The 288,358-nt window shown below is 43.0% G+C and overlaps 5 protein-coding genes and 3 long non-coding RNA genes across 27 annotated transcripts in view; 4 read left to right on the top strand and 4 right to left on the bottom strand.

The window, feature by feature from the left end:
* LOC124117297 overlaps positions 1-15,244 on the top strand; it is a 15,464-nt gene extending 220 nt beyond the window's left edge. The window contains exons 1-9 of the mRNA XM_048402137.1: positions 1-86; positions 7,849-7,962; positions 8,652-8,888; positions 10,278-10,455; positions 11,126-11,244; positions 11,881-12,043; positions 13,760-13,867; positions 14,231-14,256; positions 15,153-15,244. The exon at positions 1-86 is cut by the window's left edge and continues 220 nt beyond it. Of these exons, the coding sequence (XP_048258094.1) occupies positions 1-86; positions 7,849-7,962; positions 8,652-8,888; positions 10,278-10,455; positions 11,126-11,244; positions 11,881-12,043; positions 13,760-13,867; positions 14,231-14,240 (1,015 nt within the window). The 3' untranslated portion in view covers positions 14,241-14,256; positions 15,153-15,244. The remainder of the gene's footprint in view (positions 87-7,848; positions 7,963-8,651; positions 8,889-10,277; positions 10,456-11,125; positions 11,245-11,880; positions 12,044-13,759; positions 13,868-14,230; positions 14,257-15,152) is intronic.
* A 28,952-nt stretch (positions 15,245-44,196) lies between these two features.
* LOC124117294 lies at positions 44,197-51,757 on the bottom strand. Its single transcript, XR_007222793.1, has 3 exons — positions 51,669-51,757; positions 50,208-50,370; positions 44,197-44,371 (listed from the first exon to the last, which is right to left on the bottom strand). It is a non-coding gene; the product is annotated as an uncharacterized LOC124117294 (long non-coding RNA).
* A 23,484-nt stretch (positions 51,758-75,241) lies between these two features.
* LOC125383545 lies at positions 75,242-77,734 on the bottom strand. Its single transcript, XR_007222790.1, has 3 exons — positions 77,490-77,734; positions 76,090-76,185; positions 75,242-75,350 (listed from the first exon to the last, which is right to left on the bottom strand). It is a non-coding gene; the product is annotated as an uncharacterized LOC125383545 (long non-coding RNA).
* A 56,338-nt stretch (positions 77,735-134,072) lies between these two features.
* Positions 134,073-148,552, top strand: LOC124117310. Its single transcript, XM_046479127.2, has 6 exons — positions 134,073-134,223; positions 138,700-138,914; positions 142,231-142,351; positions 144,169-144,485; positions 146,098-146,361; positions 147,288-148,552. The coding sequence occupies exons 2-6, from the start codon at positions 138,740-138,742 to the stop codon at positions 147,689-147,691; spliced, it is 1,281 nt and encodes a 426-aa protein (XP_046335083.2). The 5' UTR covers positions 134,073-134,223; positions 138,700-138,739; the 3' UTR covers positions 147,692-148,552.
* A 1,096-nt stretch (positions 148,553-149,648) lies between these two features.
* LOC125383532 (jacalin-related lectin 34-like) lies at positions 149,649-149,969 on the top strand. The gene has a single exon (XM_048401869.1). The coding sequence runs from the start codon at positions 149,649-149,651 to the stop codon at positions 149,967-149,969; it is 321 nt and encodes a 106-aa protein (XP_048257826.1).
* A 50-nt stretch (positions 149,970-150,019) lies between these two features.
* On the bottom strand, positions 150,020-155,593 carry LOC124117309 (WD repeat-containing protein 27-like). Its single transcript, XM_046479126.2, has 3 exons — positions 153,529-155,593; positions 151,982-152,148; positions 150,020-150,721 (listed from the first exon to the last, which is right to left on the bottom strand). The coding sequence occupies exons 1-3, from the start codon at positions 155,470-155,472 to the stop codon at positions 150,172-150,174; spliced, it is 2,661 nt and encodes an 886-aa protein (XP_046335082.2). The 5' UTR covers positions 155,473-155,593; the 3' UTR covers positions 150,020-150,171.
* A 6,447-nt stretch (positions 155,594-162,040) lies between these two features.
* LOC124117292 lies at positions 162,041-283,177 on the bottom strand. Of its 20 annotated transcripts, XR_007222825.1 has the most exons (18): positions 282,601-283,177; positions 225,183-225,278; positions 216,918-217,037; positions 213,984-214,088; positions 212,746-212,754; positions 205,709-206,110; positions 203,948-204,065; positions 202,398-202,524; positions 201,317-201,381; positions 198,846-198,973; positions 196,216-196,402; positions 193,347-193,472; positions 188,672-188,796; positions 181,157-181,180; positions 175,202-175,280; positions 172,542-172,691; positions 164,184-168,048; positions 162,041-164,117 (listed from the first exon to the last, which is right to left on the bottom strand). XR_007222825.1 is itself a non-coding variant. In XM_048402118.1 (17 exons), the coding sequence occupies exons 1-17, from the start codon at positions 282,991-282,993 to the stop codon at positions 167,801-167,803; spliced, it is 2,502 nt and encodes an 833-aa protein (XP_048258075.1). In that variant the 5' UTR covers positions 282,994-283,177; the 3' UTR covers positions 162,041-167,800. The 20 variants fall into 20 exon arrangements, 19 of the variants coding, with proteins under 19 accessions (XP_048258075.1, XP_048258079.1, XP_048258077.1 ...); XM_048402118.1 differs by having other exon boundaries at positions 162,041-168,048; XM_048402122.1 differs by lacking the exon at positions 188,672-188,796 and adding an exon at positions 188,929-188,951 and having other exon boundaries at positions 162,041-168,048; positions 282,601-283,176.
* LOC125383580 lies at positions 193,523-193,793 on the top strand. The gene is made up of 3 exons (XR_007222826.1): positions 193,523-193,545; positions 193,580-193,738; positions 193,773-193,793. It is a non-coding gene; the product is annotated as an uncharacterized LOC125383580 (long non-coding RNA).
* Positions 283,178-288,358: the final 5,181 nt, after the last annotated feature.

The following is a 288,358-nucleotide window of genomic DNA, read 5'->3' as shown; positions in this document are numbered from 1 at the left end:
TCAAGCCCTCTGTGACAGACTGGCCAACATTTCCAACGGAATTAATAGTGCCCTTGAAATCATCGATGAACAGTGTCCGTGTCTGAGTAAGTAGCATTATGATATTTTCTTTAGTTGTATGAAGATCATTAAACGCTTTCTGTCAGCTGGAGGGGTGGTGTGTGGTGTGGAGTTGTGGTGGGAAGGGGGTTGGGTGTGTGTTTGGGGGTGGTGGGGGTGTGGGGGGTGTGCGGTTGGCGGTTCAGTGGTAGGTATAACAATGAAACGGCAGATACTTACAGTGAAGTCTATCCCATCTCAGTGACAAATTTCAACATGGAAGATGTTACCCAAAGTTTGATCGAAATGAAATTCTACCATGACATTGAAGAATGCTCGATTCTGACTGGTTCAAAAGAGAGACGTTTTTTTTGCTACGGGTACCCCTTTTAAATACACTAAGACATTTCACACAAAAAACGTGCGCATGAATACATCGATAGCCTACAAATTCAATTCATAAAAAAAATAGCTGCCAACCACTGTGAAACGAATTGATATTTCCTCTGTTACACGCTTGGTCTCTAATACAAGCCAGGTCTCCAATACATGTCATGTCAATGGCCCTCGCGAAATTAATACACGGCCTAGCGTCCAATTGAAGAAATACATAAGATAACAGATGTCTTTGGTGACGAAATATTGTTCTAGGCCGTAATCCTGACTGCTTTGGTGATGAGATTACAAGAATCTATGAAGGCATATCTCTTGTATACAAATGAAATGTTTATGAAACTGTCAGGGACATGTTGAAGCGAACAGACTAGAATAGGTAATTTCGATTATCATTGAAACAACCGACAATGAAAGTAAAATATAACATAATAAAAATGTGTTTGAAGAAACTTTATTTGTGACAACATGTTGTTTACAAACCCTTTTGTGTTTGATATTCATTGCAATCTCCACCGTTAGGATTTGGCAGTACGGTTTTTGAAAATCCATCAGAAAACACCCCTCCATTCGACAGGCCATCAAAACAATGTCCCGACATCACTGACGTCACAGCTTATCAAACGTGATGAAATTCATTACAGAACATGCAAAATTAAGAAAATCATACACAAACTACTATTTCTGGGCCACAAATGTCTCATTGCTTTCAAACTCTGGCTTTGAATCCGTGAAAGCTTATAACTGACAGGTCAAACCATGCAGATTCCTCGTGTCAAAGTACCCGGCTAGTCTGCAGCCTAAAAAACGCGGTTTTTTAGTCATACCCAGTTTCACTGGTAATCGTATTGTACCAGCAGGCTCTATCATTCCCAGTTAATGTTGAACCGCATCTTAGATCGGGGTTGCCATCCTGCTTCGTTTGAGGGATTGCCTAGAAGTCGGGCCAAGAAAAATCGGGCCGGGGCGGGCCAGCGGGTAATACAAAAAATGTTTTGCAGAATATTAAAACGAAACGTTCGTATCTAGGCAGATCTCAAATGTCCACAAACGTATAGTTTTTCTCATTTAATTGAGTTTGAATCAAAATGCATCTTTAACAATGCAATAAACTGATAATTATGATTACAAACCGTGAGTCCTCGTTGAAAAGTTAGTGTCTTGACTGTGTGTTGTCTTTGATGAGAAGTTTTCTCCCCGACCTTAGCATGTAGGGGTGTGATGTCCTGGAAATGACAGTGTTTTGACTACTCTTCTTTCATTAATTAACGGGGCGGTCGGGTTGCCAAGTGGTTAAAGCGTTCGCTCGTCACGCCGAAGACCCGGGTTCGATTCCCGACATGGGTACGATGTGTGAAGCCGTGATATTGCTGCAATATTGCTAAAAGCGGCGTAAAACCATACTCACTCACTCACTCGTTAATTAACGTGTTGGGCATCCCTAATTAACCTTTACTAGTTCATGTCAAAACAACACAGGATGTTTACTGGAAGTGGATGTTCGCGAATGTCATAGGGCTGACACGACACGTGTTAATATCTGTCCTAGCTCTTCTAAAGTTACTAAACATTCTTCACATCTTAAGACTGGTATTATATCTACCCATATACCACTTTAGTGTCTCATATTGCGGTATTTAAAGAAACCACGGTGCTCATACTGAAGCCCCTTTCCCTCTTTCCCTCTCAACATTCTCAACATAGTCTCTATCAGAAGTGTTCGGTCCGACTTAGCCCAAGCTGTCAAAATCAACTTAAACCTCACAGATGTATCATCAAATGAATTCTCTTCTACAAACTAGTTTAATATCTACCTATATACCACTTAAAAGTGTCTCAGATCGCGGTATTAAAAGAAAACAAGGTTGGGTCCGACTTGGCCCGGGCTGTCAAAATCAACTTTAAACACAGCAAATGTATTCACATCTATAAACTAGTATCACATGTGTTTACATCTGTAGATTAGTATTATATCTACCTATACAACCCTTTATAGTGTCAGAGTATATCGCATCAAAAGAAAACTGGTCCGTTAAAATTAAGCGCTTTTACTGTTTTTTCTCAAAGAAAATCTGTCAGAAATGTTCGGTCCGACATGGAACAGGCTTGATGCACCAGGCTTGATGCACCAGCTTTGAGGCAACACCCTTGAGGCACCAGCCTTGATGCACAATTGATGCACCACCATTGAAGCACCACCCTTGATGCACTGTCCTTGAGGCACCACCCTTAAAGCACCACCATTGATGCACAACCCTTGAAGCAACACCCTTGAGGCACCACCCTTGATGCACCACCTTTGAAGCACCACCATTGAAGCACCACCCTTGATGCACCGCCCTTGAGGGACCACCCTTGATGCACCACCATTGAAGCCCCACCCTTGAAGCACCGCCCTTGAGGCACCACCTTTGATGCACCACCATTGAAGCACCACCCTTGATGCACCGCCCTTGAGGCACCACCCTTAATGCACCACCATTGAAGCAACACCCTTGAGGCACCACCCTTGATGCACCACCTTTGATGCACCACCATTGAAGCACCACCCTTGATGCACCGCCCTTGAGGCACCACCCTTGATGCACCTCCTTTGAAGCACCACCAATGAAGCGCCATCTTTGAGGCACCACCATTAATGCACCACCTTTGATGCACCACCCTTAATGCACCACTATTGATGTACCACCATTGAAGCACCACCCTTGATGTACCACCTTTTAGGCACCACCCTGGATCCACCTCCTTTGAAACACCGCCCTTGAGGCACCATCTTTGAGGCACCACCATTGAAGCACCACCATTGAAGCACCATCCTTGATGCATCACCCTTGATGCACCATCTTTGATGCACCACCATTGATGCACCACCTTTGAGGCACCACCATTGATGTACCACCCTTGAGGCACCGCAATTAAAGCACCACCCTTAAAGCACCACCATTGATGCACAACCCTTGAAGCAACACCCTTGAGGCACCACCCTTGATGCACCACCTTTGAAGCACCACCATTGAAGCACCACCCTTGATGCACCGCCCTTGAGGGACCACCCTTGATGCACCACCATTGAAGCCCCACCCTTGAAGCACCGCCCTTGAGGCACCACCTTTGATGCACCACCATTGAAGCACCACCCTTGATGCACCGCCCTTGAGGCACCACCCTTAATGCACCACCATTGAAGCAACACCCTTGAAGCAACACCCTTGAGGCACCACCCTTGATGCACCACCTTTGAAGCACCACCATTGAAGCACCACCCTTGATGCACCGCCCTTGAGGGACCACCCTTGATGCACCACCATTGAAGCCCCACCCTTGAAGCACCGCCCTTGAGGCACCACCTTTGATGCACCACCATTGAAGCACCACCCTTGATGCACCGCCCTTGAGGCACCACCCTTAATGCACCACCATTGAAGCAACACCCTTGAGGCACCACCCTTGATGCACCACCTTTGATGCACCACCATTGAAGCACCACCCTTGATGCACCGCCCTTGAGGCACCACCCTTGATGCACCTCCTTTGAAGCACCACCAATGAAGCGCCATCTTTGAGGCACCACCATTAATGCACCACCTTTGATGCACCACCCTTAATGCACCACCATTGATGTACCACCATTGAAGCACCACCCTTGATGTACCAACTTTTAGGCACCACCCTGGATCCACCTCCTTTGAAACACCGCCCTTGAGGCACCATCTTTGAGGCACCACCATTGAAGCACCACCATTGAAGCACCATCCTTGATGCATCACCCTTGATGCACCATCTTTGATGCACCACCATTGATGCACCACCTTTGAGGCACCACCATTGATGTACCACCTTTGAGGCACCGCAATTAAAGCACCACCCTTAAAGCACCACCATTGATGCACAACCCTTGAAGCAACACCCTTGAGGCACCACCCTTGATGCACCACCTTTGAAGCACCACCATTGAAGCACCACCCTTGATGCACCGCCCTTGAGGGACCACCCTTGATGCACCACCATTGAAGCCCCACCCTTGAAGCACCGCCCTTGAGGCACCACCTTTGATGCACCACCATTGAAGCACCACCCTTGATGCACCGCCCTTGAGGCACCACCCTTAATGCACCACCATTGAAGCAACACCCTTGAGGCACCACCCTTGATGCACAACCTTTGATGCACCACCATTGAAGCACCACCCTTGATGCACCGCCCTTGAGGCACCACCCTTGATGCACCTCCTTTGAAGCACCACCAATGAAGCGCCATCTTTGAGGCACCACCATTAATGCACCACCTTTGATGCACCACCCTTAATGCACCACCATTGATGTACCACCATTGAAGCACCACCCTTGATGTACCACCTTTTAGGCACCACCCTGGATCCACCTCCTTTGAAACACCGCCCTTGAGGCACCATCTTTGAGGCACCACCATTGAAGCACCATCCTTGATGCATCACCCTTGATGCACCATCTTTGATGCACCACCATTGATGCACCACCTTTGAGGCACCACCATTGATGTACCACCCTTGAGGCACCGCAATTAAAGCACCACCCTTGATGCACCACCTTTGAGGCACCACCATTGAAGCACCACCATTGAAGCACCACCCTTGATGCACCACCCTTGATGTACCACCTTTTAGGCACGACCCTGGATCCACCTCCTTTGAAACACCGCCCTTGAGGCACCACCTTTGAGGCACCACCATTGAAGCACCACCATTGAAGCACCACCCTTGATGCACCACCCTTGAGGCACCACCTTTTAGACACCACCATTGAAGCACCACCATTGAAGCACCACCCTTGATGCACCACCCTTGAAGCACCGCCCTTGAAGCACCACCTTTGAAGCACCACCCTTGATGCACCGCCCTTGAGGCACCACCTTTGAAGCACCACCATTGAAACACCACCATTGAAGCACCATTGAAGCATGGCTAAGGATCCAGTGTCGTCACAGAAGCTGCCATCGTCCCCTTAAGCATTGTCCTCCTGGTCACCTGTGATGGCTCCAGCTGGAGTATGGCTAAGGATCCAGTGTCGTCACAGAAGCTGCCATTGTCCCCTTAGGCATTTTCCTCCTGGTCTATGTTTTGGCTCCAGTTGGAGTATGGCTAAAGATCCAGTGTCGTCACAGAAGCTGCCATCGTCCCCTTAGGCATTGTCTTCCTGCAATATGTGTTGGGCCTAACACTAAAACTAGCCTTGGCACGGGTCACATTTGGGTGGTAGTACACCTATAGGTGGGGCGATATCGAGGGTCATACGAGGATATTTTCAGTGTAGTTCTGTATAAAGGCTGTTGTTTCACATGAGGTAAGTGGCCTGGCAGTGTCGTGTTGACAGATAGCATAGTTCATAGTGGGGAATATCTTCGGTTGTTGGATACCGTTGGCCACGCACATTTGCCTCGCCACAAGTATGTGTGTAAGATGTGACATGACTGGACATTTTGCTTGGGACAGTAAAATCGGAGGGAAGAGAGGCGAGTGAAAGGTTGGAGAAAGGTCAAGGGAAAAAATTGAAAGAATAATACTTAACCCATTACAAGGACAGATAGATATGATGTTATTAAATCATTGGTTTAATCATAATGCAGGTAATTTTTTCTGCCACAAATCCTGACGTTGAGATAGCATGTATCTAGAGATTGCGATAAGGCATCGAGGCAAGTAGTAGGAATCCCCTCCTTGATGATAATTATTTTTGTATGTGTACTAGTGAAAACATCTCTCGGATTGGCAAAATCAAAACATGATAATTTTTGCTATGAAGTTAACCCCCTTGGTAACTTCATCTTCTGGTATGCTTTGCAAAGCTATCGTTCTACACAGAACGTCACCATTATGACGCGATATCGCTCATTATGACGCAAAAGATATGACGTCACAGTCGTATATAGCAAAGTGCAAAATTCCAAGCCCTCTGTTGTCCCCAAAACTTAAAATACACTGTCATTGTTGATTTCTATCATGCACGAAATGTATTGCCACACATCCTTTGAATTTTGCAGTAACCGTAACTTTTCATTTTGTAACCTACAATTGTAGATATAATTATTGAAATACGCCTACCGACAATGATTAAAAATGTTGTATTCTATGAATATTAGCTTCCGCGGTGGTGCGGCCGTCAAATCAGCTGTTTTAATCAGAGGGGATTTATTGTGATTTAATAGCCTCCGACTGACCAATCAGAATCGAGTAATTCCCAAATGCATGGTTGGATACGAAGGGTGTAGTATGGAGGTTGCTTGGCCCACCACTTTTCGATTCTGTTGCATGTAGTCTCTCCTGTAGCATATGAATTGTTGCTTTCGATACTATAGAGACGTCTAGCAATGACGTCTTATCTCACAGTGAGCATCCATAAACAACCCTCACTGTTGTTTTACGTTGGGTGCAGTCTATTCTGGAACTGAAATTTTGAAAAAACGGATTTTCTCAAGAAGATTCAAAGGTCAAACCTACTAAAAGTCTTTTATACATGTGTTGTCCACATGATGCTGTGATCGTGGGCCTGAATGGCGGGCAAATGTAAGTGCTGTGTTGGGTTGTTTTTACTCGACCTGATGCCCTCCCAATAATTAGTCCTGTGTTTTATCATTGACGATTCTGCAACACTGTGAAGTAAAGGAATATAAGTGAAGTTTTTGTACTTTAGAATTGTGTAATCTACAGAAAGGGAACTCTTAATTCCAGTATCCGAGTGGTGAATCAAGGTTGGAATAGAACAACAAATCTGCATGTTTGTCGTAACAGGCGACAGAATGGAAAGTCACAATAACATATGGTAATGATATGATCAGAATCTCACAAAACAGTCATCATGTAACGACGACATTGGTCTTTTACTGAAGCATCTTCGATAAAGCGCATATATTCAGGACATTAATGAGTGGCCTTCGTTCATGATTTTAAAAAAAACAACTAATTTGTACAGAAATTAAGAAATTCTATCAGAATTACGAAATTAATTTTTCGGGCGACTGTCGAATTAAGCAAAGACATTGTCAACAACTAAATACATTATGGCAAAAACATAATGCAAAATTCTTTCTGATATTTCTGATATCCATTAAAAGCGACAAGATAATGTCCTGAATCTTATCTCTTCACTGAAAGAGGAGTTCCAGTAGACCTAGAATATATAGTTTTTATTGGCCGAGTTTATTTATCTATTTGGCTATTTTGATTGTGTAGTTTACAGTGGCAGCATGGTGGTTACAAATGTGTTCAATCACTATTCCGGCAACACGTGCAATACAACTGTTCTGAGCTGAAATATTCTCAGGTGTTTGTCAACGAAATACATTTCACATGCTTTCGCACACAGTGAAGCGTATGAAAATTATGTTATGATTGAGTATTTCAGAGAATCAAGTATCATTTCCGAATAATCTATCGTCTTGCAGGTGAACCCCCTGAGTGTTACGAAACAAGAGTCAACGCCTTCTTGACTGCCCTCCAAAACTTCTCCGATGCAGTACAGACTGTCAAGGCTGACGCTCCACAAGACTGTCCGGATCGTAGGTCTTTTACAATCATGAACAAGTATTTTCTTTATTGCAATATCATTATATATCCAGAAACGATAGATTCACTGACCTACTGCTGATGTGACTTGAACCTTGCTCTACAGACATCTAAGATAAGGTGGCAGATTCAGCGGGTTTCAATCAGGCCATTAAAACGATACTTGAGAAATGTGTTATTATTCATCTAAACTAAGTCAACAATAACTGATTACTGTTATTACAAATTGGCAGTTTTACACAGCGACGGTTCTAGTGCAGAGAACTTGCGCAGCTATAAGTAAAAGGAGGACACGTGTTTTAAATTTGGATAGTTAAACTTTCCATCACATGCCCATTGCAATTCAAGTTCATGTTCATGACGTAACAATCATGACATCAGAAGTACATAGAAATATGTAATCTTTAACTTGTAGTGTTTTGGGGTATCCTTTCTGGACGTTGTGCATGGTGAGTGAGCTGATTGCCTTACACGACTAGAAAAGATACCAGGATACCCGGAATCTGTGTAACATAGTCAAGATGCATGTAGACATATCAGCAAATAAATATCAACTCATGAGATAATGTGGCTGACTCGGTTATGGTCTTACAGTCTTTACTTAAATCAAGTTTCAAAATGGTATGACAGCGCAAACAAAACCATGTCTTGTTGACTTTAAGTTGCTGCTATATACTTGAAGGTACCGGTGCGGTGTTTGTGGCGTCGTGTGATGGAACTGATGTTGTCGTCGTGGATCCTAACGGCTTCATCCAAAATGGCATCACTACAATTGTAAATGTAGATGGATTGACATTGTCTGGCCCCCCCAACACGATGTCCGACTATGCATTATCTTATTACGACAACGATGCTATGATTACAATCGTATGTAAGGCCATGCCATCCGGGGTAGATACAGCCATACTAACAGCGCCTGGTACGTGTGTGAGCATTATGTATTTTTGTTCAAAATAACTTATCGATTTGTATGTTGAGAAAATACCCCTGTTTGGACATGCAATGCATCCCTTGTTCAAAATCACTAATGTTGCGAGTGGAGAGTTTTGGATGACAATCATTCAATGTCCCAGAAAAGGAACCGATGTGATTTTAGAATCGATATCTGTGTGGGAACTTTGTAGATACACATAAACAAAACATACTAGAATGTATTGTCCTGTGCTACAGCAGATGCTCACCACGGAGATGACGGATGCTGAGTTACAATGACTTAGGTTAAGAATTGCGGAGTTATGCCCCTTTTTGTCTTTGTGCATGTAGACATCGCCCTCGTGTTTTGATGTCATGGCGGAAAATTTGTTTTCACCACATAAAACAAGTACGTTTTCATGACGAATGTGTCACGTTTTACATAATCCTACAATTGTAATTTATCTGTCATGATGTTGTTCGGATATATGACAGTATTTTGTTCGCTCACAGTTTACATAAAGCTGTCAAATAAACTGTACTTTATCTATGTACGATCTAATAAGGCTACATATTTTAGAGGCTTTTTCGTTAGCAAAACAGAAACTTGGACAACATTTAACACTTTTTGCTTTTCAAACTAGTCTTTAAATATTCTTCAAGGGGGGTAAAAATTCAATAATATACAAGTCCGTTAAACTGCAAAGTCAGAGGTTGGTCCAGTACCGCGCGACCACAATTCTCGCACAGCGTTGATTTTTCGAAACTATGCGTCTGAACATTAACTCGGCAACCAGGATTCCAGCGATAATGTGGTTAATCACAAGCTTTTTGTCAGATATCTCGCGAGACCCGTGTTGTATGTAACTCACCGCCGTGTGAATACAATTTCAGTTCGTGCAACTATTGGCATACAACAAGTTGTATACAACTACCCCTTTAGGAGATTAAATAACTGTAATTTCGTATTACATTATACACTTCTGTTTCTGACAGGTAATTGGAAAGATACTGCTTTGATCCTGCCATATTCCTACAACTACCCTATTACACTTTTACATGTGATCTGAGTGAGTGAGTTGATGGGTGAGTAGGATTTAACGCCTCTTTTAACAGTATTCCAGATAAATCACGGTGTGTCAGCTTAATTTGGGAGGAAAGCCCGAAGTGATGCAGGTCTCAGATGTTTATCGGGGCGGACCGGATTCGTACCCACAATCATAGGTTTCTGGCGTGCCCAAGGGACGCAACTCTGCACAGCGAATCGCGGCGCCTTAGACGACTGGGCCACCCGTGCCCCCTTCTGTACAAGCAAACGTTCCATTGTTTGACACCTTTATTGACACTTTTATTCTTTATCAGCCCAAGTCTTAATTTGTCATTGATTTGTTGTCAGGGACAGCACAAAGCATTACTGGCATTGCCTTCAATCCTGCCAACGGAGGCGTCCTTTACGTAGCCCTTACCAGGGATACTGGTGTGAATGGCATCGGTACCGCAGACAGAGGAGGCTTCGGCTTCGCAATTCTCTTGCCATATGATGGCGAGACTGGCAAGATTTATATTTGCGGCGAGTATGTACACAGATTTACTTAAAGAAACTTACAAGGACGTGTTGTGCATGATTGGTTTGGTTTGTTGTCATATCTATGTTTGTTTGTTTGTTTGTTTGTTTGTTTGTTGTTACACGCCACATTCAGCAATATTCCAGCTGTATGAAGGCGGTCTGTAAATAATGGAGTCTGGACCAGGCAATCCAGTGATTGACATCATGAGCATCGACGCATGCAATTGGGATACAATGATATGCATCAACCACGTCAGCGAGTCTGACCCCCAGATCCCGTTAGTCGCCACTAACGACAGGCATTGTCGCCAGAATCATGATATCACATTGCACAGGTCATTAAAAGAAGACAGATTGGAGGTTTGTTTTTTTGTTGTTTAACACCGCACTCAGCAATATTCCAGCTATATGACGGCGGTCTGTAATTCATCGAGTCTGGACCAGACAATCCAGTGATTGACATCATGAGCATCGATCCACGCAAATGGGATCGATGGCGTAAGGAAGAGCTGACAGGGAGTTGTCGGGTTTTTTTATATTTACATTTATGTTGTGAGAATAGTTTATGGCTCTGTGTTCTTATTGCGTATTTAATATTTAACACCCTTAAGTAATGCGAGTGGTTGAGAATGGGTCATGTTAACAACTGAACAATATCTGATACAATATTGCTGCAGCTACGTGTACATGAGTGACGGTCAGAAGATCCTCAGAAGATCACTCGACGGCACAGGCGACTGGGAGCAAGTCTTGAAGCATTCACTGCCTCCTCTGGAGTTCGTGGTTCTCGAAGATGGTAGGTGCAATACAATTAATCAAATTATAATTCTGTGTTGGCATGTGAATATATTTTTTTCCTTTGCGTATTTTCACATGGAGACCATTTCGTGTGGACAACATGTTTGTAAATTCAGGTGCCCGTGTTATAGGGATATGCAATTTTACATAGGTCTGTGAAATTACACGTGCATGTAAATACTGCATGGTCACAGGAGACAGAGCGACACGCCCGACAAGGAGGGTGGTGTAACCAGCATATTGCTGCTCAAACTTGACCCTGGTAAACCATACAAGGTGACAGGAGACAGAGCGACACGCCGAATGTTGACTGCTTGAGTTCTACTGTTTCATGACAATGCCTCTTCTCACACCTGGGTGCACGGTTGCAGAGTTGCTGTGCAGAGTTGCGTCCTTTGGGCATGCCAGAAACCAAAGATCGTGAGTTCGAATCCCAGTTCACCCCGATTATGTTTCAATTGATGATGCTTGTCAGCACCATACCCGTGCTCGTTGGTTTTACCAAAGTGGTAAACGTCTGAGACCTGCATCACTTTGGGTTTTCTCCTAACATCAAGTCGACACGTCGTGATATGCCTTGAATACTGTTTAAAGCGGTGTTAAACCCATTTCACTCACTCACTTTCTGATACAGGAAGAATTGTGTTCTGTGAATCATCCGGTGCCGTGTGGATATATGATCCTGCTGACGAAACATACAGACAGCTGAAAGAGCCTACCGATGATAATTGCTGTGGTTCAATTAAAATCAGCCCCTGTGATGATGACCTGATCTACATCGCAAACAAAAACGATGCGTGAGTAATAAAGATTTTATGCGTTTTTAATATATACACACTAAACTTTCTTTCTTCAAAACAAGAACAAATACATTATTGACATCCTTATTATTCATAAGATTTGCATTTGTTGGTAATTCATCTGTAATCGCTGAACCAATGTCAGTCTTGTGGAGAATGTTATGTCTTTGCCCCTTGTTCCGACCCCTTCTCATATCAGGTTGCTTGATAGCCAGGTGAGAGTGATGTCTTAGGTGAGAGTTTGCGTCTTTCCTGAAATAAGCGAAAAATAACTGAAGATGAGTTCATAGTGGGTTTATTGTAATAGAACTGAATTGTGTTTACAGTCTGAACATCGACATGATATACTTGTAGTGAAAGGGTGTGAGGGACCACAACATGATATACTTGTAGTTAAAGGGGGAAGGGACCACCACGTGATATACTTGTAGTTAAAGGGGGTGAGGGACCACCACGTGCTATACTTGTAGTTAAAGGGGGTGAGGGGCCACCACGTGATATACTTGTGGTTAAAAGGTGTGACAGACCACCACGTGATATACTTGTAGTTAACCGGGGTGAGGGGCCACCACGTGATATACTTGTGGTTAAAGGGTGTGACAGACCACCACATGATATACTTGTGGTTAAAGGGTGTGTGGGGCCACCACATGATATATTTGTGGTTAAAGGGTGTGACAGACCACCACGTGATATACTTGTAGTTAAAGGGTGTGACAGACCACCACGTGATATACTTGTAGTTAAAGGGTATGACAGACCACAGCGTGATATACTTGTGGTTAAAGGGGGTGAGGGGCCACCACGTGATATACTTGTGGTTAAAGGGTGTGACAGACCACCACGTGATATACTTGTAGTTAAAGGGTGTGACAGACCACCACGTGATATACTTGTAGTTAAAGGGTGTGACAGACCACCACGTGATATACTTGTAGTTAAAGGGTATGACAGACCACCACATGATATACTTGTAGTTAAAGGGGGTGAGGTGCCACAACGTGATATACTTGTGGTTAAAGGGTGTGACAGACCACCACATGATATACTTGTGGTTAAAGGGTGTGAGGGGCCACCACATGATATACTTGTGGTTAAAGGGTGTGACAGACCACCACGTGATATACTTGTGGTTAAAGGGTGTGACAGACCACCACGTGATATACTTGTAGTTAAAGGGGGTGGGGGACCATAACATGATATACTTGTAGTTAAAGGGTGTGAGGGACCTTGACATGCTATACTTAACTGCTGGATATACCCAGAAAGAATGTCATCATATCAGTGTGGGTGCCCTGGTAGTGGACTTGATTTTAGATTAGGTATGAGAGGGTAGACGCGAAAAAGGCATCTCTTGGTCGGACTTATTTAAGTTATCAGGGTGCATGCATTCAGTTTGTTTGTTTGTTGAATGGTTTTGTTTGTTTGTTGTTAAAAGGCCGCACTCAGCAATATTCCAGCTGTATGACGGCGGTCTGTAAATTGTCAAGTCTGGACCAGACAATTCGGTGATTTACATCATTAGCTTCGATCTACGCAATTGGGATAAGATCACATGCATCAACCAAGTCAAGTCGCCTCTTACGACAAGCATAGTTATGTAGCATATTTTCCATTAATTTATAAACCAGTTTCATTTGTACAGTCGATGTGTTGCCCTGCTCTCACCGGTTTCTTCAATGAAGGTGACTAAATGGAGGTTTCTTCTTTCAGGGATATCGAGATCTACAATGCTACATCACTTGAATTCGTTAGTTCATTGACATACACAACGTCGACTCCCTCTGCATGCCCGTCTATTGCTTGTGATCCAACATTGTGGTATGAATTGTTACAATGTATTAGTTACTGTTACACATCCAGCAAGAACAACGACCAAGTAATTAACCAGTAATAGAACACAGAGTAATAGACTTTAAACTGTTTCTTGTTACTTATATTGATCTTCAAAACAGCTTGAAGGTTTGATTTGATATGATTGAGTTGTGACTGAAAATAGTTCAATCCTAATATTCTTCTAATATATCCACTAAAGAATTTTCGAATAAGGGTTATCAATCAAAACAGAATAATTCAGTTTATTCAACAAGATGTGTCAGATATGTTTAGAGGAGATAACTTGTAGATACCTCCTCATCCGTTAAATGTTAAATTGTAATTCTGATGTATATTGTCATGTTGCAGCTGTGCATAAACGGCATTCCATGATGGTAAGTTATTTCTTGTTGATTCTTGTAGAAACCCCTCAGCCATGACAGTTCTTCCCTTCAGAGTAAATGCATTTTGTTGTGTTCACTGTGGGAAGTTGAGACGCTGTTTTTCATGATTTTATGAAAGTGGCATATTAATAGTATAGTAATTGTGCGTGAGTGATCATTTGCACTAAGTATTGCAAGATTCCAGTGATATTTGATCATCAAGATATTGTCAAAACTATATCTTATTTAGAAACTTCTGATCTTCTATAAACAGCTAAATATCTAAAGGATACCTACTATATGTACCAAGTATACTTTAAAAATACATTATTTTCAAGTGAGAAATTATATTAACATATACTTCTATGGTCTAGTGGTAGAGCTGAAGGTCCGGGGTTCGATCCCCGGCCGCGTCATACCAAAAGACGTTAAAAGATGGTACTTGTTGTTACCCTGTCTGGCGCTCGACATTTAAGGGGTAAGACAAGCACTGGTCGGCTCAGGGTCAGTATATTGTGTGTCTGAGTGGGGTATTCATGTTACATTGCGGAATGGTATCTCAGTGAGCTATCACTATAAATCAGCATCAGTCAGGACTAGTACAAGCAGCCACACACACACACACACACGTGCTTGCCTGTCGCTTTATAAGTGCAATAACCTTGGACGCGACGTTAAACCCCATTTCACTTCACCCCCCAACAGAAATGACAGCAGATGCTCTCGTACACAAATGACAACTTTTGTCTAAACATTGTTATTACTTAAGATATTAAGAGAGGCAATCACATGCCAGCGTATGGAGTTTTGTGTTTGCGATCTCGTGTGAGCCTGTGCCTGTATGTATATGTGTGCTCAGGTGAATCAAGTAATTCATTTGCTATAATGAATTTGCCTTATATTTTCAGGATGAGCGGATATCGGAAGCAACGTTATCCGAACGTTAAAGAATAAAAAAAGTGTTGTGACTTTGTTTTGTGAATAAACCTTGTTACACTTACAACATGTTTGTTTCTCTTTGCCAATAGCGAGTACAGCATCTATATGGATGCCTCTACAGAGTATATCATAGTTATATATATATGTTGACAAGTAATGCGTAACATACCTTCTCACAATATAAATAGTAAACCTTCACAGAACAACTCAGGAGTCAATATTATGTCACTTTCCTCAAGTTTCCTCAATGGTTTTTTTCTTTATAACTGATAAAGGCTTATCCTCTAAAGACAGAAAAGCGACAACAACAACTTTCAACTAAAAAAATATTAACTTTTCCACAGGCACAAACGACTTTCTTTACATGTTTTGCACTTAACAGTACAAGTTGATAGTTTCAACAGCTGAAGGACTTGCTATATTCCTGGGGTGGAGGGGTAGGTAGGAACCACATATAATACGTCAATGCCAGATATCCTAGGGTGGAGGGGTAGGTAGGAACACATATAAAACGTCAATGTCAGAGGGCCTAGGGTGGAGGGGTAGGTAGGAACACATTTAACACGTCAATGTCAGAGGTCCTTCGGAGGAGGGGTAGGTAAGAACACATATAAAACGTCAATGTCAAAGGTCCTAGGGTGGAGGGGTAGGTAGGAACACATATAACACGTCAATGTCAGAGATCCTGGGGTGGAGGGGTACGTAGGAACACATATAACACGTCAATGTCAGAGGTCCTTGGGTGGAGGGGTAGGTAGGAACACAAATAACACGTCAATGTCAGAGGGCCTTGGGTGGAGGGGTAGGTAAGAACACATATAAAACGTCAATGTCAAAGGTCCTAGGGTGGAGGGGTAGGTAGGAACACATATAACACGTCAATGTCAGAGATCCTGGGGTGGAGGGGTACGTAGGAACACATATAACACGTCAATGTCAGAGGTCCTTGGGTGGAGGGGTAGGTAGGAACACATATAACACGTCAATGTCAGAGGTCCTTGGGTGGAGGGGTAGGTAGGAACACATATAAAACGTCAATGTCAGAGGGCCTAGGGTGGACGGGTAGGTAGGAACACATATAACACGTCAATGTCAGAGGTCCTTGGGTGGAGGGGTAGGTAGGAACACATATAGCACGTCAATGTCAGAGGGCCTAGGGTGGAGGGGTAGATAGGAACACATATAACACGTCAATGTCAGAGGTCCTTGGGTGGAGGGGTAGGTAGGAACACAAATAACACGTCAATGTCAGAGGTCCTTGGGTGGAAGGGTAGGTAAGAACACATATAACACGTCAATGTCAGAGGTCCTTGGGTGGAGGGGTAGGTAGGAACACAAATAACACGGCAATGTCAGTGGTCCTTGGGTGGAGGGGTAGGTAAGAACACATATAACACGTCAATGTCAGAGGTCCTTGGGTGGAGGGGTAGGTAGGAACACAAATAACACGTCAATGTCAGAGGGCCTTGGGTGGAGGGGTAGGTAAGAACACATATAAAACGTCAATGTCAAAGGTCCTAGGGTGGAGGGGTAGGTAGGAACACATATAAAACGTCAATGTCAGAGATCCTGGGATGGAGGGGTAGGTAGGAACACATATAACACGTCAATGTCAGGGGTCCTCGGGTGGAGGGGTAGGTAGGAACACATATAAAACGTGAATGTCAAAGGTCCTAGGGTGGAGGGGTAGGTAGGAACACATATAACACGTCAATGTCAGAGGGCCTAGGGTGGATGGGTAGGTAGGAACACATATAACACGTCAATGTCAGAGGGCCTTGGGTGGAGGGGTAGGTAGAAACACATATAAAACGTCAATGTCAGAGGTCCTCGGGTGGAGGGGTAGGTAGGAACACATACAACACGTCAATGTCAGAGGGCCTAGGGTGGAGGGGTAGGTAGGAACACATATAACACGTCAATGTCAGAAGTCCTTCGGTGGATGGGTAGGTAGGAACACATATAAAACATCAATGTCAGAAGTCCTTCGGTGGATGGCTAGGTAGGAACACAAATAACACGTCAATGTCAGAAGTCCTTCGGTGGATGGGTAGGTAGGAACACATATAACACGTCAATGTCAGAAGTCCTTCGGTGGATGGGTAAGTAGGAACACATATAAAACATCAATGTCAGTAGTCTTTCGATGGATGGGTAGGTAGGAACACAAACAACACGTCAATGTCAGAAGTCCTTCGTTGGATGGGTAGGTAGGAACACATATAAAACATCAATGTCAGAAGTCCTTCGGTGGATGGGTAGGTAGGAACACATATAACACGTCAATGTCAGAAGTCCTTCGGTGGATGGGTAGGTAGGAACACATATAAAACGTCAATGTCAGAGATTATGGGGTGGAGGTGTAGGTAGGAACCACAAATAAAACGTCACTAATACTTGATGCATCATACCCTTATATACAAACACGCCTACACCACTGATCATTGATACAGCATACCCTAAAATATACACGCCTACACCACTGATCATTGATACAGCATACCCTGATATATACACACCTACACCACTGATAATTGATTTGGCATACCCTGATATATACACACCTACACCACTGATAATTGATTTAGCATACCCTGATATATACACGCCTACACCACTGATCATTGATTTAGCATACCCTGATATATACACGCCTACACCACTGATCATTGATTTAGCATACCCTGATATATACACGCCTACACCACTGATAATTGATTTAGCATACCCTGATATATACACGCCTACACCACTGATAATTGATTTAGCATACCCTGATATATACACACCTACACCACTGATAATTGATTTAGCATACCCTGATATATACACACCTACACCACTGATCATTGATACAGCATACGCTAAAATATACACGCCTACACCACTGATCACTGATACAGCATACCCTGATATATACACGCCTACACCACTGATCATTGATACAGCATACCCTAATATATTCACGCCTACACCACTGATCATTCATAGAGCATACGCTAAAATATACACGCCTATATCACTGATCATTCATACAGCATACCCTAATATATACACGCCTACACGACTGCTCTTTGATTTAGCATCCCCTTATTTATACACGCCTACACCACTGATCATTGATGCATCATACCCTTATATACAAACACGCCTACATCACTGATCATTGATACAACCTACACTAAAATATACACGCCTACACCACTGATCATTGATACAGCATACCCTTAAATATACACGCCTACACCACTGATCATTGATACAGCATACCCTAAAATATACACGCCTACACCACTGATCATTGACACAGCATACCCTAAAATATACACGCCTACACCACTGATCAGTGATACAGCATACCCTGATATATACACGCCTACACCACTGATTATTAATACAGCAAACCCTAATATATACACACGCTTATACCACTGATCATTGATACAGCATACCCTAATATTATATTATTCATATGTTAACCCTTTTGTTACTTTTGTTGCTTAGTCTTGAATATTCTGGACTGGCAACAATTTACCTGGCCTGGTAACTTTGCAATGTTGTCTGTTCTGTTGTCTGAAGTTTGGGGAATTTTACACAATGTAGTCAGAAAACCGTATAGGTTTGAAAATCATCAGGAAAGGGGATTTTATTAGTCATCTGTTTGTTCGTATATACATATGAATAGAAATGGTGACAAAATATACATGTGAATGAAAACAAGTAAAGAACAGTGACACAAGATATGCTTACAAATACGTGAAACAGCGAGAGCCAGGAAAGAAGCAAAATCATACATGGGTAACCCATACATCTGGATCCCTGACAAACTATAAGTTCCAGGGATATCAAGCCATTCTGTCCCTCATTACAATCCTGCTACATGTGCCATCTGCCTTGACCTCTTGTGTCTTCACACATCACAACTGTTGTCGTGATTTGCTAATGATGATTTTACAGCAGCTTCGTCTACATGATTAACAATGAGTTTGGCCACACAGTTTGATGAGCGTGGAGAAGTAAAATATTTTTATCTTTTATCGTATTAGATCTATATTGGTGGTTCAATATTTGACATATCAATTATTTGATGACCGGGTTGTATGCTTACGACTGCCATCGTGTTTACTGATGGGTGTGTAGGTTGTATGCTTACGACTGCCGTCTTGTTTACTAATGGGTGTGTAGGTTGTATGCTTACGACTGCCGTCTTGTTTACTGATGGGTGTGTAGGTTGTATGCTTACGACTGCCGTCTTGTTTACTGATGGGTGTGTAGGTTGTATGATACAGGTTGGGATGGGGGGGGGCGGTCATGATAGAAAATCTTACCAAAACGTATGCTAAAAATATTCATGTTATATTTTAATCCTGCAGCTGTACCCAACTTCGATACGGTCTTCGGCAAGGTGTTTTGCCCAATCGAACTCTTCGGATACCACTGTGATAAATGCAAATATCGCTGAGATGATGGTATCGCATCTTCGTCTGTCAGACCCTTCATTTTCGCTCACTATAACGCCGTCAGGGTGGACTTCAAAGCGCGTGCTCGCCAACTGAATTGTTTCTCCTTTGAGGTCATTTTGAAGTTAGAGCACTAAGTAAGGATAAGAATCATGGATGAACAAGTTCTTTATTAAAAATAATAATTGATTTGTAAAGCGCCTAATATCCATCGACAGTTGCTCACTGGCGCTGTGACAAGGTTAAAAAGTAATGCCTATGTACATATGCCAACAATCAGGAGATCTATTGAAAAACTGAGGGTGAAGAAGTGGGTTTTGAGGAGAGACTTGAACGTTTCCTTAGAAGCAGAGTTTCTCAGATTCAAAGGCAAAGAGTTCCATAACTGTGGACTGCAAAAGGAGAAGGCTCGGTCAGACATAGCAGAAGTAGACAGAGGCTGAAACAGTAGAGTTCCTTCAGAGGATCGGAGAGCTCGCTCTGGAGAGTACAGGGATATAAGATCTTTGAGATAGTCTGGATAGTCGCTATTGTTGAGGCAGTCGTGAGTGATGATACATATCTTATAGTTTATACGAAAGGAGACTGGAAGCCAATGTAGTGCTTTGAGGACAGGACTGATGTGATTGGATCTTGGAACTTTAGAGATGCATCTAGCCGCAGAGTTCTGAATGCGTTGTAGCTTTGATATGGCTTTCATGGGAAGATTAGCATACACTGCATTGCAGTCATCCAGTTTGGAGGTCACAACACATTGCATCAACAATTTAACTGTTGGAGTATCAAGTAGATGGCGGGCTTTACTGATGTTATAGATGCTATGGTATTACAATTGGGAGCGACGTTGGCGTAGGTTCTGACACCGCTATCAACCAAGTGATGTACAGAGTATGGCTAACAAGTATATATCCAGGTAGGAGGCAGTGTTTGTACAGTAGAGTAGATATCAGATGTAGTTACACTGGACTTGAGAAGTCTGTTATGTACACAAAAAGGGTAGTAAACATATTGACCGGCGAAGCCAGTAATATAAACAAAAGGATTATGGCTGATTGGGGTCTTTGATGAGTTGATTGTACGCTGGGGGTATGTAATAGCCTTGGTCACGGTTGATTGACGGTTGGAGCCTCCTTATATACGGGTCACTTAATAACGGCTGCCATCTTGTTTACTGGACACAGTATGTCTCATTGTTAACGAATATCCTCTTGTTTACTGGTTGATGTGTTTCATGTATGCGTATGGCTCCCGTATGGCTACAATATATATGGTGTATGCTTACGACTGCCATCGTGTTTACTGATGGGTGTGTAGGTTGTATGCTTACGACTGCCATCGTGTTTACTGATGGGTGTGTAGGTTGTATGCTTACGACTGCCATCTTGTTTACTGATGGGTGTGTAGGTTGTATGCTTACGACTGCCATCGTGTTTACTGATGGGTGTGTAGGTTGTATGCTTACGACTGCCATCGTGTTTACTGATGAGTGTGTAGGTTGTATGCTTACGACTGCCATCTTGTTTACTGATGGGTGTGTAGGTTGTATGCTTACGACTGCCATCGTGTTTACCGATGGGTGTGTAGGTTGTATGCTTACGACTGCCATCGTGTTTACTGATGAGTGTGTAGGTTGTATGCTTACGACTGCCATCTTGTTTACTGATGGGTGTGTAGGTTGTATGCTTACGACTGCCATCTTGTTTACTGGTGGGTGTGTAGGTTGTATGCTTACGACTGCCATCGTGTTTACTGATGGGTGTGTAGGTTGTATGCTAACGACTGCCATCGTGTTTACTGATGGGTGTGTAGGTTGTATGCTTACGACTGCCATCGTGTTTACTGATGGGTGTGTAGGTTGTATGCTAACGACTGCCGTCTTGTTTACTGATGGGTGTGTAGGTTGTTTGCTTACGACTGCCATCGTGTATACTGATGGGTGTGTTGGTTGTATGCTAACGACTGCCATCGTGTTTACTGATGGGTGTAGGTTGTATGCTAACGACTGCCATCGTGTTTACTGATGGGTGTAGGTTGTATGCTAACGACTGCCATCGTGTTTACTGATGGGTGTAGGTTGTATGCTAACGACTGCCATCGTGTTTACTGATGGGTGTAGGTTGTATGCTAACGACTGCCATCGTGTTTACTGATGGGTGTGTAGGTTGTATGCTTACGACTGCCATCGTGTATACTGATGGGTGTGTAGGTTGTATGCTAACGACTGCAATCGTGTTTACTGATGGGTGTAGGTTGTATGCTAACGACTGCCATCCTGTTTACTGATGGGTGTGTAGGTTTATGCTTACGACTGCCATCTTGTTTACTGATGGGTGTAGGTTGTATGCTTACGACTGCCATCTTGTTTACTGATGGGTATGTAGGATGTATGCTTACGACTGCCATCTTGTTTACTGATGGGTATGTAGGTTGTATGCTTACGACTGCCATCTTGTTTACTGATGGGTATGTAGGTTGAATGCTTACAACTGCCATCTTGTTTGAAAGGGGTTGTCAGCTTCTTCCAAACTAAACTTGAGGTCATAATACAAAATCCCGGATGTTCTGACGGCACAAACTACTTTTGCCGCGTGAATGTCACGAATTCTCGTTGTATGGCAAGTAGGGGAAAGGGGGGCATTCTTGAGTCAAAATGGTGAGATGACGCTTCTTGTTTAACGCTGCATAAAACTGGATTACAGCTGAACGAACCATTCTAATTAAAATCAGATCCAGTTCTCGCCACCCTAAACAAAGTTCTTAGGCAATCTTATTCCGGCCAATCAGAGCGGCGCTTACCAGGTCAGGAAAGTGGCAGTCTGAATGTGTTTTGTATTCATGCTATCTCGAAAAGGTAAAACAGGGGTATCTCTCACTTCAGTCAAACAAACATTTTAACGGATGAGACTTTTTGCATAGCCAGTGGAGATTCTTTTCCTGGAACTGGGACCATCCACTTGGAAAAGATTTCCGTGGAAACGTGAAACGTAGGCGGTTGGTGGATGCATTCCGAACGTGCAACAGAACAAGTTCTTTGTCCATGACCTTGAAAGCCGAAGATAACGGGACCGAGGTCAGCTGTATGTCCGGCTCCACTCGGGAGTTCAAAGCTTGTATTGTGATGAATGTTGATGGTGAGTTATGCACGATATAACAACGATCTACGATTTTCTTACCATAAACACTACACCCTACGGGGATGCAGGATTAGAGATGAGACACAGGAAGCTGTTTGACCCACAAGGTGACAAAATTGATTTGTGGTCACTTGGCCGGTGACTTAGGATCCTCTGCTCCAGACTCGAATATTTGTAGGCCTCCGTCATACAGCTGGAAAACAAACGCCTCATTCACGTGTATAATTTTTGGCTCAATCTTTGACCTGGTCCGTATGGAATCAAATCCTCTGGAATCTGAAAGTCAAAAGGGGGATGCAATGACTTTTGGGGGTTTTGTCCAAAATTTAAATTTCGTATAACTTCAGCATGACAAGTTCAAGATGGACCTTTGCATATTCACACATAAAGTATACAGCCTGCATCTAATTAAAATCAAATCTTCTACTCAGACACTATACTTGTCTGTGTGAGGACACCATACCTCTCTGTATGAAGGGGGCCTAGTGGTTAAAGCGTTAACTCCTCACACTGAAGACCCGAGTTTGATTCAATGTGTGAAGACCATTTCTGGTGTCCCCTACCGTGATATTGATGGAATGTTGCTAAAAGTGGCGTAAAATCATACTCACTCTGTGTGCAGACACTATGCTTCTGTGCGTGAAGATCTGACAACGCAACCATAGGAGGACCTCCTAATCTAAATGTCGACCACGTGAGTTTTTCATCCAATCAGATGTCAGCTTTCTCAAACGATTCGTTTTAATTTCGCTACCAACTTGATTTGCACTAAATAAAACCAACACAGAACACAAATTTTCCTTCGGTAGTCCTCACTCATGTATTAAATATCCATGCATGACAACATTATGACTCGGCCTTAAATTAACATTCGAAACTTATCATTTTAGTTCGTTTTTGAGATAAATGGTTTGTTTATTCACACTTAGCATTTACAAACCTCTGGAAATGTCCGCAGGTCTTCACACAGAGAGCTGTCACAGTAAAATATCGGATATTTATTTGATTAATACATATCTTCACAGGCTGCTTAAAGTTGTATTATGACTTGTAATTGTTTATGAGTAAAGACAACATCATTTCTGTGGGACAGGGCTCAACATATTCAGCCACACCTGCAACAGGAGAAATACACACGTGTCAGTAACTATTCTGAAAAACTTCGCATATGCAACATTGTCTGCCTTGGAGATGTGAGCGAATACTTCTTCAGTTTGAAAACTAAAGCGATTTGGTTAAAATGTGTTTCATTTGGAGAACGGGCTCACAAATTGGTACCATTACATCTCTCACTACAAAGATGGAGGAGGTATAATGGAGTAGGTTCTGTCCGTCTCTCACGTTTTCGCTCGCAGAATAACTCAAAGATATTTCATCATTTCTTGATCAATCTTTGATCATGAATCAGCCAAGTCACGAAATGGTGTCTTTTTCTACTTAGGAAATAGTTTTCGGCATGTTTTCGGAGCAAATCCCAAACGACAATTCAGTATAACTGTATAATAGTACCGTGGGTATCTTTTAATTTAAGAAACAGTCTTATCATGCACTAGTGTAGTTTACTGTTAGGAATTTATAAAAGTTTCTTTTTCCTGTCTCTATGATTTGCAGGTCCTTGAGTCATCTGTATCCTGTCATGCTCGTGGTCAACTAGCAGTATATATTAATTTGGAATTCTTCAGTGCAGTGTCATTGTCTCTCTAGAAGTCCCTGGTCGGATTTGTGGTCAAGAGGGTTTGGTGTTGTTCTTAATGGATGCATCGTTGGAGGGGAGATACGTTTGTGTTGCATACAAGAAAAAAGTTCGCCGTAACGATTACGCGGCTGATCTCATTGTGTGTCTCACACTCTCAACTCATCTCGTTGTGTGTCTCTCAATCTCAACTGATCTCGTTGTGTGTCTCTCACTCTCAGCTGATCTCATTGTGTGTCTCTCAATCTGAGCTGATCTCATTGTGTGTCTCACACTCTCAACTGATCTCATTGTGAGTCTCTCACTCTCGTCTGATCTCATTGTGTGTCTCTCAATCTCAGCTGATCTCATTGTGTGTCTCACACTCTCAAGTGATCTCATTGTGTGTCTCTCACTCTCAACTGATCTCGTTGTGTGTCTCTCACTCTCCACTGATCTCGTTGTGTGTCTCTCACTCTCGTCTGATCTCATTGTGTGTTTCACACTCTCAACTGATCTCGTTGTGTGTCTCTCACTCTCAACTGATCTCGTTGTGTGTCTCTCACTCTCAACTGATCTCGTTGTGTGTCTCTCACTCTCAGCTGATCTCATTGTGTGTCTCTCACTCTCAGCTGATCTCATTGTGTCTCTCACTCTCAGCTGATCTCATTGTGTGTCTCTCAGTCTCAACTGATCTCATTGTGTGTCTCTCACTCTCGTCTGATCTCGTTGTGTGTCTCTCACTCTCAGCTGATCTCGTTGTGTGTCTCTCACTCTCGTCTGATCTCATTGTGTGTCTCTCACTCTCGTCTGATCTCATTGTGTGTTTCTCACTCTCCACTGATCTCATTGTGTGTCTCTCACTCTCAGCTGATCTCATTGTGTGTCTCTCACTCTCAACTGATATCATTGTGTGTCTCTCACTCTCAGCTGATCTCATTGTCTGTCTCTCACTCTCAACTGATCTCATTGTGTGTTTCTCACTCTCAACTGATCTCATTGTGTGTCTCTCACTCTCAGCTGATCTCATTGTCTGTCTCTCACTCTCAACTGATCTCATTGTGTGTCTCCCACTCTCAACTGATCTCGTTGTGTATCTCTCAATGTCAGCTAATCTCATTGTGTGTTTCTCACTCCCTGGTGATTTCATTGTGTGTTCTCCGTAACGATTACACAGTGACACACAAAACCACAATTGAGTAGTTTTACCAGTGTCTCTTCGTGGCCTTCGTATTGTACGTACGTTGCGTCTTAAGACACTTAGAAGCAATGTCAATGACAATGGCATCGTCGATACCATGTCTACGCAGAGTTGCGATATATATATGGGCCCCAAAGACGTGTGAATGCCTGATCACGTACGGCGTTGAACAGCGAAGAGAAAATCAAAACTCTAGGTCTCAGTTCCAGATCTCTGTGTGAGCTGAATTCCTGGCTATATTCCGGCGCTGGTATCTGTATCCAACCTCATCCTGACCCCCATCCTCTACAGAGTCCTGCTCACGATGGGAGGTGAGCGCTGCTACTGTCAAAGGAAATATTTGAGACTGTCCATATTTCATAGATGCTTGACTTTTTACGAGCGCTCCTTTCTCTTGTTACCACTAAAACTGCCTGTCAACGGGTATTATCTTATCCTCATCTTACCTATTGCATCCAAGATAGCTTCCCGACCCATTACATCATAGATGCTTCACACGTTTTGTGTACACGTGTCTATTTTTATCGGTGGAGTAAGAGTGATGTGTGTCAGAATCCGTTTATAACTCACGAAATTCAAAATGAGCTCAACTCTGTGCACGACTGACATTGCCTGAAATTATAGTACTATGAGGATAGATTATTGCAAGGCTACGACTCGACAAATACTGCCGTTTGTGCGTTTGGCTGAAAACAGTGTTGGGGGCTGTGGCAGACAGTCAGTGTGTTAAGATAGGTATTCCGTCCTTACTGGGCAAGTGAATAAGACGCTAGTCAGGTCGTAAAAAAAAACATCGAATGGCCCTCGTCTCGCTCTTAGACAGGAAACGCCAGCCCTCCAGTAAATGTCACCTCTCGTATGTCATACAAACCGGACATCTGCAAGATCTAGAGATCCCAGATAGAGATGAGCCAACTCACACGAGGACATCTGTATGATATCCCAGATATAGATGAATCATCTCACGCCAGGACACCTGTATGAGATCCCAGACAGAAGTCTGTCATCTCACACGAGGACATCGGTATGAGGTCCCATATAGGGGTGGGCCATCTCACACGAGGACATCTGTATGATATCCCAGATATAGATGAATCATCTCACGCCAGGACACCTGTATGAGATCCCAGACAGAAGTCTGTCATCTCACACGAGGACATCGGTATGAGGTCCCATATAGGGGTGGGCCATCTCACACGAGGACATCTGTATGAGATCCCAGATAGAGGTGAGTCATCTCACACCAGGACATCTGTATGAGATCCCAGATAGAGGTGTGTTATCTCACACCAGGACTTCTGTATGAGATCCCAGATAGAGGTGAGTCATCTCACACGACGACATCTGCGTGAGATCCCACATAGATATGCATCACCTCACATCAGGACATCTGTATGAGATCCCAGATAGAAGTGTGTCATCTCACACCAGGAGATCTGCATGAGATCCCAGGTAGAGGTGAGCCATCTCACACGAGGACATCAGTATGAGATCCCAGATAGATATGAATCATCTCACACCAGGACATCTGTATGAGATCCCAGATAAAGGTCAGTCATCTCACACGAGGACATCTGTATGAGATCCCAGACAGATATGAATCATCTCACACCAGGATATCTGTATGAGATCCCAGATAAAGGTCAGTCATCTCACACGAGGACATCTGTATGAGATCCAAAATAGAGGTCAGTCATCTCACACGAGGACATCTGTATGAGGTCCCAAATACAGGTGAGCCATCTCACACGAGGACATCTGTATGTGATCTAAGATAGAGGTGAGTCATCTCCCACCAGGACATCTGTATGTGATCCAAGATAGAGGTGAGTCATCTCACACGAGGACATCTGTATGAGATCCCAGACAGATATGAATCATCTCACACCAGGACATCTGTATGAGATCCCAGATAAAGGTCAGTCATCTCACACGAGGACATCTGTATGAGATCCAAAATAGAGGTCAGTCATCTCACACGAGGACATCTGTATGAGGTCCCAAATACAGGTGAGCCATCTCACACGAGGACATCTGTATGTGATCTAAGATAGAGGTGAGTCATCTCACACGAAGACATCTGTATGAGATCCCAGATAGAGATGAGCCATGTCACACGAGGATATCAGTATGAGATACCGGATAGAGGTGAGCCATCTCGCACCAGGACATCAGTAGGAGATCCCAGATAGAGGTGAGTCATCTCACACCAGGACATCTGCAAGAAATCCCAGATAGAGATGAGCCATCTCACAAGAAGACATCTGTATGAGATTCCAGATAGATATGAATCATCTCACACGAGGACATTTGTATGAGATTCCAGATAGAATTGTGTTATCTAACACCAGGACATCTGTATGAGATTCCAGATAGAGATGAGCCATCTCACACGAGGACATCTGTATTAGATCCCAGTTAGATATGAATCATCTCACATCAGGACACCTGTATGAGATCCCAGATAGAAGTGTGTCATCTCACACCAGGCATGCGTGAGGCGGGGAGAAGGCTGACATTCAAGAGAGCTCCGACAAAAGTGAAGAAAATTGTGTGTTTCAACCGAAATATTTGCTTTAGGCGAGACATATCCTGCATGACCATTCTCCAGGGACAATTCCCATAACGCTCAGCGAATACTTGAAACTTTTAACGTTGCAACTGCCATATTTTCAACTCTGTGGGTGAGTGAGCGAGAACCGTCACAAATAAGCCCGCCATGTCGTCAACTCGTGTTGAGCTAACATCAGACTCTGAGACTCTCTCCAGAAAAAGAGAGTTGGAGGAGAAAAGTGACTTTGGTGAGGCAGAGGACGACAATAAGGATACGCCGTGTAAAAAAAACAGACATCGGAGGAAACAGTGGAAATGATGTGAGTAAACAAAATGATGTAAATGACTCTGTCCTCCTGTTTGCCATTCGCGAGGTTGGTGATAGTTTGGTTGCCAGAATTAGTTCCCTAGAAAACACTTTATCCGATAAAATAAGAGAAGTTGTTCTTGAAGAAATGCAGAAACTCAGGGATGAGTTCGAGGATAAAGTGCGACATATCTCCGAGAAACTTCAACATCTCAAGCAGAAACAAGTAGCAGACGACGCACACATCTGAGGGACAAGGTTCAGGTTTTAGAAAAAACCTATGCTTCAGCTACTGCCACTAACTGTAATAATGTGATCGTTATAAAAAATCTACCACTTCAAGCTAATGAAGAAAAGAGCACGACCATCACAGAAAACAAAGTATCTGCACTCTTCAAAGATGGTCTTAAATTAGGGGACATCACTGTTACTGGTGTGGAGCGCAAGAAAAGCGCCAGTAAAAGACCAGGTGTAGTGATTGTGCGGGTCAGCAATGCTGAGCAGAAATCAAGAATAATGAAAAATAAGTCAAAGTTAAAGCAACACAAGCGATACGAAAATATCTTCATTAAGAACAACATGTCTCCTGTCAGTTGAAGACACAGTCTAGTCTTTTGACCCTTGTAAACGAACTAGATAAACAAGACAAAACAGAGGTGTACCATGTCGAACCAGGACATCTGTATGAGATTCCGAGATTAATTTTGCCAGCCCCAACCGAATCGGGTCAAACTGTGACGGATATTTTTCTCAGAAAAGACAGTAAAAGTGGTTGAATTTAACGCACCAGTTTTCTTTAAATGCGTGCTTGAGTGAGTTGGGTTTAACGCCGCTTTTAATAGTATTCCAGTTATATCACGGCGTATCAGCTTAATGTGGGAGGAAAGACCAAAGTGATCCAGGTCTTAGACGATTACCACTTCGGTGAAACCTAAGAGCACGGGTATGGTGCTGACAAACCTAGAAACATAACCAGGGCGAACCGGGATTCGAACCCACAATCATAGGTTTCTGGCGTGTCCAAGGGACGCAACTCTGCAGGTCGAGGTGCCTTAGATGACTGGCCCACCGTGCCCCATTTCTTTAAATGCAATGTGCTGTGACATCATAGGTAGATATAATACAAGTCTATAGAACTTATTACATATGATGATACATCTGTGAGGTTAAAATTGATTTTATCAGCCCGAGCCAAGTCGGATCAAACTCGTGTGACAGAAATTTTCCTCAGAAAATACAGTAAAAGTGCTTGAATTTAACGAACCAGTTTTCTTTAAATGCGATGTACTGTGAAATTATAAAATGCTATGTAGGTAGATATAATACAGGTCTATATACGCAAATACATTTGATGATACATCTGTGATTTTCAAGTTGATTTTGACAGTCTGGGCCAAGTCGGACCTAAAAGAAGCCAAACACTTTGGATAGAGACTATGTTGAGAATGTAGAAGAAGCCAAAAACACTTTGGATAGAGACTATGTTGAGAATGTAGAAGAAGCCAAAAACACTTTGGATAGAGACTATGTTGAGAATGTAGAAGGAAAAGGGCTTCACTTGAGAACCGTGTTCTCTTTAAATACCGCGATCTGAGAAACAATAAAGTGAATCATAATTCTATATAATACTAGTCTTTAGATGTATACACATTTGATGATACATTTTGTGGTTTAAGTTGATTTTAACAACCCAGGGAACGTTGGACGGAACACTTGCGAGACTGTTAAGTGTGAAACAGAGTTAGTTTTTACACTAAAACTGATCAAAACCTAGAATGACTTTCGGGGAATTAGCCACGGGAACAACACACCTTCAAAGACAACAGAGAGAGGTTCTCAGGCAAAGCAGGAATCTTTATTAAATGTGTTCATCATCCTCATCATCATCAAGCATATAGACATAATCAGACAATCTTCATCATCATCAAACACAAAGACATAATCAGACAAATAATTAAGCAGTGATAAAATAACTGTTAAGATATTCGTTGGTATATAATAAGCATGAGTTAATAAACAATTGATTGTGATGTGATTTCACTTTGAGAACAATGCATTAACTTCAGAGACGTCTCAGTACCTATTCAAGTTACAGCCTACCTAATATAACATTACATAAGATTTTGTAACTCATTTATAATTAAAACTACCATTTGTAAAATAATAACAAAGTGTAAAGTGTAAGCTCAACTCATTGGATATTCATTTATATCATAGCAGTAAAAATTTGATATAATGCAGACATTATAATCAATTCACATTAAATTACTCATTGATAATTACTCATAATGTTTGGTATATATTTAAGGTACTCATAAATAACATCTGAACAATGTTTACAAAAAGTATTCATATGAAAGATTATAGCAACACCTTCCTTGAACAATGACATGTCTAATAACTTATTCTACGTTAAATACGGTACATGTGACGTCATGAACTATAGCTGATTCAGATGTACACTTCAGAGTTAAATAGTGAATACAAGATTTAATACGGTAAATAATACTGGGACCCGCATTCAATGACTGAATAAACTATACTAAATTCAGATAACAGCTACGTGCAAAAAATGGTTAAATACGTCACGTGCTGTCACTGCCAAGCGCTGGTGAGTGTGCCGTTATATAACAATGAGCGGTGCCACCTGTGCATGCCGCGCTATGCGGGCCGAGCTTATACAAATCACAAATGACTGAATACCGTATTTAAAACTTGAAATATATATGAATTAAAACTGATTACTAGTGAACATATATTCTATTGTGAATGTTTATGAACCTTATTGGAGATTCGCCAAACAGAGAAATTGCTTGTGAACTGTAATTTAGAAATGGATATAAACACTGCTATAGGAAAGCCTGTTTCATCATAACTATTCTACAACATAAAACTACTACGTTATCTGTAGCGTCCAAATCATGCTTAAAGGATTCTATCTGGGATATTCTACTCATCGTCTGTTCATCTTACCGAATGGAAATAATATGCATAATTTTGAAAACATAAATTTATTAGGCATTGCTTAATTTGCGTGCATTTATCTAGAACAAAAAGTTACGTTCAAGTATTGTAGTCTAGTGATATGCCCTCACAAGGTAGTTACCTAATAATAAATATATTTTGGGCTACAGATAAGAATAATATACTTGGCTGTACTTGCACTGATCTGGTTTTGTATTATAAGAATATATTTGATGCATGAACATCGGATATAAGTTATATTCCAGAACCGTATTTATCAGGCATAAGAACGCAAACAAATATACATAACGTAAATTATATCGAGTAACTGAATCATGTTAATGCATATTGACGCATTTAACGTTGTTGCATTATAAAACCACTCTACTAACGATACAGCATACAATAAGGTAAATAACACGACACACATATGAATACTGGTCCTACCGATACACGGACACATAATTCATACATTCTTATAATACACGCCATTCCCATTGAAACATGATAATTATGAAGCATCCACAACACCTGTGATTAATAATCATTTGCCTAGTAGTTTTAAACCGATAAATAAACATGGGGGATACGAACGCTGATTGTGGAATAGTAATATTTCTACATGAGACGCACGCATATAAATTACTGTAGTTAATTTGTGTCAGTAAAACTTGAATAATAGGCAGCTTAGATTCGAACGGCATTTCGAATACATAGAGTATAAGTTCATTGTTCAAGCAAGATATTCATACAAAATTAAAGACAATTTTAAAAGACAATTTTAAGCAAAGTTCAACCTAAATGGCAAAGTAACAAGTAAAAGTGACTTACCTTCAAAGACAAACAGAGAGAGGTTCTCAGGCAAAGCAGGAATGACTAACAGTCGATTTCCCCCTATATTTATACCCGAGACCTCCTTTGTTAAACTGAAGGCAAGTCTACACGTGCAAGTCCAGTTCGAAATTTGAGACTTTGGACTAATAAAGACTGGACATGTTATACAATTTTGTATGATGGGTTTGGTCTGTTAATAGTCAAAGCCCACGGTCAGTTTGGAAAGTTGAGTAATAGAAGATTATAAATGCCGATAGAATCACTCAGCTCGTGTTTGGTTTCGCGTTTTCAATTTTCTAGTTTTGTCAGTTGCAGCTAAATAGCTGATAACGGTAAACTGGTAAGTGCCGAACGCGCTGACCACTAAAGTTTCGCCCACTGACCTGTTTGTGGCGCCGTAAATCTGAAGTGCCAGGTGTTGTTATACAATTTCTTCAGTGGTCACACATTGTACCCATGTGGTGAATCGAACCCGGGTTTCAGAGAACGTTTTACCCACTAGGCTACCCTAGCACACCAAATACAAAAGAAAGTACATTAAGATTTCAGACAATAGATATTGTCAACAAATTCATTAATTAATTACTGGAAGCTATTTTGAAATTCAAATTTTGACAAATTAGGATGAGACTGTAGAAGTATTTATCTAAGTTATTATGGATATTTAATATCTACCGTTAATTGGTAGTCAAACATAGTCAGTGATAAGAAATTCAACTGAAAAGCACAACCTGAACCATCAACTAAAAACTATGTACACGTATATTACATTAAAGGGGCCGGTCATGTATTACCGGTATGTTCTCATTCATTTTTGACACTACCCTCCCTGAAAGAAAATGCAAAGCACTTTATATTTCATTGTCATTTTTTTCATAACCCTCCCCTAGAGACTCTCACATTTTTGGGGTGACCCTCCCTGTTTGTTCTGATCTGAATTAAAATATTCATGACAATATTCTTGACTAAAATCATTATCATATTTTTATCATGTATCCTATCTTTTTTTCAAAAAATAACTTAATGAAGATTAACAATAATATGCAAATCTGCCAAAAATATCGGTCTGGCAAAGTTTAAATTAATTATAATTACTGTTATAAAGTTTTGGATCAATCGTCTGTTTCTAAATACAGTGAAACCCAACTTTGACTTGAGTGACATTATTGAATCATCTACCCAATGTTCTTTATGCATTGATATGCATCTGCACAGAGTGGTCAAAGTCCTTGTCTGACACATAGTGTGCTACAAGGGAGACATCAGTTTGAGTCCAGCCAAACTGTCTGATAATCTCAAGGACTGTCTTGGTATATTAAGGGATGTAGCTAATCCGACATAAACATAAAACAAGTGACATCATCTCTTCTACAGAACACATGATCAGCCTGTCCCACCTTTGATGTTTATTACCTTGCTACTCTAAAAACAGCTAATTAGCAAAATGAACTCATTGTGGACTAGGGATTAACAGGGCAATTGGTGTCGGGTGGGTATTAGCACCTGCAATTGTTTGTTAATTACTTAATTGAATAGTGATGGCTTAGTCATAGATAATAGATAATCATGGCAAATATATCTCCGAATGGATAACAACCAACCCACTAAGTACGATAAGATAAACCAAAAAATGTCGGCTATCGTAAACAAGCAAACAATCACCAAAAAAATGGCATAACCTATATCTAAACTCAAATACCCAAATCAAAAAAGTACTCAGCAAACCACTAACCAAACCAAAAATTCTCCATCCATAAAACAAAATCGACAGAGTAATCACTCAACTCCAAACAGGACACACCAACCTAAAATAACCACCTAAAAAATAAAAAAAACACACTACAGGTAACTGCCCACACTACAAACAACCAGAAACCCCAGAACACGCACTCATCCACTGCACACACTACCAAACACATCGAACCGCATTACAAACCACCCTCAATCTAAACAAGGCTCTCACTCTAGAAGCAATACTAAACCCACAGAATAAACTAGAAAACTTCAAGGCCTTAGGCGTTTTTTTAATCAAAACGGAACTAATAAAACGCATCTAAAAACACAATAATCTACCAAATCAAAATCACATAAACAAACAAACATCCACCATACCCAGCTCCCTTAGTTCTCCTCCCCAACCCTATCGGCATCTATTCCAAATCTCAAAATTTCCAAATTCTATATAAGCAGCCCCTAAAGCCCCCTCTTGGGTTGCACACACCACTTTCGCCCCTTTCGGAAACACATTAAATGGCCTGGCCGGGCCCGTGTGCGAAATACGCTACAGTCGGAAAGCGCACGTTAAATCTCCAAAGTAAGTAAGTAAGTCGGCTATCGACCTAACCATATGCACCGCAGATCTAGCTCAAAGTACTCAATGGGAAGTGTACGACGTCCCGCTAGGTAGTGACCACTTCCCCATAAACATAACCATAGGAAATACAAACGTACCAATCCCAACAGAAAACCAACAACCAAAATCCCATTACAATAAAGCTAACTGGGACCAATTCTAAGATATCTGCAACGAAGCTAACTTAAACGAAATAGAAAATAATGATCCAGAAACCTATTGTATAAACCTAACAGACTATATAATAAACGCAGCCAAAACCTCCATCCCCTTCAAAACATCTACCGGTAAGACAGGCAAACCGACGGTACCATGGTGGAATGAGCAAATAGAACAGACTAAACGAAAACGTAAATCAGCCATCAATAAAGCAAAACGCGACTACAAACATCTAAACATGGCCCACGAACTAAACCACAAGGTTCAAAAACTAGTCCAAATAGCCAAAAGTAGAGACTGGAAAAGATTCTGCGAAGGTATAAATAACCGTACAGATGCCAGTTCGGTCTGGCACAAAATCCACGCCATTAGAGGCTTAAAACGACACACAAAAACTAGCATTAACAACTCAACCAACCCCGCTCAAAGAGCAAATAATCTCGCCAACCACTTTTCGCCTGTTAGCAGTAACACAAACTTCAGCCCAAAATTCCAAGATAACTTTAAAACAAAACAAACCCACAAAAGAACCAAACAATAACAATCTAGAAATAAATCAACCCTACACAATGGAGGAGCTCCTCTACGTAATCCAAAACAGGAAAAAGGGCAAAGACCAAGGATTAAACCTAACTTCATACCAAATAATTAAAAAAACTCCTCCTAAAACTACTCCAGGCACTACTCTAACTATACAATCTCATCTACCTAAACGGACAGGTTCCTACTCCCTGGAACCAGGCCCTAGTCATACCAATCCCTAAACCTAATAAATCAGCTAATCAAGCTAACTTATATAGACCAATATCCCTAACTTCAAACTTATGCAAAGTAATGGAATCAATGGCTGAAAATAGATTACAACATTACCTAACCCAAAATAACATCATAAGCCCAGATCAAAGCGGTTTCACTCATGGCCGCTCAACCCTAGATAACCTCGCCCGACTAGAGCAAGATATTAAGACAGGACAACTAAACAAACAATATACAACAGGCATCTTCTTAGACTTCTCTAAAGCTTTCGACATGGTATGGCACGACGGGCTAATACAAAAACTTAAAAAATAGGACTCAAAGGTCAGAAAATAGGCTACATCCAGGACTTCCTAAACAATCTAAAATAACTGTGGGTATAGACTAAACACTATCGGACCAATGTCCCCTAGAAAATGGCACTCCCCAGGGCAGTATCCTCAGACCCACCCTCTTCAATATAATGACAAACGATCTATTCGAGGGCCTATCCCCTGAACTAGATTCGCGGATGATGGAGCCCTCTGGATCCGCACTAAAAGCATTAAAATGGCCCAAAATTTACTCCAAAAATCTCTAAATAAAATACATGGGCTGACAAATGGGGCTTCTCCCTTAACTCAGAAAAAAACAACAGGAATAGTTTTAAAACATAAAATCATGAAACCCACCTCCCCAATCCTCCAACTAAACAAACAAACAATCAAATTTCAAAAACAAACCAAATTCTTAGGACATATTTTCGATGAACATCTCTCCTGGGATGCTCACATTAAAAATCTAACAACTAAATGCAGTAAAGACCTAAGCACACTAAGATGCCTAATTGGCTCTAACTGGGGAGTCTCCAAAGATACCCTCCTCTCTCTCTACATATCACTAATTAGATCAAAACTAGATTACGACTGCGCCATATACAACACCCTAAACAACTCTCTATCTAAAAAACTTGACTCAATACAATATCAGGCTAATTACACGCACCCAACATGGCACCTCCTAAACTTCACTTCATGACCTCCAAACACACAGGTTTCGGAGTCCATACCACACAACCAACTAAAACCACACAATCCTTCCGACTCCCTAACAACCAATCAATATTCACGGCAGAACTAATGGGCATCAAGAATCCAAAAACCACAAAAAAAATCCTAATACTTACCGACTCCCTAAGTGGACTGCAAGCCCTACAAAACAAAAATACCCAAAACCGACCTAAATTAATAAATCAAATACTTAAAAGCTCCAACGACCTAACTAAGGCAGGCAAACAAATAACCTTCTTGTGGATACCCGCTCACGTAGGAATATACGGCAACGAAAGCGTTGATAAAGCAGCTAAATTATCTCTCAAAATACCAGAAATAAGCCTGAACCTACCCATCTCAAAATCAGAAATTAAAAGTGTAAACAAACAAAAAATTACCAAAAAATGGCATAATCAATATCAAAACTCAAATAGCCATATCAAAAAAGTGCTCAGAAAACCACAAGCCAAACCTAAAATCCTACACCCCTCTAAAAAAATTACAGAATAATTACAAAACTCAAAACAGGACACACGAACCTAAATAACCACCTAAAAACACTTAAAAGACACACCACAGGGAACTGCCCCCACTGCAAACAACCCGAAACCACAGAAAACGCACTCATCCACTGCACCCACTACCAAACACACAGAACCACACCCTCAATCTAAATAAGGTTCCTACTCTAGATGAAATACTAAACCCTCAAAATAAACTAGAAAACTTCAAGGCGCTAGGCGTATTCCTAATCAAAACAGATCTAATTAAGCGCATCTAAAAACTCATTAATCTACCAATCCAAAATCCAATAAACATACAAACACCCACCTCACCCGGTTCCCTTAGTTCCCTCCTCCACCCACTTCGGCATTTGTTCCAAATTTAAAAATTCCAAAAATTCAGTATAAGCAGCCCCTTAAAGGCCCTTTTGGGTTGCACACACCACTTTCACCCTTTTCGGAATACACTAAATGGCCCGGCCAGGCCCGTGTGCGAAATACGCTACAGTCGGAAAGCGCACGTTAAATCTCTCATATCAGTCAGTCAGTTAAGTGTCTCATATTGCGGTAGCAAGCACGGTGCTCAAAGTGAAGCCCTTTTCCCTCTCCATTCTCTCGGACTGAACACTTCTGACATACATTTTCTTAAGAAAATATAGTAAAAATGCTTCACTTTGAGCACCTCGTTTTCTTTAAATACGATGTCCCGTGACATTATAACGTGGTATATAGGTAGATATAACACTATTATATAGATGTAAACACATTTGAAGATCAACTGTGTGTTTAAAGTAGATCTTGACCGCCCCGGCCAAGTCGGACCCAACACAAGCCAAACACTTCTGATAGAGACTATGTTGAGAATGTAGAGGGAAAAGGGCTTCACTTTAAGCACCTTGTTTTCTTTAAGTACAGCGATCTGAGACACTATAAAGTGGTATTTAGGTGGATTTAATACTAATCTATAGATGTGAATCCATTTGATGATACATCTGTGAGTTTAAAGTTGATTTTGACAGCCCGGGCCAAGTCGGACCGAATGCTTGTGTGACTGTTGAGAGTATAGGGAGAAGAGGTCTACTTTAACCAATGTGTCTGCTTTAAATACGACAAACAGTGACATTATAAAGTGGTATTTACTTAGATATAGTACGTTCCTATAAATATAAACGCTATGCCGACAGTTGGAAATTTGTATCACGATAGCTAGAAGTATTTGATACGTTTCAAATCTTATTTCGTTTAACGATTGCTCTTTTACATGTAACCTAGGTCAGCGACGCTTACACACAGCTCCAGTTTCTGGTTTTTAAGCGATTTACTCCGAATTACTTAATTATGGTGCACTTTTTTGTTTGGTGATGGTTCAGTAGTGTTATGTGTGTATGTTGCCTCAATTATATGTAGGTATGATCGCCGATAATGAAATAATTAGCCAATAACACTTTGGCCAGTCTTGGCCCGGCCCGGCCCGACTTTTAGGTAATGCCACAGTTTGGTGGAAATTAAAACATCTCTCTTTGTGACTAAGTTGGGAGTGTTATTCGTCAACTTCTTTTGAAAAACTATGTGTTTTGAACAATTGTTATGAACTACTCACGACTATGGTGTTTTTAATCTGGAACTTTAGTAATAATTGTTACATATATAACTACCTGTGACCACTTTTCGGAATGTTCTAAGATTGCGGACCTGTGCACATGTGTTATTACGCGTTGCAAGAGAGCGCCGTTTACAAAGCGTTGTTGCCGTCATGGTAGAATGGAGATAAACCTACTGTGTTTTGAAATTTGATGTAGTCCCACTACAAAGCTAAAGCGCTCCGTTCCAAATTAAAATAAAGAGGTGTCTATTCTACAGTGGGAATACATCAAATTTCAAAACACAGTAGGTTTATCTCCTAATTGACATTTTATATGTCGTTCCTACCTACCCCTCCACCCTACAATCTCTGGCATTGACGTTTTATATGTGTTCCTACCTACTCCTCCACCTTAGGATCTCTGATATTGACATTTTAAATGTGCTCCTACTTACCCATCCACCCTAGGATCTCTGACATTGACGTTTTATACGTGTTCCTACCTACCCATCCACCCCAGGATCTCTGACATTAACGTTTTATATGTGGTTCCTACCTACCCATCCACCCCAGGATCTCTGTCATTGACATTTTAGATGTGGTTCCTACCTACTCCTCCACCCCAGGATCTCTGGCATTGACATGTTATATGTGGTTCCTAACTACTCCTCCACCCAGGATCTCTGCCATTGACATTTTATATGTTATTCCTACCTACCCCTTAATACTATGACCTCTGATTCTGACGTTTCTTCTGTGTTTTTACCTACTCTTCCACCCTAGGAACTCTGAGATTGACGTTTTATAAGTGTTACTACCTACCCCTCCTCCAAAGTATATCTGACATTAACGTCTTATACATGTTCCTACCTACTCGTCAACCCTAGGATATCGGGCATTGACGTTTTATATGTGGTTCCTACCTACCCCTCCACCCTAGGACCTCTGATATTGATGTTTTTCATGTGTTTTTACCTACTATCCACACTAGGATCTCTGCCATTAACGTTTTATATGTGTCCCTACCTACCCCTCTACCCTAGGATCTCTTTCATTGACGTTTTATATGTGGTTTCTACCTACTCCTCCACCCTAGGATCTCTGACATTGACGTTTTATATGTGTTCCTACCTACCCCTCCAACCCAGGATCTCTGGCATTGAAACTTTATATATGGTTCCTACCTACCCCTCCACCCTAGGACCTCTGATATTGACGTTTTTACGTGTTTTTACATACTCCTCCACACTAGGAACTCTGACACTGACGTTTTATATGAGTGTCCTACCTACTCCTCCACCCCAGGATCTGTGACATTGACGTTTTATATATTTTCCTTCCTACCCATCCACCCCACGATCTCTGACATTGACATTTTATGTGTGGTTCCTACCTACTCCTCCACCCTAGGATCTCTGACATTGATATGTTATATGTGGTTCCTACCTATTCCTCCACCCAGGATCTCTGCCATTGACATTTTATATTTTATTCTGACTTACCCCTCCACCCTAGGATCTCTGACATTGGCGTCTTATACTTGTTCTTATTTACTCCTCCGCCCTAGGATCTCTGGCAGTGATATTTTATATGTGGTTCCTACCTACCCATCCACCCTAGGACCTCTGATAATGACGTTTTTACGTGTTTTTACATACTTCTCCACACTAGGAACTCTGGCATTGACGTTTTATATGTGGTTCCTACCTACCCTTCCACCCAAGGCCCTCTGACATTGACGTTTTATATGTGGTTCCTACCTACCCCTCCACCCTAGGATCTCTGGCATTGACGTTTTATATGTGTTCCTACCTACCCCTCCACCCTAGGATATCTGGCATTGACGTTTTATATGTTGTTCCTACCTACCCCTCCACCCTAGGATCTCTGGCATTGACGTTTTATATGTGTCCCTACCTACCCAACTACCCTACGATCTCTGACATTGACGTTTAATATGTGTTCCTACCTACCCCTCCAACCAAGGATCTCTGGCATTAAATTTTTTTATGTGGTTCCTACCTACCCCTCCACCCTAGGACCTCTGATAATGACGTTTTTACGTGTTTTTACATACTCCTCCACACTAGGAACTCTGACATTTACGTTTTATATGTGTTCCTACCTACAACTCCACCCAAGGCCCTCTGACATTGACGTTTTATATGTTGTTCCTACCTACCCCTCCACCCTAGGATCTCTGGCATTGACGTTTTATATGTGTCCCTACCTACCAAACTACCCTACGATCTCTGACATTGACGTTTTATATGTGTTCCTACCTACCCCTCCAACCAAGGATCTCTGGCATTAAAATTTGTTATGTGGTTCCTACCTACCCCTCCACCCTAGGATCTCTGACATTGGCGTCTTATACTTGTTCTTACTTACTCCTCCACCCTAGGATCTCTGGCAGTGATATTTTATATGTGGTTCCTACCTATCCCTACACCCTAGGATCTCTGGCATTGACGTTTTATATGTGGGTCCTACCTACCCCTCCACCCTAGGATCTCTGGCATTGACGTTTTATATGTGGTTCCTACTTACTCCCGCACCCTAGGATCTCTGGCATTGACGTTTTATATGTGGTTCCTACCTACCCCTCCACCCTAGGATCTCTGGCATTGACGTTTTATATGTGGTTCCTACCTACCCCTCCACCCAAGGCCCTCTGACATTGACGTTTTATATGTGGTTCCTACCTACCCCTCCACCCTAGGATCTCTGGCATTTACGTTTTATATGTGGTTCCTACTTACTCCCGCACCCTAGGGTCTCTCGCAATGACATTTTATTTGTGGTTCCTACCTACTCCTTTCTTCACCCTAGGACCTCTGACATTGACATTTTTTATGTGTGGTTCCTACCTACTCCTCCACCCTAGGATCTCTGGCATTTACGTTTTATATGTGGTTCCTACTTACTCCCGCACCCTAGGGTCTCTCGCAATGACATTTTATTTGTGGTTCCTACCTACTCCTTTCTTCACCCTAGGACCTCTGACATTGACATCTTATATGTGGTTCCTACCTACTCCTCAGACCAGGATATCGGACATTGACATTTTTTATGTGTGGTTCCTACCTACTCCTCCACCCTAGGATCTCTGGCATTTACGTTTTATATGTGGTTTCTACTTACTCCCGCACCCTAGGGTCTCTCGCAATGACATTTTATTTGTGGTTCCTACCTACTCCTTTCTTCACCCTAGGACCTCTGACATTGACATCTTATATGTGGTTCCTACCTACTCCTCAGACCAGGATATCGGACATTGACATTTTTTATGTGTGGTTCCTACCTACTCCTCCACCCCAGGATCTCGGGCATTGACATTTTATATGTGGTTCCTACCTACCCCTCCACCCTAGGACCTCTGACATTGACATTTTATATGTGTTCCTACCTACTCCTCCACCCAGGATATCTAACACTGACATTTTATATGTGTACCTACCTACCCCTCCACCCTAGGACCTCTGACATTGACATTTTATATGTGTTCCTACCTACCCCTCCACCCTAGCACCTCTGACATTGACATTTTATATGTGGTTCCTACCTACCCCTCCACCCTAGGATCTCTGACATTGACATTTTATATGTGTTCCTACCTACTCCTCCACCTTAGGATCTCTGATATTGACATTTTAAATGTGCTCCTACTTACCCATCCACCCCAGGATCTCTGACATTGACGTTTTATACGTGTTCCTACCTACCCATCCATCCCAGGATCTCTGACATTAACGTTTTATATGTGGTTCCTACCTACCCATCCACCCCAGGATCTCTGTCATTGACATTTTAGATGTGGTTCCTACCTACTCCTCCACCTTAGGATCTCTGATATTGACATTTTAAATGTGCTCCTACTTACCCATCCACCCCAGGATCTCTGACATTGACGTTTTATACGTGTTCCTACCTACCCATCCACCCTAGGATCTCTGGCATTGATGTTTTATGTCTGGTTCCTACCTACCCCTCCACCCTAGAAATATAGCAAGTCCTCCAGCTGTTGAAACTATCAACTTGTACTGTTTAGTAAACAACATGTAAACAAAAACCTTTTGTGCCTGTGGGAAAGATAAATATTCTTTCAGTGCAAAGTTGTTTTGGTCGCTTTTCTGCCTTCTGAGGATAACCCTTTAGCAGCAATATAGAAAAAAAACACATTAAGTTTGAAACGTGAAGAAAGTGTTTTAATATTGACACCTGAGTTGTTCTGTGAAGGTTTACTATTTATATTGTGAGAAGGTATTTTACGCATTACTTGTCAACATATATATATAACTATGATATACTCTGTAGAGGCATCCATATAGATGGTGTACTCGCTATTGACAAAAAGAAACAAACATGTTGTAAGTGTAACAAGGTTTATTCACAAAACAAAGTCACAACACTTTTTTTATTTTTTAACGTTCGGATAACGTTGCTTCCGATATCAGCTCATCCTGAAAATATAAGGCAAATTCATTATAGCAAATGAATTACTTGATTCACCTGAGCACACATATACATACAGGCACAGGCTCACACGAGATCGCAAACACACAACTCCATACACTGGCATGTGATTGGCTCTCTTCATATCTTAAGTAATAACTATGTTTAGACAAAAGTTGTCATTTGTGTACGCGAGCACCTGTTGTCATTTCTGTTTGGGGTGAAGTGAAATGGGGCTTAACGTCGCGTCCAAGGTTATTGCACTTATAAAGCAACAGGCATGCACGCGTGTGTGTGTGTGTGGCTGCTTGTACTAGTCCTTACTTATGCTGATTTATAGTGCTAGCCCACTGAGATACCATGCCGCAGTTTAACATGAATACCCCACTCAGACACAGTATACTGACCCTGAGCTGACCAGTCCTTGTCTTAGCCCTTAAATGTCGAGCGCCAGACAGGGTAACAACAAGTGCGATCTTTTAACGTCTTTTGGTATGACGCGGCCGGGGATCGAACCCCGGACCTTCAACTCTACCACTAGACCACAGAAGTACATGTTAATATATTTCTCACTTGAAAATAATGCCTTTTTATAGTATACTTGGTACATATGGCAGGTATCCTTTAGATTTTATGGTGTTTGCAGAAGATCAGAAGTTTCTAAATAACTGAAGGGAAGAACTGTCATGGCTGAGGGGTTCTCAAGAATCAACAAGCAAATACTTACCGTCTTGGAATGCCGTTTATGCACAGCTGCAACATGACAATATATATAAGAATTACAATTCAACATTTAACGGATGAGGAGGTATCTAAACGTTATCCCCTCTAAACATATCTGACACATCTTGTTGATTAAACTTAATTATTCGGTTTTGATTGAAAACCCTTATTCGAAAATTCTTTAGTGGATATATTAGAAGAATATTAGGATTGAACTATTTTCAGTCACAACTCAATCATATCAAATCAAACCTTCAAGCTGTTTTGAAGTGCAATATAAGTAACAAGAAACAATATAAAGTCTATTACTCTGTGTTCTATTACTGGTTAATTACTTGGTCGTTGTTCTTGCTGGATGTGTAACAGTAACTAATACATTGTAACAATTCATACCACAATGTTGGATCACAAGCAATAGATGGGCATGCAGAGGGAGTCGACGTGGTGTATGTCAATGACCTAACGTATTCAAGTGATGTAGCATTGTAGATCTCGATATCCCTGAAAGAAGAAACCTCCATTTAGTCACCTTCATTGAAGAAACCGGTGAGAGCAGGGCAACACTTCGACTGTACAAATGAAACTGGTTTATAAATTGATGGAAAATATGTTACATTACTATGCTTGTCGTAAGAGGCAACTTGGTTGATGCTTGTCATCTTATCCCGATTTCGTAGTTCGATGCTTTCGATGTAAATCACTGAATTGTCTGGTCCAGACTTGATAATTTACAGACCGCCATCATATAGCTGGAATATGGCTGAGTGCGGCGTTAAACAACAAACAAACAAAACCATTCAACAAACAAACTGAATGCATGCACCCTGATAACTTAAATAAGTCCGACCAAGAGATGCCTTTTTCGCGGCTTCTCTCTCATGCCTAATCTAAAATCTACTTATACCGAGGCATTCATGCTGACATGATGAGATTCCTTCTGAGTACCTGCAGCAGCTAAGTAGAGCATGTAGATGTCTCTCACCAACTTTAACTACAAGTATATCACGGGGAGGTCCCTAACCCCTTTATATACAAGTATATCACGTGGTGGTCCCATCCCCTTTACCTACACGTATATCATGTGGTGGTCCCTTCCCCCTTTAACTACAAGTATATCATGTGGTGGTCCCTTCCCCCTTTAACTACAAGTATATCACGTGGTGGCCCCTCACCCCCTTTAACTACAAGTATATCACGTGGTCGTCCCTCACCCCTTTTAACTACAAGTTTATCACGTGGTTGTCCCTCACACCCTTTAACTGCAAGTATATCATGTGGTGGTCCCTCACCCCCTTTAACTACAAGTATATCATGTGGTGGTCCCTTCCCCTTTAACTACAAGTATATCACATGGTGGTCCATCACCCCCTTTAACTACAAATATATCACGTGGTGGTCCGTCAAACCCTTTAACTATAAGTATGTCATGAGGTGGTGCCTCACCCCCTTTAACTACAAGTATATCACGTAGTGGTCCTTCACACCCTTTAACTACAAGTATATCATGTGGTGGTCCCTCACCCCCTTTAACTACAAGTATATCACGTGGTGGTCCCTCACACCCTTTAACTACAAGTATATCATGTGGTGGTCCATCACCCCCTTTAACTACAAGTATATCATGTGGTGGTCCCTTGCCCCCTTTAACTACAAGTATATCACGTGGTGGTCCCTCACACCCTGTTAACTACAAGTATATCACGTGGTGCTCCGTCCCCCACTTTAACAACAAGTATATCACGAGTGGTCACTCACCCCCTTTAACTACAAGTAAATCATGTAGTGGTCCCACACACCCTTTAACTACAAGTATATCATGTGGTGGTCCCTCACACCCTTTAATTACAAGTATATCATCAGGTGGTCCCTCACCCCCTTTAACTACAAGTATATCACGTAGTGGTCCTTCAAACCCTTTAACTACAAGTATATCATGTGGTGGTCCCTCACCCCCTTTAACTACAAGTATATCATGTGGTGGTCCCTCATCCCCTTTAATTAGAATTTTATCACGTGGTGGTCCATCACCCCTTTTAACTACAAGTATATCACGTTATCGTCCCTCACCCCTTTTAACTACTAGTATATCATGTGGTGGTCCTTTACCCCCTTTAACTACAAGTATATCAAGTGGTGGTCCGTCAAACCCTTGAAATACAAGTATATCATGTGGTGGTCCGTCCCCCACTTTAACAACAAGTATATCATGCGATTGTCCCTCACCCCCTTTAACTACAAGTATATCATCTAGTGGCCCCACACCCTCTTTAACTACAAGTATATAACGTGGTGGTCCCTCAGCCCCTTTAACTATAAGTATGTCAAGTGGTGGTCCCTCATCCACTTTAACTACAAGTATATCACGTGGTGCTCCGTCCCCCACTTTAACTACGAGTATATCACGTGGTGGTCCCTCATCCCCTTTCACTACAAGTATATCATGTGGTGGTCCCTCACCCCCTTTAACTACAAGTATATCATGTGGTGGTCCCTCACCCCCTTTAACTACAAGTATATCATGTGGTGGTCCCTCACCCCCTTTAACTATAAGTATATCATGTAGTGGTCCCATCACTTTTAACTACAAGTTTATCACGTGGTGGTCCCTCACACCCTTTAACTACAAGTATATCATGTGGTGGTCCCTTCCCCTTTAACTAAAAGTATACCACATGGTGGTCCATCACCCCCTTTAACTACAAATATATCACGTGGTGGTCCGTCAAACCCTTTAACTACAAGTATATCATGTGGTGGTCCATCGCCCCCTTTAACTACAAGTATATCATGTGGTGGTCCCTCACCCCCTTTAACTACAAGTATATCATGTGGTGGTCCCTCACCCCCTTTAATTACAAGTATATCACGTGGTGGTCCATCACCCCTTTTAACTACAAGTATATCACGTTATCGTCCCTCACCCCCTTTAACTACAAGTATATCATGTGGTGGTTCCTTCCTCTTTAACTACAAGTATATCATGTGGTGGTCCTTTACCCCCTTTAACTACAAGTATATCACGTGGTGGTCCGTCAAACCCTTGAAATACAAATATATCATGTGGTGGTCCGTCCCCCACTTTAACAACAAGTATATCATGCGATTGTCCCTCACCCCCTTTAACTACAAGTATATCATCTAGTGGCCCCACACCCTCTTTAACTACAAGTATATAACGTGGTGGTCCCTCAGCCCCTTTAACTATAAGTATGTCAAGTGGTGGTCCCTCATCCACTTTAACTACAAGTATATCACGTGGTGCTCCGTCCCCCACTTTAACTACGAGTATATCACGTGGTGGTCCCTCATCCCCTTTAACTACAAGTACATCATGCGGTGGTCCCTCATCGCCTTTAACTACAAGTATATCATGTGGTGGTCCCTCACCCCCTTTAACTACAAGTATATCATGTGGTGGTCCCTCACCCCCTTTAACTACAAGTACATCACGTTGTGGTCCCTCATCCCCTTTAACTACAAGTATATCACGTGGTGGTCCCTCACCCCCTTTAACTATAAGTATATCATGTAGTGGTCCCTTACCCCCTTTAACTACAAGTATATCATGTGGTGGTCCCTCACCCCCTTTAACTACAAGTATATCATGTGGTGGTCCCATCACTTTTAACTACAAGTATATCATGTGGTGGTCCCTCACCCCCTTTAACTACAAGTATATCACGTGGTGGTCCTTCCCCCTTTAACTACAAGTATATCACGTTGTGGTCCCTTCCCCCCTTTAACTACAAGTATATCATGTGGTGGCCTGTCACACCCTTCAACCACAAGTAGACCATGTGGTGGTCCCCCACCCCCTTTAACTACAACTATGTCACGTGGTGGTCTGTCACACCCTTTAACTACAAGTATATCATGTGTTGGTCCCTTCCCCCTTTAATTACAAGTATATCATGTCGTGGTCCAATCCCCTTTAACTACAAGTTTATCACGTGGTGGTCCTTTCCCCCTTTAACTACAAGTATATCACGTGGTGGTCCCTTCCCCCCTTTAACTACAAGTATATCATGTGGTGGCCTGTCACACCCTTCAACCACAAGTAGACCATGTGGTGGTCCCCCACCCCCTTTAACTACAACTATGTCACGTGGTGGTCTGTCACCCCCTTTAACTACAAGTATATCATGTGGTGGTCCCTCACCCCCTTTAATTACAAGTATATCACGTAGTGGTCCCTTCCCCCCTTTAACTACAAGTTTATCGCGTGGTGGTCTGTCACACCCTTTAAATACAAGTAGATCATGTGGTGGTCCCTCGTCCCCTTTAACTACAAGTATATCGCGTGGTGGTCTGTCACACCCTTTAAATACAAGTATATCATGTGGTGGTTACCCACCCCCTTTAACTACAAGTATATCATGTGGTGGGCTGTCACCCCCTTTAACTACAAGTAGATCATGTGGTGGTCCCTCGTCCCCTTTAACTACAAGTATATCATGTTGCGGTCCTTCACCACCTTAAACTACAAGTATATCATGTGGTGGTCCCTCACCCCCTTTCACTACAAGTATATCATGTGGTGGTCCCTTACACCCTTTAACTACAAGTATATCACATGGTGGTCCGTCACACCCTTTAACTGCAAGTATATCATGTGGTGGTCCCTTCCCCTTAACTACAAGAATATCACGTGGTGGTCCCTCACCCCCTTTAACTACAAGTATATCATGTGGTGGTCCCTCACCCCCTTTCACTACAAGTATATCATGTAGTGGTCCCTTACCCCCTTTAACTACAAGTATATCATGTGGTGGTCCCTCACCCCCTTTAACTACAAGTATATCATGTGGTGGTCCCATCACTTTTAACTACAAGTATATCATGTGGTGGTCCCTCACCCCCTTTAACTACAAGTATATCACGTGGTGGTCCTTTCCCCCTTTAACTACAAGTATATCACGTTGTGGTCCCTTCCCCCCTTTAACTACAAGTATATCATGTGGTGGCCTGTCACACCCTTCAACCACAAGTAGACCATGTGGTGGTCCCCCACCCCCTTTAACTACAACTATGTCACGTGGTGGTCTGTCACACCCTTTAACTACAAGTATATCATGTGTTGGTCCCTTCCCCCTTTAATTACAAGTATATCATGTCGTGGTCCAATCCCCTTTAACTACAAGTTTATCACGTGGTGGTCCTTTCCCCCTTTAACTACAAGTATATCACGTGGTGGTCCCTTCCCCCCTTTAACTACAAGTATATCATGTGGTGGCCTGTCACACCCTTCAACCACAAGTAGACCATGTGGTGGTCCCCCACCCCCTTTAACTACAACTATGTCACGTGGTGGTCTGTCACCCCCTTTAACTACAAGTATATCATGTGGTGGTCCCTCACCCCCTTTAATTACAAGTATATCACGTAGTGGTCCCTTCCCCCCTTTAACTACAAGTTTATCGCGTGGTGGTCTGTCACACCCTTTAAATACAAGTAGATCATGTGGTGGTCCCTCGTCCCCTTTAACTACAAGTATATCGCGTGGTGGTCTGTCACACCCTTTAAATACAAGTATATCATGTGGTGGTTACCCACCCCCTTTAACTACAAGTATATCATGTGGTGGGCTGTCACCCCCTTTAACTACAAGTAGATCATGTGGTGGTCCCTCGTCCCCTTTAACTACAAGTATATCATGTTGCGGTCCTTCACCACCTTTAACTACAAGTATATCATGTGGTGGTCCCACACACCCTTTCACTACAAGTATATCATGTGGTGGTCCCTTACACCCTTTAACTACAAGTATATCACATGGTGGTCCGTCACACCCTTTAACTGCAAGTATATCATGTGGTGGTCCCTTCCCCTTAACTACAAGAATATCACGTGGTGGTCCCTCACCCCCTTTAACTACAAGTATATCATGTGGTGGTCCCTCACCCCCTTTCACTACAAGTATATCATGTGGTGGTCCCTTACACCCTTTAACTACAAGTATATCACGTGGTGGTCCCTCAAGTATATCATGTCGATTTAAGGCCACATGTTCAGACTGTAAACACAATTCAGTTCTGTTACAATAAACCCACTATGAACTCATCTTCAGTTATTTTTCACTCATTTTAGGAAAGACGCAAATACTCACCTTGGACCTCACTCCTACCTGGCTATCAAGCAACCTGATATGAGAAGGGGTCGGCACAAGGGGCAACGACATACCAACAAGACTGACATTGGATGAACACTTACAGATGAATTACCAACAAACGCAAATCTTAAGAATAATAAAAGATGCCAATTATGTATTTGTTCTTGTCTTGAAGAAAGAAAGTTTAGTGTGTATATATTCAAAACGTATAACGTCTGTTTTACTCACGGATCGTTTTTGTTTGCGATGTAGATCAGGTCATCATCACAGGGGCTGACTTTAATTGAACCACAGCAATCACCAGCGGTAGGCTCTTTCAGCTGTCTGTATGTTTTTTCAGTAGGATCATATATCAACACGGCACCGGATGTTTCACAGAACACAATTCTTCCTGTATAAGAAAGTGAGTGAGTGAAATGGGTTTAACACCTCTTTAAACAGTATTCCAGGCATATCACGACGTGTCGACTTGATGTTAGGAGAAAACCCAAAGTGATGCAGGTCTTAGACGTTTACCACTTTGGTAAAACCCACGAGCACGGGTATGGTGCTGACAAGCATCATCAATTGAAACATGATCGGGGTGAACCGGGATTCGAACCCACGATCATTGGTTTCTGGCATGCCCAAAGGACGCAACTCTGCACAGCAAATAGCGTCACCTTGGACGACTGGGCCACCCGTGCACCCATGTGTGAGAAGAGGCATTGTCATGAAATAGTAGAACTCACGCAGTCAGCATTCCTAACCGATTTGTATCAGAGAAATGTAGATAAAATGTATGATCTTTTAGGCATTGATTCACAGCAAAACACTTTTCTACTTGTATCAGATACATATATACTACCGGAAAAAATATCTATGCTTAATAAAAAGTACATAAAAAGTAAATAATAAAAAATACATTTATTCTGAATTCGAAACATACATCTTTCAAATCATGTTCATGAAGACATTCCATCGACTTTAATGTCCTGACTTACAAAATGCACGTCCATGTTCATGCTGTTTATTTGGATGTTTGCGTGTTTATGGGCAGAATTATACTCAGGACTGTGGCTTTACAACCGTCAATATGATTACGCAGTGCTCAACGTCTACGCACAGTGGGAATGTTGCAAACAGGAATGGCGCAAAACAGAGTTGCCAGACATTTAATGTTCATTGAAACACAACTTCAACTCTTTGGAGACGCTATCTACAGCAGGGCAAGGCTCATCACTAGCCACCGTCCAATCTACGTTGGAGCAGTTATATGCTGGTTACACCACCCTCCTTGTCGGGCTTGTCGCTCTGCCTCCAGTCACCTTGAATGCGTAACCAGGGTCAAGTTTGAATAGTTATATGCTGGTTACACCACCCACCTTGTCGGGCGTGTCGCTCTGCCTCCTGTGACCTTGTATGGGTTACCAGGGTCAAGTTTGAGCAGCAATATGCTGGTTACACCACCCTCCTTGTCGGGCGTGTCACTCTGTCTCCTGTGACCATGCATTATTTACATGCCCGTGTAATTTCACAGACCTATGTAAAATTGCATATCCCTATAACACGGGCACCTGAATTTACAAACATGTTGTCCAAACATGTTGTTCAGACGTAATGGTCTCCATGTGTACATTCGCAAAGGAAAAAACATAATATTCACATGCCAACCCAGAATTATAATTTGATTAATTGTATTGCACCTACCATCGTCGAGAACCACGAACTCCAGAGGAGGCAGTGAATTCTTCAAGACTTGCTCCCAGTCGCCTGTGCCGTCGAGCGGTCTTCTGAGGATCTTCTGACCGTCACTCATGTACAGGTAGCTGCAGCAATATTGTATCAGCTATTGTTCAGTTGTTAAGCTTGCGCCATTCTCTACCACTCGCATTACTTAAGGGTGTTAAATATTAAATACGCAATAGGAACACAGAGCCAAAAACTATTCTCACAACATAAATGTAAACATAAAAAAAACCGACAACTCCCTGTCAGCCCTTCCTTTCGTCATCGATCCCATTTGCGTGGATCGATGCTCATGATGTCAAACACTGGATTGTCTGGTCCAGACTCGATTAATTACAGACCGCCGTTATATAGCTGGAATATTGCTGAGTGCGGTGTTAAACAACAAACAAACAAACCTCCGATCTGTCTTCTTTTAATGACCTGTGCAATGTGATATCATGATCCTGGCGACAATGCCTGTCGTTAGTGGCGACTAACGGGATCTGGCGGTCAGACTCTCTGACGTGGTTGATGCATATCATCGTATCCCATTTGCGTGTATCGATGCTCATGATGTCAATCACTAGATTGTCTGGTCCAAACTCGATTATTTACAGACCGCCGTCATATAGCTGGAATATTGCTGAGTGCAGCGTGTAATATCAAACATACAAAACCAAACCAATCATGCACAACACTTCCTCTAAGTCCTTGAAGTAAGCCTGTGTACATACTCGCCACAAATATAAATGTTGCCAGTCTCGCCATCATATGGGAAGGCCATTGCGATTCCGAAGGAAACTCTGTCTATGAAATAGATGCCATTCTGGCCAGGATTCCTGGTAAGGGCTATATAAATGAAGATTCCGGCGGCAGGAAAGAAGGCAATGCCAGTTACGTTTTGGGCTGTCCCTGACAACAAATCAATGACAATTTAAGACTTGCGCTGATAAAGAATAAAAGTGTCAATGAAGGTGTCAAACAATGGAACGTTTACTTGTATAGAAGGGGGCACGGGTGGCCCAGTCGTCGAAGGCGCCGCGATTCGCTGTGCAGAGTTGCGTCCCTTGGGCACACCAGAGACCTATGATTGTGGGTTCGAATGCGGTACGCCCCGATAATGTTTCTAGGTTTGTCAGCAGCATACACGTGCTCGTGGGTTTCACCGAGGTGGTAAACGTCTGACACTTGCATTACTTCGGGATTTCCTCCCAAATTAAGCTGACACACAGTGATATAACTGGAATATTGTTAAAAGCGGCGTTAAACCCAACTCACTCACTTTTAATTGTTGCTTTTTTGTATTGTAGCAGGACGTGGAGTCATACCACAAATGACATCCTTACCTTAACTGGAATACTGTTAAATCCTACTCACTCATTCAATCACTTACTTGTATAGATCACATGTAAAAGTATAATAGGGTAGTTGTAAGAATATGGCAGGATCAAAGCAGTATCTTTCCAATTACCTGTCAGAAACAGAAGTGTATCATGTGATACGATATTACAGTTATTTAATCTCCTATAGGGGTAGTTGTATACAACTTGTTGTATGCAATTAGTTGCACGAACTGAAATTGTATACAAGTCGGCATTCACATGGCGGTGAGTTGCATACAACACGGGTCTCGCGAGATATCTGACAAAAAGCTTGTGATTAACTACATTATCGCTGGGATCATGGTTGCTGAGTTAATGTTCAGACACATAGTTTCGAAAAATCAATGCTGTGCGAGAATTGTGGTCGCGCAGTACTGAAACAACCTCTGACTTTGCAATTCAACGGACTTGTATATTATTGATTTTTTACCCCCATGATGGACAATTAAAGACTGGTTTGAAAAGCAAAAAGTGTTTAGTGTTGTCCAAGTTTCTGTTTTGCTGACGAAAAAGCCTCTAAATTATGTAGCCTTATTAGATCGTACATAGATAAAGTACAGTTTATTTGACAGCTTTATGTAAACTGTGAGCGAACAAAATACTGTCGTATATCCGAACAACATCATGACAGATATATTACAATTGTAGGATTATGTATAAAGTGACACATTCGATACGAAAACGTACTTGTTTTATGTGGTGAAAACAAATTTTCCGCCATGACATCAAAACACGAGGGCGATGTCTACATGCACAAAGACAAAAAGGGGCATTACTCTGCAATTCTTAACCTAAGTCATTGTAACTCAGCATCCGTCATCTCCGTGGTGAGCATCTGCTGTAGCACAGGACAATACATTCTAGTATGTTTTGTTTATGTGTATCTACAAAGTTCCCACACAGATATCGATTCTAAAATCACATCGGTTCCTTTTCTGGGACATTGAGTGATTGTCATCCCTAACTCTCCACTCGCAACATTAGTGATTTTGAACAAGGGATGCATTGCATGTCCAAACAGGGGTATTTTCTCAACATACAAATCGATAAGTTATTTTGAACAAAAATACATAATGCTCACACACGTACCAGCCGCTGTTAGTATGGCTGTATCTACCCTGGATGGCATGACCTTACATACGATTATAATCGTAGCACCGTTGTCGTAATAAGATAATGCATAGTCGGACATCGTGTTGGGGGGGCCAGACAATGTCAATCCATCTACATTTACAATTGTAGTGATGCCATTTTGGATGAAGCCGTTAGGATCCACGACGACAACATCAGTTCCATCACACGACGCCACAAACACCGCACCGGTACCTTCAAGTATATAGCAGCAACTTAAAGTCAACAAGACATGGTTTTGTTTGCGCTGGCATATCATTTTGAAACTTGATTTAAGTAACGACTGTAAGACCATACCCGAGTCAGCCACATTATCTCATGAGTTGATATTTATTTGCTGATATGTCTACATGCATCTTGACTATGTTACACAGATTCCGGGTATCCTGGTATCTTTTCTAGTCGTGTAAGGCAATCAGCTCACGCACCACGCACAACGTCAAGAAAGGATACCCCAAAACACTACAAGTTAAAGATTACATATTTCTATGTACTTTCTGATGTCATGATTGTTACGTCATGAACATGAACTTGAATTGCAATGGGCATGTGATGGAAAGTTTAACTATCCAAATTTAAAACACGTGTCCTCCTTTTACTTATAGCTGCGCAAGTTCTCTGCACTAGAACCGTCGCTGTGTAAAACTGCCTCTTGGTAATAACAGTAATCAGTTATTGTTGACTTAGTTTAGATGAATAATAACACATTTCTCAAGTAGCGTTTTAATGGCCTGATTGAAACCCGCTGAATCTGCCACCTAATGGCAGATGTTTGTAAAGCAAGGTTCAAGTCACATTAGCAGTAGGTCAGTGAATGTATTGTTTTGGGATATATAATGTTATTGCAATAAAAAGAAAATAATTTTTCATGATTGTAAAAGACCTACGATCCGGACAGTCTTGTGGAGCGTCGGCCTTGACAGTCTGTACTTCAGCGGAGAAGTTTTGGAGAGCAGTCAAGAAGGCGTTGACTCTTGTTTCGTAACACTCAGGGGGTTCACCTGCAAGACGATAGATTATTCGGAAATGATACTTGATTCTCTGAAATACTCAATCATAACATTATTTACAGACGCTTCTCTGTGTGCGATAACATGTGAAATGTATTTCGTTGACAAACACCTGAGAATATTTCAGCTCAGAACAGTTGTATTGCACGTGTTGCCGGAATAGTGATTGAACACACTTGTAACCACCATGCTGCTATTGTAAGCTACACAATCAAAATAGCCAAATAGATAAATAAACTCGCCTAATAAAAACTATTTATCATACAGTGGGTAGGTTTCTCGGCAGGATAGAGCCAACGGATAAAAACGATATTCGTTGGGGTCATATGCGGATAGAGATAATATCAAAGGTCAAGTAGGGACTACTTTCAGTGTTTATAAACAAACATGGCGTCGCCCTTGTCATTCGGCGATCGAGTCAGAATTAACAATCGGGAATCTGGATAAACTACAGGGATAATTGCTATCATTATCAAAAGAACAGTCTAATATACTTAAAATCATTGTCTAACTGTGACGCAGCTAGGGCATTTAAGTTTTGGCAGCATTGGAGATATACATTTCGAAACAATTTTGCGAGGGCACTAGGCCTAGCCAAGCAGGATCAGTAGCCATATATTTGCTTGTAGACCTCTGCAGCTTGAAGCCTTTTCCACAAATTAGAATAGTTGGATTTTGCCGAAATATGTTTGAATGGTTATCTTGTTTCGTTTTGTCGCTGTATGTACATCTGACTACACTCCTTAACGTTATGACAGGACAGACCGACTGTCAACAACGTCTGAACGTGGCCCTGCCGTCTCATAGACTAGGGTTAGAGTAGCTTCTCTTTGACAATGGGCAGTTACTCTAGCGGACAGACCGATGGATTGCCGCAAAATGCAAGTGAAAACAATTGTTGTTTTGCGTATATGTTGCTTCGCCACTGTATAAGAAACAGATTTCAGTTTGAACTATATTGGCAACTGTCACTGTCCGACTGACACATCACTTACCCTGTGACGTATTAAATATTAATGCGCGCATTCCAGGAAAACTCGCAATGTTTAGGTTATGTTTGTGAGAGAGGGAAAGCGATTTTCAAGCACAGAATTGAAAATCAATTACATTATATGATAAAGAGGTTATCACGCTTGTGTGTTTGGGGATGGTAAATATCCTGTTTTAGGAATAAACACTATGTATTTAGTTCGCCAAGGCTCGCTAAATACAATGTTTATTCCTCGTGCAGGATATTTACCATCCCCAAACACACTCGCGTGATAACCTCTATTTATTCTAGGTCTACTGGAGAATTTTGTGAACTCCTCTTTTAGTGAAGATATAAGATTAAGGACATTATCCTATTGCTTTTATGTATATCAGAAATATCAGAAAGAATTTTGCATTAACATTTTTTGCCATAAAGTATTTAGTGGTTGACAATGGCATTGCTTATTTCGACAGTCACCCGAACAATTAATTTCTTAAGCTGGCAGAATGTCTGAATGTCTGTACAAATTAGTTTGTTTTTTTAAATCAAGAACGAAGGTCACTCATTAATCTCCTGAATATATGCGCTTTATCGAAGATGCTTCAGTAAAAGACCAATGTCGTGGTTACATGATAACTGTTTTGTGAGATTCCGATCATATCATTACCATATGTTATTGTGACATTCCATTCTGTCGCCTGTTACGACAAACATGCAGATTTGTTATTCTATTCCAACCTTGATTCACCACTAGGATACTGGAATTAAGAGTTCCCTTTCTGTAGATTACACAATTCTAAAGTACAAAAACTTCACTGTGTTGCAGAATCGTCAATGATAAAACACAGGACTAATTATTGGGTGGTCATCAGGTCGAGTGAAAACAACCCCACACAGCACTTACATTTGCCCGCCATTCAGGCCCACGATCACAGCATCATGTGGACAACACATGTATAAATGACTTTTAGTAGGTTTGACCTTTGAATCGTCTTGAGAAAATCCGTTTTTCAAAATTTCCAGAATAGACTGCACCCAATAGTAAGGGTTGTGTATGTATGCTCACCGTGAATTAAGACGTCATTGCTAGACGTCTCTAGTATCCAAAGCAACAATTCATATGTTACAGGAGAGACTATATGCAACAGAATCGAAAAGTGGTGGGCCAAGCAAACTCCAAACCACAACCCTTCGTATCCAACCATTACTCGGTCCTGATTGGTCAATCAGAGGCTATTAAATCACAATAAACCCCCTCTGATTAAAACAGTTGGTTTCTATTCATAGAATAGAGCATCATTGTTGGTAGGCGTATTTAAATAATTATACCTACAATTATAGGTTACAAAATGAAAAGTTACAGTTACTACAAAATTCAAAGGTTGTGTGGCCATACATTTCGTGCAGAAAAACCGACAGAAATCAACAACGAGAGTGTATTTTAAGCTTTGGGGACAACATAGAGCTTGGAATTTTGCACTTTTCTATATACGACTGTGACATCATATCTTTTGCGTCAAAGTGAACGATATGGCGTGATAATTGTGACGTTCAGTATAGAACGAAAGTTTTGCAAAGCATACCAGAAGAGGAAGTTATAAAGGGGGTCAACTTCATAGCCAAATTATCATGTTTGATTTTGACTAGTATACAGACAAAAATAATTATCAGCAAGGAGGGAAGCATGGTTAGTACAAATGGGGATTCCTACTTCGTGCCTAAATGCCACAGGCAAATACTTGTGGCGAGGCAAATCTTTGTGGCCCACTGTCGATATCGCCAGATTTGAACCGAAGCGCACCAAAAATTGTGTATATGTACCACCACCCTGATGTTACCCGTACCAAGCTAGTTTGAGTGTTTTAGAGCCACAACATAACCTAAGGGAATGATGGCAGCTTCTGTGACGACACTGGATCTTTAGCCATACTCCAACTGTAGCCACAACATATTCCAGGAAGACAATGCCTAAGGGGACGATGGCAGCTTCTTTGATGACACTGGATCTTTAGCCATACTCTAGCTGGAGCCACAACATATTCCAGGAAGACAATGCCTAAGGGGACGATGACAGGTTCTTTGATGACACTGGATCTTTAGCCATACTCTAGCTGGAGCCACAACATATTCCAGGAAGACAATGCCTAGGGGGACGATGGCAGCTTCTTTGATGACACTGGATCCGTAGCCATGCTCCATCTGGAGCCACAACATATTCCAGGAAGACAATGCCTAGGGGGACGATGGCAGCTTCTTTGATGACACTGGATCCGTAGCCATGCTCCATCTGGAGCCACAACATATTCCAGGAAGACAATGCCTAGGGGGACGATGGCAGCTTCTTTGATGACACTGGATCCGTAGCCATGCTCCATCTGGAGCCACAACATATTCCAGGAAGACAATGCCTAGGGGGACGATGGCAGCTTCTTTGATGACACTGGATCCGTAGCCATGCTCCATCTGGAGCCACAACATATTCCAGGAAGACAATGCCTAGGGGGACGATGGCAGCTTCTTTGATGACACTGGATCCGTAGCCATGCTCCATCTGGAGCCACAACATATTCCAGGAAGACAATGCCTAGGGGGACGATGGCAGCTTCTGTGATGACACTGGATCCGTAGCCATGCTCCATCTGGAGCCACAACATATTCCAGGAAGACAATGCCTAGGGGGACGATGGCAGCTTCTTTGATGACACTGGATCCGTAGCCATGCTCCATCTGGAGCCACCACAATGAGAACCAGGGCATGTGGCAAGAATGGTCCATCAAGCGTGGTGCCGCAAAGGTGGTCCAACAAAGGTGGTACATCAAGGGTGGTGCCTCAATGATGGTGCTTTAAAGATGGTGCATCAAGGGAGGTGTCTTAAGGGTGGTGCCTCAACGTTGGTACATCAAGGGTGGTGCCTCAAAGCTGGTGCATCAAGGTTGGTGCATCAATGGTGGTGCATCAAAGGTGGTTCATCAAAGGTGGTAAATCAAGGGTGGTTCCTCAAAGGTGGTTCATCAAAGGTGGTGCCTCAAGGGTGGTGCCTACAAACTAGTACATCAAGGGTGGTACCTCAAAGGTGGTGCATCAATGGTGGTACCCCAAAGGTGGTACATCAAGGGTAGTGCCTTAAAGGTGGTACATCAAGGGTGGTACATCAATAGTGGTGCATCAAAAGGTGGTGACTCAATGGTGGTGCCTCAAAGGTGGTACATCAAGGGTTGTGCCTTAAAGGTGGTGCATCAAGGGTGGTACATCAATAGTGGTGGATCAAAAGGTGGTGATTTAGTTGAAATTGTATTTCGATGCTCACAATATCGGCCTATGACGTGTCCAGGACAGAGTTGATTTGCCTCAAGGGTGGTACCTCAAGGGTGGTGCCTCAAAGGTGGGCCTCAAATGTGGTGCCGCAAAGGTGGGCCTCAAAGATGGTGCCTCAAAAGTGGTGCCTCGAAGGGGGTGCATCAATGGTGGTGCGTAAATTGAGGTGCATAAATTGAGGTGCCTCAATGGTGGTGCTTCAAAGATAGTACTACAATGGTGGTGCCTCAAACGTGGTGTATCAAGGGAGGTGCCTCAAATGTGGTGCATCAATGGTGGTGCCTCAATGGTGGTGCATAAATTGAGGTGCTTCAAAGATGGTGCCTCAGAGGTGGTGCCTCAAATGTGGTGCATGAATGGTGGTGCAGCAGAGGTTGTCCATCAAGGGTGGTGCCTCAATGATAGTGCCTCAAGAGTGGTGTATCAAGGGTGGTGCATAAAAGGTGGTACATCAATGATTGTGCTGCAAAGGTGGCGTATCAAGGGTGGTGCCTCAAAAGGTGATGCATTAATTGTGGTGCCTCACAGGTGGTGCCTCAAAGGTGGTGCCGCAAAGGTGGTGCATCAATGATGGTGCCTCAAAGGTGGTGCCTCAATGGTGGTGCCTCAATGGTGGTGTATCCAGGGTGGTGCCTCAATTGTGGTGTTTCAAGGGTGGTGCATCAAGTGTGGTGCCACAAAAGTGGTACAATAAGAATGGTACATCAAGGGTTGTGCCTCAAAGGTGGTGCCTCAAAGGGGGTGCATCAATGGTGGTGCATAAATTGAGGTGCCTCAAACGTGGTGTATCAAGGGAGGTGCCTCAAATGTGGTGTCTCAATGGTTGTGGCTCAAAGGTTGTGTCTCAAAGGTGGTACATCAAGGGTGGTGCCTCAAAGGTGGTGCATCAATGGTGGTGCATCAAGGAGGTACCTCATTGGTTGTGCCTCAAAGGTTCTGTCTCAAAGGTGGTGCCTCAATGGTGGTGCCTCAAAGATGGTGCCTCGAAGGGGGTGCATCAATGGTGGTGCATAAATTGAGGTGCATAAATTAAGGTGTCTCAATGGTGGTCCTTCAAAGATAGTGCTACAATGGTGGTGCCTCAAACGTGGTGTATCAAGGGAGGTGCCTCAAATGTGGTGCATTAACGGTGGTACCTCAATGGTGGTGCATAAATTGAGGTGCCTCAAAGATGGTACATTAAGGGTGGTGCCTCAAAGGAGGTGCCTCAGTGGTGGTGTCTCAAAGGTGGTGCCTACAAACTAGTACATCAAGGGTGGTACCTCAAAGGTGGTGCATCAAGTGTGGTACATCAATAGTGGTGCATCAAAAGGTGGTGACTCAATGGTGGTGCCTCAAAGGTGATACATCAAGGGTTGTGCCTTAAAGGTGGTGCATCAAGGGTGGTACAACAATAGTGGTGCATCAAAAGGTGGTGATTTAGTTGAAATTGTATTTCGATGCTCACAATATCGGCCTATGACGTGTCAGGACAGACTTGATTTGCCTCAAGGGTGGTACCTCAAGGGTGGTGCCTCAAAGGTGGGCCTCAAATGTGGTGCCGCAAAGGTGGGCCTCAAAGATGGTGCCTCAAAAGTGGTGCCTCGAAGGGAGTGCATCAATGGTGGTGCGTAAATTGAGGTGCATAAATTGAGGTGCTTCAATGGTGGTGCATAAATTGAGGTGCTTCAAAGATGGTGCCTCAGAGGTGGTGCCTCAAATGTGGTGCATGAATGGTGGTGCAGCAGAGGTTGTCCATCAGGGGTGGTGCCTCAATGATAGTGCCTCAAGAGTGGTGTATCAAGGGTGGTGCATCAAAGGTGGTACATCAATGATTGTGCTGCAAAGGTGGCGTATCAAGGATGGTGCCTAAGTGGTGGTGCCTCAAAAGGTGATGCATTAATGGTGGTGCCTCACAGGTGGTGCCTCAAAGGTGGCGCCTCAAAGGTGGTGCATCAATGATGGTGCCTCAAAGGTGGTGCCTCAATGGTGGTGCCTCAATGGTGGTGTATCAATGGTGGTGCCTCAATTGTGGCGTTTCAAGGGTGGTGCATCAAGTGTGGTGCCACAAAAGTGGTACAATAAGAATGGTACATCAAGGGTTGTGCCTCAAAGGTGGTGCCTCAAAGGGGGTGCATCAATGGTGGTGCATAAATTGAGGTGCATAAATTGAGGTGCCTCAAACGTGGTGTATCAAGGGAGGTGCCTCAAATGTGGTGCCTCAATGGTTGTGGCTCAAAGGTTGTGTCTCAAAGGTGGTACATCAAGGGTGGTGCCTCAAAGGTGGTACATCAATGATGGTACATCAAGGCTGGTGCCTAAGTGGTGGTGCCTCAAAAGGTGGTGCATCAATGGTGGTGCCTCAAAGGTGGTGCATCAAGGGTGGTGCCTAAAAGGTGGTGCTTCTATGTGGTGCCTCTAAGGTGGTGCTTTAAAGGTTGTGCCTCAAAGGGGGTACATCCAGGGTGGTGCCTCAAAGGTGGTGTCTCAAAGAGGTGCATCCACCTTTGGTACATCAAGGGTGTTGCCTCAAAGGTGGTGCCTCAAGGGTGGTGCCTGAATGGTTGTGCCTCAAAGTTGGTGTCTCAAAGGTGGTTCATCAAGGGTGGTGCCTCAAAGGTGATGCATCAAGGGTGGTGCCTAAAAGGTGGTGCATCTATGTGGTGCCTCAAAGGTGGTGCATCAATGGTGGTGCCTCAAGATTGGTGCATCAAGAGTGGTGCCTTAAGGTGGTACATTAAGGGTGGTACCTCAAAGGTGGTGCATCAATGGTGGTACCTCAAAGGTGGTACATCAAGGGTAGTGCCTCAAAGGTGGTACATCAAGGGTGGTACATCAAGGGTGGTGCATCAAAAGGTGGTGCCTAAATGGTGGTGCCTCAAAGGTGGTACATCAAGGGTTGTGCCTCAAAGGAAGTGCATCAAAGGTGGTGCCTCGATGGTAGTGCCTCAAAGGTTGTGCCTCAAAGGTGGTGCCTCAAAGGGGTTGCCTCAAAGGTGGTGCGTCAAAGGGGTGCATTAAGGGCGGTGCCTCGATGGTAGTGCCTCAAGGGTGGTGCCTCAAAGGCGGTGCATCAAGGGTTGTGCCTCAAAGGTGGTACATCAATGATGGTGCTGCAATGGTGGTGTATCAAGGCTGGTGCCTAAGTGGTGGTGCCTCAAAGGTGGTACATCAATGATGGTGCCTCAAAGGTGGTACCTCAAAGGTGGGGCATCCAGGGTGGTGTCTCATAGGGGGTTCCTCAGAGGCGGTACATCAATGATGGTGCTTCAAAGGTGGTACCTCAAAGGTGGGGCATTCAGGGCTGGTGCCTCAAAGGTGGTGCCTCAGAGGTGGTACATCAATGACGGTGCCTTGAAAGTGGTTCCTCAAGGGTGATGCATCAATATCGGTGCCTCAAAGGAGATACATCAATGGTGGTGCCTCAAAGGTGGTGCATCAATGGTGATGCCTCAAAGGAGGTGGATCCAGGGTCATGCCTCAAAGGTTGTACATCAAGGGTGGAACCTCAAAGGTGGTGCAACAATGGTGGTGCATGAAGGGTGGTGCCTGAATGGTGGTGCCTCAATGGTGTTGCCTCAAAGATGGTGCATCAAAGGTGGTGCCTCATATGTGGTTCATCAAAGCTGGTGCCTCAAATGTGGTGCATCAAGGGTGGTACATCAAAGGTGGTGTATCAAGGGTGGTGACTTAATTGTGGTACATGAAGGGTGGTGCCTCAAAGGGGGTACATCGAGGGTGGTGCCTCAAAGGTGGTGCCTCAAAGGTGGTACCTCAATGGTGGTGCATCAAGGGTGGTGCCTGAATGGTGGGCCTCAAATTTGGTGTCTCAAAGGTGGTTCATCAAGGGTGATGCCCCAAGTGTGGTGCCTCAAAGGTGGTGCCGCAAAGGTGGTGCCTCATATGTGGTTCATCAAGGGAGGTGCCTCAAAGGTTCTGCATCAATGGTGGTGCATAAGGTTGTGCCTCAAAGCTGGTGCCTCAAATGTGGTGCATCAAGGGTGGTACATCAAAGGTGCTGTATAAAGGGTGGTGCCTTAAAGGTGGTACATGAAGGGTGGTTCCTCAAAGGTGGTACATTAAGGGTGGTGCCTCAAAGATGGTGCCTCAATGGCTGTGTATCAAGGGTGGTGCCTTTAAGGTGGTGCATGAAGGGTGGTACTGCAAAGGTGGTGTATCAAGGGTGGTGCCTAAGTGGTGGTGCCTCAAAAGGTGGTGCATCAATGGTGGTGCCTCAAAGGTGGTGCCTCATATGAGGTTCATCAAGGGAGGTGCCTCAAAGGTTCTGCATCAGTGGTGGTGCATAAGGTTGTCCCTCAAAGCTGGTGCCTCAAATGTGGTGCATCGAGGGTCGTGCCTCAAAAGGTTCTGCATCAGTGGTGGTGCATAAGGTTGTGCCTCAAAGGTGGTGCCTCAAATGTGGTGCATTAAGGATGGTACATCAAAGATGGTGCATCAAGGGTGGTGCCTCAAAGGTGGGGCATTCAGGGCTGGTGCCTCAAAGGTGGTGCCTCAGAGGTGGTACATCAATGACGGTGCCTTTAAAGTGGTTCCTCAAGGGTGATGCATCAATATCCGTGCCTCAAAGGAGATACATCAATGGTGGTGCCTCAAAGGTGGTGCATCAATGGTGATGCCTCAAAGGTGGTGCATCAATGGTGATGCCTCAAAGGATGTGGATCCAGGGTCGTGCCTCAAAGGTTGTACATCAAGGGTGGAACCTCAAAGGTGGTGCAACAATGGTGGTGCATGAAGGGTGGTGCCTGAATGGTGGTGCCTCAATGGTGTTGCCTCAAAGATGGTGCATCAAAGGTGGTGCCTCATATGTGGTTCATCAAAGCTGGTGCCTCAAATGTGGTGCATCAAGGGTGGTACATCAAAGGTGCTGTATCAAGGGTGGTGCCTTAAAGTGGGTACATGAAGGGTGGTTCCTCAAAGGTGGTACATTAAGGGTGGTGCCTCAAAGGTGGTGCCTCAATGGCTGTGTATCAAGGGTGGTGCCTCAAAGGTGGTGCATGAAGGGTGGTACTGCAAAGGTGTTGCATCAAGGGTGGTGCCTAAGTGGTGGTGCCTCAAAAGGTGGTGCATCAATGGTGGTGCCTCAAAGGTGGTGCCTCATATGTGGTTCATCAAGGGAGGTGCCTCAAAGGTTCTGCATCAATGGTGGTGCATAAGGTTGTCCCTCAAAGCTGGTGCCTCAAATGTGGTGCATCAAGCGTGGTACATCAAAGGTGCTGTATCAAGGGTGGTGCCTTAAAGTGGGTACATGAAGGGTGGTTCCTCAAAGGTGGTGCCTCAATGGCTGTGTATCAAGGGTGGTGCCTCAAAGGTGGTGCATGAAGGGTGGTACTGCAAAGGTGGTGCATCAAGGGTGGTGCCTAAGTGGTGGTGCCTCAAAAGGTGGTGCATCAATGGTGGTTCCTCAAAGGCGGTGCATCAATGGTGGTGCCTAAAAGGTTGTGCCTCAAAGGGGGTACATCAAGGGAGGTGCGTCAAAGGTGGGACATCCAGGGTGGTGCCTCAAAGGTGACGCCTCAAAGGAGGTGCATCCACCTTTGGTACATCAAGGGTGTTGCCTCAAAGGTGTTGCCTCAAGGGTTATCTGTTATCATGTGTCATCGAATTTCTTCATTGATATATATACAAACGGTTGTGGATTGGTAACGTCGTGATATAACGTTGTCACAACGTTATTATAACGTCAACGTGCAACGTTATTTCACAACGTTATTACAACGTTGCACATTCACGTTGTGAAAACGTTGTGCATCGGACATCACACAACGTTTTGTAACTACGTTTCTGAAACGTCGGTGAAACGTTATAACGTTTGCTTCCCGATAGTCATAAAGGAATAGAACTGCTTTATCAAAATCAACATGAATTTGTCAGAATACCAAGGCAGTAAAGCATTACCTTTCTGTATATTCAGCATTTGACTTTTCATCTCTTAAAACTTCCAGAACGTAATTGCGTATCTCTATTACAACGTTAGTATTACCTTACATTGTAATTTTATTCCACAACGTAACAACAACGTTGCAAATTAACGTTGTGATAACGTTGTGCTTTGGACATTACAACACTTTTTGTAAACGATGTTTAGGAAACCACTTGTAGATCTACCATCTCGTAGTTTTATTTTTTTTAAACATATATATCTTTTAACGAAGTTATCTGTCTACGAAATGTTGTCACAAGCAATATGACAGTTAAAAACACATTGGCGCGCATTTTTTGCGGCGTGAGAGCAACTGCTGAAAAGTTTAGCCTGTTGCCTCGTGAAGTGACGTCAGAATGACGTCACATTGTCGCGGAAGATTTGTTGTCACCAGCCATCTTAGTTCAAGCTCACTCTGGATATATTACAACCAATTGATTGTGCAGCAACTGGAACTGGACAGATGATTTGTGAATTCGGATAAGGTAAGTTATTTTTCAAAAGCAGTCTCCGCTTGTTGATATGTTTCTGTACATGCAGGTAGTCAAATGATTTAAATGTATCGTATCATTCAGATCGAAGTGGCAGGGTTTAGAATGCAGTTTGCCGGTCACTTTCACTGAGCTGAGCGTCAGTGTTGATAGTAATATTTGATACACAGAACACGATGTATATAGAGGTGAAGGAAGCCCAAGACTTTTTTCCATATTATTATTTTATGGATACCAAGGGCAAGCAGTATATGTATGACCAGAATTCAGTCTGGCGGCGTTTTGTGGCCGTCATATCATGTTCGGGTTGCGATTGTAAGCGTATAGGTCTGTAAATAGGCCTAACGTATGCATCGCCTACTGACCACCGACAGTTATCGCCATTTCTTCCGTGTTATTTCTGAAATCTGAAAGTTTACATGTACTAATATTCTGACTTTGATTTTGTGAAACAAAGTGGCTCATTCAGGCCATGGGAAAGGTTGAGTAGATTTCTCTTATACAGCGAAGAAGGGAATCAAAACAATGGAAGTATTTTCAGATCGACTCTCTGTAGGCTGCTAGTTATAGCCCTAGTCTAAAGCGCTCAATGATGTTATGAAAAATTGTATTTTCGGGAAGAGACAGAAACGTACTTGTTGTTCCCGAAAAGGCCCAATTAGCACTGCGTTAAGTAGCCTAAATGTGGATCATCTGGTTGTTGGTGCTGTCTAAAAAGTTTATTTGAGCAAGGCGCTTATCATGTGTATTTTTAATATTTCCCAAAAAAAATCAATTCATCATTTTCCGATAACTAGATCTATGTCCGACTCCCTTCTAATGAAAACGAGCAAAAGTAAAACGAGTCGCTCGTCGCGCGCTATAACGGGATGTTTGCGGTATTGTTCTCGCTGGTGATGATAAGCTAGTCGATAGTCAAAAGTTAAATATCACCATATATTGTCATCGTTTTGCTACACCTATCTCACCTTAATAATCAACAATGTGCACCAATGTAAAATACAATGAAATTGATAGCAACCATATTCGTTCGGTTTTTGATCTCCATCTGTTGCCAGGTAGGCTACCATACTACAGAATTATATTTAACGATATTGAACTGTATTATGTTAATAAACGTAGTAAGTATATGATACTTGGATCTCTGAAACTTTTGACAATGAGAGAATAAAATGGTGATCGAAAACTGAACGAGTAAGTTCCAGTGCTCGCTACGAAATCGTACTGTAGCTAGATCTATATAAACAGCGCTGCGATGAAGATGTGAGTCGTAATTAGCTACAATGCCTGTCTAATACACCTGTGCCCGTTTGGATTCCGGTATAGAAAAGGTCCCCAACAAACCATGTTTGTACCAACATGATTGTGTGTCATTGTACTCTGACAGAGGTTATGAGACGTGGCTCACTATAACAATCACTGGTTTGCCTGACCGGTTTGTCAGACCGGTGTATATGGAAACCAAATTACATTAGGTGTTGTTTTTTAATGATGGTACTCATAATTTTGTTACATATATCTGTAGCCTGAGATATTTCCGATCAGACGTTATAAATGGGGACTTTAGATTTACAGTTTTCCTACATTTTAGGCAATTATACAATGTATGTTATCTTTTTGGATAGACTATAGATCTAAATGTATGCTTATTGAATATAGTTCTAGTTTTGACTTTTTTAATGTTTTCGTTGCATTAAGGGGGAAAATGTTACTTGACCATTCCAGGAGATAAAATCAAGAATGTTGAATCATTGAGGAACACACCAAATAAACCCTGGGCTGTGAATTATGTTAACATAAGTACAACTGTTTACAGTTACATTCCATTGTCTATATCAATGTTAATTGGTGTGGTTTTTTTTGCTTGAAATGAATGCTAAGAATGTAGATCTATTTATATAAATCTATGCTCGTACCACGTTTTGTATTCAACCTGATTCTTGATGTCTCTGAATGAATGTTAAAATTTGTTTTCATCAGACACTTGCATTATACATTATTGTTTGAATATGATAAAGCCTTATCCCCAAATGAATGTTTCTCGTCATATGAAATCTTTCAAATACCTGCTCGAGATTTATTAAGTTGTTTGTATTTCAGGGAAGTGGAAGTGAACACCAAAGAAAGAAGATTCTGGAACTCAATAATTTTGAAAAGTGTATAAATTTTCAATTATCTAAAAATATTAAAATGTCAACGCAAATGTGTCTTGGAGTTATTTGTTGAATAATGAGGTCGCATGACTGAAAGTTGAAGTATACTAATATGGACTTGATTAGACACTGACCATTTAAAATTCAAGGAGGTGGGGACCTGGAACTTTTCTATGGAGATTACATGTTTTCGGTCACAGCTACAAAAGCAGATATATGATTTTATTTAACTCTATGAGCCTGAAGATAAGCACCTTGCAACTAGATCTATGTCATTTTTTGTGGCAGGCATTTTTTTTCACCAGTCAGTCTGAACCGTAATTATTTTTGTCAAGAATTTTCAGTGACAATATATTTTTTCGATAAAATTCCAGGACCCGACCCTCCCCAGAAAATATCATAAGGTCAATCCCTTACAATGTCTGCCATTCTTATTTTATTTCTTTCAGTACAAGCCTAAAGAGTAATGGTGTCTGACTTTGTTATAGTCTTATGTATCTAGTAAACAGCTCAGTGGTGTTTTTACATTTTGAACATTGTTAGCAAAACACGATCTAACTCACTGTTAACCGGGCTATTCGATGCCCTGGTTTTAAAACATTGGTAAAAGGTATCCGAATCATACACATTCACGTGACTAAAGCACATTCTAAAACATTTCCGGAACATGTTTTTTGGTTGTTTTTACAACATTTTAGTGTGGAATTGTCACAACGTATTTCATCCTTGTAACACAAAGTTATTTCACGTCGTTGTGACAACGTCCATGGTAGTACACAGAATCACGTTGTAGGGACGCATTGTTATAACATTGCCACAACGTAAAATACAACATTACCACAACGTCAAATACAACGTTCCCTCAACATCAAAATACAACGTTCCCACAACGTAAAATACAACGTCATCACAAATGGGAGTCCACAGAATAACGTTATATGGACGTAACATCCACAACATAAACACAACGTTGTCACAACGTTGTCACAACGTTGTCACAACGTGAAATTGTTAGCTGGGCCCCTCCCACAACTCCCCACCACACACCACCACTCACCACCCCTCCCACTGACAGAAAGCGTTTAATGATCTTTATATAACTAACGAAAATCGCATAATGCTACTTACTCAGGCATGGACACTGTTCGTCGATGATGACAAGGGCACTATTAATGCCGTTGGTAATGTTGGTGAGTCTGTCACAGAGGGCTTGAAGCTTCTGGTTCACACGACCTGGTACTGGGCAATTTGATGGATTTCCAGTGAGTGTTCCGGCTGATGCTTGTTGGGCGAGGAAAGCCAGGAGGAAAAACGGGAAGTAGTTGGAGGAGATCATCATTCTGATTCTTCAAACAGCTACTGACAAATAACAAACATAGACCTCATTTATACTGTTTGTAACAGCCACGTGAATCGCTGAATAGCATCCAAGTCACATGGTTAGGTCCATCTGGTGTCAATTGATTCAGTGAAAGTGGTGAGTTTTAAGTACAGGGTGGACCATTTGATTTCTGATTTCTGAAAACACAGCTCATAACATTTAAATAAAAAGCTCAATAAAAATTCAGCTTCCATCTGCTTGAGTAAAAAATAACTCAGCCTCAATAAAAAGTCTCGACCACAATACAGCTATCCTCATCAATACAGTATATTTCGTGAGCAAAGCTGTAATCTTTGACAGAGCAAAGCAATAATCTTTGACAGAGAGACAAGACCATGAGAGACAGTATGCCTGTACCCCGTACTTGGAAACTGACGAGCAACGTGACATTACAATCAACATAGTTTTGTTCCTAAAAACCAAACAGGAAGATACTTGAATTTCAAGTTAAGCCTGAAAATCAAGTTGGCCTAAAATATACCCTATTGGGGTTTGTTTTGGTCGGGATATTCAAAGCTATGGGTTGTTGTAAGGGCCTGCTTTACCTTTTCCTTTTCGAATGCCTGTTGGCAATTGTTGGACCATTCGGAAGACGCATCTTTTATCAGAAGGTTTTATAGAGGGGAGGCAATGCAAGAAAGATATGCTAGAAATTTGTGATAATACGAGGCCATATCTAAGAAATGACACATGTCGTGGACATTTTTAGAGCGAGGGGATCTGTGTGAATGAGTCTATTTTTGAGGGATCGAAATGGATGCCATCTTTTTCTGAAGATTTGCCCCAAGTAGCAAATTTACATTTACTCGGTTTTATTGTGAGTCCTGCTGCTTTGATCTTCTGGAATACTTCCTTGAGGTGCCTCAAATGTTTCCAAAACGTCAAAAATATATTATGTTATCTACATATATTAGTTTCACCTCTAAAATGGTTTGCATTTGTGAGGCCAAAAGGGAGGTGATTCCATCCAAAGACACCATCGGGTGTAATTTAGGTCGACTTGTGTTTTGCTTCTGGATGGAATGGTATTTGCCAAAAGCCTCTAGCACAATCAAGCGCACTAAAATATTTGCAGAGGTGGTTGAGGGAAAATATAGGTTTGGTCACTGCATTGAGACGTCATAATCTACGGCAAAGCAGTAAGAGCTTTCACTTTTTTTTAACCATGACAATGGGAGGGTGCCATTCAGAAGAACTTGGCTGACTGATATTGGCTTCAAACATTTCTTGCATCTGTCTGGAACATTCTTCTTTATGGGAGTGTTTTGCCTATAAAACGGGAGCCTAATGGGTCTAGTGTCACCTGTGTCTATTTTGTGATGATGTAAGTGAGTGTGTCCTAATTCTGACAAATCTGAGGCAAAAACTGATCTTTGTGCTTGGAGAAATGCATTTTACTTTGTTCTTGGACTTTCAATAATTTTAAAATGCTTTCGGGAACAAAACCTCCTCGATGCTCAGTGGTATCATTATGATGCAAGGCTAGTTGTGGTGTCTCACCAAAGACATCAAAGATGAAGTATCACCTGGCTCCATTTCGAAATTTTCACTTCAAACTCAATTTCCACTGATCTTGATAATGTAGCGTGTACATTACTCAGAAAACTGTTTTGGTTTTGTTTAGGCGATTGATTCTCAACTATTTTGTAACACTGTTTAGAGGTTGGGCCCAACATCCAATCTAAGTAAATGAAAAGTACATTCTTTCAGTAGATGTGAGATGTTTTCACTGCAGTCAACATAACACTTGGTGATCAGCAGAAATAGTACAAGTGCAATAGGCAGGCAAAGAACACTAATTTCCCATATTTCTGCCAGTCAACAACATGCAAATCATACTGTTTCCTCAGTTGTTGTTAAAGCAGAAATATTAACATCAACCTCATCATCATTACTTTCCAGTCGAAATTCTACTGGCATCGTTTCAAATGTGGCTTTCTCATCATTCAAAACATTCACAGAGACTTGTTTACTTTTACCTTGCAGTCCTAGCTCTGCAGCAACGTCTACATTAATATAGGACCTTGTGCTGGCGTCATCTAGCAAAGTAACTCTGTGGTTCCCATGTTCGAGGAATACTGGCACTGTCCTGAGCCCAATGAATGAAGATTTTGAAGCAACATTCGATGCCATGAAAGTTGCATGTGATCATCAGCAGTTGAATAAACCCTGTCCCTATCCACATGTAGCAGCCTGTTATGGCTGCTTCTACATCCATTCATGCCACATAATCTTGTTTGACAACAGTGTTTACCACGATGGTTGCTTCCTAAGCAACGAAAGCAAAGATTTAACTCCTTTGCTTTGTTCCATCTGTCCTTCACTTTTAAAGCCGTGAACTTTTTTCAATTCCAAACATCATGTGGCTCTTTGCATGCTATGCACAAACTCTTTACTCCAGCATAATGCCCACCAGGTTTCTGGTTACTGTCATGCCCAAGGAATGTACGAGGAGTCCTTTTATGTTCAGATTTTATTTACTTATCACTGACACGATAAATGGTTTCAGCTGCAATTGTTTGAAACTCTGCTCCTTGGAGCACCCATTCTCTCAGAGTTTCAACTGACTCTTGTCTTTGTCTATCAAATACCCAACGTTGACACTCTGTAACCATGGCTTCAGTCATCGTTTTTAGCAACCACATATAAAGTAAGCCATTTCCTAATTCTTCTACTCTGTCAGAGTCGCGGGGGTAAACTACAGCAACATACAGCATGTCAGCAAATCTATCTTAATCTTTTGCATGACCTGGGTGAATGGGTTTGAAGTTGTCTCACTCTTCAAGATGTAAAGCAATCTGACGTCTCATGCCACCAAACCTCCTCTCTAATACCTCAAGAGCTACTTGATAAGCAACTGTATTATGCCCCAAATACCTAATCACTCTAAGAGCTTCGATTGCTAAATACTGCCACAATTGCAATAGCTTGTATTCTGGTGTTGCTGGTGAATTATCAATACATGTAATGAATGCAGCCTTCCAGCTCTGATAAGACCTGACATCACCTGCACTGGAATAGAAACTCTCTGTAACTGCTTCCACATGTCATGTCCTATTGCGCTTTTGTCAGACACTGGAACAATTCCTGCATCCAAACTAATCTAACTCGCACCAATAACACCATGATCCACTAACAGGCAGTACCATGAGTAACAATGAATTAACCATGCTCTGCTACCACTTTTGATCAGCAGAAATAGTACAAGTGCAATAGGCAGGCAAAGAACACTAATTCATTTACGATAGTTTTATTTTAGTTTCAAGCAACAATTACAAACACAATCACTACTGTACTTCAATTCACATTTACAAAGTTTCTGAATTCCCAAATTTCTATAATGACCATGATTACTAAATGACTTGTGTGTCGAACGATGTTGCCTATTCTAACTCTAAAGCCAAACTGAATTACAACAACACATGGTGGTCGACACGTGGCGCACATGCATGATTTTTTCATGCTTTTAGATATGTATCTGTGAAGTAATGCAGCGTGTGCGCGAACTGTTTTCACACACAGGAACGAAACAGAACGACCTGTTCTGAAACATAGCATACCCACAGCAATACAATCTGTGATGACAATATCCTTATGTCCACTTGGTATTTTCACTGCAGTCAACATCACACTTGGTAGTTTCACTGCAGTCAACATAACACTTAGTATTTCACTGCAGTCAACATAACACTTGATATTTTCACTGCAATATCACTATATCTTCGAGGACATTTAAGGAACTTTGTCTACATAATCTTAAACGTTTTGGCAATTGTTTTTGCCTGCCAACTTCAACCATTGACCTGTGTGAGCTGCATCTAAATTGTGCTACTAATTTTCTGCGTTTACTTATATTTAGCAGTTAAATAATTTTCTGCCCATATTTGCGTTTTAAAATATCTTTAATATTCACATTTGCTGAAAAGATAATATTATAACATTTCCTTGGTAATCTACTTTCTGGCATTTTCAATAATTTTAACCAATACTTTATGAGTTGTATATAGTAATATAAGGGTATGCGACTAAGGTCACCATAAATCACTACATTACACAGCAAAAAGGTGTAAAAAAATTATCTTGAAAATACCAAGAAATTTGAAGGTTGCTGAAGGCATCTGGAAGGTTTCCGGAAGGTATTCGGATGCAAATTTTCTTCATGTCTTGTTTCTGGTAAATAATATTAGCCTGTGCATAACAGATGGCTGTTGTAATATTCTGTGTTACTTTAATGGTAAATATCCTCCTAAAACATTTTTTGAGAAGACAATTGTTCAATTTCATTAATTGTTCTTTTTAGATTTCAATGGTATTTAATGAACAAACATCAGTTCTCGTATAATGATATCCTTAAATTTCATGTCCAGACTTCCAGTTTGTACTGAGAAAAAGAAAAAGTCATTGACAGTGTGCTCACTTGGGCCTTTGGTCCTAGTGAGGTGATAATAAGACTATTTGTAACGGTACATATACTTGTTATATCAAAAAGGCTAACTTCATTTAAATTTACCTCACCCTAGTTTTATGGTACTACAGTGAGCTCTTCCTCAGTTACTGTAAATTCTTTTATTAAAAGAAATTGAGAGTTAATTTGACACTGGAGTTGTAACCCCTGCTCATATATGTGTATTCAAATAATATAACAACTATGTGCTTAATACTTCACAAATATCTCCAGAATTAGGCATTTAAGTCATAATTGCAGAAATACTTTATGAATGACCCCTTCACTATTGCCTTCATCTTACACTTCAACCCTTCATGAGTTATCACTTTTGAGTGTGAATTTGACCTTCAATATCAGTGATAAATATTTCAAAAACATTTCAAAGAGCTATCCAGCACATAAACCAAATATGCAGTCCTTTGGTAGAATTCAACAAATCATTGACAAAAATATGAAAATAATATAACCAGTATATGTATAAGGGTTACTAAGACTTCTGCAGAAAAGGCAATTTAGGGGAAAATGTAGTATATATAGGTCACACACGACCTTTTTCCAACTTCAACCCCTGCCCAAAGGAAGAGTTAGACCACAAACAAACCTTTTGTCTGGTTGTGACTTTGACCTTTGACATAACAGATCAATGTGTCATCAGACATTCTCAGAGCTAAGGAAACATGTGTTATTTGTTCCTGAGATGCCCAAGCAATGCATGGTTTCATAAGATAAGTGTGGCTATTAAACTGAGGCAAAATCATTAAACATCCCCATTTACACAGCTGGCAAATGAAACATAAGCAACAATCAAATTATCAATTTCTTTTATTCATATGCCTATGGTATATCGCACATTGAACTGTGTTCACATGATGGTTCCTGATGCAGTATGCAAATTCATCCTATTCTTCAATACTCATAACAGAGTGTGATAACTGTTCGCTTGACAGTACCTACGGATCATGTTCACCAGTTCAGAGAACTTACTTTCCCTCAAACCTCCTTTTCTTTCTATATTGCCATAGTGAACAGGAACCAGGATGAGGGAATACCAGTTGGACTCTATCCCTGCTGCATTGTGTTAGTAGAATTGTGAACTTTCCATTTGGTGTTTGGGTCCACAATTAAAGACAATAAGTCCCAATTATCATTCCTTTCAAGTGTTTACCACATGGCTCAAGACAAGAATTTCTTGAACGTCCTGGAAGGATCCCACTCCAGCTTGGCAATGGTTGGTCTTCTCACATTAGCCAGACCAGCCTTTGCGTGTCCCAGTACCATTTGGCATACAACTTCTAGGGTCAGCATCCATTGAAATAACAGGACCCGCGTCATCGCTGTCTCCAAATCACCTCTGATATCTGAAGGGGTGCGCTCTCTGTTAAGGACTCCCTTGTCTGGTCCTTCCAGACTGTCAACCTGGAGTACTCATCCAGGGATCTCAAGCAGGACATCAGTTTCTTCAGCATTATGTACAAAGATTTTAGCAATGAAAAAGAATTGTCGCCACATGTACTTACAGATAGAAGGCAGCAAAATCACTTAAGTTATCATATGTGAGTCTTGTTATATGCCAAACATTTAAGAAAATCACATCTCAAATCTCGACCAGACAAACCAGTGATTAATGTTATGAACTCGGTTCAGACAATATCCCACATTGTTGTGGTATGATTACATGCGATTAACGAGCCTACTCACTACCTGATCTATTATTTGGCTTGTATGGCAAGCATAGACTGCTGGGAATCTTTTTAAGAGATGTCATTTAGTGATTGTTTCAACTCATCAACATGGGAAAATATATATTTACAATCCTTGTCATATAGCCAAACTTTTGCTGGATGTGGTGTTACAGAAGTGAGTTGGGTTTCACACTGCTTTAAACAGTATTCCAGATATATCACCGCCTGTTAGCTTGATGTGGGAAGAAAGCCCTAAGTGATGCAGGTCTTTGATGAATCCCTCGAGCTTGTGTATAACGCTGACAAACCTAGCAACATATTGGGGAGAAGCAGGATTTTGAAACCATGACTATAGGTTTCTGCTAAGCCCAAGAGATGCAACTCTGCACAGCAAATTGTAGTGCCTTAGATAATAGGACATCCGTGCCCACAGAGATAAGGAACAAACTGAAGAAATATTTGCAAAATAGCCATATGAACCAAACAGAATAATTTCAAAATATTTATCACTCACTGTTGCTCTTCTCTTGTTCCTCATTGCTTCTCTTCTATGGTCTTTCTTTGCATTGATGCTGCACAGATGACCGTCTCTTTTATTCATCCGGACATTCTACAAACATAAGTAGCATTCACATCACAGAAATGTCCAAAATGTACATTTGATTCAAATGAAAAGACCCCGGTTGTGATTCCGACTTAGAATTACCCTAATTATAATAATTCATGTCAAACATTCAGAGATGACATTTATTCCCATATTTAATCATTCAACACATACATTACATAGGGAATCACTTGTTCGACAATGCAGAAAGATCCTCACCGAGGTCAATATCATTCCATGAATTATTGCTAAATTTGCTTGAAATGCAGATTAATGCAATGCAGTATTCACTTTTATTTCTAGGCTATTAATTTGGCTTTTACATGGCACTGTTTTGACAGAGATCTAACCTTGATACGACACTTTGTTCAGAAATGATATGAATAAGATAATACTTTATTATTCGCAAGGAAATTTGGGTTACATTGTAAAAGCACAGAGAAACAAGTATAAGATTCATGATTTAAGTTAAATACACTCATACACTCATGCACAGACACAGACACAACACAGACACACACACACACACACACACACACACACACACACACATACACACACACAACGACAAAACAACATCCAAACACTTATCAACTAATGAATCGGGTGGTCAGACTAGGTTGTCATCATACTCTGAGGGCATGGATCTTTGCTGATAATAACAATCACTAGATTGCCTGGTCCATGTTCAATTATTTACAGGCCGCCATCACAGAGCTGGACTATTGTGAGTGTGATGTTTCACATTGCATTGAAATATACCATGATGAATACATGTAGTTTGTAACTATCACACACAAAAATACTCACTCAATACTTCGTATCCTCCCTGAGGATGTCTGTGAATCTCCCCACAAACCCTGAACATGTTGAAACAGAAAAGAACTAACTTGTCTTTAACCCTTCCAAAGTTTCAGTGTGGAATTGCTAAAGATTGATAAGCTGTCATTATTCATTGTAATCCATATCTCACTTTCAGGTGGTTCAGGTTGCAACACATGATTGGAATTGAATGCCACGTTTTGTATGACATGAACTTTGCCAGATTTATACCCCAGCGTTATGCTGAGAATAAGGACACGACCCTCAAAAGTCCTACACCTGAAGCTCTTATGCAAACCCAAATCCCATGTCACAACAAACACTTGATCATAATAATAACAAAAGGTTTCCGAACACAAAAAAAAAAGGCCCTTGACGTTTACAATAGTAACATCGAGATCAGGAAAATATCTAAATCAATTATGGAATGCCATAAGATCTCTGTATAGAAATCATGGAACATTATGATTCGAAGCCCTGCTACGTACCTGGCATCCGCAAGCTGCTCTTCCTTCCTTCGGCTGTCAATCGAGTTTTCGAAATACTTGACGTCCTCGTTGTGGATGGCTCAGACGGATTTCGACCGGGATTTCCGTGTAAGAGGTGATTGAGAACAATGTATCGATACACGAGGTAAGCATATCGCAATCAAGCATCACGGTGTACATCGATTACACGAGGTTTGAGTGTTTGTTTACATTTGGTGTTCCAAAATGGCGCCCTTGGCCATACAGGGAATTAAGGATTGCCGGGCCAAGCAAAGTCGGGCCGGGCCGGGACAGCGTGTAATGCTCAACATGGATTGCAGAATAATAAAACGAAACGTGCATATCTAGGCAGATCTCAAATGTCCACAAACGTATAGTTTTTCTCATTTCATTGGGTTTGAATCAAAGTGCATCTTCAACAATGTATTAAACTGATAATTATGACTACATACCGTGGGTCCTCTTAGAAAAGTCAGTGTCAGTGTCAGTCAGACTGTGTGTTTTCTTTGATGAGAATGTTTCTCACCGACCTTAGCGTGTAGGGGTGTGATGTCCTGGGCAGGAAACGATAGTGTTTTGACTACTCTTCTTCCAGTGTTGGGCATCATGTGTTGGGCATCCCTAATGAACCTTTACTAATTCATGTTAAAATAACACAGGATGTTTTCTGGGAGTGGATATTCGTCAATGTCATAGGACTGACACGACACGTCTTGATAACTGTCCTAGCACTTCTAAAATTAATAAATAACCGTACAGACGCCAGAACGGCCTGGCGCAAAATCCACGCCATTAGAGGCTTAAAACGTCATAAAAACACTAAACATTAATAATTCAACAAAACCCGCCGAAAAGGCAAATAACCTCGCCAACCACTTTTCAGCCGTAAGCAGTAACAACAATTTTAGCCAAAAATTTAAAGATAAACTTAGAACAGAAAACAAATCCACCAAAGAACCAAATAATGACAACCTAGAAATAAACCACCCTTACACAATGGAGGAGCTACTCTACGTCATCCAAAACAGGAAAAAGGGCACAGCCCCAGGATTGGACCTAACTTCCTACCAAATAATTATAAAACTCCCCCCATAACTAATCCAGGCACTACTTAAACTATACAATTTCATCTATCAAAACGGACAAGTACCTATGCCCTGGAAACAGGCCTTAGTCATACCAATCCCTAAACCTAATGAACCAGCTAATCAGGCTAACTCCTATAGACCAATTTCCTTAACTTCAAACTTATTAAAAGTAATGGAATCTATGGCTAAACACAGACTACAACATTACCTAACTCAAAAAAGCATCATAAACCCAGATCAAAGTGGTTTCACTCATGGCCGCTCAACCTTAGATAACCTCGCCCGTTTAGAGCAGGACATTAAACAGGACAACTTAGCAAACAATATACTACAGGCATCTTCTTAGACTTCTCCAAAGCTTTCGACATGGTATGGCACGACGGGCTAATTCAAAAACTAAAAAAAATAGAACTCAAAGGTCAAATAATAAACGACATCCAGGACTTCCTAAACAATCGTAAAATAACCGTGGGTATAGACCAAACGCTATCGGACGAATTTCCCCAAGAAAATGGCACTCCCCAGGGCAGTATCCTCAGCCCCACACTCTTCAATATAATGATAAATGATCTATTCGAGGGCCTATCCCCTAAAATAAACACATCTAAATTAGCAGATTATGAAGCCCTCTGGATCCGCACAAAAAGCATTGATATTGCCCAAAACCTACTCCAAAAATCTCTAAACAAAATACAGCAATGGGCTGACAAATGGGGCTTCTCCCTTAACTCGGAAAAAACTACAGGAATAGTATTTAAACACAAAAACATGAAACCCGCCTCCCCCCAAAAAAGCTAAACAACAAACCAATCCAATTCCTAAAACAAACCAAATTCTTAGGACTAATTTTCATTGAACATCTCTCCTGGGACGCTCACATAAATAATCTAATAACTTAATGTAGCAAAGATCTAAATACGCTAAGATGCCTAACAGGCTCAAACTGGGGGGGGGGGCGGCCTCCAAAGACACCCTCCTCTCACTCTATATATCACTAATTAGATCTAAAATAGACTACGGATGTGCCATATACGACACCCTTAACCAATCCCTAAGCAAAAAACTCAATATCAGGCTCTAAGACTAATAACACGCACTCAATGTGGCACCCCCTACACTTCACTCCAGACCTTAACAGGGGAAATGCCACTAAATCTACGTAGGGAACAATTAACCCTAAATTTCTGGGCCGCGTCTCAATCCAAACCCCTAATCCAAAACCTAATAAACAAAAATATAAGCCCCACAAACCAAGCCCTAGCTCGAGAACACCCTCTAATTACTCCAATATACCAAAGAATAACCAATTACTTAAATGAACACCAAATAAACAATCTTAAACAAAACTGTAAAAAATCAAATATCTTACCCCAAAACTTAAAACACCAAAAATAGACATAACACTAGCTAGCACAATTAATAAACAAACCGACCCAAACATAGCAAAAACCACCACATTAGCATACATACATGAAAATTGGCCAAATTGGTGTCACATTTACACAGACGGATCCTCAGATCCGATCTCCAAACACATCGGTTTCGGAGTCCACATCACACAACCAACTAAAGCCACACAATCCTACCGACTCCCAAACAATCAATCAATATTCACGGCCGAACTAATGGGCATGGCCTCAGCCCTTCATAATCAACAATCTCAAAAACAACAAAAAAGCCTAATACTTACCGACTCGCTCAGTGGACTACAAGCCCTTTAAAATAAAAACACCCAAAACCGCCCTGAACTAATAAATCAAATACTAAAAAGCTCAACCGATTTAACTAAGGCAGGCAAACAAATAGTATTCATTTGGATCCCCGCCCACGTAGGAATATACGGCAATGAAAACGCCGATAAAGCAGCTAAACTATCCCTTAAAATCCTAGAAATAAGCTTAAACCTACCTATCTCCAAATCAGAAATTAAAAGTGTCAACAAACAAAAAATCACCAAAAAATAGCATAACCTATATCTAAACTCAAATAGCCAAATCAAAAAGGTTCCCATAGACTAGTATTATATCTACCTATATACCACTTTATAATGTCACAGTACATCGTATGTAAAGAAAACTGGTCCGTTAAAGTCAAACACTTTTACTGTATTTTCTTAAAAAAATCTCTCTCAGAAGTGTTGGGTCCGACTTGTCCCCGGCTCACATTCACATCTATAAACAAGTATAATATCTACCTATATACCACTTTAAAGTGTCTCAGTTCGCTGTATTTAAAGAAAACAAGGTGCTCAAAGTGAAGCCCTTTTCTCTCTACATTCTCAACATAGTCTCTATCAAAAGTGTTTTGCTTGTGTTGGGTCCAACTTGGCCCAGGCTGTCAAAATCAACTTTAAACACATAGATGTATCATCAAATGTGTTTATAACCTATACCTTGTTTTCTTTAAATACAATGTACTGTGACGGGGACATAAACATTATAATGATAATGATGATGATAGTTGTTTATGATGAGGATGATCACCATATTTTAACGTCTATGATGTGATTAACAAGGAATTTAATTAATTTAATCGTGCACAGTTGCACATATTTATTTATCTGAAGATCCTCTTGTGAAGCATGTCAAGACTGAAAACAAGTCATTCAATGGATTTTCCTAAACGACCCATTGATGCAGTACTGAATATCAATGTTAATGTTTATTTTGTTGATGGTGCTGGACGGTACAGAAATGAGTGTCAATCAAGCGAAGTGCCATATCAAATCAACCCAGAACCGGTCACTTGCCACTAGAAATCGTCAATGTGTGATTTTGTCTCAATGTTGATGTCTAGCTTGACACAAACACAGTATCATTGGCATGGTTCGATCCTCTTGTTACCGTAATGTGTGGTTTTGACTCCGAGACCATCAATGGTACGACCCAGAATATGCAGAGGGCGTCGTGGGACATGATAATTACATTTATAATTCTTTGGAATACGCCCACGTACAGAGTCAGACGTATCCAAGCGAACAAACCTGATATGGTCCTTTTTGATAAATTCAATGAAACCATTGTATGACCGATTTATCTGTTTCTTTTGAAACTAATGAGATTCAGGAGAAACAAGGCAAAGACAGTATGAGGACCGTATTAACGAAATGTCAAGCTAGCTTCCCAAGTTGTTATAATCGCTATTCATGACAAGAAAAATCCCGTTTCCTGACGCTTAAAATAGTGTTTATATTAATTAAAATGCACACATTTCCAAATATTCGAAATATTCCAGTGTCCATTCCGTCCACTAACCTTGAAGGATAATGATGACGTAGACGACAAAAACGACAACGACAACAACGATGTGCTGGATTGACTTTCAGAAAGCATGATTCTGTCTGTTTGGGAATATTTGGACATGTTGTAGAAATTTACGTCAGTGTCCACATCGTCCACTATCCTGGAAGGTGTATCTTGCCACATATGTTAGCGGGTAGAGACACAAAACCAAATAAAGACATGACACATGTGTATGCATACAATTTGGAATAATATGGACAGTTTACAATCCTAGACACATTCCACATTAAGCCATGTTAGATCATGTTTACACTGCTGTTTTATGTATGAGAACACAAGAAAGTACGTATTTGTCAGTCATTCAAATTTGGGTTCAGCAAAAGTATCTATTTTTAGTAAAAATCGTTAGGAGTTTTGCGATCAGGGTGTTAGTTGTCAATTTTTGGTGCTTAAAATGCACTTGGAGTCTGTAACCTTGAAAAACGTTGTAATGTTATCAATACATATATATATATATATATTTTGTGAACGGAACTAGTATGTTCGAGGTAAAGCTTACGTTTTGTGTACCATCAAAAGCATGACAGTGATGATATTTCTTAAAAACATTGTAACCTGGATCCTTTTTCTTGATCTTCACAATCAGGAGTCACCACAGTAGGAACACAACGACTTGTTTTCGAGATACGATGAGTTTTATTTAAAATAGGTTTGGAGAATGTAAAACAGATACCGCACAAACGTACTGGCAGCAATCTGAATTACTTAGGAGCGCAGTGACCTCTGACCTAGCTACCTGCGTCCCGCAAACCGATCTCCCTGAATCATGATTTTCCACCCCATTTTATCCTTACACTTTTCTAATGATAAATTACTATGACGTCACGAGGTTTGACCAACACGTGAGTCTGTTATGAAGATTGAGTAGTACCCAGCTTCTTAATGACTTATCCGAGGTTCTGACCTCGTACCTTCAGGTTTACCATATCTATTACGTCTTTAATATATGATCTAGCTTCTAATTACAAGAGTAAAACTGGTTCCCTCCCTTGTACAATTCGTATAGTTTAATGCTACCCACTAATACCCCTTAATCATCTTGGTTGACTCGTGACAACCTTAACTCTTTACATGACTCTGAGATCCCTGTACTGTGTACCCTGTCATCCTTTATGGAAAACCAATTAATTAAATATAATCGGCCGCCACCTGCGCTCCCCGTACATATAGGTATACAACGTGAGTCATTTCATCTCATAGTGAAGTTAACAATTTCATAGTAATATATAATTCATGTACATCAATATACTTGCATTTAATTTACGTATTTATATATATTTATAACCGGGTGTGCAACTCCTGGTTACAACATGACAAAATCCCTATCATCCACAACATGAGAGATATCTACCACGAATGTGTGTACCGAACTCTCGAACCTATTCTCCGATCACGACCGCCTCACCATAAAAATACATATAGATTTGGACCTGTGAAGATCAGGGTTAGAACAGATCTTCAGCAACCAATGCTTGTATTAAAAGGTGACTGTGGTTGTCCTTAGAGGCGATTAACGGGATCGGGTTGGTTGTCAGACTCGCTGACTTGGTTGAAGGGATGCATGTCATCTTATCCCAATTGTGTGGATTGATGCTCGTGATGTCAATCACTGGATTGTCAGGTCCAGACTTGATTATTTGCATGACCTCCATCATATAGCTGGCATATTGCTGAGTGTGGCGTTAAACAAAAAAACAAACAAACAAAACATATAAATTTAAATGCTTATTTCAAATTCGAGATAAAAATACATAACGCCATCTCGAACTCCCAATACAACTTTACAATAGAACTGTGTCCCATGACATCGAAGTTTGAATTTGCCACTGTAAACAATTCTCCTCGATACAGGTTGAGGAATCCGTAATGAAGTCAAAGAAAGTGATCATTTCCAACACAGAAACCACGGACCTTTTTCACAAAACTAAAATTCAACTCAATACTTCACTTGTTTTTCTGTCACAATGTTTATTGATTATTACCTGTGAAATACATTTCAATTAGTCATCGAGATTCATTTCAATTAGCTACACCTTACACCTGTTGTATTTTGAATTGATCGTCTATGCAATCGTATTTCTATGGATCTATAATACACAGTCTGTTACTCAGTTTCATTTCGCTTATTGACTTTCTACATAGATGAACAGGGACATTTATTTTACATGCAAACAACATGTTATTCAGGAAAATATAATTACATGATAGGGGTTTGTGAACACACAAATTATTATTTATTCAAACACCTCTTCCTTTAAAAAAACACATATATTAACACACACAAATGGTTTTTACAAACAATAGTTGATTTTATGCTTCCAAACAAACCACACGCAAGCTATTGTTGAATTTTAAAATATAACCAAGGTAAACTTATCCACAATAACATTTAATCACAAATATCGTTCTGTTCTATATAAATGTAACAAATGAACTAACCATTTCAGTGGATCTCAACATGGACAAAACTGTTGGAGATGTTCAATGAGTGAATGTTTATTAAATGATGTAAAAACGTATATTCTTTCTTTTGGTAAATACATGTAGCTGTACATCTTATAGATGTTCCAAGAGAAAATAATATAATATCTACCTATATACCACTTTATTGTGTCTCAGATCGCGGTATGTAAAGAAAACTTGGTGCTCAAAGTGAAGCCCTTTTCCCTCTACATTGATGATACATCTGTGTGTTTAAAGTTGATTTTGATTTTTTGACAAGAATAAACATACAAACACCCACCTCACCCGGCTTCCTTAGTTCCCTCCTCCACCCACTTCGGCATTTATTCCAAATTTAAAAATTCCAAAATTTCAATATAAGCAGCCCCTTAAAGCCCCCTCTTGGGTTGCACACACCACTTTCACCCTTTTCGGAATACACTAAATGGCCCGGCCAGGCGCGTGTGCGAAATACGCTACAGTCGGAAAGCGCACGTTAAATCTCTCATATCAGTCAGTCAGTCAGTTAAGTGTCTCATATTGCGGTAGCAAACACGGTGCTCAAAGTGAAGCCCTTTTCCCTCTCCATTCTCTCGGACCGAACACTTCTGACATAGATTTTCTTAAGAAAATACAGTAAAAATGCTTCACTTTGAGCACCTCGTTTTCTTTAAATACGATGTCCCGTGACATTATAACGTGGTATATAGGTAGATATAACACTAATCGATAGATGTAAACACATTTGAAGATACATCTGTGTGTTTAAAGTAGATTTTGACAGCCCGGGCCAAGTCGGACCCAACACAAGCCAAACACTTCGGATAGACACTATGTCGGGAATGTAGAGGGAAAAGGGCTTCACTTTGTGCACCTTGTTTCCTTTAAGTACAGCGATCTGAGACACTATAAAGTGGTATATAGGTAGATAAAATACTAATCGATTGATGTGAACGCATTTCATGTTACATCTGTGAGGTTTAAGTTGATTTTGATAGCTCGAGACAAGTCGGACCCAACACTTCTGACAGAGATTTTCTTAAGAAAATACAGTAAAAGTGTTTGACTTTAACGGTTCAGTTTTCTTTAAATGCGGTACACTATGGATTATAAAGTGGTATATAGGTAGATATAACACTGATCTATAGATGTAAATACATTTGATGATACATCTGTGTGTTTAAAGTTGATTTTGACAGCCCGGGCCAAGTCGGACCGAGCACAAGCCAAACACTTCTGATAGAGACTATGTTGAGAATGTAGAGGGAAAAAGGGCTTCACTTTGAGCACCTTGTTTTCTTTAAAAACCGTGATCTGAGACACTATAAAGAGATATTTAGGTAGATATAATACTAATCTATAGGTGTGAATCCATTTCAGGTTTCATCTGTGAGGTTTAAGTTGATTTTGACAGCCCGGGCCAAGTCGGACCAAACACTTGTGAGACTGTTGAGAGTATGGGGAGAAGAGGTCTACTTTAACCAACGTGTCTGCTTTATACACGATGAACAGTGACATTATTAAGTGGTATTTTCATAGATATAGTACTATCCTATAAATATAAACGCTATGCCGACAGATGCAAATTTGTATCGCAATAGCTAGAAGTATTTGATACGTTTCAAATCTTATTTCGTTTAACGATTGCTCTTCTACATGTTACCAAGATCAGCGACGCTTACACACAGCTCCACTTTCTGGTTTTCAAGCGATTTACTCCGAAATACCTAATTATGTTGCACGTTTTTGGTTGGTGATTGTTCAGTAATGTCATGTATGTATGTTGCATCAATAATATGTAGGTATGATCGCCGACAATAAAGTAATTAGCCAATAACACTTTGGCCCGTCTTGGCCCGGCTCGACTTTTAGGCAATGCCTGGAATTATGGGTAGAGTTGCTTGTCCCGGAATAATACGAGTTAGTCACGAATGACGAGCGGTCATTTCTGCAACAGTTACGGAAAGAGGCGATGTTTGCCGATTACAGTTGATACAGGCCATATTGGGATCCGCGGGGATTTCGACAGTGTGGATTAGGAAGTATACCTTCGTCGTGTATGGAATATGTGTTTGCCTACCATGCCTAGATAAGGCAGTGTGACAAGGGATATCCCAGCGGACGTAATATTCCTACAGCAGAAATGCTTCACAACCTCGTCAAATTGGCGATTGCAGCTGATGTCATGCAGGGAGCTGAAGACGTGACATATTCAGACAGAGACCATATGATGTAAACTGTTATATGGTATCTGATTCAGATAAGGAATATGTGAATAATATTGATCACGTATTAAAGTCATTTATCATTTGCAAGCCACTTACTCAGTTTTATATATGTTAGTAAATGTGTGATTTTATTTTTGTAGGATAAGCAATCTACCTAACTTATGTTAATCCTTGCTAATGATATATGATGTAGAAATATGTTTGCTTACTTATATTCCTTTAACTAGATACTCTAATGTGACCTATTTTCATATTTCATACCGTACTGACAAATCAATCTGTGGTACTCACCAATCTGTGAGAATGGTTAATAGACTAAACGTACTTTTGCAGGTGTGAAGAATCAAGAACAAATTAAATGACAGAAGTTTTGCAACAGTGAACATAGTGAAGTGGAAGATAAGACATTTGAAAGGTATTGATATTTTCACTCGAACTTGTTGAAGAATACCATGATGACAACTTTATCATGTCGGGAATTTTGGCAGTGGGGTAGCCTAGTGGTTGAAGTGCTGAAGACCAAGGTTCGATTCATCTCATGGGTACAATGTGTGAAGTCCATGTCAGGTGTCCCTTGCTGTTGTATTGCTAAAAGCAGCGAAAAACCATACCCACTCATGTGGGGATTCTTGGTTGGAATTGGTCCCCATCAACCTATGCTAGTTGTAAGAGAGGGTTATACTATATAGCAAAAACGGCACCTTGCTTAAGCGAAAACAGTAACTATTGCCTGGTGAAAACAACACCTTGTTATTTATATTACCTTGGTACTGAACATGTCCGAATACATGAAATTAAACTCGCATGGTCACTTGTAAACACAAATAACTGAGAAATGTTCAAAAAGGTTTACATTAGAAACTAGCCTCTACTCGCCGACTCTGATTTGGTGATGCAACTGAACTTATTGTGAAAATATAACATGCTTTGATTACGTTGAAGTAAAATAAATGAAATTAAACTTGCAAACACAAATAATTGTGAAATGTTAATCACCTAAAAACAGTTCACATTAGAAATTAGCCTCTACTCAAATTTACTCATGATTCTGATTGGGAGGTGCAACTAAACTTATCATTGAAAGATCACATGCTTTGAAAATTTAAGTAGCTTTACTCAGATTAGCTCAATGTCAAACTGAAACTGAGTCTGGCGAAAATGTCTTGAAATTGGACTACAGGTATACTATATATACTGAGTCAAATTAAAAACTTCACATTTCTAAAAGTAATCCCATATATGATATACAACGGACAAATTTTAATTAACGGTGGTAACCATAATTTGTTCCAAGCAACTACGGTATTCGGTAATAACATCAACAGTTGAAATCAAAAGTCCCAAGCACGAGAATCTGATGGCACACAATGCAAGTTCAGTAGCGTGTATCCCCACCATGTGCGTTGACAACTGCCACACAACGCCTCCGCATGGACCTTGTGATGCTTGTGAACGCATGATAGGGAAGACGACGCCATTGTTGCTGCAAGATGGTGCCAAGATCTTGCAAAGTCTGTGGTTGGTTCTGAAGAGTGCGCAGACTTCTGCCAAGAGTATCCCAGACGTGTTCGATGGGATGGAGTTCGGGAGACCTTGACGGCCAGTCCATGACGTTGACTCCCGCATTCTGAAGAAAATTCCTTGTCAAAATTGCTGTGTGGGGTCTGGAATTGTCGTGTTGGAAGATCAAACCGGGTCCATGTGCTGCCATAAAAGGCAGAAGTTCTGGTGCCAGTACCTGGAAGCAGCATCGTTGAGGTTGCCACGGATGACAAGAAGCCTGGAACGTGCACTGCCACAGATAGCACCCCACAGCATGACACTTCCGCCTCGAAATCTGTCAACTTCCTGTACACAACACTGGGCGTAACGTTCATGACGGCGCCTCCACACCCTCGCCCTACCATCAGTAAATCGAAGTTTTAATCGGGATTCATCACTGAAGACGACTTGATTCCAATTCCTCTGAGTCCATCGTAAGTGTCGCTGTGCCCACAATTGACGTTGACGTCTGTGTAATTGAGTCAGAATCGGCCCGCAGTATGGCCGTCGTGCTTGACGGTAAGCAGTTCTCAGACGGTTTCGACCAGTTAACGCACTCAGTCTACCCCTAAACAGTTCATTTCTGGTTGATGTAGCCGTCAAAAATCGGTTACGGAGGTGACTTACGACAATCTGACGATCCTCTGCATGTGACGTCACACGTGGTCGACCTGGCCGAGGGCGATCAGCGGTGGTACCCGTTTGCTGTAGACGCGTCTGTAAATCATAAACAGTCCGTCGACTACAACCCATTGTCCTTGCGACTTCAGGTACGGACGTTCCCGTCTGCAACATGCCGATGGCACGTTCACGTTGCACATTTGAAAGGCGTGGCATGACAAATGGCCGTAAAGACTTTTGTTTCCTTGTGTTATTCTTTTTTTGTTTATGACTGCTAACAAGTATGGCTGAAAACACGTGGGGTATTATGGCCACGTGACCAGTTGCACGTGAAAAACCACTTTTGCCACTATAGTGCTGTGCACATGATTTTGATCGATTCACCTGCACAAAAACGGTTGTTATCTGAAGACAATACGTGGCCATTATTGTTTAAATACACAATAAGGGCCCACAATGAAAACTGGTCAAAATGTTAAAATTTTAGGATTGTGAAGTTTTTAATTTGGTTCACTATATTTCATATTTATTTTAGTAAGTAGGAAATAAATAGTAATTTAATAGAAATCTCCCCTTTCTGCCAACAACATCACAAGAATGTCTCTCCAGATAACAGACAACGACAATTAGTAGCCCTTTTTGCCAAAACAAGGTGCTGTTTTAGCCTCACCCATAAGAGATAACTTAATAGATCAGGTAATCAGGCTCGGTGACCTGGTTCATGGCATCTGACAGTGACCATCTGACAGTGTGGATTGATGTTCACAATATCAATCACTGGATTGTCTAGAATCTTGGGCCTACCTTTAGAATACCGTACCACAAATTTTTCAAACAGGTCACAATACCCTGTGATGTAATTTGTAGTATTTTGTTGCCTGACACACTGGAAAAAACAATGCCTTGTGATGTCAGGGGTCATTGGGTGTGCATATATATGCTCTTTTCAGTGGTCTATCGTCTCCACACGCTATATTTTTGCATAAGCCCAGCAATGTTGATAGTTTTTATTATTTGTTTACTAAATATTGCCTGCGGCTGGGCATTTTATAACAAGTGCCTGTTTATGAAAGCACCTTTGTTTTCTATATATTTTTTATTTCATTTTTTACTTATTCCAGTGGTTAAAATGATTATAAATTAAGGCTTATAATGTGCAATAAGCGGGTTATAGCTAAAACGACACCTTAGCAAAACGTCACCGATTGGCAAAACCCTCGCCGAAAGCGAAAACGGCGATTATTACTTGGCGAAAATTACACCTTTTATTTTTTTTCACCTTGGTAAAATAAATGAAATCAAACTTGGATTGAATACTTGCAAAGACCAATAATTGTGAAATGTTAAAACAAGTTTACATTAGAAATTAGCCTCTACTCCAACTTATCCTATACGCGACTCAATTTATTGTGATAACATGCTTTGAAGTAAAATATATGAAATTAAACACACATCGTCTCATACAAACACAAATATTTGTGAAACGTTAAAACAAGTTTACCTTCGAAATTAGCACCCTAGGCCTACCTCAATTTATTTGCCGAGTCTGATTGGCAGACGCAGCTAACTTATTGTGAATATATTATACACTTTGAAGTTGAAAATACTCAATGTCAAGCTGAAACTGTATTTAAGAATCCTAACATGGTGCTGTCAGATCACAATTATTCACAGTGGCCTTTCGATGTATCATTGGAACATGTTGAAAGGTTTTACAAGAGATATTTGTCAGTAATAACTGATGCTATTTCTGCCCTTACATTACAACAAATAAATCAAACAATATGGAACTATTTTATTGATATGTGTCAACAAACATACTGACGGCTGTAAATTTTACAAATGGGTCAATATCTATGTCATCTTGTTTCTCCTAATGTATGAGCAGGTGCTCGCTACAATTTCGGAACTTTTTTACAGCTACAGGCAGAAAATAATGCAACAGTTTACTACTACAAATCAAATACTGTATGGGTTTCACTGAAAGTGTCGCCACAACTGAAAATCTTCAAATACCTGTATTTTGCTATAAATTTGACTAGGGTTTCTGTCAAATTATCTATTCCTGCCTCAGGTAAGGATGCAGTTGTTTATTTAAGTGCACACATATATCACAGATATACACCTGAAGTCTATGAAAGTTATTTACAAGTGATACACATAAGGACTTAAAGGAGGAAATGTATTGATGTCAACTTCTTTATTATGAGGATCACAACATTTCGGAGTATATACTTACTCCTTCATTAGGTTAATATTCACGATTCTGCTCCAATTGCTTAGATCAATGCCCATATTGTCAATCACTGGGTCGTCTGGTACAGACTCGATTATTTACAGATCACTATCATATGGCTGGAATATTGCTGAGTGTGGCGTTAAACAACGTTTCTACTACCTGCCGTTGTGGATACCATTTTGAGGATCCTACACATTACATCGTTTCATGTCATAACTATTGCCATCTTCTTAATAATATGTACTACTACATGTGTTTTGAACATATTTATTTCAAAATGTAATGGATTTGCGAACAATCTGATTGCCTATCTATATGCTAATCAAATACACAAAAAGTATTAAATACAATAAAGTTCAATACTATCAGTTAAGCAATAATGTAGTTATTAAATTGTAAGTAGATAATTCAAGTATGAAACCATATTGATTAAATCAAACAGATTCTGACATAAATGCATGTATTGATGAATTCTTTCAATGTTTTCCTGTACATAGTTTTCAACATTACCATATGAAGCCATTTTTATATCATATTCATGTGTATAATAATACATATCATTTCTAATAATGGTGTAATTTGGACACACAAATATAAAGTAACCCAATACTTGCCGTAACAGGCGACTATGCTTGTCTAAAGAGTTGACAAATGGGATCGGGTGGCGGTCAGACTCGGTGACTTGGTTGAAGCATGTCATTGATCCTAATTGTGTGGGTCGATGCTCATGATGTCAATCACTGGACTGTCTGGTCCAGACTCGATTATTTAAATATAGCCGGAATATCGCTGAGTGCGGCATAAAACAACAAACCCAACCAAATCATCAAAAGCGCCACAAGTGCGAGATGGGTCATTTGAAATTAGCAAGTTTTATGTGAACTTAATCACTACAACCTGATCGTGAGTCGTGAAAAGATAAGACTTTGATTCAGTGCAAATTTGCATCATGATAGTTTCAACTGTAGGCACAGTTAATCTAATCTGTTTGTGTACAATTTCTGTTTATTAATTGTTAAATGTCTTTGTGTTCAAATAAGCTTGGCCTCTTCACCAACCCTATTCCTCTTTTGGAATAAATAGTGTCTAATTCAAATACCATCATTAATAATCATCCTAGTGAACAAAACAAAGAAATGCACATCAAAACTGTCATTTTTATATATCTAATATCTGATAAAGTAGAAAAAAAACTGTTATTCAGCAAGATACATGTCCTTGGTCCCCAGAAGCATGTTACATGGTAAACTGACTTGATAAGTTGAATAGCAGTTAGCGTGGTTGTAAATGCACAACTGACTAAGTCGTCACTACTCAATTAAGTGAGTGAGTGAGTTAATGCTTTACGTCACATCGGCAATATTTCAGCCATATTGACGAGAAATTTTACATTTTTAATACATATATTTTTAACTAAATTGAAACCTGTCATCGATGGACAGTAAAATTACTAGAATATCACAGTTTATTATTTAAAACTAGCATACAACTATAAAAAGATATCACTATAAATAACGGTACAATATAAAAAGGGCTATAGTTCGCCAGCAGCTGCAGTTAGATCACCATGCTAGGGTCCATGGGGACTTACAGTACTTTTGCTACCTGCATGGACCCCAGCCGGATTTACATCATCCCTTCCGCTGTTGGCGATTAATGACAAATTTGGCCAGGTTAAATTAACATATATACTACGATTAAAATTGTGGTGAAAAAAAATATTACTTTGAATGACGTGGTCTGACATACCCTCTGAGGGGGACAATCATTTTACACTACTTCACCAATAAGCTTCACCATTAAGGGTAAAGCCAAGAACAATCTCAGTTAACACGTTTTCCGCTACCAATTCTAAAATATATATTATTTACAGAACATATCATCAAAATTTATTTCATAATTCTATTTCTTTTAAAAAAACAATAATTAAATGACTTCTTACATGATTAAAAAGATCATTTAGCGATGAAACTGTGAAATAGTTATCCCTTGTGATGGAAAAATCAATACAGTTAAGCAGGACATGCTTGACCGTGATTCTTTCATCACAAGGGATACAGAATGGAGGATCCTCACCTTTTAAAATGTATTCATGAGTGTACCGTGAATGGCCAATATGACATCGTCTTAAAATGACCTCTTCAAATATGGACTGACAACCAAAGTAGGTATAACCGATATTTGCTTTTGTTGCATGTAATTTATTTATACCCACTTGGGTGTCCCACTTCTTCTGCATTAGATCTCTGATGTAATATCTAATAACAGGTTTATAATAACTGTAGGGTAGAAGAATAGAAGAAGTGGTGTCACAGATTTGTTGAGTGCTGCCTTAGCAGCAGCATCTGCCAAAGTGTTACCAACGATCCCAACATGGCTAGGTAACCAACAAAAGACGATGTCGTATTGGCCAGTTGCAAGATTATTATGTAATTCAATTATTTCAAATAAAATTGGATGCTGACGCGACATATTTTTATTGCCTGAAGACAGGACAATGAGTCTGAAAAAATAAAAAATTCCTTATGTTTAGACTGGCTATTTATAGTTTAAAGCAGTTAATATGACCTTTGATTCTGCTGTAAAAATTGAAGAGTCATCTGGTAATCTGTTTGATATAGTTATTGATCCAGATATGGTTGCGCTGGCCACAGCACCCCCATCCTTGGATCTATCTGTAAATATTGATTTGTAAGTGTTGTATTCACTTCTTAACTGATTATATTCTTGTTTATATTGTAGTTGGTTAGAATCAGATTTCTTTAGTTTAGATAATGTAAGATCCACCTGTGGCTTTACCAATTGCCGAGGAGGAGAGGAAAGCAGACGGAAAGGAGATATATTTTCAAGTTTAATGTCAGCAGCATAAATAAACGGTTTAATTCTTATTCCGAGAGGCATAATAAGAGATGATATTTTTACTATACAGGTCCTCATAAAGGGGATTAAAACAAAGCTGTATGCAGGGTTGGACTCATCAGAATATAGCTTTGTGATGTACTTTAACGAAAGTTTTATATGGCGCTGTTTTCAGAGATTGCTCGTCGGCCTGAATGTATAAACTGTCAATAGGGGAGGTTCGGAAAGATCCAAGACAGAGTCTTAGACAAACACGGTATCTGGCATTGAGACTTGGTGCTAAGCTGTCCGCATTCACGGAGTTCATTTAGTTCAATGTCGGACACAGTATCAGCTCGCTGGGGTAAGTTTTCTTTTCCTTGCATTTTTAATTATGTTTGTTTTGATTTCAAAACCTCCTCGGGTTCAGCAAAGTGCATCGATTTCGCAACCAAATGCTGGTAATCATGTCGCTAAGGTAACACTCCACGCTACCCTTGATCTCCTTCAAAGTAGACAGTTCGAATGCTGAACTGTCTGGTGTGCATGCAGAAGTGATAAATTTGCAAATAATAATGTTTAGTTGCACCTTTCCTGTGTCATTAACCCTCATAGTCATATGGTCCCCGGACGTCAGTCAGCCTGCATACCGCTCAGCGCCGTACTTTGAAGACGTCGCGTTTATGAAAAACGTACACATTGTATAAAAAAAGTGTGACGTTCTTATTTCTTCACACAACATCACAAAATTCTACGAAATAGTGTATCTTTATGATGATTTTCGGAAAGTCTATAAAGTCTGGTTTTTGGATTCGGGTGTTCGAAGAATTCATCAAACAGCAAACCCTCTAACACAGACGCAAACCAGGACTTGGTGGTGATGATATTGGCGCCTTAAAAACAGTTTCTGGCAACATCACAATCTGAATCTTGGAACTTCAATCTGGCCATATGCAGTTTTGACAATAAAGACATTAAATGTGTTCAGAGGTTGAATTATACGAAAAACTTTTCAAGTCAGTCAGATCTCCGTCAGCTTTAACGAGGTCATTTACTTTGACAGGTCTCAAATGGCCGGCCATGTTTGTTTACAAACGGGGACGTAGTTTTGGTTTTTACTGTAAAATGAAAATCATGTGAAATAAATGAAAAAAATGATAATGTGAAATCATGTTGTTAATATGAAACTATGTGTCTTGTCTTAAAAATCTCGAATCAGTGAGATTGTAGCACGTACAACATCTGAAGGAAAAGGCGTGGATTTGTGAATGAATGGGATGAGAAAAAAAAGTTCCGTTTTCCAATGAAAATTGATCTTTGTTCTATTGACCAATCAGCTTCGAGAATCACTAATTGCACACTGTGCAAATATCAAAAAGTTATTACACTGCATATTTGAGCCCATATAGGTGATAATCTAAAATAATGAACTAACAATAAGTGCACAAAGTCATCGTTTCAATTTTCTTCATAACGGTGATGGTTTTCTTTACAGTGTCTCTTAAAGGGCAAGTTCACAAGGAAATGAACCTATTTTTCGTGTACTTTTTGCACATTAATAGTGTTAACCTAGTAGTGTCATAGACAAAAATATAAAAATATTACAATTAATTGACATATTTTTTGCATTAAAACGATTTATATTTTTCACATTTACCAAGTGTTCTATTTCCAGACAAAAATCACCATGGCTTATGCCCCTTGCAATATGACGTCATTGGTGCCAATTGATAAACATTATGACGTCATCATGCTTTGTAAGAGCCGCTTCACGTGGTGTAAGTACAGGTGTACGTGTGATTCTAGCGTCTCAGATGCCAGCCAGTCTAGTGTTATGCTGAGTCACCACTGCGCCGGAGTGTGTCGTAGGCCATGTTGTTTTACCGCAAACTGGTACTTGATATCTTTTGCGTTGGGAATAGACAGGGACCCAGTTGAATTGGAACCAATTACGTCATAATCTAAGGGGGATAACTCTGGCCTGTTTAGCTCGAAAAACGAAGGCCTCATAACGGCATAGCATTTTCACACTATTTTGAGCTTCCTACTTTCACTGTGAAAAAAATCAGTTTATATTTTCAAACACAGATACTAACTAATTCTAAAATTGCGTTTTGTTTAGAAAAAGAAAGAAAGTGATTTTTGCGTGTACACTTCCCCTTTAAAGGTATCCCCGAGTAAGTTCTGAGGTAAATCAGTTTACACGTACATGTATAGTGGTAGTTCAACATGTTTATTCACTAATAAATACACAAAATGTGAACGAACCATATGAACCATCAGGAGTGAGTCAGCTGCATCACAGGGTTGCTTGATGAATAACTGCATCCAACTACTAAACATGTACAGAGAACACAGGAGTCTTTCGACTGGTTCAGTCAGAACATCTCGGGCATTTCCGTAACCTGTCTCCGTCTCGATAGATGCTATGTGATCAGAATGAAGCGTGATAGACACTTAATTTACTAGGTGAGCTTTGTTTTGTTATCTCGAACTAAATGAGAGTATACACGTATCCATGGCAACTACCCTCAAACATTGCAGGTCGACTATATATTTCGGTTTACTAAGACGAAACCCAGTCCATAATGAAAATCACCCACGAATATATTGGCAGCAGATGGGGGTCAGATTATCTACAGTGACAAGGCCACCAATCATTTTCAGGGCCGACTAATACTAAGAACAAGACAAGTTCACCATATTACAGAGTCTTGAACCAGACTCGGTACCTGATGCATTCGTGGAACCTGATTGTACTGATCTTCCGTAAAAAGGCGATGTTTTCTGATTGAAAGTCGACTGGGATTTTCGTTTGAATGCGGGATTCCTTGACACTCTCATGTAAACAAGTTACTATAGGTATACACCTCATCTCTCCAGATAGCAGTGTAGGACAGGTATACTTGCAACAACGGCATTCGTGTGGTGATCCCGCTACAGGTTTCATCACGCTAATACGGGGCGGTCGGGTAGCCTAGTGGTTAAAGTGTTCCCTCGTCACGCCGAAGACCCGGGTTCGACTCCCGACAGGGGTACAATGTGTGAAGCCCATTTCTGGTGATATTGCTGGAATATTGCTAAAAGCGGCGTAAAACCATACTCACTCACTCACTCACTCACTCACGCCAACAGCGCGTCCTACAGTGGTCTCTCGTCGTCATGGTATGAAAACCACTTGATACCTCGCGTGGATGATAATCTCAAGTATTCAACCGAGTAGACATTGTGTTTCTTAATGATTGAGGGACCAGTGCTGCTAAGACGGTGAGACCTTCCTCTTTTCTTGCTGATCTGAAACAAATGACAAACAGTTCTACATCACCGGGTCGTTTTACAAACACAATTTCTACATCTACAAACAATACCAATAGAGAATTTCAATACCAACCTTTTGATAAAATCTTAGGTACACTGATATATTATCTTTGGTGGTGATGGACTGACATACTTACAGATGTAGAGTGGTGAAGACTGACATACTTACAGATGAAGATGGTGATGGACTGACTGACATACTAATAGATGTTGTAGATGGTGATGGACTGACTGACATACTTATAGATGTTGAAGCTGGTGATGGACTGACTGACATACTAACAGATGAAGATGGTGATGGACTGACTGACATACTTATAGATGTAGTGGGTGGTGAAGGACTGACTGACATACTTATAGATGTAGTGGGTGGTGAAGGACAGACTGACATACATACAGATGTAGTGGGTGGTGAAGGACTGACTGACATACTTACAGAAGTAGTGGGTGGTGAAGGACTGACTGACATACTTACAGATGTAGTGGGTGGTGATGGACTGACTGACATACTCACAGATGTAGTGGGTGGTGATGGACTGACTGACATACTTACAGATGTAGATGGTGATGGACTGACTGACATACTCACAGATGTAGTGGGTGGTGATGGACTGACTGACATACTTACAGATGTAGTGGGTGGTGAAGGACAAACTGACATACATACAGATGTAGTGGGTGGTGAAGGACAGACTGACATACTTATAGATGTAGTGGATGGTGAAGGACAGACTGACATACTTACAGATGTAGTGGATGGTGAAGGACAGACTGACATACTTACAGATGTAGTGGATGGTGAAGGACAGACTGACATACTCACAGATGTAGTGGGTGGTGAAGGACTGACTGACATACTTATAGATGTAGATGGTGAAGAACAGACTGACATACTTACAGATGTAGTAGATGGTGAAGGACTGACTGACATACTCACAGATGTAGTGGGTGGTGATGGACTGACTGACATACTTACAGATGTAGATGGTGATGGACTGACTGACATACTTACAGATGTAGATGGTGAAGGACTGACTGACATACTTACAGATGTAGTGGGTGGTGAAGGACAGACTGACATACTTACAGATGTAGTGGGTGGTGAAGGACAGACTGACATACTTACAGATGAAGATGGTGATGGACAGACTGACATACGTACAGATGTAGATGGTGATGGACTGACTGACATACTTATAGATGTAGTGGGTGGTGAAGGACTGACTGACATACTTACAGATGTAGTGGGTGGTGAAGGACAGACTGACATACTTACAGATGTAGTGGGTGGTGAAGGACTGACTGACATACTTACAGATGTAGTGGGTGGTGAAGGACTGACTGACATACATACACATGTAGTGGGTGGTGAAGGACTGACTGACATACTCACAGATGTAGTGGGTGGTGAAGGACTGACTGACATACTTACAGATGTAGATGGTGAAGAACAGACTGACATACTTACAGATGTAGTGGGTGGTGAAGGACTGACTGACATACTTACAGATGTAGTGGGTGGTGAAGGACTCACTGACATACTTACAGATGTAGTGGGTGGTGAAGGACTGACTGACATACTTATAGATGTAGTGGATGGTGAAGGACTGACTGACATACTTACAGATGTAGTGGGTGGTGAAGGACTGACTGACATACTTATAGATGTAGTAGATGGTGATGGACTGACTGACATACTTACAGATGTAGTGGGTGGTGAAGGACTGACTGACATACTTACAGATGCAGTAGATGGTGAAGGACTGACTGACATACTTACAGATGTAGTGGATGGTGAAGGACTGACTGACATACATACAGATGTAGTGGGTGGTGAAGGACTGACTGACATACATACACATGTAGTGGGTGGTGAAGGACAGACTGACATATTTACAGATGTAGTGGTTGGTGAAGGACAGACTGACATACTTACAGATGTACTGGGTGGTGAAGGACTGACTGACATACTCACAAATGTAGTGGGTGGTGAAGGACTGACATACTTACAGATGTAGTAGATGGTGAAGGACTGACTGACATACATATAGATGTAGTGGATGGTGAAGGACTGACTGACATACTTATAGATGTAGTGGGTGGTGAAGGACTGACTGACATACTCACAGATGTAGTAGATGGTGAAGGACTGACTGACATACTCACAGATGTAGTGGGTGGTGATGGACTGACTGACATACTTACAGATGTAGATGGTGATGGACTGACTGACATACTTACAGGTGTAGATGGTGAAGGACTGACTGACATACTTACAGATGTAGTGGGTGGTGAAGGACTGACTGACATACTTACAGATGTAGTGGGTGGTGATGGACTGACTGACATACTTACAGATGTAGTGGATGGTGAAGGACAGACTGACATACTTACAGATGAAGATGGTGATGGACAGACTGACATACTTACAGATGTAGATGGTGATGGACTGACTGACATACTTACAGATGTAGTGGGTGGTGAAGGACTGACTGACATACTTACAGATGTAGTGGGTGGTGAAGGACAGACTGACATACTTACAGATGTAGTGGGTGGTGAAGGACTGACTGACATACTTACAGATGTAGATGGTGAAGGACTGACTGACATAATTATAGATGTAGTGGATGGTGAAGGACAGACTGACATACTTACAGATGTAGTAGATGGTGAAGGACTGACTGACATACTTATAGATGTAGTGGGTGGTGAAGGACTGACTGACATACTTACAGATGTAGTGGGTGGTGATGGACTGACTGACATACTCACAGATGTAGTGGGTGGTGAAGGACTGACTGACATACTTATAGATGTAGTGGGTGGTGAAGGACGGACTGACATACTTATAGATGTAGTGGATGGTGAAGGACAGACTGACATACTTACAGATGTAGTGGGTGGTGATGGACTGACTGACATACTTATAGATGTAGTAGATGGTGATGGACTGACTGACATACTTACAGATGTAGTGGGTGGTGATGGACTGACTGACATACTTATAGATGTAGTAGATGGTGATGGACTGACTGACATACTTATAGATGTAGTAGATGGTGATGGACTGACTGACATACTTACAGATGTAGTGGGTGGTGAAGGACTGACTGACATACTTACAGATGCAGTAGATGGTGAAGGACTGACTGACATACTTACAGATGTAGTGGATGGTGAAGGACTGACTGACATACATACAGATGTAGTGGGTGGTGAAGGACTGACTGACATACATACACATGTAGTGGGTGGTGAAGGACAGACTGACATACTTACAGATGTAGTGGGTGGTGAAGGACAGACTGACATACTTATAGATGTAGATGGTGGTGAAGGACAGACTGACATACTTACAGATGTAGTGGTTGGTGAAGGACTGACTGACATACTTACAGATGCAGTAGATGGTGAAGGACTGACTGACATACTTACAGATGTAGTGGATGGTGAAGGACTGACTGACATACATACAGATGTAGTGGGTGGTGAAGGACTGACTGACATACATACACATGTAGTGGGTGGTGAAGGACTGACTGACATACTTACAGATGTAGTGGGTGGTGAAGGACTGACTGACATACTTACAGATGTAGATGGTGAAGGACTGACTGACATACTTATAGATGTAGTGGATGGTGAAGGACAGACTGACATACTTACAGATGAAGATGGTGATGGACAGACTGACATACTTACAGATGTAGATGGTGATGGACTGACTGACATACTTACAGATGTAGTGGGTGGTGAAGGACTGACTGACATACTTACAGATGTAGTGGGTGGTGAAGGACTGACTGACATACTTACAGATGTAGTGGGTGGTGAAGGACTGACTGACATACTTACAGATGTAGATGGTGAAGGACTGACTGACATACTTATAGATGTAGTGGATGGTGAAGGACAGACTGACATACTTACAGATGTAGTAGATGGTGAAGGACTGACTGACATACTTATAGATGTAGTGGGTGGTGAAGGACTGACTGACATACTTATAGATGTATTGGATGGTGAAGGACTGACTGACATACTTATAGATGTAGTGGGTGGTGAAGGACTGACTGACATACTTATAGATGTAGTGGGTGGTGAAGGACTGACTGACATACTTATAGATGTAGTGGATGGTGAAGGACAGACTGACATACTTACAGATGTAGTTGGTGGTGAAGGACTGACTGACATACTTATAGATGTAGTAGATGGTGATGGACTGACTGACATACTTACAGATGTAGTGGGTGGTGAAGGACTGACTGACATACTTACAGATGTAGTAGATGGTGAAGGACTGACTGACATACTTACAGATGTAGTGGATGGTGAAGGACTGACTGACATACATACAGATGTAGTGGGTGGTGAAGGACTGACTGACATACATACACATGTAGTGGGTGGTGAAGGACAGACTGACATACTTACAGATGTAGTGGGTGGTGAAGGACAGACTGACATACTTATAGATGTAGATGGTGGTGAAGGACAGACTGACATACTTACAGATGTAGTGGTTGGTGAAGGACTGACTGACATACTTACAGATGTAGTAGATGGTGAAGGACTGACTGACATACTTACAGATGTAGTGGATGGTGAAGGACAGACTGACATACATACAGATGTAGTGGGTGGTGAAGGACTGACTGACATACATACACATGTAGTGGGTGGTGAAGGACAGACTGACATACTTACAGATGTAGTGGGTGGTGAAGGACAGACTGACATACTTACAGATGTAGTGGTTGGTGAAGGACAGACTGACATACTTACAGATGTACTGGGTGGTGAAGGACTGACTGACATACTTATAGATGTACTGGGTGGTGAAGGACTGACTGACATACTTATAGATGTAGTAGAGGGTGAAGGGCTGACTGACATACTTATAGATGGAGTGGGTGGTGAAGGACTGACTGACATACTTACAGATGTAGTGGGTGGTGAAGGACAGACTGACATACTTATAGATGTAGTGGGTGGTGAAGGACTGACTGACATACTTACAGATGTAGTAGATGGTGAAGGACTGACTGACATACTTATAGATGTAGTGGGTGGTGAAGGACTGACTGACATACTTATAGATGTAGTGGGTGCTGAAGGACAGACTGACATACTTACAGATGTAGTAGATGCTGAAGGACTGACTGACATACTTACAGATGTAGTTGGTGGTGAAGGACTGACTGACATACTTACAGATGTAGTAGATGGTGAAGGACTGACTGACATACTTACAGATGTAGTGGGTGGTGAAGGACTGACTGACATACTTATAGATGTAGTGGGTGGTGAAGGACAGACTGACATACTTACAGATGTAGTGGGTGGTGAAGGACTGACTGACATACTTATAAATGTAGTGGGTGGTGAAGGACAGACTGACATACTTATAGATGTAGTAGATGGTGAAGGACAGACTGACATACTTATAGATGTAGTGGGTGGTGAAGGACTGACTGACATACTTACAGATGCAGTAGATGGTGAAGGACTGACTGACATACTTAAAGATGTAGTGGATTGTGAAGGACAGACTGACATACTTACAGATGTAGTGGGTGGTGAAGGACAGACTGACATACTTATAGATGTAGTGGGTGGTGAAGGACTGACTGACATACTCACAGATGTAGTAGATGGTGATGGACTGACTGACATACTTACAGATGTAGTGGGTGGTGAAGGACAGACTGACATACTTATAGATGTAGTGGATGGTGAAGGACAGACTGACATACTTACAGAGGTAGTGGGTGGTGAAGGACAGACTGACATACTTACAGATGTAGTAGATGGTGAAGGACAGACTGACATACTTACAGATGTAGTGGATGGTGAAGGACAGACTGACATACAGATGTAGTGGATGGTGAAGGACAGACTGACATACTTACAGATGTAGTAGATGGTGAAGGACAGACTGACATACTTACAGATGTAGTGGGTGGTGAAGGACTGACTGACATACTTACAGATGTAGTAGATGGTGAAGGACTGACTGACATACTTACAGATGTAGTGGGTGGTGAAGGACAGACTGACATACTTACAGATGTAGTAGATGGTGAAGGACAGACTGACATACTTACAGATGTAGTAGATGGTGAAGGACTGACTGACATACTTACAGATGTAGCAGATGGTGAAGGACACGCCCACGGTTTGGATTATGAGAATTATACACAAGGTCAGCAACAGTCGTTGTATCCAGGTCACTGAAACACACACTCATCCTGGAGATATTCGTGTAGTAAGCTCTATGTATTTACTCTCAATTTGCTTCTGATGACAGGAACAGGCGTGAGCACATGATATATCTTTCTGCTTACAATAACGGATATATGCACATGATATATCTTTCTACTTACAGTAACGGGAGTGTGCATATGATATATGTTTCTAGTTACAGTAACGGATATATGCACAGGTGTATCTTTCTACTAAAGTAACTGATATACGCACATGATATATCTTTCTACTACAGTAACGGGAGTATTCACATGATATATCTTTCTACTTACAGTAACAGATATATGCACATGATATATCTTTCCATTTACAGTAACGGGAATGTGCACATGATATATCTTTATACTTAAAGTAACGGATATATGCACATGATATATATCTTTCTACTACAGTCACGGATATCTGCCCATGATATATCTGTGTACTTACAGTAACGGATATATGCACATGATATATATCTTCCTACTAACAGTAACGGATGTATGCACATGATATATCTTTCTACTTACAGTAACAGGGGTGTGCACATGATATATCTTTCTACTTACAGTAACGGATATATGCACATGATATATCTTTCAACTACAGTAACGGATATATACACATGATATATCTTTCTACTAACAGTATCTGATACAAGGGCTGGTCAAAAATTTCAAAGTCTTTCACTGATAGCTAGTCAAAATGAATACAGTAACTGAAAGCTTGTCTAAATGAATACAGTAACTGATAGCTCGTCAAAATGAATACAGTAGCTGGTAGCTCGCCAAAGTGAATACAGTAACTGATAGCTCGCCTAAATGAATACAGTAACTGATAGCTCGCCAAAGTGAATACAGTAACTGGTAGCTCGTCAAAATGAATACAGAAACTGAGAGCTCGCCAAAGTGAATACAGTAACTGATAGCTCGTCAAAATGAATACAGTAACTGAGAGCTTGTCTAAAGGAATACAGTAACTGATAGCTCGTCAATATGAATACAGTAACTGATAGCTTGTCTAAAGGAATACAGTAACTGATAGCTCGTCAAAATGAATACAGTAGCTGGTAGCTCGTCTAAATGAATACAGTAACTGATAGCTCGTCTAAATGAATACAGTAACTGATAGCTCGTCAAGATGAATACAGTAACTGATAGCTCGTCAAAATGAATACAGTAGCTGGTAGCTAGTCAAAATGAATACAGTAACTGATAGCTTGTCTAAATTAATACAGTAACTGATAGCTCGTCAAAATGAATACAGTAACTGATAGCTTGTCTAAATGTATACAGTAACTGATAGCTCGTCAAAATGAATACAGTAACTGATAGCTCGTCTAAATGAATACAGTAACTGATAGCTCGTCAAAATGAATACAGTAACTGATAGCTCGTCAAAATGAATACAGTAACTGATAGCTTGTCTAAATGAATACAGTAGCTGGTAGCTCGTCTAAATGAAAACAGTAACTGATAGCTCGTCTAAATGAATACAGTAACTGATAGCTTGTCAAAATGAATACAGTAGCTGGTATCTAGTCAATATGAATACAGTAACTGATAGCTTGTCAAAATGAATACTGTAACTGATAGCTCGTCAAAATGAATACAGTAACTGATAGCTTGTCTAAATGAATACAGTAACTGATAGCTCGTCAAAATGACTACAGTAACTGATAGCTTGTCTAAATGTATACAGTAACTGATAGCTCGTCAAAATGAATACAGTAACTGATAGCTCGTCTAAATGAATACAGTAACTGATAGCTCGTCAAAATGAATACAGTAACTGATAGCTCGTCAAAATGAATACAGTAACTGATAGCTTGTCTAAATGAATACAGTAGCTGGTAGCTCGTCTAAATGAAAACAGTAACTGATAGCTCGTCTAAATGAATACAGTAACTGATAGCTTGTCAAAATGAATACAGTAGCTGGTATCTAGTCAATATGAATACAGTAACTGATAGCTTGTCAAAATGAAAACAGTAACTGATAGCTCGTCAAAATGAATACAATGACTGATAGCTCGTCAAAATGAATACAGTGACTGATAGCTTGTCAAAATGAATACAGTAACTGATAGCTCGTCAAAATGAATACAGTAACTGATAGCTCGTCAAAATGAATACAGTAACTGATAGCTCGTCAATATGAATACAGTAACTGATAGCTTGTCTAAAGGAATACAGTAACTGATAGCTCGTCAAAATGAATACAGTAGCTGGTAGCTCGTCTAAATGAATACAGTAACTGATAGCTTGTCTAAATGAATACAGTAACTGATAGCTCGTCAAAATGAATACAGTAACTGATAGCTTGTCTAAATGAATACAGTAACTGATAGCTCGTCAAAATGAATACAGTAACTGATAGCTCGTCTAAATGAATACAGTAACTGATAGCTCGTCAAAATGAATACAGTAACTGATAGCTCGTCAAAATGAATACAGTAACTGATAGCTTGTCTAAATGAATACAGTAGCTGGTAGCTCGTCTAAATGAAAACAGTAACTGATAGCTCGTCTAAATGAATACAGTAACTGATAGCTTGTCAAAATGAATACAGTAACTGATAGCTCGTCAAAATGAATACAGTAACTGATAGCTTGTCTAAATGAATACAGTAGCTGGTAGCTCGTCTAAATGAAAACAGTAACTGATAGCTCGTCTAAATGAATACAGTAACTGATAGCTTGTCAAAATGAATACAGTAGCTGGTATCTAGTCAATATGAATACAGTAACTGAAAGCTTGTCTAAATGAATACAGTAACTGATAGCTCGTCAAAATGAATACAGTAGCTGGTAGCTCGCCAAAGTGAATACAGTAACTGATAGCTCGTCTAAATGAATACAGTAACTGATAGCTCGCCAAAGTGAATACAGTAACTGGTAGCTCGTCTAAATGAATACAGTAACTGATAGCTTGTCAAAATGAATACAGTAACTGATAGCTCGTCAAAATGAATACAGTAACTGATAGCTTGTCTAAATGAATACAGTAGCTGGTAGCTCGTCTAAATGAAAACAGTAACTGATAGCTCGTCTAAATGAATACAGTAACTGATAGCTTGTCAAAATGAATACAGTAGCTGGTATCTAGTCAATATGAATACAGTAACTGAAAGCTTGTCTAAATGAATACAGTAACTGAGAGCTTGTCTAAATGAATACAGTAACTGATAGCTCGTCAATATGAATACAGTAACTGATAGCTTGTCTAAATGAATACAGTAACTGATAGCTCGTCAAAATGAATACAGTAGCTGGTAGGTCGTCTAAATGAATACAGTAACTGATAGCTCGTCTAAATGAATACAGTAACTGATAGCTCGTCAAGATGAATACAGTAACTGATAGCTCGTCAAAATGAATACAGTAGCTGGTAGCTAGTCAAAATGAATACAGTAACTGATAGCTTGTCTAAATTAATACAGTAACTGATAGCTCGTCAAAATGAATACAGTAACTGATAGCTTGTCTAAATGTATACAGTAACTGATAGCTCGTCAAAATGAATACAGTAACTGATAGCTCGTCTAAATGAATACAGTAACTGATAGCTCGTCAAAATGAATACAGTAACTGATAGCTCGTCAAAATGAATACAGTAACTGATAGCTTGTCTAAATGAATACAGTAGCTGGTAGCTCGTCTAAATGAAAACAGTAACTGATAGCTCGTCTAAATGAATACAGTAACTGATAGCTTGTCAAAATGAATACAGTAGCTGGTATCTAGTCAATATGAATACAGTAACTGATAGCTTGTCAAAATGAATACTGTAACTGATAGCTCGTCAAAATGAATACAATGACTGATAGCTCGTCAAAATGAATACAGTGACTGATAGCTTGTCAAAATGAATACAGTAACTGATAGCTCGTCAAAATGAATACAGTAACTGATAGGTCGTCAAAATGAATACAGTAACTGATAGCTCGTCAAAATGAATACAGTAACTGGTAGCTCGTCAAAATGAATACAGTAACTGATAGCTCGTCAAAATGAATACAGTAACTGGTAGCTCGTCAAAATGAATACAGTGACTGATAGCTTGTCAAAATGAATACAGTAACTGATGGCTCGTCCAAATGAATACAGTAACTGATAGCTCGTCTAAATGAATACAGTAACTGATAGCTCGTCAAAATGAATACAGTAACTGGTAGCTCGTCAAAATGAATACAGTAACTGATAGCTCGTCAAATTGAATACAGTAGCTGGGAGCTCGTCAAAATGAATACAGTGACTGATAGCTTGTCAAAATGAATACAGTAACTGATAGCTTGTCAAAATGAATACAGCAGCTGATATACTTACAACCGGTCCCTGCCGTAGTGGCACCGACCGTCCCTGAGGAAAGGAAGAACAAACATGTAGTTGTAGACCTGCACGCACTGAAACAAGGACTGAAGAAGATCTGAACTCAAACAAATACTGAAACAAGTATTGAACAAAGTATTGAGGTACTGATGAGTGTTTATACCAAGCCTACCAGTGGGAGACGGCTTCAAACGGCTTGTTCTGTCCCTGATGTTACGTTAACGTGCATCTGTTGTGTGCCTAATGTTACGTTAACGTGCATCTGTTCTGTCCCTGATGTTACGTTAACGTGCATCTGTTCTGTCTCTGATGTTACGTTAACGTGCATCTGTTCTGTCCCTGATGTTACGTTAACGTGCATTTGTTCTGTCCCTAATGTTACGTTAACGTGCATCTGTTCTGTCCCTGATGTTACGTTAACGTGCATCTGTTCTGTCCCTGATGTTACGTTAACGTGCATCTGTTCTGTCCCTGATGTTACGTTAACGTGCATCTGTTCTGTCCCTGATGTTACGTTAACGTGCATCTGTTCTGTCCCTGATGTTACGTTAACGTGCATCTATTCAATCCCTGATGTTACGTTAACGTGCATCTGTTCTGTCTCTGATGTTACGTTAACGGCTTCAAACGTATGACATTGTAATGTTGTGAATATATGTATTCGTCCATCTCCACTTTGCACTGTAAAATTTTTGTATGGCAAGTGGCCAACGATGAGCTACAGATGTACGCACGTGGACGACCTGTCTGCCTGCGGTCCTCGATGTTGCGTTGACGTGCACCTGTTGCGTGCCTAATGTTGCGTAATTAGCAGTGTCTAAGCGTAAAAAATACTGCTAACAGCTTCAGTAGCAGAGCCATTAGTGATGTCATTTAATTGTGACGCCATGGTAACCAGTGACGTCACAATGGTCTGCAAAGCATACAGTGTATCTACAGTGTAGATATCGCTTGATCTCATCCAAGCGATATATCCTGTGGGAGCCAGTTTTGGATGATAAATATGTATACTGCAATAGTTTTACAAAACAAACAGCCCACAAAGTCAGTAGCCAATCAATGGAGAGTAGGATCTAACCAAAGTTCATAGGACCTGTCAATTAAGGAAACAGGCGAGCTCGAAGAACTGTAAAAGTCAGACTGTAACGACCCGAATCAAATATGTCCTGGAGAAGGCGTCTGTTTCAAATGACATGGTCAGTTATCGCCCGATTCAAACAATAGTTCCCTGGGACGGGAAGATACAGTTGGAAAAGTGCTTGTTAGAAATGAAACCCAAAGACATGAAAGTTGTGGAACCAAGGCTAGCGAGCGAGCCTGCACGTTTCATTCTTTCTCTGCCTTTGGTCTCAATGGGAAGTTTGGACAATGAATATGAATGAATTTCGCTAAATGTCCTGTGCAGAAAGGTAATTTTTGAAACGTTACAATCAAATCTTTTCAGAAAACGTTGCTAAAACGTTTCTGGAACCATGCACATTCACGTGAATAAAATTTTTACATAGCATTTCTGGAATATTTTAGACAAACATTTTTGAAACGTTATAATCAAATGTTCACAGAAACTGTTTTTAAAACGTTCCTGAAACCATACAAAATCACTTTCATAAAACCATTTCAAATATAATTGCTGGACATTTCGCAAAAAACATTTTTGAATCGTTTTTGTCAAATGTTTTTGGACAATGTTTCTAAATCGTTTCTGGAACCATACGAATTCACGTGAATAAAACATTTTAGCGATGTTTTATAACATTTTCGTGTCAGCTGTGACGTTTGCTGTTTCATGTCTTCTCGGCTTTCCGTCTCAAAGGGTTTTCTTGTTTGCTTGTTTGTTGTTTAACGTCGCACTCAGCAATATTCCAGCGGTATGACGGTCGGACTGTAAATAATCGAGTCTGAACCAGACAATCCAGTGATTAACACCATGTGCATCGATCCACGCAATTGGGTTACAATGACATGCATCAACCAAGAAAGCGAGCCTGACCACCCGATCCCTTTAGTCGCTTCTTACGACAAGCATACTCGCTCTTTAGGGCAAGCATTGATTGCTGACGACCTCTTCTGCACCGGATCTTCACGGGTCTATCAAGGGGTAGTTTGGATAAAGAATATGCATACATTTCGCTAAATGTCCATGAAGGTTGAAAATATCGCGGTTTTGTTACGTTGGACCAAAGTTTTCGCAACATGCTTCAAGGGAGGCTACTCTTGTCATAGGGGGCGCTGTTACTCACGCGCTTCCTTTCAAGCAGACGACGCGAAAGGATAATACTTGGAGGGCTGAGGGATGTCCTATTTTGCGGTAAGTGTTTACTTCATTAATGTGTTTACGAGGTGTTCCATTCATTTTTCAAACCGTACAATGGAAAAAAGAAACAATGTTCATTCAAACGCGTCAACGTGAGTATGTATTTGAAATTTAGTCAACTTTATGTCAGTGACAAATTCCTCACTATTTATATTTTTATACGCCATGTACATATGTCTAGCAAAACGTGTGGACAAGGGCCCATGCAAAACATGACAAGATATGTTATATTATCATGTGAGGTGAGGTGAGGTGACATTGGGTTTAACGTCGCGTCCAAGATTATTGCACTTATATAGCGACGTGCATGCACGTGTATGTGTGTGTGTGGCTGCTTGTACTAGTCCGGACTGATGCCGATTTATAGTGCTAGCTCACTGAGATACCATGCCGCAGTTTAACATGAATACCCCACTCAGACACAGTATACAGACTCCGAGCCGACCAGTCCTTGTTTTAGCCCCTTAATGCCGAGCGCCAGACAGGGTAACAACGAGTACAATCTTTTAACGTCTTTTGGTATGACGCGGCCCGGGATCGAACCCTGGGCCTTCCGCTCTCCGGGCGGACGCTCTACCACTAGACCACGGAGGCGGTCTATTATCATGTACGATGTACCCACCACGAGTAGCACTCTCGGGGTCAGAGGAGCCCAGCGGCGAGCAAGTGAATAACATGTAATTGTACACGTACAAAAGTACAAAAAAGTACAAAAAAGTACAAAAGTACATGAACCAGTTTGAGAAAGACTGTGCCAAATCAATTAGTTATAATATGCACCATGACATTGTTTTCACCATCATTTCTTAACAGAAGCTGAGGAGGAAGCCTGCAGCTTGGGTCTCAAAAGCCACAGACAATGGCATGGTGACCCCTGTAAAAGAATGGCTTCGAGTTCCAGGAGCAAGGCTTAAAAATGACTCAAGGAAAACGCGATATGAAAAACAAAGCTGCAGCTAGGGAATCTGAAAACTAAATCACTGAATTGCAAAGGAACAGGGTTCATATACAGTGGATCCAAAGGCGAGCAAGTGAATAGCCAAACGATTACGTTATTTTTGAATGAACATTGCTTCATTTGGCATTGTCACAGTGGCGGATAAGGTCAGTAAATTAATGACAAACTTGACTGAACACGTCAACTTTGTAATTGCACCCCGCACTAACAGCGGTGAACATGAAATTCATAACGAGTTCGGTTTTCGATCACCACACACTGGAAATAAAAAATTGTTTTGCGACTGATGTTTTTTGACCGGAATGTCGTAGTTAGTTGCGAATTTTGGACATTTTCGGGAAAAAGGGCGAAACAGACGCACAGCTATTTTGGACAGGATCACTATGTGTAATATTATTGGTCTGGGCAATCATATCTACCTGTTGAGTATATGTGTATGCCTTATGGGCGTAAATCGATCAGTGAGTGAGTGAGTGAGTATGGTTTTACGCCGCTTTTAGCAATATTCCAGCAATATCACGGCGGGGGAAACCTGAAATGGGCTTCACACATTGTACCCATGTCGGGAATCGAACCCGGGTCTTCGGCGTGACGAGCGAACGCTTTAAACACTAGGCTACCCGACCGCCCCTAAATCGACCAGAGATCATATATCGATGTATTGATCTATTAAGGTGTGATCACGCAGTTTCATTTTGAGGGCACTCACTTATGGCAGTTTCAGGACCGATTATTGATTTATATTTAGGCTAAAGGGGTCGTTGTCAGCACAGGTACTACCGAAATGTTCCCCAGAAATGTACGTACCTTAGGGGAAATTAGAATACAGAAACGTATCTTGTACCCTAAACGGCGGACGAGTCTTTATTCCCCAACCCGCAATCGAAGCCGGCTCATGTTGTAGTTCCGGTTCGCCTGATTACAAGTGCATGCGTGCATCGCGGAATGTCGCCGGAATTTTTAGATTAATGTTCGTACGTCGCCGTGTATGATTGGTTCCTATATGATACGCTTGAATACAACAGTATGCCAGTACTGCCATGCATTTAACCGCGGTTTGGCATACAGGAAGTGACGAATACCTAAAGGACCGGCCCGTTACGCACATAGCACCCTGCGCCCCTTCGGCAGAATGGACCCATCCTAGGGTAACTTCTTTGAGTGGCATTTAGAAGTTGGAATGGTAACTGAGACAAATTGTTATGGATGAGCAACTTCTTTATTACAAATGGGCGACGTCATTTGCTTGATAACGGTTTTAGAATCTACACCGAAACGTCGCCGAATTGTAATAAAGAAGTTGCTCATCCATAACAATTTTGTCTTAGTCATCCTAGGGTTTCAGTATTTTGATGTTGGCTTTGGTACATTTCTGTATACAGAAACATACCTAGGGTACATTTCTGTATACAGAAACATGCCTAGGGTACATTTATGTATACAGAAACATGCCTAGGGTACATTTCTGTATACAGAAACATACCTAGGGTACATTTCTGTATACACAAACATACCTATGGTACATATATGTATACATAATCATACCTAGGGTACATTTCTGTATACAGAAACATGCCTAGGGTACATATCTGTATACAGAAACATACCTAGGGTACATTTCTGTATACAGAAACATACCTAGGGTACATTTCTGTAGTACCTGTGCCAACGACGACCCGTCAGATATATTTAGGCCTAGGCGTTGTTAGACAATAGAGAATTAAAGTTAAACCTAAAAACATAATTTTTAATATTTTTTAAACAGGCAAGCCTACCTACAGTTTTCCCCGACTAGGGGAGACGTTGGGTAGTATTATCAGGTGTAGAAATTTGATGAAGCATTTGATGAAATACTGAATGAAATAGAAAATATATATCCAGAGCACTATTTCAAAGGTGGTTGATGGTAAATATATATTACAAGACAAACAGGGCCGTATGTACAAATGTAAATGCGTCAGATAACATGTATGAATTAAGGACAGTATCTGATATCTTTTTATAACTGCGATATTATCGAAAAAATATATTGTACCCACATTTCTTGAGAAATTTAATTATGCTTCAGACTTTTGGGATTAATGTGATAAAACATATTTAGGCTCATAGTTTTAATTAAAAATATATCTGGTTTTACAGCTGAAGGTGAAACATATCTAGTCTCCGTACAAAATCCAAGCACCACACCACAACACAAGACAACACCACAACACACACAACACAACACAACACAACACAACACACACACACACACACACACACACACACACACACACACACACACACACACACACACAACACAACACACACAACACAACATAACTCAACACACACACACATATGTATGGAGGTGCATGTGAACAGGTTATAAGTTATTCTTCTATTCCATTATGTTATCAAAAGGTTGATTCAACACACTTGTGAAGTTCTCTACATGTACCGTATTCGACGTGATAAGCGCACAGGGCGCTCTCAAAATTAGAATAGGGGGCCCTTATCAGAATATTATGTTGGTGAAAAAAAACAGAGTTGAAAGATAAATTTCGTGATTAATAGTGACAGCCTGAAATGTTTATGTACGACAGATATATTTTTCCAGAATGTAATGTGTCCATAATTAAGGGTGCATGTAACACACGGGTGTGTATTATACGCTAATAAATAAGTCTTGTGTACATTGATCCAACGGAAGGGGTGCTAATTGGGATTGTTCACTAGCCAATATATTAGCAAATATCGCCGTGGGCGCTTATTACATGTACATGTAATTGTACATGTACAAAAGTATATGAACCAGTTTGAGAATGACTGTGCCAAATTAATTAGTTATAAGATGCACCATGACATTGCTTTCACTATCAGTTCTTAACAGAAGCTGAGGAGGAAGCCTGCAGCTTGGGTCTCAAAAGCCACAGACAATGGCATGGTGACCCCTGTAAAAGAATGGCTTCGAGTTCCAGGAGCAGGGCTTAAAAATGGCTGAAGGAAAACGCGATATGAAAAACAAAGCTGCAGCTAGGGAATCTGAAAACTAAATCACTGAATTGCAAAGGAACAGGGTTCATATACAGTGGACTAAATCCAAAGTCGTTTCAGCATTGTGTATGACAAAAGTTGGTGCTGACAGCTTATTTGTCACAGGGTTATGACCATAGCTTCATGTTTGTGAACTTGGTACTTACTTTCTGGTGTTATTGGACACGACTGAGTTACATAAATGAAACTTTCCATGCTTATCAGGATGGAAACTGACATGTTTAGTCCGCTAGAGCTATACAGACAACATAGAGGCTGGACAAGGCTGACTCTAAACCTATAATTACTGTCGGGCCAATGTCCACCCAATGCTGTGCCAGTAATTATTGTCGATGACGGGCCGATGTCATTCCGATGCTGCGCCGATAATTAATTCCGACGTCGGGCCGAAGCCGATCCAATGAGCAAAACTCCATCGGCGCGACGATGTTGGCCCGATGTAGGTGTTCTAGCTGTGTGTTCTGTCCCTAATGTCATGTTGCCCTTATGGTATTGTAATGTGGCCCTGTTCCTTCCCTAATGTTACATTGATGTGCCACATTGATGTGCCTCATTCCTCGATGCTTCTTAGATGTTCTTGACGACCTTGACAACTACGATTTCCAAGGCATAGAAATTAACACGAGTAATTTTGCAAATCATCAAATTGCCGTTTTTATAATTCATTAACATCCGCTGAGAATGTAAGTTACATCAGTGCAACATTAAAAAAAGGAAACGTACCTTCACTTTCCGTTGTTGTTGCATTGCCAGCACCAGTGTCTGTCGTTGTTCCACCACCTCCTGTACCAGTGTCTATCGTTGTTCCACCTCCTCCTGTACCAGTGTCTATCGTTGTTCCACCTCCTCCTGTACCAGTGTTTATCGTTGTTCCACCACCTCCTGTACCAGTGTCTATCGTTGTTCCACCACCTCCTGTACCAGTGTCTATCGTTGTTCCACCACCTCCTGTACCAGAGTCTATCGTTGTTCCACCGCCTCCTGTAACAGTGTCTCTTGTTGTTCCACCACCTCCTGTACCAGAGTCTATCGTTGTTCCACCACCTCCTGTACCAGTGTCTATCGTTGTTCCACCGCCTCCTGTACCAGTGTCTATCGTTGTTCCACCTCCTCCTGTACCAGTGTCTATCGTTGTTCCACCACCTCCTGTTCCAGTGTCTCTCGTTGTTCCACCGCCTCCTGTACCAGTGTCTATCGTTGTTCCACCACCTCCTGTACCAGTGTCTATCGTTGTTCCACCGCCTCCTGTACCAGTGTCTCTTGTTGTTCCACCACCTCCTGTACCAGTGTCTATCGTTGTTTGACCGCCTCCTGTTCCAGTGTCTATCGTTGTTCCACCGCCTCCTGTACCAGTGTCTATCGTTGTTCCACCACCTCCTGTACCAGTGTCTACCGTTGTTCCACCGCCTCCTGTTCCAGTGTCTATCGTTGTTCCACCGCCTCCTGTACCAGTGTCTCTTGTTGTTCCACCACCTCCTGTACCAGTGTCTATCGTTGTTCCACCACCTCCTGTACCAGTGTCTATCGTTGTTCCACCACCTCCTGTACCAGTGTCTATCGTTGTTCCACCACCTCCTGTACCAGTGTCTATCGTTGTTCCACCACCTCCTGTACCAGTGTCTATCGTTGTTCCACCGCCTCCTGTACCAGTGTCTATCGTTGTTCCACCTCCTCCTGTACCAGTGTCTATCGTTGTTCCACCTCCTCCTGTACCAGTGTCTCTTGTTGTTCCACCGCCTCCTGTACCGGTGTCTATCGTTGTTCCACCACCTCCTGTACCAGTGTCTATCGTTGTTCCACCGCCTCCTGTACCAGAGTCTATCGTTGTTCCACCACCTCCTGTACCAGTGTCTATCGTTGTTCCACCACCTCCTGTACCAGAGTCTATCGTTGTTCCACCACCTCCAGTACCAGTGTCTGTCGTTGTTCCACCGCCTCCTGTACCAGTGTCTATCGTTGTTCCACCACCTCCTGTACCACTGTCTATCGTTGTTCCACCACCTCCAGTACCAGTGTCTGTCGTTGTTCCACCACCTCCTGTACCAGTGTCTATCGTTGTTCCACCACCTCCTGTACCACTGTCTATCGTTGTTCCACCACCTCCTGTACCAGAGTCTATCGTTGTTCCACCACCTCCTGTTCCAGTGACTATCGTTGTTCCACCACCTCCTGTACCAGTGTCTATCGTTGTTCCACCGCCTCCTGTACCAGTGTCTATCGTTGTTCCACCACCTCCTGTACTAGAGTCTATCGTTGTTCCACCACCTCCTGTACCGGTGTCTGTCGTTCTTCCACCACCTCCTGTACCAGTGTCTATCGTTGTTCCACCGCCTCCTGTACCAGTGTCTATCGTTGTTCCACCACCTCCTGTACCAGAGTCTATCGTTGTTCCACCGCCTCCTGTACCAGTGTCTCTTGTTGTTCCACCACCTCCTGTACCAGAGTCTATCGTTGTTCCACCTCCTCCTGTACCAGTGTCTATCGTTGTTCCACCGCCTCCTGTACGAGTGTCTGTCGTTGTTCCACCGCCTCCTGTACCAGTGTCTACCGTTGTTCCACCGCCTCCTGTACCAGAGTCTATCGTTGTTCCACCGCCTCCTGTACCAGTGTCTGTCGTTGTTCCACCACCTCCTGTACCAGTGTCTCTTGTTGTTCCACCACCTCCTGTACCACTGTCTATTGTTGTTCCACCGCCTCCAGTACCAGTGTCTATTGTTGTTCCACCACCTCCTGTACCAGTGTCTATCGTTGTTCCACCACCTCCTGTACCAGAGTCTATCGTTGTTCCACCGCCTCCTGTACCAGTGTCTATCGTTGTTCCACCACCTCCTGTACCAGAGTCTATCGTTGTTCCACCGCCTCCTGTACCAGAGTCTATCGTTGTTCCACCGCCTCCTGTACCAGTGTCTATCGTTGTTCCACCACCTCCTGTACCAGTGTCTATCGTTGTTCCACCGCCTCCTGTACCAGTGTCTATCGTTGTTCCACCACCTCCTGTACCAGAGTCTATCGTTGTTCCACCGCCTCCTGTACCAGTGTCTATCGTTGTTCCACCACCTCCTGTACCAGTGTCTATCGTTGTTCCACCACCTCCTGTACCAGAGTCTATCGTTGTTCCACCGCCTCCTGTACCAGTGTCTCTTGTTGTTCCACCACCTCCTGTACCAGTGTCTATCGTTGTTCCACCACCTCCTGTACCAGTGTCTACCGTTGTTCCACCACCTCCTGTACCAGTGTCTATCGTTGTTCCACCTCCTCCTGTACCAGTGTCTATCGTTGTTCCACCTCCTCCTGTACCAGTGTCTATCGTGGTTCCACCGCCTCCTGTACCAGTGTCTATCGTTGTTCCACCGCCTCCAGTACCAGTGTCTGTCGTTGTTCCACCGCCTCCTGTACCAGTGTCTATCGTTGTTCCACCTCCTCCTGGACCAGTGTCTATCGTTGTTCCACCACCTCCTGTACCAGTGTCTATCGTTGTTCCACCTCCACCTGTACCAGTGTCTATCGTTGTTCCACCACCTCCTGTACCAGTGTCTATCGTTGTTCCACCACCTCCTGTACCAGTGTCTATTGTTGTTCCACCGCCTCCTGTACCAGTGTCTACCGTTGTTCCACCACCTCCTGTACCAGTGTCTCTTGTTGTTCCACCCCCTCCTGTACCAGTGTCTATCGTTGTTCCACCGCCTCCTGTACCAGTGTCTATCGTTGTTCCACCACCTCCTGTGCCAGTGTCTATCGTTGTTCCACCACCTCCTGTAACAGAGTCTATCGTTGTTCCACCACCTCCTGTACCAGTGTCTATCGTTGTTCCACCGCCTCCTGTACCAGTGTCTATCGTTGTTCCACCACCTCCTGTACCAGGGTCTATCGTTGTTCCACCTCCTCCTGTACCAGTGTCTGTCGTTGTTCCACCTCCTGTACCAGTGTCTATCGTTGTTCCACCTCCTCCAGTACCAGTGTCTATCGTTGTTCCACCACCTCCTGTACCAGTGTCTATCGTTGTTCCACCACCTCCTGTACCAGTATCTATCGTTGTTCCACCACCTCCTGTACCAGTGTCTATCGTTGTTCCACCACCTCCTGTACCACTGTCTATCGTTGTTCCACCGCCTCCTGTACCAGTGTCTATCGTTGTTCCACCACCTCCTGTACCACTGTCTATCGTTGTTCCACCGCCTCCTGTACCAGTGTCTATTGTTGTTCCACCACCTCCTGTACCAGTGTCTATCGTGGTTCCACCACCTCCTGTACCAGTGTCTACCGTTGTTCCACCGCCTCCTGTACCGGTGTCTATCGTTGTTCCACCGCCTCCTGTACCAGAGTCTATCGTTGTTCCACCACCTCCTGTACCAGAGTCTATCGTTGTTCCACCGCCTCCTGTACCAGTGTCTATCGTTGTTCCACCGCCTCCTGTACCAGTGTCTATCGTTGTTCCACCACCTCCTGTACCAGTGTCTATCGTTGTTCCACCACCTCCTGTACCAGTGTCTATCGTTGTTCCACCTCCTCCTGTACCAGTGTCTCTTGTCGTTCCACCGCCTCCTGTACCAGTGTCTCTTGTTGTTCCACCTCCTCCTGTACCAGAGTCTATCGTTGTTCCACCTCCTCCTGTACCAGAGTCTATTGTTGTTCCACCACCTCCTGTACCAGAGTCTATCGTTGTTCCACCGCCTCCTGTACCAGTGTCTACCGTTGTTCCACCGCCTCCTGTACCAGTGTCTATCGTTGTTCCACCACCTCCTGTACCAGTGTCTCTCGTTGTTCCACCACCTCCTGTACCAGTGTCTATTGTTGTTCCACCGCCTCCTGTACCACTGTCTATCGTTGTTCCACCACCTCCTGTACCAGTGTCTATTGTTGTTCCACCGCCTCCTGTACCAGTGTCTATCGTTGTTCCACCACCTCCTGTACCAGTGTCTGTCGTTGTTCCACCACCTCCTGTACCAGTGTCTATCGTTGTTCCACCTCCTCCTGTACCAGTGTCTCTTGTCGTTCCACCGCCTCCTGTACCAGTGTCTCTTGTTGTTCCACCTCCTCCTGTACCAGAGTCTATCGTTGTTCCACCTCCTCCTGTACCAGAGTCTATTGTTGTTCCACCACCTCCTGTACCAGTGTCTATTGTTGTTCCACCACCTCCTGTACCAGTGTCTATTGTTGTTCCACCACCTCCTGTACCAGTGTCTATTGTTGTTCCACCACCTCCTGTACCAGTGTCTACCGTTGTTCCACCACCTCCTGTACCAGAGTCTATCGTTGTTCCACCGCCTCCTGTACCAGAGTCTATCGTTGTTCCACCGCCTCCTGTACCAGTGTTTATCGTTGTTCCACCACCTCCTGTACCAGTGTCTCTCGTTGTTCCACCACCTCCTGTACCAGTGTCTATTGTTGTTCCACCACCTCCTGTACCAGTGTCTACCGTTGTTCCACCACCTCCTGTACCAGAGTCTATCGTTGTTCCACCGCCTCCTGTACCAGAGTCTATCGTTGTTCCACCACCTCCTGTACCAGAGTCTATCGTTGTTCCACCGCCTCCTGTACCAGAGTCTATCGTTGTTCCACCACCTCCTGTACCAGAGTCTATCGTTGTTCCACCACCTCCTGTACCAGTGTCTGTCGTTGTTCCACCACCTCCTGTACCAGAGTCTATCGTTGTTCCACCGCCTCCTGTACCAGAGTCTATCGTTGTTCCACCACCTCCTGTACCAGAGTCTATCGTTGTTCCACCGCCTCCTGTACCAGAGTCTATCGTTGTTCCATCGCCTCCTGTACCAGTGTTTATCGTTGTTCCACCACCTCCTGTACCAGTGTCTCTCGTTGTTCCACCACCTCCTGTACCGGTGTCTATCGTTGTTCCACCACCTCCTGTACCAGTGTCTATCGTTGTTCCACCACCTCCTGTACCAGTGTCTACCGTTGTTCCACCACCTCCTGTACCAGAGTCTATCGTTGTTCCACCGCCTCCTGTACCAGAGTCTATCGTTGTTCCACCACCTCCTGTACCAGAGTCTATCGTTGTTCCACCGCCTCCTGTACCAGAGTCTATCGTTGTTCCACCACCTCCTGTACCAGAGTCTATCGTTGTTCCACCACCTCCTGTACCAGAGTCTATCGTTGTTCCACCACCTCCTGTACCAGAGTCTATCGTTGTTCCACCACCTCCTGTACCAGAGTCTATCGTTGTTCCACCGCCTCCTGTACCAGAGTCTATCGTTGTTCCACCACCTCCTGTACCAGAGTCTATCGTTGTTCCACCACCTCCTGTACCAGTGTCTATTGTTGTTCCACCACCTCCTGTACCGGTGTCTATCGTTGTTCCAATGCTTCCTGTAGCGATGAAGCATTAGAGACGACTACATGAATAATATTCAAAACTGAACGACGAAATAGTTTGGCTAAATTATGGATGCATTTAGGAAAATTCAGTCCAACTGATGGATCTGCCCAAACATTCAATCTGGCTGAGGAATACCCTGCCCTCCTTACCTGATGCAATGATGGTGGAATCGCTCCTGTTGAACGGGCTGCCGTTAGCTGATCTGTAAAACACGTGACATGTGTAGACGCCATCCGCCCATCTGCCCACGTTTATCAACGTCATCCGCGCCACATGTGCCTTTGGGTCGAATGTCAAGGTGACGTTGTTCTTCAGTGTAAGGTCGGTGATAGTGGATATGTATGACCTTGACACTTGACCTACCCCAAGGAAGTAGTAGTTGGTCGGGCGTTTCCGCTCTATAATAAGGTTCTGGAATTGTTCCCCTGTTGTCAAGTTTGCTGAACAGACCATGGTGACGTTGGTCCCCGCAACGTAAGAGCTCCGAAACTGCACTTTCCCGCCAGTCACGGGAGGTAACTCTGGGGGGCAAAAACAAAGCATCATATAGTCTTAGTGTTACCGTTGTCATCCCATCAATATGTACATTCGAAATGTGAGAATAATAGACCGCCTCCGTGGTCTTGTGGTAGAGCGTCCGCCCGGAGAGCGGAAGGTCCGGGGTTCGATTCCCGGCCGCGTCATACCAAAAATCGTTAAAATATGTTACTTGTTGTTACCCTGTCTGGCGCTCAGCATTAAGGGGCTTAAACAAGGACTGGTCGGCTCGGAGTCTGTATACTGTGTCTGAGTGGGGTTTTCATGTTAAACCGCGGCATGATATCTCAGTGAGCTAGCACTATAAATCGGCATCAGTCCGGACTAGTACAAGCAGCCACACAAACACACACACACGTGCATGCCCGTCGCTATATAAGTGCAGTAATCTTGGACGCGACGTTAAACCCCATTTAACCTCACCTCAAAATGTGCCTTCGAAATGTGCGCTTGGTTTAACATAGCGTTACAGTTGTTCAATTATACCACGGCGTGTCACCTTCAGGTGGGAGGAAAGCCCGAAGTGATGGAGGTCTTCGACGTTTATCACTTTTTGGTGAAACCCACGAGCACGGGTATGGTGCTGATATACCTTGATAAATAGTCAGGGCGATCACAGCTATCTGGCGCGCTTGACCTGTATGTATTCCTATTACACTCACTGACCGAATCTACAGTGTACTGGTAGAGCCTCTGTCCTGTAGAACGGTTCGATCCCAGACCGGATCATACCAAAAGATGTTTAAAGATGGTACTTGTTGTTACCCTCACCTTACCTCACCTCACCTCACCTCATTACTAGGGGCACGGGTGGCCCAGTCGTCTAAGGCGGCGCGATTCGCTGTGCAGAGTTGCGTCCCTTTGGCACGCCAGAAACCTATGATTGTGGGTTGGAATCCCGGTTCGCCCCGATTATGTTTCTAGGTTTGTCAGCACCATACCCGTGCTCGTGGGTTTCACCGAAGTGGTAAACGTCTGAGACCTGCATCACTTCGGGCTTTCCTCCCACATAAAGCTGACACGTCGTGATATAACTGGAATACTGTTAAAAGCGGCGTTAAACCAAACTCACTCACTCACTCACTCACTCACCTCATTACTTGTCTAGATTTGCTCACGTCAGTGAATAATTTCACACTGACGAATGATGTTTCCCTGACAACACATTTCCGAATTTTCAAATATGTTTCCTTCCTAACTCTAAAATCTCAATACTACACATGAAAATCAAAAACGTGCAAATAAAAGCCATATATTGTTTACTCAGCAATATTCCAGCTATATGACGGAGGTCTGTAAATAATCAAGTCTGGATCAGACAATCCAGAGATTGACATCATGAGCATCGATCCACGCATTTGGGATACGATGACATGCATCAACCAAGTCAGCGAGCCTGACCACCCGATCCCGTTACTCGCCTCTTACGACAAGCATAGTCGCCATTTACGGCAAGCATGGGTTGCTGAAGACCTATTCTAACCCGGACCTTCACGGGTCTTACGTAGTGTTATCTGTCTGCTCATGATGTGCATCTTCCCGAGGCAAGGGCATTAACTAACATAAAAGTCCAGTTTCCACCCTTGTCGAACAAGGCTGGAATTTCCAGGCCCGATCGTAGCGCCACCATTGGTTATTACGAGTTATGTCCCTTCTTTATCCCTCCTATTGACCAATCAGATTGAATTTCAATCTCTCATATCATCTTGCATTTGCTTCAAACAAAATGGCGGCGCCAAGTCAAGACGGTCTGATAGATAATTCAGATTTATATTCTAATAAAACGGGTCTTACCTCGCGAAGTGCATAAAATCACAGGAGCACCTTGATTAAAAACATGAAAATATTTGCAAAATATCTGTCAACGCCCAGTTGACAGTACACATGCTTTGCAAATCCTGCAGTCGACCGAAATCTGCACTTTGAAATCCATGTTGTTTACGACCCGGATGTCTAGATCGTTACGTGATTTTGATTGGACAATGCATAGACTCGTTAGTCTAGCCGAAATGTAACCCCGGAATACCGGTCTAGTTCGACAAGGGTGGAAACTGGAGTTTAATAGAGACACGTTTAGAGTATGTGAGATACAGGACGTCTTGGTATCCCCACAGGAGAGACACTTGTAGAGTATGGGAGATACAGGATGTCCTGGAACCCCCACATGAGAGACACGTTTGGAGTATGGGAGATACAGCATGTCCTGGAATCCCCACATGAGAGACACGTTTAGAGTATGTGAGATACAGGATGTCCTGGAATCCCCACATGAGAGACACGTTTAGAGTATGTGACACTCCACTGTCACAGGAAAGGCACGTCTAGAGTATATGATATTTAGGGTGACCTGGTTTCCCCACAGGAGAGACTCGTTAGTCTAGCCGAAATGTAACCCCGGAATACCGGTCTAGTTCGACAAGGGTGGAAACTGGAGTTTAATAGAGACACGTTTAGAGTATGTGAAATACAGGACATCCTGGAATCTCACAGGAAAGGCACGTCTAGAGTATATGATATTTAGGGTGTCCTGGTATCCCCACAGGAGAGACACGTTCAGAGCGTGAGATACAAGACGTCCTGGAATGTCCACAGGAGAGACACGTTCAGAGCGTGAGATACGAGACGTCCTGGAATGTCCACAGGAGAGACGTGTAGAGTATGTGTGATACGAGATGTTTGGAATCTGTTATCATGCATGTACATACTGATTAATTAATTTCCATGTTTGTACTCTCCGATACAAATGGAGGAAATAAAGATTATTCGTGTAGAGTATGTGAGATACAGGATGTCCTGGAATCCCCACATGAGAGACACGTTTAGAGTATGTGAGATACAGGATGTCCTGGAATCCCCACATGAGAGACACGTTTGGAGTATGTGAGATACAGGATGTCCTGGAATCCCCACATGAGAGACACGTTTAGAGTATGTGAGATACAGGATGTCCTGGAATCCCCACATGAGAGACACGTTTGGAGTATGGGAGATACAGCATGTCCTGGAATCCCCACAGGAGAGACACGTTTAGAGTATGTGAGGTACTGGATGGCCTGGAATCCCCACATGAGAGACACGTTTAGAGTATGTGACACTCCACTGTCACAGGAAAGGCACGTCTAGAGTATATGATATTTAGGGTGACCTGGTTTCCCCACAGGAGAGACACGTTAAGAGTATGTCATGGAATATGTTATCATGCATGTACATGCTGATTAATTAATTTCTCTGTTTGTACTCTCCAATACTAATGGAGGAAATAAAGATTATTCGTGTATAGTATGTGAGATACAGCATGGCCTGGAATCCCCCCAGGAGAGACACGTTTAGAGTATGTGAGATACGGCATGGCCTGGAATCCCCCCAGTTGAGAAATGAACTAGCCTGTCAGACAGGTATATGGTAGGACTGGGTTTAGTGTTACTTACCCGTGTACAGCAGGACAAGGATCCAGCCAACACACATCACATCATGTCTCTGTATCCCCCGCATCTTCATGGTGTCCTCACCTGTCAATCAAACCCCTGCAACTCCCGTGGAACATGTTGAGGACATATCCGTGTCTCGCCCTTGCGCCTTCATGGAATCTAGTCCTGGCAACACCTTGCAGGCAGCACAATAGAGGCTGTTTGTATGGAGGATCTGCCAGTGACTGACAGAAAGGGAGAAGTCATTGTGCCACTCAATGCTGTCTCAGGTGCCAGTCAGAGCTTTAAGTCACCCCGTGACTGTGCTATTGCTATTTACTTATATAGTGAGACTAATAGTATGTATGCCACTATTAGACCTGCGTGGTCCATGTCATGCAGTGAGACTATGTATGCCACTATTAGATCTGCGTGGTCTATGTTATTTAGTGAGACTATGTACCGCCACTATTAGACCTGCGTGGTCTATGGTCTATATCATGCAGTGAGACTATGAACCGCCACCATTAGACCTGCGTGGTCTATGGTCTATGTCAAGCAGTTAGACTATGTGCCTCCACTATTAGACCTGCGTGGTATATGGTCTATGCCAAGCAGTGAGACGATGTGCCTCCACTATTAGACCTGCGTGGTCTATGGTCTATATCATGCAGTGAGACTATGAACCGCCACCATTAGACCTGCGTGGTCTATGGTCTATGTCAAGCAGTGAGTCTATGTGCCTCCACTATTAGACCTGCGTGGTCTATGGTCTATGTCAAGCAGTGAGACGATGTGCCTCACTATTAGACCTGCGTGGTCTATGGTCTATATCATGCAGTGAGACTATGAACCGCCACCATTAGACCTGCGTGGTCTATGGTCTATGTCAAGCAGTGAGACTTTGTGCCTCCACTATTAGACCTGCGTGGTCTATGGTCTATTTTATGCAGTGAGACTATGAACCGCCACCATTAGACCTGCGTGGTCTATGGTCTATGTCAAGCAGTACGACGATGTGCCTTCACTATTAGACCTGCGTGGTCTATGGTCTATGTCAAGCAGTGAGACTATGTGCCTCCACTATTAGACCTGCATGGTCTGTGGTCTATGTCAAGCAGTGAGACTATGTGCCTCCACTATTAGACCTGCGTGGTCTATGGTCTATGTCATGCAGTGAGACTATGTATGCCACTATTAGACCTGCGTGGTCTATGTTATAAAGTGAGACTATGTACCGCCACTATTAAGCCTGCGTAGTCTATGTTATATAGTATGACTATGTACCGCCACTATTAGACCTGCGTGGTCTGTGGCCTATATCATGCAGAGACTATGTGCCTCCACTGTTAGACCTGCGTAGTCTGCGGTCTATGTCATGCAGAGACTATGTACCGCCACTATTAGACATGCATGGTCTATGGTCTATGTCATGCAGTGAGACTATGTGCCTCCACTATTAGACCTGCGTGGTCTATGGTCCATGTCATGCAATGAGACTATGTGCCTCCACTATTAGATCTGAATGGTCTATGGTCCATGTCATGCAATGAGACTATGTGCCTCCACTATTAGATCTGCATGGTCTATGGTCCATGGCATGCAATGAGACTATGTGCCTCCACTATTAGACCTGCGTGGTCTGTTCTTTATGTCATGCAGTGAGACTATGTGCCTCCACTATTAGATCTGCATGGTCTATGGTCCATGTCATGCAATGAGACTATGTGCCTCCACTATTAGACCTGCGTGGTCTGTTCTCTATGTCATGCAGTGAGACGAGGTGCCTCCAATATAAGACCTGCATGGTCTATGGTCTTTGTCAAGCGGTGAGACGATGTGCCTCCACTATTAGACCTGCGTGGTCTGTTCTCTATGTCATGCAATGAGACTAAGTGCCTCCACTATTAGATCTGCATGGTCTATGGTCCATGGCATGCAATGATACTATGTGCCTCCACTATTAGACCTGCGTGGTCTGTTCTCTATGTCATGCAGTGAGACTATGTGCCTCCACTATTAGATCTGCATGGTCTATGGTCCATGTGATGCAATGAGACTATGTGCCTCCACTATTAGACCTGCGTGGTCTGTTCTCTATGTCATGCAGTGAGACTATGTGCCTCCAATATAAGACCTGCGTGGTCTATGGTCTATGTCATGCAGTGAGACGATGTGCCTCCACTATAAGACCTGCATGGTCTGTGTTCTTTGTCAAGCAGTTAGACGATGTGCCTCCACTATAAGACCTGCGTGGTCTGTTCTCTATGTCATGCAGTGAGAAGAGGTGCCTCCACTATAGGACCTGCATGGTCTATGGCCTATGTCATGCAGTGAGACTATGTGCCTCCACTATAAGACCTGCGTGGTCTGTTCTCTATGTCATGCAATGAGACTATGTGCCTCCACTATTAGATCTGCATGGTCTATGGTCCATGGCATGCAATGATAATATGTGCCTCCACTATTAGACCTGCGTGGTCTGTTCTCTATGTCATGCAGTGAGACTATGTGCCTCCACTATTAGATCTGCATGGTCTATGGTCCATGTGATGCAATGAGACTATGTGCCTCCACTATTAGACCTGCGTGGTCTGTTTTCTATGTCATGCAGTGAGACGAGGTGCCTCCAATATAAGACCTGCGTGGTCTATGGTCTATGTCATGCAGTGAGACGATGTGCCTCCACTATAAGACCTGCATGGTCTGTGTTCTTTGTCAAGCAGTGAGACGATGTGCCTCCACTATAAGACCTGCGTGGTCTGTTCTCTATGTCATGCAGTGAGACGATGTGCCTCCACTATAAGACCTGCATGGTCTGTGTTCTTTGTCAAGCAGTGAGACGATGTGCCTACACTATAAGACCTGCGTGGTCTGTTCTCTATGTCATGCAGTGAGACGATGTGCCTCCACTATAAGACCTGCATGGTCTGTGTTCTTTGTCAAGCAGTGAGACGATGTGCCTCCACTATAAGACCTGCATGGTCTGTGTTCTTTGTCAAGCAGTGAGACGATGTGCCTTCACTATAAGACCTGCGTGGTCTGTTCTCTATGTCATGCAGTGAGACGATGTGCCTCCACTATAAGACCTTCATGGTCTGTGTTCTTTGTCAAGCAGTGAGACGATGTGCCTCCACTATAAGACCTTCATGGTCTGTGTTCTTTGTCAAGCAGTGAGACCATGTGCCTCCACTATTAGACCTGCGTGGTCTATGGTCCATGTCATGCAGTGAGACTATGTGCCTCCACTATTAGACCTGCATGGTCTATGGTCCATGTCACGCAGTGAGACTATGTGCCTCCACTATTAGACCTGCATGGTCTATGGTCTTTGTCAAGCAGTGAGACGATGTGCCTCCACTATTAGACCTGCGTGGTCTGTTCTCTATATCATGCAATGAGACTAAGTGCCTCCACTATTAGATCTGCATGGTCTATGGTCCATGGCATGCAATGATACTATGTGCCTCCACTATTAGACCTGCGTGGTCTGTTCTCTATGTCATGCAGTGAGACTATGTGCCTCCACTATTAGATCTGCATGGTCTATGGTCCATGTGATGCAATGAGACTATGTGCCTCCACTATTAGACCTGCGTGGTCTGTTCTCTATGTCATGCAGTGAGACGAGGTGCCTCCAATGTAAGACCTGCGTGGACTATGGTCTATGTCATGCAGTGAGACGATGTGCCTCCACTATAAGACCTGCATGGTCTGTGTTCTTTGTCAAGCAGTTAGACGATGTGCCTCCACTATAAGACCTGCGTGGTCTGTTCTCTATGTCATGCAGTGAGAAGAGGTGCCTCCACTATAGGACCTGCATGGTCTATGGTCTATGTCATGCAGTGAGACTATGTGCCTCCACTATAAGACCTGCGTGGTCTGTTCTCTATGTCATGCAATGAGACTATGTGCCTCCACTATTAGATCTGCATGGTCTATGGTCCATGGCATGCAATGATACTATGTGCCTCCACTATTAGACCTGCGTGGTCTGTTCTCTATGTCATGCAGTGAGACTATGTGCCTCCACTATTAGATCTGCATGGTCTATGGTCCATGTGATGCAATGAGACTATGTGCCTCCACTATTAGACCTGCGTGGTCTGTTCTCTATGTCATGCAGTGAGACGAGGTGCCTCCAATATAAGACCTGCGTGGTCTATGGTCTATGTCATGCAGTGAGACGATGTGCCTCCACTATAAGACCTGCATGGTCTGTGTTCTTTGTCAAGCAGTGAGACGATGTGCCTCCACTATAAGACCTGCGTGGTCTGTTCTCTATGTCATGCAGTGAGAAGAGGTGCCTCCACTATAGGACCTGCATGGTCTATGGTCTATGTCATGCAGTGAGACTATGTGCCTCCACTATAAGACCTGCATGGTCTGTGTTCTTTGTCAAGCAGTGAGACGATGTGCCTCCACTATAAGACCTGCGTGGTCTGTTCTCTATGTCATGCAGTGAGACTATGTGCCTCCAATATAAGACCTGCATGGTCTGTGTTCTTTGTCAAGCAGTGAGATGATGTGCCTCCACTATAAGACCTGCGTGGTCTGTTCTCTATGTCATGCAGTGAGACGATGTGCCTCCACTATAAGACCTGCATGGTCTGTGTTCTTTGTCAAGCAGTGAGACGATGTGCCTTCACTATAAGACCTGCGTGGTCTGTTCTCTATGTCATGCAGTGAGACGATGTGCCTCCACTATAAGACCTGCATGGTCTGTGTTCTTTGTCAAGCAGTGAGACGATGTGCCTCCACTATAAGACCTGCATGGTCTGTGTTCTTTGTCAAGCAGTGAGACGATGTGCCTTCACTATAAGACCTGCGTGGTCTGTTCTCTATGTCATGCAGTGAGACGATGTGCCTCCACTATAAGACCTTCATGGTCTGTGTTCTTTGTCAAGCAGTGAGACGATGTGCCTCCACTATAAGACCTTCATGGTCTGTGTTCTTTGTCAAGCAGTGAGACCATGTGCCTCCACTATTAGACCTGCGTGGTCTATGGTCCATGTCATGCAGTGAGACTATGTGCCTCCACTATTAGACCTGCATGGTCTATGGTCCATGTCACGCAGTGAGACTATGTGCCTCCACTATTAGACCTGCATGGTCTATGGTCCATGTCATGCAGTGAGACTATGTGATCAAATTGATTATGACGGAGGTGATAACGAGAAGCATCCAGATCATAGGTTCATCACTCCGCGCAGGGTTGTAGAAAATACGCAGAGTAGGAAGTTGTGGGTGGCTTCGAGGTAGAGGTGTTCTCGTCCCTTAAATAGCGCAATTTTCCATGCGCAACAGACAACAAGCACCAGTATGACCTTCCCATCGGTGACGTCGGCGACAATAAAGTGCCACTGACGGTATATAGTACATTCCTACTTCGTGTATACTGGTTCTCGACCCGGGCCGTATTCACATCACAAGTAGCCCGGAATCTGTATACCACTTTGCAACGATCGGTGGCTCCTAACAACGTCTCAATGGGCAAGCAATGCACGGAGTGTTTTGTGAAGACTCCGTGGATTGGCGACCTTCAGTGTCGGCCAGGGACAATGTGGCGCTGATGGCCCGACTTCGGTGAATGGCGATCTATTGAACGTCGATCAGAGCAGATACTTCTCAACAAGACCCGTGTTTAAGCGTTGTACTTTGTACATAATAAGTTGTTTACAGTTATAGTTGATTGTCCCCGCTGCGTTGCTACAATACAGTGAGCTGACACTATCGTGAGTTGGGTCTATTGCAGTGTGAGTGAGTAGGTGCTTTGGTGGGTGGGTCTTCGTCATGAGCGAGTGAGTATCTGGAGACACAATACTGCAGATGATTTAGAGACTTCGTGAAAGTGTCCTTATAGTGATGGACCCCCCTACAACCCACCCTCACTCACTCCACCCTCACACACTCACTCCATCCTCACACACACCACTCTCGTACATACCAGCCCCATACACCCCACCCTCACACACCCCACCCACACTCACTCCACCCTCACACACACCACTCTCGTACATAAAAGCCCCATACAGCCCACCCTCACACACCCCACCCACACTCACTCCACCCTCACACACACCACTCTCGTACATACAAGTCCCATACACCCCACCCACACTCACTCCACCCTCACACACACCACTCTCGTACATACAAGCCCCATACAGCCCACCCTCACACACCCTACCCACACTCACTCCACCCTCACACACACCACTCTCGTACATACAAGCCCCATACAGCCCACCCTCACACACCCCACCCACACTCACTCCACCCTCACACACACCACTCTCGTACATACAAGTCCCATACACCCCACCGACATTCACTCCACCCTCACACACACCACTCTCGTACATACAAGCCCCATACACCCCACCCTCACACACCCCACCCACACTCACTCCATCCTCACACACACCACTCTCGTACATACAAGTCCCATACACCCCACCGACATTCACTCCACCCTCACACACACCACTCTCGTACATACAAGCCCCATACACCCCACCCTCACACACCCCACCCACACTCACTCCATCCTCACACACACCACTCTCGTACATACAAGCCCCATACACCCCACCCTCACACACCCCACCCACACTCACTCCATCCTCACACACACCACTCTCGTACATACCAGCCCCATACACCCCACCCTCACACACCCCACTCACACTCACTCCACCCTCACACAAACCACTCTCGTACATACAAGCCCCATACACCCCATCCTTACACACTCCACCCTCACACACACCACTCTCGTAAATACCAGCCCCATACACCCCATCCCCACTCACCCCACCCACACTCACTCCACCCTCACACACACCACTCTCGTACATACCAGCCCCATACACCCCGCCCACACTCACTCCACCATCACACACACCACTCTCGTACATACCAGCCCCATACACCCCACCCTAACACACCCCACCCACACTCACTCCACCCTCACACACACCACTCTCGTACATACCAGTCCCATACACCCCACCCTCACACACCCCACCCACACTCACACCACCTTCACACACACCACTCTCGTACATACAAGCCCCATACACCCCACCCTCACACACCCCAACCACACTCACACCACCTTCACACACACCACTCTCGTACATACCAGCCCCATACACCCCACCCTCACACACCCCGCCCACACTCACTTCACCCTCACACACACCACTCTCGTACATACCAGCCCCATACACCCCACCCTCACACACCCCACCCACACTCACTCCACCCTCACACACACCACTCTCGTACATACCAGCCCCATACACCCCACCCTCACACACCCCGCCCACACTCACTCCACCCTCACACACACCACTCTCGTACATACCAGCCCCATACACCCCACCCTCACACACCCCACCCACACTCACTCCACCCTCACACAAACCACTCTCGTACATACAAGCCACATACACCCCACCCACATTCACTCCACCCTCACACACTCCACTCTCGTACATACAAGCACCATACACCCCACCCACACTCACTCCGTCCTCACACACACCACTCTCGTACATACAAGCCCCATACACCCCACCCACATTCACTCCACCCTCACACACTCCACTCTCGTACATACAAGCACCATACACCCCACCCACACTCACTCCACCCTCACACAAACCACTCTCGTACATACAAGCCCCATACACCCCATCCTCACACACTCCACCCTCACACACACCACTCTCGTACATACTAGCCACATACACCCCACCCTCATACACCCCACCCACACTCACTCCACTCTCGTACATACAAGCCCCATACACCCCACGCTCACACAACCCACCCCATCCTTATACAGTGAAAGTGGCCTTATAGTGATGGACCCCCTACAACCCACCCTCATACACTCCACCAGCACACACACAGCACCCTCACCCTCCACACTCAAACGCCCCACTCTCGTACATACCAGCCCCCCAAACCCCACCCTCACACACCCCACTCTCGTACATACCAGCCCCATACACTCCACACTCACACACCCCACTCTCGTACATACCAGCCCCATACACACCACCCTCACTCACTCCACCCTCACACCCCCAACACTCGTACACACATCCCTCACACACTCTACCCCCAGACACCCCACCCCCACATTCCCACCGTAACACACACACACACACAAATTCTCACTCTAAGATTCCACCCTCACACACCCCACCCCACCCTCATACACCCCATCCCCATATACCCTAGCCTTATACACCCCACCCCCACACCCCACACCCTCACACACTCGACCTTCAAACACCCCACCCTCAAACACACAACTCTCACACACCAAACCCTCACACTCCACCCTCACACACCCTACTCTCACATCCCCACCCCAATACACCCTGCGCTCCTACACCCAAACAACACACATTTACACCACCCCCATACACCATACACTCCACCCCCGTACATCCCACCCTCACACATCCCGACCCACCCTCACAGACCCCACCCTCACTCACCCTACCCTGGATTGTCTGGTCCAGACTCGATAACTTACAGACTGCCGTCATATAGCTCGAATATTGCTGAGTGCGCACCCGCACACACCCACACCCTCTTACACCTCACCCCAACCTCACCAACAGTTGTGTGTGACGTCAGGTCATGATCTTTGTGTCTGCTCGCAAGAACAAAAGAATAGAATACAATACTGTGTGTACTTTCCTACTTTCGGTTTTCGGTTTTCTAGTTGTTTGTGTCAGCCACAGACCCCAAAAAGAGAGTGTTCTGAACGCTATATTTGCTATCCTGTTGACAAGGCGAGACAAGGTGATATTTACACACAACTATAGACACACACGCTAAATTGACATGCACCTTACTCTCATACACCCCACCCCGTACACCCCACCCTCGTACACACGACCCTCACACATGACACCTCCCTACAAACCACCCTCCCCACCCTAACACAACCCCCCTCACACACCCCACCCTCACACATCCGACCCTAAAAAAAACCACCCTCTTATACCCCACCCCAATACACCGCACCCTAACACAACCCACTCTCGTACAACCGTCCCTCATACATCACACCTCCCTACACCCCGCCCTCCCCACCCTAACACAACCCCCATCATACACCCACCCTCACACACCCCACCCTAACACAACCCCCCTCATACAACCCACCCTCACATACCCCACCCTCAAACACCCCACCCTCATACAACCCCCCTCACACACCCCCACCCCTATACACCCCGCCCTCATACACCCACCCTCACACACCCCACCCTCACACACCCCACCCTCATACAACCCCCCTCATACAACCCCCTCACACACCCCACCCTCACACACCCCACCCTCATACAACCCCTCTCACACACCCCACCCTCACACACCCCACACTCATACAACCCCCCTCACACACCCTCACCCTCACACACCCCACCCTCATACAACCCCCCTCATACAACCCCCCTCACACACCCCACCCTAACACAACCCCCTTCATACAACCCACCCTCACATACCCCACCCTCAAACACTTCCCCCTTACACACTCCACACTGATACAAACTAACTATCGCTCAATCTACCAACAGTTCTGGGAAACATTGACACCGTCCAACCTCACTAATGGAACGTGCCGCGTCAACAGGTATCAACAGTAGTTGTGGGGAAGTCCACTCTATTTCCACAGTATTGATCCGCTGCAGAAACTAGCCTGTGGGACTTCCCACTTTCGTTTTACTTCGTGTGTGACGTCAGAACATGATCTATGGGTTTGCTCACAGAACAAAGGAACAGAATACCAACACTGTGTGTACTTTCCTACTTTCGGTTTTTCGTTTTCGGTTTTCTAGTGGCTATTTGTGTCAGCCACAGACCCCGAGAAGACAGCAACTTGAAAACTACATTTGCAATCCTGTTGACAAGGTGAGACTTTAGTTACTACACACAAACTACACTCACACTTCCGCACACACACGTGTTGTGTGGTGGTTTGTAGATGTGTTGTATGTTGGTGTGTGGATGTGTTCTTGTGTGGATGTGTTGTGTGTTGGAGTATGGATGTGTCAATCTTTATTTCACATACTGAAGAGGCCACAGGCCTATAGTACAATTTGAAGAATATTCAATTTTATACAATTTATGTACATATCTCACCAAATCACCTCACGTCATTCCACCTCGCATCTCAACGCAGTCACATAATTTCACACATACAGTACAATACCATACCCTGTAATTTCATAATTTCTATTTTACCATATCACAACTTGTTATATCATACAACATATTCTATAACATCATATCATATTGTATCATTATTATAAGATCATACTATATAGTATTATTTCATATACCATTATCATATCATAACATACCATACATACCATCGTACCATATATCATTCCTATATTATATCACATTTCAACATGTCATATCACACAACACATTAGCAATTGCATAGCTTATCCCATCATATCTTATCATATCATACCATATAATGCCATGTCATTCCATGCCAATTTATTTCATATAAATCAATCAATATTTATTCAACACTGGAAGACCGCAAGCCATAAAATATGTACACTAAAAAAAAAAAAGTATTTACACAATTTCTATAATACGAATAACATATTGCATCATATCCCCTCATGTATCATATCACACCACAACACTTATCATATCATATCACATCATGTCATGTCACATCATATCATTTCATATACATATAACTATACTAAACCATTTGTAATATCACATCCCACAATATCATATGACAGCCTAGTAGTTTAATACCATTTCTAACTCTTTTGTTTGTAGTTTATTCATAAGGCAAATATCTATAAATATGTACTTAATGTATATACACAATAGTTTCCTAATACCAAGCAGATAAGATTATTCTTTCATAAGGATCTGTCGGTATAAAGAGGCAAAATATATGTACATGGAAACATTTTGTAAGATACTTCTTTTTGTGTTTGACAGCAGTGTAACAAATTTATTAATATTAGGGTACCTGTAATAATAAGCTTGCAGGTATTTTTCTCTAAGGTGTAAATACACTGGACATACTAGTAAGAAATGAAATTCATCTTCTACTGAGTTTAAACTACATAGATTACAGATTCTTTCTTCACGAGGAATGTTTACATAGCACCCTGTTTCTATTAACATGAGGTCGTGAGAAGAACATCTAAAACGTGAAAGAGCCGTTCGAATTTTTTTAACATTAACTTTTGATAAATAATCTTTCATAATTATTTCTGATTTAAACATTTTGTAATAAAAGCACTTGTTTGTTAGAGTCAATGATGCTGTCCAAGATTGTAAATAAATATCCTTTAATCTCTGGGTTAATGAAAGTATAAACATTGATTTGGAATACACATTTTGGTTTTGCCAAATATCACCAAAGCCACAACTGAAAAGTAATTCTCTAACACCTGTAACCCAGTTTCTTTTCCCATTATTATCATAAACTATCATCATATTATAACACTTTTTTGGCAATCTATATGAGGGCATGTCAATAAGTCTCAGCCAGTGTTTAATAACTTTTATATTTGAATATACATAGAGAGGGAATCTTCCACATTCTCCATACACCACCAAGCTGGAAGTGTTTATTTTAACACCTAAATACTTTTTGCAAACAAATAAATGAATCTTTTCTATGGCACCAAAGTATGGATGTGTTGTGTGTTGGAGTCTGGATGTGTTGTGTGTTGGTGTGTGGATGTGTTGTATGTTGGTGTGTGGATGTGTTGTGTGTTGGTGTGTCGATGTGTTGTGTGTTTGGGTGTGGATGTGTTGTGTGTTGGAGTGTTGATGTGTTGTCTGTTGGTGTGTGGATGTGCTGTGTGTTGGTGTGTGAATGTGTTGTGTGTTGGAGTTTGGATGTGTTGTGTGTTGGTGTGTGGATGTGTTGGAGTGTGGATGTGCTGTGTGTTGGAGTGTGGATGTGTTGGAGTGTGGATGTGCTGTGTGTTGGATTGTGGATGTGTTGTCTGTTGGTGTGAGGCTGTGTTGTGTCTTGGTGTGTGGATGTGTTGTGTTGGAGTGTGGATGTGTTTTGTGTTGGTGTGTGGATGTGTTGTGTGTTGGTGTGTGGATGTGTTGTGTGTTTGGGTGTGGATGTGCTGTGTGTTGGATTGTGGATGTGTTGTCTGTTGGTGTGAGGCTGTGTTGTGTCTTGGTGTGTGGATGTGTTGTGTTGGAGTGTGGATGTGTTGTGTGTTGGTGTGTGGATGTGCTGTGTGTTGGAGTGTGGATGTCTTGTGTGTTTGTTTGTGAATGTGTTCCTGCGTAGATGTGTTGTGTACTGTGTATATAAGTGTGTTGTGTGCTTCCAAGCCACTCACTTACTCACTCACCCTATGAAACATAACACTAAGCCTATGTTTATCTCTTGTTTCTGAATTTAACCTTATTCTTACTTACGGGCACTTAGAATCTGCCATCACAAACATTGTATGGAAACCCTCGTCCACATAATGTTATACCCTGAATCGAACAGAGAATTTTGTCATGTTTTATCTGGGTTTTTTATCAAGAATGTGGATTCATTTTTGGTTTTTTTTCTCCCCCATAACAGAAGCACACACACACAGACATCTTTTGTATTCCATCTCGTCTTTTATAATCAGTAGAACCTTCGTTTGACAGACTGATATCTGAACAAATAGGTGGGGTAAGCATTATATTTTAAACATCGATTTCTGGTACGGATATGTGTTTCAAGCTGAGCACGCTTTGGTTTGTTTGTTAAACTCCGGACTGATGGTGGAGATCTAGGGGAGACTGTGGAGATCTAGGGGAGATTGTGGAGATCTAGGGGGAGATTGCAAATATCTAAGATTGTAGAGATCTTGGGGGAGATTGCAAAGATCTAGGATTGTAGAGATCTAGGAGGAGATTGTGGAGATCTATGGGAGATTGTAGAGATCTATGGGGAGATTGTGGAGATCTAGGGGAGATTGTGGAGATCTAGGGGAGATTGTGGAGATCTAGGGGAGATTGTGGGGATCTAGGGGGAGATTGTGGAGATCTAGGGGAGATTGTGGAGATCTAGTAGGAGATTGTGGAGATCTAGGGGAGATTGTGGAGATCTAGGGGAGATTGTGGGGATCTAGGGGGAGATTGTGGAGATCTAGGGGGAGATTGTGGAGATCTAGGGGAGATTGTGGAGATCTAGGGGAGATTGTGGAGATCTAGGGGGAGCTTGTGGAGATCTAGGGGAGATTGTGGAGGCAAGGCAATATTCTGGAGATGTTTGTGGGAACATTGTGGAAGTGTTGGAATCTCAACAGGTTCTCTATGATCTCTATGATGTTGCCGTTTCGACTGAAGTGATGCGGACGGCAGGATCACGATATCAGCAGATTTCTCATCTTTACACAAAGAACCTGCTTGTCACATTGCACAGGTCATTAAATAAAGACAGATTAAAGGTTTGTTTGTTTGTTTGTTTATTGTTTAACACCGCACTCAGCAATATTCCAGCTATATGAAGGCGGTCTGTAAATAATCGAGTCTGGACCAGACAATCCAGTGATTGACATTGATGTGCATCGACATTGAGCATCGATCCATGCAACTGGGATACAATGACATGCAACCAAGTCAGCGATCCCGTTAGTCGCCTCTTACGAGGCGCGACTATGCTTGTCGTAAGCATGGGTTGCTGAAGACCTATCCCCCCCCCCCCCCGACCTTCACGGTCGCTGCGGTGATAAGAGAGATGGTAGTGAGGCCACTTTTGAAAAGAAGTTTGCGTGGCGAATGGGGTCTGGGTGTTTATCGTAACGGGGATACAATGGACACTCTAGGATAGGAAAGAAGATCGAGACATCTGCGATGTGACGAATAAATACAAAAAATTCTACGGCCGAAGACAAGCAACTTGTCAAAGACATTTGGATAGATATGTGTGTTGTGCATCTGCAACATTTATAATTTAATTGCCTGTTATGAGTCACGTCGTTGGTCCGTCACTCCACAGAATGAACTTGCACCAGTAAATCTTATAGCATGAGGGGGCACGGATGGCCCAGTCGTCTAAGGCGTTAAACCCAACTCACTCATGACCCGTGAAGATTCCGGGTTAGAATAGGTCTTCAAGAAACCATGCTTGCCGTAAAAGGTGACTATACTTGTCGTAAAAGGCGACTAACGGGATCGGGTGGTCTGGCTCGCTGACTTGGTTGATGCATGTCATCGATCCCAATTGCGTGGAAATATGCTCATGAGGTTAATCACTGGATTGTCTGGTCCAGACTCGATTATTTACAGACCGCCGTCATATAGCTGGAATATTGCTGAGTGCGGCGTTAAACAACAAACCAACCAACCACTCACTCACTTATAGCATGACTCAAATCGACTTCTTTCTGACAGCTCACACCTTCCTTCCTGTGTCCGAACCAATCCTGCAACGATGTCAAGAAACAACGGGCAGGATCTGTTGGCGGATTTCAATGACTACAGCAGCTTGGATCCAGACCTGGGCGTTCATCTCCGTCACCAGCAGGGTAGACAGATGTGGCAGGAGAGATTTGTCAGGCTTTGCCAGGAGAACAGTGGAGACAGACCGCTGACTGTCGCCATCATGGGTACACATGTCCTTACATTCATTCAACATTCGTGACCAACTCGTGTTATTCCGGGACAAGCCGAATAGCGACTCGTGCCCCTCTCGTGGCCATTTTTGCGACCGGGTTCCGTCTTAGCGCAAACGGGCATACCTAAAACAATTGTCAGTTCGTTGCGTAATTGTTCACATATATTTCCCCATATATTATATTATTTCAGATGCAATTTAAAGCATATCGGGACGTGCGGAATTATACAGTTTAATTGAACACATTTAACTGTGTCTTGGGTATATTTTTAAATGCAAGACATATGTAAAATCAAAAATTATTTATGAGGGATTCTTTGACGAAGTACTTGAAATCATACGCGCATTCTGATTGGTTTGTCGTATTTTCGCACATAACATTCATCGACAGGGGGTCGAGTCTTCTTGCAGGTTACGGAAAGGGGCGAGTGGTGACGAATGATTCATTCAAATGATCCGGTCTACGCAGTTTAGTTGCTCCAGTGAGGCGCCGACCTTTCAGGATTCATGCGAATGTCTTTAGTTTTTGGTTTGTTGTTTAACGTCGCACTCAACAATATTCCAGCAATATGACGGCTGTCTGTAAATAATCAAGTATGGACCAGACAGTCCAGTGATTGATATCATGAGCATCGATTCACGCAATTGAGATACGATGACATGCATCAACCAAGTCAGCGAGCCTGACCCCCCGATCCCCTTGGTTGCCTCTTACGACAAGCATAGTCACCTTTTACGGCAAGCCTGGATTGCTGAAGGTATATTTTTCCCCGGAATCTTCACGGGTACATGTTTCAGCCAGGCATCTTACCCCGAGGCATGGTCATCTATCACATGATATGCTTCAGTTTAAATATCCCGTGTTTACATCACCTCGTAACATTCGTCTATTTAACATCACGTGTTTACATCACCTCATAAAATCCGTCTATTTAACATCGGGTGTTTACATCACCTTGTAAAACCCGTTTATTTAACATCATGTGTTTACATTACCTCATAATATCCGTCTATTTAACATCGCGTGTTTATATCACCCCTTAACATCCGTCTATTTAACATCACGTGTTAACATCACCTCATAACATACGTCTATTTAACATCACGTGTTTACATCACCTCATAACATCCGTCTATTTAACATCACGTGTTTACATCACGTGTTTACATTACCTCATAACATCCGTCAATGTAATATCACGTGTTTACATCACCTCATAATATCCATCTATTTAACATCACGTGCTTACATCACCTTATAAAATCCGTCTATTTAACATCGCGTGTTTACATCACCTCGTAACATCCGTCTATTTAACATCACGTGTTTACATCACCTCGTAATATCCGTCTATTTAACATCACGTGTTTACATCACCTCATAATATCCGTCTAATTAGCATCACGTGTTTACATCACCTCATAACATCCGTCTATTTAACATCACGTGTTTACATCACCTCATAATATCCTTCTATTTAACATCACGTGCTTACATCACCTCATAAAATCCGTCTATTTAACATCGCGTGTTTACATCACCTCATAACATCCGTTTATTTAACATCACGTGTTTACATCACCTCATAACATCCGTCTATTTAACATCACGTGTTTACATCACCTCATAATATCCGTCTAATTAGCATCACGTGTTTACATCACCTCATAACATCCGTCTATTTCATGACACGTGTTAACATCCCCTAGTGATCTCCTTCTTTTTGATATCACGTGTTTACATCACCTAATACTATCCTTCTTTTTAATATCACGTGTTTACATCACCTCATAAAATCCGTCAATGTAATATCATGTGTTTACATCACCTCGTAACATCCGTCTATTTAACATCACGCGTTTACATCACCTAATAACATCCGTCTATTTAACATCGCGTGTTTACATCACCTCGTAACATCCGTCTATTTAACATCACGTGTTTACATCACCTCGTAACATCCTTCTTTTTAACATCACGTGTTTACATCACCTCATAACATCCGTCTATTTAACATCACGTGTTTACATCACCTCGTAACATCCGTCTATTTAACATCACGTGTTTACATCACCTCGTAACATCCGTTTATTTAACATCATGTGTTTACATTACCTCATAATATCCGTCTATTTAACATCGCGTGTTTACATCACCTCGTAACATCCGTCTATTTAACATCACGTGTTTACATTACCTCATAAAATCCGTCAATGTAATATCACGTGTTTACATCACCTCATAAAATCCGTCTATTTAACATCACGTGTTTACATCACCTCATAATATCCGTCTATTTAACATCACGTGCTTACATCACCTTATAAAATCCGTCTATTTAACATCGCGTGTTTACATCACCTCATAACATCCGTTTATTTAAAATCACGTGCTTACATCACCTTATAAAATCCGTCTATTTAACATCGCGTGTTTACATCACCTCGTAACATCCGTCTATTTAACATCACGTGTTTACATCACCTCGTAACATCCTTCTTTTTAACATCACGTGTTTACATCACCTCATAACATCCGTCTATTTAACATCACGTGTTTACATCACCTCGTAACATCCGTCTACTTAACATCACGTGTTTACATCACCTCGTAACATCCGTTTATTTAACATCATGTGTTTACATTACCTCATAATATCCGTCTATTTAACATCGCGTGTTTACATCACCTCGTAACATCCGTCTATTTAACATCACGTGTTTACATTACCTCATAAAATCCGTCAATGTAATATCACGTGTTTACATCACCTCATAAAATCCGTCTATTTAACATCACGTGTTTACATCACCTCATAATATCCGTCTATTTAACATCACGTGCTTACATCACCTTATAAAATCCGTCTATTTAACATCGCGTGTTTACATCACCTCATAACATCCGTTTATTTAAAATCACGTGCTTACATCACCTTATAAAATCCGTCTATTTAACATCGCGTGTTTACATCACCTCGTAACATCCGTCTATTTAACATCACGTGTTTACATTACCTCATAAAATCCGTCAATGTAATATCACGTGTTTACATCACCTCATAACATCCGTCTATTTAACATCACGTGTTTACATCACCTCATAATATCCGTCTAATTAGCATCACGTGTTTACATCACCTCATAACATCCGTCTATTTCATGACACGTGTTAACATTCCCTAGTGATCTCCTTCTTTTTGATATCACGTGTTTACATCACCTAATACTATCCTTCTTTTTAATATCACGTTTTTTACATTTCCCCATAACAGTTTATAAAAACATCATCATCATCATCATTACAGGTGCCCCGGGAGCTGGCAAGTCCTCTCTAGTCAACACAATCGCTGCATCACTCTCGGATGACACGTGGAGCGATTATGCACACTCTGCAGCTGCTGATTCCAGGATGGTTTACGTGAAAGGGTGAGTGAGTGAGTGAGTGAACGCCCTTTGAACAGTACGTCTGTTATATCACGGCATGTAAGCCTGATGGACCCGTGAAGATCCGGGGTAGAATAGGTCTTCAGCAACCCATGCTTACCGTAAAAGGCGACTATGCTTGTCGTAAGAGAAGACTAACGGGAGGGTGGTCAGGCTCGCTGACTTGGTTGATGCATGTCATCGATCCCAATTGCGTACGCGTGGATCGATGCTCATGATGTCAATCACTGGATTGTCTGGTCCAGACTCGATTATTTACAGACCGCCGTCATACAGCTGGAATATTGCTGAGTGCGGCGTTAAATAACAAACCAACCAACCAACAAACAAACCAACTAACAAACCAACCTGATGTGGGAGAAAGGCCTGTAGTGGTTCAGGCCTCACACGTGGTACATGTACGTGGTACATGGTACTTGGTACAAAATCATGTCGACTCCAGGCTAGGTACCCACGACCATCGGATCCCGCCACCCCAAAGGGCCGCAACTCAGCACACCGAGTTTTACAGGAGCGTGGAATGAGTCCTTTATGGCCAACTTGAAACCTGAGATAGGGAACACTACATAGGATGCTGTAATAGCGAGCCCTTTGTGGAGCTCCACGCGGAGACGGTTTTCTAGATAGAAACTCGGCAAGGAGAGCTCTTTACACAGTCACGTGAGGAGCTGCAGTTAACTTTCAAACTTGCGCCCCTTTGATATTGCGGAAACTATAGACGGTGAGACTTACCCTGGTTAAGTTTTCGAGGTTTGTCAACGCCATCTCCTTCAAACAGCACCTGAGGTCAATGATGGTCAATAATACAAATATCCTTTTAGAAATACATTATTTTAAAACTGTGTAGGGAGAGTTCCTTTACAGAACACTTTATACAGAAAACCAGAGAGAGCTCTCCGAGATGAAGCTGCTGCAACCGTTGCTTACATTACCCTGCATTCAACCAAATCGAAGAGCTTAGAGACGTAATGACCAATATCATGTGGAGTCCGTTATGAGAAAAGTGATGAAAGCAATAACCATATGCATGTTAATGAAGATTTTTTATTCATTGATATATTCCTAAAGTTTAACACATTCTGACAGCGGACTTATAAATGTTGCTATAAAAAACATTCAAAAAAACGAAATAAACTTACGTTTTTAATTTGTTTGTCCATTGAAATAAGGAATCTCTTGGTATTCATGCGACTGTAAATCCATTCTCAAAAATAAAAAAATGTGATTTTTGAAAAAAAAGAAGAAAAAAAAAGGTAGGAAAGGGCCAATGTCTGTATTTTAGCCCTTTTTACCCTCAGGCATTTGCATGGGATTTAACATGTGAGATTGATAAACAACTACTGAAAGTACAAACACATACTATTGAAGCTCTTTTAATTGATTTGTTGAAATAGTTGAAACATAATAATAATGTTTCCAAACTTTCAAAATCTCTTGATCAACCAGTCTTAACCACACACGGAAATGAGAGCTAAAAGGACCAAAATCTAGCAAACTTTGGCCCTTTCGGAACTTGACTTTGGCCCTATAACAGAATTTTAAGTAGCTACATTTCAAAAACTTATCTATGAAAACATACGATATTTTTACTACAAGAAGACAAGAACTCATAAATGTATTTTATGCAATGATATGCAAAAAGGGCCAAAATGCATTTTGGTCCCTTTAGGCTCTAAGCTATTCATTAATTTATTTTAGTAGACAAGAACTCATAGATATTATTTATGCAATAATATGCAAAAAGGGCCAAAGTGCATTTTGGTCCCTTTGGGCATAAAGCTCCTCAACCGTCCTTTCAGCTTCCCAAAGTGTTGTCACGGGTCCAGCACAAGATACCGGGATGTCAACCTCCCAACCTTGCTGGAAATAACCGGTTTTGATGACGTGCACTCAGAACGCCAGAGAGAACACCTTCGCATCATCTGCAATGGCCGACTCCCTGTCGACGGACCGGTCACGGCTGTGAACTACCGTGACGGTGGCCCGGCGCGCCCAGACAGATATCGAGAGCAAGGCCACGGGGTGAAGGTCGACCGAGTCCTGCTCGTGACCGCTGCTACATCCGAGATTCCAGTCAATCTGATCAGCTGCCTGGTGGATGTTGCAGGCCGCGCAGGTAGGCATGAGATGGGCGAGTTGGGTTTAACGGCGCTTTTAACAGTATTCCAGTTATATCATGGCGTGTCAGCTTAATGTGGGAGGAAAGCCCGAAGTGATGCAGGTCTTAGACTTTAACCACTTCGGTGAAACCCACGAGCATGGGTATAGTGCTGATAAACCTAGAAACATAATCGGGGCGAACCGGGATTCGAACCCACAATCACAGGTTTCTGGTGTCCCCAAGGGACGCAACTCTGCACAGCCAATTGCGGCGCCTTAGACGACTGGGCCACCCATGTCCCCAGAAAGCCGAGGGAGTGATAATATATACCTCAGTTACATCCTTGGGTATCTCAGATGAACTAACGCAGGGCTTCGGGTGGCCTTGTCGTCTAAGGCGCCGCGATTCTCTGTGCAAAGTTGCGTCCCTTGGACACGCGCCAGAAACCTGTGATTGTGGGTTCGAATCCCGGTTCACCGCGATTTTGTTTCTAGGTTTGTCAGCACCATACCCGTGCTCGTGGGTTGCACCGAAGTGGTAAACGTGTGAGACCTGCATCACTTCGGGCTTTCCTCCCACATCAAGCTGACATGCCGTGATGTAACTGTAATACTGTTAAAAGCGGCGTTAAACCCAACTCACTCACTCCCTTGGATTCCTTGCGAATCAACCAAAATCCCAGTTTTCCATATAAAGATATACGGGTATATCTTCCCATTTAGATGATTGCATACTGGTGTAGCTTCACCTTTAGTTTTGGGTGTGTTTTTTTGTTTAACGCCGCGCTCAGCAACATTAATATTCCTGCTATTGCGGTATGTAAATAAATCAAGTCTGGACCAGAGATTAACTTCATGAGCATCGATCCACGCAATTAGGATACGATGACGTGCATCAACCAAGTCAGCGAGTCTGACCACCCGGTCCCATTAGTCGCCTCTTACTTGGTTTGTTGTTTAACGCCGCACTCAGCAATATTCCATCTATAGTCGCCTCTTACTACAAGCATGGGTTGCTAAGACCGGATCTTCACGGATTTTTAATAAATGATATGCTGTTATATTTTCCTGTTTATATGATGATATATAGAGAATCTCACCCGAGTGTCTTTTGATATCAAATATATCAACACGTGTTGATAAAAGTGGAAAAATTCCAAGGCTTGCCGAGGATTTTTGCCACTTTTATCAACGAGTGTTGATATATTTGATATCAAAAGACACGAGGGTGAGATTTTATTTATCATCCAACATCATTCTTTCAACTTTTTCAATTTGTAGACAGTAATTAGCAGTGTCTTCGGTGTAAAAAGTACTGCAAACAGCTTCAGTAGCAGAGCCATTAGCGATGTCATTTGATTGTGACGTCATGGTAACCAGTGATGTCACAATGGTCTGCAAAGCATTGTGATGTAATTTCATTGCAGCGATATCTACAGTGTAGATATCGCTTGATCTCATCCAAGCGATATCTCCGGTGGGAGCCAGTTTTGGATGATAAACAGGTACTGGTATAGCTTTAACTTTAGATAATATGCTTGTACATCTTCCCATTTAGATGATGACACACTGCTATATTTTACCATTTTCTTCTAACAATGACCTTGAGTAAGTTATTCTTTCTTTAGGAATACCTGTGTTCGGCGTGATGTCAAAGATGGATAAGGTTACAGAAAAGCAATTAAAAGAAAGAGAAAGACAGTTTTTCGAGGCCCTTCAGCTCAACGGCAATCACCGACTGCTCCGCTGCAGCAACTACTGCGACGATGTGGACCCCGCATGTCGACGGACCGAGACGTTCATTGCGGAGCTTGACATTCCTATTTTGAAGTTCATGAGCCAGATGGTGAAAGTCAGACGACATAACGAAGATGCGTCTGGCTGTGATGCAGGTAATGTACACAGTTTTGAACAGACACAGACAGCACATCTTGCCGAGGCAAGAGAGTTAACTGACTATAAAAGTCCAGTTTCCACCCTTGCCGAACTAGGCTGGGATTATGGAGTTACATTTTGGCTGGACTAACGAGTCTATGCATAGTCCAATCAAAATCGCGCACCGAAATCGAAATCCGGTTCGTAAACTGCCATGCAGAATTCGGTCGATTGCAGGATTTGCAAGGCGTGTGCATCGCCAACTCGTTGTCAACAGATATTTTCCAAATCTTTTCATGTTTCTAATCAAGGTGCTCACTTGATTTCATGTACTTCGCGAAGTAAGAACCGTTTTATCACAAAATAGATCTTGATGGTCGATCAGCGCCACCATTTTGTTTGAAGCAAATGCATGTTATACAAGAGTTGGAATCTGATTGGTCCATATGGGAGAGGCATAGAATGGACATAACTCGTAATAACCACTGGTGGCGCTACGATCGAACCCAGGAATTCCAGCCTAGTTCGGGTGGAAACTGGACTTGTAAAGTCAGTTAACGCTCTTGCCTCGGGAAGATGCAGACAGCAATATTGCGACAATGTATGTCGAGGACATCATGAATTGGAAGCACGTGGCACTGCTCTCACATGAACATCACGTGTCACCATGGAGACGGTGTATCCAATCAGAAAGTACCTTTGGCATGAGTTTAAACGACTTAAGTTGAATTCATGCAATCTTCATGAGACTCAAAAACTAGAAGAGCCCGTCACACTTTATTTTGTTCTAATATTTTACCAATCGAATGTTTTGCCGTAATCACATCAAACCATGCATCTGACCTCGCGGCATGGTGTAGCTGACATCACTCTTACTTGATACACAATCCTTGAACACACAGTGATAGAGACATTTAACTGACGTCTCTATTTCACTTTTCAGCTGAAGAAAGTCAACCTTCAACGTCACCTTCTTTGCGACATCGTCAACGCCAGACAGACACACCTGGGAGACAAGCGGCGCCTCCAGCGCCCAGAGCGGAGAATCCTCAATCGTGGAACGGAAGTCAGCTAACTTTTATCGCTAAAGTTTTTTTTGAGATACTTGTGGTTTTGGCATTTTATTATTTTATGAAACCAAACATTGACATGAAGAAGGTGAGTGACACTTGCAGATACATCAAGTCCCGCCCAGAGATCAACAGTTTCACCTCGGTGAGGAGCTTGTGTAAACACCTTGTCACCAGCAGCTCTCTTGGCCCCGCCCTGCTGTTGCTGGTGTATGCTGGGGTAAGGGCTGTGTTGGTCTCACTAGAATATCGACACAACCCTGACTGGCGAATCTGAAGCATCACAGACCTAGATTCATCCTCTTCATCATCTTGGTCACCTTGAAAACCATGCTCGATTATCCAGAGTGAGTGAGTATGGTTTTACGCCGCCTTTAGCAATATTCCAGCAATATCACGGAGGGGGACACCGGAAAATGGGCTTCACACACGTGGGGAATCGAACCGGGTCTTCGGCGTGACGAGCCAACGCTTTAAACCACTAGGCTACCCCACCGCCCTCGAAAATCCAGAACATTGTGTCCTATAAAGAGAAAAACTCTGAACCTCTTCCAGAACTTAGAGTCGTCGTAAACCGTTTTCGAATGACACGGAGATAGAATTTTTTTTAGTTACACCCATCAGTAAGAGGCAACCCATGCTGAGAATTGTTTGTTTGTTTTTTAAAGCCTCGGGTAGCAGTATCATGAGCGAGATACTTCCGGGTAGCGGTATCATGAGCGAGATACTTCCGGGTAGCGGTATCGTGGGCGAGATACTTCCGGGTAGCGGTATCATGAGCGAGATGCTTCCGGGGAGTGGTAATTACGCAGGGGAGATACTCCCAGGTAGGCATACTGGTAACATGCACAAGATATGTTTCGCAATACCTCCCAATTTGTACCGTGAGCAAATTGGTGGCAGTTAATTCACGGTGTATCAATCTTTGCTCTTTGCATGTCTCAAGCTTTTCTTGTTAATTCGTCAGTTTTAAATATCTGCGTAGCGGTCATCATATTTTTCAGTACCAGCAGTCATGTTCATTGTTAGTGCATATTTGTATTTGTATTTTGGGATAGCAGTGTGTTTTCAATTAAATAAATGCTTGAGTGTTTGTCACTGTACATTACTGTCAATAAATCTATACCTTCTGACCTCCTTACTCTGTCTGATATCATTCTGTGTGGAGATCTGAGGACGCTTTCCATCTAATCGGCCAATCAGTGTCGAGACTTTTAAAACAATAACAGGGAAGGAGCCATCCATGCAATGACGGGTCCAGGGGAGGGGCCACCTAAACAATGACGGTCCTGAGTGAGGTGAGGTGAAATGGGGTTTAACGTCGCGTCCAATATTATTGCACTTATACAGCGACGTGCTTGTACGTGTGTGTGTTTGTGTGGCTGCTTGTACTAGTCTGGACTGATGCCAATTTATTGTGCTAGCTCACTGGGATACCATGCCGCAGTTTAACATGAATACCCCACTCAGACACAGTATACTGATTCCGAGCCGACCAGTCCTTGTTTTAGCCCCTTAATGCCGAGCACCAGACAGGGTAACAACAAGTACCATCGTTTAACGTCTTTTGGTATGACGCGACCGGGGATCGAACCCCGGACCTTCCGCTCTCCGGGCGGAGGCTCTACCACTAGACCACAGTGGCCGCGACAGACCTGGAGAGGAGCTGTGGAGGAGACACACAAGCAATGATGGGTCCAGGGGAGGAGCCATCCAAGTATTGATGGGTCCAGGGGAGGAGCAACCCAAGCAATGATGGGTCCAGGGGAGGAGCCACCCAAGTACTGATGGGTCCAGGGGAGGAGCAACCCAAGCAATGATGGGTCCAGGGGAGAGCCACCCAAGTATTGATGGGTCCAGGGGAGGAGCCATAAAGCAGTAATGGGTCCAGGGGAGGAACCACTTAAGGAATGACAGGGTCAGGGGGAGGAGCCACCTAAGGAATGACAGGGTAAGGGGGAGGGGCCACTCAAGCAATAATGGGTCTAGGGGAGGAACCACCCAAGCAATAATGGGTCCAGGGGAGGAGCCATCCAAGCAATGACAGGTCTAGGGGAGGAGCCATCCCAGCAATGACAGGTCCAGGGGAGGAACCATAAAGCAATAATGGGTCCAGGGGAGGAGCCATCCAAGCAATGACAGGTCCAGGGGAGGAGCCATCCAAGCAATGACAGGTCTAGGGGAGGAGCCATCCAAGCAATGACATGGCCTATGGGAGGAGGCACCAAGCAATGATGTGGCCTGGGGGAGGAGCCACGAAAGGAATGACAGGGTCAGGGGGAGTAGCCACCAAAGGTATGACAGGGTCCGGTGGAGGGGCCACTCAAACAATGACAGGGTCAGGTGGAGGGGCCACTCAAGCAATGACAGGGTCAGGGGGAGGAGCCACCCAAGCAGTGACAGGGTCAGGGGGAGGAGCCACCCAAGCAGTGACAGGGTCAGGGGGAGGAGCCACCCAAGCAGTGACAGGGTCAGGGGGAGGAGCCAACCAAGCAGGACACTTGTTGGCAAGTGGGTGTGATGTAAGGAACACCAGTTCACTCAATGCAGGGTGAAGGCTAAAACTTTGAAATAGTAAAAAAATTCGAATGTATGAAATAGCAGATCAACTTACATGAATTTATTTATCAGTTCATTTCTCAACATCGACATGTCCATTCATGGTGAGATCAAAAACAAAGCAGGAATAACATTCATTCCATAACAAAGTAACAGTTTATCCTAACTTCAGCATGACAGGTGGTCTCAGCCGTGACATCACACTGGAACAAAAGACATAACCCTCCCATCCAGACTCCCACACACCAGGGTAGGCTGAGCAGGATGGAAGGTGACGTCCGTGACAACATCGGTGTTCCCTCGCAGTCTGACGCAGTAGGTCCCTGCCCGCAGGTCAAACACGTACACCAGCCTGTCCTCGGATCCCGTGGCCAGGTACTTGCCACACGGACTCAGGGCAAGTCCACAAGCGTGGGCCTGGTTCAAATGTCCCTCCAGCCTCTGCACACAGCGCTGGGCCCGCATGTCCCACAGCTTGATGCAATCAGCAGCAGCAGCTGATGCAAAGATGTTGTAGGCGGACGACGGCTGGGAGGCGTAGCTGGACCCCTTGTTGAGACAAATAGAGTGTGCTGGACGGGTGTGAGTGTCCTGTATCACTGTGGCCAGGGTGCCTTGGTTGAGGTCAAACACCTCGATGTCACGGTTGGAGCCTGCACAGATGACGAGGTGGGAGTGGAAGGCGTTGATGGCGGTCATGGAGGTTATTGTCTGACTCTGTGTAGCCCAGCTCTGGACTAGCTTGTACCTGGAACAGACAGAGTGATAATCAACTCACCTGTTGTAGTGACTGACAGTGACAATCAACTCACCTGTTGCATTGATTAACATAGATAATCAACTCACTTTTTGTAGTGATTGACAGTGTTAACCCACTCACCTGTTGCATTGATTAACATAGATAATCATCTTACCTGTTGTTGTGATTGACAGTGATAATCAACTCACCTGTTGTAGTGACTGACAGTGATAACCAACTCAGCTGTTGCATTGATTAACATAGATAATCAACTCACCTGTTGTAGTGATTAACATAGATAATCAACTCACCTGTTGTAGTGAGGATTGACAATGACAATCAACTCACCTGTTGCATTGATTAACATAGATAATCAACTCACCTGTTGTAGTGACTGACGGTGATAACCAACTCACCTGTTGTAGTGAGGATTGACAACGACAATCAACTCACCTGTTGTAGTGATTGACAGTGACAATCAACTCACCTGTTGCAGTCATGATTGACAGTGATAATCAACTCACCTGTTGTAGAGATGATTGACAGTAATAATCAACTCACCTGTTGCAGTCATGATTGACAGTGATAATCAACTCACCTGTTGTAGAGATGATTGACAGTAATAATCAACTCACCTGTTGCAGTCATGATTGACAGTGACAATCAACTCACCTGTTGTAGTGATGATTGACAGTGACAATCAACTCACCTGTTGTAGTGATGATTGACAGTGACAATCAACTCACCTGTTGTAGTGATTGACAGTGACAATCAACTCACCTGTTGTAGTGATTGACAGTGACAATCAACTCACCTGTTGTAATGATGATTGACAGTGACAATCAACTCACCTGTTGCAGTCATGATTGACAGTGACAATCAACTCACCTGTTGTAGTGATGACTGACATTGACAACCAACTAACCTGTTGTAGTGATGATTGACATTGAAAATCAACTCACCTGTTGTAGTGATGATTGACAGTGACAATCAACTCACCTGTTGTGGAGATTGACAGTGATAATCAACTCACCTGCTGTAGTGATTGACATTGAAAATCAACTCACCTGTTGTAGTGATGATTGACAGTGACAATCAACTCACCTGTTGTAGTGATGACTGACATTGACAACCAACTAACCTGTTGTAGTGATGATTGACATTGAAAATCAACTCACCTGTTGTAGTGATGATTGACAGTGATTATCAACTCACCTGTCTTAGCGACAGTGATAATGAATTCACTCGTTGTATTGACTGACAACATACCTGCTTTTTGTCAGGTATCTCTTGATCTCGTCTCGGGCTGCGTCCAGGTAGTACTTGTAGAGGTGGAGAGAGCTGCCACACGTCAGCAGAACAAACCTGTCCATGTAGAAGAACTGGCCATGTCGAACTTCCCGGGGGAACAACGTGTTGCTCTTGTCTGCCTTCACCTGTGCATACCGGGAATATGCCGTGCGTCAGTCACTCACCAGTGTTGGGGCAACGTATTTCATTAATGATTATTCTTCTACCTATGCATCATGCTTTTACACCTTAAGACATGACATTCAGTCCCCCCATACAAGTTTTCATACCTTACAATAAAATATACAGTACCCCCGTACAAGTATTTACAGATCACAAAATCACATACAGTACCCCCGTACAAGTATTTACAGATCACAAAATGACATACAGTACTCCCATACAAGTATTTACAGATTACAAAATGACATACAGTACTCCCATACAAGTATTTACAGATTACAAAATGACATACAGTACTCCCATACAAGTATTTACAGATTACAAAATGACATACAGTACTCCCATACAAGTATTTACAGATTACAAAATGACATACAGTACTCCCATACAAGTATTTACAGATCACAAAATGACATACAGTACCCCCATACAAGTATTTACAGATTACAAAATCACATACAGTACCCCCTTACAAGTGATTACAGATCACAAAATGACATACAGTACTCCCATACAAGTTTTCATACCTTACAATAAGATATACAGTACCCCCATACAAGTATTTACAGATCACAAAATCACATACAGTACCCCCGTACAAGTATTTACAGATCACAAAATGACATACAGTACCCCATAAAAGTATTTACAGATCACAAAATGACATGCAGTGCAAGTACAGTCAAGTCTTGTTAATCCGGGGCATTCAGGTAGCCTAGTGGTTATAGCGGTTGCTCGTCATGCCGAAGACCCGGGTTCGATTCCCAACATAGGTACATTGTGTGGAGCCCCCTTCTGGTGTCCCCCGCCGAGATATTGCTGGAATATTGCTGAAAGCGGCGTAAAGCCATACTCACTTGTTAATCCAACACTTGTTTATCTAACAGTGAGTGAGTTGGGTTTAACGCCGCTTTTAACATTATTCCAGTCATATCACGGCGTGTCAGCTTAATGTGGGAGGAAAGCCCGAAGTGATGCAGGTCTCAGAGGTTTACCACTTTGGTGAAACCCACGAGCACGGGCATGGTGCTGACAAACCTAGAAACATAATCGGGGCGAACCGGGATTCGAACCCACAATCATAGGTTTCTGGCGTGCCCAAGTGACGCAACTCTGCACAGCGAATCGCGGCACCTTAGACGACTGGGCCACCCGTGCTCCCTTTTTTTTTGGATCTAACAGTCGGCTTAATGATGGTAAACGTCTGAGACCTGCATCACTTTGTGCTTCCTCCCACATGAAGCTGACACGCCGTGATATAACTTGAATAGTGCTAAAAGTGGCATTAAACCCAACTTACTCACTCCTTCACTAGAATCAATGTTCGACCCATATTGAGTTACCTGCTCCTTATTGACGGACATATTGTCGGAAATCATGTCAAACTTCAGCAGAGGGTCACTTGATCCTCGGGTCCAGATGGAGGCCGTCTTGTCATCTGACGAGGTGATGACCAGGGTCCCGCTGTGATTCCAGGCAACAGAATTGACACTGCTATTGTGGCCCACATACACTCGGCCCACATTCTGACCAATGGGAAACTTGAATATTGAGGCTGTTTTGTTCGCAAGGGCACAAGCTACACTATGACCATCGTCCGAGAAGGTGACCCTATTGACCGGAGTAGGTCTCTCGGCTACATTGATCCTGTCTTGAAGTTCTGTCGGGGGAGCACTGTCAAGGGGGTATTCTACATCAAACACTTTATTTTCTGACGATGGTTTTTTTAAAACTGATTTCATGGGTTTATTGATTTTTGGTTTAAACATGGTTGTCCGTGGAGTTTGAGTGTAACCGGATGATTTGACCTTGGGTTTAAAGGTCAAAGGTTGGTTCATTGGGTCAGATTTTCTCCGTTTATCATAACCTGGGGTTTTAACTGTTTTTGATTTGGGGGTCTCGGGTTTTGACTGTGGAATCAGCTCGGATTTCAGTGGAGATTTCTCACATAGAGAATTCACAGCTACCACACACAAACCTGAGTCATCGTGCTCGTCTTCACCAGCTTCAAGATCCATCAGACCGGATAAAACATAGGTCAAGGAGGAATCTAAATCCACATTTTTCTTACACAAACCCGAATCAGACAATCCAAAATGAACCACATTTAGTTCGTTATCAAACATGGTGCCCAGGAGTGCCCACAGAGAGGCGGCGCCAGGACTCTGAGCGATGGCGGCAACATCTGCAGTATTGATACACCTCGACTCTCCTTCCGGACCAACACTGGACAGAGGATTGTGCAGATCTGTGAAGTCTAAAATCTCCAGGTTTTTAGCATTGAGCTGAAGTGCAGCACCTGTGGTGACAACAACCAACACAGGAGGCTGTGACGCCAGGAGGTCATTGGCAGCTGATTTCTCAAACTGCGGCGCCACTTCGGTCGTCTCCTTCTGGGTGGGGGGATAGGAGAAGCACACACACAGCACAGCCTGGCCCTGCTCTGTTGCAGTTTCAACCTCCACATCCTTCGAATTTGGTTTTTTCCAAGTCCCTCTTTTTGTGACAGTCATTGTGCCTTTTTCTTCTGATTTACTTTTCAAAATTGCAATTCTTTCCCGTTGTTTCAACACAGCTTTAGAGATATCGACTTGATGTAAGCTACGAAAGTTGTTGCCGTCGGTGAGATCATAGGTTCTTAGAATCCCGTCAGAAGAGCCGAGCGTAACGTGGGGATCGGACCAGTTCATAGCCAGGCTGATCAGGGAGGATGACGTGATGATGGCAGATTCGTACACAAGCGATAACATCCTAGTATCCCACACCTTGAACGTGCGATCATCCGATATTGTAACAAGCGTGGATGTATAATGGGGGCAAAATTCGGCTCGAGTGATGCGGCCATTATGTCCTTCTAGTTCTGCGATTACAGATTGGAAGTTGGACGTGAGAATAAAAACTTTGTTATCAACACACGCGGCAACCAGGGTATCGTCAACGTTGAAACAACAGAACTGCACCTCGCCGAGTGTTGTCCCGATAATCTGACCAGTGACGCGGTCACCCTTCATAAATTTCTCACGTGCACTGTGGATATTCCAAACAATCACGTAATCACCAGCTGCCGAGCAAAGAAGTTTAGGACTTGCATTAAATCCGAAACATAACGAGGTGATAGGTTGACGGTGTCCCGTTAGTATCAGTGGATCTGAGTGTAAACTTTGGAAGCTCCATATCCCGACGTGTGTTCTCTCTGTCGGCAGAGCGAAGTAAACTCCGTCGTTTGCAGGTTCGATGCGATCCTTATTGTAGCCCCTGGGCACACTAAACCTGTGAGTTGCTGTCATAGCGTCTAATTGAATTTAGTGGGTTGTTTTGCACTTTCTTAATTCATATTCACATCGATTCACTCGTTGCGAATCACGCTTTCTGGTTACTGTGCACACAGCGCCATCTACAATCTTCAAATATATTTAGAGTTATCTCCCCTTAACAGTATTCTCTTACTACTAAACACTATCCGGAATCGACCATTTGAATGGAAGGGGAGTGGTGTGGGTGGGTGAAGATATTTTTTCAGGTACATCTGCAAAAACAGATATGTATATTTTTTTAATTAAAACAATGTATTTATTTGGTGGCAAACAAACTAAATGTTATCAACTGACTGAAGCATATTTTTTCTTTCAATAGGAGAGATGAATAGGGAAAGTGGATTTTTTAAATAGATTTTTTCTCAAGAATTTTTTTTTTCCTTTCTTTTCTTAAACTTCTCTAGAATAACTGATAAGATTTTTGGTCTTTGGTCAAAGGGCAAGGTCATGAGAAGGCGGCTGCTTCGCTCAGCTCAGCTTCAACAGTTTCCGATGTCCGATGACACTGGTCGTTTCATCGTGTGTGGGAAGGGGTGGTGGGGTAGCCTTGTGGTGGTTAAGCGTTCGCTCGTCACGCCGAAGACCCGGGTTCGATTCTCCACAAGGGTACAATGCGTGCAGCCTATTCTTGGTGTCTTCCGCCCTGATATTGCTGGAATATTGCTAAAAGCGGCGTACATCCAGACCGAACAAAGTTGATATTTTTTATGACTTTTGAGATACCCTATGCTCTACACATACGTAAACTGATGGAAATAAATGAGAGAGCATTGTCACGGGTGGCCCAGTCGTCTGAGGCGCCGCGATTCGCTGTGCAGAGTTGCGTCCCTTGGGCACGCCAGAAACCTATGATTGTGGGTTCGAATCCCGGTTCGCACCGATTATGTTTCTAGGTTTGTCAGCACCAAACCCGTGCTCGTGGGTTTCACCGAAGTGGTAAACGTCTGAGACCTGCATCACTTCAGGCTTTCCTCCCACATTAAGCTGACACGCCGTGATATAACTGGAATACTGTTAAAAGCGGCGTTAAACACAACTCACCCACTCACTCACTCATTCATCGTGTGTGGGAAGGGGCGGTGTGGTAGCCAAGGTGGTTAAGGTGGTTAAGCGTTCGATAAGGCGCCGCGATTCGCTGTGCAGAGTTGTGTCCCTTGGGTACGCCAGAAACCTATGATTGTGGGTTCGAAACCCGGTTCGCCGAAGTGGTAAACGTCTGAGACCTGCATCACTTCAGGCTTTCCTTCCACATTAAGCTGACACGCCGTGATATGATTGGAATACTGTTAAAAGCGGCGTTAAACCCAACTCACTCACTCACTCACCCACCCATGCACCCACCCACTCACTCACTCGTCAACTAAATACGCGCCTGAAACAAACACATCTAAACATTTGATTCCAACATGTATTGGATTTGTATGCGCGCTAATTCCAGTGTATTGACAGTAAATCTCATTTCCCTATATTTTTTATTGTTCCCTTATTCTTCAATCAGTATATTTTGGGGTTATATCGTATAACTTCGTTTGTTTACTGTAATTGGGGAAGGTGAGGTGAAATTTGGTTGAACATCGCGTCCAAGAATTATTGCACTTGTATGCACGTGTGTGTGTGGCTGCTTGTACTAGTCCGGACTGATGCCGATGAATCGTGCTAGCCCACTGACTCCGAGCTGGACTTTGTTTTAGCCAATTGGCCAGACAGGGTATCAACAAGTACCAGTCTTTTAGTATGACGCGGGCAGGGACCGAACCCCGGACCTTCCGCTCTCCGGGCGGACGCTCTTCCACTAGACCACGTAACTGCAATTAGGTGTTTAGCAAAATGTTCACTATAAACTATGAAATACCTGAGTACGCTACGTTTTCATCTGCGGATGATTTCAGAGACAAATCTAGACAGTTAATGACAAGTTGCATGGAAAACAATTCTGTGACCGAAACTAGAATTTAACTGTATTTCATTTTCAAAACTTCCTGTGAAGCGACATACCTTGTTTTGGAAGTGAACACTCTTCGCCCGATGACGAAAGTATCCATTCATTCATTCATAAACGAAGGCTTTAGCTTAGACATGTGTTAATGCCAGTGAATGCACTGTTAATATCTCATTATTGATGATGTTGTTGTTTGTTGTTTAACGCCGCACTCAGCAATATTCCAGCTTTATGGCGGCGGTCTGTAAATAATCGTCGAGTCAGGACCAGACAATGCACTCAATTGGGATGCGTCAACCAAGTCAGCGAGCCTGACCACCCGACAAGATCATTCTTTCATGCTCTTAATGAAGGTGCTCAAGTGATATGATGCACGACTGGGCGACTGGGCGCCGCCATTTTGTTTGAAGCAAATGCAAGTGATATGAGAGACTGAATCTGATTGGTCAATAAGAGGAGCATAGAAGGGACATAACTAGTAATAGCCACTGGTGGCGCTACGATCGAGCCTGGAAATTCCATCCTAGTTCGGCAAGGGTGGAAACTGAAGTTTTTTGCTAGATACCGGCCTTGCCTCGGGAAGATGGACGAGAATTGGCTCCAACTCTTCCGAATTGATGAGGTGAGGTGAAATGGGGTTCAACGTCGCGTCCAAGATTATTGCACTTATATAGCGACGTGCATGCACGTGTATGTGTGTTGCTGCTTGTACTAGGCCGGACTGATGCCGATTTATAGTGCTAGCCCACTGAGATACCATGCCGCAGTTTAACATGAATACCCCACTCAGACACAGTATACTGACTCCGAGCTGATCAGTCCTTGTTTTAGCCCCTTCATGCCGAGCGCCAGACAGGGTAACAACAAGTACCATCTTTTAACGTTTTTTTGGTATGACGAGGTCGGGGATCGAACCCCGGACCTTCCGCTCTCCGGTCGGACGCTCTACCATTAGACCACGGAGGCGGTTTCAGAATTGATGAGAGAATGAGAGTATGTCTCCAACGAGGGATGTCCGTCGTTGTGTTCAGGGGGTCGGGCTGTATGGTCGAGGTAGCGTCATGGTTTTGGGAGAAATCCGTCTTGACGTTTATACAGATGTGCTCGTTTTTCGATGCCAGTATGATTGTCCAACAGGTACCTAGTCTCACTGCTCTGCCATTCATGCAGTAGAACCCACACGCCTTGGTCCAACACGACAACGCTAGACCGCACACGGACAGGATTACAACCATATTTCTGCACGATAACGTCTTGCCAAGATTCACGGCCATGTCCGGTACAGAGCATCCGTAGGTCTTTCTGGATCGCCGGGTCAGAACAGCCAGTTCCTCCACTCACAAGACAAGGCTTTGTTCAGACACGGGCTCAGGAATGGTGCCGGGTTGTTGTCAAAACGGCCACACAAAAAATCATAATGGCCCCAACAACATATTAGATGTCGTTATCAATAATAAATGGATATTCAATATGAGCAGTATGTGAACAGAGTAGACATGTTAGATGTCGTTATTAATTATAAATGTCCGTTTTGACTTTACCTTTTGAGGCCATCCTGACAAGAAGCTGTCCTGACATGAGGCCGTGCTGACAAGAGGCCGTCCTGACATGAGGCTGTGCTGACAAGAGGCTGTGCTGACAAGAGGCCGTGCTGACAAGAAGCCGTGCTGACATGAGGCCGTCCTGACATGAGGCCGTGTTGACATGAGGCCGTGCTGACAAGAGGCTGTCCTGACATGAGGCCGTGCTGACAAGAGGCCGTCCTGACATGAGGCTTTGCTGACAAGAGGCCGTGCTGACAAGAGGCCGTGCTGACACGAAGCCGTGCTGACAAGAGGCCGTGCTGACAAGAGGCCGTGCTGACAAGAGGCCGTGCTGACACGAAGCCGTGCTGACAAGAGGCCGTGCTGACAAGAGGCCGTTCTGACAAGAGGCCGTGCTGACATGAGGCCGTGCTGACAAGAGGCCGTTGTTATGTATGGTAACATGTTATGTATGGTAACATTTGTTTTCCTCATCACTTTACGTGAGGATACGTCAGTTTGAATGCATGAATGAATGCACCCTGGCGGAATATACTTTAACATTACTTATATTACGAAGTGGAGACATTTATTTCTATTGTTGTATATTATACTCACACGCAAAAGAAACGCAAGTGGTTTAAGCAAATAGGTAACAAACACGGAACCATAAATTGATACGCGTTTTAGCATGTGTTATCAATAGTTTTGGTTGCATTTTGGAAGCCCCGAGTAAAAACGCAACATAAAAAACGAATTGCCAAAATGCACCATTTCAATGAATATGAGGGTATCATGCACCCATTTCTCGCGAAATCGAAAATGCACGAACTGTCACGAACTGTAGTGGGTATAAAACTGTGGCCGATTCTTGGACCTACCACTCCTTAGTCAACAATGCCACGCCTAACCCAAATTCAGAGAAACCAGGCTATCGGACGTTTGGAAGCTGGAGAGTCTGTCCAAGATGTTGCCCGTCATTTTAACGTTAACATAACCACAATTTACGTCTCTTGCATCGATACAATGCTACACAGACCACAGATGATCTTCCTCGGAGCGGTCGTCCTAGGGTCACCACACCTCGACAAGATCGGCAGATTACCCGTCAACACCAGCGACATCTGTTCCTAACTGCAGGTGAAAGTGCTCGACAGACCATAGGAACACATAATCAACACATTAGCCGGGACACTGTGATCCGACGTCTCCGTTCCAACAACCTCAGATGTCGCCGACCAGCACGACTTCAGTGGGCACAGGGTCATCGCAATTGGCGTCATCGTGAGTGGAGGCGTGTCATCTTCTCTGATGAGAGTCGCTTTTGTGTCTCCAATGCAGACGGAATTTGGCGGCGTCGAGGTGATCGTTTCGCTGACAGAAACGTTGTGGAAAGGGATCCATGGGGTGGACCTAGCATCATGATATGGGCAGGGATTGGACTTAATGCGAGACAACGACCCATGTGATTTCTGCATGTTGGTCAAGGTCGGGGACACGGCGTCACTGCTCAGCGGTATATCGACCAAGTGATCAGACCCCACGTTGTTCCATTTTTTGCACAACATCAACAACACATTTTCCAGCCGGACAACACTCGTCCCTATGGTGCCAGAGCTACCCTGGCCTTTCTGCAACAACACAACATCCGTGTTCTACCGTGGCCAGCCCTCAGCCCTGATCTGAATCCCATCGAACACTTGTTGGATGAGGTTCAAAGGCGTCTGCACAATGTGCGCCCAGTCCCTACAACTGCCGATGAACTACGCACAGCTGCTCTGGATGTGTGCAGGAGGATCCCTAGGGCCTTCACAAATCGTCTGATCGACTCAATTTACAGATGTGTGGCAGTGATCAATGTTAATGGTGGTCACACCAGGTATTGACTGACATTTTGGGTTTTGACCCGAAACTGCGTAAGCCCATAACATTTGAAAAAACCCAATTATGTCATCTGCCTTTTAATCCATTAAACTGTCTTCAGTCAAATTTGTGTCAGTCTTGCCCTTGTCTTTAGTGTTGAAAGTAAATAACATGTATACTGCTTACTCGACTAGCTATTCGTTTGCGTGTGAGTATATATTGACCTATTGGCGCGCCCATGCCTGTATCCAAAGCTGACTGACAAATTGTGTGATTGGCAACTGGTTTGATCGACATAATGTGTGCTTCACAACTGGTTTGATTGACAGACGTTGCGGCTGACAGGTGTGATCGGCGGACAGTATGAATGGCTAGTGGTAAATGATGGCTTGCTTGGCAAATGGTTTACTGTGGTTGAGCTTCCTTCTCGAGTGGGCCATGTGTCACATGAGGTGAGGTGAAATTGGGTTTAACGTCGCGTCCAAGATTATTGCACTTATATAGCGACGTGCATGTACGTGTGTGTGTTTGTGTGGCTGCTTGTACTAGTCCGGACTGATGCCGATTTATAGTGCTAGCTCACTGAGATACCATGCCGCAGTTTAACATGAATACCCCACTCAGACACAGTATACTGACTCCGAGCCGACCAGTCCTTGTTTTAGCCCCTTAATGCCGAGCGCCAGACAGGGTAACAACAAGTACCATCTTTTAACGTCTTTTGGTATGACGCGGCCGGGGATCGAACCCCGGACCTTCCGCTCTACCACAAGACCACGGAGGCGGTCTGTGTCACATGAACAAGTTACCTAGACGTGTGAAGATCCAGGGTAGAATAGGTCTTCAGCAACTCATGCTTGCCCTAAAAAACAACTATGAGTGTTGTAAGAGGTGACTAACGGGATCGGTTGGTCAGACTTGCTGACTTGGTTGATGCATGTCATCGTATTCCAAGTGCGTGGATCAATGCTCATGATGTCAATCACTGGACTGTCTGGTCCAGCCTCGATTATTTACAGACCGCCTTCATATAGCTGGAATATTGCTGAGTGCGGTGTTAAACAACAAACAAACAAACCTCCAGTCTGTCTTCTTTTAATGACCTGTGCAATGTGACAAGCAGGTTCTTTTGTATAAGGATGAGAAATCTGCAGATATCGTGGTCCTGCAGTCCTCTTCACTTCAGTCGAAAAGGCAACAAACACCAAGAACCAGATTGTTTTTCGACAGTTTTATTCTAATGTGCACTGTTGTCAGACTGATGTAACACTGCCTACAGATCTCCAAAACATCGCGGAATTCTCACACACATTGGAATTCCCCGTCAGACCTTAACAGAATCCACACACGATCACTTCAGAATTCCGATGTGATCATAGAGAACCTGTTGAGATTCCAACACTTCCACAATGTGCCCACAAACATCTCCAGAATATTGCCTTGCCTCCACAATCTCCCCTAGATCTCCACAATCTCCCCTAGATCTCCACCTAGATCTCTACAATCCTAGATCTTTGCAATCTCCCCCAAGATCTCTACAATCTTAGATCTTTGCAGTCTCCCCCTAGATCTCCCTTAGACCTCTACAAGCTCCCCTTAGATCTCCACAACTCCCCATGAGATCTTCATTAAGGTGGATATCTTGATTATCCAGACTACAGCACCTGGTGCATCTAGTTGTCTCTAACTTTCGGTACCGGCCAGCTAGTGCCACTGCTGGCTCTGCCCAGCAACCACTGTCTACCCGCGGCAACCACTGGCACGATCAGAAAAACATGAAAAGCCAGACGATGAGGATTTTGCTATTTTTTTGTAACAGGGAGAAATATTTCTTTCGAAAATGTGAAGTGTCTTTGACAAAGGAGTGACACTTCGACGAAAGAAGTTTTGATCTATGAAGGTTAAACACAATCGGCAGCTGCTGTTTGATTGGTGTAGAAAATATTCAGTGTTGCCAAGGAAACGATGACGTCCTCTTGCATAGATTAATTTTCATCAAATGTTCAGCATTTAACAAACACAGAGGAGCAAGTTCAGCTTTGCGATCACAGATTGATTACCATGGATCTAGTGGTAGGTTAGTTCTTTAGTGAGTGAGTGAGTACGGTTTTACGCCGCTTTTAGAATTATTCCAGAACGTCTTTGGCGTGACGAGCAAATGCTTTAACCACTAGGCCCGTTAGTTCTTAAACATAAACACGTTACATCCCTTTTATTGAAAGAAATGTAACCAAACGTGGCAATATTATTCATCAACATTTTCATAGACGGTCACCTAAAAATCCAAATATGATAGAGGGAGATTTTCAGATTTCAAAATTTGAAATTTCAAATAGTTTCAATCAAAACTGAAATTGCACCTTTGAACATATTCTTCAACATAACAGCATTTATGACATATTTTCACATAACACTCCCAGCAAACAGTGTTAGAGGCAGCAGGGTCAAGCAGAAATGGACTGCTCAGTGCACACAAGACGTCCACGTCCCTTTAGTAATACAAAAAAAGTCACAAAGTCATTTAACAATATTGTACCAAATAGCTATCTACAATAATTAATATCACACTGCCACTAGTACAGCCGTACAAACTTGACATTAAGCATTCCATCTAGACACTACACTTGTATAAATATAAATATCACACCGTCATGTTAAAAGTCTATATTGCACTTGTATTTTGGCTTTGTAATACTGGGGGTCCATTCAAATTGACAATTTTGCTGTCTGTCCCAAAATATGTATATTTTGCAAGAAAAATTTTCAAAATAAAATTAAATAATTTATGTATTTTTTGACAGATTTTGGAGTTTTGAATTGATTTCAATAACCAGTAGTATATGGACAAGACAGCCAGATGATAATGAGGACGATGTTTTCCCGAGCCTTTCGCTACAGTTCACTTCCAGTTGTCTCCCTTGATGGAATGAAAGCATCAACTTATTGTGTAAATATTGTCATTTTCTAAATTGCTTACTTATGATTTTTTATCATTTTTCTTCAAAACTTTACATAGTGATACATTTAACTCTTAACTTTCCAAAACAACAAAAGATAACGTTTATCACATGACCTTGAAATGGGGTACATGTGACCTCGTAATGGGGTACACGTGACCTCAAAATGGGGTACATTGCGAACTTGTAATGGGGTACGCGTGACCTCGTAATTGGGTACACGTGACCTCAAAATGGGGTACATGTGACCTCGTTAGGGGTACGTGTGACCTCATAATGGATTACATGTGACCTCGTAATGGGGTACACGTGACCTCAAAATGGGGTACATGTGACCTCGTAATGGGGTAAACGTGACCTCGTAATGGATTACATGTGACCTCGTAATGGGGTACGTGGGACCTCGTAATGGATTACATGTGACCCCATAATGTGGTACATACGACCTCGTAATGGGGTACATACGACCTCATAATGGGGTCTTCTCTTTCATTTGAGAAGCAGGTACTAGTTTGCCCTTCCCTGTCTCATGTACGTACGTCTCACAGTTCCCCTGTGTATTCCTCACTGATCACCAGCTACTCCCATCTCACACAACATTCAAAAGTAAAGTAAAATTCATAAAAAAGAGCTAACAAGCACTTTTCTCACATTCCTATTTCCTTCAAAACTGAATACGATGTCTTAAAAACATCATACAAAATGATCGCCATGGAAACAGCAAGGTAACCATGGAAACAGAATGACGATGTCCCAGCTGCTGAAGCTCTGTATTCTCAGACAACCCCAACCAGTTTCTTTTCAGCCTCATCAGTCTCTACAGTTTATCTCCGGGAAATCAGATGGTGAGAAAACATGCTTGGTTTTAGTGCTATTCTATATTTTAAAAAAAGAATAAAAAAACAACACAGAGAAGTGCACAATTCCAAAAAGCGTAAAAATCAAAATTGAGCATTTGAACACAATGGTCAAATCGTGGGTAGATCCCTAACATCAATGGAGGATCGTCAGACAGCCATTCATCTCACACTCGTACAGCTTCCTCAGTCTTATATCTTCAAATCAGTACCACACATAATCAAATGCCAAGATATTGATACAGAAAAAAGGAAAATTGAACGATTCAAACTTTTGTAAACAAATTGCACGCAGAAGTCTTTGGTTGGCATTAAGAAGTTGGTAGAATACCAAGACATGAAACATCTTCAAATTTGATCTTCTAGCATGTCAAACATTTTCAATTTTCAACAAGAATTGAACTCTGTTCTCTTGTTCCAGACTGTCACGAGAAAGACGACGACACGCTATGAATGGTGACTTTTGGGATCGAATGTAGGAAGGAAGAGGCTAACAGGGGGCCAACACATGTCCAACTTCGGCCACAAAATCACCCAGTTCATAGTACCTCGCACAATCGTCAAATTTTCAATTTCCTTTTTCTTGTGAGGTTTAAGATGCTGATTGTGACGGACTAGAATTTCTTCAATACTGGCATCATGCGTAACGGTTTACTAAGAAGGAGTCTAAAGCCTACCATATACCTTCCAGGGTCATGTACAGCGCTCAAGGGTTCCACACAGCCTCAAACACAGGCTGACTACAGCCAGCCTTCTATCACATCACACCAGGTGGCGCTTACCCCTGCCTAAATAACACAGCTCTTGCAGAAAATAACAGTGTTACTACTGACAATGACATCGCTCTTGCAGGAAATAACATTATGACTGACAATAACTTGCCTCTTGCAGGAAATAACAATGTTATTACTGACAATAACATGCCTCTTGCAGGAAATAACAATGTTATTACTGACAATAACATGCCTCTTGCAGGAAATAACAATGTTATTACTGACAATAACTTGCCTCTTGCAGGAAATAACAATGTTATTACTGACAATAACATGCCTCTTGCAGGAAATAACATTATGACTGACAATAACATGCCTCTTGCAGGAAATAACATTATTACTGACAATACCATAGCTCTTGCAGGAAATAACATTATTACTGACAATGACATGCCTCTTGCAGGAAATAACAATGTTATTACTGACAATACCATAGCTCTTGCAGGAAATAACATTATTACTGACAATGACATGCCTCTTGCAGGAAATAACAATGTTATTACTGACAATACCATAGCTCTTGCAGGAAATAACAATGTTATTACTGACAGTAACATGGTTGCTACTGTCCCTGACATTGTTATTATGTTGCAAGATGAGTCATTGTGACCGTCGCATGAAGCATTCAACTAAATAACAGTGTTCTTGCAAATGATATCATTTTGCCATAAAGTACATTAACTGACACCATAGTTCTGAAGAAGGATAACATAGATCCTGTACTACACAGCACTGTAGTGAGACTGTCAGCACAATGAGATGATGACACAGCTACAGCTACAGCTACAGCTACACTATGGCAACATGGACAACACTACAGAGAGTGCGACATGAGGGACGAAGACGAAGACTTTCAACTCAAAGCTGTAAGAATCAATACCCCAAAACTTGAATATTGTGAGTGAGTGAGTGAGTGAGTTCTAACAGAACATGCCAGGACTCCTGGTCCAAGCTCCCCTGCCATGGTGTTCTATGACCAGTATGTTTCAAAACTGGGGGCAAATGTAGAAAAGTGTAAAAGCCTAAAAACAGTGTCTAGTTCCCTTAGTAATTAGAATTACCAATCGTATCACTTGTGCTCCGAAATGTCAATGACTAGTTGTCAGGAAACCTACTCCGATCTACTGACACACGTCTGAAACTATTTGTTAGGACACCTACTCCGATCTAGTGACACACGTCTGTAACTAGTTGTCAGGAAACCTACTCCGATCCAGTGACACACGTCTGTAACTAGTTGTCAGGAAACCTACTCCGATCTAGTGACACACGTCTGTAACTAGTTGTCAGGCAACCTACTCCGATCCAGTGACACACGTCTGTAACTAGTTATCAGGCAACCTACTCCGATCTACTGACACACATTTATAACTAGTTATCAGGAAACCTACTCCCATCTAGTGACACACGTCTGTAACTAGTTGTCAGGAAACCTACTCAGTTCTACTAACACATGCCTGTAACTAGTTGTCAGGAAATCTGCTCAGTTCTACTAACACAAGTCTGTAACTAGTTATCAGGAAATCTACTCAGTTCTACTAACACACGTCTGTAACTAGTTATCAGGAAACCTACTCAGTTCTACTAACACACGCCTGTAACTTGTCAAGACACTCCTGATCCACATCTGTGAGAGAATGTAGCATCGACCCAATTGAACTAGTTGCGTAGCACTTTACTGAGAGGTCTCCATTTTCTTGATTTGGGTAAAATAGACATGACCGAAAGGCATCCATAACTGTCTCTGATCACAATATTCAGGTTTGACGGCGACACAAAGCTTGACATGTCTGTCCATGTTTCATGTTTCAGCTCAGCTAGGAAGGAAGAAGCAAGTGTTTCAGAGGTAAGACTTCCTACCCAGGGTTTTTACGCAAATACGGCTGCAACTGATTGTGAGAGCAGTAAAACTGGAATCATAAAGCTATATGAAATGCACATACTACACAAGACAGTCTGTACATATTATTTCCACACATCTACAAGAGTCTTTCTGGCAAATGACCAATCAGAAACAGCATTAAGTGGCACATGACCTATCAGAAACACTATTACGTGACATGATATTAATTTCCATAAACACATGACCAGATAGTATGCATCTGACCTTAAAGGTCGTTTGAGCATTTTGATAGAATGAGGTCATTGGGAATATCACAAGGCCATTCAAGGTCGAAAAAGACAAGCAAGGATCACCTTGAAAATATTACTTTTGACATTATAACAAAAGGTCAATGAAATATGACCTTGAACCTCTAAGGTCAAGGCTGTTGAAAACTTGTAACAGCATCCTTGAAAGGTCATGCAGCCAATTTGTGCTTAGCATTAATTCAGGTTTTTTTGTACAAAATATATTAATATTAAAATTAGATTTGGAGGGGGTGTGGCTTCAGGAAGTAGAGGCGGCCCTTTGATGCGCTGAATGTCTGTTTAACGAACTATCCCTGGAAGGATTTTGAGAGCCTGCTCGGCGATCAGATGACCTTGAAAAAGAGCTATCACGTGATGACTCTCCACGAGACTTTGACCTTTTTCTGCTGCGCCGGAAAAGTTTCTTTAAGCTACCTCCTAGTGAGCGGGACTTCTTCAAGTTGGGTGATTTTGCGGGGTCCTGGGACCGCACGAGTTCCATATCATCTGTAAACACAGTAGCATCAGTGTCAGTATTCTCCACGATTTCTGTAACTTCGATAACATTATAGTAAAACAATAATCACGCTTTCTGAAACAGAATACTCTATCATACACAAAACATACTCTACCACACACAAAACATACTCTACCACACACAAAACCATCATCGCTATATAGAAAACCTTAACCCCTGATAATATTTACATGATATCTGAAACAGAAAACTTTACTTTACTTTAACAGTGAAACAGCTGGATGTACAGATGTATTTAAGTCCAAGTAAAGTGTCACTTCCTATTGCTTTTTGGCTTACCTGAGTACAGGTTAATGGTAACCATGACAACGTAGAAACAAACACAGCATGCTGGCAACATCCAAAGGGGAATTTAGCAGAATCAGAAAAAAAGGAGTCAAACTTTATTTGCAACTTTGTGTTCAACAAATATGTGCCATTCAAACCTCATACATAGGATTTTGTAGATGTGTAACGATTTGACCCTTAATGAGAACAACATACAGTCTTACAAATATCTTTTATGTTAAAATCAAGCTATTGGAAGCTAACCATGTGATCAGGTATCTAGAGTGCGAGGTGTTTCATGGAACAGCATCTTAGCCGTGTATGCCGAGTCAGCACTATTTCACTCCCTGAACACCAATGGTTGATGACAAGACACAATGTGTGTGCTGCAATCTGATTGGCTGAAATGTTAAATGGGACAGGATACCAGAAAATACCTGGTCTTTATCCTGTATGAATATTTTTCTTGATACATTTTTTCTCAATCCCAAATATGACGAAAAAAAGAATACCATTTTATGTTGCAAAATAGATAGCACATTTTTGGTCAAAACATTTCAGAACAATTTTGATTTACTTGTTTGTTTCTCCTTGGGCTGCGAGTCAAGCAGTTTCAATTAGCACAGAAGCATGTGATGTCATTCATTATATGTAACACAATATTTGTATTTTGTGCTTGTTTTGTTTGTTGTTAAAGGCCGCACTCAGCAATATTCCAGCTGTATGACAGCGGTCTGTAAAAAATCGAGTCTGGTCCAGACAATCCAGTGATTGACATCATGAGCATCGATCCACACAATTGGGATACGATGACATGCATCAACAAAGTCAGTGAGCCTCAGCACCCGATCCCGTCAGTCGCCTCTTACGGCAAGCATTGGTTGCTGAAGACCAATTCTAACCGGGGTCTTCTCGGGTAGACACAATATTTAACAGTGATTCCTAATAGTCAATGTCACCAGGAGTGAGTGAGTGAGTGAGTGAGTGAGTGAATGAGTCGGTAAGCTTTTATGCCGCTTTTAGCAATATTCCAGCAATATCACAGGTAATTTGTGACACAGCATACACTGACAGGAAATATATATGACACAATATACACTGACAGGTAATTTGTGACACTATATACACTGATTGGTAATTTCTGACACAATATACACTGACAGGTAATTTGTGACACAATATACACTGACAGGTAATTTGTGACACAATATACACTGATTGGTAATTTGTGACACAATATACACTGATTGGTAATTTGTGACACAGTATACACTGACAGGTAATATGTGACACAATATACACTGACAGGTAATTTGTGACACAATATACACTGACATGTAATCTGTGACACAATATACACTGATTGGTAATTTATGACACAGTATACACTGACAGGTAATTTGTGACACTATATACACTGACAGGTAGTTTGTGACACTATATACACTGACAGGTAATTTGTGACACAATATACAATGACAGGTAATTTGTGACACAATATACACTGATTGGTAATTTGTGACACAGTATACACTGACAGGTAATATGTGACACAATATACACTGACAGGTAATTTGTGACACAATATACACTGATTGGTAATTTGTGACACAATATACACTGACATGTAATCTGTGACACAATATACACTGATTGGTAATTTATGACACAGTATACACTGACAGGTAATTTGTGACACTATATACACTGACAGGTAATTTGTGACACAATATACAATGACAGGTAATTTGTGACACAATATACACTGATTGGTAATTTGTGACACAGTATACACTGACAGGTAATATGTGACACAATAAACACTGACAGGTAATTTGTGACACAATATACACTGATTGGTAATTTGTGACACAGTATACACTAGTACTGACAGGTAATTTGTGACACTATATACACTAACAGGTAATATGTGACTCCTATTAAGGTTTTTCTTGTGGCAATAATTTGGAACACCAAAGATCAATTTTTTTCTGAAATCTGCTTCAAGCAAATCAGTTTGTTTAATTATGAAATAATTCTTTTACTAGCTATTAAGAAAACCTGAAATCAAAACTCACACAACAAATCTGCAAATAAAAGTTGCAATAAAAACGAATTAATAAACATAACAGATGAAAATGAAAAACGTCATAGTGTGGAAGATGGAAACAACATGAGGAGGAATGATGCAGATGAGAGAAAGAAGAATAGAGACTGGAGGAGGAGGAACAGGAACAATACATCGGGATGGAAAGAAGAGTGCATAATGATTACATGATCTGCTGCATGTCCTGCCTGAGGTATTCATACAAAGGGCGTGTCCTATCTGAGGTTTTCCTATAAGGGGCGTGTCCTACCTGAGGTATTCCTACAAGGGGCGTGTCCTATCTGAGGTATTCCTATAAGGGGCATGTCCTATCTGAGGTATTCCAACAAGGGACGTGTCCTACCTACGGTATTCCTATACCATTTTCACAGAATGTTTATTGCGGATGTCACGGTATAGATGTCAAGATATGACACATAGGACAACTGACTTGTTCCCATCAACATGACACTGAGTCAAGTCAACTATTCTGTATGAGAAAATATAAAGAAACAAAGTTTATGTAGTTTTATGACAGGCAGTAAGGAAAAGCCGGTATTGCATCCTAAGGACGACCAAAAAGCTTGTGAGGAATTAAAAATAGTTTGTACTTGCTTATTGATATAGACAATCGATATGGGGTTAAAGGTGAATTGATGTCAATTTAATATATATCGGTTATCGTATCGTGCAAGTTTGTAGACGATGTACCGTGAATCGCGACATCACTAATGTGCATAGGGATTGATGTTTAAATTTTCTGGACAAAAGATCTTCAGACGTGTATTTGTGTGGGTGAGACTTCATGAATGAAAGCTTTGGCAGACTAATAATGGACAAATGTATGACTGCATCAACAGAAACGCCATGCGTACATGGCCACTTCAACAACAACAGTCATCATCAACGAACAACGATGAACAACGATATACAACCACTCAAAGATCTAGAGCCGCGGAATTTCTACAAATGCGCAAACTTTGCTGCTTAAAACAAATGGGAAATACTGCTGCTAAAAACAAGCTAACTACGGTCTGCGTCAAGGGGAGATAACTACTGCAGAAAAGAAGGAAACCAACCAATGATTATATGTTTGCTAATGGTTTACACTCCATGGCTGATTCCACCACAGGGGAACACACAGCGGCCGAACGTAGTCAAGCTCATCAGCACTCCGGAAGTAGTACGTATCAAAATTGTATATATTACGATTAATAATTGTGTATTCGTATACTCCATGTTGACTTCATAAACACTGGATAATATTTACCATGTAATACACCTGTAGATACTGAAATAGCTTGGAATGAATAACTGATATAAGACATAAAAAAAATAAAAAATAAAAATTAATATTTATAAGATAAAACACAGCAGATATTGCGAAGTAAATAATTTATTGTGAGATGTTTGGAAATGAAAAAAAAGAATACAATTTATAAATAATACCGATAAAAGTATAAAAATAAAAAAATCATCTACAGTAGATGACACGGAAGTTTGTCTTGTTAGAAAAACAAATTCGTTGGCAACCTACTTCTCAAATTTCTAGAAACTGACAGTATTAATTTTGATGCGATAAATGCAATGAGTTTCCCGTTACTGAGCGACTAGAGTCGTGCGTCCCTTGTAGTGGTCAGCCATCAATGAAAGATGATGAGTGGTCAGTGCCGGGAGAGAAAGCCACAGCAACATTCGGACAACGCACGGACGGACACCGGACGCCGGACGCCGGCAGCACCACACCCGGTTCCCCCTCACATTACACTACGTCACTGCCAACTTCATAGCGAGCCTGCCTCCATACACAACTTGTTGAATATAGATATTTCTTTAAAAATTTGAAAATGATTGTTTCCATGGGAACAACCTGAAATCATCCAGAAATATTTTCCAACATTTTAATTCAGATGAGAGAATATTTACATTCGGTTGTGCATCATTTCTATAAAAGTCAACCATCACGATAACTGGGATGCTTCCGCCATAACCCTGCTTCTTTACATTTAATTCAACAGATATCAATGGCAACTTGTATGTAACCATGACGATGCCTGTGATGGAGTGTGATGGGGTAGGGATGACCGGGTGTGGAGCTGAGATAGGAACCTTTAGATTGAGGGCCGTAAGTTTGCTCTGGGGGGCGGAGATAGTTTGCGCCTTCTTTCAAACTGGTCGCAGCTCGATCAGCACTTTGCGATCGCTTCTTGCGACCAAAACGCTTCCTTATCGCTTCCCCAAACGAACTTTTCTTCTTTTCTGCAAGAGGTGGATTGTGGAATGAGAGGGAAGTAAGCTGCTGCCTTCAACAATGTTTTAGAATGTTATTTTGGTTGCTTGATGACGGACGGTGTGCTGGTTTTCTGAATGTAAACTGGGATGTGTCTACAGAGGCTTAAGGTGAGCTCATCCGTAGATTAGGGGCAGTGGCTTATGGTGAGCTCATCCGTACATTAAGATACAGGCCAGCGAAATGTGATTTTTATCTGCAAGTATATACAAGGACTGCTAACATATTCCAATTTTTTATTTTTTTAAAAATTCATTGAAAAATGTTTGAGATTGTCCACTCTGCAGTCGAAAGTGAGTGCATGGGTGAGTATGGTTTAACACCACAAAACACTACTTCAATCATGTCAGCTTCAGGAAAGCCAGAAGTGAAGACCCAATACTAGGATCCTGTCAAATGTAAGGGAGACAACTCTGACACCAAATTGCTTTGACTTACTTGACTGGGCTACCAGTGTCAGGTCTAATGTAAATCTTTAAGAGGAGCTTAAGAGGAGAGTTTTGATTGGTTCAACAAGTCACCAATCTTACTGGTTAATTCACGGACACTTGGCTGGGATTGGTTAGTTCAGAAAACAAGCAGCACCTCCCGAGCATCAGCAGTAACAACTACAACGTGTACAACTACTACGCGACAGAAGAGACTCACAGCTGCCTGAACGTGTGGCAGAGCGTAGTGGCGGGGAGCATAGTGCTCGACACCTGCAGAACAGACGCCACTGTGGACCAAGAACATGGCCGTTAATCTCCACCAACAACACGGCCGTTAATCTCCATCAACAACACGGCCATAATCTCAACCTTAAGACTGGTTGGCAAATCTTTACATACAAAGTCTTGTTTTCAAAATACAGAAAAGCGCAAATTTGAAAAAAATATTAATTGCCTGAAACAAGGTTCCTGGACATTGGTGTGTAGGTGGTCATTGATTAATAAAGGCAGAATGATAGGGACATTATTGTATAGACAGAAACATCAGCCGGGCGATGGCAAGGAATATATTGGCATATTTCATATGTGAAACTTCTTACATGTAGAGTTACAGCAAATAGAATGAGCTTCAGGTAAAGATGTTACATCATTCACACACAGATGTATTTAAAAAACAAATCTAAAGAAATTCAGCTTTGCATAAAACTTGATATGCTATAAATTCATCTTCGCATAAAACTAGATATGCTATAAATTCATCTTTGCATAAAACTAGATATGCTATAAATTCATCTTTGCATAAAACTAGATATGCTATAAATTCATCTTTGCATAAAACTGGATATGCTATAAATTCATCTTTGCATAAATTTATGTAATAAAAATCAGTAATTTCAAACATATATAACATAACAAATATGGCTTCAACAGAAATTGAAATATCAATAAAACAATGGTAATACTTCTATACTATTCCTGGAAATAAAGGCATTACTGTCATACAAGGGACGTCTTTTCCACTGACTGCAACTGAAATGTTTGTTAGGTCAATGTCCATTTTCACAAAACCTATGGTTTGATTATTTCTGAGATGCCTCAATCTGAGCTGGAGGTGATTATATGCTGTAGACTGGAACATGTGCAAGACCACCTCAATCTCTAGTCAGCATGTATAAAGGGGCACTACACACAGACTGGAGCACCTCAACCTCGAGTCAGTATGTATAAAGTGGTACTACACACAGACTGGAGCACCTCCACCTCGAGTCAGTATGTATAAAGTGGTACTACACAGACTGGAGCACCTCCACCTCGAGTCAGTATGTATAAAGTGGTACTACACACAGACTGGAGCGCCTCCACCTCGAGTCAGCATGTATAAAGTGGCACAACACACTGACTGGAGCACCTCCACCTCGAGTCAGCATGTATAAAGTGGAACTACACACAGACTGAAGCACCTCAACCTCAAGTCAGCATGTGTAAAGGGGCACTACACACAGAGACTGGAGCACCTCCACCTTGAGTCAGCGTGTATAAAGTGGCACTACACACAGACTGGAGCACCTCCACCTCGAGTCAGCATGTATAAAGAGGCGTTGGAGCTGGGTTTTGGACAATTTACTTCATTTCAAGGACATCACGCTTCACACACTCAATGAACTTCCGACAGTCAATGAATTTCCCACAATCAATGAACTTCACACAGTTGATGGACTTTACACAGTCAATGAACTTCACACAATCAATGGACTTCACACAGTTGATGGACTTCACACAGTCAATGAACTTCACACAATCAATGGACTTCACACAGTTGATGGACTTCACACAGTTGATGGACTTCACACAATCAATGAACTTCACACAATCAATGGACTTCACACAGTTGATGGACTTCACACAATTGTGGACAATCCAGCATCACACATTCTGTGAAATAAATATGTTTAAAACAACTGTGGACCTGGGTGGATGGGATAATGGATAGAGGATAATACAGATAATACATTATAATAATAATACATTGTAATAAATAACCGGCCAACCTTTCTCTACAGCCTTGTCCGGGGCAGCGTTGGTGACGGCGATGTCACCCCCCTCCTCTGTGGGAGAACTCTCTATAGTCTGAAAACACAAACATCAAACCATGAGGAGGGGAAAATCATGAACCTTCACAGGGGTTTTACTCTCCGACTGAGATCATCCTCAGCATCCAAGGGGTTTTACTCTCCGACTGAGATCATCCTCAGCAGGCAAGGGGTTTTACTCTCCGACTGAGATCATCCTCAGCATCCAAGGGGCTTTACTCTCTGACTGAGATCATCCTCAGCAGGAAAGGGGTTTTACTCTCCGACTGAGATCATCCCCAGCAGGAAAGGGGTTTTACTCTCCGACTGAGATCATCCCCAGCAGGAAAGGGGCTTTACTCTCTGACTGAGATCATCCTCAGCAGGCAAGGGGCTTTACTCTCTGACTGAGATCATCCTCAGCAGGCAAGGGGCTTTACTCTCTGACTGAGATCATCCTCAGCAGGAAAGGGGCTTTACTCTCTGACTGAGATCATCCCCAGCAGGCAAGGGGCTTTACTCTCTGACTGAGATCATCCTCAGCAGGCAAGGGGCTTTACTCTCTGACTGAGCTCATCCTCAGCAGGCAAGGGGCTTTACTCTCCGACTGAGCTCATCCTCAGCAGGAAAGGGGCTTTACTCTCTGACTGAGATCATCCTCAGCAGGCAAGGGGCTTTACTCTTAGACAGAGGATCATCCCTGGCAGGGTATTTATATCTCATCCACGTTTGGTTGAGGGCACCTGAAGATAGGCGTGACATCTCGTTGCTCACATAATGGATCTAACTGAATATTATTATAAAAAACATCCTTTTGATTATTCAACCTTACAAATCATCAATTTCTACAAATTTCATAAGAAACTATCAAAACTGTCTTGGATGTTTGATAAACATTGGTTGCATACAACAGTGATCCTGTAAACTAGGCATGCCATCGAGCTGACACACACAACATAACAACTGACCAGCTGTCTCTCTCATTCACTAAATCTAGGATGTGACTGTACTAGATATGTCTAGCTGATGTGTGTGTGTACGCAGCCCATCTTCCTGAGGCAAGGGAGTTAACTAACTATAAAAGTCCAGTTTCCACCCTTGCTGATCTAGGCCGGAATTTCATGGCCTGATTGTAGAGCCACAGTGGCTATTACGAGTTATGTCCCTTCTAGGTCAGGGTCACGGGTGGAACAGTCGTCTAAGGCGCCGCGATTCACTATGTCCCTTCTTTGTCAGGGTCACGGGTGGAACAGTCGTCTAAGGCGCCGCGATTCACTATGTCCCTTCTTTGTCAGGGTCACGGGTGGAACAGTCGTCTAAGGCGCCGCGATTCACTATGTCCCTTCTATGTCAGGGGCACGGGTTGAACAGTCGTCTAAGGCGCCGCGATTCACTATGTCCCTTCTTTCTCAGGGTCACGGGTGGAACAGTCGTCTAAGGCGCCGCGATTCACTATGTCCCTTCTATGTCAGGGGCATGGGTGGAACAGTCGTCTAAGGCGCCGCGATTCACTATGTCCCTTCTTTGTCAGGGTCACGGGTGGAACAGTCGTCTAAGGCGCCGCGATTCACTATGTCCCTTCTATGTCAGGGGCACGGGTGGAACAGTCGTCTAAGGCGCCGCAATTCACTATGTCCCTTCTTTGTCAGGGTCACGGGTGGAACAGTCGTCTAAGGCGCCGCGATTCACTATGTCCCTTCTTTGACAGGGTCACGGGTGGAACAGTCGTCTAAGGCGCCACGATTCACTACGTCCCCTCTATGTCAGGGGCACGGATGGAACAGTCGTCTAAGGCGCCGCGATTCACTATGTCCCTTCTTTGTCAGGGTCACGGGTGGAACAGTCGTCTAAGGCGCCGCGATTCACTACGTCCCCTCTATGTCGGGGGCACGGATGGAACAGTCGTCTAAGGCGCCGCGATTCACTATGTCCCTTCTTTGTCAGGGTCACGGGTGGAACAGTCGTCTAAGGCACCGCGATTCACTATGTCCCTTCTATGTCGGAAACACGGGTGGAACAGTCGTCTAAGGCGCCACGATTCAATATGTCCCTTCTATGTCAGGGGCACGGGTAGAAAAGTCGTCTTAGGCGCCGCGATTCACTATGTCCCTTCTATGTCGGAAACACAGGTGGAACAGTCGTCTAAGGCGCCGCGATTCACTATGTCCCTTCTATGTCAGGGGCACGGGTGAACAGTCGTCTAAGGCGCCGCGATTCACTATGTCCCCTCTATGTCAGGGGCACGGGTGAACAGTCGTCTAAGGCGCTGTGATTCACTATGTCCCTTCTTTGTCAGTGGCACGGGTGGAACAGTCGTCTAAGGCGCAGCGATTCACTACGTCCCCTCTATGTTGGGGGCACGGATGGAACAGTCGTCTAAGGCGCCGCGGTTCACTATGTCCCTTCTATGTCAGGGGCACGGGTGAACAGTCGTCTAAGGCGCCGCGATTCACTATGTCCCTTCTATGTCAGGGGCACGGGTGAACAGTCGTCTAAGGCGCCGCGATTCACTATGTCCCTTCTATGTCGGAAACACGGGTGGAACAGTCGTCTAAGGCGCCACGATTCAATATGTCCCTTCTATGTCAGGGGCACGGGTAGAAAAGTCGTCTTAGGCGCCGCGATTCACTATGTCCCTTCTATGTCGGAAACACAGGTGGAACAGTCGTCTAAGGCGCCGCGATTCACTATGTCCCTTCTATGTCAGGGGCACGGGTGAACAGTCGTCTAAGGCGCCGCGATTCACTATGTCCCCTCTATGTCAGGGGCACGGGTGAACAGTCGTCTAAGGCGCTGTGATTCACTATGTCCCTTCTTTGTCAGTGGCACGGGTGGAACAGTCGTCTAAGGCGCAGCGATTCACTACGTCCCCTCTATGTTGGGGGCACGGATGGAACAGTCGTCTAAGGCGCCGCGGTTCACTATGTCCCTTCTATGTCAGGGGCACGGGTGAACAGTCGTCTAAGGCGCCGCGATTCACTATGTCCCTTCTATGTCAGGGGCACGGGTGAACAGTCGTCTAAGGCGCCGCGATTCACTATGTCCCCTCTATGTCAGGGGCACGGGTGAACAGTCGTCTAAGGCGCCGTGATTCACTATGTCCCTTCTTTGTCAGGGGCACGGGTGGAACAGTCGTCTAAGGCGCCGCGATTCACTACGTCCCCTCTATGTTGGGGGCACGGATGGAACAGTCGTCTAAGGCACCGCGATTCACTATGTCCCTTCTATGTCGGAAACACGGGTGGAACAGTCGTCTAAGGCGCCACGATTCAATATGTCCCTTCTATGTCAGGGGCACGGGTAGAAAAGTCGTCTTAGGCGCCGCGATTCACTATGTCCCTTCTATGTCGGAAACACAGGTGGAACAGTCGTCTAAGGCGCCGCGATTCACTATGTCCCTTCTATGTCAGGGGCACGGGTGAACAGTCGTCTAAGGCGCCGCGATTCACTATGTCCCCTCTATGTCAGGGGCACGGGTGAACAGTCGTCTAAGGCGCTGTGATTCACTATGTCCCTTCTTTGTCAGTGGCACGGGTGGAACAGTCGTCTAAGGCGCAGCGATTCACTACGTCCCCTCTATGTTGGGGGCACGGATGGAACAGTCGTCTAAGGCGCCGCGGTTCACTATGTCCCTTCTATGTCAGGGGCACGGGTGAACAGTCGTCTAAGGCGCCGCGATTCACTATGTCCCTTCTATGTCAGGGGCACGGGTGAACAGTCGTCTAAGGCGCCGCGATTCACTATGTCCCCTCTATGTCAGGGGCACGGGTGAACAGTCGTCTAAGGCGCCGTGATTCACTATGTCCCTTCTTTGTCAGGGGCACGGGTGGAACAGTCGTCTAAGGCGCCGCGATTCACTACGTCCCCTCTATGTTGGGGGCACGGATGGAACAGTCGTCTAAGGCGCCGCGATTCACTATGTCCCTTCTATGTCAGGGGCACGGGTGAACAGTGGTCTAAGGCGCGTGATTCACTATGTCCCTTCTATGTCAGGGGCACGGGTGAACAGTCGTCTAAGGCGCGTGATTCACTATGTCCCTTCTATGTCAGGGGCACGGGTGAACAGTCGTCTAAGGCGCCGGGATTCACTTAGTCCCTTCTATGTTGGGGGCACGGATGGAACAGTCGTCTAAGGTGCTGTGATTCACTATGTCCCTTCTTTGTCAGGGGCACGGGTGGAACAGTCGTCTAAGGCGCCGCGATTCACTACGTCCCCTCTATGTTAGGGGCACGGATGGAACAGTCGTCTAAGGCACTGTGATTCACTATGTCCCTTCTTTGTCAGTGGTACGGGTGGAACAGTCGTCTAAGGCGCCGCGATTCACAACGTCCCTTCTTAGCAGGGGCACGGATGGAACAGTCGTCTAAGGCGCCGCGATTCACTACGTCCCCTCTATATCGGGGGCACAGATGGAACAGTCGTCTAAGGTGCCGCGATTCACTACCTCCCTTCTATATCAGGGGCATGAGTGGAACAGTCGTCAAAGGTGCCGCGATTCACTATGTCCTTCCTATTGACCAATCAGATTCCATCTTTCATATCACCTGCATTTGCTTCAAACAAAATAGTGGCGCCCAGGCAAGACGATCTGATCGTAATCAAGATCTATATTGTAACAAACGGGTCCGACTTCGTGAAATGCATCAAACCACTTCAGCACCTTAATCAAGAACATGAAAAGATTTGGAAAATACAGACACCCAGGTGCCGGTACACACACTTTGCAAATCCTGCAGCTTACTGAAATCAGCACTTGTTTTTCGTTATGTGATTTTGATTGGAATATAAAATAATACACATGTGAGTGCAGTCAAAACATAAAAATTAAAATTTCAGTCTTGTTGGGAGGTGTGGAGACTGGACTTCAAAGTGGGTTAACTCCCTTGCTCGGGAAGATGAAGCTGTCAAACCAGAGTGCAGCACGCAGTGAGATCCAGACAACACAATGCAAAATACCAATAAGGTAACCTGGTTATGTCAAGTTGAATAGCACAATAATTCTTCAAAAACCTGATTGAAAAAGAACTATATGATAAAAAACTAACAGATTGGTTTTCACAAAGATTTAAGGAAATGAAAACAATGTGAAAATATTTAGAGATTTTGTAAGTTTCGTTGATACAATGTTGTCGGGAAACATGTTTCATTCAGTGATCCTGTGGACATGTGCAAATACACGAAAGCTGATTCATGACAATTCCAAGCAGCAGTTCCAAGTAAACAAGATAGTTGTGTTTGGGTTATCTCCCCTCCTGTCTACACAGTCATGCAACATTCGTGACCAACTCATGTTATTCCGTGACAAGCCGAAAAGCCATTTTTGCGACCGGGTTCCGTCTTAGCTGAAACAGGCATACCTAAAACTATTGTCAGTTCGTTGCGTAATGGTTCCCATATATTTCCCCATATATTATATGTATTTCAGATGCAATTTAAAGCACATCGGGACGTACGGAATTATACAGTATGATTGAACACATTTAACTGTGTCTTGGGTATATTTTTAGATGCAAGACATATGTAAAATCAAATATTATTTCTGAGTGATTCTTTGACGAAGTACTTGAAATCATACACGCATTCTGATTGGTTTGTCGTATTTTCGCACATAACATTCATAGATAGGGGACGAGTCTTCTTGCAGGTTACGGAAAGGGGCGAGTGGTGACGAATGAGTCATACAAGGGAGGTAATGCAAAAGGGGTGATCTCCCCTGTCTACAATTGTGGAAATACTGAAGACGGGGTGACCTCCCCTGTCCATAGTTTTTCAAACACTATGGATGGAGTTATCTACCCAGTCAACAGATTCGAAAATACTGCAAAGGTGGTTATCTCCCCTGTTCAAAGAATGAACAGAGTTATCTCCCTGTCGAGGATGCTGCTGTTTGAAAATGACATGTAACAAGCATTAATCAGCCTGGAACTATCTACCTTGATGACAGGGACTACCGGCTCCTGGTAAGCGTGGGATAAAACATATATGACATGAGTTGGTATTGGCATATGAACATGACATTTACAATCTAATACAGTACATAGTATAGCATGTTATGCAACATAATTAGACCTTGGCGTAGATACATCAACAATTAAACAAGCTTCATTAAATCATCAGTCATGGCATGCTAACAGAACGAGAAGATGCAGATTGAAATCTACTATTCCCCCGACAACTAGACAAACAAGCAGAAATAAAATGAGCTAAAGTCTTCCAAGCATGCAACAAATGAAAATGTATAAATAGTAAATATATCTAAGAACAATAATAAGTTTGAGGATGACTAGAATTAAGTTAAGAAACATTTGAAGAAACAACTTGTCATCATTCATGTTGGTGAGTTTTGACAGTCGTCATGCATATGTTATCTGAAAAAAGCACCAAGCTGTTCATGGTTTGTGCAGATGAGGCCTGACCAATGAAACAATGTAACACAAAGTGCTGCTTGTAGTGTGAAAGCTGATTGGCTTATTTCAAAGTGAGAAATGAAAACAATATTTACCTCGGCTACATCCCAGGATGATACCTATTGTTTGTTTTTAGCAAACATATATGTCTATTTCCATTCAAACAAAACAATTTGATGTCTGTTGATAATTTCTAAAGTTGTGTTTACTCAGTGTTGAGGAAAATAAATTAATGTTTTATGTTCAGTGATCTGGAAGCTTTTAAAAACTGTAAAAAATACACCAATGAAAAACAAATCTTGTGTCTTGTTTTCAGGATGAAATTCAGTTTGATTTCTCAGTCTATGTTCGTCAAAGACAAAATTGTTGTACATAAGATGTGCACACAAATCTGCAGCCTGCCAAACACTGAGTGGTTGTGTGTGACAAGTTCACAAGTCAAGGATGTGACACAACAGGGTCAGGCAAACCAGTGGTTGATGGTATGAACACCTCCGCTACACAACAGGTGGGGTGTAGCTGGCAAAAATAAGAGCCACATTAAACATCCGTGTAACATTGTGTTGTTAAGTTACCTTGAACTTGCACCAAGTCTGTTCTACCAGTGTAGGAGATAGCAGCCCACATCATCACACTACCACCTCCAAATCTGTCCACTTCCTGTATGCAGTTTCGGGCATAACGTTCCCCGCGATGTCTGTGACCCTGACACCATTGACGCCACAGGAAGGTCCATCAAAATGATGCCTCAAACTGGTTGTCTAGCGCGAAAACCTTCAGCGCGTAAACAGTTCCTCACTGTCTAGGCTGATATCCTACTCAATCCGGGTATGTACGTAGTTGTAAAGATAGCCGTGGAGGTTCTTTCACTTACCGTAAGTGACGTATGCGTATGAACCTGTCCTGTGCTCTAGTAGTGACACATGGTCGGCCGTGGAGGTTCTTTCACGTAAGAGACATATCCGTATGATCCTGTCCTGTGCTGTAGTAGTGACACATGGTCGGCCGTGGAGGTTCTTTCACGTAAGAGATGTATCCGTATGATCCTGTCCTGTGCTCTAGTAGTGATACACGGTCGGCCGTGGAGGTTCTTTCACGTAAGTGACGTATCCGTATGATCCTGTCCTGTGCTCTAGTAGTGACACATGGTCGGCCGTGGAGGTTCTTTCACGTAAGAGACGTATCCGTATGATCCTGTCCTGTGCTGTAGTAGTGACACATGGTCGGCCGGATCTGGGAAGGTCAGATGTTGTACCCCTGATGATGATGCTTGTTATCGTGCTTAGTGCTTCATAGAAAAACCTGGCTACGTACGGTTGAAGATGATTCGTCTGTATACAGTTGGGCGATGGCATTTTTTCACTGTTTACTTGCTGTAAGATTGTGATGGCATGTAAATGAAAATATTTTTATAGTCCAACAAGTGATGTTGCACGTGCCTGTCATGTTGGAGTGTTTCGGTGCCAGGCTGTTGTTGGTTTTTGGCGATTTTTCCATCTTTACACCAAATTTCTGCAGTACCTCATCCTTTCCACACAAATCAATCCCAATCCAAGCAGAAATGACCACTTCATTTCTGGTATTTATTTTGTATGGATGTCGACAACACTGTCAGATAATTACAATTTTACTACTATTGCGGGTTTTTTTTGGACAGTATATGTAGGAAAGTATGAAGGAATGTATGTAGGAATGTATGAAGGAATGTATGTAGGAATGTATTTCAATATGACATTCAGAGACTTCCAGAGGAATATGTTCGGCTTCCCTCACAGGAGAATACTACAGGTAGCCTTATATCTGTTACAATTCATCTTAACCCAGGCAACCTCTGATGATCTTCAAGAATCTTCACTTCATTGACATGTCTGTTAGAGTTGTCAGCTGATAACACAGTTAGGGAAGTTTGTTTGTTTGTTTGTTTGTTTGTTGTTTAACGCCGCACTCAGCAATATTCCAGCTATATGACGACGGTCTGTAAATAATCGAATCTGGACCAGATAATCAAGTGATTGATAGCATGAGCATCGATCCACGCAATTGGGATCGATGACATGTATCAACCGAGCCTGACCGAGCCTGACCACCCGATCCCGTAAGTCGCCTTTTACGGCAAGTATGGGTTGCTGAAGACCTATTCTACCCCAGAATCTTCACAGGTCGGAAGGGAAGTAACTCATAATATTTTGGGGACATACTGACATTTCCAGGATGATGTTTCTCACATGTCAGGTATATGAAACTGTAACCCCGAGTGAGGAAGAGTACTGCGTAACAGAAGGCTGATCCTGGTGTCTCCTGGGTGTGAAGGGGAACATATTCCCCTGGTTGTCGAGGATGGAGCGAAGAGGCTAAATCTGAGTCAAGACACAAACATTCTGTGAAAACACATGTTAGTAGTTACAAAACATGAGAGGATTTAATAAAAATAACATTTATTGCACAAACATGCTTTTGTTAGTCACAAATATATCACATACATGTAGCATTGTCATACAGTATATCACATATATGTAGCATTGTCATACACTATATTACATACATGTAGCATTGTCATACACTCTATTACATACATGTAGCATTGTCATACACTATATAAGATACATGTAGCATTGTCATACACTATATAACATACATGTAGCATTGTCATACTGTATATCACATACATGTAGCATTGTCATACTGTATATCACATACATGTAGCATTGTCATACTGTATATCACATACATGTAGCATTGTCATACACTATATCACATATATGTAGATATGTGAGGATCTCATTGGAAATCTGGAAAAACTGGGGACAGAATAATGAGATCATTGACAAGATCCTTGAGTGATCAGGACAGGGTTTTGTCATGCTATTGTCATGGTATTGTCATGCTATCATCATGGTATTGTCATACTATCGTCATGGTATTGTCATGCTATCGTCATGGTATTGTCATACTATCGTCATGGTATTGTCATGCTATCGTCATGGTATTGTCATACTATCGTCATGGTATTGTCATGCTATCGTCATGGTATTGTCATACTGTCGTCATGGTATTGTCATGACATTGGCATGCTATCGTCATGGTATTGTCAGGGTATGATATCGGTATAAGGGTGATTCAAGGGTTAGGAGATGACACTGTCGTTGACATTCTCGTCAGGGTATTGTGAGTGTATTGTGAGTGTATTGTGAGTGTATTGTGCATGTATTGTGCGTGTATTGTGAGTGTATTGTGCATGTATTGTGCGTGTATTGTGCATGTATTGTGAGTGTATTGTGCATGTATTGTGAGTGTATTTTGAGTGTATTGTGCATGTATTGTGAGTTTATTGTGAGTGTATTGTGCATGAATTGTGAGTGTATTGTGCATGTATTGTGAGTGTATTGTGCATGTATTGTGAGTGTATTGTGCATGTATTGTGCGTGTATTGTGCATGTATTGTGCATGTATTGTGCATGTATTGTCAGAATATTGTGAGTGTATTGACTCTGTGTGTGTAGGACGGTGTGATGTGATGTAGGACGGTGTGATGTGATTTAGGATGGTGTAGGACGGTGTGATGTGATGTAGGACGGTGTGATGTGATGTAGGATGGTGTAGGACGGTGTGATGTGATGTAGGATGGTGTAGGACGGTGTGATGTGATGTAGGACGGTGTGATGTAGGATGTTGTAGGACGGTGTGATGTGATTTAGGACGGTGTAGGACGGTGTGATGTGATGTAGGATGGTGTAGGACGGTGTGATGTGATGTAGGATGGTGTAGGACGGTGTGATGTGATGTAGGACGGTGTGATGTAGGTCGGAGTGATGTGATGTAGGACGATGTGATGTAGGACGAGTGATGTGATGTAGGATGGTGTGATGTGATGTAGGACGGTGTGATGTAGGATGGTGTAGGACGGTGTGATGTGATGTAGGATGGTGTAGGACGGTGTGACGTGATGTAGGATGGTGTGAGTTGAGTTTAACGCCGCTTTTAACAGAATTCCAGTTATATCGCTGAGTGTCAGCTTAATGTGGGAGGAAAGCCCGAAGTGATGCAGGTCTTAGACGTTTACCACTTCGGTGAAACCCATGAGCATGGGTATGGTGCTGACAAACCTAGAAACATAATCTGGGCAAACCGAGATTCGAACCCACAATCATAGGTTTCTGGTATGCCCAAGGGATGCAACTCTGCACAGCGAATCGTAACGCCTTAGACGACTGGGCCACTCGTGTCCCCGTAGGATAGTGTGATTTGTTGGAAGACGGTGTGATGTGATGTGATGTGATGTACAACAATGTGGGAAGGTGTGATGTGATGTGATGTGATGTAGGACGGTGTGATGTGTTGGAGGATGGTGTGATGTGGGACGGTGAGACTTGTGTGAGAATCACACGGCAGGGTGAGGACATCTAGCACACAAAACACGTGTTTGTTCATAACGAGTGAGATGGCTCAGTAAAGAAATACCCTTTTAAAGCGCTGATGACAAATACGTAACAGACCATAACACAGTTTATAACATGAACATGGTATAACATTGGTTATAACATGAACATGATGTAACATGGGTTAGAACATGAACAGGGTACAACATGGATTATAACATGAACAGGGTATAACATGGGTTTAACATGAACCGGGAATAACATGAACCGGGAATAACCTGAACAGGGCATAACATGGGTTGTAACATGAACAGGGTATAACATAAACAGGGTATAACATGAACAAGGAATAACATGGGTTTAACATGAACAGGGTATAACATGAACAAGGTATAACATGAACAGGGTATAACATATGTCGTACAATGAAGAGGGTATAACATGAACAGGGTATAACACTGTTAATAACATTGGATATGACATGGCCTGGGTATAACATGGGGTATAACAAAAGCATATCATGTTTCCTGTGCTGTAAAACACGTATGGACTACATAGTGGGTTGTGGTATTAATAGGCCATAGCGTCACTTTTGTGGTCATGTTGTGGTCAAGTAGGGTTAAATTGTCTGTGAGTAAGTAGAAAGGGTAAGATGCAGGTCAAAGGGTAAGATGAAGGTCAAAGGGTAAGATGAAGGTCAAAGAGTTAGATGCAGGTCAAAGGGTAAGATGCAGGTCAAAGGGTAAGATGAAGGTCAAACAGTTAGATGAAGGTCAAACAGTTAGATGCAGGTCAAACAGTTAGATGAAGGTCAAACAGTTAGATGAAGGTCAAACAGTTAGATGCAGGTCAAATGGTAAGATGAAGGTCAAAGGGTAAGATGAAGGTCAAACAGTTAGATGCAGGACAAAGGGTAAGATGCAGGTCAAAGGGTAAGATGAAGGTCAAGATGAAGGTCAAAGGGTAAGATGAAGGATGGAGGGGAAGATAAGAGTTGAAGGGCAAGAACAGAAGAAAAGATTGTAGGAATTTGGGAAGAGAAGTGGAGTCTCTATGTGGATGGTTTATTCAGCGGCTGACAGTCTACTCAGATAAGTATGAATATTTCCAGGACTTCATCACAGATATATGTAAATATAACATAAGTAACGCTACAGATGCACAACTAATAGGACATTCAACATCGCTAGACATTCCAAGTTGATGTATAACAGAGAAAGACTACAACCCGCTCACAACAGTAAAATCAGAACAATCTATACAGCAAGAATCAGTCAACTTCTTGACACGGCTGACTGTCCATCTCCACACGTTAGCATGCATCCACACTAAACATGCAGTAGGCCTTTCACTTCTTTTAGTCCTTTCACAAAACATTTTGCCCCAAAATTCGAACATTTTCAGAGAAAGTTGAGGAGAATATCAACCAGTGTGTTGATTGGTATTTTTACTGCATGAAAATTTCTGGCGACATCAGTTTATAAGCGTCTCCCAGACGACTATAAGTAATCCACACATTCCTGGGACGACACCTGATAGTGAAACAGACTGGACTCCTCCAAATTTATCGAAAGTCATTTTTTGTCTGTCTGTTTTGTAAACTAACTACTACAAATGAACGGCCAAGTTTGCATCCAATCATAAGTCGGAGACTGTAAACAGTCTCGTTCAGCTGAACACGCAAGAAACTGAATATAACTCTCTGCAGTACCCAAAACAAAGGTTATGACACACGACTAAACAAACTAACAGACCAGCGCACAGAGCTGATTATATACAAACAATGTCCCCTCCATGCAGTCTTAGGCTGTGATGATGCAGAGGGATTTCATTGAGTGAGTCTGGACTTCCTCATCCAGAACATTGTGTTCAGGAATCTCAAAATCAAAATTAATTACTTTCAAATTTTGACAAACGTGACTTCACAATTACTGAGCACCAATGGGTTTATTGTCACACACTGAAAGAACAGTCTAGCTCTGGACAAGAGTAACCTACAGACATGTGACGGCACGAGGACCGAGCACCAAATGAGGTATTGTTGTAGCCACTTCAAGCTACGCATGGAGGGAATTCAAAACTACCCAAAAACATTATTTGATCCCAAAACACTGCAAAATGATGTTTTTAACAGAATGAAAAGGAAAAAAATAATTCAAATATTCCAAATATGTAATTTTGATCCTTGAAAAGAAATATAACAATGAGAGACAACTTCCACAAATAGTCAATTTTAAATTCCTATTTTCAAACTGATATGATTGCAACATGTTTAATGATGGTTGCTGTTACTTCTAGGAACCAGACTCAGAATTAACAGTATAAAACTAAGATTTGCCGGTTTCGGAACGTGGTATCATGGAATGTGACCTCTGTATCGACCCACCTCACAGGGGGGGCTCTTCACAACAGAACAGTTAAAATAATAATTAATTATTAATGATTAACAGATAAATATAATATAAATAATATACATCATTTGAAGAAAGAATTTTGACCCCCCCCAAAAAATAAAAAAAATTCTTTTCTTCTTTATTCATTTGACCCCAAAAATATAATATATATATATATGACAAATCCCCACACAAATTAATTAATATCCCACATAATCGTGCACGTGTCACTGATAGTCGTAAGGAGACAGGAAGTGGGGGGAAGACCTTACCCGCTTGACGCCGGTTATTATAAGCGTGCTAGTTTTGGTTGGAGTGCGAGGCCTCCGCGACTGATCCTTCAATTCCCTGATGGCTGCCTCTGTCACGGACTCCACTCCATTAATTACAATCAACTCTGTAAAATACCAACCCAGACAGTCAAACAACAACCACATTCCAACTTCATGCAGCAGCAAGCCAACTAGGACCAGGCACCCTGGAACACAATTCAAAATGGCTGCCGTGGGGCACGGCGTCTGCTACTTACGGGTAGGCCGCCTCGATCATCACCTGGGAAGGGAAGCTGGTAATTAGTTCAAAGTATCCCTGATGGACTGAATCTGAATGAGTGAGTGAGTGAGTGAGTATGGTTTTACGCCGCTTTTAGCAATATTCCAGCAATATCACGGCGGGGGACACCAGAAATGGGCTTCACACATTGTACCCATGTCGGGAATCGAACCCGGGTCTTCGGCGTGACGAGCGAACGCTTTAACCACTAGGCTACCCGACCGCCCCGATTCTGAATGAAGCAGAGGTAAGATTGGTTCTTGAGGTGTTTCATTCTTACGTAAGATGAGCAGAGATGTGGCACATCACCCAGGTTGTCGATGTGCTGAGTGAGTGAGTATGGTTTTACGCCGCCTTCCAGCACAACGCCGGGGGACACCAGAAATTGCTTCACACATTTCAACCATGTGGGGAATCAAACCCAGGGTTTCAGTGTGACGAGCGAGCAGTTTAACCACTAGGCTACCCCACTGCCCTCGATGTTCCTAGCCAAAGCTTTAACCACGAGGCTACAAACTAGAGATACCGTATTCGCCCCATATAAGCATCCCCCGACAAACTTCTATATCTCGACACCTCTCACCCCATTACAAAGCGAACTAAAAAGTTAAAACTGATATTTTCTGTTAAATAAATGTAATTTTGACAACCAGGGCCAAAAAAGATAAATACTGAAATATTCCCCACTGTCTGTGTGGTAACACGTGCGGAATGATTCAACTCGTCGGGAATAACAAACAATTGTTTCCTACAGTGGACATCGTCTTCTGTTGAATGTTACACTCTGTAGCAGGTCATGCATGGTAGGTCAGCCTTGACACAACAAACCCAGCAACTAGGACAATGTTACCACATGCAAAAGTCATGGAGAACACTACACCTCCTCTGGATATCCTGGTATAGCAATAGTGGTGTCTGTGTCGACGTGCAGGTGTGGAAATAGGGGTGTGTAGTGGTGTTTAAGTAAACTGGTGTTTAGGTATACTGGTGTTAAGGTTTACTGGTGTTAAAGTGTACTGGTGTTAAAGTATACTGGTGTTTAAGTATACTGGTGTTTAAGTATACTGGTGTTTAAGTATGCTGGTGTTTAAGTTTACTGGTGTTTAAATAATCTGGTGTTTAAGTGCTGGAGTTTAAGTATACTGGTGTTTAAGTATACTGGTGTATAAGTTTACTTGTGTTTAAGTATACTGGTGTTTAAGTATACTGGTGTTTAAGTATACTAGTGTTTAAGTACACTGTTGTTAAAGTATACTGGTGTTTAAGTATACTAGTGTTTAAGTACACTGTTGTTAAAGTATACTGGTGTTTAAGTATACTAGTGTTTAAGTACACTGTTGTTAAAGTATACTGGTGTATAAGTTTACTGGTGTTTAAGTATATTGGTGTTTAAGTATACTGGTGTATAAGTTTACTTGTGTTTAAGTATACTGGTGTTTAAGTATACTGGTGTTTAAGTATACTAGTGTTTAAGTACACTGTTGTTAAAGTATACTGGTGTTTAAGTATACTGGTGTTTAAGTATACTGGTGTTTAAGTATACTGGTGTTTAAGTATGCTGGTGTTGAAGTACACTGTTGTTTAAGTATACTGGTGTTTAAGTACACTGGTGTTTAAGTTTACTGGTGTTAAGTATGCTGGTGTTTAAGTATGCTGGTGTTAAAGTATGCTGGTGTTTAAGTATGCTGGTGTTTAAGTATACTGGTGTGTAAATGCAGGTGTTACCTTGTTTGGTGTAAATCAGACTTGTTTGAGAAGTACACATCTGTGGTGTTTTGGTAACATATTGGACAACACCTTGTACAGTAAACTACGCTTATAACGAACACGCTCATAACGAACACGCTTATAATGAACACGCTCATAACGAACACGCTCATAACGAACACGCTCATAACGAACACGCTAATAACAAACACGCTTATAATGAACACGCTTATAACAAACTACAGTTATTACAAACTAAATTTAGTGGTCCCTTTAAGTTCGTTATAACCATAGTTTACTGTATATAATCTGAGGGTTTGTTGTCGTCAAAGCTAACTACAGAAATTAGAGAGATTCCCATGCAATGAGGAAGCTGAAAATAAAGGAAATTGGTATTTTTGAAGAAAATATACATCACTTTAGAACTGTCATAAAATATGAGTGAGTGAGTGAGTCAGTCGGGTTTAACGCCGCTTTTAACAGTATTCCAGTTATATCGCGGCGTGTCAGCTTAATGTGGGAGGAAAGCCCGAAGTGATGCAGGTTTCAGAAGTTTACCACTTCGGTGAAACCCACAAGCACGGGTATGGTGCTGACAAACCAAGAAACATAATCGGGCCGAACCGGGATTCGAACCCACAATCACAGGTTTCTGGCGTGCCCAAGGGACGCAACTCTGCACAGCGAATCGCGGGGCCTTAGACGACTGGGCCACCGGTTCCCCCTCATAAAATATGATATTTACAGTCCACTCAATTATGAGACTAATGAATTGAAAATCCTTCAAACATGGCAGCAAAAGGGTCACCAGCTCCATATTTGATGGACTTCCAAGTCCTTCCAATATTGTGGCTGTGTCTCATGCAGGGGGATCAGATATCACAGTTAGAACACAGGTCAAGACCTTCTGGTCTTCAGGTAAATCTTTAACATGAAATATGATGCCAAAGTCTGCAGGTACCCACATCCTGCTTACTATCAGAAACCAGAGTTGTCTCCCCTACCACTTGCCGAGCCGAGCGCGTGACACCTTCGTCACACTCTCGGTAGCATCGCTGCCACCAGTCTGGGCTCGGCCATTCCAAGATTCTTGAAATTTGCCCTCTTACCCCAAATGTTGCGACAAATATGTTTATGTTTGTGTGCTTGGAAATGCCATCATTTCGCATTTTGAAAAGCTGTAGAAATGAATGACTATTTTCCAGATAAATTTACGTTTCTTCAATCAGATTGGTTTGAATTAGCAACTAATGGAAAAGCGCCTAATTCCCCTTTACATTCTTACTATACCAATTACATGTTAATAGCAATGAAACAGAAATTCAAATTAATTACTGTAAATCGTGAAATTAATGCGTCTCCAAAAGAATGCGACCGCTGGTCCCTAGCCAAAAATGCGACTCATTATGAATGTGACACCCCCTCCTTTTACAGGCGGTTTACAGGAGAATCCTCACATTAATCCAATCACACACCAAATAGCACCGCTTATTAGCGCTGAGTAGGGTACTTCCGCTAAAACAATACATGCGCGCTGGCTCGTGTCGGCCTTTGACGCAGTCACAAAGAACAAAGACACCGTGTTGGGTGGCGTCTGTCTGGACTTGCAGGTGTGATCAGTGATGACATAAGTGAATAGAACTCTTATCTTGACCCAAGCAGTGACAATTCACCAGATGTAGTTAGTGTTGGAATGACATTGTTTATATACTTGTTACAAGTGCTGCTTAATAAACAGTGATGTGGAATACATAGTTGTTTGTTTTCAGCGTATTTCCAAGTTGGTATTTCTGCTATCCACAAGATTGTTAATATAAATGCGATAATTAATAATGCGAACAAAGACCACTCGCATTTTTCGCATTTAATTCACGCTCGCGTTAATTTCAAGATTTACAGTAATTTGGAGTCACGACAGTCATCGCTTGTTTGCAAACATAACGGCAAGTCGGTTGTGACTTCTGCTTGATGCATGTTTATGGCTACCAATCATAGCAGGGGTAGATTTAACAGAAAATTTGTTTATAGCCAGCAGGGCTTGCTCCTCTTAAAAGTTACTGGCCGCACTCCAAACTAACTGGCCTACAACTAAATGGTGGAGACTGCGAAGTGGCCGAACCTGAGAACGCGTAGCCACCAAGATGGCTCTTAAAAACTCAAGTCTAAAACGTTTTTTTAGAACTCTGGGATTAGATTTTGGCTTCCATTTGCCTCGTTGCGTGATGATTTATGAGCAAATGAAGTTGTTGTAGACAACAATACCACATGGCAGTGGGTTGTCATTCTACAGAGATGATCCAGTTAAAATCATTTAAACATACACGGAGAAGGGGTGAAATTTTGACAAGCCAGATGGGCCATCTACTTTATGCTCCAGCAAGACCTTTGTAATTTTAACTGGTCACGGGCCAACGGACCAACTGTCAAATCGACCCCTGATCACAGTGGAGAGCTTTGACCAGTGGCAGCGATAGTATAGAGAGCTCCGTGACGGACTGTTGGTCGGCAGATCCAGGAGACTTTTCTTGGTACAGTGGAGATGTAGTCATCACCATACATTCAGTCAAGTCAGGGTTGGAGACAGAAAAGTAATATTTGAGAAATGCATAATTGCGTTCTCACATCTGAGGCCTATTCTGAATCAGTCTCAACTTGAGTTTGTTTTGAGGAGTGGGAGCCGCGAGTTACCTGATGACGCAGATGCTGACAATGACTGGTCCCCGGGGAAGTACGGGGAGTCGGCGCTGAGGGTGGACGACGAGTCGAGGTCCGGGTTAGAGTGATGATGCTTCTCCACCAGGCTGGGGGTGTGTCCTGGGGAGACGGAGACGTGCAGTTAGGGGGGGCACCACACCCACACACGTCACACAGGTATATAAGCACACAGGTCACACAGGTATATAAGCACACCGGTCACACAGGTCACACAGGTATATAAGCACACCGGTCACACAGGTATATAAGCACACACGTCACACAGGTATATAAGCACACCGGTCACACAGGTATATAAGCACACAGGTCACACAGGTATATAAGCACACCGGTCACACAGGTATATAAGCACACCGGTCACACAGGTCACACAGGTATATAAGCACACAGGTCACACAGGTATATAAGCACACAGGTCACACAGGTATATAAGCACACCGGTCACACAGGTATATAAGCACACAGGTCACACAGGTATATAAGCACACCGGTCACACAGGTATATAAGCACACACGTCACACAGGTATATAAGCACACAGGTCACACAGGTATGTAAGCACACAGGTCACACAGGTATATAAGCACACAGGTCACACAGGTATATAAGCACACCGTTCACACAGGTATATAAGCACACAGGTCACACAGGTATATAAGCACACCGGTCACACAGGTATATAAGCACACAGGTCACACAGGTATATAAGCACACAGGTCACACAGGTATATAAGCACACAGGTCACACAGGTATATAAGCACACCGGTCACACAGGTATATAAGCACACAGGTCACACAGGTATATAAGCACACCGGTCACACAGGTATATAAGCACACAGGTCACACAGGCATATAAGCACACAGGAATTTGGTCACACAGGAACATGTCTTACATTTAATCAGCTGGAGGATATCAGAGACAGGGACCTACACTCAGGCCAGAATAGAGACAAGCTGGTGTACCCAGGGTTCAGCTAATCATTTTGGGGGGGCCAGGATCAGAAATAGATGCCATACACACAAGCACGCACACACGCAACCACGCACGCACATACAAGCAAACACATACACACACACACACACACATGAACACACACAAGCACACACACACACATACAAGCAAACACACACACACACACACACATGAACACACACAACCACACACACACACACATACACACACACAAGCATGCACACACAGGCACACACACATACACACAAGCGAACACATATACACACAGATAGACACAGGCACACACACATACACACAAGCACGCACACAAGCACGAACACATACACACAAGCGAACACATATACACACAGATACACACACACAAAGCATGCACATATATACACACACACACACACACGCACCTCCACATGCACACAAAAGCAGGTAGTGAGTCAGGAACGTCCACCACACAACAGTCAGTGTTATTAGACAATTAAATATGAAATGCAATGAGCGATATGTGAAATCTGGCTTACTTAGAAGTAGGGAGGATAAGGATTTCTATATTTCTTCTCAGTATACCTCAAGCCTATGTTGACCCAAATGAACTCAATCCCAAATTTTGAAATCTGAGAAGAGTTATCCCCCTTGCAATGATAAAAAGGGCCACTCTTCACCAATCGCCCCTTCCCGTAACCTGCAACTTATCCCGGAATAACACAAGTTGGTCACAAATGATGAAGGGTTTTTCCTACAGATGGGCTGGATAGAGCAATCGAGTTCAGTACGGGATTAATATGACAGTCTTCCACAATAAATAATTAGTATCAAAAGACACACTCCGACACAAATATATATGTTACACATTGCAAACATTCCAACACTGGTCTCTACGTAATAATTCAACACACATGCTGACTTGGGGGTTCTGTAGTTTCACCTCGACACCCTGGCATGTTGACCGCTCCACACCTCACCCTAGGAACCGTACCAGCTGATCAACTCAACCAATCAACAATCTACACCCCAAGGTAAGAAACTGACCGAAAAGGGAGGTAACTCCTCTCTACAACCATCAATAGTTTCTTTGTTTCTTGTGAAGAACGCAGGAGGTATTTCAGCTGTATTTTCTGCCATTAAAAATTAAAAGCTGTTGGCCGATGTTTAACCATGAAATGGCTTCTTGTATGGAGTATATGCAAGACAAGTTGTCATACAATTGTTGAAAAGATTCAATTTTGATGTCAAGAAGTATCTATTACTAACAAGAGGAGTGTTCTGATTGGCTGTTGTGTTTATTACAAGATGCGTGTGATTGGTTAGATCATTTGTGTATTGATGCCAGGGATGTCAGTGTGAAGACAGTACAGACCAGGGACCCGTTCCACAAAGCGATCTACGACTATCGTAAGTCAGTGTTAAAGAATAGGAGTTACGACTGACTTAGCGCTAAGATCGCTTTGTGTAACGGGGCCCAGAACCTCGTGGTACAGGGACCTGTTCCACAAAGCAATCTTAGCGCTACAACTATCATAAGTCAGTGTTGAAGAATAGGAGTTACGACCGACTTAGCGCTAAGATCGCTTTGTGGAACGGGGCCTAGAACCTCGTGGTACAGGGACCTGTTCCACAAAGCAATCTGAGCGCTACGACTATCATAAGTCAGTGTTGAAGAATAGGAGTTACGACCGACTTAGCGCTAAGATCGCTTTGTGTAACGGGGCCCAGAACCCCGTGGTACATATCACACAAGTTATGGAAACAAATCGAAGAAAATGTCCAACTATGTTTATGGAAATCATTCACATGGAACTTAATTTTGAAAAGGATGTATGATAAGAGTATAGACGGAGAAACATCCGCTGATTGAATCACTCCCGCCATGTTACCATCTGGCCCTGGTTGGGGCGGGCCGAACTGAGGTCGATGTGTGGTCGTGGTTGTGGTAGTGATGACAGTACCACCTGGGGTGATGGTGCGCTCCGTCTCGATGCGGCGTTTGGGGGACACCTGGCTATTGGGAGCGGACGACATCCCCATCATCATCTCTGCCTCCGCCGAATCCATGAACAGAAACTGGAAACAGATGGAGAAACATCAGTACTTGACGTCTCTGTACAGACCAGGGACCCGTTCCACGAAGCGATCTTAGCGCTACGACTATCGTAAGTCAGTGTTGAAGAATAGGAGTTACGACCGACTTAGCGCTAAGATCGCTTTGTGGAACGCAGCCCAGATCCTCGGGGTACATATCACACAAGTTATGGAAACATCAGTACTTGACGTCTCTGTACAGACCAGGGACCCGTTCCACGAATCGATCTTAGCGCTACGACTATCGTAAGTCAGTGTTGAAGAATAGGAGTTACGACCGACTTAGCGCTAAGATCGCTTTGTGAAACGGTGCCTAGAACCTCGTTGTACATGGACCTGTTCCACAAAGCGATCTTAGCGCTACGACTATCGTAAGTCAGTGTTAAAGAATAGGAGTTACGACCGACTTAGCGCTAAGATCGCTTTGTGGAACGGTGCCCAGAACCTCGTTGTACAGGGACCTGTTCCACAAAGCGATCTTAGCGCTACGACTATCGTAAGTCAGTGTTAAAGAATAGGAGTTACGACCGACTTAGCGCTAAGATCGCTTTGTGGAACGCGGCCCAGATCCTCGGGGTACATATCACACAAGTTATGGAAACATCAGTACTTGACGTCTCTGTACATCACATCTTCTGCAGGTAGAAAGGTCTTCGGCAACCCATGCTTGCCATAAAAGGCAACTATGCTTGTCGTAAAAGGCGACTAACGGGTTCGGGTGGTCAGGCTCACTGACTTGGTTCATACATGTCATTGTATCCCAATTATGTGGATCGATGCTCATGATGTCAATCACTGGACTGTCTGGTCCATACTTGATAATTTACAGACCGCCATGATATACCTGGAATATTGCTGAGTGCTGCATTAAACAACAATCAAACAAACAATCTTCGGCACACAAAACCTAAACAAGATGTTTGTTTGTTTTGTTTGTTTGTTCTTTAACGCCACATGCAGCAATATTCCAGGTACATGAACGCGGTCTGTAAATAATCAAGTGTGATCCAGACAATCCAGTGATAGATATCATGAGCATAGGTCTAAGCAATTGGGATATGATGACATGCATTAACCAAGAAAGCAAGCCTGACCAGCTGATCCCGGTAGTCGCCTCTTTACGACGAGCATGGGTGTTTGAGGACCAATTGTAACCCAGATCTTCATGATCAAGAGAACACTACACATGACACTGAAATATGACAGATGACATAGTTGTGTCAGAGTTCCGGCTATGAGCGAGTGCATGTTGTTTTATGCCAAACAATATAACCACCTGATTCTCATTAGTATTGACAACAGTGGAGAACTGGGATCTGTTCTGCCCTGGAATCTCAAGGATAAGACACAAACACGGTACTTGTAGCCTATTCTGCCCTGGAATGATGACTGGGTACTGAAGTGATGACGCGGTACTGAAGTGATGACACGGTACTGAAGTGATGACATGGTACTGAAGTGATGACGCGGTACTGAAGTGATGACACGGTACTGAAGTGATGACACGGTATTGAAGTGATTGCGAGATACTGAAGTGATGACTGGGTACTGAAGTGATGACGCGGTACTGAAGTGATGACACGGTATTGAAGTGATGACGCGGTATTGAAGTGATGACACGGTATTGAAGTGATTGCGAGATACTGAAGTGATGACTGGGTACTGAAGTGATGACATGGTATTGAAGTGATTGCGAGATACTGAAGTGATGACTGGGTACTGAAGTGATGATGCGGTACTGAAGTGATGACATGGTATTGAAGTGATGACACGGTATTGAAGTGATTGCGAGATACTGAAGTGATGACTGGGTACTGAAGTGATGACGCGGTACTGAAGTGATGATGCGGTACTGAAGTGATGATGCAGTATTGAAGTGATGACGTGGTATTGAAGTGATTGCGAGATACTGAAGTGATGACTGGGTACTGAAGTGATGACGCGGTACTAAAGTGATGATGCCGTACTGAAGTGATGACGCGGTACTGAAGTGATGATGTGGTAGTAAAGTGATGGTGCGGTACTGAAGTGATGACGGGGTACTGAAGTGATGACGCGGTACTGAAGTGATGACGGGGTACTGAAGTGATGACGCGGTACTGAAGAGATGCACGGTACTGAAGTGATGACGGGGTACTGAAGTGATGACGCGGTACTGAAGAGATGACACGGTACTGAAGAGACGACGCGGTACTGAAGTGATGACGCAGTACTGAAGTGATGACGCGGTACTGAAGTGATGATGCGGTACTGAAGTGATGGCATGGAACTGAAGTGATGGTGCGGCACTGAAGTGATGGCGCGACACTGAAGTGATGACGCGGTACTGAAGTGATGACGGGGTACTGAAGTGCTTGATGGTACTGAAGTGATGATGCGGTACTGATGTGATCGTATGGTACTGAAGTGATGATGCTGTACTGACCTCCACTGTGAGGGAGCCACTGATGGAGTCCAAGTTGCCGGGGCGACTCTGCAGGGCGAGGATCTGGCGACTGCTGGGGGTCAGGCGGAGGTCGCTCATGTACACAGTCGTCTCCCCCAGGAAGTCCTCTGCAGCAGAACACAGAACCATTACCCCCTGGCCTACCTCCACATACATAACACACAATGGAACCTGGCAGCAGAACACAGAACCATTACCCCCAGGCCTACCTCCACGTACATAACACACAATGACACGTGGCAGCAGAACACAGAACCATTACCCCCTGGCCTACCTCCACATATATATAAGTCACAATGACACGTGGCAGCAGAACACAGAACCATTACCCCCCGTGCCTACCTCCACATACATAACACACAATGGAACCTGGCAGCAGAACACAGAACCATTACCCCCAGGCCTACCTCCACGTACATAACACACAATGACACGTGGCAGCAGAACACAGAACCATTACCCCCTGGCCTACCTCCACATATATATAAGTCACAATGACACGTGGCAGCAGAACACAGAACCATTACCCCCTGGCCTACCTCCACATACATAACACACAATGACACATGGCAGCAGAACACAGAACCATTACCCCCTGGCCTACCTCCACATACATATAAGTCACAATGACACGTGGCAGCAGAACACAGAACCATTACCCCCTGGCCTACCTCCACATACATATAAGTCACAATGACACGTGGCAGCAGAACACAGAACCATTACCCCCTGGCCTACCTCCACGTACATAACACACAATGAAACGTGGCAGCAGAACACAGAACCATTACCCCCTGGCCTACCTCCACATACATATAAGTCACAATGACACATGGCAGCAGAACACAGAACCATTACCCCCTGCCTACCTCCACATACATATAAGTCACAATGACACATGGCAGCAGAACACAGAACCATTATCCCCTGGCCTACCTCCACGTACACATAAGTCACAATGACACGTGGCAGCAGAACACAGAACCATTACCCCCTGGCCTACCTCCACATACATAACACACAATGATACGTGGCAGCAGAACACAGAACCATTACCCCCTGGCCTACCTCCACATATATATAAGTCACAATGACACGTGGCAGCAGAACACAGAACCATTACCCCCTGGCCTACCTCCACATACATATAAGTCACAATGACACATGGCAGCAGAACACAGAACCATTTCCCCCTGGCCTACCTCCACATACATATAAGTCACAATGACACGTGGCAGCAGAACACAGAACCATTACCCCCTGGCCTACCTCCACATACATATAAGTCACAATGAAACGTGGCAGCAGAACACAGAACCATTACCCCCTGGCCTACCTCCACATACATATAAGTCACAATGACACATGGCAGCAGAACACAGAACCATTACCCCCTGGCCTACCTCCACGTACATATAAGTCACAATGAAACGTGGCAGCAGAACACAGAACCATTACCCCCTGGCCTACCTCCACATACATATAAGTCACAATGAAACGTGGCAGCAGAACACAGAACCATTACCCCCTGGCCTACCTCCACGTACATATAAGTCACAATGAAACGTGGCAGCAGAACACAGAACCATTACCCCCTGGCCTACCTCCACATACATATAAGTCACAATGACACATTGCAGCAGAACACAGAACCATTACCCCCTGGCCTACCTCCACATACATATAAGTCACAATGACACGTGGCAGCAGAACACAGAACCATTACCCCCTGGCCTACCTCCACGTACATATAAGTCACAATGACACTTGGCAGCAGAACACAGAACCATTACCCCCTGGCCTACCTCCACGTACATATAAGTCACAATGACACATGGCAGCAGAACACAGAACCATTACCCCCTGGCCTACCTCCACGTACATAACACACAATGACACTTGGCAGCAGAACACAGAACCATTACCCCCTGGCCTACCTCCACATACATATAAGTCACAATGACACGTGGCAGCAGAACACAGAACCATTACCCCCTGGCCTACCTCCACATACATATAAGTCACAATGACACGTGGCAGCAGAACACAGAACCATTACCCCCTGGCCTACCTCCACATACATATAAGTCACAATGACACATGGCAGCAGAACACAGAACCATTACCCCCTGGCCTACCTCCACATACATATAAGTCACACTGACACGTGGCAGCAGAACACAGAACCATTACCCCCTGGCCTACCTCCATGTACATAACACACAATGACACGTGGCAGCAGAACACAGAACCATTACCCCCTGGCCTACCACCACGTACATATAAGTCACAATGACACGTGGCAGCAGAACACAGAACCATTACCCCCTGGCCTACCTCCACGTACATATAAGTCACAATGAAACGTGGCCTGATCAGGTCATCGACAATAACACTGCTGACAAGCCCCTGTGAGAGTAAACATGGCCAACACTCAGTCATTGCCTCACCTCCAGGCTGCTTGGTCTTGTCAAACACCTCGAAGCGAAGCTCGTTGCTGTGCTGCGTGACGTCACTGGAACGAAGCAGAATAATAGTCAAAATATAGTGAACAACATTTATAACAAACACGCTTATAACGAACTGATGGATATAACAAACTTTCTTTTGGTCCCGGCCATTTGCTGTATATATGCTGTAAATATGCTTATAACGAACTACGGTTATAACGAACTATAATTATTGGTCCCTTTGAGTTATAACCGTAGTTTACTTTATGCACCCAAAAACATGTCAAGATGCTGGCCCAAGAAATATGTCAAAATAGGAATGAAGACAGGATGGACATGCTGCTTCTTCATCTTTGAAGAAAACTCTCATCCTCTTGTCCCAGAAGTGTTAGGGGCATTCATGACGACAGTGATCAGGAGTAACTATACACGATCTATAAACAAGAGAAGGCTCTTGTCACAGAAGCGTTAGGGGCGTTCATGACGACAGTGATCAGGAGTAACTATACACGATATATAAACAAGAGAAGGCTCTTGTCCCAGAAGCGTTAAAGGGCGTTCATGACGACAGTGATCAAGAGTAACTATACACGATATATAAACAAGAGATGGCTCTTGTCACAGAAGTGTTAGGGGCGTTCATGACGACAGTGATCAGGAGTAACTATACAAGATATATGAACACGAGAAGGCTCTTGTCACAGAAGCGTAAGGGGTGTTCATGACGACAGTGATCAGGAGTAACTATACACGATATATAAACAAGAGAAAGCTCTTGTCCCAGAAGCATTAGGGGCGTTCATGACGACAGTGATCAGGAGTAACTATACACGATATACAAGCAAGAGAAGGCTCTTGTTAAAGAAGAGCGTTAGGGGCATTCATGATGACAGTGATCAGGAGTAACTATACATGATATATAAACAAGAGAAGGCTCTTGTCCCAGAAGCGTTAAAGAGCATTCATGACGACAGTGATCAGGAATTACTATACACGATATACAAGCAAGAGCAAGGTGTTGTCTAAGAAGTGCTTACAAGCGGTTAGGGGCATTCCTCCGATTTCTGAGTGCTGTACTTACAAGAGAAAGCTCTCGTCCCAGAAGGGGTTGCTGGCGTTCCTGACGACGCTGGTGGAGTGGTTCTGGATTGGGTCGTCCATCAGCAGCAACACAACAGGGTTCACTGAACCTAGAAAATTTAAACCACCTAGAAAATGAAAACAACGCAATATGACTTAGACTAGCATCTGATGTCCCTGAACGGTGCTGTGTTGATGTTGACAGGTCAGTGCTAGTCTACGCAGTGTCTCAGAGCTAGTCTACGCAGTGTCTCAGTGCTAGTCTACGCAGTGTCTCAATGCTAGCCTACGCAGTGTCTCAGTGCTAGTCTACGCAGTGTCTCAGTGCTAGTCTAGGTAGTGTCTCGGTGCTAGTCTACACTCATTGCTACCAAGGGTGCTACCGAAGACATGAACTACCAAGGGTGTTGTTTAAATATCAACAGCTGTCAGAGGAGAACTATTAACCAATCACCAAGCAAAACACTTAGAGCAGGGTTACTAGCTCAGCAAAAGAACATGAACGTTATCTTGAAATCATCTTTCATCCTTCCTAACACTCCGACATTATCAAGTGCCCCATGAGCTTAGACAACAAGCAACAAAGTGGAACTTAGACAAGTAACAAAGTGGAACTTAGACAAGCAACAAAATGGAACTTAGACAAGCAACAAAGTGGAACTTAGACAAGTAACAAAGTGGAACTTAGACAAGCAACGAAATGAAACTTAGACAAGCAACGAAATGGAACTTAGACAAGCAACAAAGTGGAACTTAGACAAGCAACAAAGTGGAACTTAGACAAGTAACAAAGTGGAACTTAGACAAGCAGCAAAGTGGAACTTAGACAAGTAACAAAGTGGAACTTAGACAAGTAACAAAGTGGAACCTAGACAAGCAACAAAGTGGAACTTAGACAAGTAACAAAGTAGAACTTAGACAAATAACAAAATGGAACTTAGACAAGTAACAAAGTGGAACTTAGACAAGCAACGAAATGAAACTTAGACAAGCAACGAAATGGAACTTAGACAAGTATCAAAATGGGGCATAGGCACTGTAGCTCACTAGATTTCAATGAAGAAAGCCACTCAACTGAAGTTGCTGTCAGCGTTGATGTTCAAATATGGAAGGGCGGAATAATAACACTAAAATCGAATGATTTGAACAAAATATGATATCCTCACAGCGGGGGACACCAGAAATGGGCTTCAGACATAATACCCATGTGGGGAATAGAACCCGGATCTTTGGCATGACGAGTGAACACTTTAACCAATAGGCTGATCCACCGCCCATCACTGACAGGAGCAAGGGTGTGAAGATGCTGCTTCAAGGGTCGGTCCAGTGGTTTCCCAGAAGATGTTTCTGTTGGACAATGCATAACAAACAAACAGGCCAAGACGTACGCTCACTTGACTTCAAGTCAGGTGAGCTAAACCTGGACACTTATTTAAACCATGATAGTATAATATTTGGATAAAAACAACAACTTCAAATTAAAAAAAATATGAACTGGTCCAAGAATGAGTTACTACGGCAGTGATGAGTACACATTCCATGCATCAGTACCGATTTCCTTGGCGCCGACTCCGTTGGCCTTGATGACCTTGACCAGGAGGCGCTTGTCAGCAGTGGAGCGTGGAGGTTTGGGCGGCACGTCCGTGGCCTGCGACACGGGGGTCTGAAACTGTAGTGAGAAATCGGATAAATTACTTGGTCCATGAACTCACTCAACAAAACATTCAACTGGTCGATGAACTCACTCAACAAAACATTCAACTGGTCCATGGATTCATTCAACAAAACATTCAACTGGTCCATGAACTCACTCAACAAAACATTCAACTGGTCCATGGATTCACTCAACAAAACATTCAACTGGTCCATGGATTCACTCAAGAAAACTTTCAACTGGTCTATGGATTCACTCAACAAAACATTCAACTGGTCTATGGATTCACTCAACAAATCGTCACGATATGGCTGAAATATTGCCGATGTGATGTAAAGCATTAACTCACACACTCACTCAACAAAACATTCAACTGGTCCATGGATTCACTCAACAAAACATTCAACTGGTCCATGGAATCACTCAACAAAACATTCAACTGGTCCATGGATTCACTCAACAAAACATTCAACTGGTCCATGAACTCACTCAACAAAACATTCAACTGGTCCATGAACTCACTCAACAAAACATTCAACTGGTCCATGGATTCACTCAACAAAACATTCAACTGGTCCATGGATTCACTCAACAAAACATTCAACTGGTCCATGAACTCACTCAACAAAACATTCAACTGGTCCATGAACTCACTCAACAAAACATTCAACTGGTCCATGGATTCACTCAACAAAACATTCAACTGGTCCATGAACTCACTCAACAAAACATTCAACTGGTCCATGAACTCACGCAACAAAACATTCAACTGGTCCATGAACTCACGCAACAAAACATTCAACTGGTCCATGGATTCACTCAACAAAACATTCAACTGGTCCATGAACTCACTCAACAAAACATTCAACTGGTCCATGGATTCACTCAACAAAACATTCAACTGGTTCATGAACTCACTCAACAAAACATTCAACTGGTTCATGAACTCACTCAACAAAACATTCAACTGGTTCATGAACTCACTCAACAAAACATTCAACTGGTCCATGGATTCACTCAACAAAACATTCAACTGGTTCATGAACTCACTCAACAAAACATTCAACTGGTCCATGAACTCACTCAACAAAACATTCAACTGGTCCATGAACTCACTCAACAAAACATTCAACTGGTCCATGGATTCACTCAACAAAACATTCAACTGGTTCATGAACTCACTCAACAAAACATTCAACTGGTCCATGAACTCACTCAACAAAACATTCAACTGGTCCATGGATTCACTCAACAAAACATTCAACTGGTTCATGAACTCACTCAACAAAACATTCAACTGGTCCATGAACTCACTCAACAAAACATTCAACTGGTCCATGAACTCACTCAACAAAACATTCAACTGGTCCATGCCCTGATGTTGTTTGTTGTTTAACGCCACAATCAGCAATATTACAGCTATATGGTTTGGAAATAATCGAGTCTAGACCAGACAATCCAGTGATTGACATCATGAGCATCGATCCACGCAATTGGGATACGATGATATGCATCAACCAAGTCAGCGAGTCTGACCACCCGATCCCTTAGTTGCCTCTTATGACAAGCATTGTCGCCATTTACAGCAAGCATGGGTTGCGGAAGACCTATTGTTACTCCATGGCCTGACTCAACAAAACATTGTACAGGAGACTCACAGCACTTTGGTACTGGCTTGCCTCGATGGGCACGAAAAGAGCCTCTGACTTGGGGGGAGAGTGCACAGCAGAGACGGGGGGCTGGGGCGCGGCATGGCGCTTCGGGGAGCTCTGCAGCTGCGTGCTCTGCACGTGCATGCTCTGCATGGGTGCACCACCGTGTGTCTGGGGCATACGGCGCTCAAAGTTGCCCTCGTTCATCTGAGGCATCTGGGAGTAGCCTTGGCTCATGTTGGGCACTTGACCTTGTCCCGAGCCGCGGTCGTGGTCGGAGTGGCGCTTGGACTGTCCCCGGGTGTCCGGGGCGAGGAGGTGGGTGATGGTGAATGTGGTGGTGGTCATACAGATTGCCTGACGCACGAGCTCCTCCACCACGCCGATGTCCACCATGTCCGACGGATCCTGCAACAAGGATTCAGATTCTAGTCAGAAATGAAGGGTCTGTAGTTTCTTCAAGGGTGAGTGAGAGAGTATGGTTCTACGACACTTTTAAGCAATATTCCAGCAATATCACGGCAGGGGACACCGGAAAATGGACTTCACACATTGTACCCATGTGGCGAATCAAACCAGAGTCTTCAGCATGAGGGGCGGTCGGGTAGCCTTGTGGTTAAAGCGTTCGCTCGTCACGCCGAAGACCCGGGTTCGATTCCCGACATGGGGACAATGTGTGAAGCCCATTTCTGGTGTCCCCTGCCGTGATTTTGCTGGAATATTGCTAAAAGCGGCGTAAAACCAAACCCACTCACTCACTCTTCAGCATGACAAGCTGACGCTTTAACCACTAGGCTACCCCACCACCCCTCACAGGCAACTCCTTGGTAATCCGAAACAGGGGGGACAATATCATTTGGACATATATTATCTTATTTGTTGCTTTACCCCGCAATCAGTCATTTTCAAGCCAAATGATGTCGTCCTGTAAATGGACAAGTCTGGACAAGAGAAGCCAGGCAATGATGTTTCTAGCCATGTTCAACGTGAACCACAACAAAATCACAGACAATGACCCCCTGATCCACTGGCCACCCCTCAAGACCAGTTCAGGTTGTTGGGGACCCATTCTAACCCATTTTACAAAATCAACGATCTTTTCGTTTTTTTCAAGGATTAATGACAAATGTGAAATGTTGGTCAATGAAGTTTCCCACTTGGTCCCAGATATCTTGCTAACCACGTACGACCATAACCGTCAACCATTCGGCTTATCTCTTTACCCCAAGGTCATTTTTCATCATATTGTTTGAAAGACTGAAAGACAATATTCTCCCCCGTCATACGCTAATATATCATTACCTGATACATTTATCTAATTCAGCTTTAGAAACTGGCACTAGTCCTGTAGTCCTTGCCAAACTGCTCAAAAGTTAAGGTATCATAAGGACGAGTAGAAATTTGCCATTTTTAAGGGTTTGGCTATATGTTATCATTACAAGGACTAGTGGACTAAAACTGTTAGTTAATAAGAAGTGGGGACAGTAACTTCACCCATTATCTCTCGTCTTCAAATGACATTCTGTACTTCTACAGCATTCCCATTTACTGGTAATTACCAGTTTTTTACCAGTAATTACCAGTTTTTTACCGGTAAAATTAGGCTTGGACCGGTAATTCATGTGACTGTCAGTCCCTGTAGACTGGCAAATAAAGTACCTTATAAATCTTTGTTGTTGAACAAAACATTGGCAATATTCATATAATTACATTTTCCGAACAAAGTCAGCTTGTCTGTTACCATCAGGGTTTCCCCATGTCTATTTCTAGGTTAAATATTCATTTGTAGCGACTTTGTCTCGAAATATTTAAAAAAAGGAGGAAACTTGTGACTGAAGTTTGTGTGAATGATGTATAGATCTAACTAAGTTACTTCAGACATGACATCTTTGCACTGAACATGATGTTGAAAGAATTAAAACCAAATAATTTTCATACGTTTTTTTATTTGTTGAAAGTTGGGACTGGCAAAAGTTAGCAGGAATTGGTCATTTTTAGAGTGGCCAGTCCACAGGGAACAGCGGGAACACTGTTCTAATTTATTTTCCGCTATTTTTTCAATAATCTTCAAAATATGTGGTATGGCTACAGAAGCATTACACACTTAAACACGGACTTTGTATCCACATCCACATTCTTCACGTGACGATGAAACACATTCCAGATATGTCTATAGTCTTACTACGCTAGCATCAATCTTGCATTAACACCAAACAGTTGACGGGAAACATGTATTTCTACAACAGACGAATGCAAGAATACATCTGTAAACCCACAACATACAATATGCACCCCGGACTCGACACACAAACATGATGGACGTCAGAGGTGGCTTTGATGCATAGTTGTGGAATATAGATCTGATAAGCAATCAAAAAACCCAATAATTTTGAGTAACCCAGTGATCTACACAATACCTCTAACATATCTGCTGCCACCCTGTCAATGAGGTAAAGACATGAGGTAAAGACATGAAACATAATTCCGATGAGGCGAGGTGAAGTTGGGTTTAACGTCGCGTCCAAGAATATTGCATATGTATAGCGAAGTGCATGCATGTGTGTGTGTGCGTGTGCGTGTGTGGCTACTTGTACTAGTCCGTGCTGATGCCGATTTAAGTGCTAGCTCACTGAGATGTCATGCCGCAGTTTAACATGAATACCCCACTCAGACACAGTATACTGACTCCGAGCCGACCAGTCCTTGTTTTAGCCCCTTAATGCCTAGCGCCAGACAGGGTAACAACAAGTACCATCTTTTGGTATGACGCGGCCGGGGATTGAACCCTGTACCTTCCACTCTCCAGGCGCATTCTATGCCTCTAGACAACGGAGTCGGTCAAATATAATTCAGGGAACATAACACAGAGGAAACGATGACAGCATAGTAATAAATTTTACTATTGGGCTGATTTATTCATTCATCCTGTAACCATGGCAACCTACATCTGAGGGGAAATGAATCTGTTCTGGCTGAAGCTGTAGTTAGGGATGGTTGGTTTGTTGTTTAACACCGCTCTCAGCAATATTACAGCTATAAGACGGCGATCTGTAAATAATCGAGTCTGGACCAGACAATCCAGTGATTGACATCATGAGCATCGATCCACGCAATTGGGATCAATGACATGCATCAACCAAGTCAGCAAGCCTGACCACCCGATCCCGTTAGTCGCCTTTTATGACAAGCCTAGTCGCCTTTTACGGCAAGCATGGGTTGCTGAAGACCTATTCTACCCCGGAATCTTCGTAGAGCAAGGTGATACAGAAATAGAGCTGACACGAGAAACTACGCGGAGGGTGTGGCGGCAAGGGGGGCAGTGAGGGATTGGGTGGGGCATTGAGAGAGGGGGAGAGGTGTCGGGTTCCACACCACTCATGACAGTTCTTCAGTTACAGAACAGGTTAGTGTGGGTAACACTTTCCACTTTGGTGAAATATATGATTGGTGCTGGCAGACCAAGGACACAGTATTGGGGATTCAAACCCAGAGTCAGCTGCTGTCTAGACCACTGTGGTGGACGGGATGATGGAAAACTGAGGGTCGATGGTGTGAGCACCAAGGGCAAAAGAGGTGGATATCAACTCTGCTGATTTTGTTTCCAACATGCATGGGAACTGAACAGCTTTCTGAGAATGCAAGGTCTGTGTCCACCTTGTGAGTGGGAGGGAGAAGGCAAACAAGAACTATAGAAGGTCGGTGTCCACCTTGTGTGTGGGAGAGAGAAGGCAAACAAGAGCTATAGAAGGTCGGTGTCCACCTTGTGTGTGGAAGAGAGAAGAGAAACAAGAACTATAGAAGGTCGGTGTCCACCTTGTGTGTGGGAGAGAGAAGGTAAACAAGACCTATAGAAGGTCTGTGTCCACCTTGTGTGTGAGAGAGAGAAGGCAAACAAGAACTATAGAATGTCGGTGTCCAACTTGTGTGTGGGAGAGAGAAGGCAAACAAGAACTATAGAAGGTCGGTGTCCACCTTGTGTGTGGGAGAGAGAAGGCAAACAAGAGCTATAGAAGGTCGGTGTCCACCTTGTGTGTGGGAGAGAGAAGGCAAACAAGAACTATAGAAGGTCGGTGTCCACCTTGTGTGTGGGAGAGAGAAGGCAAACAAGAACTATAGAAGGTCGGTGTCCACCTTGTGTGTGGGAGAGAGAAGGCAAACAAGAGCTATAGAAGGTCTGTGTCCACCTTGTGTGTGGGAGAGAGAAGGCAAACAAGAGCTATAGAAGGTCTGTGTCCACCTTGTGTGTGGGAGAGAGAAGGCAAACAAGAGCTATAGAAGGTCGGTGTCCACCTTGTGTGTGGGAGAGAGAAGGCAAACAAGAACTATAGAAGGTCGGTGTCCACCTTGTGTGTGGGAGAGAGAAGGCAAACAAGAACTATAGAAGGTCGGTGTCCACCTTGTGTGTGGGAGAGAGAAGGCAAACAAGAGCTATAGAAGGTCTGTGTCCACCTTGTGTGTGGGAGAGAGAAGGCAAACAAGAGCTATAGAAGGTCTGTGTCCACCTTGTGTGTGGGAGAGAGAAGGCAAACAAGAACTATAGAAGGTCTGTGTCCACCTTGTGTGTGGGAGAGAGAAGGCAAACAAGAGGTATAGAAGGTCTGTGTCCACCTTGTGTGTGGGAGAGAGAAGGTAAACAAGAACTATAGAAGGTGTGTGTCCAACTTGTGTGTGAGAGAGAGAAGGCAAACAAGAACTATAGAAGGTCGGTGTCCACCTTGTGTGTGGGAGAGAGAAGGGAAACAAGAACTATAGAAGGTCTGTGTCCAACTTGTGTGTGGGAGTGAGAAGGCAAACAAGAGCTATAGAAGGTCTGTGTCCACCTTGTTTGTGGGAGAGAGAAGGTAAACAAGAACTATAGAAGGTCGGTGTCCACCTTGTGTGTGGGAGAGAGAAGGCAAACAAGAACAATAGAAGGTCTGTGTCCACCTTGTGCGTGGGAGAGAGAAGGTAAACAAGAACTATAGAAGGTCTGTGTCCATCTTGTGTGTGGGAGAGAGAAGGTAAACAAGAACTATAGAAGGTCTATGTCCACCTTGTGTGTGGGAGAGAGAAGGGAAACAAGAACTATAGAAGGTCGGTGTCCACCTTGTGTGTGGGAGAGAGAAGGTAAACAAGAACTATAGAAGGTCGGTGTCCACCTTGTGTGTGGGAGAGAGAAGGCAAACAAGAACTATAGAAGATCTGTGTCCACCTTGTGTGTGGGAGAGAGAAGGCAAACAAGAACTATAGAAGGTCTGTGTCCACCTTGTGTGTGGGAGAGAGAAGGTAAACAAGAACTATAGAAGGTCTGTGTCTACCTTGTGTGTGGGAGAGAGAAGGTAAACAAGAGCTATAGAAGGTCGGTGTCCACCTTGTGTGTGGGAGAGAGAAGGTAAACAAGAGCTATAGAAGGTCGGTGTCCACCTTGTGTGTGGGAGAGAGAAGGTAAACAAGAACTACAGAAGGTCTGTGTCCATCTTGTGTGTGGGAGAGAGAAGGTAAACAAGAGCTATAGAAGGTCTGTGTCCACCTTGTGTGTGGGAGAGAGAAGGTAAACAAGAACTATAGAAGGTCTATGTCCACCTTGTGTGTGGGAGAGAGAAGGGAAACAAGAACTATAGAAGGTCGGTGTCCACCTTGTGTGTGGGAGAGAGAAGGTAAACAAGAACTATAGAAGGTCGGTGTCCACCTTGTGTGTGGGAGAGAGAAGGCAAACAAGAACTATAGAAGGTCGGTGTCCACCTTGTGTGTGGGAGAGAGAAGGTAAACAAGAACTACAGAAGGTCTGTGTCCACCTTGTGTGGGGGAGAAAGAAGGTAAACAAGAACTATAGAAGGTCTGTGTCCACCTTGTGTGTGGGAGAGAGAAGGCAAACAAGAACTACAGAAGGTCTGTGTCCACCTTGTGTGTGGGAGAGAGAAGGCAAACAAGAGCTATAGAAGGTCTGTGTCCACCTTGTGTGTGGGAGAGAGAAGGGAAACAAGATTTATAGAAGGTCTGTGTCCAACTTGTGTGTGGGAGGGAGAAGGCAAACAAGAGCTATAGAAAGTCTGTGTCCACCATGTGTGTGGGAGAGAGAAGGGAAACAAGATTTATAGAAGGTTTGTGTCCAACTTGTGTGTGAGAGAGAGAAGGCAAACAAGAGCTATAGAAGGTCTGTGTCCACCTTGTGTGTGGGAGAGAGAAGGCAAACAAGAGCTATAGAAGGTCTGTGTCCACCTTGTGTGTGGGAGAGAGAAGGGAAACAAGAACTATAGAAGGTCTGTGCACCTTGTGTGTGGGAGAGAGAAGGCAAACAAGAGCTATAGAAGGTCGGTGTCCACCTTGTGTGTGGGAGAGAGAAGGTAAACAAGAACTATAGAAGGTGTGTGTCCACCTTGTGTGTGGGAGAGAGAAGGTAAACAAGAACTATAGAAGGTCTATGTCCACCTTGTGTGTGGGAGAGAGAAGGTAAACAAGAACTATAGAAGGTGTGTGTCCACCTTGTGTGTGGGAGAGAGAAGGTAAACAAGAACTATAGAAGGTCTATGTCCACCTTGTGTGTGGGAGAGAGAAGGTAAACAAGAGCTATAGAAGGTCTGTGTCCACCTTGTGTGTTGGAGAGAGAAGGCAAACAAGAACTATAGAAGGTCTGTGTCCACCTTGTGTGTGGGAGAGAGAAGGCAAACAAGAGCTATAGAAGGTCTGTGTCCACCTTGTGTGTTGGAGAGAGAAGAGAAACAAGAACTATAGAAGGTCGGTGTCCACCTTGTGTGCGAGATAGAGAAGGCAAACAAGAACTATATAAAGTCCATATACTTCAGTTATTATGATCGTTGTAATAATTTTGACACAAAGTAAAAGGAAATGAGAGCAAGATCAGTGTATCATTTCAAATAGGCAGATGTTCATATCTTTTTATTTATACAAGACACATAATATTGAATTTAAAACAAGGCTTCTTGTCTCTGATAACATTGTCGGTACAAGGCAGGAGCAACAAGCACAGTATAGGAGCAAGAAACACAAGGCTAACATGATGTGTGGAAGCACGGACACACGGCACACGGCAAACATTCACTTACGTCATCGTCCTGGCAGCATGGAAAAACAGCAGAGTGTTAAAAACTCAAACAAAACATGATATTACATAGACCTGTCACTTCTCAATACCGTTTTTGTCATCAGAAAAAAAATTAAAGTCTTGAAATGTTGTATGCTGCAGTATGCAATGTTCTGGCTGGATGACAGCAGATCAGATCTGAACCAGTGGCTGATAGCATGAACACCAAAGATGCCAGAGAATACATTGTTACTACTCACTTAATCAAGTTTTCAACAAGTAGTGGTATTGGGGACCTATTCTGCCCTAGGCCCCCACAAGGAGATAGATATCAGGTACTGGGGACCTATTCTGCCCCAGACTCCCCACAAGGAGACAGCCATCAGGTACTGGGGACCTATTCTGCCCCAGACTCCCCACAAGGAGACAGACATCAGGTACTGGGGGCCAATTCTGCCCTAGACCCCCACAAGGAGACAGACATCAGGTACTGGGGAACTATTCTGCCCCGGACTCCCCACAAGGAGACAGACATCAGGTAATGGGGACCTATTCTGCCCTGAACCCCCAACAAGGAGACAGCCATCAGGTACTGGGGACCTATTCTGCCCTACACACCCAACAAGGAGACAGCCATCAGGTACTAGGGAACTATTCTGCCCTACACACCCCGCAAGGAGACAGCCATCAGGTACTGGGGACCTATTCTGCCCCGGATTCCCCACACGAAGAGAGACATCAGGTAGTTGGGACCTACCCCATCCTAGACTTGCCACAAGTAGCCAAACATACTCTGGACTCAGGTCAATGACAGGTCCACACTACATATACAGACAGTCAACATAATCCTAGCTACGTTAGTACAGACAGAAGAACCAGACTTCAACTGTAGTAACAGAAATCATAGTAAAGACAATGTTGTTCCTTCGTATTTCATATTTTTATTAGTAAGAGCAAAAAAGTAAAAAACTACATTAACTACAGGTGAGCTATAGTTATAGTATGAAAATATTACATGGATTAAAATGCGAAATTGATGTCATTTCCACAGAGATGAATTTGCATCCAACCTTCTTGTGGAACCTCAATGAGATCTACAACATCGACTCAGAGTGGATGCATGTGTTATGTTCTAGTCTACAGCGTATTTAGGTGTGTTACATTCACCAGTCTATTTCAAGTTGCAATTAACCACATTTGAACATGAAGATGTGAAATTAGTATGAATTTAACGATGTGGTGAAGTTGGCATCTGCTTACCTGATATGGGTTGGTTGGTTTGACATTGACCTTGATGTCGGGACGCCCGTCAAATGCAACGTTGACCTTCACCTCTCCCGCATCCTTGAACGATTGAACCAGCAGCTGTGCAAGACAGAGTGATGAGTGAGTGAGTGAGGGGTTTTATCAGCAGTGGCTGATGGTGAAATACATGATCCATTGTCTGGCAAAAAACTTATTTGACATGAATTTGGGTTTAACTCTGCAATCAGCTATATGATGGTGGCCAGTATACAAACATAGTTTCTCGGAGCAGGAAGACTATGGCAGTGTATATATTTACCATTCCTCAGAGCTGGAAGACTAGCGGTGTGTATTTTTACCGTTTGTTGGAGCTGGAAGACTGTGGTAGCGTATATATTTACCATTCCTCGGATCTGTAGGACTGTGGTGGTGTATATATTTACCATTCCTCAGAGCACGAGGACTGTGGTGGTGTATATATTTACTGTTTCTTGGAGCAGGAGGACTGTGGTGGTGTATATATTTACCATTCCTCTGAGCAGGAGGAGTGTGGTAGGTATATATTTACCATTCCTCTGAGCAGGAGGAGTGTGGCTGTGTATATATTTACCATTCCTCGGAGCAGGAGGAGTTTGGCGATGTATATATTTACCATTCCTCGGAGAGGAGGACTTTGGTGGTGTATATATTTACCATTCCTCGGAGCAGGAGGACTGTGGCGGTGCATATATTTACCATTCCTCGGAGCAGGAGGACTTTGGTGGTGTATGTATTTACCATTCCTCGGAGCAGGAGGACTGTGGCGGTGCATATATTTACCATTCCTCGGAGCAGGAGGACTTTGGCGGTGTATATATTTATCATTCCTCGGAGCAGGAGGACTGTTGGTGGTGTATTTACCATTCCTCGGAGCTGTAGGACTGTCGTGGTGTGTATATTTACCATTCCTCGGAGCAGGAGGACTGTGGCAGTGTATATATTTACCATTCCTCGGAGCTGTAGGACTGTGGTGGTGTATATATTTATCATTCCTCGGAGCAGGAGGATTTTGGCGGTGTATATATTAACCATTCCTCGGAGAGGAGGACTGTGGTGGTGTATATATTTACCATTCCTCAGAGCAGGAGGACTGTGGTGGTGTATATATTTACTGTTTCTTGGAGCAGGAGGACTGTGGTGGTGTATATATTTACCATTCCTCTGAGCAGGAGGAGTGTGGTAGGTATATATTTACCATTCCTCTGAGCAGGAGGAGTGTGGCCGTGTATATATTTACCATTCCTCGGAGCAGGAGGAGTTTGGCGATGTATATATTTACCATTCCTCGGAGAGGAGGACTTTGGTGGTGTATATATTTACCATTCCTCGGAGCAGGAGGACTGTGGCGGTGCATATATTTACCATTCCTCGGAGCAGGAGGACTTTGGTGGTGTATATATTTACCATTCCTCGGAGCAGGAGGACTGTGGCGGTGCATATATTTACCATTCCTCGGAGCAGGAGGACTTTGGCGGTGTATATATTTATCATTCCTCGGAGCAGGAGGACTGTTGGTGGTGTATTTACCATTCCTCGGAGCTGTAGGACTGTCGTGGTGTGTATATTTACCATTCCTCGGAGCAGGACGACTGTGGCAGTGTATATATTTACCATTCCTCGGAGCTGTAGGACTGTGGTGGTGTGTATATTTACCATTCCTTGGAGCAGGAGGACTGTGGTGGTGTATATATTTACCATTCCTCAGAGCAGGAGGACTGTGGCGGTGTATATATTTACCATTCCTCAGAGCAGGAGGACTGTGGCGGTGTTTATATTTACCATTCCTCGGAGCTGTAGGACTGTGGTGGTGTGTATATTTACCATTCCTTGGAGCAGGAGGACTGTGGTGGTGTATATATTTACCATTCCTCGGAGCAGGAGGACTGTGGAGGTGTATATATTAACCAATCCTCGGAGCAGGAGGACTTTGGCAGTGTATATATTTACCATTCCTCGGAGCAGGAGGACTGTGGCGGTGTATATATTTACCATTCCTCAGAGCAGGAGGACTGTGGCGGTGTATATATTAACCAAACCTCGGAGCAGGAGGACTTTGGCGCTGTATATATTTACCATTCCTCGGAGCAGGAGGACTGTGGCGGTGTATATATTTACCATTCTTCGGAGCTGTAGGACTGTGGTGGTGTATATATTTACCGTTTCTTGGAGCAGGAGGATTTTGGCGGTGTATATATTAACCATTCCTCGGAGAGGAGGACTGTGGTGGTGTATATATTTACCATTCCTCGGAGCAGGAGGACTGTGGCGGTGTATATATTTACCATTCCTCAGAGCAGGAGGACTGTGGCGGTGTTTATATTTACCATTCCTCGGAGCTGTAGGACTGTGGTGGTGTGTATATTTACCATTCCTTGGAGCAGGAGGACTGTGGCGGTGTATATATTTACCATTCCTCGGAGCAGGAGGACTGTGGCGGTGTATATATTAACCAATCCTCGGAGCAGGAGGACTTTGGCAGTGTATATATTTACCATTCCTCGGAGCAGGAGGACTGTGGTGGTGTATATATTTACCATTCCTCAGAGCAGGAGGACTGTGGTGGTGTATATATTAACCAAACCTCGGAGCAGGAGGACTTTGGCGCTGTATATATTTACCATTCCTCGGAGGAGGACTGTGGCGGTGTATATATTTACCATTCTTCGGAGCTGTAGGACTGTGGTGGTGTATATATTTACCGTTTCTTGGAGCTGGAGGACCGTTGCGCTGCATATACATACTGTTCCTCAGAGCTGTAAGACTGTGGCCATGTATATATTTACCGTTTCTTGGAGCTAGGAGACTGTGGTGGCGAATATATTTACCGTTCCCCCGGAGCTGGAAGACTGTGGTACTGTAGTTATTTACCATTCCTCAGAGCTGGAAGACTGTGGCGGCGCATATACTTACCGTTCCTCGGAGCCGGAAGACAGTGGCGGTGCAGTTGGTGAGTTTGACCCCTTCATGAGTTTGTTGAGAGCAGAAGATGACAAACGCCAGATCCTTGGAATCCACACGGACATGGATGACCTGAAACAGCAAACACAATATTATCAACACAATACTGTCAACACAGCCAACGCAATATTGTCAACACAGCCAACACAACATTGTCAACACAATACTGTCAACACAGCCAACGCAATATTGTCAACACAGCCAACACAATATTGTCAACACAATACTGTCAACACAGCCAACGCAATATTGTCAACACAGCCAACACAACATTGTCAACACAATACTGTCAACACAGCCAACGCAATATTGTCAGCACAATAGTGTCAACACAGCCAACAGAATGCTGTCAACACAGCCAACACAACACAGCCAACAGAATGCTGTCAACACAGCCAACGCAACATTGTCAACACAATACTGTCAACACAGCCAACGCAATATTGTCAGCACAATAGTGTCAACACAGCCAACACATATTGCCCTGAAAAAATTGTACTTCATCAGTCTTGCTGTTCTTGTCTTGCTGTCCGTACACAATTGTACTTCAACGGTGTTCATGTTCTACCCATCCCCCTCCGTACACATAATTAGTCTAGCTGTTATATCCACCCCCTCCCCACATGATTGTACTTCATCAATGTTGCTGTTATATCCACCCCCCTCCCCACACAATTGTACTTCATCAATGTTGCTGTTATATCCAACCCCCTCCCCACACAATTCTACTTTATCAATGATGCTGTTCTATCCACCCCCCTCCCCACATGATTGTACTTCATCAATGTTGCTGTTATATCCACCCCCCTCCCCACACAATTGTACTTCATCAATGTTGCTGTTATATCCACCCCCTCCCCACATGATTGTACTTCATCAATGTTGCTGTTATATCCACCCCCCTCCCCACACAATTGTACTTCATCAATGTTGCTATTATATCCACCCCCCTCCCCACACAATTGTACTTCATCAATGTTGCTGTTATATCAACCCCCCTCCCCACATGATTGTACTTCATCAATGTTGTTATATCCACCCCCCTCCCCACATGATTGTACTTCATCAATGTTGCTGTTATATCCACCCTCCTCCCCACATGATTGTACTTCATCAATGTTGCTGTTATATCCACCCCCCTCCCCACATGATTGTACTTCATCATTGTTGCTGTTATATCCACCCCCCTCCCCACATGATTGTACTTCATCAATGTTGCTGTTATATCCAACCCCATCACAACATGATTGTTCTTCATCAATGTTGCTGTTATATCCAACCCCCTCCCCACATGATTGTACTTCATCAATGTTGCTGTTATATCCACCCCCCTCCCCACACGATTGTACTTCATCAATGTTGCTGTTATATCCACCCCCCTCCCCACATGATTGTACTTCATTAATGTTGCTGTTATATCCACCCCCCTCCCCACATGATTGTACTTCATCAATGTTGTTATATCCACCCCCCTCCCCACATGATTGCACTTCATCAATGTTGCTGTTATATCCAACCCCCTCCCCACATGATTGTACTTCATCAATGTTGCTGTTATATCCACCCCCCTCCCCACACAATTGTACTTCATCAATGTTGCTGTTATATCAACCCCCCTCCCCACATGATTGTACTTCATCAATGTTGTTATATCCACCCCCCCTCCCCACATGATTGCACTTCATCAATGTTGCTGTTATATCCACCCCCCTCCCCACACAATTGTACTTCATCAATGTTGCTGTTATATCCAACCCCCTCCCCACATGATTGTACTTCATCAATGTTGCTGTTATATCCAACCCCCTCCCCACACAATTGTACTTCATCAATGCTGCTGTTCTATCCACCCCCTCCCCACACAATTGTATTTCATCAATGTTGCTGTTATATCCACCCCCCTCCCCACATGATTGTACTTCATCAATGTTGCTGTTCTATCCACCCCCTCCCCACATGATTGTACTTCATCAATGTTGCTGTTCTATCCACCCCCTCCCCACATGATTGTACTTCATCAATGTTGCTGTTCTATCCACCCCCCTCCCCACATGATTGTACTTCATCAATGTTGCTGTTCTCCCCACATGATTGTACTTCATCAATGTTGCTGTTCTATCCACCCCCCTCCCCACATGATTGTTCTTCATCAATGTTGCTGTTCTCCCCACATGATTGTACTTCATCAATGTTGCTGTTCTATCCACCCCCTCCCCACACAATTGTACTTCATCAATGTTGCTGTTATATCCACCTCCTCCCCACATGATTGTACTTCATCAATGTTGCTGTTATATCCACCCCCTCCCCACACAATTGTACTTCATCAATGTTGCTGTTCTATCCACCCCCTCCCCACATGATTGTACTTCATCAATGCTGCTGTTCTATCCACCCCCTCCCCACACAATTGTACTTCATCAATGTTGCTGTTATATCCACCTCCTCCCCACATGATTGTACTTCATCAATGCTGCTGTTCTATCCACCCCCTCCCCACACAATTGTACTTCATCAATGTTGCTGTTATATCCACCTCCTCCCCACATGATTGTACTTCATCAATGCTGCTGTTCTATCCACCCCCTCCTGGACATAGAGTCCCCTTATATTTAATGAATAAATTCATGCAAACAGTTCAAAACATGCCATATCTGTCTCCACCCAGCAGACCAATGGTGGCTAGATGCATGTGAGGAGGCATCCCCCACAACTCTGTACAGCGGCAACTACAGACAGAGGGTTCTGCACACCTCCTTAAATCTGACAGACATATCTACCAAGCTGTGCCAGGAGCTTGCTCACTTGAAGGTCAAAGGGGTGATCTCCAACCAGCGTTTTGCTAAATCTTGGGTTCTCAGAAAGAGGCCAGCAGTGTGTTTAGCCTCCTTGTACCGAGTCCTTGTACTGGGCTTGTACTGACTCCTTGTACTGGGCTTGTACTGACTCCTTGTACTGGGCTTGTACTGACTCCTTGTACCGAGTCCTTGTACTGGGCTTGTACTGACTCCTTGTACTTGGCTTGTACTGACTCCTTGTACTGGGCTTGTACTGACTCCTTGTACTTGGCTTGTACTGACTCCTTGTACTGGGCTTGTACTGACTCCTTGTACTTGGCTTGTACTGACTCCTTGTACTGGGCTTGTACTGACTCCTTGTACTGGGCTTGTACTGATTCCTTGTATTGGGCTTGTACTGACTCCTTGTACTGGGCTTGTACTGAGCTTGTACTGACTCCTTGTACTGGGCTTGTACTGACTCCTTGTACTGGGCTTGTACTGACTCCTTGTACTGGGCTTGTACTGAATCCTTGTACTGGGCTTGTACTGACTCCTTGTACTGGGCTTGTACTGACTCCTTGTACTGGGCTTGTACTGAGCTTGTACTGACTCCTTGTACTGGGCTTGTACTGACTCCTTGTACTGGGCTTGTACTGACTCCTTGTACTGGGCTTGTACTGAATCCTTGTACTGGGCTAAAAATGTACTGACTCCTTGTACTGGGCTTGTACTGACTCCTTGTACTGGGCTTGTACTGACTCCTTGTACTGGGCTAAAAATGTACTGACTCCTTGTACTGGGCTTGTACTGACTCCTTGTACTGGGCTTGTACTGATTCCTTGTATTGGGCTTGTACTGACTCCTTGTACTGGGCTTGTACTGAGCTTGTACTGACTCCTTGTACTGAGCTTGTAGTGACTCCTTGTACTGGGCTTGTACTGACTCCTTGTACTGGGCTTGTACTGACTCCTTGTACTGGGCTTGTACTGACTCCTTGTACTGGGCTAAAAATGTACTGACTCCTTGTACTGGGCTTGTACTGACTCCTTGTACTGGGCTTGTACTGACTCCTTGTACTGGGCTAAAAATGTACTGACTCCTTGTACTGGGCTTGTACTGACTCCTTGTACTGGGCTTGTACTGATTCCTTGTATTGGGCTTGTACTGACTCCTTGTACTGGGCTTGTACTGATTCCTTGTATTGGGCTTGTACTGACTCCTTGTACTGGGCTTGTACTGAGCTTGTACTGACTCCTTGTACTGGGCTTGTACTGACTCCTTGTACTGGGCTTGTACTGACTCCTTGTACTGGGCTTGTACTGACTCCTTGTACTGGGCTTGTACTGACTCCTTGTACTGGGCTAAAAATGTACTGACTCCTTGTACTGGGCTTGTACTGACTCCTTGTACTGGGCTTGTACTGACTCCTTGTACTGGGCTAAAAATGTACTGACTCCTTGTACTGGGCTTGTACTGACTCCTTGTACTGGGCTAAAAATGTACTGACTCCTTGTAGTGGGCATGTAGTGACTCATTGCACTGATTCCCTCACAGGTTACTATTAACAAACTTCCACAGCAAATCCTGAACAATGACCTCACAGACAACTACAGAAACCATTCTGTCTATGAATACTTCTTTCCAATTCTTTCTTTCCACATTCTTTCTATATTCTACAAATAGGGCAGAGATAATCTGATCCCTTTCATCAGGACCAAAAATACCAAAGTCATGAAGGAATAGTTTTATTGTTCCGTTACCATGGAAGCAGCGGAAGCATGGGTATCAGGAGAGTGTAAAGAGTATTTTTGTTCCTGAGTATACATGCCCCCCCCCCCCCCCCCCCCCCACACACACACACACACACACACACCCTCCCAAACTCGGAAGGGAAAGTACATGATATGTATGATGTGAAATGTTATGACTTTGCTGACAAAGTTGCACACATCTACAATATTGGTTGCCATCGAAACACAAGTGCTTATTGCTTCATGTTGCATAAGCAGAGTGTCAAAACATTTATACAAGTCTTCACACCACTCTTTGTATCCCCCCTGGGAGACAAACATTCCCTGAAGAACAATAAACTCCTCCAGTGTTTAGGTGTTGTAACGTATCCCATCTGTTCCTGCTTTCTTAATAGCCACTGTCAGGTGAAGCCAAGGATGAAGAACATGAGATCACATGGTATAACATGGGATAACATTGGGTAACATGGGATAACATGAGATAGCATGAGATAGCATGAGATAACATGAGATAACATGGAATAACATGAGATAACATGGGAGAACATGGGATAACATGATATAATATGGAATAACATGAGATAACACGAGATAACATGGGATAACATGGGATAACATGAGATAACATGGGATAGCATGGGATAACATGAGATAACATGATATAACATGGGATAACATGAGATAACATGAGATAGCATTGGATAACATGGGGTAACATAAGAAAACATGAGATAACATGACATAACATGACAAAACATGAACACTAATCATCCTGAATCTTCATCCATGTCGTCAGTGATAGATTCTGATGGGCAACACAATTATCAGCTGCAAAAGCAACCTTCACCACTGTCTGGTACCTGTTTGTTTCTGTGGTAATAATAAAAAGCGCACATTGAGAAAACCCAGCATTCCTGCTGTGCTGACTGTGTGATTTATGCCATGTCTCAGCATGGAGTTATGTCAGAGACGTTCTGACGACGTACCTCACTCTTGACGTTGATCTCTGCGCGTGCTGTCATCCTGGTGATTCCCGAGACGAAACACACGACCTTCGAGCTTCCAGTTACAGGACACCATGACCCGGGATAAGTCTTGGCTTTGATCAGACGAATGTTCTGTCTGAACATTCTGTATGTACGTTCTGGATAAACATTCTTGGATGTACGTTCTGGACATACTTTCTGGATGTAGGTTCTGTATGTAGGCTCTGTATGTAGGTTCTGGATGTACGTTCTGGACATACTTTCTGGATGTAGGTTCTGGGTGTAGGTTCTGTATGTTGGCTTTGTATGTAGGTTGATATATGAGGACTGGTCAAACACTTCTAAGCCTGACCAGCTTTCAACATCAATCCATAGAATGGCACCATTCCGCCAAAGAAATTCAAGTCTTCAAGATCAGGGAAGAAAGTGATGGTCTCTGTATTCTGGGAGGCAAAGGGTGTGATCCTAGCTGGTTACTTAGAAACCGATGCTACAATGCTGATTTGCTTCATTGCCTGAGAGATTCTATCCAAGAAAAGCGGCAAAAAATGTTGACTGCTGGAGTTCTACTGCTTCATGACAATGCCTCTTCTCACACCTCTTGACTTGCAAAAGCTGCTGTGGGACAATGTGGATTCGAAGAGCTTCCTCACCTTCCATACTCGTCAGACCTGGCACCAAGTGATTTCCACCTGTTTCATAAACTAAGAGAACACCTTAGTGGAAAGCGCTCTGACGACAATGATAACCTCAAAGCTGCCATTAATGGGTTTTTTTAGGGTGGCTTCAGAAAACATCTTCCTGACTGGAATGGAAAAGCTTCAGTATCGATATGAGAAGTGTATTGAAAAGCAGGGAGATCATGTTGAAGAATTAAATTCAAAACACTTTCACAATTGTTGGTTTTGTTTGTTAGGCTTAGAACTTTTCGACCATCCCTTGTACTACATTCTACAGTATGTCAATCACAATAGTGATTCTATTCCTGTTGCAATGAAACTTGAGAGTTGGAACTGTCTGGGTTTATGTTCAATATTCTTGTTGTCTGCTGTCTTCACGTCAGGTGAAGGCCATGAGGTGAATGTTTCAAGATTTTGTAGAAAGATCGTAACTTTTGTCACCTCAAATGTTTGTCGATTACCGTCATAATTCTTGGGATGAGAGAGGCAGAAACAGCCAGGAGGCACGGGTGGCCTAATCGTCTAAAGTGCGGGGACTAACTGGGCACTCAAGAAACCTGTGACCATGGGTTGGAACCATGTACTTTCCTCCTTCATGAAGCAAACACGCCGTGACATAACACAAATATTGTTCAAAGCGGCGTTAAACCCAACTCACTCACTCAGAAACAGCCAGAGAATCCATGTTGCCTTCATCTCTTATCTGACATCTGACAGCTCTGTAAACTCATGTTCATTTCCTTCCCTCAACACACCGCTTATCTCCCTTTGATTTCATCACCTTCAGGAAACACAGGTTCACTCAGTTTAATTTCACTCAAAAAGGCTTCAACTTTTGACTTGTTTACAGATCAGTACAAATCCAGAAAGATGAAATGGGTCTATGTAACCAGTTTTATCTACTACGAGTTCCCTGTAATGGAGACAGCATGTTCCTGTTGATAGCTTCCACCTTGATGAGGTATTCCGCCAGCACAGTGGTTGCCGCGGCAACATGCCAGGTGCAGCATGTCCGAGTAAACTAATTTCCTGTAAACTGCTAAACACGAGATGAAGATGGGGGACTTGTCTGGCCCTTGTTGGGGAAACACTGATCGTGAGCATGTGTTGATGGATGAGGAGGCAACACAATGGAGATGATTGATGACCAACAGCGTCATGGTGATGTGGGTGAGGTCTGCTCTAGACTAACATCTAGTCTCTGAAATCTTATATTACACAATATCCTTCTTGAGTCTAAAAACAAAACAAAATTCCCTATGCTGATTTGGAATAGAGCTAGCCTGAGCTGGCTAGACTTGCTTTTGTATGGATTTCTAGATTATTTTTTTTCATAAAATAAATATATTCCACGGTCATGGTGCAGGACTAGGTGTGCTGCTGCTGTGTGCGTCTGTTGGTGAATGTGCATGGCGCTGCACTCAGTGTCACACAGGCATGAGGAAAATGTATCATGCTGGCAGCAGTGATTCAAGGGCAGACGAGGATGAGAATTAGTTAGCGAGCGTAATCTCAGGCGATGCTGATTGGGGCACTTGACTGGGGCTAACTCCCAGAGAGATGAATTAAGATCCCCCCAACATTTGGTGTCCATCAGTTTGGTACATACATACCCTGATGTGTTCAATGCATGGCAGTATTAAGTCTGCTGGAGTGTTCAATGCATGGCAGTATGTAGTCATCGGGGTATGTATGTACCCAACTGATGGACACCATACGTTGGGGGATCTGAATCCATCTCACGGCCAGTTAGCCCCAGTCAAGTGCCCCGATCAGCACTATTTATGCAAGGCAGTATTTAGTCTGCTGGAGGGTGTTCAATGCATGGCAAATTCACTCTTTCAACACCAGTCAACCAGAAGCTTTAACTGCTGTGACACCGAGTTCCCAGAGAATCTTGTGTGATAGATGAAGCCAACATTTATCAAGGAAATGATCTGCTTGTAAAACATCTTTGCTACTACAACTCTCACAACAGTAAGAACAGAGTGTGAAACTAAAGCGCCGAACGTCAACTCACAAACTTGTCTTCTGGTGTGGCCTCGCAGGAGATTTCTCCGAACTTGGGCGGCAGACTCCCAGCCTGGATCCTCTCAAACTTTGTCTGCACAGGACCCTGGAACACATGACACATGACACATGACATGCTGAAGCAAGAACACATAACACATGACAAGATGGAACCAAACACATGACACATGACACATGACATGCTGTCATACGATACAGCCGCGGTTATACTGAAAACTTCAGTCTTCACCAACATTTAGTCTCTGAAATGAAAATATTTCAAGATCTTTTTGGTTAAGTTGTCCAATTGGTTAATCTTAATACATAATAGAAAGGAGCCATATGAATCTCTTCCTTTTCAGTTAAGTGAAGAGACTGAGACTGCTGAAGTATAGAAGACTTGCTTCAATGTAGACATGTACTTATGTTTCTGGTAGGGCTGGGACGAGTCCAAATTTACCTCCCGGGTATCCTACACCCTTTACCCGACCCTCCCTGGGTATCCGACCCCCTTTACCCGACCCTCCCCGGGTATCTGACACCCTTTACCCGACCCTACCCGGGTACGCACTGCAAGTCTCAAGAGTTTGGAACAAAATGTCTGATCATGCTGATTGGGAATTGTTTTACCGCACCCCTGGCCAAAACTATTTAGATCCATGTATCAAACGATCAGGTCATGGTACACGGAAGTTGACTGGAGCGTTATCTTTACTCAAGTATATGCAAGTAAACATAAACAAGGAATGTGTGTATCTTCAGAAAGAAATGTGATCATTAGCGACTTGTAGTGGAACCACTGAGCTATAGTGAACATTAAACAATACATCACATGACTAACCTCAGGTCCGGGTTTTTTGGGGGTACTCAGGTCCTACTCAGGACCCACCCGACCTGAGTACCCTAGTTTCTGGGTCTGTCTGCAGCGTTAGAAACTAAAAGTTTTAAACCACTATTCCTTGTTATGATAACATATAGCAATAATAATAATGGCAAGTTTCTACTGGTCCTTATGATACCTTAACTATTGGTCAGTTTGGCAAGGACTGCAGGACTAGTGCCAATGTCTAACGCTGATCTGGGAGGCTGATTTCAATGAGGCGTTTTTGAAACTCTGTAAAGATTGCAACAGATTTAATACCTTCAGATGACTGCCATACTGCCATGTGCCCTGCTGAGAAGACTATATAGATATGGAGGCACAGGATGAGGAGGCGGATTACAACATAAAGATTGTATTCGCCAGGGTCTGGGTCTGGCTGTTCTCACTGTCAGTGTAAGCAGGCAGATTGAACCCGGGATGATGATCAATGCCATCAGAAGACACAAAGCCACTAACCAATGTGATAAACAAAAAACAGGATTGTGGACTTCCTGCAAGAATTGCTGCCATGGAGACATTACAGAACAAAGAGTATATGGAACGTCTGCCTTGACAACATCATCACTTGGTGTATATATGGAACGTCTGCTCTGACAACATCATCACTTGGTGTATATATGGAATGTCTGCCCTGACAACATCATCACTTGGTGTATATATGGAACGTCTGCCCTGACAACATCATCACTTGGTGTATATATGGAACGTCTGCCCTGACAACATCATCACTTGGTGTATATATGGAATGTCTGCCCTGACAACATCATCACTTGGTGTATATATGGAACGTCTGCCCTGACAACATCATCACTTGGTGTATATATGGAACGTCTTCCCTGACAACATCATCACTTGGTGTATATATGGAACGTCTGCCCTGACAACATCATCACTTGGTGTATATATGGACGTCTGCCCTGATAACCATCACTTGGTGTATATATGGAACGTCTGCCCTGACAACATCATCACTTGGTGTATATATGGAACGTCTGCCCCGACATCATCACTTGGTGTATATATGGAACGTCTGCCCCGACATCATCACTTGGTGTATATATATGGAACGTCTGCCCTGATAACATCAGCACTTGGTGTATATATGGAACGTCTGCTCTGACAACATCATCACTTGGTGTATATATGGAATGTCTGCCCTGACAACGACATCACTTGGTGTATATATGGAGCGTCTGCTCTGACAACATCATCACTTGATGTATATATGGAATGTCTGCCCTGACAACGACATCACTTGGTGTATATATGGAGCGTCTGCTCTGACAACATCATCACTTGGTGTATATATGGAACGTCTGCCCTGAGAACATCATCACTTGGTGTATATATGGAACGTCTGCCCCGACAACATCATCACTTGGTGTATATATGGAACGTCTGCCCTGACAACCATCACTTGGTGTATATATATGGAACGTCTGCTCTGACAACATCATCACTTGGTGTATATATGGAACGTCTGCCCTAACAACATCATCACTTGGTGTATATATGGAACGTCTGCCCGGACAACATAATCACTTGGTATATATATGGAACGTCTTCCCTGACAACATCATCACTTGGTGTATATATGGAACGTCTGCCCTGACAACATCATCACTTGGTGTATATATGGAACGTCTGCTCTGACAACATCATCACTTGGTGTATATATGGAACGTCTGCCCTGACAACATCATCACTTGGTGTATATATGGAACGTCTGCCCTGACAACATCATCACTTGGTGTATATATGGAACGTCTGCTCTGACAACATCATCACTTGGTGTATATATGGAACGTCTGCCCTGACAACATCATCACTTGGTGTAATTGGAACATATGCCCTGACAATGACATCACTTGGTGTATATATGGACGTCTGCCCTGACAACACCATCACTTGGTGTATATATGGACATATGTCCTGACAACAGCATCACTTGGTGTATATATGGACATATGCCCTGACAACAGCATCACTTGGTGTATATATGGAACGTCTGCCCTAACAACATCATCACTTGGTGTAAATATGGAACGTCTGCCCTAACAACATCATCACTTGATGTATATATGGGACGTCTGCCCTAACAACATCATCACTTGGTGTATATATGGGACGTCTGCCCAGACAACATCATCACTTGGTGTATATATGGAACGTCTGCCCTGACAACATCATCACTTGGTGTATATATGGAACTTAACTTCATCAAATGTACCCTGACTTCAAAGTGTCAGTAGTATTCCAAGTTGTCAGGCGAGTAGCCTCTTCCAGCTGAGGTACATACTATCTTCCTAGCACCTGACTTCAATAAAGTCGCCCTGGTATCAACACTGAGGGAAAATGTTCCTTGCTTCATAAACACTATAAAGATCTATAAACAAATATCTTGTCAAGTCATGGCCTCAGACTGGAAAAGGATATTTTTATCTGAGGCTCCAAGCATTAAATGCTGCATTTAATAACATCATGGATATATACAATCACTACCAGTTGTCAGGAATATATCACTGCATGTATTAAGTTCTATACATGTTAATGACATGCAGATATACAATAAAGATTTATTGGAGATAACCAGTTGTTAGGAATATATCACTTAACATATGAATATCCATTCATTTAACAATGAAATGGAGTTACTGATGAAGATTTATCAAATAATGACCAGTTATGTTATGAACAACTATTAAAATGTTCAAGCTTTTTTTCAGTGAATGGTTTTAACAAAAAGCACCATTACCGCTGTATCTAGATGATATTGCAAGTTTACAGAGGGCTCGATTTAGCTATACAAGAGTCGTCAGAAGATGACAAATGCCCCCCTACCCCAACAATTTGAAAGAACAAATGATCTGACTGTTACTTTAAGTCCAACTTGATGAGACAATTTCGGCCGTTTTCAAGAGTTATTGAGCTATCAATCCAATCCCATGGAATTTGTATTTCTATGCCAGATACACACCACTATGAACAGAGTCAAAATCAAACTTGTTGACATGGAAACAGGAAAAATAAAAATTTAAAACATTCCTAGACAGCAAAAGGCACCAGGTGCAAACTGTGGAGCCGTTACAGCTGTATCTGGACGAGGTGCTGCACTCGGTGACATTGTTCCCCACGATACCAAACAATGGTTTATGAAGACTTCATCTAAATGGACACCTCCCTCAGCCAAGATAACCCAGACAACCTGCGACCTTGTCGCCCCCTTCATGCAGCCCATAATGTAATACCCCCTGACTCCTACCACAGGGGGAGACACAGACCCCTACATGCAGCCCATAATGTAATACCCCCTGACTCCTACCACAGGGTGAGACACAGACCCCTACATGCAGCCCATAATGTAATACCCCCTGGCCGACGCCTACCACAGGGGGAGACACAGACCCCTACATGCAGCCCACAATGTAATACCCCCTGGCTGACTCCTACCACAGGGGGAGACACAGACCCCTACATGCAGCCCACAATGTAATACCCCCTGGCTGACTCCTACCACAGGGAGAGACACAGACCCCTACATGCAGCCCATAATGTAATACCCCCTGACTGACTCCTACCACAGGGAGAGACACAGACCCCTACATGCAGCCCATAATGTAATACCCCCTGACTGACTCCTACCACAGGGGGAGACACAGACCCCTACATGCAGCCCATAATGTAATACCCCCTGACTGACTCCTACCACAGGGTGAGACACAGACCCCTACATGCAGCCCATAATGTAATACCCCCTGACTGACTCCTACCACAGGGTGAGACACAGACCCCTACATGCAGCCCATAATGTAATACCCCCTGACTGACTCCTACCACAGGGGGAGACACAGACCCCTACATGCAGCCCACAATGTAATACCCCCTGGCTGACTCCTACCACAGGGAGAGACACAGACCCCTACATGCAGCCCATAATGTAATATCCCCTGGCTGACTCCTACCACAGGGAGAGACACAGACCCCTACATGCAGCCCATAATGTAATACCCCCTGACTCCTACCACAGGGTGAGACACAGACCCCTACATGCAGCCCACAATGTAATACCCCCTGGCTGGCTCCTACCACAGGGTGAGACACAGACCCCTACATGCAGCCCATAATGTAATACCCCCTGGCTGGCTCCTACCACAGGGTGAGACACAGACCCCTACATGCAGCTCATAATGTAATACCCCCTGACTCCTACCACAGTGCGAGACACAGACCCCTACATGCAGCTCATAATGTAATACCCCCTGACTCCTACCACAGGGTGAGACACAGACCCCTACATGCAGCTCATAATGTAATACCCCCTGGCTGACTCCTATCACAGGGCGAGACACAGACCCCTACATGCAGCCCACAATGTAATACCCCCTGGCTGACTCCTACCACAGGGTGAGACACAGACCCCTACATGCAGCCCACAATGTAATACCCCCTGGCTGACTCCTACCACAGGGCGAGACACAGACCCCTACATGCAGCCCATAATGTAATACCCCCTGACTCCTACCACAGGGTGAGACACAGACCCCTACATGCAGCCCATAATGTAATACCCCTGACTGACTCCTACCACAGGGAAAGACACAGACCCCTACATGCAGCCCATAATGTAATACCCCCTGACTCCTACCACAGGGTGAGACACGGACCCCTACATGCAGCCCACAATGTAATACCCCCTGGCTGACTCCTGCGAGAAACACACCAGGCCAGAGTTATGAGGGGAACTTGCTTAATGCCTCAGTCTGTACTCTTAAATAGTTTACCACACACAGTAAACTGAGAAATAGGAGCATTAGTTGCCATAGCGATGAAGAAATCTCATCTCCTGCCTTTTCCATTTTGGAGAAGTTCTTGGGGAGAATACTGTCTCAGTGTCAAGGTGGAACGATTGGAAAATATTCCTATGTTTGAGAGCTCTATCAGTGTGAAAAAGTAGTTCCAAGGTAAACAGTATCTACTACTTTTTACTGTACACAAGGGGTCTACACGTCACGGTTGAAGTTGTCAGGTTTTAAGATGACAGGTTCATCTTCAGCTTACACCAGTACAGCAGATTGTGTGCTTGTTTCACATTCAACAAGTGGGTGTTGTCTGTGTCGAAATGCCTGTCATCAGTTGAAGGGAAGCAGGTTTTACCCTGATCCTGGTTGTACTATACCAAATCAGCATCAGTTGTTAGGGAAGCAGTTTTGACCCTACTTCACCAAATCAGAATCAGTTGTTAGGGAAGCAGGATTTACCCTAATCCTGGTTCTGCTACACCAAATCAGAATCAGTTGTTAGGGAAGCAGGATTTACCCTAATCCTGGTTCTGCTTCACCAAATCAGTATCAGTTGTTAGGGAAGCAGGTTTAACCCTAATCCTGGGTCTACAACACCAAATCAGAATCAGTTGTTAGGGAAGCGGGTTCTACCCTGATCCTGGTTCTATTACACCAAATCAGAATCAGTTGTTAGGGAAGCAGGTTCTATCCTGATACTGGTTCTATTACACCAAATCAGAATCAGTTGTTAGGGAAGCAGGTTTTACCCTGATACTGGTTCTACTATACCAAATCAGAATCAGTTGTTAGGGAAGCAGTTTTGACCCTACTTCACCAAATCAGAATCAGTTGTTAGGGAAGCAGGATTTACCCTAATCCTGGTTCTGCTACACCAAATCAGAATCAGTTGTTAGGGAAGCAGGATTTACCCTAATCCTGGTTCTGCTACACCAAATCAGTATCAGTTGTTAGGGAAGCAGGTTTTACCCTAATCCTGGTTCTACTACACCAAATCAGAATCAGTTGTTAGGGAAGCAGGATTTACCCTAATCCTGGTTCTGCTACACCAAATCAGTATCAGTTGTTAGGGAAGCAGGTTTAACCCTAATCCTGGGTCTACTACACCAAATCAGAATCAGTTGTTAGGGAAGCGGGTTCTACCCTGATACTGGTTCTATTACACCAAATCAGAATCAGTTGTTAGGCAAGCAGGTTCTATCCTGATACTGGTTCTATTACACCAAATCAGAATCAGTTGTTAGGGAAGCAGGTTTTACCCTGATACTGGTTCTACTATACCAAATCAGAATCAGTTGTTAGGGAAGCAGGTTCTACCCTGATACTGGTTCTACTTCACCAAATCAGTATCAGTTGTTAGGGAAGCAGGTTTAACCCTAATCCTGGTTCTGCTTCACCAAATCAGAATCAGTTGTTAGGGAAGCAGGTTTAACCCTAATCCTGGGTCTACTTCACCAAATCAGAATCAGTTGTTAGGGAAGCAGGATTTACCCTTATCCTGGTTTTCAGTAATTAAAGACCCGCGAAGATTCCGGGGTAGAATAGGTCTTCAGCAACCCATGCTTGCCGTAAAAGGTGACTATGCTTGTCGTAAAAGGCGACTAATGGGATCGGGTGGGCAGGCTCGCTGACTTGTTTGATGCATGTCATCGATCCCAATTGCGGGGATCGATGCTCACAATATTAATCACTGGATTGTCTGGTCCAGACTCGATTATTTACAGACCACCGTCATATAGCTGGAATATTGCTGAGTGTGGCGTAAAACAACAATCAAATCAGTCAATTCAGTAATTAAAACTGACCATGTTTTCATTATTTGCTGTCTTCTTTTAACATGATGACTTATGCTGAATGCGATCACAGATAGTTTAAAGAAGCGACATTTGGTGCGGAACTGGGGATGGTGTGTTTAGCTCCATGTACTTGTCGGGGAGTTTTTCACTTTTATCAACATGTGTTGATATATTTGATATCAAAAGACACAAGATTCTCTATTTATATTCATACTTCAAGGTCAGAATGTGCACACATTTGCAGGTAATAGTTGTTATACGCTGATTATTATAAAACATATATATCATCACTATAGTCATGATAGTAGTCCCTATTATAATCAGTGTCACCATAATCATCACCCTTATAATAATAGCTGTTGAACGCTCACATATCTTAAAAAAAAATATATCATCGCTATAGAAGTCTATTGGAAAGCCTTACTAGACCTGAAGATGTCTCATCAGTGGCTTAAAAGAGCAGAATGTCAGTTAATAACGTAGATAACAAACGTAGGTCCAGATATACACTGAAGACATAGTGCAACAAAAGGGTTTTATCATCCAAAACTGGCTCCCACAGGAGATATCGCTTGGATTAGATCTGTAGATATCGCTGCAATGAATGAAATTACATCACAATGCTTTGCAGACCATTGTGACGTCACTGGTTATCATGACGTCACAATCAAATGACATCACTAATGGCTCTGCTTCTGAAGCTGTTTGCAGTACTTTTTACACTGAAGACACTGCTAATACCTGTCTACTAATTGAAAAAGTTGGAAGAATGATGTTGGATGATAAATAAAATCTCAACCTCATGTCTTTTGATATCAAATATATCAAAACTCGTTGATAAAAGTGGTAAAAATCCTCGGCAAGCCACGGAATGTTTTCACTTTTATCAACTCGTGTTGATATATTTGATATCAAAAGACACTCGGGTGAGATTCTCTATGTCTTGCGTAGTTCAATATGGATTTATTGATATTCTATTTCCGATGACGGATAATGACAGTCATAAATATGACAGAATGAATTGATACTAAAGACAAATCTGTACTTATATGCGAGGGATAAATTTTTCCAGGATTTAATGACCCATAATTAAGGGTACATATAGCTTGAAGTGATGCAGGTCTCAGATGTTTATCACTTTGGTGAAACCAACGAGAAAGGGTATGTGCTGACAGACCTAGAAACATAAACAGGGAGAACCAGGATTCGGACACAACACCACACTGCTCATAGCAATGCCCTTGACAACCGAACCATTTCTTATAAACTTGAGTCCATTAAACCGACAGTGATTTGACATATATTCCAGTTCTTTGAGGATTGTCTGTAAATAATCGAGTGTGGACCAGACAATCCAGTGACTGACATCAAGGGCATCAGACCACGCAGTACGAGCACATGCACTGGGAGACCTGGCTGTCCGGGCTAGATCTTGTGAGATCCTCCTCCACTACTAGTTGCAGAGAAGCATGACAACTAGGACAATATTATTTTGCCAACTGGCCAGGTTTCCATGGAAACATGAACATGGAGATCTATGTCCTACCATGCAGGTATGAAGGCCAGGACTGATGGATCTCGAGGGGCTGGATACTTTATGAGAAAACCCTGGCAACCTACAGGCATGTAGCATTAGTCATCACTATATTCGTCATCAATAAAATCAATAAAATTGTCGTCATTATTATCATTATCACTATCATCCTCATTATTATAACCATAATCATCACCAGTGAAATCCTGACACAAGACCGGACAGCTATTAAACCTGGGAGATCCTGACACATGACCAGGCAGCCATTAAACCTGGGAGATCCTGACACCACAAGACCAGGCAGCCATTAAACCTGGGAGATCCTGCCACAAGACCAGGCAGCCATTAAACCTGGGAGATCTTGACACATGACCAGGCAGCCATTAAACCTGGGAGATCTTGACACATGACCAGGCAGCCAGTAAACCTGGGAGATCTTGACACATGACCAGGCAGCCATTAAACCTGGGAGATCTTGACACATGACCAGGCAGCCAGTAAACCTGGGAGATCTTGACACATGACCAGGCAGCCATTAAACCTGGGAGATCCTGACACATGACCAGGCAGCCAGTAAACCTGGGAGATCTTGACACATGACCAGGCAGCCAGTAAACCTGGGAGATCTTGACACATGACCAGGCAGCCATTAAACCTGGGAGATCCTGACACATGACCAGGCAGCCATTAAACCTGGGAGATCTTGACACATGACCAGGCAGCCAGTAAACCTGGGAGATCTTGACACATGACCAGGCAGCCATTAAACCTGGGAGATCTTGACACATGACCAGGCAGCCAGTAAACCTGGGAGATCTTGACACATGACCAGGCAGCCATTAAACCTGGGAGATCTTGACACATGACCAGGCAGCCAGTAAACCTGGGAGATCTTGACACATGACCAGGCAGCCAGTAAACCTGGGAGATCCTGACACATGACCAGGCAGCCATTAAACCTGGGATATCCTGACACCACAAGACCAGGCTGCCATTAAACCTGGGAGATCCTGACACAACACCAGGCAGCCATTAAACCTTGTAGATCCTGACACCACAAGACCAGGCAGCCATTAAACCTTCCTTGGACATGATGGTCTGCCCCCACACCCCCACACCCTTCAAGTACCGCCCATCCTTCACAGTGGAGTCACGACAGGGCAAGGTGTCACTGATTTCCAGTGTGGGTGTTGTAGATCGGTGAAAGATGGGAAAGCAGGAAAAACAAGGTAAGCTTGATTACCCGACCTTGAGCAGAGGTCAGTCTGTAGCGTTGTCATAGTAACGTGAGCCAAACAGCCAAGTGAGTCAATGTTGTTTTATGCCTGATTATCTCCTTCATATGTTGCCCGCTCTGCCAAGAAGCACATCACATCGGATACATCACAAGGTTTCCTTATTATCTATCATTAACAGAAGCATCTTCCCACACTCCGTCGCAGTGGTGACTCAGCATAACACCACTGCCACAGGCTAATTTGCATATCACGTGACCGGACTTTTCTCTTGTTTGTAAACAAACGCGCTTTTTCAGAAATCAGTATAGAACGGACTAATGCAAGTATTTGGGGGCGCTTTACATATTGTGTTGCATAACTAATATAGATATGCTACTACAACTGCGACAGTGAGTTGCATGACAATATATATTTATGCATTAAAGTGACCGTGTCACAAGCTCTCCGTTGGGCTTCGATGACAGCACGTGGAGCCGTACAACCAATGTAAACATGGGATAACTACGCAAAAAAAAGTAGATTTTTACGTATTTGCATACTTTCTCAATGAAAGTTAACCATTCTTTGACATTTGTTTATGAAAATGTGTAGACTTGTCAAACATGAAACGGATGAAAAGCATATGCAGTATCTTGAATGGACTGTGAAAGATGTGACGAATCGTCACATGGCGCTGGCCTGTGGCAGAGGTACTATGCTAGCTGGCTGCCGGCCGCATGGAACTCTGGGTAGGAGAGTGGCATCTTCCCTGACTCAACCATTTCAGATAAAGACTTTAGTAGACCAGTCTGTACGAGGAAGATATAAAACCGTTTAAAAACATCCACATAACTGTTCCCTGACAAAAAGCTCCCCCGAGGAGGATCTGCTTGCCAGAAGTTATTTTGGCTCCCTATGGAATCGGCACCGTGTCTTCATGTGAGATCTCCTGGTACAGCTGACTGCTGCCGGTACCTATCTCCCACATCCACGCTGGGAAACACACACTGGAGGGAATAATGAGCAATGCCTACCTTGCCAACAAGCAGGTATATTATCCAGTATTTCACACTTCTTTTTGTAGGTAAAGGAACTATCTATTGAACTACACATGAAGGCAAATTATCATCATCATCACCACCATCATCATCATCACCGCCATCATCATCATCATCATCATCATCATCATCACCACCACCACCACCATCATCATCACCACCATCACCACCACCACCACCATCATCCTCATCATCACCACCATCATCATCACCACCACCACCACCACCACCACCACCACCACCACCACCACCACCACCACCACCACCATCATCATCATCATCAGTTAAACTTCTTTTTGAAATTTAACATTTCCCAATTCATGTTAATATAGTTCTTTTTAATGTTATGGCTTTGCAGAGGTAACTTTTGTATCATTGTTTGTTGGTATGATGTTTAACGCTGCACTCAGCAATATTCCAGCTATATGATGGCGGTCTGTAAATAATTGAGTCTGGACCAGCATGGGTCCCTGAGGACCTATTCTACCCCGGATCTTCACGGGTCAGTTTCTGTATCACTGACAACAGGTCCAACAAAGAGAAAGAGTCTTCCATGCATGATTTTGCACTGAATGCTATGTTAAAATACCTTGGTAGTTAGGAAAAAAGAACTTAAAAAAGTACTATTTTGGAATAAAAGAATTTCAAAAATTTCTGATTTGCCTTCCAGGGCCTCATTTCACAATCCGAGATCCCCGTCATCATCGTGTTACAAGACCATGGTTCAACTTCAGCAGTCCCTTGATACCACTGCCCAATGTCCAAATGTCTTCCTTAAGCCAAACCAATAGACACCCAAGGATTCATTCTGTAGAACATTTCTTCAGATCCGACAGTTCCTCATCACTAATGCCTCCAACATCTCGGTGTCATGCTGCCTAGAGGGGCGGTCGGGTAGCCAAGTGGTGAAAGCGTTCGCTCGTCGTGTCAAAGACACGGGTTTGATTCCCGACATGGGTACAATGTGTGAAGCCCATTTCTGGTGTCCCCGCTGTGATGTTGCTGGAATATTGCTAAAAACAGCGTGGGATCAAAATGACTGACTGACTGACTCATGCTGCCAGGAGTTATTTTTGAACCTCCATGTGACCTGAACCTACATGTGATCTGAACTTGTTTGTGATCTGAACCTACATGTGACCTGAACCTGCTTATGATCTGAACCTCCATGTGACCTGAACCTACATGTGATCTGAACTTGTTTATGATCTGAACCTACATGTGACCTGAACCTACATGTGATCTGAACTTGTTTGTGATCTGAACCTACATGTGACCTGAACCTGCTTATGATCTGAACCTACATGTGATCTGAACTTGTTTGTGATCTGAACCTCCATGTGACCTGAACCTGCTTATGATCTGAACCTACATGTGATCTGAACTTGTTTGTGATCTGAACCTCCATGTGACCTGAACCTGCTTATGATCTGAACCTACATGTGATCTGAACTTGTTTGTGATCTGAACCTACATGTGACCTGAACTTGTTTATGATCTGAACCTACATGTGACCTGAACCTACATGTGATCTGAACTTGTTTGTGATCTGAACCTACATGTGACCTGAACCTGCTTATGATCTGAACCTACATGTGATCTGAACTTGTTTGTGATCTGAACCTCCATGTGATCTGAACCTGCTTATGATCTGAACCTACATGTGATCTGAACTTGTTTGTGATCTGAACCTACATGTGACCTGAACCTGCTTATGATCTGAACCTACATGTGATCTGAACTTGTTTGTGATCTGAACCTACATGTGACCTGAACTTGTTTATGATCTGAACCTACATGTGACCTGAACCTACATGTGATCTGAACTTGTTTGTGATCTGAACCTCCATGTGATCTGAACCTGCTTATGATCTGAACCTACATGTGATCTGAACTTGTTTGTGATCTGAACCTCCATGTGACCTGAACCTGCTTATGATCTGAACCTACATGTGATCTGAACTTGTTTGTGATCTGAACCTACATGTGACCTGAACCTCCACGTGATCTGAACCTGCATGTGTCTGTCTGTCTGCCTGTCTGTCTGCTTGTACAAGTCCGGACCAATGCCAACTTTACAGTGCTAGCCCACTGACATCCCATGCCGCAGTTTAACATGAATACCCCACTAAAGCACATGGATACTGATTTCTAGCAGACAAGTCCTTGTTTAAGTCACTTAATGCCAAGCACCAGGCAGGGTAACAACAAGTGCATCCTTCAATTTCTTTTAGTATGACTCGACAATGGATGGAAGCCCTGACCTTCCACTCTCCAGGTGGACCCTCTACCACCACTAGGCCACGGAGGCAGAGTGAAGCTGCTTGTGATCTGAACCTGTGATGTAGGCAATGTACAGGTTAGTCTTCAATCTGAGTGACTAATATTTGGAATTAATGTCTGAGCTAATGAGAGATACGCTAGTCTATTCTGGAGAGAGGAGGGCCCATGTAGTAGACACACTAGTGCTCCACTTGAGTGTGAGATTCCTAGTCTATTCTGGAGAGAGGAGGGGCCCATTTAGTAGACACACTACTGCTACACTTGAGTGTGAGATACCCTTGTCTATTACAGAGAGAGGACGGGCCAATTCAGTAGACACACTAGTGCTACACTTGAGTGTGAGATACCCTTGTCTATTACAGAGAGAGGAGGGGCCCATTTAGTAGACACACTAGTGCTACACTTGAGTGTGAGAACCCTAGTCTATTCTGGAGAGAGGAGGCGTCCCATTTAGTAGACACACTACCTGCTCCACTTGAATGTGAGATACCCTAGTCTATTCTGGAGAGAGGAGGCCCCATTTAGTTGAGACAAACCTGATACACTTGAGTGTGAGATTCCTAGTCTATTCTGGAGAGAGGACACTACCTGCTACACTTGAGTGTGAGATACCCTAGTCTATTCTGGAGAGAGGAGGCCCCATTTAGTTGACACAAACCTGCTACACTTGAGTGTGAGATACCCTAGTCTATTCTGGAGAGAGGAGGCCCCATTTAGTTGACACAAACCTGATACACTTGAGTGTGAGATACCCTAGTCTATTCTGGAGAGAGGAGGCCCCATTTAGTTGAGACAAACCTGATACACTTGAGTGTGAGATACCCTAGTCTATTCTGGAGAGAGGAGGCCCTATTTAGTGCTCCACTTGGGATGCCATACAGGTGAAGCACCTACTTCCCCAGGCCAAGAGCAGCACAGAAGGCCACCAGATGCCTAGAGACTTGACTTACCAGATCTTCTACAAAGCTTCAGATCAAGGAGGCCACAGACACACTGCTGACAGGACCTACAAAACCCCTCTCCCAGGCCGCTTGAAGCATCTGAAATGTCACCCCTCCCCACAGGTGCTGACAGCATCCTACCCTGGCTCCAGATGCAGTTCTGACCCACATTCTGATAACTCTTGACCTACATTCTGCTGAGTAAACTTGAATCTGAGTAGGAGGTGATGGCAAGGAATGGGAGTCGCCTCCTTCACCATTCACACACTGAGGGAATGGATTTCTTACTTCGTTTGTTGCTTAACACCGCACTCATCAAAATTCCAGCTATACTACAGTGGTCTGTAAATAACCAAATCTGGACCAGACTATCCAGCAATTGACATCATAAGCATTTGGGATAGGATGAAATGCATTAACCAAGTCAGCGAGCCTGACCACCCGATCCCGTTAGTCGCCTCTTACGACAAGCAGTCGCCTTATATGGGAAGCATGGTTGCTGAAGACCTATTCTACCCGGGATCTTCACGGGTCCGGAAGGAATGGAACAGATTGCTGAGTGAGACAGGGCGGTTCAATCACTGCATGTCAGCTTTATGTGGAAGGGAAGTGTTAGATTTTAATCACTGAAACACAGTATGGTGCTGACAAAACAAGAAATATAATCTCGAATTCAAACCCATTGGCCGCGGACTGAGTGAGTGAGTGAGTGAGTATGGTTTTACACCGCTTTTAGCAATATTCCAGCAATATCACGGCGGGGGACACCAGAAATGGGCTTCACACATTGTACCCATGTCGGGAATCGAATGGTCTTGGGCGTGACGAGCTAACGCTTGGTCGTGGACTGATGCTGACAGACTGAGGGATGTATTCAGGAAAAGGACATCGAACCCACAACGACCAGATGGTGGCAGGCAAGGGAGTCAACTCTCAATAACGAATGGCAGCTACCTTCACTGACACCAGCACTGAGAGGCTGAGATTTATTGATTCTCTGAAACCCTGTGCCCATCAGCAATAAAGCGTAGCACATAAACCTCCCCTCCTTCTGAGGAATACTGGTAAAGCCAGTAACACTTGATCACCATTTGCCATTTAGGAGGCAGGAGGTGTCAGCAATGTCTGTCTGGCTTGGAGGATGGCAATGAACACAATGTCTCAAACTCTACAAGAACCATGTATGACAATGTCTCAAGGCAAGGGGACGGCCTCCGTGGTCTAGTGGTAGAGCGTCCGCCCGGAGAGTGGAAGGTCCGGGGTTCGATGCCCGGCTGCGTCATACCAAAAGACGTTAAAAGATGGTACTTGTTGTTACCCTGTCTCGGCATTAAGGGGTTAAAGCAAGGACTGGTCGGCTCGGAGTCAGTATACTGTGTCTGAGTGGGGTATTCATGTTAAACTGCGGCATGGTATTGTAGTAGTATGTAATTATGTATATATCATCAAGTGTATTTTAAGGTCACCTCTTATTTTAATACCTAAGTTTTAGTCTACACTCCAATCTAACCTGCTTCACTAATACAATAGCACAGTCACCCTTGCGCTTGCCTTCTCTATTGTTTCTCTGGTTTCTATTGTTTAGCCCCAGCCCCTTACTTTCAGTGACAGGGTGCATTATGGGACTGGTCAGTTTAAATTCACACTTGTAGTTGACTATGTATGGAGCAGTCGGTTCATCGCTGATATAATTGAGACAATTGTCACAGGTTAGTTTGGTTGAATTGTATATTTATGTGTTCTTATTTAGTGCTTTGAAGGGTTTGTTAAGGTGTATATGTATGGTTTCTTAACTTCTTTTAATAATGCTTATATTGTTAGGTGTGATAAATATATATCATATCAGTCATCGTATTCAGGTAAATGAAGTTAGGCTAAATTTGCTTAAATACCTTATGTAAGTATGTTTATAATAGATAATCTTAACTAGCATTTTCATGTTGATATTACTTAACTTATTGTGTAACTAAGCATAATGAGTACATTTATTAATAGACTGGAACTATTTACCTGTAAATTAAAGTTCTGCACCTAGCTGCACATGTATGAATGTATGTCTGTATGTCTGTATGATGAGGTGAGTAATTAGAATATATATTTTAGGGTTATTGTATATACCTAAGGATGTAAACATATTGATGTAATATGTTACACTGTAATTATGTTATATATATTTATGTTCAGGTGTGTCCCTGTAAAGCAAATATCTGATGTTGTGACATCATAGGGCACAGTGCCATACACCTGGTGAGGACATTTATATTTTGTATGTATTTATAGTGATATGTACTTTAATTGTGTGTTATGTATTAATGCATTTATCATCATTCACCTATTATTGATAAACTATGTTTGTCAATTTATTATATGATAAAGCTCCTGTAATATTTACAGTACAGTAAGACAAAACTAATTATGCTAACTATGATTGATCATAACAATGTATATAATCATATTTAAGATTCTAATGTTTGTCAATAAGTTATAATGTAATGATTTATTTGTATGTGTACGTATTGTGCATATTGTAACTCTGTGAATTTATTTTCACAGGGCCGTTTTATTTTGTATTAAAACAACTGGCATCAATAAATCAACCTGTGTTTGGTGATTCATTCACATAAACCACTCCGGTTACATTGGCGTCGTCGGCAGGATGTAACAGTTGTTGCAGTAAGGCACCCAGTGACAAGTGACAACGATGGACACTAGCTGTCCATGAATGAACGCGACAGAGATCTGTGTGCTCCAGGACCCGTGATGTGAAATTAATGTAACTACATAATGTATCAGTTACTTTATGCCATCATCTTTTCATGAGCTTGCCTCTCAGTGTATAGACAGCGATAAACTTGTATTGTGCAAGAGTTTGATTGACACTTTCGTTCCATTGTATTGTGCTTTCTGTGATTGACAGTTATTCATGTGAAGAGAAGAGGATACCACTGCTGTGATCATGTATAACAGACATTTGTCTTTCCTGTATGTTTATATATAACTGTCTAATGGGTTGTCTGTTGTATATTTGACATTTACATAAAATATTTACTGCATAGATTTGTACAGTGCACTTGGTAGTCTTAATCATACCGGCCGGTCATTAGTTAGTTACCACATTAGTTAGTTAGATCATTAGTTTGTTATAACATTACTTAGTTAGATCATTAGTTAATTATTCCTTTAGTTGCTATACAGAGTTGTGTCCCTTGGGCACACAAGAAACCTATGATTATGGGTTCGAATCTCGGTTTGCCCCACTTGTGTTTCTAGATTTGGCAGCACCATACCAGTGCTGAGGGTTTAACCAGCGTAGGTGTCTAAGATCTGCCTCACTTCGGGATTTTCTCCCACTTTGAGCTGACATGCCGTGATATGACTGGAATATTGTTCAATGCGGCGTTAAACCCTCACTTACTCACTCATTTAGTTAGTTAATTAGTCTACAGATTTTTTAATTTTATGGTTAATTTGTTAGTTTCTTAGTTAAGTAGTTATTTAATTAGTGTTATTAGTTTAACTTGTATCATATTAGTACCCTTTATATAGTTATGTAATATATCTGTGTTTGTGTGAAAGAAGTATGACTGTTTAGCACTTACAAATTACTCAAACACTATTATAAGCAATAAAATCATAACATAATTTAATAATAAAACATTTAAATCAGTTTAGATATAATTGATAGGTCATAATTGTGTTTGGTTACATTCAGTTGGTCATAGAGTTTATTGATGTTGTCTTGGTAAAGTTGTACGTGTTGGGACTCTGTCTCCATACATCTTATTTTTTTCTTCTTCTTTTTTTTCTTTGTTTGCAGCGGTCGCACAGCTTACACTTGCACACCATTACTAACGTTTGCACTTGTCAATATACAAGTATTTTATATCTTGTGTTCTATTCAAAACAACATTGTTTAGTTAGAAGTTAGAATATACATATGCAGTTGCTATGTTGGAGATCCAGCCCAATCACTTTACTTCTCTGCTACTAGTGTCATAGATATATTTTTATTTATTTTTTGGCGCTAGTTGTTAATACTATACACAGGCATGTCTGATCAAATGTCAGAAGAGGAAATTTCGCAACTTGTTGCAACATTTCAGCAGCTAAAGGTCAAACCTAAGGCTGACTCACCAGAAACCTTGTTAAAGTGGATGTCTGAGTTTTCAACTGGCTCTGTGAAAACAGAAGATGTTTCCCATGCCTTTGGAACTCAGCATCCTAGTCACCCATCTGCAGCTCAGGTGTTTACCGTATCTCACCCTCCAAGTTTACCTTGCTTCTCGGGAGATGAAGGTAAAAGTAATGTGTCATATGACTTGTGGAGATACGAAGTGGATTGCATATTGAAGGACAAAGCACATTCAGGGGCGACAATTGAACATTCCATCAGGAAATCTTTGAGAGGGGAGGCCGCCAGAGTTGCTATGCGATTAGGTTCCACAGCTTCTCTTTCATCGCTTTTAGATAAGCTAAGGTGTGTTTATGACACAAGTGATTCTCCCGTCAACTTATTGGCAGCCTTCTACACAGCACGGCAGCGGGACGATGAGGACGTCAACACTTGGTGTTGTCGTCTAGAAGACCTACTTAGTAAGGCTGTAGACGCTGGTGAAGTTATCCATCAAGACACCAACAAGCTCCTTCACTCCATGCTTTGGACAGGACTCAAGCCATCAATCAAGGATGTCAGCGGACACAAATTTGATTTATTCTCCGATTTTGATGTTTTGCGAAGAGAACTACGGCAGATTGAGCGGGAACACAATCAACGCAGAGGTGACGGAAAGGTCAAAGGTAAACAGTCTGCAACAAGTATGGCGGCTGTAACTGAGACAACCACCCAAACAGAGTTGAAGGAACTTCGAGGAATGATCAAGAGCCTTACTTCTGAAGTTGCATCTCTCAAGAAACAACAGCAACAACCACCACAGGATCACGATCAACATCCTACAGGAGAACAAGCTCGATTTCAGTCGAAGTCCTATGATCAAACAGACAGGAGCAACACTGGATGGTATCCTCAATCTTCTTTCCAGACGCAACGGTATGACCAGTCACAATATAGAGGCAGATCTAGAGGACGACCATTTGAGAGAGATGTACAGTGCTTTCGCTGTGGACAGTTTGGACACATAGCTTCAGGATGCAGGGTCAGGATGGACCATAGTCGTCAGCATTTAAACGGGAGATGGCCTATGCGAAGGGGTGGCCCATAGGTCTCAACAAACAACAGACTGATACTCAGAGATATGATACAACAGCACTTGTAGGAAATGCCAATGAAGTCGATGTCTGTATTCAAGGAATCAAGACAAGAGCTTTATTAGACACAGGAGCTACAGTCTCCACGATGAGTCAGGCATTTTATGATCAATATCTCTCCAGTATTCCTATCACCCCCATTACAAGTGTTTTGGATGTTGAATGTGCTGATGGACAGCCTCTTCCATATACAGGTTATATTCAGGTTGACCTTGAGGTCAACGGTATTGATGCTGAATCTCAGTCATGTCTTCTACTTGTAGTTCCTACTAGTAACTATAATTACAAGGTACCAGTTCTACTTGGCACCAATATATTATCTGTTTACTTGGGAACTTGCAGACATAAGCATGGTGAAAAGTTTCTTCAAGACGCGAACCTTCACACGCCTTGGTATTTAGCTTTTAGGTGTATGGTGCTACAGGAACGCGATCTTGTAAGAAGAAATTTTCAGCTTGGATTAGTCAAGTGCGCAGGAGTTAAGAAGGTTATCATCCCACCCAACTCAGACGTCACTATCTCGGGCTATATTGACAAGGCGCTTCCCTATCGCAGTACATGTGCTATATTGCAAAGTACTGGCCGTTCAGCTATCCCCGATGATCTTGACATCTCACCCAGTTTGATCACTTACAGAGAGAAAGGATTCGTGGATGTCAACATTTCCAACATTACCACAAGGACAGTAGTGATTCAACCTCATGCTCTTCTATGTGAGATCCAGCCTGTCTTTGTTGAAGAACAGCCTACCTTGGAAGACAATTCTCAGGACAGCACTTCTCTCATTAATAAGATGGACATAGAATCTTCAAGAATTTCAACCACCCAGCATGAAGAGGGATTGAAAGTCATCTCAGACTATTTAGATATTTTCTCTCATGGTGACCTTGACCTTGGACACACTAGTACAGTGAAACATAGGATCGACCTCATTGATGAACGACCTTTCAAACAACGACATAGGAGAATTCCACCATCCATGCATAACGAAGTAAGAGATCATCTACATCAACTATTAGCTAGTGGAGTCATTCGTCGATCACGATCACCTTGGTCTTCTAATGTAGTGTTAGTACGCAAGAGGAATGGATCTTTGAGGATGTGCATTGATTTTAGACAGTTGAATCAAAGGACAGTTAAAGATTCATACGCTCTGCCACGGATTGAAGAGATGTTTGACACCCTCAGAGGATCCAGATTCTACTCCACAATGGATATGAAGAGTGGATATCACCATGTCGAATTAGAAGAACATCACAAGGAGAGAACAGCTTTTTCTGTGGGACCCCTTGGATTCTATGAATTCAACCGGATGCCCTTTGGTTTATGCAACAGTCCTGCCACTTATCAACGCCTCATGAATGACTGTTTTGAAGATATGCATCTCCAGATATGCCTTATCTACATGGATGATATCATCATCTTTGCTGATACATTTGAAGAACATCTTGACAGGTTGAAGAAGGTATTTCAGAGACTCAAAGACTGTGGATTCAAGCTTGCTCCAGATAAATGTAGTTTCTTCAAGGACAAGATCAAGTTTTTAGGTCATATCATTTCGGAACAAGGCATCGAACCAGATCCAGCTAAAGTTGAAAAGATAAAGTCATGGCCCCCACCAAAGAATCCAACCGAAGTGAGACAGTTTCTTGGATTTGCAGGGTATTATCGGAGATTTGTGCAGAACTTTGCTGCAATCACCAAGCCCCTGTCAAGTCTTATGCCTCCACCAACGCAGACAAAGAGAACAAGAAAGATATTGAGTCAACAACCATGGACATGGGGACCTGAGCAAGACAAGGCATTCCATTACTTAAAAGAACTTCTGGTTTCACCTCCTATTCTGGCCTATGCAGATTACAGTCTACCATTTGAGCTCCATACAGATGCCAGCACACATGGACTTGGCGCTGTTCTCTATCAAGAGCAGGGAGGACAGAGACGAGTGATTGCGTATGCTAGTAGAGGACTGAACAAAGCTGAGAAGAACTATTCTGCACATCGTCTAGAGTTTCTAGCTTTGAAGTGGGCAATTACTGAAAAGTTCAACGATTACCTCTATGGTACCAAGTTCAGAGTTTATACAGATAACAACCCGTTGACCTACATTCTCACTTCAGCAAAGCTTGATGCAACAGGACATCGGTGGTTAGCAGCCTTGGCAGCGTATGACTTTGACATCAAGTACCGCCCAGGGATTAACAATGCAGATGCAGATGGTATGTCACGTTTACCAGGAATAACGACACGTGGAGACCAGGAGCATATGTCGGGCGAATCAGTAAAGGCTGTATGTAACATCATTCATGCCCAACCTTATGTGGAGAGTTTATGTATGCAGGCGGACGTTACCCATGAAGAGAACCTCGACACTATTGGTGTTCCTCTAGCAAGGATGTCACATAGGGACTGGAGGAAAGCGCAGTACCAAGATCCTATCTTACGACAATGGACAAGATGTTTACAGTCTGGCAACAAACCAAGGAGACATGACTTCTGTGATTCCAATGCTCATTCAGTTTTGCTCAAGATCTCAAGTAATCTCCATCTTCAGCGGGGAATTATCTACAGAGAAGTAATAATCAACGGAGAAACTAGACAACAGTTGGTATTACCGGCAGACTACATTCAAGATGCATTAGAAGGTCTTCATAACAGCGTGGGTCATCCAGGAAGAGACAGAACCTTGGCACTCTTGAGAGACAGATTCTTCTGGCCAGGTATGTCTAAGGATGTTGATGACTGGATTAAGAATTGCAGAAGATGCATCTGTCGGAAGACTCCAACCAACCAGAGAGCTCCACTCATTGGAATTGAGACTACTCAGCCACTAGAGCTGGTGTCCATGGATTTCTTGGACCTTGAACCATGCAAGGGAGGGAAGCACAATGTGTTAGTTGTTACGGACCACTTCACTAGATATGCACAGGCATATGTTACCAACAACATGACAGCCAAAGTCACCGCTAAAGCCTTCTTTGACAACTTCATTGTTCATTATGGGATTCCACAGCGGATACACTCTGATCAAGGTGCTAACTTTGATGGGAATCTCATAAAGGAATTGTGCTTACTTACAGGCATGAAGAAGTCCAGAACCACACCATATCATCCCATGGGCAATGGCATGTGTGAGAGGTTCAATCGCACTTTATGTGACATGTTGGGAACCTTATCACCTGACCAGAAGAGTGATTGGAAATCACATATTGGGCCTCTTGTACATGCCTATAACTGCACAAGGCACGAGTCAACTGGACAGTCACCATTCTTTTTAATGTTTGGTAGAGAGCCACGTCTCCCTTTAGATCTTGCTTTTGGGCTAGAACTTGGGTTGACACAGTCACTTGCAGAGTATACCAGATTACTCAGGGAAAGATTGAAGAAATCTTATGAACTGGCTGTGGCGTCAGCTAAAACATCTCGAGAGAGGCAGAAGAAAGGCTACGACATTAGAGTGAGAGGAGCCACACCACAGACTGGAGACCGCGTTCTAGTGAAAATATTGGCATTTGATGGTAAACACAAGCTCTCAGATAAGTGGGAAGAAGATCCTTACATCATTCTGCAACAGCCCAATCAAGATGTGCCCGTCTTTGTAGTGCAGAAAGAGAATGGTGAAGGTCGACAGAGGACTTTACATAGGAATCTTCTCTTGCCCATTGGTGCTCTTCATGACCCTGGAGAGATTGAAATATCACATGAACCAGAGCCTATATCATCTAGACCTGTACCAAGGCCAAGACGGTCTAAGCCACAACCAAAACCAGAGACACTCCCAGATGAAGACATTAGTCAGGAAGACATCATTGTAGAGATCCACACCCCAAATAGAGATGCTGCAGCTGCTGGTATACCCACAGATACCAATCAGGAGGTTCCTGCAGATGTGGATACTGCTACTCAGGCAAGTGGTGACGATCATGAGGCTGAGGCAGCAGTGGAGAACATTTCTGGTGACGACGGTCACATCCCAGGAGAGGGAGAAACAGAGGTGAATCCTACTGATGATGAAGTAGATGAAGATGCTGGTGCTACTACTCCAGATCTACACGAAGATGATGTCATTCCTTCAGCTGAAGACGAAACTAAAGATGATGATACAGTTCTGGATCAAGTTCCTTCAGCTGAAGCAGAACATGTTGACGAAATGGATGTCACAGGTGATGCTGTTCCAGATACAGACGGAGCTGATGTTGTTCCACGAAGGTCAACACGTGAACGACACCCTCCAAGTTGGATGCATTCAGGGCAGTATGCGCTTAGTCAGGCAGCAGTAGAGCCAGATTGGATGGTTAGGGTTCGTTATCTGGAGCATTTAACGAGCGCTGGAACATTGGAACAGACTACACCGGACATCACGAAAGCATTTATATCTATTTTAACACGCCAAAACTCAGAATGACGAAGACGTCATTTCCGAGGGGAGGGAAGAATGTAGTAGTATGTAATTATGTATATATCATCAAGTGTATTTTAAGGTCACCTCTTATTTTAATACCTAAGTTTTAGTCTACACTCCAATCTAACCTGCTTCACTAATACAATAGCACAGTCACCCTTGCGCTTGCCTTCTCTATTGTTTCTCTGGTTTCTATTGTTTAGCCCCAGCCCCTTACTTTCAGTGACAGGGTGCATTATGGGACTGGTCAGTTTAAATTCACACTTGTAGTTGACTATGTATGGAGCAGTCGGTTCATCGCTGATATAATTGAGACAATTGTCACAGGTTAGTTTGGTTGAATTGTATATTTATGTGTTCTTATTTAGTGCTTTGAAGGGTTTGTTAAGGTGCATATGTATGGTTTCTTAACTTCTTTTAATAATGCTTATATTGTTAGGTGTGATAAATATATATCATATCAGTCATCGTATTCAGGTAAATGAAGTTAGGCTAAATTTGCTTAAATACCTTATGTAAGTATGTTTATAATAGATAATCTTAACTAGCATTTTCATGTTGATATTACTTAACTTATTGTGTAACTAAGCATAATGAGTACATTTATTAATAGACTGGAACTATTTACCTGTAAATTAAAGTTCTGCACCTAGCTGCACATGTATGAATGTATGTCTGTATGTCTGTATGATGAGGTGAGTAATTAGAATATATATTTTAGGGTTATTGTATATACCTAAGGATGTAAACATATTGATGTAATATGTTACACTGTAATTATGTTATATATATTTATGTTCAGGTGTGTCCCTGTAAAGCAAATATCTGATGTTGTGACATCATAGGGCACAGTGCCATACACCTGGTGAGGACATTTATATTTTGTATGTATTTATAGTGATATGTACTTTAATTGTGTGTTATGTATTAATGCATTTATCATCATTCACCTATTATTGATAAACTATGTTTGTCAATTTATTATATGATAAATCTCCTGTAATATTTACAGTACAGTAAGACAAAACTAATTATGCTAACTATGATTGATCATAACAATGTATATAATCATATTTAAGATTCTAATGTTTGTCAATAAGTTATAATGTAATGATTTATTTGTATGTGTACGTATTGTGCATATTGTAACTCTGTGAATTTATTTTCACAGGGCCGTTTTATTTTGTATTAAAACAACTGGCATCAATAAATCAACCTGTGTTTGGTGATTCATTCACATAAACCACTCCGGTTACAGTATCTCAGTGGGCTAGCACTATAAATCGGCATCAGTCCAGTCTAGTACAAGCAGCCACACACACACACGTGCAAGTACGTCGCTATATAAGTGCAATAATCTTGGATGCGACGTTAAACTCAATTTCACCTCACCTCACCTCAAGGCAAGCGTGTTAACTGACTATACAACTCCAGTTTCAACCCTTGCTAATGGGATCGGGTGGTCAGGCTCGCTGACTTGGTTGATGCATGGCATCGATTCCAATTGTGTGGATTGATGCTCATGATATCAGTCACTGGATTGTCTGGTCCAGACCTGATTATTTACAGACCGCCGTCATATGGCTGGAATATTGCTGAGTGCGGTGTTAAACAACAAACCAACCAACCAAATCAACCCTTTCCGAACGAGGCTGAAATTTCTGGGTTCAATCGTAGCCCCACCAGTGGCTATTATGAGTTATGTCCCTTCCATGTTCCTCTTATTGAACACCCAGAATCCATCTCTCATATCACTTGCAATTGCATCAAACAAAATTGTGGTGCCCAGTCAAGACGATCTGATAGATAATCATGATAATCAAAATCTATATTGAAATAAAACGGGTCTTACCCCACAAAGTGCATCAGATCACATGAGCACCCTGATTAAAAACATGAAAAGATTTGGAAAATATCTGTCAGTTTGCGGTATGCAGATGTTCTATCCACTAGAGCTCGGTGGAGGTCTCCAGGCAGAAGTTCTATCCACTAGACCACAGTGGCGGTCTCCAGTAGGATGTTCTATCCACTAGACCACAGTGGCGGTCTCCATTAGGATGTTCTATCTACTAGACCACAGTGGCGGTCTCCAGGCAGACGTTCTACCAACTGGACCACAGTGGCGGTCTCCAGTAGGATGTTCTATCCACTAGACCACGGTGGCGGTCTCCAGGCAGACGTTCTACCCACTAGACCACAGTGGCAGTCTCCAGGCAGACGTTCTACCCATTAGACCACAGTGGCGGTCTCCAGGCAGACGTTCTATCCACTAGACCACGGTGGCGGTCTCCAGGCAGACGTTCTATCCACTGGACCACGGTCACAGTCTCCAGGCCGACGTTCTATCCACTGGACCACAGTGGCGGTCTCCAGGCCGATGTTCTATCCACTGGACCACGGTGGCAGTCTCCAGGCAGACGTTCTATCCACTGGACCACGGTGGCAGTCTCCAGGCAGACGTTCTATCCACTGGACCACGGTGGCAGTCTCCAGGCAGACGTTCTATCCACTAGACCACGGTGGCGGTCCTAATTTACATCAAACAGCATCTTTCAACAATAGGCAATTTACCAAATGAATCGGTTTACAATGCAAACTCTTTGTAACATCATGACCACTCGGGTGTGCCATACAAACTAGTGAGCAACTGAGGTCTATCCAGACCCTCCAAGAGCTTGCATACCGTCAGAAACTGCCGAGAATAGCTCCTGTGTGGAAGGAGTATCGAGGCTGGGTTTCACTGAAACAACTGCTGATGTTGACAGGGATGGTTTAGTGCGCAATGTTTAACATTCTGACGTCTGCTTCTGTTTGAAATATACCCAGTCTAATAGGAAACACAAATAGTTTTGATCACGTGACATTCTTATAGGAAACAGGAATAGATTTGATCACGTGACAGCCTTATAGGAAACAGGAATAGTTTTGATCAAGTGACAGCCTTATAGGAAACACGAATAGTTTTGATCACGTGACAGAGCTGAAACATATGAATACAGTCTTGATCAAAGAGTTGAAACATTAACAGTCTTGATCAAGGAGCTGAAACAGGGTCAACTTATCGTTTACAAGCAACACAAATACACAAAGCCAGTTACAAATATTTTCTGCAAGAATCATAAAAAGCAAGTTCAACAAATCAAACAGTTCCAATTTTTACATTTCTGATAAAAGGACACCCACGGCTGTCAGTGCAAATCACTACAGGCCCATGATGGTAAGCCATTAGACTGAATTAATTGAGTTGACATGCCGTGTGAACACAACAGTGATAATAAACACAACCTCATAACCAGGATCAATACACGACAGGTGTGTCTCTACATGAACACATAGCACAATGTGCGCTGGCACAGTAATTGACATAATCAGGATGCTATTACTAACAGCACTAACGCCGATCTGTACGCGCCATCATAATAGCTGGAACCACTGTGACCATTTATAGATCACGGTCAAAAAGAAAAAATGTTTACCACACATCAGATTTCAAACAATATAAAACCATCGCGTTTCCAAGAGTCATTAACAATGCAGGGCTGGTAATTAAAGCATTCATAATAAATAAAGAAATAAGTTGACTTAAGCATCAGTGTTAAACCCTCACATGTGTACCCTTGATTGTGTATGGATAAACCCTCACATGTGTACCCTTGATTGTGTGTGGTTAAACCCTCACATGTGTACCCTTGATTGTGTGTGGTTAAACCCTCACATGTGTACCCTTGATTGTGTATGGTTAAACCCTCACATGTGTACCCTTGCTTGTGTATGGTTAAACCCTCACGTGTACCCTTGAATGTGTATGGTAAAACCCTCACATGTGTACCCTTGATTGTGTATGGTTAAACCCTCCCATGTGTACGCTTGAATGTGTATGGGTAAACCCTCACATGTGTACCCTTGGTTGTGTATGGCAGAATCCACACATAAGTACCCAAAGTTGCAAAATATTTGGGGCTTGCCATCCATACTTCCTGTTCCTACTGTTCCTACTTAGTGGAAGGATATCTTGAACCAGCTGTGAGTTAAATGGGCAACCCTGGACCGTGTGTCAGCTCTGATTGTTCATCTGGTGCAAACTGTCAGTCCTCATGTAGCTTAAAATGCTGCAACCCTTTAAAACATCATTAATCATGAACCATGCACTACCCTTGCAACAGAGGCATCCCCTCAGACCCACATCCAAGCAGTCAGGTCTATTCAACATCAACTTGTTTGTATCTCACAAAATAATTATACTAACACTGGGAACAGAAACACTGTGGCAGCAGGCTGTCATAGCTCCATAACACTGAAGGCTTAATCACAGCCTACTGGAACACTACCCCTATACAACAGCCATGTTCTCCTGCCTGTATCTACCTGTCCAAGACAAGAACAACACAGCTATGTTCCGATATCTACCTGCCCAAGACTACAAGAATAACACAGCTATATTCCTCTATCTACCTGTCCAAGGATACAAGAATAACACAGCTATATTCCTTTATCTACCTGCCCAAGGATACAAGAATAACACAGCTATATTCCTCTATCTACCTGCCCAAGAAGAACACAGCTATCTACCTGCCCAAGGTGAACTCTCTCTCCTCTGTCTACCTGCCAGATACTTCACTGACAATCACCTCAGCTGTGAACACACACATATTTACAGTGAAGTGGTTGTGGGGAAATAGCAGCACCTCTCTCCACACTGAGGAGCTTGCATCTCACAGATCCAAGGTGGACCCCAGGCACTGCTTCTCACAGATCAAACGTGGACCCCAGGCACTGCTTCTCACAGATCCAAGGTGGACCCAAGGCACTGCTTCTCACAGATCCAAGGTGGACCCCAGGCACTGCTTCTCACAGATCAAACGTGGAACCCAGGCACTGCTTCTCACAGATCAAACATGGACCCCAGGCACTGCTTCTCACAGATCCAACATGGACCCCAGGCACTGCATCTCACAGATCAAACGTGGACCCCAGGCACTGCTTCTCACAGATCAAACATGGACCCCAGGCACTGCTTCTCACAGATCAAACATAGACCCCAGGCACTGCTTCTCACAGGTCAAACGTGGACCCCAGGCACTGCTTCTCACAGATCAAACCTGGACCCCAGGCACTGCTTCTCACAGATCCAACGTGGACCCCAGGCACTGCTTCTCACAAATCCGACGTGGACCCCAGGCACTGCTTCTCACAGATCCAAGGTGGACCCCAGGCACTGCTGCAAATGGATGCCAATCACCTGCAGGGGGAACACAGGACACAGAGGCTGCTGCGGAGACACACACCTCTGCAGCAGAGAGATGCTGGCTGCAGGGGACTGCCACACGATGGAGCTGACCGGTTGTGTCGAGTCAGCAGTATTTCATGGCCTGGATTATACACCAGAGTAACAATAACCAGGTGTGTGGAAACTAAAAGTCTAGTGAAGAAATGTTTGCAGAGTGTGAGAATAAGCATGATAAGCTGCTTATTTGCGTAAAATACTCATTAAATAAACTGAAATACGCAAACAAATCAAATCCTAGCATATCAAATATGAAAAAAACCCTATAAATACTCTATTGAAATATAATTATGCATATGTTACAACTGTTAGATAAAACGAATGCATGTTACAACTGGTAGATAAAATGTTTGTGTATCAGCCAATCGCCAAAATCTCTTTCCGACAATTATATTCGGAAAGGTTCTACGGCAAACATACTGATAGATGCCTATTGAAAATCACATCGTGAATAGTCAATGTCCATTTTGTATCCTAATTCGTCGCTGATTGGTAAACAATAGCACCTTTCATACAATGCTAGGTTTTGAAAACAAAAAATGGCTTCCCGGAGAGAGACCCAAGCAGACACAGACGGGTAACCTACTATTCCCATAGTCTTAAATGATTCACAGGGCTGTAACGAAACAGGTTTTTATCTCAACCCATCAGGAAATGTTTGTCTTGAATTCAATACTTCTGAGTCTGTGTTCCCTTATTTCTGTCCATCAGTATATTCGGTTCTGCATTCACCTGGGTCCAGGGGACTCGTACGTATACATCTTCATCTGTGTCTGGTGTTTGTAAGGATGTAGTCGTTTGTGTCTGGTGTTTGTAAGGATGCAGTCGTTTGTGTCTGGTGTTTGTAAGGATGTAGTCGTTTGTGTCTGGTGTTTGTAAGGATGCAGTCGTTTGTGTCTGGTGTTTGTAAGGATGCAGTCGTTTGTGTCTGGTGTTTGTAAGGATGTAGTCGTTTGTGTCTGGTGTTTGTAAGGATGCAGTCGTTTGTGTCTGGTGTTTGTAAGGATGCAGTCGTTTGTGTCTGGTGTTTTGTAAGGATGCAGTCGTTTGTGTCTGGTGTTTGTAAGGATCCAGTTGTTTGTGTCTGGTGTTTGTAAGGATGTAGTCGTTTGTGTCTGGTGTTTGTAAGGATGTAGTCGTTTGTGACTGGTGTTTGTAAGGATGTAGTTGTTTGTGACTGGTGTTTGTAAGGATGTAGTTGTTTGTGTCTGGTGTTTGTAAGGATGTAGTCGTTTGTGACTGGTGTTTGTAAGGATGTAGTCGTTTGTGTCTGGTGTTTGTAAGGATGCAGTCGTTTGTGTCTGGTGTTTGTAAGGATGTAGTCGTTTGTGTCTGGTGTTTGTAAGGATGTAGTCGTTTGTGTCTGGTGTTTGTAAGGATGCAGTCGTTTGTGTCTGGTGTTTGTAAGGATGTAGTCGTTTGTGTCTGGTGTTTGTAAGGATGCAGTCGTTTGTGTCTGGTGTTTGTAAGGATGCAGTCGTTTGTGTCTGGTGTTTTGTAAGGATGCAGTCGTTTGTGTCTGGTGTTTGTAAGGATCCAGTTGTTTGTGTCTGGTGTTTGTAAGGATGTAGTCGTTTGTGTCTGGTGTTTGTAAGGATGTAGTCGTTTGTGACTGGTGTTTGTAAGGATGTAGTTGTTTGTGACTGGTGTTTGTAAGGATGTAGTTGTTTGTGTCTGGTGTTTGTAAGGATGTAGTCGTTTGTGACTGGTGTTTGTAAGGATGTAGTCGTTTGTGTCTGGTGTTTGTAAGGATGTAGTCGTTTGTGACTGGTGTTTGTAAGGATGTAGTCGTTTGTGTCTGGTGTTTGTAAGGATGTAGTCGTTTGTGTCTGGTGTTTGTAAGGATGTAGTCGTTTGTGTCTGGTGTTTGTAAGGATGCAGTCGTTTGTGTCTGGTGTTTGTAAGGATGCAGTCGTTTGTGTCTGGTGTTTGTAAGGATGCAGTCGTTTGTGTCTGGTGTTTGTAAGGATGCAGTTGTTTGTGTCTGGTGTTTGTAAGGATGCAGTCGTTTGTGTCGGGTGTTTGTAAGGATCCAGTTGTTTGTGTCTGGTGTTTGTAAGGATCCAGTTGTTTGTGTCTGGTGTTTGTAAGGATGCAGTCATTTGTGTCTGGTGTTTGTAAGGATGCAGTCGTTTGTGTCTTCACTTCATGTGTCTGACATCACCTGGACCATGGCTTCACTTGTGTCTGGTGTTTGTAAGGATGCAGTCGTTTGTGTCTGGTGTTTGTAAGGGATGCAGTCCTTTCTGTCTAGTGTTTGTAAGGGATGCAGTCGTTTGTGTCTGGTGTTTGTAAGGATGCAGTCGTTTGTGTGTGGTGTTTGTAAGGATGCAGTCGTTTGTGTCTGGTGTTTGTATGGGATGCAGTCATTTGTGTCCGGTGTTTGTAAGGATGCAGTCGTTTGTGTCTGGTGTTTGTAAGGATTCAGTCGTTTGTGTCTGGTGTTTGTAAGGATGCAGTCGTTTGTGTCTGGTGTTTGTAAGGATGCAGTCGTTTGTGTCTGGTGTTTGTAAGGATGTAGTCGTTTGTGTCTGGTGTTTGTAAGGATGCAGTCGTTTGTGTCTGGTGTTTGTAAGGATGCAGTCGTTTGTGTCTGGTGTTTTGTAAGGATGCAGTCGTTTGTGTCTAGTGTTTGTAAGGATCCAGTTGTTTGTGTCTGGTGTTTGTAAGGATGTAGTCGTTTGTGTCTGGTGTTTGTAAGGATGTAGTCGTTTGTGACTGGTGTTTGTAAGGATGTAGTTGTTTGTGACTGGTGTTTGTAAGGATGTAGTTGTTTGTGTCTGGTGTTTGTAAGGATGTAGTCGTTTGTGACTGGTGTTTGTAAGGATGTAGTCGTTTGTGTCTGGTGTTTGTAAGGATGTAGTCGTTTGTGACTGGTGTTTGTAAGGATGTAGTCGTTTGTGTCTGGTGTTTGTAAGGATGTAGTCGTTTGTGTCTGGTGTTTGTAAGGATGTAGTCGTTTGTGTCTGGTGTTTGTAAGGATGCAGTCGTTTGTGTCTGGTGTTTGTAAGGATGCAGTCGTTTGTGTCTGGTGTTTGTAAGGATGCAGTCGTTTGTGTCTGGTGTTTGTAAGGATGCAGTTGTTTGTGTCTGGTGTTTGTAAGGATGCAGTCGTTTGTGTCGGGTGTTTGTAAGGATCCAGTTGTTTGTGTCTGGTGTTTGTAAGGATCCAGTTGTTTGTGTCTGGTGTTTGTAAGGATGCAGTCATTTGTGTCTGGTGTTTGTAAGGATGCAGTCGTTTGTGTCTTCACTTCATGTGTCTGACATCACCTGGACCATGGCTTCACTTGTGTCTGGTGTTTGTAAGGATGCAGTCGTTTGTGTCTGGTGTTTGTAAGGGATGCAGTCCTTTCTGTCTAGTGTTTGTAAGGGATGCAGTCGTTTGTGTCTGGTGTTTGTAAGGATGCAGTCGTTTGTGTGTGGTGTTTGTAAGGATGCAGTCGTTTGTGTCTGGTGTTTGTATGGGATGCAGTCATTTGTGTCCGGTGTTTGTAAGGATGCAGTCGTTTGTGTCTGGTGTTTGTAAGGATTCAGTCGTTTGTGTCTGGTGTTTGTAAGGATGCAGTCGTTTGTGTCTGTTGTTTGTATGGGATGCAGTCGTTTCTGTCTGGTGTTTGTATGGGATGCAGTCGTTTGTGTCCGGTGTTTGTAAGGATGCAGTCGTTTGTGTCTGGTGTTTGTATGGTATGCAGTCGTTTGTGTCCGGTGTTTGTAAGGATGCAGTCGTTTGTGTCTGGTGTTTGTATGGGATGCAGTCGTTTGTGTCTGGTGTTTGGATGGGATGCAGTCGTTTGTGTCCGGTGTTTGTAAGGATGCAGTCGTTTGTGTCTGGTGTTTGTAAGGATGCAGTCATTTGTGTCTGGTGTTTGTAAGGATGCAGTCGTTTGTGTCTGGCATTTGTTAGGATGCAGTCATTTGTGTCTGGTGTTTGTAAGGATGTAGTCGTTTGTGTCTGGTGTTTTTAAGGATGCAGTTGTTTGTGTCTGGTGTTTGTAAGGATGCAGTCGTTTGTGTCTGGTGTTTGTAAGGATACAGTCATTTGTGTCTGGTGTTTGTAAGGATGCAGTCGTTTGTGTCTGGTGTTTGTAAGGATGCAGTTGTTTGTGTCTGGTGTTTGTAAGGATTCAGTCGTTTGTGTCTGGTGTTTGTAAGGATGCAGTCATTTGCGTCTGGTGTTTGTAAGGATGCAGTTGTTTGTGTCTGGTGTTTGTAAGGATGCAGTCGTTTGTGTCTGGTGTTTGTATGGGATGCAGTCGTTTGTGTCTGGTGTTTTTAAGGATGCAGTCGTTTGTGTCTGGTGTTTTTAAGGATGTAGTCGTTTGTGTCTGGTGTTTGTAAGGATGCAGTTGTTTGTGTCTGGTGTTTGTATGAACTAGGCTGGAATTTCCATGCTCGATCGTAGCGCCATCAGCGGCTATCATGAGTTATGTCCCTTCTACGTCCCTCCTATTGACCAATCAGATTCCACCTCTCATTTCACTTGTATTTGCTACAAACAAAATGGCCACAGCCAGTCAAGTCAATCTGATCGACAATCAAGATATATATTGTAATAATAAACCCTCACCCTGCGAGGCGCATCAAATCACTTGAGCACCTTCATTAAAAACATGAAAAGATTTGAAAATTATCTGTCGACGCCCAGTTGGCGGTACACATGCTTCGCAAATCCTGCAGTCGACCGAAATCTACAAGTTGAAATCCATGTTGCTTACGAAGATGATGACTAGTTTGTTACGCAATTTTGATTGGACTATGCACAGACTTTTTAGCCTAGCCATAATATAACTCCAGAATTCCAGCCTAGTTCGGCAAGGGTTTTGATACTGGACTCTTACAGTCAGTTAATGCCCTGCCTCGGGAAGATGGACTCAAGTAGAGAACGTGAGTTATATACCGACAGTGTCATCATCCTATTGTGTCAGGTACCCGTGAAGAACCGGGGTAGAATAGGTCTTCAGCAACCCATGCTTGCCGTAAAAGGCGACTATGCTGGTCGTAAAAGGCGACTAACGGGATCGGGTGGTCAGGCTCGCTGACTTGGTTGACGCATGTCATCGATCCCAATTGCGTGGATCGATGCTCATGATGTCAATCACTGGACTGTCTGTAGTCTGTCTTACAGACCCTGATACAAATATATATCAAATACAGCCCATGCAAGTCTATAATGTTTGGCAAGTCTAGATCACTGCAGCATCTGAAAATGAAGAGAGTCACTGGGCTCCTTTTTAGTATATTTTTATTAAGATAACTAAACAACTGTTTTTTATGTACGATATGTTCATTTCAGAGACTAGATTTTAGTCTAGACTGTCTGGTCCAGACTGGATTATTTACAGACAGCTGTCATATAGCTGGAATATTGCGGTGTACTGCGTTAAACAACAAACTAACCAACCAATATTGTGTCAGGTTTCTTCAAAGAACGGAAAACTCAGCATTCTCGTGTTGTCGGGTGTTGTCGGGTGTGGTCCGTGAATGTCCATGAACTCTCCAGCCTCCCTATTGATTTCTGATATTGATGAGCTCGCCGCAACCCTGGTAAATGTGGCCGTAACCACACACAGCTCACGGTGTTCATAGCAACAGGGTATATAAACAACAGCGCATTTCACAAACGGAGAATTATGGATTAGGGGATGGGCAATTGGTCCAGAGTACTGCTGCATGGCAAAAACATTTCCATAGTCACAAGAAACCTAGGCTAAGAAAAATGGCATGAATGCCTAACTGATGCCTTCTCCTAACACGGCTGCCTAACTGTTGCTTAGAGCATCCATGCTGTGGTATTCCTGTCACAAACAGAGAAGTCTGTCTATGATATATATGAGCACTACCTCCAACAAAGTCTGTAACTTGGACAACACCTGCCTAACTGTTGCACCTCACAACACGCCTCCCAATTCAGCCATGTTTGATTGCAGCTTAAAAAGAAGTACAAATTAAACTGTCTGACACATGAAGTAAAGCCGTGGTCCATGTCCTGTCTGACACTTGAAGTGAGTGAAGCCATGGTCCATGTCCTGTCTGACACATGAAGTAAAGCCATGATCCATGTGCTGTCTGACACATGAAGTGAAGCCATGGTCCATGTCCTGTCTGACACATGAAGTAAAGCCATGGTCCATGTGCTGTCTGACACATGAAGTAAAGCCATGGTCCATGTCCTGTCTGACACATGAAGTAAAGCCGTGGTCCATGTGCTGTCTGACACAGGAAGTGAAGCCATGGTCCATGTGCTGTCTGACACATGAAGTAAAGCCATGGTCCATGTGCTGTCTGACACATGAAGTGAAGCCGTGGTCCACGTGCTGTCTGACACATGAAGTAAAGCCATGGTCCATGTGATGTCTGACACATGAAGCGAAGCCATAGTCCATTTCCTGTCTGACACATGAAGTGACGCCATGGTCCATGTGCTGTCTGACACATGAAGTAAAGCCATGGTCCATGTGCTGTCTGGCACATGAAGTAAAGCCATGGTCCATGTGCTGTCAGACACATGAAGTAAAGCCATGGTCCATGTGCTGTCAGACACATGAAGTAAAGCCATGATCCATGTGCTGTCTGACACATGAAGTGAAGCCATGATCCATGTGCTGTCTGACACATGAAGTGAAGCCATGGTAGATGTGCTGTCTGACACATGAAGTAAAGCCGTGGTCCATGTGCTGTCTGACACATGAAGTGAAGCCATGGTCCATGTGCTGTCTGACACATGAAGTGACGCCATGGTCCATGTGCTGTCTGACACATGAAGTGAAGCCATGGTCCATGTCCTGTCTGACACATGAAGTGAAGCCATGGTCCATGTGCTCTCTGACACATGAAGTGAAGCCATGGTCCATGTGCTGTCTGACACAGGAAGTAAAGCCATGGTCCATGTGCTGTCTGACACATGAAGTAAAGCCGTGGTCCATGTGCTGTCTGACACATGAAGTAAAGCCATGATCCATGTGATGTCTGACACATGAAGTGAAGCCATGGTCCATGTGCTATCTGACACATGAAGTAAAGCCATGGTCAATGTGCTGTCTGACACATGAAGTAAAGCCGTGGTCCATGTGCTGTCGGACACATGAAGTGAAGCCATGGTCCATGTGCTGTCTGACACAGGAAGTAAAGCCATGGTCCATGTCCTGTCTGACACATGAAGTAAAGCCGTGGTCCATGTGCTGTCTGACACATGAAGTGAAGCCATGATCCATGTGCTGTCTGACACATGAAGTGAAGCCATGGTCCATGTGCTGTCGGACACATGAAGTAAAGCCATGGTCCATGTGCTGTCTGACACATGAAGTAAAGCCATGGTCCATGTCCTGTCTGACACATGAAGTAAAGCCGTGGTCCATGTGCTGTCTGACACATGAAGTGAAGCCATGATCCATGTGATGTCTGACACATGAAGTGAAGCCATGGTCCATGTCCTGTCTGACACATGAAGTAAAGCCATGGTCCATTTGCTGTCTGACACATGAAGTAAAGCCATGGTCCATGTCCTGTCTGACACATGAAGTAAAGCCGTGGTCCATGTGCTGTCTGACACATGAAGTGAAGCCATGGTCCATGTGCTGTCTGACACATGAAGTAAAGCCATGGTCCATGTGCTGTCTGACACATGAAGTGAAGCCGTGGTCCATGTGCTGTCTGACACATGAAGTAAAGCCATGGTCCATGTCCTGTCTGACACATGAAGTAAAGCCGTGGTCCATGTGCTGTCTGACACAGGAAGTGAAGCCATGGTCCATGTGCTGTCTGACACATGAAGTAAAGCCATGGTCCATGTGCTGTCTGACACATGAAGTGAAGCCGTGGTCCATGTGCTGTCTGACACATGAAGTAAAGCCATGGTCCATGTCCTGTCTGACACATGAAGTAAAGCCATGGTCCATGTGCTGTCAGACACATGAAGTAAAGCCATGGTCCATGTGCTGTCTGACACATGAAGTGAAGCCATGATCCATGTGCTGTCTGACACATGAAGTGAAGCCATGGTCGATGTGCTGTCTGACACATGAAGTAAAGCCGTGGTCCATGTGCTGTCTGACACATGAAGTGAAGCCATGGTCCATGTGCTGTCTGAGACATGAAGTGACGCCATGGTCCATGTGCTGTCTGACACATGAAGTGAAGCCATGGTCCATGTCCTGTCTGACACATGAAGTGAAGCCATGGTCCATGTGCTGTCTGACACATGAAGTGAAGCCATGGTCCATGTGGCATGTGCTGTCTGACACATGAAGTAAAGCCATGGTCCATGTGCTGTCTGACACATGAAGTAAAGCCGTGGTCCATGTGCTGTCTGACACATGAAGTAAAGCCATGATCCATGTGATGTCTGACACATGAAGTGAAGCCATGGTCCATGTGCTATCTGACACATGAAGTAAAGCCATGGTCCATGTGATGTCTGACACATGAAGTAAAGCCATGGTCCATGTGATGTCTGACACATGAAGTAAAGCCATGATCCTTGTGATGTCTGACACATGAAGTAAAGCCGTGGTCCATGTGCTGTCTGACACATGAAGTAAAGCCATGATCCATGTGATGTCTGACACATGAAGTGAAGCCATGGTCCATGTCCTGTCTGACACATGAAGTAAAGCCATGGTCCATTTGCTGTCTGACACATGAAGTGAAGCCATGGTCCATGTGATGTCTGACACATGAAGTAAACCCATGGTCCATGTGCTATCTGACACATGAAGTAAAGCCATGGTCCATGTGATGTCTGACACATGAAGTAAAGCCGTGGTCCATGTCCTGTCTGACACATGAAGTAAAGCCGTGGTCCATGTCCAGACACATGAAGTAAAGCCATGGTCCATGTGCTGTCTGACACATGAAGTAAAGCCATGGTCCATGTGCTGTCTGACACATGAAGTAAAGCCATGGTCCATGTCCTGTCTGACACATGAAATTAAAGCCGTGGTCCATGTCCAGACACATGAAGTAAAGCCATGGTCCATGTGCTGTCTGACACATGAAGTAAAGCCATGGTCCATTTGCTGTCTGACACATGAAGTGAAGCCATGGTCCATGTGATGTCTGACACATGAAGTAAACCCATGGTCCATGTGCTATCTGACACATGAAGTAAAGCCATGGTCCATGTGATGTCTGACACATGAAGTAAAGCCGTGGTCCATGTCCTGTCTGACACATGAAGTAAAGCCGTGGTCCATGTCCAGACACATGAAGTAAAGCCATGGTCCATGTGCTGTCTGACACATGAAGTAAAGCCATGGTCCATGTGCTGTCTGACACATGAAGTAAAGCCATGGTCCATGTCCTGTCTGACACATGAAATTAAAGCCGTGGTCCATGTCCAGACACATGAAGTAAAGCCATGGTCCATGTGCTGTCTGACACATGAAGTAAAGCCATGGTCCATGTGCTGTCTGACACATGAAGTGAAGCCATGGTCCATGTGCTGTCTGACACATGAAGTGAAGCCATGGTCCATGTCCAGACACATGAAGTAAAGCCATGGTCCATGTGCTGTCTGACACATGAAGTAAAGCCAAGGTCCATGTGCTGTCTGACACATGAAGTGAAGCCATGGTCCATGTGCTGTCTGACACATGAAGTAAAGCCATGGTCCATGTCCAACACATGTCCATCATCACCAGGTAGACAGGGTATAGATCTGGGCTGCATCTGTCTGCCAGTTGCCGTGGATACTCATCTGCCCGGATCAGGTGTTGCTCAGGTCAGATGACTCAGGCCAGGTTGTCTTCCAGGTACACTCAGTCCATGCATCCTGAAGCAGCAGGAACATGGTTACTACTGTTGCAGTTAAACCAACAACAGTCACCAGCATCTTTACCATACAGTACAAATAAACACACCGCACCATTCTGCATCATCACAGTCCTGCATTCACCATTTGGAAACTAAATATTCTCACTTCAGAAAAACTTTTATTCCAGTAACCATGACAACACATGTTGTAATTTCCTCATCACCAAACTCTGTACTTCAGCTTACCCATGACACAGCAAAGAGATGATGCGTTTGATAATTTGGCAAGAAAATGCACATCTCTCAAATACAACATGTTAAATTTCCAGCCCACGTATAAAAAATGGACGCAACACAGTTAATAACTTCCTCATTGTGTAGGGACGTCATATCTCTGTGAGGAACTGGCAATGAGCGAACTGACTGTGTACCTTACGATCAAACAAGCCAACAGCTTGCACACTGTTTCGTGAAGCTGCCTCTCACACCGACAGGGAGCACGGCTCCCAGTCCCAGCTCTTCATGCTAACCTCCTCACAAAACTACAACACTCAATTTATGTTTGCGGAAAATGCAGATTACAGACCAACAATCTTGAAATACTATACCACGTGTTCACCCAAACCTACAAAAACCTCCAGGAACGATTTCCATAAAATACATGACACATCTACCAGCTCCCAGCATGCCTTGCAAGAGATTCTAACATGGCCAGGTCTCTGTCTGACAGCCTGCCGCCATCCATGACAGGGATGACTACCTACTCCCTATTCACTAGGGGTGTCATGATAAATCAAAATATATTGCTATTGGTTAGCACTTAAAGTCAATAAATCGATTATTAAATCAGTTTCCGATCAATAGTATCGATTTCAGTTAGCAATATCGATAGTTTCGATTGCATTTACCATATCAATAAAATACATGCAATGCTTTTCAAATTTGGTTTTCTTTTGATCATGAGTGGTAGTTATTTACACATGGTAATGTGAAAGTTTCTTTTTCTTAAATTATTAGGGTAAAGAAAAAACAAATCAGTCATATCTCAAACTTTACTTTTTATTTGTTGTTATGGTTATCACATTCAAAGGAAACTTCAGTTCCAAGGTTAAATTCAACTCTAAAATCCATCTAAAATGATACACTGAAAACTATCGATATGCATCGCAATAGTTGCTTGCAATATCAATAGTTATCGCAATAGTTGCTTGCAATATCAATAGTTATCGCAATAGTTGCTTGCAATATCAATAGTTATCGCAATAGTTGCTTGCAATATCAATAGTTATCGCAATAGTTGCTTGCAATATCAATAGTTATCGCAATAGTGATTTCCAGACCAATAGTCACCCCTACTATTCACTTGTACATACTGCCCTGCCTTTAAAAAGGAGCAGTGTGTCGCAGGAACACAATGGCGCCGTCCAAGCCAATATCTCCCCCCTGATGTGGTCGCCATTACAACATGGCACTCTTCCCAGGAAACTAATACAACATGGCACTCTTCCCAGGAAACCAATACAACATGGCACTCTTCCCAGGAAACCAATACAACATGGCACTCTTCCCAGGAAACCAATACAACATGGCACTCTTCCCAGGAAACCAATATAACATGGCACTCTTCACAGGAAACCAATACAAAATGGCACTCTTCCCAGGAAACCAATATAACATAGCACTCTTCCCAGGAAACCAATACAACATGGCACTCTTCCCAGGAAACCAATACAAAATGGCACTCTTCCCAGGAAACCAATACAACATGGCACTCTTCCCAGGAAACCAATACAACATGGCACTCTTCCCAGGAAACCAATACAACATGGCACTCTCCCCAGGAAAGAAGTCCATGCTTGGAGGCATATCCTATCTACAGCTGACCATGGTGCCTTTGTACAAAGCGATCTTACCGCTAAGGTGATTGTAACTCCCATACCTTAACATAGACTTACAACAGTCGAAAAGCTAATGTTGTTAGTACAACGGCGCCCGAGTTGGAAATTGGCAATATGTTCAAGATTGATTAAAAAAGACCAAGAAATAAATGATAGATTATGATTCATCTTGAAAAAGAACAAAAATATTAATCTTAAGCATCGTTTCCCTGTTACCTTCATGCAAATAAAAATAAATAAAAAACAACACAATATCGACATCTTACAATTGGACCTGTATTACCGCCTTAAAACGTTCATAACATGCTTTACTCAATTCCACTATCCTGACAAATACATTATATTGAACTAATGTGATTGGAAAATAATCGATCACATTTCTTAATTGATTCATTACTTGGTTGGAACCTGGAACTGCAAACTATGAAATCCATGAACTGGAATCAGAACAACAGTAACCATGACAACGAAGTCTGTTATTCCGTGACAGTGTCCAGCGGTGATGTATTGGTCAGTAGAACGCTGGACAATACAGGTAGATGCCCACATCAATCATCAACTCACAGAATCTAGAAGTACGATATCTTACAACTGGACCTGTATTAGGGCCTCAAAACTGCCAAACTATGAAAACCATTAACTGGAATCAGTAACTATGACAATGAAGACTGTCATTCCGTGACAGTGTCCAGCTGTGATGTATCGGTCAGTAGAACACTGGACAATACAGGTAAATGCCCACATCAACCCATCAACTCGCAGCATCTAGAAGTACAGATGATGACTTTCTATGAGTGTGTCAATGTGGTTTTGGCTCTGAGAGTCTGTATTACAGTGATAAACTCGATGAACAGGACAATATTACAGAATTTGGTCCCAGGAAGATGTCTTGTAACCAGTTTCAGCAACACTGGATGACCATTAGGAACTACCGGTACATGTCATGTCCGACATGAAACGTCTTTCGTGACAAGATCTGACACACATGCATGCACGGACACACTCACACACACACGAAATTACTCACACACTCACTCTTTCACCCACTCAACCCAGATACCACCTCTCACTCACTCACTCACTCATACACCCACTCAACCCCGATACCACCTCTCACTCACTCACTCATACACCCACTCAACCCCGATACCACCTCTCACTCACTCAACCCCGATACCACCTCTCTCTCACTCACTCACCCACTCAACACAGATACCACCTCTCTCTCACTCATCGGCTCCAATCATGATCCTGTATTTCTGTACATCTCCTCTTCCCTACAAACATCACTGTCCTCGTTTCCTTCCCCCATCCATTGTGCCCGAGCCTGGGATCTTCCTGAGGCAAGGGACTTAACTGACTATAAAAGTCCAGTTTCCACACTTGCCGAACTAGGTTGGAATACCGGAGTAACATTTTGGCTGGACTAACAAATCTATGCATGGTCAATTAAACAAACTAGACATCGGGTTAATAAACAACATACATTTCAACATGCAGATTTTGGTCGACTGCAAGATTTGCAAAGCACGGGTACCGTCAACTGGGTGTCGACAGCTATTTTGCAAATCTTTTCATGTATTTTATCAAGGTGCTCAAGTGATTTGTTGCACTTCATGAGGTAAGAATAACAATATAGATCTTGATTATCAATCAGATCATCTTAACTGGGCGCCACCATTTTGTTGGCGCAAATGCAGGTGATATGAGAGATGGAAGCTGATTGGTCAATAGGAGGGGCATATAAGGGATATAACTCGTAATAGCCAGTTGTGGCGCTACGACTGAGCCTGGCGTCAAGGGTGGAGGGTGAACTTATATATAGTTAGTTGACTCTCTTGCCTTGGGAGTCTCACATTATCTAACACTACATTATACTGCCTGTCTGGGGGGACTCAATGACCAACTTCTGTTGTGCAACTACTTGCTTCAGCACCACCGGCGCCATCTGCCTTGTCCAAGAAGGTATTGATTGGATGCCACACTCTTCATCAGACCAGAGAACCAGTCACCACAGACACAGACACCCACAGACCAGAGAACCAGCCTCAACAGACACCCACAGACCAGAGAACCAGTCACCATAGACACCCACAGACCAGAGAACCAGCCACCACAGACACAGACAGACCAGAGAACCAGCCACCACAGACACCCACAGACCAGAGAACCAGCCACCACAGACACAGACAGACCAGAGAACCAGCCATCACAGACATCCACAGACCAGAGAACCAGCCATCACAGACACCCACAGACCAGAGAACCAGCCATCACAGACACAGACAGACCAGAGAACCAGCCACCATAGACACCCACAGACCAGAGAACCAGCAATCACAGACACCCACAGACCAGAGAACCAGCCACCACAGACACCCACAGACCAGAGAACCAGCCACCACAGACACCCACAGACCAGAGAACCAGCCACCACAGACACCCACAGATCAGAGAACCAGCGACCACAGACACCCACAGACCAGAGAACCAGCCACCACAGACACAGACAGACCAGAGAACCAGCGACCACAGACACAGACAGACCAGAGAACCAGCCTTCACAGACACAGACAGACCAGAGAACCAGCCATCACAGACACAGACAGACCAGAGAACCAGCCACCACAGACACCCACAGACCAGAGAACCAGCCACCACAGACACCCACAGACCAGAGAACCAGCCACCACAGACACCCACAGACCAGAGAACCAGCGACCACAGACACCCACAGACCAGAGAACCAGCCACCACAGACACCCACAGACCAGAGAACCAGCGACCACAGACACCCACAGACCAGAGAACCAGCTTTCACAGACACAGACAGACCAGAGAACCAGCCATCACAGACACAGACAGACCAGAGAACCAGCCACCACAGACACAGACAGACCAGAGAACAAGCCTCAACAGACACCCACAGATCAGAGAACCAGCCACCACAGACACAGACAGACCAGAGAACCAGCCACCACAGACACCCACAGACCAGAGAACCAGCCACCACAGACACCCACAGATCAGAGAACCAGCCACCACAGACACCCACAGACCAGAGAACAAGCTATCACAGACACCTCCAGACCAGAGAACCGGCCATCACAGACACCCACAGACCAGAGAACCAGCCATAACAGACACCCACAGACCAGAGAACCGGACACCACAGACACCCACAGACCAGAGAACCAGCCACCACAGACACCCACAGACCAGAGAACCAGCCTCAACAGACACCCACAGACCAGAGAACCAGCTATCACAAACACCCCCAGACCAGAGAACAAGCTATCACAGACACCCACAGACCAGAGAACCAGCTATCACAGACATCCACAGACCAGAGAACAAGCTATCACAGACACCCACAGACCAGAGAACCGTCCACCACAGACACCCACAGACCAGAGAACCAGCTATCACAGACATCCACAGACCAGAGAACAAGCCACCACAGACACCCACAGACCAGAGAACCGTCCACCACAGACATCCACACACTGAAGAACCAACTACCACAGACACAAGACCCCGACAGACCAGAGAACCAGCCTTTACAGATACAGACCAGCGAACCAGATCACAGATACAGACCAGCGAACCAGATCACAGAATCATCGTCCACGTGACTCTCCTCAGTGATCTGTCTGTGAGTTTCACAAGTACTTTGAAAGGCAACATCACTTTGTGTTTTTTAACATGTAAGATGTGTGATCCATTTCCGTCGAAGATTCAATGGGAGACAGGCACCTCAGACCTTCCGTTTCACAGCCGATCCCCGTATTGATTGTAACCGAGGCTGAAGTGTGAAATTGAGGACACGATTGCTTCTGGAGGTTTTTTTAAGAATGATTATCGGGATTTGGGGTATCTCATGCTGATGATTTTATCTTGTCTGTTTGAAATGGGTTCAATCATGTCGGAATCGACAGTTCTACAGTCAGATAAACACACTGTGCGCATTACCCTGACGCTGCTGGGGAATCTGAATGCCAATATTAAAGGAACAGATTGGAAATTAGACCCAAAGTTTTTTGCAAAAAAGTCACAAAGAAATTGACAATCAAGGATTGTGCTGTGATCAGCTGTATTGTCTTAATATACCATGACAACCAGACTAGGTCGTATTAAACACAAATTTCACAAACCATAGAATTCTTAGAACAAATGAAAATGTCAGATCCAAAGCATTAATTGTCACTGATTACAGTGTAACTCCTCCCAAATACCTCTGTTGAAGTGAGTGAGTGAGTGAGTGAGTGGGTGAGTGGGTGAGTGAGTGAGTGAGTGAGTGAGTGAGACCAGAATTGGGCTTTAGACATTGTATCCATCTGGGAAATCGAACCTGGCGCTTCAGCATGGCGAGTGAACACTTTAACCACTTGGCTACCTGACCGTCACTCAGGTTTAGTCACCATTCAACTCTCTCAAGAAGCAGGCAGCTGGGTGTGTGGCTGAACAGGCTGGCACACTTGCTTGTCCAGAATATTTTGTAGCACTAGGCCACTGAGATAGCATCTCTTGGCATGACACGGGTGTGGATCGAACCAACACCCTTCCACTCTCCAGACAGACGTTCTGCATACTGCACCACGGAGGCGTTCTTCACCATTTTAATAGGCTCACCTGACGTAATCCTGTACAATATATTGGTTTGGGGTGTGACTGGGAATGGGTATCAGAGGTTTAAAGTGTATCACAATATTTTGCAATGAACAAGACCCTATTGTGATATGTGTCATGACATATTGTATAATTCTATGTTTGTAATTCAGAAGCAATCTGATATATTAAGGTGTGAACTGAAGCTTATAACTGCATGACTGTAACTTGACCTTGTAAAGAAGTATAGCTTATAACTGCATGACTGTAACTTGACCTTGTAAAGATGTATAGCTTATAACTGCATGACTGTAACTTGACCTTGTAAAGATGTATAGCTTATAACTGCATGACTGTAACTTGACCTTGTAAAGATGTATAGCTTATAACTGCATGACTGTAACTTGACCTTGTAAAGATGTATAGCTTATAAGTGCATGACTGTAACTTGACCTTGTAAAGATGTATAGCTTATAACTGCATGACTGTAACTTGACCTTGTAATGTTGTATATATCTTATAAATACATAACTGTAACTTGACCTTGTAATATTGTATACCGCTTATAACTACATGACTGAACTTGACCTTGTAAGTTGTAATGTTGTATATAGCTTATAAAAACATGACTGTAATTTGACATTGAAATGATGTCTATATCTTATAAATACATGACTGTAACTTGACATTGAAATGATGTCTATATCTTATAAATACATGACTGTAACTTGACACTGAATTGATGTCTATATCTTATAAATACACGACTGTAACTTGACCTTGAAATGATGTCTATATCTTATAAATACATGACTGTAACTTGACCTTGTAATGTTGTATATAGCTTATAACTACATGACTGTAACTTGACATTGAAATGATGTCTATATCTTATTAATACATGACTGTAATTTGACATTGAAATGATGTATATATCTTATAAATACACGACTGTAACTTGACCTTGTAATGTTGTATATATCTTATAAATACATGACTGTAACTTGACCTTGTAATATTGTATACCGCTTATAACTACATGACTGAACTTGACCTTGTAATGTTGTAATGCTGTATATAGCTTATAAATACATGACTGTAATTTGACATTGAAATGATGTCTATATCTTATAAATACATGACTGTAACTTGACCTTGAAATGATGTCTATATCTTATAAATACATGACTGTAACTTGACCTTGTAATGTTGTATATAGCTTATAAATACATGACTGTAACTTGACATTGAAATGATGTCTATATCTTATAAATACATGACTGTAACTTGACCTTGTAATGTTGTATATAGCTTATAACTACACGACTGTAACTTGACCTTGTAATGTTGGATATAGCTTATAGCTACACGACTGTAACTTGACCTTGTACTATTGTTTATACCTGATAAATACACGTCTGTAACTTGACCTCGTAATGTTGTATATACATGATATAGTTTATAACTATACATCTGTAATTTGACCTCGTAATGTTGTATATAGCTTATACCTACACGACTGTAACCTGACCTTGTAATGTTGTATATAGCTTATAAATACATGACTGTAACTTGGCATTGAATTGATGTACATAGTTTACACTTCATACATGTGATAATTGTAATAATGTTGGATATAGCTTATAGCTACACGACTGTAACCTGACCTTGTAATGTTGTATATAGCTTATAAATACATGACTGTAACTTGGCATTGAATTGATGTACATAGTTTACACTTCATAATTGTCAGAGGGCATCTGGGACATGAAACCTTTGTTGCTTTAATATCAGGGAGATATTTACTATGATTCATAAATGAAAATGCCTTGTTGTCGTTGACCTTTCTGACCTGGCCATGTATTAATCTCACTATTTGACTAATACCGTTACATGCAAATTAGATTGCCGATCTGAGCCACTAGCTAACTATTTGCCAATCAATTTGCATAAAATAATCACGATACTTTCTCGTGGTGTATCGATCTATTAACAGTGTAACTGTAACTAGTTATATAATACGCTGAGGCAATAACACTCCTTGTCTCACACAGAACCTCAACATAACCCCATACGTCTCAAACACAAAAAGTGAAAACTGATTTGTTTTAAATGAAGCCCAACTGTCAGCAATGCATACAACAGGAGCCGGCTGCTGGGTAAACTGCCTGCATCACCTGGGGATGAGAACGGGATGCGGAGGGGGAGAGGAGGAGGGGGAGAGGAGGATGGGGAGGGGGGGCAGGCTTTACAGTTGTTAAGGAGATTACACCACCCTGTAACCTAGACTAGATCTCCCTCCTCACCAAATGTGGCAGGGAACTCCGCTAGTTTGGTCTTCACGGCGCCGGCGCTTCATGCTGCCTGGAATCTCCAGCAAAATAGGAACACTGGCCAGTTCCTCCGAAACTGTAGAATGTGGGAGACCTGAAATAACTGAGTTATGCTATGGATGGGTAGCGAAGTTTCAGCTTGAATAACCTCCCCGCCAGCGGGAGAGTATCATCTGTATCTCCATCCCTAACAGAGTTAGGTAAGCAGGCAGGCAGGCACGGTGATCAGTTCCATGTTCGCTGATAGGACGGGGGCTCTTGGTGTGTTTAGTCTTGGTGAAAATGAACAAATTATTCAGCTTTCAGAGTTCCAGCCAAACAATTTGGAGATTTGCTCGACAAAGTCAAATACCACACCTAAAGGAGGTAGACAGAAAACAAAATTAATATGTTCCACACTATCTTGTCTCACTATGAACTACCTATACCATTAAACTGAGGCAGGTCGACCTATACCATTAGACTGAGGCAGTTCTACCTATACCATTTAACTGAGGCAGTTCTACCTATACCATTAAACTGAGGCAGTTCTACCTATACCATTAGACTGAGGCAGTTCTACCTATACCATTTAACTGAGGCAGTTCTACCTATACCATTAGACAGAGGCAGTTCTACCTATACCATTTAACTGAGGCAGTTCTACCTATACCATTAGACTGAGGCAGTTCTACCTATACCATTAAACTGAGGCAGTTCTACCTATACCATTAGACTGAGGCAGTTCTACCTATACCATTAGACTGAGGCAGTTCTACCTATACCATTAAACTGAGACACTTCGACCTATACCATTAAACTGAGACACTTCGACATTTAAGGATTGACTGTGTAAATATACAGTCAATGCTTATAATTAAATTCGACAACGTAAAACATGTTTTATCTACAATAGTTTAACCCAAAACAGTTGCATATATCAAAACAGACAAAAATGACGACATTGATAAACATTCCAGGTGTAGGAATACATACAGTGGCGTGACATGAATCAGGTGATCGTTTAATTTATGCACATAACTTGACACGCCTACACAGTCAGTAGCCAATCAACGGAGAGTGGGATTAAAACAATGTTCATTTGACCTGTCAATTAAGGCAAGAGGCGAAAAGAACTGCAACAGTCAGACTGTAACGAACCGGAAGAAATATGTCCGAGAGAAGGCGGCAGTTTCAAATAACATGGTCATTTACTGCATGATTCAAACATTACTTCCCTGATTACGGTAAATCACAGTTGGAGAAATGCTAGTTATAAATGAAACCCGAAGACATGAAAGTTGAACCGGGGCGAGCGGGAAAAAACAGGCGAGCGAGCCTGCACGTTTGCTGTTTCATTCATTCTCGGCCTTCGGTTTCAAAGGGTAGTTTGGACAATGAATATGCATGAAAGTCGCTAAATGTCCTGTGCATGACGATACACGTGAGCAGAAAGGGAATTCCCTCGACTGTAATATTGGGATTCCCCGACATTCCGAAGTAATAAAAGTAGTGCGCCGTGGTGGGCGTGGCTTAATTTTTTACATTCATTGGGAAATGAATGCAATAACACGTGACCAATTCAGCTAATCAGAATGCAGGAATTTCCATGAACACAACGAAAATTTAATTATATAACATTAAACTGAGGCAGGTCGACCTATACCATAAAACTGAGGCAGGTCGACCTATACCATTAAACAGAGGCAGTTCTACCTATACCATTAGACTGAGGCAGTTCTACCTATACCATTAAACTGAGGCAGTTCTACCTATACCATTAGACTGAGGCAGTTCTACCTATACCATTTAACCGACGCAGTTTAACCTATGCCATTCAACCGAGGCAGTTTAAATGATGCTGATGAGACTTAATCCCGCATCTGTTTAAATACCTAGAAGCTCATAACAGAGTATGTACAATAATCACAGCAGCAATTTATCCAAAATCATTTGTGGCAACATTCTAATTGGTTACCATGGATACCAGAACACAATTGGAAGCATCTCGCCTTAATTTATTAAAAAATTGATAAAAGACAATAAAACTTGTGGCTGGGCTTCCAGGCTTTAGTTGGGGTTTTTTAGGGCGTGGCACCCATTCCCCCTTCATGCACATGGGACTGAAGCCAGTGAGGGGGGCGTCTATTTCTGCAGTTGACCTTTCCATTGTGTGTGGATGTGTTTATCCTACTCTCCCTACACTGATCCATGCACTCTCAATCAACTCGGTGATGGGAGAATTACTTGGCAAAATGGCAAATTCCTTTACCCTGTACGAAGTGCTGCACTCATTACTTCCTGGTCAGTCAAACAAAGCAAATCCCTCTCAATAATGCCTGTATTATTTTTGTCGATTTACAGGTAGATACCACATGTTTCTATTTATGGGAAGTTAAAGGTGAATACCATAATGTATTTAAGGATTCCAGGTAAACAATCAGATGGTATAGCCAGGTAAACAATCAGATGGTATAGCCAGGTAGACACTCAGCCAGGTAAATATTCAGTTGGTATAGCCAGGTAAACAATCAGTTGGTATAGCCAGATAAACAATTAGCTGTATAGCCAGGTAAATACCCAGCACAGCCAGGTAAATATCCCGCACAGCCAGGTAAATACCCAGCACAGCCAGGTAAATACCCAGCACAGCCAAGGAAATACCCAGCACAGCCAGGCATATACCCAGCACAGCCAGGAAAATACCCAGCACAGCCAGGTAAATACCCAGCACAGCCAGATAAATACCCAGCACAGCCAAGTAAATACCAAGCACAGCCAGGTAAATACCAAGCACAGCCAGGTAAATACCAAGCACAGCCAAAGAAATACCAAGCACAGCCAGGTAAATACCCAGCACAGCCAGGTAAATACCCAGCACAGCCAAGGAAATACCCAGCACAGCCTGGTAAATACCCCGCACAGCCAGGTAAATACCCAGCACAGCCAGGTAAATACCCAGCACAGCCAGGAAAATACCCAGCACAGCCAGGTAAATACCCAGCACAGCCAGGTAAATACCCAGCACAGCCAGGAAAATACCCAGCACAGCCAGGTAAATACCCAGCACAGCCAGGAAAATACCAAGCACAGGCAGGTAAATACCCAGCACAGCCAGGTAAATACCCAGCACAGCCAAGGAAAATACCCAGCACAGCCAGGTAAATACCCAGCACAGCCAGGTAAATACCCAGCACAGCCAGGGAAATACCAAGCACAGGCAGGTAAATACCCTGCACAGCCAGGAAAATACCCAGCACAGCCAGGTAAATACCCAACACAGCCAGGTAAATACCCAGCACAGCCAGGAAAATACCCAGCACAGCCAGGTAAATACCCAGCACAGTCAACTTAATACCCAGCACAGTCAGGTAAATACCCAGCACAGTCCGGTAAATACCCAGCACAGCCAGGTAAACGTGGTGTTTTGCCCAGAATGACTGATGTAAACCTGGGGACTGATTCACGGCTGTGGCTTTGATATTCATGTCACGATCTAAAGCTCAGAGCTGGAACACCATCATGACAAACTCTCCAAATCAACATTGTAAGCCTCAATGTTTAACATGTACCACCAGTGTCATCTCACATGCACTTACAGTCACATAATGAAGCATTTTCACAAGGGTGTCTGGTTGCCATGGTAACAAAGTAGATAACAGTTAATATGACCAGGATGCCCCCCCCCCACCCCCCCCCGATGGATGTACAGTGTCAGAAAGTGGTTAAGCTGCGTGCTGTTCCCGATGACCAACAAGTGTCGTCCACAAGGGAAAGTAGACACCATTGCAAGGACAGAAGAGCCCTAATCAGCCAGAACCCGTCAGTTGCGGTGAATCTTCTATCATAATCAGCTGGTGATTGATGCTGTATCTTGTGAACATTGCAGGGTTGTTGGTTGGTTAGTTTGTTGTTTAACGCTGCACTCAGGAATATTCCAGCTATATGACGGTGGTCTGTAAATAATCCCGTCAGGACCAGACAATCCAGTGATTGACATCATGAGCATCGATCCATGCAATTTGGATCGATGACCTGCATCAACCAAGTCAGCGAGCTGATCCCGTTTGTTGCCTTTTACGACAAGCATAGTCGCCTTTTACGGTAAGCATGGGTTGCTGAAGATCTATTCTACCCCGGATCTTCACTGGTCGAACATTGCAGGGACTGACTTAGGCTGTGATTCCGTGATACTCTCGCATAGTGGTCAGAGATATCGCATGAACATTAATTCAGCATGACTGAAAATAGTGTACATCTTTCAATAGTTTCATCCGTATTGACACTCTCATTTCCACCTACAAACATCGAAAAAGTTGTATTGCTTGAATAAAATTATCTACCAGGGATAATTCTAGGCCCACATTTTCAAATACAAAGAGGCATTTTAACATTGCGCTGTATGGGCGTACCACGGGAATATTTGAAATTTTCACATGAAGGGCCCATGTCAAAATATGTCTTGAGTGAACCCTGATCTACTGTATCTAAAAATGTCAATAAAAAACTAACTCGATAGTTTCTTCAATCGTCAAAAGTTACCCATGATACAACTGAAACCACTGATTACACTCAGTGCAGTATACTACCTAGAGCGCCTTACTGGTACCCATGATACAACTGAAACCACTGATTATTGTAAGAACAGTATACAACCAAGAGCGCCTTACTGGTTGGTACCCACGATACAACTGAAACCACTGATTACACTCAGTACAGCATACAACCAAGAGCGCCTTACTGGTACCCATGATACAACTGAAACCACTGATTACACTCAGTGCAGTATACAACCTAGAACGCCTTACTGGTACCCATGATACAACTGCAACCACTGATTACACTCAGTGCAGTATACAACCTAGAGCGCCTTACTGGTACCCATGATACAACTGAAACCACTGATTACACTCAGTGCAGTATACAACCTAGAACGCCTTACTGGTACCCATGATACAACTGAAACCACTGATTACACTCAGTGCAGTATAAAACCTAGAGCGCCTTACTGGTACCCATGATACAACTGAAACCACTGATTACACTCAGTACAGCATACAACCAAGAGCGCCTTACTGGTACCCATGATACAACTGAAACCACTGATTACACTCAGTGCAGTATACAACCTAGAACGCCTTACTGGTACCCACGATACAACTGCAACCACTGATTACACTCAGTGCAGTATACAACCTAGAGCGCCTTACTGGTACCCATGATACAACTGAAACCACTGATTATTGTAAGTACAGTATACAACCAAGAACGCCTTACTGGTACCCATGATACAACTGAAACCACTGATTATTGTAAGTACAGTATACTACCAAGAACGCCTTACTGGTACCCATGATACAACTGAAACCACTGATTACACTCAGTGCAGTATACAACCTAGAACGCCTTACTGGTACCCATGATACAACTGCAACCACTGATTACACTCAGTGCAGTATACAACCTAGAGCGCCTTACTGGTACCCATGATACAACTGAAACCACTGATTACACTCAGTGCAGTATACAACCTAGAGCGCCTTACTGGTACCCATGATACAACTGAAACCACTGATTACACTCAGTGCAGTATACAACCTAGAACGCCTTACTGGTACCCATGATACAACTGAAACCACTGATTACACTCAGTGCAGTATACAACCTAGAACGCCTTACTGGTACCCATGATACAACTGAAACCACTGATTATTGAAAGTACAGTATACAGCCTTGGGTGCCTTACTGGTACCCATGATACAACTGAAACCACTGATTATTGTAAGTACAGTATACAACCAAGAACGCCTTACTGGTACCCATGATACAACTGAAACCACTGATTATTGTAAGTACAGTATACTACCAAGAACGCCTTACTGGTACCCATGATACAACTGAAACCACTGATTACACTCAGTGCAGTATACAACCTAGAACGCCTTACTGGTACCCATGATACAACTGCAACCACTGATTACACTCAGTGCAGTATACAACCTAGAGCGCCTTACTGGTACCCATGATACAACTGAAACCACTGATTACACTCAGTGCAGTATACAACCTAGAGCGCCTTACTGGTACCCATGATACAACTGAAACCACTGATTACACTCAGTGCAGTATACAACCTAGAACGCCTTACTGGTACCCATGATACAACTGAAACCACTGATTATTGAAAGTACAGTATACAGCCTTGGGTGCCTTACTGGTACCCATGCTATGGCTGGCCCAAAGTATGGTTTTCCCACTGTCAGGACACCCAGCTAACAATAATCTTTTTGTGTATAAAACATGAAGTATTTTCTGGTACAACTTTAGGAGAAATCAGACCGATAACAAACGCTGAATGTTTTGTTCAGAAATTCCTTTTGGTGTCATGTTGTTGAAAGACAACATCAATACATCCTCTGACGGAATAATGAACTGATACCCACAGTGTTTTATAAATGATCAACACACAGTGAGGGGCGGTCAGGTAGCCTAGTGGTTAAAGCGGTCGCTTGTCACACCGAAGACCCGGGTTCGTTTCCTGACATGGGTACAATGTGTGAAGCCCATTTCTGGTGTCCTTTGCCGTAATATTGCTGGAATATTGCTTAAAATCAGCGTAAAACCAAACTCACTCACTCCATACAGTGAATCAGACCATGGTCATGAACCAATGCAGCAGACATACCAGTTTAGGCTTTTAAGCCTTGCACAGTGGATTAGTGGAAAGTTTTTTAGCTAGTTCTGCTTCCATGAAACAAAACTGTTTACTAAGATCATGATGACGATGATGATGATGATGATGATGACAATGATGATGATGATGATGTTTCCTTTTCTGCCACTTTTACTCAGTTCCAATTTTTAGCAAAATTGAAGCATACAGAACTGGTTCAGATCTAAAGCCCTCAAACTACTTGTCTCCCAGGATTACTGTCACTGAAACTTTACTTGTCCTCAGCATAATTCAGTAGTCTTGGACAAGTGGATTTTCATCGTTTCTGAAAGTTGCTTAAGGGTCCAAACTGAAGAAATATACATTGACAGTTTGGTGGATGCTGTGGAGCTGCCATCACCTCCTCCTCCTCATCCTCCTCCTCGTCCAGGGTATTGATTTCTCCATTAAGCAACAAGTTAGCCATCCTAACTGATGCATGGCTGATGATCATTCACTGGGCCAGCATCAGTATCAATTGATTATAACTTATTACTACATAAACTTGCCACCTGACCTACATCTGACACTTCACCTACATCCCCTTGACACATGTTGGAATACGCAGCATCGTTGTTGTTGCTGCATGATATGGACATTATCACACAGGCAAAAATACCAGCATTTTCATGTTGATAAAAAATGGTCACATACGTGTTGACAATACAAGTGAATAGCTTATAATATATATATGGTCAATAATTACAATAGAAATAAAACAATATTTTTCTTCAAATTGTTAAACTTCTTAAAATGTCTTGTGAAAAAAAACCACAGAGCAACAAAAAAGTGTACATAAGTTATTACACATCATAATGTCAGTGTATATATGTTATTACAATACATCATGATACATACTGCCGGTGTATATATCCTATTACACTACATAATGCTTGTGTATATATGTTATTACAATACATAATGCTAGTGTATATATGTTATTAGACTACATAATGCCAGTGTATATATGTTATTAGACTACATAATGCTTGTGTATATATGTTGTTACACTACATAATGCTAGTGTATATATATATTATTACAATACATAATGCTAGTGTATATATGTTATTAGACTACATAATGCTTGTGTATTTATGTTATTACACTACATAATGCCAATGTATATATGTTATTACACGCCATGTCAGTGTATATATGTTATTACAATACATAATGCCAGTGTATTAATGTTATAACACTACATAATGCGAGAGTGTATGTTATTACACTACATAATGCCAGAGTATTTATTTTATTACAATACATAATGATAGTGTATATATATGTTGTTACACTACATAATGCCTGTGTATATATATGTTATTACGATACATGATATCAGTGTTTATATGTTATTACACTACATAATGTGTATAATGAGTGTATATATGTTATTATAGTACATAACGGCAGTGTATATGTTATTACTACATAAACATGATAAAACCAGTGGATATGTTATTATGCTACATATTGCCAGTGGATATATTTAACAACACTTCATGATGCGTGAGTATATATGCTATTACACTACATAACGGCAGTGCATACATATCAGCACTCAATTTTGCACCTTATTTGGTCGCTATCGCTATAGCGATCTATTTTTGTATTCTGTGATCAGTTTTTTATGTCAGTTGCCAGCTTGCCCCTGGTATTAACTCAAGGTTTGCCACTATAATAGTTTTATCCTAAAAATGACAATGTGATGGAAGCAGTATGAAACAGTATGAACAGAAACTGCCTTAAGCATGTTAAGTTTTAAACATTCTGTTTAAACACGCAGCATTTTTACGTAGTCTTCATGTGTTTTTGTGTTTTTTTTATGTTTACAGGCATCACATTTACTACCAGCTCTACAATATTCATGAAAAGGCCAACAATTGTCAAAGTCTCCAGGCCCTCCGGCCCACCTTAAAAAAATCAGTGCAATGAGTCTGACTGTGAGCATGCTGAAAAGACATTTGATCAAAACAATCCACTGTTGATTAACTAAGATAATCTAGAAAATGCATCTAGAGAGTCATTGGAATTGTGATTAGTTACTACTCCAGCGTTTGCCTTGACAAAAACAGAATCTGACTTCTACCACAAGTGGATTTGAATTTATCAATAGAATTGACTTTGGTCCAGCAAACGTTTGTGTTGTGTTTGGTTGAAGCATGACTTAATTTAATTTACAGATTGTAAAGCTGGCTCCCTACATATGCTCTTGTCTGTCTAAAATACTCTTTTGCTCCTTTAAAAAAACATTTAGGAGCTAAATGGCTCCTGAAAAAAAAATATATTGAGGCCTGCATCTGATATTACACTACATAATCGCAGAGTATATTGTTATTATATTACATAATAGCATTATGTATTGTTACTATATTACATAATACCAGTGTGTATTACTACGATACTACATAACGGTAGTGCATACATGTGTTTGCACTGTATTATGCCGGTGTATATATATATGTTATTACACTCTATGACAGTGCACATATATGTTCTCATACAACATTATGCCACTGTATACATACGTATATGGTGTGCCCAATGTGGTCTTGGATAATTCTCGGGTGAATTTTGTGCAAGCATCATCACATGATTATCGTAATAATTATCCGTATATGAACATATTTTTATCAGATTAATGTGTGTAATTATAATGCATATTATTGTTTCCTGCACTTACCCCTAGTTTGGTCATCTGTTCATTGAGTGACTTAATCCATTCGTCCAAGAAGTCCGCAGAATGGTAATAGTGTAGATAGAACCAGTTTAGTGCAGTGTTAAACCATTGACAGGTCTCAATACCGGGGCCCTTGGGTAGGGCGGGTTTAGCACCGGCTTCCTTCACGCGCAGTGTCTCCGACGGCAGACGACGTTGCAGAGGACCCACGAAAGATACGAACGAGTTGATGACAATGACAATCACTGAACACCAACAAAACCAGCCTATCAACAAAATATCCAAGAAATGATCTTCCCATCGGAGCTTGGAGTACCAAGTTGCTGCCGCTTCCGCCATCTTGCTTGAGCTCTCCCCGAGTTTGTACCAAATGAGACGCAGAGTTATATCTGCCATGGTGTATTTTTAGAGGCAGGTTCGGCCAATCGGGCCCCCCTTGATGAAACCTGATCCCTGGCAGATGCACCTTCTTCCCATAAACCGCCAGGCAGCATTCACGGGCTGCGGGAGGGTGGATTTCGCCGAGCTAGCACGCGAGGAATGTTGTTAGTGTTTTCCCGTTTTCCGTGACGTATTATTTATTTCAGCCAATCAGCGGGTTCGGATAATATGAGCTAGGGGATTCCGTCAGGGGATGCCCTCGTGACGAGTTTGACAGGTGTTGTTGATACCGGCTCGTGCTCTAACGGTTTACCTGGCTGGCGATGTTAATTAATATCTCGCCACGATGCTCGCCGGCGTGTTTCGCACAGCTTAGCAGAACTGCCGAGAAAGCATACCCACCTGGCTTATAGTTTATTGGACAAGGTGTCACTGTAGATATCGATCAAGCATAGAAAATGGAAAAGTAAAGCGCTAATTGAACAGCTGATTCGGCCGGGTACTTTGAGGCGGAGTGCAATGCGTTTGTTATCAATCGGTGACGTCAGCACAGAACAATGTAATCGTCTTGTTCTAGTTGGTGAAATAATGTTTGAAATGTGAAACAAAAATGGAGCAGTGTTATGAAGTACAGAGAGGATGTATCACAGCCGGATTGTTAATTTCATACGTATGTTTTATGGCATCAGCTGATCACGTGATAATGTAATTACGGTTGAGGAAGAGACCGGAGCTTTAAAACGTACAGATTGTCCGAGACCATATATATATAACGTGTGTGGTGGGTCTGGTCTCGGACAATATGAGGAATTAGACGGAAATGATACTGTTTTGTTTATTTGGTGTTGTATTCCAGACAATCCCGTGATTGGTATATGAGCACCGTAACGTTCCACGTCGTCGAGGTACACGCGTCAACCACGTCGCCGAATTATAGTCCGCCCACGACATGCATATCCTGGGACCCTATCATGAACCACGACCTTTATCCTGACCCACATTCTGCATATCCTGGGGAGCTATCCTGACCCACATTCTGCATATCCTGGGGACCTATCCTGACCCACATTCTGCATATCCTGGGGAGCTATCCTGACCCACATTCTGCATATCCTGGGACCCTATCATGATCCACGACCTTTATATCATAGAGAGCTATCCTGACCCACATTCTGCATATCCTGGAGAGCTATCCTGACCCACATTCTGCATATCCTGGGGAGCTATCCTGACCCAAGACTTGCATATCCTAGGGAGCTATCCTGACCCACAACCTGAATATCCCGGGGAGCTATCCTCACCCACAACCTACATATCCCAGAGAGCTATCCTGACCCACAACCTTCATATCCTGGGGAGCTATCCTGACCCACAACATGCATATCCTGGGGAGCTATCCTGACCCACGACCTGCATATCCCGGGGACCTATCCTGACCCACAACATGCATATCCTGGGGAGCTATCCTGACCCACAACCTGCATAGACTGGTAACCTATCCTCACCCACAACCTACATATCCCGGGGAGCTATGCTGACCCCCAACCTGCATATCCTTGGGAGCTATCCTGAACAACGACCTGCATATCCTGGGGAGCTATCCTGACCCACGACCTGCATATCCCGGGGAGCTATCCTGACCCACAACATGCATATCCTGGGGAGCTATCCTGACCCACAACCTGCATATCCCGGGGAGCTATCCTGACCCACAACCTGCATATCCTTGGGAGCTATCCTGACCCACAATCTGCATATCCTGGGGAGCTATCCTGACCCACAACCTGCATATCCTGGGGAGCTATCCTGACCCACATTCTGCATATCCTGGGGAGCTATCCTGACCCACGACCTGCATATCCTGGGGAACTATCCTGACCCACGACCTGCATATCCTGGGGAACTATCCTGACCCACGACCTGCATATCCTGGGGAACTATCCTGACCCACGACCTGCATATCCTGGGGAACTATCCTGACCCACAACATGCATATCCTGGGGAGCTATCCTGACCTAAGACCTGCATATCCTGGGGAGCTATCCTGACCTACGACCTGCATATCCTGGGGAGCTATCCTGACCTACGACCTGCATATGCTAGGGAGCTATCCTGACCCACGACCTGCATATCCTAGGGAGCTATCTTGACCAACGACCTGCATATCCTGGGAACCTATCATGAGCCACGACCTGCATATCCCGGGGAGCTATCCTGACCCACGACCTGCATATCCCGGGGAGCTATCCTGACCCACGACCTGCATATCCTGGGAACCTATCATGAGCCACGACCTGCATATCCTGGGGAGCTATCCTGACCCACGACCTGCATATCCTGGGGAGCTATCCTGACCCACGACCTGCATATCCTGGGGAGCTATCCTGACCTACGACCTGCATATTCTGGGGAGCTATCCTGACCCACAACCTGCATATGCTAGGGAGCTATCCTGACCCAAGACCTGCATATCCTGGGGAGCTATCCTGACCCACGACCTGCATATGCTAGGGAGCTATCCTGACCCACGACCTGCATATCCTGGGGAGCTATCCTGACCCACGACCTGCATATGCTAGGGAGCTATCCTGACCCACGACCTGCATATCCTGGGGAGCTATCCTGACCCACGACCTGCATATGCTAGGGAGCTATCCTGACCCACGACCTGCATATCCTAGGGAGCTATCCTGACAAACGACCTGCATATCCTGGGAACCTATCATGAGCCACGACCTGCATATCCCGGGGAGCTATCCTGACCCACGACCTGCATATCCTGGGGAGCTATCCTGACCCACGACCTGCATATCCTGGGGAGCTATCCTGACCTACGACCTGCATATCCTGGGGAGCTATCCTGACCCGGAATCACTGCAGGTATATTGTGTCTTGGTTGATTGTGACTCGCTTTCGCCTGTATAGTCCATTAATTTTAGAATATTTCACGACATGTTTTTTTTAATTAATTCTCTTAAATGTGGGTCTCCAGCAACCCATGCTTGCCGTAAATGGTAACTATGCTTGTCGGGGGAGGCAACAAACGGGATCGGTTGGTCAGGCTTGCTGACTTGGTTGATGCATTTCATCGTATCCCAATTGCGTGGATCGATGCTCATGATGTCAATCACTGGTCCAGACTCGATATTTACAGCCCGCCGTCATTTGGCAGGAATATTGCTGAGTGCGGCGTTAAACCACAAACATACCAAACCAATCCCACCTTCTTATAAGCGATACATGACGGACACGCGGTAAAGCGAATGTGTGGATACCACGTGACTGCGTGTAACTGAGCGGCTTGCACGAGGTGCACGTGCCGAGCGGAACTGACTTGAGCACGTGTCATAAAGCTGAGGAGAAGACGAGATGTGCGACTCCGATACGGCGGTTTGCTCAAAATAGGTTTCTCAAAGTCCGTGAAAATCGCAAAGAAACTTACAACGGCGCGACGATTTTCTTTTTTGATTTGGTGAGCCGTGAAGAGAAAAGCAACCATTTTCTTCGAGGGCTACTGCAGCAACCCGCCTATATTGATGAGCAGACGATTTGTGAACAAACTGGTCAATTGTGACATTCTCATTTTTACGCGTTTTGCATGGTTCAAATGTGTAAAAGTTTTTTTTTTGTATATGTTATAATGTGAATGACGTCGGCGTAAAAGATATAACTTGACAAAAAGTCAATTTTAAACTAAAAATATATAGTTTTCACATCTCAACCCCACCCTTCTGTTTGTTATGACTAGGGATCCTAGACGATTGTGTAGTCTTGCCTTCTGATGAATAAGAGAAGACCACTATTAGATATAGCATTGAAAAAATGTTTCATCAATTTTTTTTTTCAAATATACATTCATTGCGGGATAAATTACTTCGATAGGTGTTGAGAATTAACTGTTACTTGCAAACTCCTCACAGCGATAGTACGTTCCCGGAGCTCTCTCTACTATCGCTGCCACCAGCCAAAACTCCCCACTGTGAATAGGTGGCCACAACCATGCTTGGAGTTGAACTCGCAACCGAATGACCGTTATGTTTACAAAACAAGTGACGACTGTCGTGACGCCGAATACACTTATCGCTGCTAAATTACTTTCTTCGTTTGTCAATTTGAATTTCTGTTTCATTAAAACTATCGTGTTATTGATATAGTAAGAATGTAAGGGAGAAGTTGGTTGATTTTCCGTTAGTCTGCAATCTCGAACCAATCTGATTATCAAAACAACAAAGTAAATTCATCTGGAAAACATGGTCAGTCGTAAACCTTTTCAAATTGAAATATGATGGCATTCCCAAAGACATAAACAAAAGTATAAACGTTACTACATATGGGGTTGGAGGGCAAATTTCAAGATTCCTGTAATTGCCGCGCCCACACTGGTGGCAGCGAGCTTGTGTTACTTGAATGAAAGGGGGGTAACTCTTGTATCTATCTGTTACAGTTGGCTTATTCACTCACCTGAAAAAATTACAAAATCAGATTTTAGTACCGAAATAATGCAATTAATCTTTTCATTAAATATATTTTCACCCCAGTACACAATAAGAATTTGTCTGAATAATGATAAAGCAATGTTTTTAGAATAATGGAAGACTCTGCACACACCACTGTATGGAGCTCAGGGGCGTCTGCTACACCAAAAAATGATATTTCCTTACAACTATTAATGAATGACTTTACTTAATGAATTCATTACACAGTGGCCTCAGAAGAATAGTATTTAGAGTTATATCCCCTTACTGTCTCGACAACTTATTTTATAGCAGTTCGTGCCTTAAGCACCTCAAATGAATGGAATATGAACTCACTGTTCCTTACTGGAAAGGTATGCAGATAATGTAGGACTTCACCACACAGTCTGGATATATTTATCTACCAAACTTAATAAAATAAAGTTATCATGGCTCACCAATGTGTGCATCCACTCACCAAACCAGTTACCACAAAGTGCAAGTTTTGAATATAAAACCGATGCGCAAATATTAAGGGTGTATATTTACATACTAATTATCATAATTACCATAAAATAGAAAGTAATCAATTTGAAGCGTTTCAAAGTGGTTTGAAGAGTAATAAAAGAATATGCATGTACGTTTTATGTAACTGATATTAATATATGTCTTTACATCATATGTATGTTTGTAATGTTTGGCCAAATATTTCAACATATTTTTGAAGGAAGTTGCAATCAATTAATTGACTGTGAATTTATCATTCATTTAAATATTCACATGCCTGTGTTTCACAAAATCCATCCAATGAAATAATTTGTTTGTTTGTTTGCTGTTTAAAGCCGGACTCAGCAATATTCCAGGTAAATGTCGCCGGTCTCTAAATACTTGAGTCTGGACCAGACAATCCTGTGATTGACATCATG

This window comes from Haliotis rufescens, unplaced genomic scaffold, assembly GCF_023055435.1.
Source record: "Haliotis rufescens isolate VD_foot unplaced genomic scaffold, xgHalRufe1.0.p SCAF_24, whole genome shotgun sequence".
NCBI classification, from domain to species: domain Eukaryota; kingdom Metazoa; phylum Mollusca; class Gastropoda; order Lepetellida; family Haliotidae; genus Haliotis; species Haliotis rufescens.
The sequence above is the reverse complement of the archived record's forward strand: the minus strand, read 5'-3'. Positions and strand labels throughout refer to the sequence as shown.

Excerpts from the sequence above, each read along its gene's own strand:
- LOC124117310 (XM_046479127.2), top strand. The coding sequence starts at position 138,740 with ATGTCAAGAAACAACGGGCAGGATCTGTTGGCGGATTTCAATGACTAC. Across the intron at positions 138,915-142,230 it reads GCTGACTGTCGCCATCATGG|GTGCCCCGGGAGCTGGCAAG; the intron begins GTACACATGTCC and ends TCATCATTACAG. Across the intron at positions 142,352-144,168 it reads AGGATGGTTTACGTGAAAGG|CTTCCCAAAGTGTTGTCACG; the intron begins GTGAGTGAGTGA and ends CCGTCCTTTCAG.
- LOC125383532 (XM_048401869.1), top strand. The coding sequence starts at position 149,649 with ATGTGGCCTGGGGGAGGAGCCACGAAAGGAATGACAGGGTCAGGGGGA.
- LOC124117309 (XM_046479126.2), bottom strand. The coding sequence starts at position 155,472 with ATGACAGCAACTCACAGGTTTAGTGTGCCCAGGGGCTACAATAAGGAT. Across the intron at positions 152,149-153,528 it reads TGTCCGTCAATAAGGAGCAG|GTGAAGGCAGACAAGAGCAA; the intron begins GTAACTCAATAT and ends CGGTATGCACAG. Across the intron at positions 150,722-151,981 it reads AGATACCTGACAAAAAGCAG|GTACAAGCTAGTCCAGAGCT; the intron begins GTATGTTGTCAG and ends TGTCTGTTCCAG.
- LOC124117292 (XM_048402118.1), bottom strand. The coding sequence starts at position 282,993 with ATGGCAGATATAACTCTGCGTCTCATTTGGTACAAACTCGGGGAGAGC. Across the intron at positions 201,382-202,397 it reads TGGGACGAGAGCTTTCTCTT|TGACGTCACGCAGCACAGCA; the intron begins GTAAGTACAGCA and ends GCTTCGTTCCAG. Across the intron at positions 181,181-188,671 it reads TAATAACCGGCGTCAAGCGG|GAGCCGGTAGTCCCTGTCAT; the intron begins GTAAGGTCTTCC and ends CACGCTTACCAG.